Source organism: Carcharodon carcharias, chromosome 14, assembly GCF_017639515.1.
Source record: "Carcharodon carcharias isolate sCarCar2 chromosome 14, sCarCar2.pri, whole genome shotgun sequence".
Lineage (NCBI taxonomy): Eukaryota > Metazoa > Chordata > Chondrichthyes > Lamniformes > Lamnidae > Carcharodon > Carcharodon carcharias.
This window is the reverse complement of record NC_054480.1, coordinates 38,290,886-38,521,834: the sequence shown is the minus strand read 5'-3', so window position 1 is coordinate 38,521,834 and position 230,949 is coordinate 38,290,886. Positions and strand designations below refer to the sequence as shown.

Here is a 230,949-nt window from a genome sequence, read left to right as displayed (position 1 = left end):
CTTTCACTAATGACAACTGGTGGATCACAATGAGGAAGATGAAGTAGTCCAAAGATAGGCTATTTCACTTCTTCCCCGCCCCGCTCTACACTTTGAAAAGCAGATTTTGATCTCCGGATACAATACTTTGGTTTAACATTTTAGAAGCGGAGAGCGGGGAGTTTCACACAGTTGTATGTTTACTTAGCGTTGCTATTTCAAAAAAGGGTCCAGTTGGCGCATAGCCTTTAGGGAGTTGTAGTTTTTTCCGTCGCTGCTCCCGGGCTGCGCCAACGGGCACCGCCTGCCCACCGAACTACACAACCCAAAGCGCCCGACTACCCCGGTGCAGCGAAGAACAATGGCTGAAACTGAGCAGGGGAGTGCTGCCAATGATACCCAGAGTGACGAGACCATAGCCGCCAGATCCGACAGGTAAGCATTCAGAAAAGTGTGAATCAGGAGGAGTCCATCTTCTGGCAGCACTGTGAGCTGGAATCTTTCACTGTCGTAACAGCTGTGAAACCTCCGGAAGCTTAGGGCAGAGTATGTCCCTGTATACCGCAGTCCTGAGTTTTTAAACAAAAAAATGTTAGCAACATTGACACTGTATCACTTCACTCTGATACTTGGCAAAATGTTACATTGCTTCCTTTTTGTATGTTATTAGTTACTGTATTTGCAACATTTAAAGTAAGTGGTTAAAAGTTGTCAAAAGTTTCTGCTTTTTGTATGACAGCTGCTTTAACCACTTTGGCTGCCTGAGGGACAATTTGCCATTACTATTTTGGGGATGGGGAAGGGAAGTGGTCTTTTGACCTTTCTGTTAGTTGACTAAATCTCTCTTTGACAAGTGATTTGATCCAGAAAATAAGTTAATAGGGAAGAGGAGGGTGGCATGTATTCTAAGTTTCAATACCGCACAGTTTATATCGAGAGCTATATTTAGTTTGCACTCTGGTGCTACATATATTGAGTGTACTTGTAACTTCAGTTATGCAGAGGTATAATCCTGTAAAACATATTTGAGGATTCGTGAAGCAAGCAATACATCATGGTATTAAAATTAACAGCATGTTTTAATATTGTTTAAACTGTTGTAAATTTGGGGGCTTGGATAAAGAAATATTCAAATGAGGGAACAAAGAACAATTTGGCCTATCAAAGCTCACGCCTATAGATTTTGTTAAATGTTAACATAAAAGTTAGTTTTACTTTCAGCCAAACCTTTGCATCAGGTTTGAAAAGGCAAATGATAGACTTCATGATAGCCTAGGCACATGACTTAAATATCTTGACCATGTCTTTCACGTTTCATTACATACACCATCTGTGTTATATGACAGTGAGAATAAGAGTCTGTAAAAAAAATCCAATCATATCCTACTGGTTTCTTCTGACCTTGAGGGTGGATGGGAATTTACAAGCTATTGCAAATCCATATAAACTTCTCCAGCAACTGAAATGATCTTTGATTTGACCTCCATTTACAATAATTAACCCATAATTCACCTAAGGCTTTGCCTATTTACAAAATTAAATTTTGTAGCTGTAAAGAGACAGGTCGTACTACATTATAGTTTGAACCAATGTATATACTTGGTACAATGGCCTGGATTTTGCAGTCTGGCAAGGGGGCAGTAATTGCCAGGGACCTCGATAAAAGCTGCCTACAAACATTTAGCAGTCCCAGGGCATCGATTTCCTCTATTCTGACCTGTCTTTCAGTCTGGCGCCATCCAAAGGGGATCTGTGGCCTCCAACAACAGCGAATCAGCAAGGAAGCCTGATCAGCCAATCAGATTGAAGAATTCTCCGAGGTAGCCAACCACGAAATAAAAAACCAGGAATTATAATTCACGTAATCATTTTACAGGACGCAAAATAAAGATTGGGACATAACTATTAAGTCAGAAACTGAAATATTATGAATAAACTTTTTAAAAAGCATTTTAAAATAATTGCAATTATTTTAAGACCATCCCGATTTTAAGTGTTATTGTAGGGGAATGATACTCCACATTTGTAAAATTAGATGGTCGGGGTGATTCGTGAGAGGTGGTTCAGAGATGCTTATGACTTAGTACATCATTAAAACCCAGTTATGTCTCATCCAGTGGGCTTAGCACTTCCATTCCTTTTACAGTGAGAGTACAGGTGTAGTGCATAAAAAGCTAAAGTTTATGCCAAATTAGTGATTCTGTCTTGATTGCACCTGCAAAAACTACAACAGTGTGCCCATTAGTAATAGGGTATCTCTGACAACAAACTCCAGACTTCTGCATTTAATTGCACATCCACAAGTGCCAGACTGTGTTGTCAGGTTTACACAGAAATGATGGTAAGTGCTGACAGTTTTGCCATCATTACAACCACACATTCTGAGTCAATATTCCTGTTGTTTTAGAACAGTGTATTCTCTGATTCACTGTGAGCAACACCATGTGAAATTTGCTGATATTAACAAGTAAATATGGCTGATGATACACAGGTTTTAGTCTAGCAATAATAAATATATCATTGGGAAAATGCTAGAATCCATTTTTAAGGAGGTAGTAGCAGAAAATCATTAGAAAATCATAATGCAATCAGGCAGAGTCAAGGTGGTTTTTTGAAAGGGAAATTGTATTTGACAATATTCTTAGAGTTATTTGAAAATGTAACAATCAGGATGGATAAAGGGGACCCAGTAGCTGTAGTGTATCTGGATTTCTAAAAGGAAGTCAACAAGATGCCACAGAAAAGATTACTGCACAAGATAAGAGCTCATGCTATTGGTGTTGATATATTAGCATGGATAGAGGCTTGGCTAACTAACATGAAATAGAGCCAGGGTAAATGGATCATTTTCAGTGGAGAAGAACAAAGTTGACGTTTCGAGTCCTCATAGGTGGGAAAAGAAAAATCTATATAACTTTAGATCTTGAACTCCCTCATCCATCCCCACCCCCTTTCAGTTTCTTCCCCCTCCCTTTTGTTTTTTCCCAATAATTTATATAGATTTTTCTTTTCCCAGCTATTTCCATTATTTTTAAATCTATACCTTTTATGCCCTTTTAGTCTTATTTCACCCCACCCCCCACTTCTCTCCCCTGCACCCCCCACGCGCCGCGCGCCCCCCCCCCCCCCCCCCCACCTTAAACCAGCTTATATTTCACCCCTCTCCTATTTTTACTTAGTTCTGTTGAAGGGTCATGAGGACTCGAAACATCAACTTTGTTCTTCTCTGCCGATGCTGCCAGACCTGCTGAGTTTTTCCAGGTATTTCTGTTTTTGTTTTGGATTTCCAGCATCCACAGTTTTTTGTTTTTTTTTGTTTTTATCTGTTGGATCATTTTCAGGTTGGCAGAGGGATGCCATGGTTCTGCACTGTTAATTTAGGGAGGGGTACTGTTACTTTTGTACTGTTCATTTAGGGAGGGGCACTGTTAATTCTGCACTGTGTTAATTTAGGGAGAGGCACTGTTAATTCTGCACTGTGTTAATTTAGGGAGAGGCACTGTTAATTCTGCACTGTGTTAATTTAGGGAGAGGCACTGTTAATTCTGTACTGTGTTAATTTAGGGAGAGGCACTGTTAATTCTGTACTGTGTTAATTTAGGGAGAGGCACTGTTAATTCTGCACTGTGTTAATTTAGGGAGGGACTCTGTTAATTCTGCACTGTGTTAATTTAGGGAGAGGCACTGTTAATTCTGTACTGTGTTAATTTAGGGAGGGGCGCTGTTAATTTTGCACTGTTAATTTGGTAGAGGCATGCCTCAACAATTTAGAATCTGGATCAATGCATTGAATGAAGGAACTGACTGTATTGTAGCTGAATTTGTTGATGATACAAAGTTAGGTAGGAGTGCAAGTTTGAGGGTGATCCGAAGAGTCTGCAAAGAGATACAGGGTGGAATTTTACGCTGGCGGATTTCACGGCCCTGACAAAGTTAATGGACTTTTGAATGGCTCGCTGTGTTATACGGCCCGGTCCCCGTTTTGACAGGGCTGTAAAATTCCACCCGTAGATGGGTTAAGTGAGTGGGCAAAACATTGGCAGATGGAGGATGGAGTATAATGTTGGAAAATGGGAGGTTGTTCACTTTGGCAGGAAGAATAGAAAAGCAGAATATTATTTAAATGGAGAGCGACTGAAGAATGCTGCAGTACAAAGGGATCTGGGTGTCATTGTACGATAATCACAAAAAGTTAGCCTTCCGGTACAGCAGGCAAATAGAATGTTGGCCTTTATTGCAAGAGGGATGGAATATAAATATAGGGAAGTCTCGCTACAACTGTGCCGGGCATTGGTGAGTGCTCTGTACTGTTTTGGTCTCTTTACTTAAGGAGGGATATACTTGTATTGGGAGCAATTCAGGGAAAGTTCACTTGGCTGATTCCTGGGGTGAAGGGGTTGTTTTAAGAGGAAAGCAGGTTGGGCTTATAGCCAGTGGAATTTAGAAGAATAAGAGGTGACCTTTTTGAAAGATATACAGTTCTGAGGGGGCTTGATAGGGTAGATGCTGAGAGGATGCTTCCCCTTGTGGAGGAATCTGAAACAAATGTACCACAGTTTGAAAATAAGGGGTATCCCATCCAAGATAAGGATGAGAGAAATTTCTTCTCTTTGGAATTCTCTTCCCTAGGGAGCAGTGGGGGCTGGGTCTTTCAATATATTTAAGGCTGTGTTAGATTTTTAATTAACAGGGGAGTCATGGGTTATGGGGAACAGGTAAGAAAGTGGAGTTCAGGCCACAATCGGATCAGCCAAGATCTTACTGAATGGTGAAGCAGGATCGATAGGCTGAATGGCCTATTCCTGCTACTATTTCCTATGATCTTATTGGGCTCTCTTTTAAGCTAAATAAAACTAGCTCATTAAACTGGTACATTAGTTTTTAAAAATTCTTTCATGAGATTTAGGCTTCACTGGCGAGGCCAATATTTATTGCCCATTCCTAATTGCTCTGGAGAAGGTGTTGGTGAGCCGTCTACTTGGGCCTCTACAGTCCATGTTGTAGGAATGCCCATAGTGCTGTTAGAAAGGGAGTTCCAGGATTTTGATCAACAGTGAAGGAATGGCAATATAGTTCCAAGTCAGGCTGGTGTGTAGCTTGGAGGGGAACTTGCAGATGGTAGTGGTGTTCCCATGCATCTGCTGCCCTTATCCTTCTAAGTGGTAAAGGTCATAAGTTTGCTGTCGAAGGAGCCTTGGTGAGTTGCTGCAGTGCATCTTGTAGGTGGTACACACTGCTGCCACTGTGTGTCGGTGGTGGTGGTGAGAGTGGATGTTTAAGCTGGTGGATGGGGTGCCAATCAAGCGGGATGCTTTGTCCTGGATGACGTCGAGCTTCTTGGCGCAAATGTTACTTATCACTTATAAGGCCAAGTCTGAATGTTGTCCAGGTTTTGGTGTGTAAGGGCACAGACTGTTTCAGATTTTCTATGTCTATAATTGTCTGTTTTCTCCTTAATGTCCATTTCATTTGACATCAGCTGGAGGTTTCTCTTTCTGGAGTCTTCAACCCATGCTTTCCACTTGTTGACTTCAATAGATAGAAAATAGAGGAAGGCAGGCAAGCAAAGGAGTGGAAACACCAAACTTAATGTTACTCAAATTTTAGACATTTTGTCAATACTATGTCTCGTTCCATACTAATGTATATCAAGGCTGCCCCTGAATTAATTTGCCTTCTGTTATTCAGTTATAGCATTTTTGCCTCTGAGTCAGAAGGTTGTGGCTTCCAGTCCCGTTCAATGCCAAAAATACTGAGTATAGTATTGAGGGAATGCTGCACTGTCAGAGGCACAACCTACCCTGTCAGGATGTAAAAGACCCCATGAAGAAGAGCAGAGGAGTTATCCCCACTGTCTGGGTTCCTTATCCCTCAGCCAAATCAGAAAAACAGATGATCTGATCCTTATCACATTGCTGATTGTAGAAGCTGACATTGTTCAAATTAGTTGCCACATTTTCTACATTACAGCAGCGACTACCTTCAAAGGTTCTTCAATGGCTGTAAAGGCCTTTGGGAGGACCTATGGTTGAGAAAGGTGCTGTATAAACGCAAGTCTTTCTTTTGAGGTTCAGGAAGCCTTTGAAAAGCTGCTGCATGAGAAACTATGCTCAGTGGGTTTCAACGGTGAAGCAAAGACTATGAACAAATAACTGGCTAAAGAGAAGTAAGCAAGAAGCAGTGGGATGCATCTTTGGGCAACATTATGTCCTTCAATATACGAACATACGTACATATGAACAACCGAATTAGGAGCAGGAGTAGGCCACTCGGCCCCTTGAATCTGCCCCGCCATTCAATAAGATCATGGCAGATCTAATTTTAACCTCAGCTTCACATTCCTGCCTACCCCTGATAACCTTTCACCCCCTTGCTTATCAAGAATCTAACTACTTTCGCCTTAAAGATATTCAAAGACTCTGCCTCAATCACCTTTTGAAGAAAAGAATTCCAAAGTCTTATAATCCTCTGAGAGAATTTTTTTTTCTTCAACTCTGTCTTAAATGGGTGATCCCTTATTTTTAAATAATGGCCCCTAGTTCTAGATTATCCCATAAGAGGAAACATCTTTTCGATATCCACCTCAGGACCTTATATGTTTCAATCAAGTCACCTCTTACCCTTCTAAATTCCAGTGGATACAAGCCTAGCCTGTCCAGTCTTTCCTCATAAGACAACCCACCCATTCCAGGTATTAATCTCACAAACCTTATCTGAACTGCTTCCAATGTATTTACATCTTTCCTTAAATAAGGAGACTAATACTGTACACACTACTCCAGGTATGGTCTCATCAATGTCCTGTATAACTGAAGCATAACCTCCCTACTCTAGTTTTCAATTATGATATCCTATTAGCTTTGCTAATTACTTGCTGTACTTGCATACTAACCTTTTGTGATTCATGCACTAGGACACCCAGATCCCTCTGCATCTCAGAGCTCTGCAATCCCTCACCATTTAGATAATTTGCTTCTTTTTTATTCATCCTGCCAAAATGGACAATGTCCCATTTTTCCACATTATGCCCTCTGTGCCAAGTCTTTGCCCACTCACCTAACCTATCTATATCCTTTTAAAACCTCCTTATGTCTTCTTCACAACTTAATTTCTTTCCTAACTTTGTGTCATCAGTAAATTTAGCAACCATATCACCGGTCCCTTCATCCAAATCATTTATATAGATAAGAAAGAGTTGAGACCCCAGCACTGATCCTTGTGGCACACCGCTTGTCACATGCTGCCAACGAGAAAATGATCCATTAATGCCTACTCTCTGTTTTCTCTTAGATAGCCAATCTTCTATGCCATCATGTTAACCCCTACATCCTGAGCTTTCATTTGCTGCAATTATCAAATGTCTTCTGAAAATCTAATTACAGTACCTCCAGCGGATCCCCATTATCCACAGCACCTGTTACTTCCTCAAGGAACTCCAATAAATTGATTTAAACATGATTTTGCTCTCACAAAACCTTGACTCTGCCTTATTACCTTGAATTTATCTAAATGCCCTGTTATAATGTCTTTAATAATAGTTTCTAACATTTTCCCTAGGACTCATGTTAAGCTAAGTGGCCTGTAGTTTCCTGCTTTCTGTCTCCCTACCCTTTTGAATAAAGGAGTTATACTGGCTATTTTCCAACTTAATGGAACCTTCCCCAAATCCAGTGAATTTTGGAAAATTAAAATCAATGCATCAACTGTCTCACTAGCCACTTCTTTTAAGACCCTAGGATAAAATTTATGAGGACCCAGGGACTTGTCAATCTGCAGTTCCAACAATTTTCTCAGTACCACTTCCCTGGTGATTGTGATTTTCTTGAGTTCCTCCGTACCTTCCAATTCCTTATTTACAGCTATCTCTGGGATGTTACTCATATCCTCTATTGTGAAGACCGATGCAGAATACCAGTTTGCTTCATCTGCCATCTCCTTATTTTCCATTATTAACTCCCCAGACTCACTTTCTATAGGACCAACGCTCGCTTTGTTAACTTTAAAAAAAAAATCTATAGAAACTCTGACTATCTGTATTTATATTTATAGCCAGCTTACGCTTGTACTCTAATTTTTCCCTTCTTATTAATCTTCTAGTCTTTCTTCGTTCCTTTTTTATATTCTCTCCAATCTTCTGACCTGTCACTCATCTTTGCACAATTATATGCTTTTTCTTTAGATTTGATACCATCTTGAACTTCTTTAGTTAACCACAGATGGTGCAGATGGTGGGTCCTCCTCTTGGAATTTTTCTTTCTCATTGGAATCTATCTATTCTGTCTATTCTGAAATATCCCTTTAAATATCTGCTACAGCCACCTATATTGACCTATAACTTAACCTAATTTGCCAGTTCACTTTCCCTAGCTTTGCTTTCATGTCCTCATAATTCATGCCCTCATAAGCAGTCCATGTCCAAATGCAGCAAGACTTGGACAATATCCAAGCTTGGGCTGACAAGTGGCAAGTAAGTTTGTGGCAAAGAAGTGCCAGGCAATGACCATCTCCAACGAGAGAGAATCTAACCATCACCCCTTGATGTCCAGTGGCATTACCATTGCTGAAGCCCCCACTATCAGCATCCTCAGGGTTAGCATTGACCAGAAGCTGAACTGGACTAGCCACATAAATACTGTGGCTACAAGAGCAGGTCAGAGGCTAGGAATCCTGCAGCATGACTTGCCAAAGCCTGTCCACCATCTACAAGGCACAAGTCAGGAGTGTGATGGAATACTCTCCACTTGCCTGGATGAGTGCAGCTCCAACAACCATCAAGAAGTTTGACACCATCCAGGACAAAGCAGCCCACTTGATTGGCACCCCATCCATAAACATTCACTCCCTCCACCACCAAAGTATAATGGCAGCAGTGTGTACCATCTACAAGATGCACTGCAGGAACTCACCAAGCCTCCTTAGACAGTCCCTTCCAAACCCATGACCATTACCATCTAGAAGAACAAGGGCAGCAGACACATGGGAATACACCACCTGGAAGTTCCCCTCCAAGCCACTCACCATCCTGACTTGGAAATATATTGACATTCCTTCACTGTCACTGGGTCAAAATCCTGAAACTCCCTCCCTAACAGCACTGTGGGCATACCTACACCACATGGACTGTAGTGGTTCAAGAAGGCAGTTCAGCACCAACTACTTGAGGGCAACTAGGGATGGGCAATAAATGCTAGCCTAGCCAGCAACACCCACATCCCATTAATGAATTAAATAAAACTGTGATAATATATAATATTTTAAAGAGTATAAAAGAGCATATCCTCTGACAAGCAATACTATGGATGAATTGTCCAGGTGTGATTGAAAAAAGTATAAAGGTATCACTGCTCTGTGTGTTACTTAGCACAACTTGGAGGATGCCTGAGGCTTCCATTCAATTAGATAGGACAATTCAAGTCTGTTATGTTCAGTTAAATTATGGGAAAGTAATGCATCTAACATCAATGTCCAGTCAACGAGGCAAAGGCTGCAGAAGAGATATTTAATGGTTTTTGTACATGATTGGTGACACCTTAATACAAGACTCAAAAGAGGCATGTGTTTTGGAAAGCAGCTATGTAACTCCATAGAACTGGGTGGAGTACTATAGTCTAGTTAATCTGTAAAGGATTTGACCTTTTCTCATTGGGGTGTGCTACAATCTGTTGATGGTACTGTATAAAATATAGACATGCCAACTAGAGAAACAAGATAATTTCTGCAGTTAGTCAGTATAGAGATACGAAAGCACATGTTACTGTTGAAGAATGTTTGAAAGAAGCCATGAGTCAGTGTGTTGGACAGGCTGTGTAGTGTGCTAATTTAAACCTTGTAAAAATGGCTGTGATATGATCTGAAGGATTGTGTCAAGGTATTGAGTCAGCAAGCCTCCAAAAATCAATTAGTGGTTTGAATGAAGTGTAAGATTAACCCACAGCGACTGTGCTAGTTCTTGCTACTGTAGATCATGGCTAATAAGCTGGGCCTGGTGTATATGAAGCGTGCCCACCCCGAACGGACGTGAAATAGCACGAGCTGACATCGGGCGAGCGTTCCGATGTCATCCTGCACACAAACAATCTTCAAGTGAGCGGTTGTTGGAGCTGCACCGCCAACAATTAAAAGGCCATTAAAAAGGCAATCGTTCACAATTTTACGTTGCCCATGCGATTTCATGCTCATCGCACGGGCAAAACGGGCTGGCGGGCAGCCCAATTTTAACAAAACCTCATCCAAGGGCGGGATAAAAAGGATCAACAGCATTGCCATTGTGAGTAGTTTGTGGCTGGCTGCTTATTTGAACTTGGCAGCTTCATCTCTGATCTAAGCTTCAGTCTTAGCATTTCTAGGCTTCATGTCAAGACCTAATGGTGTCTCCAAGGTCCCCAGAGAATTTTGACTATGTGGAACCTTCCAGGTATCAGACAACCTTCTGTTACTCTGGTAATGGGGATTGTGCTCTCCGCTGGCGGCACCTCCTCTGAGAGGGGCAGATGGGAGAGGAGGCCAGGTGTCCCAATGCAACTTCCAGGGGAGTAACTTGTGGGAGGAGAGGCACAGGCGCAAGAGGCGCAGGGCCAGCAGGTAGTCCAAGGCGGAAGGGACCACAGAAGACGCTGCTATCCTCCTGCTAGGGTTACAGGCGGCGATGCAGCTACCTCAGCATCTCTGAGATGCAATGCTGAAGGAAGCTCCGCTACTCCAGGGAGACTGACCTCCGTTTGTTTAGATGATTGAGCCTGCGATCACCTCTAACTGTGTGTGTGGACACCCCAGGCCAATGGCTCTGAAGGTCACAGTAGCCCTCAACTTATATGCATCCGGCTCTTTCCAGGGGTCAGTGGGGATCTTTGTGGAGTTTCCCAATCAGCTGTCCACAGTTGGATCAAGCTGGTGACAGAAACCCTATTCAGGCAGGTAATAACATTTATTCTCTTCAGTACAGACGAGGCCAGCCAGACTGAGCGAGCTAGATAATTTGCAGCAATTGCTGGGTTCCCCCACATCTAAGGTGTAATCCACTGCACACATGTGGCCATCAAGGCACCAGTGGGTCAGCCGGGTGCCTTTGTCAGCAGGAAGGGATTCCATTCAATGAATGTGCAGATAGTGTGACCACAAGACACAGATTCTGCAAGTCTGTGCAAGGTACCCTGGCAGCTCCCATGATGCTTACATCCGCAGGCACTCACAGGTGCCAAGGCTGTTCACTTTTCCAGCCTGACTGGATGGATGGCTGCTGGGGTGACGAGGGCTATTTGTTGAAAAGGCAGCTTATGACACCTCTCCGCCACCCAAGAACAGAGGCACAGCAGCCTTATAATAGGTAAAAACAAAAAAACTGCGGATTGTTCGGGCCTCTGTTCGAGGAAGAAGCTGAGAGCCCTCAGACCATCCCGGTGGGGGATGGAGGTGTAGAGGGATTGGAAGTCCATGGTGAAGAGGAATATGAACATATGAACACACTCGACCTTCCCCTCCAGCAGCATTGCCGTACCCTTTTCCAAAGCTGTGCGTGCCCCCAGTTTCGTTTTATTCTTCATCTCATCCGACGCCTCAACAAGTAACTTTTTCTCTTTCTCTCAAATGCTAAGGAATGCAAGCTCCAACAACTCATCGACACCGACACCCATCCAGGACCCTCCACCCCTGCCTGTCCCGCTGTCCCCATCCATCTTCCAATCCCAGCCCCGGCCGGGTATTCACTGTACCCTCTGATCTTCCCTTCTCCGACGCTGAACGTTCAGTGCTCAGCAAAGGACTTAGTTTCAAACCCTTACGCCCCATCTCAATGAATTTCGGGTTCGGCACGATGCTGAACTCTTCTTCCGCCACCTTCGTCTCCACGCTCACTTCTTTGGGCAGAAGTCCTCTCCACGTTCAATGGATCTTTTTATCCACCTCCAATATTCTCCCTCCACCTGGACCCCTTCCTCTGGATTCTTACCTTCTCTTGATCTTTTCATTGAGAACTGTCGGCGTAACATTAGTCGTCTCAATTTCTCTGCTCCTCTCACCCATTCTAATCTGTCTCTCTCTGAACTTACTGCACTCCGTTCTCTCAGGTCCAACCCTAACATTGTCATCAAACCCGCTGACAAGGGTGGTGCTTTTGTCTGGCGCACTGACCTCTACCTTGCAGAGGCTGAGCGTTAACCCGTAGACACTTCCTCCTACCTCTCCCTGGACCATGACCCCACCACTGAACATCAAGCCATTGTTTCCAGGGCTGTCACTGACTTCATCTCCTCTGGAGATCTTCCTTCCACAGCTTCCGACCTGATAGTCGCCCAATCTTGGACGGCCGGCTTCTACCTCCTACCCAAAATCCACAAACAGGACTGTCCCGGTAGACCGATCATGTCAGCCTGTTCCTGCCCTACAGAACTTATTTCTCACTATCTTGACTCCCTTCTCTCTCCCCTTGTCCAGTCCCTTCCCACCTACATCCGTGATTCCTCTGACACCTTACGTCACATCAACAATTTCCAGTTCCCTGGCCCCAACCACCTCCTCTTCACCATGGACATCCAATCCCTCTACACCTCCATCCCCCACCGGGCTGGTCTTCTTCCTCGAACAGGGGCCCGAACAATCCCCATCCACCACTACTCTCCTCCGTCTGGCTGAACTTGTTCTCACACTGAACAATTTCTCCTTTAACTCCTCTCACTTCCTCCAAATAAGAGGTGTGGCTATGGGTACTTGCATGGGCCCCAGCTATGCCTGTCTCTTTATGGGGTATGTGGAACATTCCTTGTTGCAGTCCTACTCCGGCCCCCTCCCACAACTCTTTCTCCGGTACATCGATGATTATTTCGGTGCTGCTTCATGCTCTTGTCGGGACCTGGACAAATTTATTAATTTTGCTTCCAATCTCCACCACTCCATCATATTCACATGGACCATCTCTGACATTTCCCTTCCCTTCCTTGAACTCTCTGTCTCAATTTCTGGTGATAGACTGTCCACCAATATCCATTACAAGCCTACCGACTCTCACAGCTACCTCGACTACAGCTCCTCAAACCCCGCTTCCTGTAAGGACTCCATCCCATTCTCTCAGTTCCTTCGCCTCCGTCGCATCTGTTCTGATGATGCTACCTTCAAAAACAGTTCCTCTGACATGTCCTCCTTCTTCCTTAACCGAAGTTTTCCACCCACAATAGTTGACAGGGCCCTCAACCGTGTCCGGCCCATCCCCCGCGCATCCGCCCTCACGCCTTGTCCTCCTTCCCAGAAACATGATAGGCTCCCCCTTGTCCTCACTTATCACCCCACCAGCCTCCGCATTCAAAGGATCATCCTCCACCATTTCCACCAACTCCGGCATGATGCCACCACCAAACACACCTTCCCTTCACCCCCCCCGGCAGCATTCCATAGGGATCGTTCCCTCCGTGACACCCTGGTCCACCCCTCCATCACCCCCTACTCCTCAACCCCCTCCTACAACACCTCCCCATGCGAACGCAAGATATGCAACACCTGCCCCTTCGCTTCCACTCTCCTCACCGTCTAAGGGCCCAAACACTCCTTTCAAGTGAAGCAGCATTTCACTTGCATTTCCTTCATCTTAGTCTACTGCATTTGTTGCTCCCAATGCGGTTTCTTCTACAATGGAGAGACCAAACGCAGACTGGGTGACCCCTTTGCAGATCACCTTCGGTTTGTCCGCAAGCATGACCCAGACCTCCCTGTTGCTTGCCATTTTAACACTCCACCCTGCTCTCTTGCCCACATGTCTGTCCTTGGCTTGCTGCATTGTTCCAGTGAAGCTCAAAGCAAACTGGAGGAACAGCACCTCATCTTCTGATTGGGCACTTTACAGCCTTCTGGACTGAAAATTGAGTTCAACAATTTTAGATCTTAAACTCCCTCCTCCATCCCCACCCCCTTTCCGTTTCTTCCCCCTCCTCCTTGTTTTTTCCAATAATTTATATAGATTTTTCTTTTCCCACCTATTTCCATTATTTTTAATGTATTCCACCAATCATTTATCTATACCTTTTATGCCCTTTTAGTCTTATTTCACCCCATCCCCACTAGAGCTACCTTGCTTGTCCTGCTATCCATTCTTAATTAGCACATTCTTTTAGATAATATTTAGATATAGATAATAATAATTAGATAAAACCTTCAACACCTCTTTGTTCTTTTTTCTGTGACATCTTTTGGTTATCTCCTTCTATCACTGCTTGCTTGTCCCAACAACCACCTCCTCACCCCCCTCCCGCCCTCTCTCTTTCTCTCTCTCTCCCCCCACCACCACCACCACCCCCCCCCCCCCCCCCCCCCAACTCCTTAAATCAGCTTATATTTCACTCCTCTCCTATTTTTACTTAGTTCTGTTGAAGGGGCATACGGAGTCGAAACGTCAACTGTACTCTTCTCCGCCGATGCTGCCTGACCTGCTGAGTTTTTCCAGGTATTTTTTATTTTTTGTTTTAGCCTTATAAGAGGAGTCATGCCACCACAAAGGCAGTGATAGAGAGGACCATAGGTCTTCTGAAGATGTGCTTCTGATGCCTGGACCATTTGGGGGGTGCACTACAATACCCCCCAGAGCGGGTGTCACTAATAATGGTTGCATGCTGCACTCTCCACAATCTGGATCTGGCAAAGGGGAGGTCACTGGAGGATGAGGATCTTGAGGCAGCTTCACAGGCCACTGAGGATGAATCCAGTGGTAAATCAGAAGAGGAGCCCGCTGAGGACATGGAGGCAGACCTCTATCCTTCAAGAAGGCAGGGACACCAGGGATGCCTTGATCCAATGCTCCTTCAGCTAGGCTGCCAAAGACCTGCTTCCATTTCATGCCAGGAGTGCCACCTCCATCCTGGATGTTTGAAATGACCCTTGAAAAGTCCACGCAGTGCCTGTGCAATAAAGTTTAAGGCCACTCACTTCCAGCATTAGATACTGGCGTGCCCTGCACCTGCAAAGCATACTCAGGCTATTAAGACAAAAGCAAAATTTATATCATGTTGGCACTTACATCAAATGAACATAACAATGTATGGTGTTAATGGTCACACCAGTAAACATATTAACAAAACATGGCAGATCAGAAGATCACCCGTGAACAGTCCCTCTGTGCTCATGGTGCCTTAAACTGACATTTGAGAGTGCTGCGTCTTGGTGCCTCCCCTCCCTGGCAGTGGCATTGGAAGCAGCCTGCTGACTCTGCTGTCTTGTTGGCCTTAATGACCTTGGCGGTTGTCCTCTGGCCAGTGGAGCCTGTGCTGGCCCCGCCCGAGACGGAGTGACCTGTGTCATGGCTGGCATCTCCCTAGTTATTGCAGCCTCAGCAGATGCCATGGTCACTGGCAGAGGGGCAGAGGAGCTGCTGCCATTATCCAGAGTGCCCAGAGAGGAGCCCGCAGAGATGACAATCCTCTGGTCTTCCCCACTCGCCATTATTGGATGGGTACCTAGCTGGGATATTGGGTGCCTCATCTATCTCCCACACTGGCACTGGCCACCAGAGGTCCTTGCCTGTGTGAGAGCTTGCAGGTCCAGGTGCAACCCCAGGAACCCCTGATTCTGTCCCTGGAGTTGCTTCTCCGAGAATCTCCACCCTCTCAATGGAGGAGGCAGTGCGCTCAGCCATGAGCATCAACGCAGTGTTCATGCTCCGCATGGACTCCTCCACTACAGAGACCATGGCACGCATACCCTCATGGATTTCCGCCAGATCCTCCCGCACATCCCACTGGATATCCAGCATCTGCCTAATGGACAACTCCAGAGGCTGATCATCTGCTTTCGGTTCGGCATCGTCTTGGTATCCAGCAGTCCTCCGACTGCCAGTGCCCTGGGCACTCTGCCTTCGCCTGTTCCTCAAGCGAGCGTGAAGTGCCCTCACCGCTGTGCACCGACATTCTAGTCAACGATCAGATGCCCACCAAGGTACTGGTATCTGCGCTGGTGCCTAGTTCAGAGAGAGGGTGTGACACAGGTGCAGCTAGGGCCCTGTGATCCTCTGATGTCAAGGGCGGCTCTTTGGGGTCCTGCGTTCGAGTGTGAGCTGGCAATGTAAGGGAGAACAAAGATGTGTCATTAGTTTAAGTCATCACACTGTCACTATGCATGCCAGGCACTTTGGTGAGACAATGGAGATCTGCATCATGGTGCCATCGTCTTTCAATGATCAATGGGGACTCCAGGTTTGAGGCTCCCATTAATGATGAGACTACCGAAAAATGTTTGCACAATCTGACACACTCACCTCTGTGCACTGCACTCTTACCTTCATCAGAGACCCCTGCGTCTCCACCACCAGCTAGCCGAGTTGGGTGACGGCTTTCCAGCTCTAATGTATCCATTTTGTACCTCGTCAAAATTAGGAGGTTTGGGGCTTCCACCTGTCCGTGACCTCTCAATGTTGTTATGACTCCTCTTCTCCTGAAAGGACAGAGGAACATTGATTAGTCCACCCTACATGCAGCACCATTGCAGCCTGGCTGACCCCACCTGAGGAACACCTCCCAGAGCACATCTGAGTCGTGGCTCTCGATCCACAAGGCACTAAGGCGAAGCAGCCAAGGTTCATCCCCTTGGCCAGCTCTGGCGTCATTTACAGTTGGCATTCAGACTCTAATTCCACAGGGGGAAGGCCAGCCCTTAATACTTCTCCACACTGATCCAACTTGGTACTCACCCTTGCCAAGTGGGGCAGGTGGTTGAAGCTTTTGTGGCATGCACCCATGTGCGCCACACAATGCCATGGCCACTGACCTCGGCTGCCACCTCCTCCCAGGCCTTTTTGGCCAGGTGTGGTGGCCTCCTCCTGGCATCCCTGGGTACGCAAGTGTCCCTCATGATGTAGACCTCCATGAGGACCGCGAGGCACTCATCCAAGAAACGGGAGGGTCAAGTGCCTACCCAACTTGCCCTCTCACCTGACGTTTCCAGCTGCTGGTGAAGCCATTGCTGCAGTCTCCGGACCGATCCTAAAGATTCTTCCCTGGCTGCCTTCAGGGAGCTGCCTTTGCTGGTTTTCAAATGTCCGTCAGGTCGCCATTGGACCTGACGCCTTACAGTTCCCCGCCCCAGCCCGGCCCTTTCTAACCATTCAGAAGACAGGTTTCATGTTGGATGGACCTTAATTGGCCATCCAGTGTGAAATTGTGTTTGTAATGCAACCGCGGCTGGGAGCAGATTCCACATCCGCTTCTGCTCCCACCGACTTGGCATGCATGACAAGCCAATGATTCAGGCCCTAATTTCTTCGACAACAAATTGCAAGTTTTGACCTATGCTCAGTATATAAGTAAACCCCCCGCCGCCCACATTTTTTAGCCTGTTTAGGCCTTTACCACATTAGGGGTCTGCCTCAATTTTTCAGCTCAGAAGTACATGTTTAGTTTTATACTCAGCTTATTAGTTGGTGCATGGGACCAATCAGGCAATACAGCCCATGTCAGCAAGATGAGGTGCGGGAGTTTAAGGCAAGCCCACACAGAGCAGACCGTGCACGCTGACAGATAAACAGAAATGGGTCCTCCAGAAAAAAGAATAAAAAACAAAGCCAGTTTCATGCTAACGTATCAAATAACTGCTGCAGCAAGGGAATTCGGTGTTAGTGAAAAGCTAGTGTAAGAATGGAAGAAGAAGGAATCCATTCCGAAGAAGATGTTCTTGACCAAATGCGCCATGAGAACAGGGACCAACCATTGGCCTGATCTTGAGGAGCATGTATTGGAATAAGTCCTCGAAAGTTGTCAGAATGCTTATGTTATCACCAGAAATAAAATGCATGTATACACACTTATGTGGACCAAATCAAACAGAAAAACAATAGCTAATTGGTGAAGCTGCTTTATGGAACATAATTGGCTTGTGTTGTGGCAGAAGACTAAGATTACTCAAAAGACTACCAAAATACCTCGATGCCAAAATTACCAGTTTGCAGCGATTCTTCATTGGACAGTGGCAACAACACATGTCCAATATGTCACATCGGCAACATGGATGCCACCTCCATGAATTTTGATATGCCCAATAACTGAACTATGGAGCAGGAAGGTTTGAAAACAGTTCTGTTGAAAACCACAGGACATAAGAAGACAAGATACATAGTGGTACTAGCCTGTATGGCTGACAGAACAAAATTAAGGCCTGTGGTCATTTTCAAACGTAAAGCCATGAAGGAGCTTTTGTGATGTCCATGACAACACTTGAATGGATGAGGATGGAGTGATGTTGTGGATGGATAATGTGTGGAATAGATGTCCCAGTGGCCTATGCAAAGAGAACAGCTTATTAATGTGGGAAATGTTCAAATCCCATATAACTGATGTGAAAGAAGATCTGCGAAGAAATAACACCTAAATTACAATTATACCAGGGCGCCTAACATTTTTAAAAATTCATTCATGGGATGTGGGCTTCGCTGACTAGGCCAGCATTTATTGCCCATCCCTAATTGCCCTTCAGAAAGTGGTGGTGAGCTGCCTTCTTGAACTGCTGCAGCCCATGTGGTGTAGGTGCATCCACAGTGCTGTTAGGAAGGGAGTTCCAGGATTTTGACCCAGCGACAGTGAAGTAACAGTGATATATTTCCAGGTCAGGATGGTGAGTGACTTGGAGGGGAACTGGTGGTGGTCCCATGTATCTGCTGCCCTTGTCCCTCTGGATGGTAGTGGTTGTGGGTTTGGAAGGAGCCTTGGTGAGTTCCAGCAGTGCATCTTGTAGATGGTACACACTGCTGCCACTGTGCGTCAGTGGTGGAGGGGGTGAATGTTTGTGGATGGGTGCCAATCAAGCATACAGCTTTGTCCTGGATGGTGTCAAGCTTCTTGAGTGTTGTTGGAGCTGCACTCATCCAGGCAAGTGGGGAGTATTCCACTCCAGACTTGTGCCTTTTAGATGGTTGGCAGGCTTTGTACAGTCAGGATGTGAGTTACTCGCTGCAGGATTCCTACCTCTGACCTGGTGCTGAACATTGTGCAATCATGCGCAAATGTCCCCACTTCTGACCTTATGATGGAAGGAAGCTCATTGAAGCAGCTGAAGATGGTTGGGCCTAGGACACTACCCTGAGGAACTCCTGCAATGATGGCCTGGAACTGAGATGATTGATCTCCAACAACCACAACCATCTTCCTTTGTGCTAGATATGAGTCCAAGCAGCAGACAGTATTGCCTTGATTCCAGTTGATTCCAGTTTTGCTAGGGCTCCTTGATGCCACTCTTGGTCAAATGCTGCCTTGATGTCAAAGGCAGTCACTCTCACCGTACCTCTGGAATTCAGCTCTTATATCCATGTTTGACCCAAGGCTGTAATGAGGTCAGGAGCTGAGTGATCCTGGCAGAACCCAAACTGAGTGTCAGTGAGCAGGTTATTGTTGAGCAAGTGTCACCTGATAGCACTGTTGATGACCCCTTCCATCACTTTACTGATGACTGAGAGTAGACTGATGGGGTGGTAATTGGCCAGATTGGATTTTTCCTGCCTTTTGTGTAAACTTTCCAGATTGATGGGTAGATGCCAGTGTTGTAACTGTACTGGAACAACATGGCTAGGGGCATGGCAAGTTCTGGAGCACAAATCTTCGGTACTATTGCTGGAATATTGTTAGGGCCCATAGCCTTTGAAACATCCAGAGCCTTCAGTCGTTTCTTGATGTCACATGGAGTTAATCAAATTGGCTGAAGACTGGCATCTGTGATGCTGGGGACCTCCAGAGGAGGCCGAGGTGGATCATCCATTTGGCATTTCAGGCTGCAGATTGTTGCGAATGCTTCAGCCTTATCTTTTGCGCTGATGTGCTGAGCTCCCCCATCATTGAGGATAGGGATATTTATGGAGCCGCCTCCTCCCGTGAGTTATTTAATTGTCCACCACCATTGGCTTCACTTAGCTCTATATATCACTTGCTGCTTATGCTGTTTGGCACGCAAGTAGTCCTGTGTTGTAGCTTCACCAGGTTGACGTCTCATTTTTAGTTTGCCTGGGGCTGCTCCTGCATGCCCTTCTGCACTCTTCATTGAACCAGGGTTGATTCCCTGGCTTGATGGTAATGGTAGAGTGGGGGATATGCTGGGCTGTAAGGTTGCAGATTGTGGTTGAATACAACCCTGCTGCAACTGATGGCCCAGAGCACCTCATGGTTGCCCAGTCTTGAGTTACTAGATCCATTCGAAATCTATCCCATTTAGCACAGCAATAGTGCCACACAACACGATGGAGGGTGTCCTCAATATGAAGGCAGGACTTTGTCTCCACAAAGACTGTGCAGTGGTCATTCCTACTGATACTGTCATGGACAGATGTATCTGCAGCAGGCAGATTGGTCAGTATGAGCTCAAGTCTGTAGTTCAAACGTTTGGATGTGTACCTCAACAAGCCATTCAAGGCTCTTGTTCATGCTGAAGTAAATAGGTGAATGGCTGATGGAGAAAAAACATTCGCAAAGATTGGATATATGTGTACTGTCCCGCTTGATGCTTTGTATGGTTTTATCATCAAATCATGGGATGCTGTTTCTGCACAAACTGTCATTCAAAAACCGAGGACTTTCCAATTCAGTGAATGGAGAGGAAAATTATTTATTGTGAAAGGATGATTATGAAGCTGAAAGTGCCACATCTGATCCAGACTGAGTTATTTGTGATGATTCCATGGCCAAAGTGACTCAAAATGAATCTGATGAACTCTTTGCATTGGATGCCGAAGACAATGAAAACGACGGTTTCAAAAATGTTATGATTGTGGTTCAAGTTATCCTCATAGAATTATTTCATGAAATAAAATGTGACGTTAATTTAGTTTGAATTACCGGTGTTATTTTTTTTCAAAATGGCGACAACCTGCACCAACATTAGCAGTTCACCTGCTTTTATACTTTGCACATAAGCCAACCCGCATTTTTGGAAGGATATTTTGAGACTTCAAAGGTTTACAGTCATCCACACCTAGACGACTGAAGGTTTTGAGGAAAGCCAAGGATCCCAACACCAGATAAGGATTATCTCAAACTAATCTTTCAGGTGCTACTTGAATTTATTTTTTGTTAAATATTTATCTACATTGTTATTGCCAAAAGTGAATTTCATTCTGCATTTATGTGTATTTTATACATAAAGTTTGAAGCGCCTGCTGAACACGAGTTTAAATGTATTGATATCATTTCATTTATTTATATTTAGATCTCAAACTATTTTATAATTCATTGTAAAGCACCTACTTGGTGAATGCATGGAGCCCTCTACAAAAGCAAACTATTGTGGGTATTGGAAACCTGAAATAAAAACAGAAAATGATGAGAAAACTCAGCAGGTCAGGGAGAGAGAAATGGAGTTAACATTTCAGGTAAATGACATTTCATCAAAAAGCTGCCAATAATCAGGTATAGAGGTTCTTGAGAAGCTTGTGAACCCATATGGTCTTTTGGCTGATGAATGCTGTTCACTTTTAGGGAAGCCTAGAACAGGAAGAAATCACAAACAACTCATCATGCCTCCACACTAGATGCTGCTGAAAGTGATGAAAATAGACTTGTGTATTTTACACTGCAAGACACTTGCAGATTTAACCTGTTCTCAGGAATTGTCCTTTTCTTGCTATAGTCAGCAACTTAGCATTGGTCTACGAATCATAGGCTGAATGACCTCTTTTTGTGCTGTAAGTTCTATCACACCTGTGTCAGAACTAGTCCAACTAGAGCCAACAGCTCTAATCCCTTTCTCTGCATTCTTTTAACTTGCTTTTCAAATGCTTGATTCATTGTTAAATAAGGTTATATTGTTTATCTAAATGGCCACTTACGTTACATTATTACATGTTTTGATAACCCTCGTAAAGGGGAAAAATTAACCTTTTTCTAACCTTCATCCTGTTTCTTCCAGTAATAACCCTCCTATCTATGCCCCCTTCTCATCAACCACTGGAAACATTTTTTTATGGTTGACTGTCTGAAAGCTTTCATAATTTTGAAAACTTCCCAGATGTCCCACTATCTTCTGTGTTCCATTGAAAATGATCCCATTATATCTTCATAGTTGTATTCTTTTATTCCTGGCATTTTTCTGATGATTTTTCTTTGTACTCTTTCCATGGTTCTATCATCCTTACTGTGATGGGGTGTCTAGCCTAACCAGTATCTTGTACATATTCAAAATCATTTCCTTGTTTTTATATTCATCATGGGATGTATAAGACCCTAAATCCCATCTGATTTCTTCATGGCCTTTTCTATTGTACTGCAACCTTTGAAGATCCATGTATCTTTTTGCTCAGACTATTGAGAGTTAACGCTCAGGTATTTTCAACCTTAGTTAACTCTTTATGTATCCTGGACCTGAAAATTAGGAAAACAGCTCCATGATTAGGATTAATCAGGAAGAAACCTTTACCGGTTCTTCAGGGCAAATAAGTTTAAAGTGTTGAGACCAACGATGAGATTTCAACTCGTTCAAAACCCATCCGCCTATACAGAGTTAAAATTAGACCCTTACATTTCCAAGTGTGTAATAATTTGTTGCTGTTACTCTGATACAGGAAGGATAGAAGCTATTGGTACATTTGTGACATAACACTACCTGTGGGCCTGCAGTAGATGGCAGACCTTAGCAACATTTGATCAGAGGGGTAAACTGAACTCTTGGAAAAGTATACATCAGTCAGATGTATAAAAATTCCAGGATATTCAATGTAAAAAAAAATGAAAATTATAGTAGTCGCTCAGCCATGCTTAGCTAGCTCCCAATCTCGTGAAAACTGCAGATTAGACATAAAGACAACGATGGACACATTGGTGAGGACAAGACACATAATGATATTGACAGCAGCAGTAGGTACAGATGAAAAGGCTACAAAACGAGCAGCAGAGAGTGTGACGGTCAGTGCCGTAGGTGATGAACTGATAGAAGAGTACTGTGAAGTAGTTCATACCGGGCTGAGAAATGAAGTACAAAAATGTGAGGTACATGTTCTCTTTGTGTGGGGGTTTGTCTTTTTTTTGGCGTTTAAGCATCATGGGGGAACAGCACACTGACAGCAAAACATTTAAATTTTATGCAGCCAACTCAATTGTTGTGGCATATTGAGTCAATCCTTTGTTTCAAAGGTTGGATAACACAGGTCTTTTTCTCATAATATGCCACTTCACATTACTTTGCATTGGATTGCAGTTGTCACTAGTTCCTCAGTTCATTTACTTATTTTTGTCATCTTTCAATCTTTTTTGTCATTTCTCCTATTGTAATCTGAGAGTTCCCTGTTTCTTATACCCCTAGTTTGTTATCTTGAGCATTCTTTGCTCATCATCTGTCTTGGTTTTAATTGTGTGAATGGTACAGCTGCAGACACCAATGGGGTCAGGCAGTTAATTATCTTCCGTACTGAGAATCAGCTTGTCGCACATCTTCAATTCTCAGGAAATAAGTAGTTAAAATGACTGACAGCTGGAAATCCAGTAAATGCAGGAGTAACACTCAGTATAATACTGAAAAATTACCTCCAAATGAAAGCTCATTTACCTCAGAATTATATAGAAATAATGAAACCTGTGTGGTTTGTTAGATGGTGAGCTGTGAAACCCAACAGGATGAAGGTTAAGATTGTCCTGTTTTCTTGTCTGTGTTTTATTGTGTTTTTCTAAGCATGTTATTATAATGCTCATTGTCTACTTCTTATGAGCAGGAAGTGTACAATTTTATCACAACCCCTTTCAGTGATGTATTTAACTGACTTCTGGGCAAAACAATCTTCCAGAGAATTTTTCACCAGTGAGTCCTAACTAGTACATGTTCAGTGTCATGTAAATAGGGCAAGCATATGTACAAACTAATAAGAGACAGGTTTAGCATTGATCTCTGGAGAGAGAAACAGGGTTAACATTTTAGGCCGATAACCTTTTTGTCAGAACTGGAAAAAAAAGATTTAACAGTTTATAAGGAAGTACAGGCGGAACACAAGAACAGGAGAAAGCCATTCAGCCCCTCAAGCCTATTCCTCCTTTCAATGAAATCATGGCTGATTTGTATCCTAACTCCATCCATCTGCCTTAACTCCATATCCCTCATTACCCTTGGCTGATCTGTCAATCTCAGATTTATAATTATTAATTGGGCTATTGACTACTGCTTCTGTGGGAGAGTTCCACACTTCTCCCACACTTTTTCTTTTGTTACAAACCCAGTAGAAACCAATAACTGACAATGAAATTCAAACTTCCAGTTAAGAGTTGAAAAAATGACAAGTCATGATTTCCCATTTTAAGACGTTTACTGTAACAGCAAACTAAAAGCACTTCTGACTGAACATGGTCTTTGTAGGCAGCTTAAACTTTAAACCACAGAATGGAATTCTCTCTTATTTTTAGCCCAACTGAAAAAAGATGGTGTACTTTACACTGTTCTTTACTTAGACATTGAGGTCCAGATCTTCCATTCACCGGATGGTCTTATGTCAAAAGATGTGCTGAAGGGCCCCTTGGAAGTCCCTATGCACTGACTATGTGGGAATTGCATAGGAATCATCAGCTTCTGTTGAGCAATTACCCTGTTTCTGGAACCCACCAAAACCCTGAGTTAGAGTTGGAGACTTGAGATGGTTTGGACTTACTAGGCAGAATAGTTACCCAGGAAAAGTTAGAAGGATTTAAAACCTGTTCTAACTCCTGGGTAACTATACTGCTGACACCCCCAACTTGTACCCCCCCCCCACCCACTAACTACCATCCATCTATGCTCACAATCCCCGACTAAACCCTCTCCCCAATTATGCCCAACTCCTGACTACCCTTTTGACCAGCCTGACTACACTCCCAACCCCCCTGTGACTACCCAACCACTGCCCCATCCCCACCTACCCACCCGAACCCCCAACTACCCCCCCACAACTACCCACCCTATCCCCTTCTGACCCCCCTACCCCCTCACCTACTTAATTTCAACACTTATCTTCTTTCCTAGCTTGTCAAAGTGACTGGGACATATAAACTTAATATAATTTGGTAGCTAGTGTTGTAAAAAGGGGGCGTGGCTTCGATTCCCCCGACACTCCTACATTCCAAGGGATGGGCTGCAGGACGTTTCTTAGCAGCCCAGGTCAGAAGTCTGGGTGAGACATGTAGAGCTCCAGAATAAGGTGAGAAAATAGGGAACCAGGGATCAGGCTATTTTGGATCTGATAATGTGCAATGAGGCAGGTTTAACAAATGATCTCAGAGTAAAAGATCCCCTATGAAATAATCACCATAACATGGTAGAATTTAGCATTCAGTTTGAGAGTGAGAAAATTGGGTTGGAAACAAGTGTGCTAAACTTAAATAAAGGTAATTACAAAGGAATGAGTCAGAGTTGGCTGGAGTGGACTGGAAAGGAGTTTAGCAGAAAAGACAGTTGATGAACAATGGCAGTCATTTAAGAAAATAGTTCATGACTCACAACAAAGATATATCCCAGGGAGGAAGAAGGACTCTAGAGGGGGATAAACCAACCATGGTTAACCTAACTAGTTAAGGATAGTATCAAATTGAAAGAAAAAACATGTAATGTGGAAAAGATTAGTGGTAAGCCATAGGATTGGGATAGTTTTAAAAACCGACTAAAGATGAGGAAAAAAGCAATAAAGAGGGAGAAATAAACTTTGAGGGTAAACCAGCAAGTAATATAAAAGTGGACAGTATGAACTTCTTTAAGTATATAAATAGGAAGAGGGAGGCCAAAGTGAAGATAGGCCCCTTAGAGAATGACGCTGGGGAAATAATAATGAGGAACCAGGAAATGGCAGTGGAGTTGAATAAATACTTTGCATCCGTCTTCACTGTAGAAGACACTAACAGCAGACCAAAAATACTAAATAATCGGGGCAAAAAGTGGGGAGGGGGGGTGAAATAAATACAATAATTATCACTAGAGCAAAAGTACTAGGGAAGCTACTGGGGCTAAAGGCCGATAAGCATATTAGACCTGATGGGTTGCATCCTAGGATATTAAAAGAAGTAGCTACTGAGATAGTGGATGCACTGGTAGTAATCTTCTGAGAATCCTTAGATAGGAAAAGTTCCAGAGGATTGGAAACTGCCAATGTAAACCCTTATTCAAAAAGGGAGGGAGACAAAAAACAGGTAACTATAGGCCAGTTAGCTTAACATCCGTTACTGGGAATATGTTAGAGTCCATTATAAAGGATGTAATAGCAAAGTAGTTGGAAATGCACAATGTAATCATGGAGAGTCAGCATGACTTCATGAAGGGAAAATCATGCCTGACAACTTTATTAGAATTCTTTGAAGAGGTAACAAGCAGGATAGAGAAAAGGGAACCAGTAGATGTAATATATTTAGATTTCCAAAAGGCATTTGCTAACGTACCGCACATAAGGCTACTTAATAAGATAAGAGCCCATGGTAGCATATTAGCATGGATAGAGGATTGGCTGACTAATAGGAGACAGAGTGTTGGGATACAGGGGGCATTTTCAGGATGGCGACAGGGATCATTGCTGGGGCCACAATTATTTACAATATCTATTAGTGACTTGGATAAAGGAATTGAATGTACTACTGCCAAGTTTGCAGATGACACAAAAATAGGTAGAAAGACAAGTGGTGAGGATGACACAAAGAATCTAAAGAAGGATATAGATAGATTAAGTGAGTGGGCAAAAATTTGGCAAATAAAATATAATGTGGGAAAATGTGAGGTTATGCACTTTGGCAGGAAGAATAGAAGAGCTGAATAGTATTTAAATGGAGAAAGACTGCAGAAAGCTGCAGCACAGAGGGATTTGGGGATCCTTGTGTATGAATCCCAAAAAGCTAGCATACAAGTTCAGCAGGTAATAGGGAAGGCAAATGGAATGTTGCCTTTATTTCAAAGTGAATGGAGTATAAAAAGAGGGAAGACTTGCTAAAACTATACAAAGCACTAGTTAGACCACAACTAGAATACTGTGAACAGTTTTGGTCTCCTTATCTAGGGAAAGATATACTGGCATTGAAGGGAGTCCAGAGAATGTTCACTAGGTTGATCCTGGGTATGGAGGGATTTTCTTATGAGGAGAGGTTGAGTAGGTTGGGCCTGTACTCATTGGAGTTTAGAAAAATGAGAGGCGACCTTATTGAAACATACAAGATTTGAGTTGTTTCCCCTTGTGGGCAAGTCTAGGACCAGAGGGCATAAGCTCAGAGTAGGGAGTTACCCATTTAAAACAGAGATGAGGAGAATTTTTTTCTCTCAGAGGGTAGTGATTCTGTGGAATTCTTTACCGAAGAGGGCTGTAAAGGCTGGGTTAAGTATATTCAAGGCAGAGAGAGGCAGATTTTTAATCAGTAGGGAATCGAGAGTTATGGGGAAAAGGCAGGAAAGTGGAGTTGAGGATTATCAGATCAACCGTGATCTAAATGGTGGAGCAGACTTGTTGGGCTGCCTGGCCTATTTCTGCTCCTACATCTTATGATCTAGGGGATTGGCAATCCCACGATGATTGCCACTCCGTTGGAAGAATTGACCCTCAATTTTCCCAGAATCAGTCCAAAATGATTTTTAGCTCCCGAGGACTTACTCGCGTTCTTCTCTTAGGCTGATAACTTGGAATCGTAGAAGTGTCTCTCACTGTTAGGTTTCCTTTTCCTGGAGACTCTCCCTCTAGCTAGGTGACCATTCCAGCTTTGTTTCAACTCCCCACAAATTTGATCTTTTCCAAATGCATTCCTGCTTGGTGAACAATGGAAATCTTTTAGTTTCTAGCTGCTTCCTCTCTCCTGGATTCAAGTAAACTAAAAGTGCTGTCTGTGATATTCAGGCTGCTGATGCTGGAAGACCAATGGGGGAGGTCCTCTAGCAGTGTGGTCGGTAGCCCCACCAGCCAAAGTGGGAGCTGCCGATTTGAGCACGAGACGGCAAGGGACAAGTGAATGTATATTTATTTTTACTTTTTAAAAAGCCTGGCCGTGATCCTGGAGGGGCAACCCCTTTGGGGCAGCTAGTAACCACAGCTGTGGCCTAGCTGGGTTCAGGAGGTGGGGAGGGGGCATCTTATGTGCTACTGTCCCTCAACTCTGAGCTCACCACATTGACCTGGACATGGTCTGGGCCAATGTGGGCTGCCCACATTGACTGGAAATTCCAGTTGGTGCAGGAATGTGGCCTTAAAATAATTGGCCTCAGTTGGCTGCCTGCCGCTTCACAGTGAGCAGCTGCTCTATCCCTGAGCTCCCCTCATTGAAAATGGCTTGGGGCCGAAATCATGGCAGCAAACAGGCATGGAGGTGTCAAATTTTGTGCCTGCGGCCTCCAATCCCAACCCCGACCCATTTAAAAATCCCGATCAATTATGTTGTTTCTGACTAACAAAGCTACCCCATTATTTCTTCTTCCTTCCTTATCATCTTTAGTTGCGTTGTAGACTTGACACAACACTGAAGTTGTTAGTTACTGTTAGCAGCAAAATATGTCCATTAACCCTGCAAAGATTAAGGTCAAGTTGATAAATCAACCAAACAAGATATAGACTCGGAATTTCCAACTGATTCAAAAGGAAATTCGGTGATTAGTCAGCAACCTTTGATGCCCAGTGTGTTTAAAAATGTGCATCATTGTGACAGTAAACAATTCTGAGTGGCTGTTGTGTCACAAATCCACACGGTAGAATGTCAACTGAAAAGCTTGAATGCTCCAGTTCAGAATTCTTGAGAAGCAAGTCAGAATTATAAAGAAACAAAAATAGAAAATGCTGGAAAAACCCAGCAGGTCTAACAGCATCTGTGGAGAAATAAAAAACAAGAGGTAACGTTTCAAGTCCTTATGACTCTCTTCTTCAGCTCTGAAGAAGAGTCATAAGTACTCGAAACTTTAACTTTTTTTTCTTTCCAGCATCTGCAGTACTTTGCTTTTATCTGCAGAATTATAAAGAGTTTACTCCTGTATGTCCCAGAACATTATGCCTTAGTTTAGATGATCTTGTTACTTCATTAAACTCCTGATTTTAGCTCAGTGTACAACTATAGCATGGAGAGCAGGGCTAGTGTAAAGCTCGCACATTGGTGCTGACAAGTGGCTCAGTCCATTTTCACCCCTGGGCATCATCTCCATTTTCTAAGATGGACCTGAACCCAGCAGCAATGAGAATGAGGCCTGTGGGTGGGAATGTGATTTTGAGTTACAGGAAGCCAAGGGAATGGAGCAGACCCAAATGCATGGTTCCTAGCAGTAAAGTATATAATCATACATGGTACTTTAAGGAAAATATTATGACTTATTGAGCTTAAATTCATTGATGCAAATGATAGTAAATTGGGAATGACATGTTCTGAAGTTAAGGGTTATCCTCAGGTTAAGGTGACTTGAGGAAATTTCCGGGATCCTATCTTCAGGGAATTTTTCAGAACAGCACAATTGCCTTGCATGGGCTTTAATGGGCCTGTCAAATGGAAGAATATCTTTGATAGCTTGTGATTGCATTCCCAGTAAACTCATTCCTGGTGTCATTTGGGGCAGCCTTGGTGTATAGGTGGGATGTCACATGGATAGGTTTCATGAAAAGGTTCCAGATTGCCTGGTACTTCCAGAGCTTCAGGTGAAGTTGTTACATTACCAGGTAGGACTGGTGTATGTCTCAGGTGTTTCACCCTCCTGTTTATTATTGGGACAGTTGCGCTTGGATGTGAGAGGTCGAAGGAAATGCCTCTTCTTGCTGTTAGATGGGACAGGTGCATTAGGTTAACAGTTGCTGGAAGTGCACTTTATTCAGTGGGTAGGTTTGGGCCTGAGTCATGAGCAATTTTGAATCCATTTATACTTCCTGTGGTCTCTGCTGGCTGGAATGACTGGTTGTGGGGCATAACCAGAATATGTGTGCATATGTCACCACCCCTTCAGCATCCCCAGCTAAACAATAGAATTTGTGCATCTGTGGAATGTGGTACACTTAATGTATAATCTTAAAATGGCCATCTCACATTCCAGTGCAGGTAAAGGTTGTGCGGTTTTTCTTCTGTATTTATCTCTGCTCCCCCTCTGCTGTTTCATGGGCACAATCTTTTTTAAGGCTTCCTTTGGGTTTTCTACATGAGCAAAGGATACAGGCCTATTTGAGGAGGTTAGTTGCAGTTCCAAGGGGTTGATTCCAAGAAAGCCTTTGTATGAAGGCATCTCCTCCTGGAGGAAGTGTTTAATTTGTGGACAACAGTGGTATTTTTTAAGAAGATGCAGGTTGCCTGCCAGTCACTGGGAAGGGATCTGACTGATGTCAGGGATATGCTTTAACATGGTGGTGCTTTTCCTGAGGCAGGCCTGAACTCCCCTTATGGTGAATGTGTCCTGGAACACTCTATTTCACTATAGTGGGAAAGGACCAATAGACTGGAATGTTTAGAAAAACACACATTTCTGTCTCTACCTATTTACACTGGCAAGCAAGGGGTATTCCAAGCTCTCTTTGGCATTCCCTAGTGTCTCCTTACAGATAGACTGTGCAGGTTTGGAGGCCCTGGTCTCCATGACCATCCCTGGTTTGCGTGGAGTGGCTGCTTTCCACAGTATAGCTCCTGGAGTTGTGCTGGAGTCTGGAAAAACTGAGTTTGCCTTCTTGTTTTGGCACTGAAGGCATTTGAGGAGTGTCCATAGTTTGTTACCAACCAGCAGAAGTCTGGAGCTCTCTGAATTGTTGGACTGGGAGGTAATGGCAACATCTGAACCAGGCTGGAGGCAGTGAATATGTAAATTATTCTTTTGTGCTTGCTCTCCCTAGTAGGAACATGGGGTAGGTTTTCCATCAGTCACATTAGCATATGTGCTGACTAGGAAGGATGGGAAAAGATGAGGTTTTCTGTCATCTTGAAAACTAATATTGCTGATGTTCTACTCATTCACCATGCCCTTATAATGGTGACCTTTGAATAAATTTCCAGAATTTGGAGTTTTAATTGATGGTACCATAAAGGAGAACACTGTGGGCATAAGGGCAAGATGCAGCACTTTTGATAATTTTTCTTATTCTGCACACTAAACAGAATTATTAATTTGAATTCACACCTCATTGTGCCTTGGACATTTGGGTATTTCAGTTTAGAAAACTGTCAGTAAGACTCTGACATGGTAATAGGTGTGTATTCCATTGAATAAGTAGAGATTGGCATTTCTCCCAGTATAGGGTGCCTGCATTTATCAGTCATTTTGTGCTTCAATTAGGGCTAAATCTCAGAGATTCGGTGGAAGACATCTAGTTTGGCCAAATCCCATTCCTGTGTGTACCTAGTACAAGCTCCCGATGTGATTTTCAGCTTCTTTGGTTTCCCAATAGTTGAAATGTTTTTTAATTGCTCATGATGAAGAAAACAGACTTAGATTCCCCCCATTTATTGATAATTCTAAATCTCTCTCTCTCTCTTTCTCTCTCTCTCTCTCTCTCTCTCTATACATATATATATATATATATATATATGCCTTCTGTGGTGTAAGGATGTTATTTAAACAGAAGAAATCCCCAGGAGACATGGCTGCATCTGTATTGCACTATAGACATTGTGGCAATCAATACTAAAATGGTATAAGTAAGAATATGGATATCTGGATGCTTACAAGACAGAAGTTTCATTTGAGTGATTTAGGTAGTGGCATAAATGTGAAAACAAAGCTTAATTGTTTTCTAATTATCACATCATCCTGCAAAATTATATCATCAGAATAATTCTTCAATGCTTACTGTTCATGCTGTATAATCTGTGAACTTCAGGTGGTGCCCTCACACTATTACAGGTTGTTTTTCTAGTAGCTGCAGCCACAGGGGAGGCTGAATTTTCCATTATTTATATACGATGACATTGACACGAAAGGATTACTGACCGTACTGGAATCACTGCTAATTCATCAGGTAGTAGTCAGCAATTGATCACCAAGAAGCCAATGTATGTTAATAGTTTATAAGCTGGAAAAGGTTTTCCAGGAATAAACTGTATAAGACATTAAGTAGCAAGCAAGGTTACGTAACAGATGATGACAGTAGAAGATGGAGAAATTTGCTTTCAGGTAGGCCATATGAAAAAGGGTCATTTTCATTTTTTTCCAGAGGTTTGCGACACTGCTGTTACTAATCTAACCACATTATTTTTTTTATCAAACCTCAATTGATTTAAAAATCCTTCAATGTCGCATTCAGTTCCTTGAAGTGTTACACTCTATTCAACACTTAAATCATTTCTATTCCCTTCATGTTCTTTCCATTGAGCCTGTCAGTCATAATTAAATGTATTAATTTTATTTGCCATTTGATGCCTTCAATCTTAAGATATATAGTGTAGTTCCTCACTTGCATTTGAAACTTCCTAACTCTGTCTCCAGGATAAATGGTGCTGTGGTGCTGTTATTTACCACCCAAGCTTGGAGCAGTTAAAATCCAGCTTTAATGTTTCCTGCCCTGCTTGCTGCTTTCCCCAACCCCACTGTCCCAACTTACAACTCCCATTTCCTTCTCCTAACAACTAGCTCCCAAGCCTGAACTTGAGCTATGAGACCGTCATTACCCGTCCTCGGCCCCTTCACCTCTAACGTTTAGTAGCAAAAATACATTCCTGGTCATTGCAAAAAAAGTAGCTTAAATGTCTTCAAACATTTTCACAATGCTCGGTCATCACTAGAACACCCTTTTATGCAATACCGCCCTTCTCAGGTCAATGAACTGATCCCATGTCATCAGCACTTAAGTGAACTTATCCTGAGTACTGGTAACTAGCTGTGGCCCTTGGGGTTGGAGGAAATGGGAAGGGGAAAATTTATAATCCAGTTAAACCTCCTTTCCTCTTTCCTCTTTGCCACTCCCGCTCTAAGCATCCATAATCCCCAAATCCTTCCTGCTCTTCCCAGCTCTCTGACTGGGAAACATGACTCGTGAACTTTAGAGTTTGAGGAAAAGTCTCAACCTACTAGAATTCTTTGGAGAATTCCAGGTACCCCTTGGAGAGGATATAGTTTCTGTTTTTGCTCCACCTCCCCCACCTAATTTTTCAGCAAACTCTTTACAGTAATTCTACTTGCCAATGCTCCTACATCATATCACAGTGTCACACTATTGCACTCAAGTCCTCCATTGCACTCTCTTACCACTGCCCCATTTAACAACAGTCTACATGTTCCATGCCTTATATTGCTACATGCAGTTTTCATAATTTACCTACAACTGGAACATATTTTAAGATCTTTTTCTGCCCTGGGCATATTTTAAAAAGAGACCAATTTTCTTAGCTCTTGTGGTCAGGGACAGATTGCAGAGCCTCTCCCATTTACATGTTCCTGTGGGATTCTTGGGCTTTTCCTGTAGCCTGGTCTGTGTCCAATGATTGTGCAGGACATATGCAATGATGCAAATGAGATGAAAAGGGGTGTTCCGAGTTGTCTGTTTATGTTTGTAGCTCGTGCTTGTTGCCCAAGTTTAGGGGTGCACAGAAAAAGCATAAAAATATTTGAAAGTATCACAAAGATTCTTTTAACATCGTGCAATTAAAACACAATTTGACTTGTATGTTAACATCTAACTAAATTAACTAAAACCAATAATCCTCATAATGTTAAATGGCTTACCTTTGCTGTTCTCATCAGTGTATCCAATCCTTCTCACGAGCAGTGCCATGGGAGATTTGCAACTATTTTGTTCCTCTTGCCCAACATCCCCAAAACAAAGTAAATCCAACAAATTGGAAATCAAGGTAGATGCCATTATTTATACCAGTTGGAAATGAACATTACTTAAAAGATGGTTGGTTTGGGAGCAAATTTTGAGACTTAGAAAAAGACTTTGGTCCTTTTCCTACAAACTTTGTTGGTGATCATATATTTTTAATTAAATTGTCTAAATTCAAAATTTGAATTTGCAAACTGAGTACTGTCCAATGAGTTGCATGCTTCAGAATTGTTTCCTGGAAAATTTCCATGCCTTTGCTTTGCATGTCCACGTGTGATTAAACAGGACACAGCCCTGTAGGCATTGCATCAATTCCTGTAAAATGCCTTTGATGATACATCATACTGGATAGAGTATGTCTTCTAGAAAGTATTCTTAATAAGGTACTGTTACAAATGCAAATTTTTATAAGATGTTTTGGCACTGTATGTTTAATTAAGGGTAAAATAGAGGAATGATGGAGACTCATGTGACCTGGTCTAAATTCTGCTGATAGTAAATCTTGGTGGTTTGATTGTTCAAGGTTAAATGGGGGCCCAGGTTGTTTTACTGGGAAGAAGGTGCAAGGTGTTCACACACTTGTAGACAATTGCAGAAGCATCTGTGCTGACAGTGAACAGACTGTTAGGCCTGAATTTTAGCTGAGAAGGAAGGACTCTGCACCTTAGCCAAAATGACATTGGAGCCTTGAATCCAGAAGTCCTGACCCGAACGTGGCACCCACTATTTTCACCAGTTTGGAGGGGGGATGGTGGGGGGCTTGTGGAGAAATGGAAATGGAGGTATTTCACATCAACGGTTCATGGAGACAGCAGCACATTTAAAAGTGCAGCTGCCTTGACTCAGAAGCAATTTTCATCACTCAGGTTTCTGAAACATGGGTTTTAGACTCGTGGGTTTTAGAGTTTGAAGAAAAGTCTGAATTCTTTGGAGAAGTCCAGGTACCCTTTAGAGACGCCATGTGCCCCTCTGGAGAGGTTCAGGTACCCCTTTACAGATTGTTAACAGTAGACATTAATGTGCGTAAAAGATGGATAAGTTCTGTGTAACAGTCAAGCTGTCAAGTAATTTAAATCCTGTGACCTATAAATTTAAAAAAACAGCCTCTGTGACTCAGCTGAAAGAAATCAGTGCTTGCAATTTCACTAGATGTTTGTTGACATAAGCCTGAGTGTTATCATTATGGGTTTAATGCTTGACCACTTCCTTATTATCAGTTGGTGGGGTGTGGGGTGGGGGGGTGTGGCACCTATAAGTTCACACTTTGAAAGACAACTACAGGTGGCTATAAAGGGATTAGCTGTCTTTGATGCGGGACTATGAACACAATTATTTAGTTTTATATGGGATTAAGTACTTGAAGGGATTTAAATGTATTGAATGGGCTTTTATCAATGAGTTATTTTTAATATAGTAAAGCTGTAATAGATACTTAGAGCTTTATTTTATCTCAGCACAGCTTCTGAGATCTGTCTATGGTGGATACTGGGTGAGTTGACATGGAGGGTGTCAGGGCAAATTGTGGTGCATCATGGCATGAGTTGGTACTAAGTTGCCATTATAGGTTATAAAGTGCTATGGGGGTGAATGGATATCAAGGGTTGGCATGAGTTGGCACTAAGTTGGCATGGAGGGTAAGATGTGCCATGGAAGGGTGGTTAGAGGGGCATAGATTGGCATGGAAGGTAGGAGGGGCCAAAGGGGGTGAGTAGAGAGGCATAGGTTGACATGGGGAATTATTAAGGACCATGGGGGAGGGAAGGCGAGGGAGGCATGAGGAGGCATGAGTTGGCATGTATTCACATGGATGGAGCATGGGGAATGTTGGGGTGTCGGTGAGGTGGAGGGTGAGGGTTGAGGCCGAGAGGGCTTTGCTGTTTTCATTATAATTAGGGCAAAGTCCCAAAGCACCGAGGTGGGCCTTTTAAACAACCCCCTTCGGTACTTGGCTGCCTCTGCACTGTTTCCAGTTTTCAGGCCTGAGACCCAGACACGCACGCACGCACGCACGCACGCACGCACGCACGCACGCACGCACGCACGCACGCACACACACACACACACACACACACACACACACACACACACACACACACACACACACACACACACACCTCCATCCCCCCCACTACAACACATACACACAATGAAAATCAGCATATCCAGGGACGTTTCTCACAACTCGGCCTATCTGATTCGACAGCAAACATTCAGCCCTCAGACTCCAAAGTCCCAAATCTCAAGAAGGTGTTAAGAATATCAGATTTTGTGAATTGTTACACTGTAACTGTATGTTTTCTCTTTTTTTCTTCAATAATCTTTCTTGGGCTAATGGGTTGGCTAAATCTCCTTTATTGCCCACATTAAAGCTAGGATCTTTTAAATGTTTCAGTGCATTTTGCAGCACTGTAAATATATTGCCTATAATGACTTAAAATGTAAGTCACTATGACTGTATCTTGACTTTCCCTTTGAATAATCATGTCATTTATCTTATACATTGTAGGAAATTCTAACTGGGCCTGAACTATCACTGCTGATCCCATTAGTGAAATTAATACATTTGCGCACAGAAGTGCATTTTGCGCTGAGTAGCTAATTAAGATGTGTACAAATTTAAAATGAATTGGTTTGTCATTCATTGGTAATACCCTAAATGCTTACCAGTGAATGCAGTGAATCCCCTAATATCCTCATATAGCTTTGAAATATAATCCAGGAAACTGAATTACTGGTGATATGGAAGAATGGTTCTTTTTATTTCGGCTAATTTACATAAATTATTTCATTTTCCTTTCACTTATACCATTTCCTTTTGTCAAGGAACTTGCCATATCTGATGACAAAATGGCTTTTGGTTAAAGGCACATTATCCTGAGAAATGAAGGGGACAGGGTGGCATTTCCTGTGTATCTTTCTTCCTCCCTCCTGAAATTCATCTGCCTTCTATTAACAACACAAATACCAGCTGATAATACTGGACAGGTCAGATCGCAGACTGAAACCTGGCTTGATAGATTCTAAGTTTTTTTTAGAAACCTTGGAGGAAAGAAAGTTACTGAACAAATTCACAGGAGTCTGCTGATGAACTTTTAACACCAGAATAAAATATTTATTAAACAAGAAAAATGAACTAGATTACACCAGACAAAAAGATTAGAAAGATCTCAACATAAATACAAGAAGGTGATTCAATTTCCCAATATTCCTTTACCCAGCAATCTCTTCACAGGCACATAAACCAGTGGAGTGTTACATTAGCTTGACACAAAGGCTCCTTGCTTGGGACTGACACACATGGAAAGGGTTTTCTTCTGGTGAATTATTGAGCATTCACTTGATACTTCTCACACAAAGTAACAAAGTGCAAATCAAACTTCTGAACAATGCTAATCAACCTTACAGTAAATATCCTTTCCCAAGGTGGTTCGAACAATTTATTATGATGGTGCTGTAATATGGCAGAATGTGTGTCTGTGATTTCCATACATAAGCCCTGATTTTTAAACCTACTTAACTGACAAGAACATAGCAGCTGGGTGGCTGGATTGTTGGGATAGCGGTAAAGTACATACCACTGTGTTCCTGACATGCTCCCTCCCACAATTTTAACCACATACTTTTTAAAGTTTACCCATTCTAGGCAAGCATGGGTCTTGTGAATACATTTAAATCAGGATCTTGTGACGCAATTATGGCCCGGACATTTTAACACTAAACCTTCCAGGCCTCAAGCTGTAGAGAGCTGGACACGTTTCTTAGCCGATCTCTTCAGTAACTTTTGAAAATCATTTTATGAGACAAAACTTTCAATGAGAAATAAATTCCAGGGGTAGTGATGCCAATTGCAGTGTTCCGGCCACCATATTGGCTACGATCAGTTAACTCGGCCTAGATTAAGTATCAAATTGGGACCTTCCTGATTCATGAGTTTACTTATCACTGGATGATTTACTGCATAATTCGGGAAACTGCTATCTGCAGCAAACCCTATTTTGAATTTGATGAGTGTATTTGGATTAAGTTGTTCAAATTTGTATTTCATTATCATGAAGTGTTTTAGAAATAGGTTGCAATTAATTTCAGTCTACCTAAAGGAATTTGATAAATGTTCAATTTATATTGATGCCTCTATACCTACTTAGCTCAAGCTGCACACCTTATTATACATAGTATATGGCTTGAATTCTTATTAATACTTTCAGAAGATTTTCATGTTAACTTGTTCCAATTGTTGCCAGAATTGCCTGAAAGTTGTACAACAGTTAACCATGCTTTGACTTTCCATAATATACAAAACAAATAATTTTTCATTTGTTTGGCATATACATACTGCTACAGACAAGGTGAGGTATAATTTAAACTAATTTCTCCTCTGACCACCCATCCATAAACAGAAAGGTGTTTTGATTTGTTTCCCTCCTTATAAGTGGTGGTATATTCCCCAGCGCCTCGGCTTTAGCTTGACCCAGTGTTCTATTAATAACCCCACAGCAGACTCGAGATAGGATGTACTCAAAGGGTTAGTTTATTTCCACATGCTCAAAACACGGGAGGAGGTTTGAAACACTGCCTCCTGTACACCCATACAGCAAAAAAGTGATAGAGAAAAGAAAGATTTACAGGGCAAAGAAAGCAGAGAAAAGAATTATTGTTTCATGTGAGGTCCAGAGGCAAAGTCCAATGAGGCATTCCTCCATGGCGGTCAGTGGGTTGAAAACTGATGCTGGTTAATTCACTTTCCAGAGGTATTGATTTCATATGATGAGATAGGCATGCAGAGATGAAACAACCTGCAGGCAATGGTACAGAATTTCCAATGGAAACAGTGTAGATGGGGGCCAGGTGTACAAACTGGGCAGAGAGCTTTTTTTGTGTGAGGGTGCTTATAGGACACTAAACAGCAGACTGAGCTTGCAATTCCACAAGGCAGTGTTACTGGTTTCACAAACTAGAGGTCTGTGTCACATGACTCCCACCTTTCCACGTTGTCTTTGACAAAGGATGTGTTTCCCTTGTCTGGGTCTTGAGCTGGTTAAATGTCTCAGCCATTAAGAATTGAAAGGAAGGTTGCAGGGCCCTTTGTCCCAGCAGACTAGTAGACTCCAGTTGGCCAACCTGGGTTCTGAAGGGTTATGAAATGAAAATGATCTTTTGAATTTGTTCTGTGTAGCCCGCAGGGGGATCATTAGTGTCTCTTCAGAGATAGCGAGGTGCAAGTTTCTTCGATACTCCCTTTGTTCAAGGTTTACAGACAGACATAGATTCAGCTATTTTAAAAGGCCATTGTCCAGTTTTTAAAATTTTAGAAATAGCCATGAAGATATCTATATATTTTATAAATTAGTCCCCTCCATAATACATGAATAGTTTAAAACATTGAACTGTTGAATATTAGAGCAAAGCAACAAACTTACTGTTGTAGAACAAATTAATAATCCTTACTGTTAAATATAGCTCTCAAACAATTAAAAGACTTTTTTCTGTAATGTTTCTGTCTGGTCATTCTTGATAAGAAGAATAAAGATATCATATACTCCTTGGAAAATAGAGGAGTCTAAATGAGCGAAAGGTTCGAAAGGGATTGAGGGGTACAGGTACACAAATCATTAATGGTACTGATGCAGGTTAATAAGGTCCATAGTGGTAATAAGGTACATTGTGTCACAGTGAAACAGCAAAACTGAAGGATATATGGCTCTGGCCTGTTTTTAATGTGTCTTTTGTTCTTGAATGTAAACAACTTTATCCAAATAAGTCTAATTAAGTTAGATTCTGTCTACGAAGAGTTGCAGAAGAAAGCACATGGTGAGAGGTAGAGAATGGAGGTTGGGGGAGCTGATGGGGCCGGGAGGGGAGGGGATTTCGGTCTCCACTGACAAGCACCATGTCGGCCACTGGCAATTCGTGCACACATGGTCCACTGGGAAGGTGGTCTTGTACCAGGAGGGTGTAGATGTCAACTGTGACCTATCATGAGAACCTGAGCCTCCTGAGGCACTGCTGCACAGACATGTCAGGATAGCTAGTCCTCTGTCTGTAGTGTCTCTGTTGGGATCTTAACTCTTTCCAGTTGGTTCTTGGTAGCTATCACTTCTTCCCTTTGGAGGGGCATGTGCTTGAGGAGAGGCAACTAATGCTGCTGCTAGTTTTGCTTCCGGTGCAGTTGGAGCAATGTTAAGCCCCTAGACCTCAGTAGAAGTGGATGAAGGAGAAGTGAAAGCTGAGCCTGTGCCTCTGTGAAGGCTGGCAATAGTGAAATGCAGCTGAAAGTGGGCGAGGGGCTTCCAGGTTGTTGGCAATCACCTGCCAAGATTGATAGCGCTCTCTGACAGAAGGAGTGCTTTGCAAATCAGCCTCTCACCTGGCCAAGTCTGCAGCTCTTCAGTGTAACTGATCAAACCCTTCACAACTTGTCAGTTACGCGGAGGAAGTTCTCCCTGCTGAGTTGGAGACACATTATGGGCTGCTTCACTGTTGGGGAAAGAGGGAATTGATGTACAAAATCTATCTTAGCTGCCTGCTTAACAACTTTAATTGCCTTCCTGCCTCAGCCATGAGGGTCCCTGACTTCATTCCCAACCTATCACTGTGAAGCAAGAACACAGGCCCAGCGGCATTTTTTTGCAATTCCCCACCCACTGCCTCTGCTAACACAGGAAAACTCACCCTTTCCTCTCAGGTCAATGACATTTTGTCAGAATTAGATTTGGATTCCAGCCAGGATCATGTGTTTATTCAAATGCTGATATGACAAAAAAAAAATCTTAGCATATAAATACTACATCATATTTTGAGTCACAGAGCAGTGACCTTTGCCTCATTATAAGTTCATATTAAAAGGGTGAATATGGAAATTCTTATAATTTGAAACCAGATGGATCTTGTTTCATTTTATAGTGTTGTAGGTTAGCCTATTGCTCTAGTCATAGAAAAAATATTGGTTAATTTGTAGCTGGCAGTTGCCTTCATATTAAAATTAAGCAGAGCAGAAATGCTGTAAAAACTATCAATGATATAACTGCAGCTGTAAGTACAAGCACAGAGTATTTTCATTCCTATACTCAACATTTTGTCAGTGTTATAGCCAATGCAGATGTTTGTTTTGATAAGCTTAAGAAGAAAACGGAATTTAGGTAAATCTTTTCACTAATGAATTCAACTACACATTAAAGCAACCGTGATCAAGCAGCTACTCAATTGGTGTTGAGATCTCCCTCCATCAACATTCTAGAACGGTGCAGGAAATTTGAAAGAAGGATAAAAGCAGGCAAGAGCTGCAGAGAATAGGATCTGTTATCCTGTGATTAGTGGGGAGCAGAATCTGCGTTCTGTACATTGATGCTGCTTTTAAATCGACTTATGCAATATTTCGATTCAAGCTCTGAACAGTCCATGCAGTAACAAAAGGAATTATTTCTAACCAATTGTATTCAAAACGAGGCAATTCCATTTGTAATGGTGATAAATGAAAAGATGACCTTCAAAACAGTAAAATGCAATATCAAACAGAACACATTGTATTAACATAGCATGTGTAAGCAATTTCTTTGTACTTTGAACAATTTCAAGTTACAATAGAAATTACAACTTAGCTGCAAGAGAGGTTGACTGCATTTTAACCAGTGTTAAAAATACATGAGATGGGTTAGAGCTATGTTTCAGATATGAAACGAAAGGATATTAAAGTCCAGGTTTAAATTGTTTATTCTGTGATGCTATATTTTTAAAGTCATTGGGCCTTATCTTGGACTCTTGAGCTTATTGTCCACAAACACTCACAGCCTAGGGGCAAGGTACTTGAGATCAGCCAGCATTCATCAATTTTGTACCCCAGCATTGGTTGGTACATTCAGAAAAAAAACACTTTGGTGAAATAATAATCCATTGAAGTTGAATTTACACAGTAATGTTGAATTCTATCATTAAAAAAGTTTGATTAATTCTATTCTATGGGAAGGCGGTGGAGTGGTATTGTCACTAGACTAGTAATACAGAGACCTAGGGTAATGCTCTGGGGACCTGGGTTTGAATCCCACCATGGCAGATGGTGGAATTTTAATTCAATAAGTATCTGAAATTAAAGGTCTAATGATGACCATGAAACGATTGTTAATTGTTGTAAAAACCCATCTGGTTCACTAATGTCCTCCCTTTAGAGAAGGAAATCTGCTGTCCTTACCTGGTCTGGACTCCAGACCCACAGCAATGTAGTTGACTCTGAAATGGCCCAGCAAGTCACTCTTGGTGAATAGAGACAGACCACCCAGCATCAACCTAGGCACTGGAAATGATAACGGCAAACTCAGCCCTGTCGCCCCTGCAAAACTCTCCTTAACGGCTAGGGGCTTATGCAAAAGTTGGGACAAGCAACAGCCTGACATAGTCATACTCACAGATAATGTCCCAGACATCAGCATTACCATCCCTGCAGTGGTGGTGGCACTGTGGTATACAATGGGAAGGGAGTTGCCCTGGTTTCCTCAACATCGACTCCTGACCCCATGAAATCTCATGGCATGAGGTCAAACATGGGCAAGGGAACCTCCTGCTGGTAACCATATACTGTCCCCCCTCAGTTGATGAATCAGTATCCTCCATGTTGAACACCACTTGGAGGAAGCATGGAGGGTGGCAAGGGCAGAGAATGTACTCTGGATGGGGGACTTCAATGTCCATCACCAAGAGTGGCTCAGTAGCACCACTACTGACTGAGCAGGTTGAGTCCTAAAGGACATAGCTGCTATACTGGATCTGCGGCAGGTGGCGAGGGAACCAACAGGAGGGAAAAAATACTTTACCTCACCAACCTGCCTGCTGCAGATACATCTGTCCATGACAGCATTGGTAGGAGTGACCTCTGCACAGTCATTGAGGAGATGGAGTCCCATCTTCACATTGAGGATATCCTCCATCATATTGTGTGGCATGACCACAGTACGAAGTGGGATCGATTTTGAACAGATCTAGCAATTCAAGACTGGGTAGCCATGAGGTGCTGTGGGCCAACAGCAGCAGAATTGTCATCAACCAAAATCTGTAATCTCATAGCCCAGCATATCCTCCATCCTACCATTACCACCTAGACAGGGTTTCAACCCTGGTTCAATGAAGATTGCAGGAGGGCATGCCAGGAGCAGCACCATGTTTACCTAAAAATGAGGTGTCAACCTGGTAAAGCTACGACACAGGACCACTTGTATACCAATCAGCATAACTAGCAAGTGATAGACAGAACTAAGCAATCCTACAACCAACAAATCAGATATAAATTCTGCAGTCCTGCCACATCCGTCGGGGATGGTGGTGGACAATTAAACAAGTTACTGGAGAAGGAGGTGGCTCCACAAATATCCCCATCCTCCATGATGGTGGAGTCCAGCACATCAGTGTAAAAGATAAGGCGGAAGCATTTGTAATAATGTTCAGCCAGAAGTGCCGAGTGGATGATCCATCTAGACCTCCTCCAGAGGTCCCCAACATCACAGATGCCAGTCTTCACATGATGTCAAGAAACAGTTGAAGGCACTGGATACTGCAAAGGCTATGGGTCCTGACAATATTCCAGCAATAGTACTGAAGACTTGTGCTCCAGAACTTGCCATGTCCCTAGCCAAGCTTTTCCAGTGCAGCTACAATACGGCATCTACTTGACAATGTGGAAAATTGCCCAGGGATGTCCTGTACACACAAATCAGGACAAATCCTACGTGGCCAATTACAGTTCCATCTGTCTACTGTCCATCATCAGTAAAGTGATGGAAGGGATCATCAACAGTGCTACCGAGTGGCACTTGCTTTGCAACAACCTGCTCACTGGTGCTCCATTCAGGTTCCACCAGGGTCACTCAGCTCCTGGCCTCATTACAGCCTTGGTTTAAACATGGATAAAAGAGCTGAACTACAAAGGTGAGGTGAGAGTGATTGCCCTTGACATCAAGGCAGAATTTGACCGAATGTGGCATCAGGGAGCCCTAGCAAAACTGGAGTCACTGGGAATCGGCGAAAACTCTCCGCTGATTGGAGCCATACCTAACACAAAGGAAGATGGTTGTGGTTGTTGGAGGTCAATCATCTCAGCTCCAGGAAATCGCTGCAGGAGTTCCTCAGAGTAGTGTCCTAGGCCCAACCACCTTCAGCTGTTTCATCAATGACCTTCCTTCCACCATAAGGTCAGAAATGAAGGTGTTCACTGATGATTACACAATGTTCAGCACCTATTATGACACAGCCGACGGTAAAGGCTGAGTTGCTCAAATCCCAGAGGGAAACTTGAAACAACTGTCATTATCCATTTTTGAGATTTGTAATTTCGAGATGCAGACTTTGAATTCAGTAAGAATAAAACCACCAAGTCTCATGGGTTTTATATAAAACTAAATTAAACATTTTAATTTGTTGCTAAATGAATAACACATACACATGGCTACAAATTGCTACTTTAATAGCTTTTTAACAAATCCCCAAATTAGTCACCCCCAGATAAATCTCCACTTGGGCAACAGTAACCCATAGACTTTAAGTAGACACCGTGCAGAGCAAATTTGACCTTATACTCCTTTGCAAGTTCTGTCGAAGGGTCATGAGGACTCGAAACGTCAACTCTTTTCTTCTCCGCCGATGCTGCCAGACCTGCTGAGTTTTTCCAGGTAATTCTCCTTTCTTTATATACCTAGCTTTCCCTTTGAATATAAATTTTCCCTTGTATCACTAGGTCTTTTGAACGTCAGCTCTTCTAACAATAAAACCCCTTTCATAGCACCAATTTTATTAGTAAGCTGAAAAAACAATCACACTGTTTGCCGCCTTCTAACTAGGTGCAAGATTTTAACTGCAGTCTTGAATGGTTTATTCAACAATTGCAAACGAACACTTTACTGTTCTCCTTACTATTCACCCAATTAACATCTCAAAACTACTATACATCAAAGTGCCCAGACTAGCTGGCTTTAATCCAATTAAGACACACATAGACACAGGCCCCAAATAGAATTCAATTTTAAAAAACAATTTCCAATAACATGATACACATTAATATCTCTTCATGACAGCACCATTCATGACATTTCCTCAGATACTGAAGCTGTCCATGTCCAAATGCAGCAAGACCTGGACAATATTCAGGCTTGGACTGACAAGTGGCAAGTAACATTTGCACCACACAAATGCCAGGCAATGGCCATCGCCAACAAGAGGGAATCTAACCATCGCCCCTAGACATTCAATGGCATTACCTTCGCTGAATCTGCCACAATCAATATCCTAGAGGTTACCATTGATGAGGAACTGAACTTGACTGGCCATATAAATACTGTGGTTACAAGAGCAGGTCAGAGGCTAGGAATCCTGAGACAAACCCAAAGCCTGTCTACCATCTACAAAGCACAAGTCAGGAGTGTGATGGAAAAATCTCCACTTGTCTGGATGAGTGCAGCTCCAGCAACACTCAAGAAGTTTGACACCATCCAGGACAAAGCAGCCCGCTTGATTGATACCCCATCTACAAACATTCACTCCCTCCACCTCGATGCACAGTGGCAGCAGTGTGTACCATCTACAAGAAGCACTGCAGGAACTCACCAAGCCTCCTTAGACAGCACCTCCCAAACCCACGACCACTACCTTCTAGAAGGACAAAGGCAGCAGACACATGGGAACACCCCCACCTGGTAGTTCTCCGAGTCACTCACCATCCTGACATGGAAATATATCGCCGTACCTTCACTGTCGCTGGGTCAAAATCCTGGAACTCAATCCCTAACAGAACTGTGAGTGTACCCACACCACATGGACTGCAGCAGTTCAAGAAGGCAGCTCACCACCACCTTCTCAAGGGCAATTAGGGACGAGCAATAAAGGCTGGTCTAGCCAGTGATACCCACCTCCCATGAATTAATTAAAAAAAATTACACATTGAGTGATTACTCCATTAGATCACCTCTCATGGGCTGGATTTTTTAAAGCGGTGATGGGGAAGAGCAGAGAAGTGAGCGGGTGCAGAATATTGTGCTGGCTGCCAGCATGTCAGTTTGCCAGCATGTCAGTTTGCCAGCACCGTCCCGCCCCGGGGCATTTTCTCAGAGGCAGAATGGATGGAGTGGGTTGGCAGGGCCACCTACAAAGAAGTGGTAGGTAGCCAATTAAGGCACTTTAAAGGCCAGTTAGTGTGTATTGTCAAAGGGGCCACTGGCATCATGGATCAGGCTAGATGCTGGAGACAACCTCTTGGTGGCTGTACCATCCCCCTCTTTTGTGAAGACGAACACAAGGTATTCATGATGAATGATGATCATATCTTGCATCTCCACAAGCAAATGACCTTTTTGGTCTCTATTTAGTCCTACTCTCTCCTTGTTCCCTTGCGCTTTATGTAATTAAGAAAGCATTTTTGGGTTTTATTTGATTTCGCTTGCCAATGTTTTTTTGATGCTCTTTCTTTGCTTTCCTGATATTTGGGAGTCCCACCTTTTTTCTTTGTGGGAATGTCTTTGTTCTGAAACCTTCTTCATCTCCTCCTTGAATACCTCCCACTGCTTTGATGTTGATTTACTTTCAAGTAGCTATGTCCAATCTACTTTTGCCAAATCATGTCTCAGCTATATAAAATTGACCTTGCTCGATTTTAAACCCTTTCTTGTGATCTATGTTTGTCCTTTTACACACATATCTAATTGGATTATGATCACTATCACCAAAATACTCTCCCTTTGATAGCCTTGCCACCTGCATAGCCTCATTCCCTAAAAGTGATTCTAAACTAGACCCTTTCTTGTTGGGTTTGCTAAGTACTGGCTAAAAGAGGTTTCTTCTGCATGCATTTTAAAAATTTTGTGCCCTCTATACTGATTTCATCACAGTTAACAACCATTAGGGTAGTTGAAATCCCCTACTATTATTGTCCTTTATTTTCATACTTTACAGCAATTTGCTTACATATTCACTTGTTAATCTCTTTCTGACGACAACTACTGTTGAGTCAATGCTGACATTATATCATAACATTATTAGGATAAGATGCGTATTAAGCTGAATGTTGAAGCTACTCTCCAACATTTCAACTATTCAGACACAGCTGAATTTGGCAATTAGAACAGTTTTACTATGGTGTGCATTGTATTGCAACATGACAGTTGTTGTGCATTTGTCCTCATCATCTTAAAAAAAAAAGCAAAATCTTCAGAGCAGTGTGTTCTTGTTAGCTTTGAAGTCACTGAGCCAGATTTCTGGTGAATGATTACATGTTGTGCTACAGGGCGGTGTGTGGCTTCAAAAATTTAGTTATGCATGCTAGAGGCTCCTAAAGGAATTGCCTGACATAATGCTATGAAGCACACTCTAGGCAGTGCAAAGTGGTTTTATTTGGGAGGCCGCAATTAAAACCTATAACTAGATGGTGAATTGCACGTTAAGCAGTGAGTTTTTTTTAAATTTAACCATCAAATTATGACTTCAAATTATTTATTTTGATCATACTCTAGTCCATTCCTTCCTCAACTGACCCATGGCGGCCAAATGTCATATGCAGATGACCGCTTACATCAAAATGGGCAGAGTGTCAAGGGTCTTATACGAAGGGACTGCTATTAATATCAGGTAATGAACTTAATCTCTGGGATACATTATCCTCTTATGTGTTTTGACTGCAGTTCGACTGAGAGCCATTGCTTTTCACTCCTTTTAACAGGAAAGGAAACCAGTGAGTTAGTTTCTTTTTGAGTTTCATTTTCCTAGTTCATAAAACATTTATGATAAAGCACATGGAAACCCAACCAGGAAGCTGCCTTAGTATTGGACCATAACAATGAAATAAAAACCCTGAATTCAGTATACAGCAGCACAGTGCAAACAATCCCATTGCAATTAATATGAGCTCTCTCCCAGTTTATTCTGGTGCCAGGATATCTGGATGTTGGTCTCTGAGGTCGGATGGCAGGTAAACATTTCTTTCTTTTCTTCAGTGCATTTTGATGTATTTTTGGGGTGCAGCTGTGCCCTTGTATGTTGTCACTTTTTTTTGCTGCTGGTTTATCATTTCAATTGAAAATTATAAATGAAATGATACAAGAAGTAAGTGAATTAATGTTCTGTTTTGTGGATTTCTATCGGGATACTAGTGTTCATTTGAGTTTCAAAACCTCTAGTTGAAAGTATTCCTAGTGAAGGGATGGGAGAGGGGGGCGGTACGGGACATTTCCAGCTTGTGGTCGGTGGCCTGTGGTAAATTGATTCTAACTAGAGAGCAAGCAATCCGAAGCATGACAAGTATTATGACACTATTACAAAACAGCAGCTGAGATTTTGGTGAGCTTCTGCATGTTCTTGAGTATGGCAGGGGAGGGAGGAATATAAAGGATAATGTTTAGCAAAAGAGGTAGACACCATCTAGACTGTGGTAAAATGGTAGAAATTATATTCTCTGTACAAGGCACACGATATCCTTGTAATTACTTTTTGAAATGTAATGCGTGCTTGTGTAGGAGCTGGCATGGCAGGGTGTTACATAAGAGGAGTTTCTGCAGTTCAGTTTTTTTTATTACTACATCTATTTCTTTCCACTTTACTTCCCTCAGTGATATACACTTTTCAATGAGCTACCCTTTCCTCCAGTTAAAACATTAGGAATACAGAAGACATTGTCTTCAGCCATCCCCTTCCCAGCCACTATCTCAGTTTGAGCCAGACTTCACAACATTGCCATCCTATTCAACCCCAAATTGAGTTGTCGATGCACACGTTTTCCCCATCATCAAAACTACTTCTACCTCCATAATATCCACCCATCTGTGTCTGTTCCTCAGCCCATCTACTTCCATACATCTCATCCATGCTTTTGTCACCTTCAGACTTGACTATTTCGATGCTCTCTTTGCTGCCTCCCAACTTCCACCCTCCGTAAACATCAGCTCACCCAAAACTCTGCTACTCATGTTCTGTCCTACACCATCCTTCTCTGTGACCTTCATGGGTTCTTGATCCCCCAACAAGTCACGGGGTCTTAATAAATTTGTCATTAATAAGTAATGGTATTTTCTGAGGCTGTTTCACTGTGTAAAATAATAAATTCTGAGGAGGTGGTTACAAGCTATTTATCATGTTTCAGTTGTGTTTTATAATTTGCATAATTATGTACTGCTACAATTTACAGTGAATATTGAATCACTTGACTGGTGAACTGACTTAAAGTCTAATAGTCCACCTGATTTGCATACTTTTGTACTGATCCTGCAATTATACACCTGTCAATAATTTATTTGTAAACTGCACTAACAGCACACAAATTTTAGAAATTTAATTTAACCTGCTGAGATGCTGTAGAAAGTGCAAAGGTATAGGCCAACATATGATCAATGATAATTCAAAAAGACTCAATATTGATTCTGAAGAAAGCTGGCCATAAAGTTCTTGCGATCTCTATGGCATGGATTTTTCCTTTCCTGATGTTAATTTGAATCTGGCACCAGGTCAAGAGACTCTCCAGGCATCCAGCAACTGTGATGACAGCCTGCAGGGTAAGCAGCCAACAACATTGATGTATTCTAACAGACAGCAAAGCAGAAAGTCAAATGCTATGATTATCCTTCCCTTTTAATTAAATTTTATGGAAGGCGAAATAAATGATTTGGACTTAGACATGGGATTAAGGTAGAGGCTGAAATGTATTTTTAAAATTAAAAAGCTTTTAAAATTCATATTATTTAAAAATTGATTTTTTTAATCCCAATGGAGAATTGTAGTATTGCACAAATATAACACTAGCTTTTCAGGGCAAGAAAGGTTTTTCAACAGTAATTATGAACTTAGTATACAGTTAAAAATGTAGTTACACCTCATTCAACAAGGTGTAACTTTTTAAAAGGTCTCTACTGTGAGACTGATGACGTAAAAAGCCAAGTTTGTATCTGTTCAGTGATTTGTAATTGATTGCAGTCGGCAAGGACCTCAACAGCGCAGCTTTTAGAGAAATATCAAATCGCTTCCAGTAACAGAGTATCTAGAATTAGGGGTCACTGTTTATAAATAAGAGGTCTCCATTTGAAACAGAGATGAGGTGAAATTTTTTCACTCAGAGGGTCGTGAGTCTTTGGAACTATCTTCCTGGAAAGGTGGCGGAAGCAGGGTCTTTGAATATTTTTAAGCCAGAGGTGAATATATTCTTGGTAAGCAAAGGGGTGATAGGTTATCGGCAGTAGATGGGATGCAGATTTCAGGTTACTTTCAGATCAGCCATGAACTTATTAAATGGCGGAGTGGGCTCGAGGGACTGAATGGCCTACTCCTGCTCCTTGTTCACACATATGTTCATATGTATCGTATGTGCATAATTTCTGGATTTCCACATATAACTGCACATATGCAGACTCCAGAAGTTGCTGTCAGTTTCAGAGGATTTAAATTATGCAGCGGCCGGGAAATGAAACAGGGGCTGAAACCTCAGGAGGTCCTGAAAGGAAGGTTCACAAAAAAATTGTATTTGTGATACATTGCTTGTGAGCTGCCATGTGTTGAGATGGAAGGTGCCACTTAAACTTTGCCAGAAATGATTTCTAACATGCTATTTTTTATTTGATTTTCTGAAAACTATTCGAACTTTAGGGACAGTCTTAGCTATCAGCTACTTCAGGTACTTTGTAATGAGTTTGAAAAATGACATGCAATCAATAAACCAAACCCTAAGTGACAACAATATACAGCTCCCAGTGTGCTCTTCATGTCCTCCTCATTGCAGTAAATCTGAAATTCTAAATGCATTCAAAAACCTAGTTTTTACTTGTTGTTAACCGTGGCAGCATATTGCATCAGACATTAATCTGGTGCACAGCAGGCTTAATATTAATTGATGTGGTGTTCCTACAAATAATAAATGTTTAAGTTATACGTACTTGTACCTACAATTTGTTACCAGAGGAAGGAAAGTGTGGGTGGTGGTACTCTAAACAACATGATAAGAAATCTCTTCAAGGTAACTTAATAAAGCTAAATGAGGTATGGCGCTATGTAAAAGCAAATCATTTTGGTTTTTTTATTTGTTCATGGGATGTGGGCTTCGCTGGCTAGGCCAGCATTTATTGCCTATCCTTAATTGTCTTACAGTGCTGTTAGGAAGGGAGTTCCAGAATTTTGACCCAGCGACAGTGAAGAAGCTGTGATATATTTCCAAATCAGGATGGTGAGTGGCTTAGAGGAAATCTTGGCATTCCCATGCAACTGCTGCCCTTGTCCTTTGAAGTGGTAAAGGTCATTGGTTTGGAAGAGGCTGTCAAAGGAGCCTTGGTCAGTTGGTGTAGTGCATCTTGTAATGGTACACACTGTTGCTACTATGCATCAGTGGTGGAGGGAGTGAATATTTAAGGTGGTGGATGGGGTGCCAATCAAGTGGGCTGCTTTGTCCTGGACAGCGTTGAGTTTCTTGTGTTGTTGGAGCTGCACTCATCCAGGCAAGTGGAGAGTATTCCATCACACTCCTGACTTGTGCCTTGTAGATGGTGAACTGGCTCTGGGGACTCAGGATGTGAGTTATCCTCTGCAGAATTCCCAGTTTCTGACCTGCTCTTGTAGCAACAGTATTTATATGGCTGGTCCAGTTCAGTTTCTGGTCAATGGTAACGGTGTGGATCATGTTGTGACTGCACTTTCACTGAACTAAACTGAAATATAATCCCTCACCTTCAGAAATATAACTCTGTCTTTTTGTTCCAGCTGTTTTTCCAACTTTGAGAGTTTCTCCTGAATAGAATTTAAATTCTTCTGAATTTCACAAAGATTTTCCTCCATTGTTTTTTAAAAAAATGTTGATAATAGGGTATTCACTGATGTTAATGCCATTGAATTTCAAAGAGCAATGGTTAGATTCTCTCTTGTTGAAGATGATCATTGGCTGATGCTTGCCTAGCACAAATATTATCAGCCCAAGCCTGGATATTGTCTGGGTCTTGTTGCATATGGACATGGACTGTTTCAGTACCTGAGGAGTCATGACTGAAGTTGAACATTGTGCAACCATCAGCAAACATCCCCACTTCTGACCTTACGATGGAAGGAAGGTCATTGATGAAGCAGCTGAAGATGGTTGGGCCTAGGACACTACCCTGAGGAGTTCCTGCAGCGATGTCGAAGGACTAAGATGACTGACCTCCTACGACCACAGCCATCTTCCTTTGTGCTAGGTGTGACTCCAACCAGTGGAGAGTTTTCCCTCTGATTCCCATTGATGTCGGTTTTGCTAGGGCTCCTTGATGCCACACTTGGTCAAATGCAGCTTTAATGTCAAGGAAGTTAGCTCTTTTGTACATAGTTGAACCAAGCCTGTAATGAGGAGAGGCGCTGTGTGGCACTAGCATGGCCCAAACTGAACATCAGTGAGCAGGTTATTGTGTCACTTGGCAGCACTGTTGACAACACCTTCCATCACTTTGCTGGCAATTGAGAGTAGACTGATGGGGCAGTAATTGGCTGGGTTGGATTTGTCCTGCTTTTTGTCGACAGCACATAGCTGTACTGGAACAGCTTGGCTCTGTGCACAGTTGGTCTGGAGCACAAGTCTTCAGTGCTATTGCCAGAATGTTGGTTGTCAGGACCCATCACCTTTGCAGTACCCAATGCCATCAGCCATCTCATGATATCACATGGAGTGAATACTTATGGAATTAAACTACTAACAGTTCTTGCACACTGTTGTTAGACACCAGAAGGCCTCTAGAGCTTTTGGTAGAAATAAATTAACACTGGGAAAGATGAAATCCACATCTCAGAGCTTATGAGATATTTGTAGACCGTTTCCTTTGAGGTCAATGGGTGTCAATTCACTCCTGATCTCAAAACCTGTACCATTATGTGCTCAAGTCCCACAGCAAGACTTGAATAAACAAATTTTTGACTTGTATAAAAGCGCTACTAATTTAACCAAAATGATACCTAGTAATATATAAAAGACGGTGAACATCTAGTAAAAAATGGAGGTGTAATTGCCTCCTGTGTATTATTTTCAGTGTACTGGTTAATGCATTTGTGTATCCATTCCTGTCTGTGTTAATTTTTATATGTTTAATTTCCAATGTGTTGGTGACTATATTAAAATTGCCCTGCATACAAGAAGCACATTAACCAGGCTGACCAAAATGAAGTGCATACAAGATTAAATCTTATGAGTTAATATTTAGTGAAATTGTCCAATTGCCATCATGCGAGAACAAACCTTTTTATCTTCAAACAAAATTGCTGCTTTCTCTTGCGTTATGCAAAGCCTCAACCTGTTGGGAAGAATTGTTTTAACAACCTATGGCTGCTAATCAATAGCAGTTGTAGGATACACTAACTTCAAATAAGAATGCTCAGGAATAGAAAATGCAATTTGTGTGGCTACAAGGTTGGTTGTTTATATTCATTCATGAGATTTGGGCATTATTGGTCTGCATTTATTACCCATTCCTAATTGTTCTTAAGAAGGTGATGGTGAGCCTCCTCTTGAACTGCTGCAGTCTGTGTGGTGTAGATACACCTACACTCCTGTTAGAGAGGGAGTTCCATGATTTTTGACTCAGTGAAAGTAAAGGAATGACAATATATTTCTGACTTAGTATGGTGTGTGGCTTTGAGGGGAACTTGCAGTTGGTGGTATTCCCATGCATCTGCCACTGTTTTTTATCTGGGTAATAGAGGTTATGGGTTTGGAAGATACTGATGAAGGAGCCCTGGCAAATTGCTGCAGTGCAGCTTGCAGATGGTACACATTGCTGCCATGATGTGCCCACGGTGTAAAAATTAAATGTGTAAAGTGGTGGGTGGGGCATCCATCAAACGAGCTGCTTTGACCTAGATGATGCTGAGCTTCTTGAGTGTTATTAGAACTGCACTCACTTAGGCAATCGGGGAGCATTCCTTCACAATCTTGTCATGTGCCTTGTAGACACTTGGGCTAGCTTTGGACAATCAAGAAGTGAGTTACAGAAATCCCAGCCTCTGAAATGCTCTTGAAGTCATATTATTTAGGGGGCTGGTCTGGTTAGGTTTCTGGTCATTGGTAACACCCAGGATATTGATGGTGTGGAATCCAGCAATAGTAATGCCATTGAATGTCAAGGGAAATGATTAGAATCTTTATTGTTGGAGACAGTTATTGCCTGGCACTTGTTACTTATCACTTAGCAGCCGAAGACTGATTGTTGTCCCGTTTTTGCTGCTTGTGGACAATGGCTGCTTCTTTACCTGAGGAGTTATAAATGGAACTCTGGTACATCACTGGCAAAGTCCCAGGAAATCCTGAGGCAGTGTAATGAGAGCTGCTTTTGGTTTTTTTTCCCCTCATTATTGATCTGAAATTTGCAGTTGCAATGATGTTGAAACTGTCAGTGCTCACCATTCATCCTGCATACAACTTCTGATGTCCACTCACACACGGTGAAATGCAAAAAGCTAGAAGTTGCTATCGGTAGTACCCTACTCCACATGTTGCCCTGTTGCAGTTTTTTCAGGTGCAATAAAGGCAGAATCAGTGATTTTCTGGGACTTTTTTTTTTGTGCTAATGTTAAACCTTGTTCAACAAGGTGTATTTGAATTTTTAACAATATACAAGTCAATGCTGAAAATCTTATCTTGTTTATATTTCAAATTCTACCTTAATTCCATAAATATGTCCCAATCTTTATCTTATTTTCTGTACAATGATTAAGCTATAAATTATAATCGCTGCCTTTTACTTCCTGCTTTGCTGTCTGTGAGAATTCTTGAATCTTATTGGTTGACCAGCCTGCCTGACGTTCACACTGTTCCTCAATGCCACAGATCCATTATAGCTGTTGCCACATTCAAAGTTGCGTTTGAATGGAGAAAATCAATGCTCCAGAGTCTGCTAAATCTTTGTGGGTGTTTTTTTTAGTTCAGGGGCAAGTGCCGTTGCTTTACTGCTGACCACAAAATCCAGGCCATTATCTCAGGGGAGAGTAGATTTCCTCAGCTGCAGTAAAGAGTAAGTTCTTCTCTAAGAAGTTATGATGGAAGAAATAATTTATCCCATCAGTCATATCCTGTGCATTCAGAAATGTTGAGTAACATCAGTTAATCTCTGCTGATACCTCCTTTCATTTTGGAAACTAAACCTGATTGCATCCTGTACTGGTGAAAACCACCTTGCTTAGACCTAGTGTCATAATCAAGTTTTATTCAGATCTTGTGGTCAGTGGTTCTGGTTATGTTGGGTACAGTTCCAGTGTTGGGAGTGGAGGATAGGGTAGGGAGGGAGGAACCTACAGCTACACAGCATTTCTGAGTGTGAAGCTGCTGTGAATGTGTGAAGGTGGCATTCCTCCTCCTCACATTCCTTTTGTTGTCTCTCTACAACAACACTGATGTACGGACCAGCATATGAAGTCACAGCTTGGCCTTGTACCTCTTTGTGCCTATAATGTGTTGTATGACATGTATCTCATGCACAGATACTTTTAAATACATTTTTTCTGATCCTTGGCAAAAGTTTGAGCAAATAGGCAGGAGATCTTAATTACACAGAAAGCTGAGAGGAGTATAGAAAGTGGAGTGGTGAAATCAAAAAGCAAATTAGGAAGGCAAAGAGAGGGCATGAAAGAATATTGGCAAGCAAAATCAAGGTGAAGCCAAAAATGTTTTATCAAATCAATTGAGAGTAAGAGGATGACTAAGGAAAGAAAATGACCCATAAAAGACCAAAAGGTTACCTATGTGTGGAGGCAGTGGATGCGGGTATGGTTCTTAATGAATACTTTGAATCTGTCTTCACAAAAGAGGAGGACAAAGCAGACGTTGTAGTTAAGGAGGAGGAGTGTGAAGTATTGGGTGTGGTAACCACAGGGAGAGAGGAAGTATTCATGGGATTGGCATCCTTGAAAGTGGATAAATCACCAGGGCCGGATGAATTGCACCCTAGGCTGATAGAAGAAGCCAGGGAGTAACTAGCGGAGGGTCTGACCATCATTTTCCAATCTTCACTGGATACAGGTGTGGTCCCAGAGGATCAGAGGTCTGCTAATGTTGTGCCTTTGTCTGAAAAGGGAGCGAGGGATAGAATAATTAGTCTGACCTCAGTGGTGGGCAAATTATTAGAATCAATTTAAGCTTAGGCACACAGGCAAACAAAAATAAAAACAGAAAATGCTGGAAAAACTCAGCAAGTCTGGAGAGAGAAAAAGAGTTAACGTTTCGAGTCCATTAAGCTCTGAAGAGTCATACGGACTCAAAATGTTAACTCTGTTTCTCTCTCCATGGATGCTGCTAGACCTGCTGAGTTTCTCCTGCATTATCTGTTTTTATTTAGATTCCAGCATCCACAGTATTTTGCTTTTATTATGACAGATTAATCAAGGACATTCGGCTGGATTTGTTAAGGGAAGATCGTATCTGACAAACTTAATTGAATTTTTTGAGGAAGTAACAAGAAGGTTTGATGAGCATAGTGTGATTGATGTGGTCTACGTGGATTTTAGCAAGGCTTTTGACAAGGTCCCACATGACAGATTGGTTGAAAAAAATAAAAGCCTTTGGGATCCAGGAGAATGTCGCGAGCTGGATATAATATTGGCTCAGTGGCAGGAAACAAAGGATAATTGTTGACGGATGTTTTTGTGACTGGAAGGCTGTTTCCAGTGGGGTCCTGCAGGGCTCAGTACGATGATCCCTGGTTTTTGTGGTATATATTAATGATTTGGACGTACATGTAGGGCGAATGATCAAGGAGTTTTGCAGACAGCACAAAAATTGGCTGTGTGGTCGATAGCAAGGAGGATAGCTGTAGACTGCAGGAAGATATCAATGGACTGGTCAGGTGGGCAGAAAAGTTGTAAGTGGAATTCAACCCAGAGAAGTGTGAACTGATGCATTTGGGGAGGTTAAACAAGGCAAGGGAATACAAAATAAATGGGAGAACACTGAGAGGTGTAGAGGAAGTGAGGGATCTTAGAATGGATGTCCACAGAACCCTGAGGGTAGCAGGACAGGTCAATAATAGTTAAGAAAACATATGGGGCAGGGTTTTACATACCGCAGGCGGGCATGTGCTCGATTGGATCGGGCATAAAAGAGTGCGTGATGACGTTGGCAAGTGTCCCAAGTGTCATCACGCACTCGTGTGATATTTCAGTTGGTGGGTGGGCACAAGTGAGAATTGGCAGTGTGTCTGCTGACAGTTAAGAGGACTATTAAGCCCTTTAATCAATTAATTAAGCAGTATTTTTCGTTGCCTGTCCAACCTTACGGTTGGTGGGCAGGTGGTTCAAGCGGCCTTTGGATTTTTTAGGAAACCTTGCCCACGGGCGGGATGAAGTTTCCAACAGTACTTGAAAGAAAATTTTAAAATTTTGACATTGTTTTGAATATGTCCCTGTTCATGTGACTGAGTCACATGTGGGGGCATGTTTCTCTCATTTTTAAAATCTTTATTTTTGAATCCACAATTCTTCAGTTCCCTGAAGCAGTTCGATGCCTTCAGGGAGCTTTCAGTGTGCGCTTCCATGCGCCTGCTCAGACTTTAGCGCTCATGCATCTCCCACCCCCTCCCACAGAGCGCTAAGTTCCTCAGTGCGCCCTTCACGCTGGCAGGCTGTGAATTGGCCAGCCAGTGTGAAATAGCGGCTGGGGGCTGATCTCAGGTGGTGGGACGTTTCCCGGCCGCTCTCGGGCCTGCCTGCCGTGCCTGCCCGCTGAACAGAAAATCCTGGCCATGGAATCCTTTCACTTATTAGCTGAGGCGTGGAACACATACGCTAGAACTGTATAAAACATTAGTTATGTCACAACTTGAGTATTATGCAATTCTGATCACCTCATTACAGAAAGAATGTGATTGCACTAGAGAGGGCACAGAGGAGATTTGAGGATGTTGCCAGGCTGGGTGGTTTGCCACCACGCCCCCCCCCCCCCCCCCACAACTCCGGAAGGAAGGTTGGCATGGAGCCGACTCACTGGACGCCAGCCTGTCCCACCGCCATAATGCGCTGCAGGTGGGCTACGTTGGCTGCCACTGAGACTTTCACCCTCACTGAAAGGAGATACTGCTCTTGGGAGCTGCCAGTCAACTGGTTTGGCCAGCTCAAAAACAGAATTACCTGGAAAAACTCAGCAGGTCTGGCAGCATTGGCAGAGAAGAAAAAAGTTGACATTTTGAGTCCTCCTAGCAGTGCCAAAAGTGCATCAGTAGGCACTGCCGGGACTGCATGCAGGCCCAAGAAGGCTCATGGGTCCTAGAGCCAGTTCAAGTATTTCCCTACTATTAAAATCCAGTCTATTAGACTAATTTTCAGGGTCATCTCTCTGCCCCTGTATAAAAATGCAGCTCTCTAAGTCAGCCTTCAGTATCACAGAATGGTCACAGCACAGAATGAAGCCCTTCAGCCCATCATGTTTGCGCTGGCTCTGAAAAGGCCAGTTTACCTAGTACCACTCCTCAGCTTTCTCCCTTCGCCCTGCGCGTTCTTCTTTTTCAGAAAATAATCCAAATCCCTCTTCAATGCTTCAATTAACCTGCCTCCACTGCACTCTCAGGCAATGCATTCCAAATCCCAACCCCTTGCTGCATGAGAAAGTTTTCCCTCATGTCTCTATTGCTTCTTTTGCCAATTATGTTAAGTCTGGGTCCTCTTGTTCTCGATCCTCCCACAAATGGGAACAGATTACCCCTGTTTACTCTGTCTAGACCCCTCATGATTTTGTACCCTTCTATCAAATCTCCTCTCAACCTTTTCCAAGGAAAACAGCCCCAACCTCTCCAATTCATCTAAGTATCTACATATGTTTGCTGGTTGTAAAAAGATCATATGGGAACTTTTCAGTCTCTCAAAATCATCTGGTTTCCATCTTTATTGTTTCTAGTGTAGGGGCACTCAAATTCAAGGCCAGAATTTTAAGATCCTGATGCCACGGGGATGGGGCCATAAAATGCGGTGAGCCGTTCTAAACTCTGTTGAATTGAATTCGACGGAACTGTAAAATCTCGCTGCCGTAAAATTCCACCCCAAGTCTATTGGCAACGTGCAACTATAATCACAGCAGTCTAGCTCCTGCAGTTAAAGCAGTTTGGTGCTATTTGGAATGCGTTATTTCTTATTTGCTGGTTTGTCCTCTGAGTTTATAGGCTTGGCAGCTTGGAAAGGGCTCTTTATAGTGCTGATGGCCCCTTGGTGGAAAAATCCTAAATCGGAACATCATGATCCACTAGTATCAGCAATGTGAATATACAAAATTTTATAGGGACATGGATTTCAATTTTGCATCTGGTCCGTAAAGGCAAAAGCTTGTCAGCACCTGGCTCGTGGCCAACAGAGCTGGTGTTCCCTTGTAACTTTTTGGATGCATGACTAAAATACTAATTTGCTGCAAAGATAATTATTTAACTATTCAAAGTGTAAAGCTACAGTGAACCTGATCGTGCCATTAAAACACACTGATGCTTTTCATCAGATGCTTTGATAGCAAATTGAGGAGCTAGGGGCAGAGGCATTGGAGTCTGGGTGCAGGATCTGGTTGTTTAAGCTGCATATGAAAATACGTATGTTACTGTTAATTTTGGAATGCATGGATTGGTGTAGCACTGAGGATTCAATATATCTGTTCACAACCAATGTTAAATTACCACTGAGCACAACCTTTTTTTCCCCCAAAAATAACATTGGAAAATAAATTCGACTTTCACTTTGAGTAGAGCAATTTTAGGTGAAGGGTCAACTTATTGTACTTATGCAAACTGACTACTGCAAATTCTCTGTATGTTAAAAATTTCCTCATTTAGATAGGTTCTGGTTTAAAGATTGAGTTTTTTGTAGTAGTTATAGCATGTTGTTTCTCACAGAAGCTCATTTCAGAAGAAAGTCTTAAAATTCTAATGCTTGTATAAAAGTGACCTGCATCAAATTTTAACCACTTTGCTTTAACTATGTCGGAAAGCAGAATTGAAAGAATTCAACAGACATTATTTGGAGAATGAGTAAATATTTTACTAAAAGCTCAATGGTACAAGGTACACTGTAGGACATTCTTCATAGTTAATAATTTCCTTGAACATACTTGATTTTTACCCTGAGATCTGACATGCTGTTTTTATTACAATTGATAAATTTAATCATGTTATTGTGAAATATATATAAATTTTTGATTTTTGCATTTGTTTTAAACCTTAATGATAATTCTAACCTAATGAGCTGGTGGGAAACTGATGGGATCAGCATGACATCCCATTCTGTACCCCCACCTGATATTCCATTGAAACATCTGCAAAATCATCTGCAAATTCACAAGTTAGTAAAATGGAAATGCTCTATCATGAAGCAATATAATGAGGTTCTGACAATAATCTCAGCAATAATTCTAACGTGTGCCAGATTTTCAGTCTGTGCTCCCAGTGGGTGAGGCTTCCCAAATGAGTGCGGACTCATTTGCCTCTCGTCGCTCATTGTAATCTTACCTGATTATTATGCTGTGTATGTGCATTATCTTTAGAAATATCAGATCAGAAGTGTAAGTGTGAAAGATTCAGTGCTACTTAGCAATCAGGGCACCCAAATGCAAGTTATTGTTCTTATGAATGTATGGAAAATTCAATCTAGAGAAATTGAGTAATATTGCAGCTGTTGAATTTTGTTGTGCTTCTCGTTGTCCAGTTACAGTATGTAAGGTATTCTGTATTTCAAGTCAAAACTGCAAAGCACCTGGCTTTCATTTGATAAACACAGCTGTAGGATGCACACAGTTTATGTGTGAATTTTGCAGTGCTGCTTAACCTCCTGATCCAATCATGTTTATTATTCTGATTGCTGCAATCTATTTTTATCACACATAGATAACACATTATGACACAGTTACCGAGTATTTCAAGCACAGAAATAAGCCATTCAGCCCAACAGCTCTGTGCCAGTGTTAAATCTCCACAGGAGTCTCCTTCCACCCTAATTCTTTTGACCTCATCAACATTGTATTTCCTTCACGTGTTAATCTAGTTTCCACTTAAATCTATCTATGTTAGTCCCTTCAACTAATCCTTGTGACAGTGAGTTCCACATTCTAACCACTCCCTGGGTAGAGAAGTTTTTCCTGAATTCCCTATTGGATTTATTAGTGATTTTTTTCTCCAGGATAGTCTCCCACATTCAACCCCTGAAAACTTGGGGCAGGATTTTCACTCCGTTGTGGGGGGGAAGTTGAAATGCAGGCGCGCAAGAAAATAAAAATCTCTGACACGTCCCCTCATGTGACACTATCATATGAGTTGAGACATGTCCATAACTTTGTAAAAAACTTTAATTAAATTTTAAAAAACGTACATGAAACCTCATCCCACCCGTGGATGAGGTTTCATGCTTTTTCTGAAGCCCGCCAGGGGTTCTGGCCTGCCTGCAACCTTAAGGTTGGATGGGCAGGTCCATTAATTAAAAGCAAAGTACTGCAGATGCTGGAAATCTGGAATAAAAACAAAAATTTCAGGAAAAGCTCAGCAGGTCTGACAGCATATGTGAAGAGGAAGACAGAGTTAACATTTTGAGTCCATATGACTCTTCATCAGAACCATTAATTAATTCAATGACTCTGTCAATGGCCTCAATTGGCCATTGACAGGTTGGCGGGCGCACAACTAATTTTGCTGCACCCCCGCCTACCTGAAAATTTAAATGGGGCGTGGTGAGGTTGGGAGTTCTGCCCAACGTCACCGTTTGTCATTTTATGCGTCGGCGAGCGGACCCCTCCTCCCACTCGCTGACGGGAAAATCCTGCCCTTGAGGCCATTCAAAACTTTGCTGTCCTTGTTTTAACTCACACTAAGTCCTGTTCACCTATCAGCCCTATTCTTGCTGACCCACATTGGTTTTTGGACAAGCAATATCTTGATTTTAAAATTCCCATCCTTGTTTTCAAATTCCTCCATGATCTCGCCTTGCCCTATCTCTGTCATCACTTCAAGCCCCACAACCCTCCAAGATATATGTGCTCCTCTAATTCCGGCCTTTTGTGCTTCCCCAATTTTAATTACTCCGCCATTAGTGTGCCTTCGGTTGCCTGGCCCCTAAGCTCTAGAATACCCAGGAAGGGAGGGGGCACCCAGGGAGTAGAGGGGCAGACCTTGGGTGGGGCTCCCAATCGGGAAGGAGAGACACCCTCCCCTTCCCACCCTTGCAAGCTAACCTGCTGAGCTGTCTTCGCCACCCCCCACCCTCAGTCCCTGACCACCAACTGCCTACCTAAAAATTGCAACCAACCTGACTTGAGTTAGTCCAGGTCGAGTGGAATGCCTGAGGTGGCGGCTGCGGAGAAGGGCGGTACATCCCGTAAGCATTGAAACAGTTGCTGACGAAAGTCAGCAAGAAGCCGCCTAAGAAGCGGAAGAAATCTCGCTAGCAGGGCTATTCCACTTAAGTGTACAGGGTGCTGACCCAGGCCCACCCTTTCACCAGGATCTTGTCCAAGGCCATGAGTGTTATGAATTCCTTTGTTGTCGACATTTTCAAGCACATCGCCTCCGAGGCTTCGCATCTCATTCACAACAACAAGTGCCACACCATCTCGGCCAGGGAGACAGCCAAACACGCTGTCTCCGAAGGCACCAAAGCAGTCACCAAATACACCAACTCTGTTTAGGTCGATCATTTTAAAGATTATAAAAATTGTAGCCAGATGGAAAGTAGCAGCCCTTAATTGACCATTAATTGGCCACTTAAGGGATTCAATTGGGGTGAGGGTGGGTGGGCTGCCTTAGGCCCCACCTGCCCTTATAAAATCACTGCCAGGTCAGAGGCAGGCAGGTGGGAAGGACAGAATTTTACAGGCCCACCCCACCTGCAAACCGGCCATTGGAGGGCTGTAATATTCTGCCCTGAGTTTATTACATATTGGGTAACAAAGGAATCCTGCACATGTTGTAAAAACCCTATTTCACTGACCCCTTTTGCTGCCTCTTGCCAGTTTATTTGGCGGTTAAAATTTCCCAAGATTATTATTCTACAGGTGGGATTTTCCGGCCCTGCCAGCCTCTGGGATTGTCCAGTCCTACCAAAAGCCAGTGGACTTTTGGCTGGCCCGCCGCATCCCTCATGGAGAGTCCTGCCACAGCGGGACCAGAAAATTGCAGCCTATGTCTCTTATTCATTTCATATATTTCCTTACTTATTTCTTCCTCCACCTCCTTTTCACTATTAGGTAGTCTATCTTAGGTAGCATACACCTATTAGGGTGATTGATCGCTTATTTCAATCCATGTGGTTTATGTTTCTAAGCTTCTCTGCCCCCTGTGGAAAGCACTTTAGACTATATTAAAGCAGTTTTCCCTAAATGAAACCATAGTTCCATTTAACAGAATCGCAAAATTCCTAGCATAGCAGCTCAGTTTCTCACCCGAGGCAGGTTCCTGACTCGAAAGCAAACCCACCTCCCATTTCCTGCTTTTCTGGTGAAAATTCAGCCTGGAATGTTTAAATGTTAGAAGTGATTTGACATTGAGCTCTGATGATAGAGTTAAGAGTACCTGCGGGATGAGTTTTAATAGGCCCAATAGCCTTTTGTTGTTTCTGACTGAAAAACCATGTATATTAACTATGGGAATAACTAACACAACTCTTCTTTTTTTTTGCAGTGGCAGCAGCGAAGAGGCTTTAGACAGATTATTACCCCCTGTGGCTAATACTTTGTCACCACGAAAGCGAACCACAAGCCAGTGCAAATCTGAACCACCACTTTTAAGAACAAGCAAGCGAACAATTTACACTGCAGGGCGGCCTCCTTGGTATAATGAACATGGAACACAGTCCAAAGAAGCATTTGTTATTGGTAAGCAATACATGTGTCTGAGACAATTACAGAATTGGGCTTTCAATATTTGTGATTGAAAACTTTTTGCAAATGATGCCATTTACCCTGTCCCGAATAATATATCTAAGCATCCTGATTGTAAGTTTAAAGCTGATAACCAACACTGAAAAAAATATAATTTTCAAATTGTGGTGTAACCCAGAAAGAAGCTGGAAACAATGTCATTTTACTGTAGTTGTGGCTCAAAGCAGATATTTCATGAAGCTCAGCAAAAAATTATCCCGGTCAAAAAGGACTCGATGAGAAGGATGAATCACCTGTGGTTAACAAAGGTGGTCAAGGAGAGTATCCAATCAAAATCTAAGGCAGACAAAGCGGTTAAAACTAGTGGTAGGCCAGAGGATTGGGAATTTTTTAGGAACCAGCATAGAAGTCTAAAAAGCTATTAAAGAGGGAGAAACCATAAGACATAGGAGCAGAAGTTAGGCCATTCGGCCCATCGAGTCTGCTCCACTATTCAATCATGGCTGATAAGTTTTTCAACCCCATTCTCCCGCCTATTCCCCGTAATCTTTGATCCCTTTATCAGTCAAGAACCTATCTATCTTGGAAAATTGATTGTGAAAGTAAATTGGCAAGAAATATAAAAACAAACAGCAAGAGCTTCCACAGGTATATAAAGTGAGAGTGGCTAAAGTGAGCATGGACTCTTGGAGGGTGCAACTGGAGAATTTAAAACGGGGAACAGGGAACTGGCAGATAATTTAAACCAATATTTTACATCGGTCTTCATGGTGGAGGACACTATAAACATTCCAAAGATATCAGATAAGCAAGGAGCTAATGGGAGTTAAGATCTTGTAACAGTCTCTATCACAAGGGGCAAAGTATTTGACAAACTAATGGAACCAAAGGCAGACAAGTTGCCAGAACCTGATGGCCTGCATCCAAGGGTTTTAAATGAAGTGGCTGCAGAGATAGTGGAGGCATTGGTAGAAATATTCCAGAACTCACTGGATTCCAGGAGGGTCCCAGTGGATTGAAAACCCGCAGATGTGATGTTCAAGAAGGGAGGGAGACAAAAAGCAGGAAACTATAGGCCAGTCAGCCTAACATCTGTTATTGGGAAAATGCTAGAGTCCTTTATTAAGGAAAAAATAGCGAGACATTTAGAAAAGCTTAACGCAATCAAACAGAGTCAACATGGTTTTGTGAAAGGGAAATCATGTTTGACAAATTTGCTAGAGTTCTTTGAGGATATAACAGGCAGAGTTGATAAAGGGGAACCGGTAGATGTAGTGTATTTGGATTTCCAGAAGCCATTCGATAAGGTGCCACATAAAAGTTTATTGCCCAAGAATGGAGCTCACGGTATTGCGGGTAATGAATTAGCATGGATTGAGGATTGATTAACACACAAAAGACACAGAGTCGGGATTAATGGGTCTTTTTCAGGTTGGAAAAATTTAACTAGTGGAGTGCCACAAGGATTAGGCTTAGGGCCTCAATTATTTACTATCTATATTAATGGCTTGGAGGAGGGGGCAGAGTAATGTATCCAAATTTGCTGACAATACAAAAATAAGTGGGAGGGCATGTTGTGATGTGGACAGAAGGAAACTGCAAGGGGACATAGATGGGTTGAGTGAGTGGGGGGAAAACTTGGTAGATGGAGTAGGAAAGTGTGAGGTCATGCACTTTGGTAGGGAAATTCAAAATGCAGACTATTATTTAAATGGAGAGAGACTCCAAAAAAAAAGTGCAACACAGAGGGATCTGGGTGTTCTTGTGTATGAAACACAAAAAGTTAGCATGCAGGTGCAGCAAATAAATAAGAAGGCAAATAGAATTTTGGCCTGTATTGCTAGGGGGTTGGAGTTTAAAAATAGGGAAGTCTTGTTATAACTGTACAGGGTGTTGGTGAGGCCGCAGCTAGGGTACTGTGTACTGTTTTGGTTCCTGTATTTAAGAAAGGATACACTGGCATTGGTGGTAGTTCAAAAGGGATTCATTAGGCTGATTCTTGGGATGAAGGGGTTGACTTTATCAAGAGCAGCTAAACAGGTTAGGCCTTTATTCATTAGAGTTTAGAAGAATGAGGGGTGATCTTATTGAAACGTACAAGATTCTGAGGGGGCTTCACAGGGTAGATGTTGAGAAGATGGTTCCACTAGTGGGGGAATCTTGATCTAGGGGACATAGTTAAATTTCTTCTTTGAGGATGGTGAATGTCTGGAATTCGCTACCCTCGAGAATTGTGGAGGCTAGATCACTGACAGCATTTAAAGAAGAGGTAGATTGATTTCGGAAATATTGGGGTGTTGTGGGCCATGAGGAGCTGGCATGAAAGAAGAGTTGAGACCGGGGCAGATCAGCAATGATCTTACTGAATGGCGGAGCAGGCTTGAGGGGCCGAATGGCCTGCTCCTGCTCTTATTTCTTATGTTCTTTTGTTCAGCACTTATATACAATCGATTAGATTACCTTAACAATTTCTTTTATACCTTGTTCCTTTCAATGGTGGACACGATAGTACATCAATGAGGCCTCATCACCCATTGATGAAGGTAACCGCTGTTAAATCACGTTTTGTTTCAAACTTAAAAATTTGACACTGTTCAGCTTATGCCTCCTTTCAGTAAATTCCATCATCTGAAGACCACATTAACAGCTGATTGGCTGGCTAGACCAAATCCCAACCGTCTGCCTGCCAAACTTCCTGATAAAGATTTTTTATTGATGAGGCCATTATGTTCTGGAAACCTTGTCAAGGCCTCTTTACACAGTTTCTTTTTCCTGAGCAATGTCTTTTTTTTTGTGTTGCTACTTGAGAGTACTGTCTGGTTTTCCAGATTTCGAATTGTGTCAAATCAGGCTTCTCTTCCTTACATCATCTCCAACAAGACAGAATCTAACCATCTCCCCATAAGATTCACTGACGTTGCCATCACTAAGTCCCCCACTATCAATATCCTGGGCGTTATTATTGACCAGAACCTGAACCAGGCCAGCCATATAAATACTGTGGCCACAGGAGCAAGTTAGAGGCTGGGAATTCTGAAGTATGTGCTCTCCCCAAAGCCTGTCCACCACCTACAAGGCAGTGTGATGGAATACGCTCCACTTTCCTGGATGAGTGCAGCGCCAGCAACATTCAAGAAGGTCAACACCACCCAGGACAAAGCAGCCCACTTGATTGGCACCTCATCCACCACCTTAAAAACTCAATCCCTCCACCACGGACGCACAGTGGTAGCAGTGTGTACCAAATACAAGATGCATTGCAGAAACTCACCAACTCTCTTTCAACAGCACCTTCCAAACCTGTGACCTCTACCACCTAGAAGAACAAGGACAGCAGATGCATGGGAATATCACCACCTGCAAGTTCCCCTCCAAGCTACACGCCATCCTGACTTGGAAGTGTATCATATTCCTTCACTGTCACTGGGTCAAACTTCTAGAGCTCTCCCCCTAACAGCACGGTGGGTGCACCTGCACCTGACAGACTGCAGCAGTACAAGAAAGTGGCTCACCACCAGCTTCTTGAGGGCAATTAGGGATGGGCAACAAATGCTGGCCTTGCTACCCATGCTTACATCTCAATGAAAAGAATAAACAAAACATCAATTCTCTTTTGTAAAACTATGTTGACTTTGTCTGATCATACGACAATTTTCTAAGTGCATTTTACGAACTTCAAATAATTGATTCCAGCTTTTTCCCGATGACTGCTGTCAGACCACCTGGCCTATAGCTCACTGTTTTCTCTCTTCTCTTTTCTCGAAGAGTGGTGTTACATTTGCTAATTTCTGATCAACTGGGGCTGTTCAAGAAACAAGGGGATTTTGGAAGATCATAACCACACATCTGCTATCACTGTAGCTATCTCTTTTTGAACCATAGGTTGTAGGCCATCAGGTCCTGGGAATTTGTTGGAATTTTGTCCCTTAAATTTCTCTAATTCTTTTTCTCTGCTGATATTAATGGCCTTAAGCTTCTCATTCTTTTTAGCCCTTGGTTACTCTCTATTTCTGGTATGTAATTTAAATCTTCTATTATGAAGACAAACACAAAACATTTGTTCAGTGTCTCTGACATTTCTTCATTCCCCATGATAATTTCTCCTATCTTTGCCTCTAACGTACTTTAGCTACTCTCCTCCTTTTAATTTGCTTATAAAGCTTTAAATAACCTGTTTTAACATTCCTGGCTAGTTTACTCACAGATTCTATTTTTTCCCTTTTTATCAACTTTTTAGTGGCACTTTGCTGGCTTCTAAAAGTCTCCCAATCCTTAAGCCTACGGTTACTCTTTGCAACATTATTAGCCTCTTCTTTTAATCTAATACAATCTCTACCTTCCTCATTGAACCATAGATGAAACTTACTTGCTGAGTTTTTGTTTTTTAATGCAATGTATTCTTGTTGCATTTTTAGAATTGTTTCCTTAAGTGTTCCCCACATCTTCAGTGGGATTTACTGGTACCACCTAAGTTAATGGGCTTTTGGCTGGCTTGTTGCATCCGCTGTGACAGGGCCAGAAAATTCCAGTCTTTATTTACCACCATACATCGCCCAATTTACCCAATCAACCTTAGTTAGCTCGGCCCTCATACCCCCATAATTGGCTTACTTTCAGCTTAAGATTTTTGTTTGGGACTGGAGTACGTCGCTTTCAAACTTTAATATGGAATTCAATATTTCCCCTAGTTAGTTCCACAATATTATTCCAGGAAACTGTCACAAAAGCATTCTACAAATTCACCATCCAGATACCTTTGCCAATTTGAATGGTCCAAGTTTATGTGAAGATTAAAGTCATCCACAGTTATTAGATTGCCTTACGCACTCCAATTATTTTTTGCTTAATACTTTGACAGTGTAACTACTGTTAGGGGGCCTATAAACTACCCCCACCAATGTTTTCTGGCTCTTGTTATTCCTAATCTCTGCCCATGCTGATTTTACTTTCTGATCTTCTGAACCAATGTCCTTATATCATCCTTTCCTGTAGGGCTACTCTGCCCCCTTTTCCATTCTGCCTGACTTTTCAAAATGCTGTGTACCCTGGGATATTTATTTCCCAACTTTAAACTAAATCTTCTCTTCCTCATTTATTCAACTAGAAAAGAAGACTAGATTTCTGCCTTTCTGTGTCTCATTGCTAGAAAAGATCAAAATGGCAAACATACACTTACCATCAGTTAGTGAGGGTGGTTGCATTAACAGCCTAATGGAGTAATTTATTTTGTTGTAAAGCCGAAGCAAACTTAACTTTCTATATATTTAATGCACTAACAAAATTGTGAGAGGCTGTGCTTGAAAAGACAATGGACATTCTCCCATTTTTAATGAAGATTTCACTCTCTGTCAGCTATTGGGGAAAAATATTAGAAAATAAATATTATATAGTGTCTTATTATGCCTCTTAGAAACATCTCAATTTACGTCACAAACATTAAGTTAATTTGAAGTGCTTTTGATGTGCATAGGGGGCTGGTTATAGCTCTGTTGGCAAGATGGCTAGTGGGTGGTTCAGAATATCACCAACAGTGTAGGTTCAATTCCTGTTCCAGTCAATGTAGACTTGGCACCTGCCTCCTTGCCCTGCCCCTGAGAGTGGAAGGCTTTGGCAAACCACACTGACGAAAACTGCCAAGAAAGCAGCTCAGAATGAAGCATTATTAGACAATGAGCCAAGAACCTGCCATTGGCCAGAGCACCCATGAATGAATTACTGTGGTTATGTGAATGTGGAAGCCATTTTGTGCATGGCAAAATTCTACAATCAGGTGGTGTGGATCGGGATGAATGATTTTAATTGGTGGTTGAGAGTGTTTTTCAGGATACCAGGTAAACTCCCTGCTCTTCTTTGAGTAATGCCATGGGATCTTTAGCCAGAGGCAATAAGCAGTCTTATGTGGAAAGACAGCACCCCTGACAATGCAGCATGCCCTCAGCACTAGACTGGAGTAGCAATCGAAATTATGTTCTCAATTCTGTGTGGTGTGAACCCCCAAAATTCTGGATTTGAGGCAAAAGCATTTCACCAGCTCAGCCAAGTTGCCATTAGTTACTGGTATTAGAGCTTATAGTAGGATGTTTTAGGATTGTCACAGACAGAATTTGTGTGCTTCTTTTTTCTGCCTGGGATCAGCATGTTGGCATCTAAAAGGTATGTGTTGTCTTAGCCTCAGAATGAGAATCCCAATTAAATAATTTCAACAGCAAGCTTTTTGTGCATTTAGAAATAAAGAAGATTATTTATTATCACTCACTTGCCCTGAATTTTTAAAAACTTTGTCTCACTCACTCATCTCATACAGGCTTTCACACACAAAAATAAAAGATACAGATGAAGGTAAACAATAGGGTTGCAACTGATAATTATCTCAGTGTCTTCTGTGGAAGGCTTGTAATTTCTTAGTTGAAGATTATGCTATAGTTGAAGTGAAAGTCTGGTAAAGCGAAGGATTCTCAGTAATTGGCAAGGTTTCTTGTAGTCGGATTTCCAGGAGGTTGGTTCTCAAAATTTGGAACAGGTTGGGGGGAGTCCCTCTCCCACTTTCAAGGTATTGTTTATTAGCTGGGCTGATTAGATGACTTGCAGCTGATTTGATGACTTTTGATGGGATTCCCTTTCTGCAAGCAGCTTTTGCTGATTTTAAATGTTCATGTGACCTTTTACAAGTTCAAAGTCCTTTCCCAAATAAGGTGGGTGGTTACGTTGAGTACATATCTTGTGTTGTCGTTTGACACCTTGAGAGTTTGATACAACCAGTGTCTTTGTATTTGAATGATTCATTCAGTTTGAAATTACCCTTTTTAATTAGTTTCAGGAAAATACATCGATACATCAGTCTGGAAGGTCTCTTTTGTTCCCACTTGAGGCAGGGGAGCATTTTCAACCAACAAAGGTCAAGTCATCAGTGGGCGACCATCTTTTGCAACCCTTTGTGGTTAGTTTTAAAATACAAAATTTAATTTGAAGTTTAGAATAAACTAGGACACGACAGGACGCAGACCATTGATTTGGATTTGCCTTCTAAAAATATGCAATCTCCCTGCAGTTGTTAGGAGAGTTGACAGATGAAAGCCATGCATTCCCTGAAATGGATGAGGAGACAACTCGAGGGCAAGGATGTATTCACTAACCTCTTAGCTATGGGATTTAAAGTGGGAGTTTCAGAGGCCTAGGAGTAAGTCACCAGCTCCTCCCTTAAGATTAGGAGCTGTTTGCAGCCTAGAGGTGATTTTCAGACAAGGGGAAGGTTAAATGGGTGAATATTTTTAAAAAGGAAAATTTTTTTGTTACTGGTCCAGAAAACATCATCTTACATATTGTGTTCTTTTTTAGGGTTGTGTGGTGGTAGTGCTTCAGGGAAAACTACCGTGGCCAGGAAGATAATAGAAGCTTTGGATGTTCCCTGGGTCGTGCTTCTAGCTGTGGATTCCTTTTACAAGGTGCATTTATTTTTCGCTTATAAATTCTAGTTACTTAACCTGTTGCAAGTCTATTGTGGTGCAAAAAAAAAGACCAACAGAGCAGGAACTCTTTGATTGTGGAATCACTGGGCTTGTAATAGAACGCTGAGAATCATGGGAAAAACCTTCCCAGATTGTTGTACTTTCATATCCAGTTGTACAGTCTTCTTCAAAATCTTGTTTGTTTGTTTATTTATTTGAATTAATTATTGCAATGTTGGTTTTCCTCTCCAAGTGGCACCGATGCTGAATTCAATTCTCCTGTATATCACAGCAAAACAATTAGCAGTGCAATAGTGATCACTAACGGGCAGATTTTGCAATGTAGTGAGCTTCATGCATTGGGAGTCCAAGTTATACTACTGTGTGAGAAAACAAAATCAAATAAGCCATGAAGCCGATATTACATCCTTCTCTCTGACGTAAAAGTACCATTTAAAATAATAATGTGACTCCTTTTATTTGAAGATAAGACTATATGCAAATAGAGTTAACTGGGTTACTAAGTATAGCATCTCAGATCTCTACTCCTGCTTTTAGACTGTATAAAAGTCATGGGACTACTACATCACATCCTGTCGAGGTGATAGTGATTTACAGCAGTTTATGATAAATTCCCTGATTAAGGCACACATACGTTATATCACAACAGCTGGCTGCTAACTTTTTCACACAATATTATACATAGCACTTTTGCTGTGCCCTGTGTGAGTCACAACAACATATCTATTCCTACAACTATTGCTGCCATGTGTGTCATACTCAGTATTTTTTTTTGCCTATAGGTCCTCAGTGAAGAGCAGCAGGAGCGAGCTGCCAACAATGAATATAATTTTGATCATCCTGATGCATTTGACTTTGATCTCATTGTGTCCACTCTCAGGAAACTAAAACAAGGGAAAAGTGTTAAAATCCCTGTGTATGATTTTAAATCACACAGTCGGAAGAAAGAATGGGTAAGCTCAATATGCAGTAAAACAGGGGCTGCTCCAAAGGAAAATTAAGGCCTAATTGAGGCAAAGCTTTTGTCATATTAATAAAGAAATAAACAGATTTAGCACATATGTTAATACAAAGAGGAAGACATGGGGCAGAATTTAAGGCAGTGGGATTTTAAGGTCCTGCCAAAGTTGATGGAGTTTAGACTGACTCGCCTTATTTTACAGTCCCAATCCCAGCCCCACTGCAATGGGGTCATAAAATTCCAGCCATGATGTTGAATTTGTACATGATATTGGCCATTGCCTTAGCTATAATTTTTATGCTGTTCTAGGCATCCTATTAAAGGAAAATGTTACAGCCATGGAAAAAAATTAATGAAGATTCACTGGAACATAACCAGCAATGGGATCCCCTAGCTTTGCAAACAATGTGCTTTTAATTTGCTTGACTTTAATAAATTTCAGAGATATGAAAAGTTGTTTTATTCTTCACACTGTATTTTTTCTTCTGTGTGTAGACAAAACATGGTTGGTTTGTGTATAATTTGAGACTCTTTCACTGCAGCTGAAAACGATAAAGCCAGAGTCTGTTTGAAGTTTACAAAATTATAAAGGGTTTTGAGAAGATAAACAGTGAAATGATGTTTCCATCACTTGACTAATCAGTAACAAGGCTCTCAGGTTGGGAATCACATCACAGAATCACACAGAATCACAGTGCAGAAGAGACGCTTCCGCCCATCGAGTCTGCACCAACACGTGAGAAACTCCTGACTTACCTACCTAATCCCATTTACCAGCACTTGGCCCATAGCCTTGAATGTCATGACGTGGCAAGTGCACATCCAGGTACTTTTTAAAGGATGTGAAGCAACCCGCCTCCACCACCCTCCCAGGCAGACATTCCAGACCGTCACCACCCTCTGGGTAAAAAAGGTTTTTCCTCACATCCCTCTCCTAAACCTCCTGCCCCTTACTTTGAACTTATGCCCCCTTGTGACTGACCCTTCAACACTCTTGGCTCCATTTGAAGAGTTAGCACCACTGTAGCAATTTCTTTTTATTTGTTAATGGGATGTGGGTATCCTTGGGAATGCTGGCATTTTTTGCCCATTCCTAATTGCCGTTCAGAATCAATAGTAAGCCACTTTCTTGAACGACTACAGTGCATGAGGTATAGGCACTCCCATAGGTAGGGAGTGTTAAGATTTTGATCCAGCGGCAGTGAAGGATTAGCAAAATATTTTCAAGTCAGGATGGTGTGTGGCTTGGAGGGGGTGGGGTTTCCTGCTGGCCTTTTCCTGCTCAGTGGTAGAAGTCGCAGATTTGGAAGGTGCTGTTGATGAAACCAAGGTGAGTTGCTGCACTGCATTTGGTTGATGTTAGATGCTGCAGCAATCATTTTGCCGGTGGTGAAGGAAGTCAATGTTTAAGGTAGTTTATGGGGTATCAAGCAGGCTGCTTGCTTTCTCCTTGATGGTGTCAAACCTCCTGAGTGTTGTTGGAGCTGCACTCATCCAGTCAAATATGGAGTATTCCATCGCATTCCTACCTTGTAGATGATGAAAAGGCTTTGGGGAGTCAAGAATTGAGTTACTCCCTGCAGAATACCCAGCTTCTGCTGTGCTCTTGTAGCCACAGTATTTCTTTGATTTTATGATTTTGTTTTCTAATTTTAATCTGATTAATGTAATTTATCTAAAACGCATAACACAATGCTGAGGGGAAAAAAAAGCAGCAACACAATTTTCTTGGGTTGTATTTTGCAACCTCAAGTCCTGTGTTATGCTTCACTATCATTAACTTTCCTAGGTTTTGTAAAACACTGCAGAACCCATTTTGGGATCTTCCATTGTTATCCTGCTCAGCAGAAGTGTAAAAAGTGAATTAGTTTGCTGCTCTGTGCTGCGCTGAAAGTGCTTTGTAAAAACAAAGAAAATGTACTTGAAGATTTAACTTCTGCAATGAATAAATAAATAGCTTGAAAATTAGCTTTAAAATGTGACTATGATCAGAATATTTTACTTTAGTTACCTAATGACTGTAGCTAAAATAATAACAATGAATGACTCTGACATACAAACATCCTGAGTTACAGAGTGAAGTTTTGCAATGGGACACTGGTGCACAAATGCTGAATGTTTGGCTAAATTTCCGTTTCTACAATTTTATAGGGAGGAATTTTGCCCTTGGCAGGAGTACTCGATGGGGGCGGTCGGAAAGCCGACTGTCACCTGCGATCAGCACCGCACCACGATTTTACACAGGCGGGCCAATTAAGGCCCACCCAGGGTGCAGCGGCAGTGCTGAGCGCTGCCAGGGCGGGCGTGGGGAGGAGGGCGAGCCGGCCTCACACGGACTTCGCACATACACGCGAAATAGCACTTCAATCTCCCTGAGGCACAGAGCTGCCTCAGGGAGATGAAGCGCTGTTTAAAAAAACTAATGAACAAAATAAAATATCATAAAACATGTTCCCTCATGTGACTCTGTCACATGAGCAGGGACATGTTTTTAATTCAAGTGTAAGATTTTTATTTTATTGTTATTTGCTTTAGGAAACCTCATCCTGTCCGTGGATGAGGTTTCCTAACAAATGCAAAGGCCACTTGGCCTTTTTGCCTGCCTGTCAACCATTAGGTTGAGCAGGCAGTGACAAATTCAGCACTATTGTTAACTTAATGGCCTTAATAGGTCTTCTGATTGTCGGTGGGTGCGCTGCCGGCTCCGGCGCATGCCCGCCAACCGAACTATCGTGAGCGTGCGTGTTGACGTCAGCACGCTTGGCTGATGTCAGCACGCTTTATTTCATGCTCAGGTGTGTCAGGCACATGCCCGCACGTCGACTGAAGAATCCTGCCCATAGAGTTGTTATCCAGTTTGAAATAACTTGGGTAAAACCTCTGCTAAAATAAGAGAGGGATTTCAGACATAAATGTTAAGCATTTGAACATTGGTATTCCTCGTGTAATTCCAAGAGCCATGGTTTTGTGACACCCACTCAGAATCTCAATTGTGGAACTGGTGAAAGGCAACACAAATTTGGGTGAATCACACACTCAGCCTGAAGTTTAGCACTTTCTGAACATTGGTTAGGCAGAAGTGATGGCAGACTCATTGTTATCAGACAAGAATTGTATAATTTGGACGTGGAAGGAAAGAGGAGAAAATCATATTCAAATAGAATTTTACATTTATAAATTACTTTATTCGGTCAGGATGAACCGTCTAATTGCTCTAACCAAATCAGATCATTTAAGGCTAGTTGCTAAGTGATCTGGAGTATGTGTTATATCTCCAAAATCTATTATCCAATTAATGTTATTAAAATGGCTTTTTTTTATTGTTGCTACAAACTGATTCATTGTATGTATTTTGTGCTTCAGAAAACATTATATGGAGCCAGTGTGATCATTTTTGAAGGCATCATGGCATTTGCTGATAAAGAATTGCTGAAGGTAAGCATCATTACATTAAACTTGGTATTTTTGAAGGGGAAGTGCAACTTGTCCCAGTTTCCACTGTGAAATAGTGTGACCCTAAGGATGTCGGCTTGATGCCAAATCCAAATTGGACCTTTGGTTTGTTGGTATGAAGCTGGTGAGCTACGATCCCATTCAGGCACCCCAATACAGCTCACCAGTTGTGACCTTAGGAATTTCGAACCAACGTCAACCAACTCTGATGTTGAGTGTGCCCGGGTGGTAGGTGAGGTGAAGGGACAAGATGGGCCAAAAGTGACTCTCCGTATTTTGGTGGAGACTGGAGGAGTAATTCACAGAAATGTAAATTTAAAGTTCTCAAATTTATGTTCAAATCCCTCCATGGCCTCACCCCATTCTGATCCCCTCCTGAGCTACAATCCTCTGAGATCTACATACTCACCCAGTTCTGGCCTTTTGTGCATGCTTGATTTTCTATAAATTGTACTTGTGAATTTTTAAAAGTTGTAATAATATTGCTAATAAAAGAGACATGCTGTTGAAGCTTTTGGTCTTGCACTCATCAGGACAGGAACAAGAATGCCAAATTTCAAAGGGAGCAACAGTTTATACTGCATGAGAAAAGGGTGCTGATTGGTTAGCAATTTGCATCTGGTCAAGGTGCTTCCATGGAGAATGCATCAAAGCTATCCTGCAGGTTAATAATTACTCCCATTGCTCATTGTGTGTCGCACATACTCATGAATGGCTAAGACGCCACTGTTGGGCCGGACAAGTGCCCAGTTTCCTTCAAATTACTTTGGAAGGGCAAGGTATCTCAAACATTTGATAAGCAGGTAAAGGCAACTGCTGCACACTTTTGTTACGCAGTAGCAACATGAGTGTTTTTTTTCCTACAGAATGTTGCCATCAAGCCAAAAGATCCTCTGCCTACCACATAAATGAATAATATGGTATGTTAATTTCAGTGCCAGTGTGATACCAGGAACCTAGGTCCCAATGACTGGCAGATCATATCAAACAGCACGTCCCTTTGGCTGTTTGCAACAGGTAGAGTACTAATTGTACTTATACAGCCCATGCTTGCAAAACTCAGAACATGGGGCTGAATTTTTTGGCTGACGTGCGGGTGGCGACGCACGCCCACCATTAATTAAAGGCCTTGTTAAGGATATTAAGTGACCAATTGACCAGGATTTTGAGGGGCCCGTGTGAACTTCGGCTCGGCGCATGGGCCCAACGAGCAGATGGGTAAGTGATTGTTTTAACAAACCTCATCCAGTGGCAGGTTGAGGTTTGATATCGGAATTAAAAAAGTTTAATAAAGTTCTTGTGTACTCCATTAACATGTCCCATCTCGTGTGACATTTTCACATGAGGGGGACATGTTAATGATTTTTTTATATTTCTATTTTTAATGTTTCACTGCCTTTCAGCGATCTCCCTGAGGCAGCACTTAGCCTCAGGGAGATGTGCGCTCTTTTGCACGCATGTGTGAAAGGGCGCACTCTTGCAGTTGGGGAATCCCCCCCCCCCCCCCCCCACCGCCCGTACAGGGAGCGCATAGCACTTCCCGTCAGGTGGCACGAAGGGCGGACCTTAATTGGCCCGCCCATGTAAAATGGTAGCGGGGCCCGTTTCGGCGGCAGCGATCGGCTGTCTGCCCGCTGCCGAGTCGGTCGGGCCCGCCCGCCCATCAAGGGTAAAATTCAGCCCATAATGTCGAACATTAGATGTGATTCTGTGATTAGACAGCACTTGATGAACAATCCTGAGTGTGATAATAATTGCACTAACAAACCAATTTAAAATTATCAGTTAGGCTCACAATGTGGCTCACCTATGCTCATTAAGGTATGTATTCATACACAGAAATCTGTCCTCAGCAGCTAAAAGGAACATGTCCAGGCCTAGTGCCTTCTTTGAATTAAACAAAAGCACGGGGATAATCATTCCCTGGTGCATTCTCCATGGCAATGCCTGAACCAGAGCCAGACCGCCAACCAGTCAACACCCTTTTTTCATTGCAGTATAAATTATTGTTCCCTTTGAAATTTGGCATTCTTGCATCTGTCCTAATGAGTGCAGGTGTGTCTCTTTCTTTTCAGCAATACACAAGTTCTGTTATTCCAAGCGACTAATTGTAACAATATAAATTATGCTTTTACCCATCCTGCCTTTATAAGCCTCTTTAATGGTGACTATGTATAGACAGTGTGGCTGGAATTTTCCAGCCCCTCACGGGCGAGACCTTCTGTTTCTGCTGATGTGAATGGAGACTTCAATGGCTTGCCGATCCCTCTGGGGGGAGCCTGCCACGGTGGGGGCTGGAAAATTCTGGCCTACGTGACAATATGAGAAACTATAATTGATATTAGATGCAGTATCAGTTAGCTACCACTTCTAGAAGCTAGAATTCATATCTCAACCAGAATAATGTGTACCTGTTTTGACTGTAGATGAGTGTAGAATTCAGCGACTCTTCTCTAGCATGGTGAGTTGGAAGAAATAAACATAGTACTCAACGTGTTTGAAATTAACCAGAAAGTCAGCACTGCCCATGAATCTGGCAAAGATTTTCATGCATGATTCTATGATCTATACTAGCTTTTCCTCCAATTTAAAACTGAAACCTTGCTTAGCTCAATACCTGAATTGCCTGTACTGGAACTAACAGGTAAACAGATATAAACACAAGCACAATTTTAAATATACTATACAAACGTAGTATTCAGGTCAAGCAGGGTTAAAGAGCAGAGGGAATAATTGGGTCAATGCAGCCAGTGGAGGAAGGAGGGAAGAGGTAGCTGAATGAAGAGGAGAAAGGAGGGAGGAAGAGAGAGAGGCAACAATGAACATAGAGGAAAAGGTGGAGCAGAGAGTGGAGATGGGGAAGAGAATGGTGCCAGATAGATGGAGCATGGGGAGAATAGGGATGGAGAGAGGGATGGATGAAGAGTGACAGGGAAGGGAGAGGCAAAGAAAAAGGTGACAGGAAGAGAAAGGAGCCTGAAGGAGGACAAAAAGATGAGAGCTATCAGAAAGAGGCGTGGGCAGATCAAAAATTGGGAGAAAAGGCAGGGAAACTACTTCAGTGAAGGCTGGATAGCAAATAAATGCAGCAAGAGGAGAGGAACATCAACTTGCACCATCCATTGTTTTTTTGTATTCATCAGCCCTCCATCACCTTTTGTGGCTTGTTAAGCCAAAGATTTGCAGCAGCTGGGGGCTGATGGGATTTCAGAGCCAGCAATAACTTGGCTTAAGAATGGAACAATAATACACATTACAAATGAATGACAAATAACTGTGCTATAGAGCCACCCAGTGGCTTCTGTGTGGAAATATACACAGATTTGCAAGGACAATCAGTATTCCACAATAGATGCTATTTTGGGATGTATCCTGTTTGGTATTATTATAAAGACCAACACATCACCACCTATAGATGTAATAGGTATTGCAAGTGAATGTGGAACACTCTTAAAATAACACCATTAGGATCAGTGGCATAAAGATTTTCAGGATTGAATATGTGTTCACTCATCTACCTATTTAATATATAATAGATGTTTTATATTTTTATGCCCATATATATGGTGCTTGGCCATAAAATTTAACAGTACAGCATGTGTTGTGCCAAGGTTATTGCCCTTGGACTCCAATATGAATCAAACAGTAGAATCATAGAAGTTACAGTAGGAAAGCAAACCATTGGCCCATCACTTCTATACTGTCTCTAATATCTACTACAATCCTATTTATTTGCCCTTGTCTTGTACCTTTTCAAATACTTACCCAATTCCCTTTCAAATTATGTTATAATCTCTGCCTCAGAAGCCATTTAAGGTATTCCAAAATTGTCTTAGTGTTAATAACCATTCACATTGTTTATTTACTTCTAACTCCCAACATTATTCTTTTCCTCTGTGATAATCCTGTCTATGCCTCCTTGTTAATGAACTCCAATCAGTGGTAACAACTTTTCAGCCTTCAAAACATACTGCAATTGGAAAATCTCTATTGGATCCTATTTAGCCTTTTTTGAAGTGTGACAAATCTTAGTGAGTCCAGTATTTATTATACTGGTGCTGGACTTTTTGCAAAAACAAAGTATAGCTCTTGACTGCAACAGTCTAAGGTGGTGGCATCTCAGCATAGAGTTTAAAATGTCTCAGGCATTTTAAAGTATTGTTGCTTTCGAGTGATATGATATGTGCTAATGAACAAATGTAGAGAGCAGCAAAATACTGCAGATGCTCGAAATCTCAAAATCAGAAAATGCTAGAAATTCTCAACAGGTCAGGCAGCTCTTTCATCAGAAATTCCGATGACCTGAAACTTTAACTCTGGGTGGTATGTTCTCATCTTAGTCCCTAGTGTTTGATGGGGTGGTCCTCCAGTGACAGGGGCATTGTCAGCCATTGGTAATACCTGCTCCACTGGGAAGGAGGCCCTGTTGCAGGGGCTGCAGATGTCAGCAGTGTCCTGCTTTTGACAGTCTGAGCCCCCTCCGACATTCGTGTTCAGAGATATTGAGTGGGCTGATCCTCTGAGCCTGCACTGGGGATATTGCTTCCTTCCAGCTGGATCTGAGTGTCCATCCTATCTGCCATCTAGGGGGGTGGTGGTGTTGGGGGTGGGGGGGGGGGGGTGCGGTGCATGCTGCTAAGGAGAAGATATCTGGTGCTGCTGCTGGTCTTGTTCCGGCTGCTGTTGGATCAGTGGGTGATGGTGTGGCCTCTGCTTTTGGCTTTCTGCCAAGATGTGGAACGTGGAGCTACAAAAGCTGCTGAAGACTGATAGCTGGGAAATGCAGCTGAAGGTGAGTGCTATGCTGGACAGATGAAGTGCCTTCTAAGAAGTTGGCAATCAACTGTCAAGCTATGAAAGCACTCTCTGAGAGAAGTTTTTGAACAACAGTGTCTTAATGGCCATGGCTGGAACTCTTCAGTGTAACTGATCAAAGTCTTCCCAACTTGTCAGTTTCACTGAAGAAACTGTTCCAAGGTTACCTTGGAAACCCTGGCAAGTTGCTCACGGGTTGAGAAATGGATCCCATAGCTGGGAAATCCAGGATTCAGGCTTAAAACAGATCTTGATTGCCTACTTAATCACCTCCAACAACTTCTGAACATTCAGAGCAGTTCCCTGCCCACCTTCAAACCCACTCTGGGGAAAGATCAAAGAGGGCGAGGTGACATCAAGATCCGATCCCAACGTCAATTTCTGGGGCTTTTTCCACACTGCATGCACTGGACCACCATCCCGCCTCCAGTTTGGGAAAATTGTGCTGTATCTTGCCTTATTTCGTATTAAATACATCTGATGGAATGACTTTACACTGAGTCTGAAGCACGCAATCCATCAGTTCACTTGCTGAAAGCCCTTCATTTAGAAAAGTGATGTGAAACCTGAAATGCGTCTTTTTTTAAGGAAGAAAACTTTGTAACTGTATCAATGTTCAAATGCACTGTGATAATATTTTTAGAATCTGATTTCTATTCATCCATTTCCATAGCTACTGTTGACTATGAATGCAACCATAATCAAATTGGCATTATTTGTTAAATTGAATGTTCAGGTTTTGTGTTGGTATTAGGTGTTGATATAACCATTAAGTCCAAATCTGCTCCACTTCACTTTTATGTTCAAAGCATACAAGATGTTTTGGAAAGATTTTGCAAACCCACTGAAATTTAGAACTAACCAAGGAAAAACTTGCGGTTACAGGCAGGACGTTAGTAATGGCAATTAAATAACCAGATGATGTTGTCATCCATGGTGATAGGAAAATAACCACACAGGAATAATAATTTTATACATTTAAACTACAGTTCTCAGGCTTGATATATTTCTTGAAAGGTGTATTTCATTTTTTGTCCAAGGAGAAGCTACTTTCATATTTTAAAAAAAGCTATGACATTTATGCTTACAAATGAGATTAGCTCTGCTCAAGATGCTGCCTTGTGTTTGCAGCTGTTGGACATGAAGATTTTTGTCGACACAGATTCTGATATTCGTTTAGTACGACGCCTACGTAGAGATATATCAGAGCGGGGGCGTGATATTGAAGGAGTCATCAAGCAGTACAACAAGTTTGTCAAGCCATCCTTTGCACAGTACATTGAACCAACAATGCGATTGGCTGACATAGTGGTTCCTCGAGGTAAAACACAGCTGATACACAATTTTTAATTTGTTAAATGTTATGTTAATGAAAACTGCCATGATAAGTTTTTCAAAAGATATAGAATGATTAAACATTTATCCAGCTAAAAAAAAAACATACTTGAATGACATTTGCTTGTTTATTGACCATATTAAGCTCCACCATTGAAAATGAAAGGTTTGCTGTTGTCTCTTGCATTCAGGCCAAGACTTTACTATCAAATTACTCTTGCAACAGTGTTAACTGACTTAAAATAAATAGATTAACTCTGGTGTTAAAATAACTGTAGAGTGAGAAATATAGCCTTAGTAGACAGAGGATAGAAAGTCTACTTCACCGGCCAACAATATGTCAGGACTAATTGAAAAATCTCTGAATATCATTTTGAGGCTCCTGAATTATCTGTTATCAGTGAAAAGTGAGAAAATATTTCATGAAAATGAAGTCACTTTAACTCACATCTGGAACAGCACCCATAATTACTGACGTCTAGACTGGCTCAACTTCAATATCAAACAAATTCTTGGCATGTTATAACATGGTAATACCTCACCCCAACACCTGTTGGAATTTATCATTATCAATCCAAGAGACACACAGAAAACGAAGTTGCGCTTCTATAATGGTGTTATAAATAGAGCAATGTCTCAGAGCACTTTACCAGGTGGCAAATACTGAACGGGAAGGAGAATGGGGTTATATGGGCCAAACTCATGGTCAAAGAGTTTTAAGGAAGCTTTGAAAGCAGGGAAGTGGTGAAAAGGCAGGGAAGCTGAGGGAAGACCATAACGGCTGAAGTAGTGGCCATCGATTGTGGAGCAAAGGATTGGGGGAAAATAAGTAGGCTGTGTTGGAGGAGCGAAGGAAGCATGGAAGGACGTAGGAATGGAAGTGATCAAGGGTATGTAAAGAGATGAGACCATTGAGGAATTTGCAGGTGAGGGCAAGAACATTAACATTAATTGTCTAGGATGCAATATACCAATAGACTTTAATGGAACACTTACAGTAACAGAAACCTTATCATAATGATCCAGTAATACAGTAGAAGCAAATCCCTGAAATTATTCAGCAATTGTGCATTGAAGTTTAAACTGTGTTGTTTAATCCTCTTTGTTGTCATTACCAAATCTTTCATTTAAATAACTGCCCTTCTGGTAAAGGATGAATATTTTGATGCCACTGCTTGAAAGATCCTCTCAAAATCACACGCCATCCTAACTTGAAATTATATCCTCCACTGGGTCAAAATCCTGGAATCCCTTCTGTTATGGCACAGCTGATAGTAAATGCTCAGCTGCTCAAAACCCAAAGGGAAACTTGAAACAACTGCCACAACTGTTTTGCAATTTGTATAAATTTCAAGATGCGTGCCTTGAAGTCAGTAGTAATAAGACCACTGACTGTTAGAGCTTTCTTAAAAAACTAACTTAAACATTTATTAATAGAAGAAATGATTTTGAGTACACACATAGATCCACAAATTACTACTATGATAACTTCTAAATCCCCTAATTAATCTAACTCCCAGTTATATGTTCGTTAAGGCAACAGTAAGACACACAAATTTTAAAAGACCCAGGCAAAGAAACATGAACATTCCAAGTCAAAGTGAGTTTTTTTAACTTCAGTTCTTTGTAAACGACAGTTTAAGGCTTAGATGCCGAAGGTGTTTCATATTTGTTATATCTTAGAATGCCTTCACTTACACACAACCTTTGCTCTTTTATACACATTTTCCTCTTTGAATGCAAATCACCACTGTTTCACCATGTCTTTGGACTTTACCTCTCTGATAATACACACCTCTCATAGTACCAAAGTTATGAGTAATCTTTGGGAAAAATAAACATGTTGTTTCTTACTTCTCCTGGCTAGGTGACACATTTCACCGCTTCCTTTGAAATCAAGTTAGTCTGGTTTATTTAAAAATGCAAATGTTCCCTTTACCCCTATGTTTACCTACTTAAAATTTCAAACCTACCTTATCTTCTAATACATCAAAGCCTTTAGACCAGCTGCCTTTAATTCAATTAAGTCTCACATACACCCACACACAGACATAGACCCATATACACAGACCCCACTATTACTCTACTTTACAATAAATTCCAATAACATTATGAGAATTATTATATTTTCCACATGTCTTCCAGCAGTTCAAGAAAGTGACTCACCACCACATTCTCAAAGGCTGGGCAATAAATGCTGGCTTTGCCAAAGATGTCCACATCCCAAGAGTGAATAAAAAAGAAGCTAGGAAATATTTTCTGAACAGTTTTATTTCTTCACTTTTGAATTGAAATCCGTAAAGCCCAAGAAGAATAGTGTATTTCCCCCCTTTAAAACAAGCTTCACTTGAGAGCATAATGGGCTGAATTTTCATCCTGACTGGTGGAGGAGTTGGAGGCAAGCTTGCCAGCAATTTGCACTACCAGCCAGTGTGCTGATCTGCCACTATGCCCCTGGTTCTGGTCTGTTTTTAAGGAGGTGGCTGTGGGGATGACTGCTACCTGCCAGCGGTTGGTATCCAATTATACTGATCAAGGGTTCTCTTCATGCACCATCTGGATTTTGCAGAATCTTCTCTAAACTGTCTCCAATACAAGTATATCCCCCCCTTAAGGGCAAATTCTGAAATCCTGTAGCCCAAGTGGGGAGAGTTGTCATATGGGAGCAGGAGGTGGACAAAGAGGCAAATGATCCTCCAACCTACAGCCCTGTAATGTTCTGAGTAACCCTGTATGGAATGTAGAATTCTTGAATGTTAGATAATATACCTTTTGATTATGGAAATCAATGATTTTTAGTTCATTTTCTGAGTGTAACATATAATACTGTCTTTAGAATTTATCCACTTTCTATGAGTTTTCATTAACAGGGAAGCTATCAACCATCAACAGGGGAGATGGTGGATTAGTGGTAATATTGCTGCACTAGTAATCCAGAGACCCAGGCTAATACTGTGAGGATATGGGTTCAAATCCCACCATGGTAGCTGGTGGAATTTGAATTCAGTTAATAAATTTTGAACATAAAGCTAATCTCAGTAATGGTGACCATGAAACTATCTTTGATTGTTGTAAAACCCCATCTGGTTCATTAATGTCCTTTTTAAGGAAGGAAATCTGCCATCCTTACCTGGTCTGGCTTACATGTAACTCCAGACCCACAGCAGTGTGGTTGCCTCTTAAATGGCCTAGCAAGTCACTCAGTTCAAGGGCAATTAGAGATGGGCAGTAAATGCTGGCCTTGCCAGTGACACCCACATCCCTTGAAAGAATAAAGAACCCTGTGATATCAAAGTTTTCTAGTCAAAAAAAGTGTTGGGGGCGGGGAGGGCTTCATCTGATATTGTCAAATTAAAAAAAATTCAATTCTTTCTCTGTGTTGCTGTGTTATTGAAAGCATTTATTTTAAATACAGGACAGTAAAGGCACAATTCAATTTTCAGATTGAATTCATATTAGCTCATATCAACTATTAAGCAGACTGAACTTGATGAAACCTAAGAAAACTGGGTCAGGTTAAATAAAGCCATTAATACAATTGATGTACCTTTGGCCTCCAGCAATGTTATTTAGTCAATTTGTTTTCGAGTGTGCTCCTGCATCTGTTTTCTTTAATGTATTTTGAGTTAATAAATAATGTATTAAATATATAATATATAATGCTAATACTCTGAGAGATCCAACCATTTGCAACTTCTGCGATTGCCTTTTCGATATTTATGTATTTAGAGTAAGCATTTTGTTCAAGTCTATTAAAAGGCTTAATATGACTATCTCGAACCCCTTCAGCATGCAGCACACTTCAATGGACAATTATGTAAGATGTGTATGCGGTTGTTGAACTTTCCATTAGAGGAGTTTGCCAGCTTGAGATCTAAAGGGATACAATGAAGCTAAAATTTTTTAAACAATGAAGCCTTAAAGATTAGGCAGACTGAAATTGAGGTGTTGCATTGTTTACAGTCTCATTAAAACAATATTGCTAATTATTAGTGTTCTACTGATTTGAGTCATGTTTCTAAAATACAAGTAAATTCTGCAACCCTGGACTCCCAGTCAGGAGCACTCTCCTGACCAGTCAGGAATTGCAGGCTTTAGATTCAACATTACAATGTTGTAGGCCAATGTCCAACTCCTGTTCAGTGAGTCTACACTGGAAGTGCAAGGTCACTGACTTGATATGACTTGTGCCTTTGGCCCTTAAAGATTTTACATATTAACACATCACTTAATGTAAATTAAGCAGGGTAGTAGCTTGGATTGCAGCTGGAACCTTCCCTACCCAGCCTGATCTCAAAAAATGTCCATTTTTAATTCCCATTGTTACTCTTTCTCCATTAACATGCACATAATACTGGGCAAATACCAAGAACTACATGTTATTGAATTCCTGTGGTCAAATTGAGTCTTAAAGTGCATCTGAAAATAAATTTTATTTTTAAGTGTAAGAATAATACATTAATTAAGTTGTTTGTCAGCATTTAGCTCAGTTGTAGGATGAAGTTTCAGTTTGTACCATCAGCAAACTTTAAAGACACATCCATGAAATTCCGTTGATATTTCAAAACATTTTAAACATGTTAACACGTCCGTTAAAATAGTGAGCAAAGTAATTTCATACAAAGGGTGGTACATTATTATTGTGGTGTGATTTCACCTCCTCAGTTTCACTTTTTCCTTCATGTGAAAACTTTCCCAGATATACCTAAAGTAAATGCACCCACATAATCTAGGACATAATTAGTTAATAACGTAAATGCACATTGCTTGCTAGCTAACGTGATACCAGCTTGTGGCTTTGAACATTTCAAACTGTGCTTGTATGAAGGATGCAATTTCTATTGAAAGGCGGTCTGGGCGAGGTGACAAAGGTTAATGCGAAAACATATCATTTTTGCTGGCACTGCAATCGATGTTTTATCTATTCCCTTTGTTTAAAGGAGGAGGTAACATGGTTGCTATTGATCTGATAGTCCAACATGTCCACAGTCAGCTAGAGGAGGTAAGCAAAATTTTTTAACGTGATCACTCCTAAAGATCAGAAGAAAGGCATGGCATGGTATTTCTTAGTACTACATGAAATTGTAAGCAGGTTATTGTGAATGTGTCGACAGCTGTAAAATTAATCTATTTATCGACAATGTAACTGGCCACAGTGTGATCTTGGGTCCTTTCTTTCTAGAGATCATAGCACAGAAACTTTTTCACACACCAATAAGATTTCTGATTTTTCTTAAGTGCTGTAGCAAGAGGAGTTTTGACAATGAAATCAGCAACTAAAGTAAGAGGGTGTGAAGCTCGGAGGAGTTGTTTACTGAAGCATTTCCTCTGACTGCACCTAAATTCTTAACCCTTTCACCTTCATGCTCTGTTTAAGCAAAAGAAGGGATTTCTGCTTTGACATATCAGTTTTCTTTTCCTCATGTATATTTAAGCTGCTATGGGTGCAATCTGAAGTACACATTACTACCTACAAAGGATTTTGTTTAGATGTATGTTTTGAGTAGTCTCCCCCTAGGGAAAGGACCTGGGGTGTATATGCTGGCCCAATTTGATGAATTAACAGCATTGTCTAACTAGTCCAGTAAAAGTGATTTATGACTAATTTTTAACTATCCATTGCACTGTCCCATTTATAGTTTCATTTTATGATTGATTTTTTATTTTTATAATTAGTTTGAGTTATTACAGTTGGTTCACTGATCACAAAATGTAATTTATTTCAATGTAACTGTTGTTTCTTGTATGCAATCCATGAAATCAGAAATCTTAACATGTAACTTTAGCCTGAAGCAGGCAATAATTATGCAGCTAATGTCTGAGTCTGTAGTTAGCATTACTAGATAATTTCCACCCTCCATCCACAAAATAAAAATAAATTTTAATTATATCCCTTCCACTGGATATTTGATGCTAATGGATCTTCTTGTGAAGAAATTACAGGTCTTTCTTTGAACTTCAGATACCATTCAGATAATAGATCAAATCCATGACCATTATTGTAATACCTGAAATGAATGCATTTCACCATCAGTAGACCTTGTGGACAGAAATTCCTTTGGGATTTGGCTTGTTCTCTGGTAGGCAATGAACACAACACCTCCCTAATAGAAAACAATAAAGACCACGTAATTTTTTTCCAGCTGCTATGCAAGTTTGTACCAGAGATGTACCCAAAGTTGCATTTGAATCCATCCTTCCCATGCTCATGAGGTGGCCTCCTGCTGCTTCAGTGGATTCAGTGCTGGGTGGCAGCAGCAAGAGTGACCCCAATACAACCACTTGGAACACGGCCAACAAATTTTTGTCTCCCATTTCTATTCAATACTATCAGCTCCTGACATTGTGTTAGATTTTTTTTGGAAACCAATGTCCCATTAAAGGGACACTGTCTTCATGAAAACTGTCTGGTAAGTCTTGCTTTGTTTGGAGACAGAAAGAGCCAGAAGCCTTGTAGATCAGTTTTGACCCACTAATGTCAAATGCAAGAGACATCTTTGATATAACTTATGTGTGATTTGCAAACAAGCAAATAAAAGCTGCCCACAAAATTCTTCATTGGAATGGTACACTTTCAAGCAATAATTCTCCTTGTATCATTTCATCATATGACTTAAAGATTCACACAGCAGTCTATGATAAGTAATCAACAACCAAGCTGTTTCAAGTTGATATCTCTCCAGCACCATATTTTTAAAAAGACCACAGGATGTTACAGGGTCCTTGAACCTTTTCTGATGAAATGCTACAATAAAGGGACTTTACTGAACATTTTGTAACTAGTATTCTACAAAAAGATAGAAAGCCCAAATGAAAGCAGAAATAAATGAGAAACTGATGTTGTCTGTATTGATGATTTGTGCAGTCAAAGTAAACCAGACTGTTATCAGCTGTGGTTCATGTCCCTGATGGGAACCTGGATCCATTTGCTAAAGAGCACATGATTTCTAGAAACCGGACTGTGCGCTTCCCCTAAGGGAAGTCATATCATGTTTGCATCTTCTGGTTCAGCTCACATGACAGCTCATTTATTGTTAAAATGCCTAAAAGTTTAACACTTCTAGTTACTTTGAGCTTTCCTCCCTTATCATGAATTTCAGCACTGTCAGTGCTGTCAGCACACAGGGAAACGGATTCCATATAGCCCACGCTTGTGTCAAGATCTGTCTTCAAAACTGACTTTCTTACTTGTCACTTTATAATACATACAGCACACTAAACACACCTGATTGATTCTGGGAAGGGAAAGTACTTGCTAATTTCATACACTTGAATAAAACACTAATTGTCTGCTATGATGTTATCCATCCATTGATTTAAATTAGATGTTCTTAATTACAGTCATTGATCCATTTGCTGAGACAGTGTATTATTGTTTTATACAGTTGTATGCAATTCAACTTTGGGTTTTAAGTTCTTGAGTATTTTCTTGTAGTTTGACTGCCCAAATATATTTGAGTCACTGTGATGTTGAATTTCTGGTTTCATGCTTGTGTTATTCCACTTGTAATATTAACTCAATTCACTACGATTTATTTTTAAAATCAAATATTCATGTCCCAGTTAATTGGGAAACAAAGTCATTTTGTGTGATCTAATAACTAATTGGAATGAACAGAGAGTCAATATTTTGACCATTTGTTCTAAACCCAAACTAATTAGGAACTGTATAAGTGTCCTTAATTCAGTTATAGATTATCTCTATAAATTTAACATTCCGGTCTGATTCATCCTCTTAAATAATATTTGATCTGTAAAGCAACTGATGTCAAAAATAGTACCTATGTTACTCTGTAAGCATAGCCTTCTAGTATCTGTGTGCTGCCTAAGTGGAATAAAATGTGGTTTGTAGTGGTATCTTTTCATTCAGTATATACTGACCTTAATGCATGTACCTTAATGCAATAGCTTTGCTGTGTGGCAACATTTTCACCTTCATTCACATTGTGGTTTTTCTTTTTAATTTTTTTATTTTCCAAAACACATCAAAGCTCCTAATGTTGGTTTCATCTTTTGAATGAAAATACAGGTGGATGAAAGATATTGAGCTGGTTTACGTTGTGCCGATGATGTTAGTACAAGTTCGTTATTCGTTGAACGTATTTCAAAAATTGCTTGCCTTGCATTGAGTTTCCATTGCATTGTAATGATGCCTGGTTTGACCTTTTGGCTACTGAATTTCCATTACAGTTTACAGCAGTGAAGCATTTTTTCTTCACCACACATTGACTTCACCAGCAATAGTCTGTAGTTTTGTTGAATTCTACATGGTTATTGATAAACTGCAGAATCCAGTGCTCCTTTATGCATCTGTAATTGACTAATATCCTATCGGTTGTGTATTAATGCAAAATATTGCCATAAGTTGAAAAGGTGTACTATTTAAATATTCCTTTAGAAATAAAGTGACTTGGATACAAACCAGTAAAAGCCAAGTTCAGGACTTATTCAGAATCATTAATACCTGGTTGGGTTGTGAAGGCAAAAACACATTTAAAAGCCAGTTGTTGCTATAATGGGAGCAGATGGAAGACAGGTTTCTATGTAAGGATAAGCTAGTTATAAAACATGACCTTCACCTGTACTTACTGTTTGGTAAATAAAATTTGTCTCATAAGATGCTCTGATCTACCTGCTGATATGCATAACAAAAATCAGAAATTATATGGAAGTTTACTGTAAAGCTACATATAAATTTGATAAGCTGATAGATATAAGCAATAAATAGAGAACTTATTATTTGAGAATATTTCAAATGTAGAGTTTTAAAACTTTTCTTTATTCTTATATTTGACACTATTTTACTGCCCATACATTACCATAAACAGAATTGCTTTTGCTGCAAAATGAGCTTTATAACAAGGAGCTAATTAATATGATATTGTTGGCTTAATAATAGGTTTTACTCTGATTTATCACTTTTTTTGGTTTCTCATTTATTATTTTGCTTGTTGAGATTAGCCAAGATAATAACCTGATCTTGATAAACAAAACAGTGATGAAATGTTAAGAAAGTGGTGCTTGTTCTCACCAGAGAGGAGACATTGACCTAATAGAAATTTTCAAAATGGTGAGGGTATTTGACAAGTTTGTGGCAGACAATTTATTCACATTGATTGGGGTACAAAAACTTTGGGGTGTTGTTTTAAAGTATGTGACCAGGAGATTGAGCTGCAGTTGCTTCATACAAAGGATAAGACATGTGGAAGGGAAGTGTAAAGCTCCAAGAAGTATGACTAATGGGAAACAAAGCAGCAGGTTAGCATGTGGGGGGTGGATTCAACTTCATAGAAAATTATGAAAAAACTGAAAAGGAAGGAGAGCCCAGGAGAGGCTATTAAAGTCTCCAGAACACAAAATCGGACAGAGTGTTTGGAAAGGGCTAGGAATCTAACTTCAAGCACATCAGACAAAGGGACGACAATGAGAAGGAGGATGGGAAATACAGGCTTGAAGGTATTGTATCTAAATGCATGCAGTATACGAAATAAGGTAAATGAGCTTGTGGTGCAGATTGAAATTGGCAGGTATGATGTGGTGGGCATCGTGAAGACATGGCTGCAAGGGGATCAGGACGGGGAGCTAAATATCCAAGGATACACATCCTATCGAAAAGATAGGCAGGTTGGGGGTGGGGTTGCTTTGTTAGTAAGAAATGAAATTAAATCGATAGCAAGAAACGGCATAGGGTCAGATGATGTAGAATCTGTGTGGGTAGAGTTGAGGAACCGTAAAGGTAAAAATACCATAATGGGAGTTATGTACAGGCCTCTGAACAGTAGTCAGAATGTGCGGCACAAGATACATCAGGAGATAGAAAAGGCGTGTAGGAAAGGCAAGGTTACAGTGATCATGGGGGATTTCAATATGCAGGTAGACTGGGAAAATCAGGTTGGTAGTGGATCCCAAGAAAAGGAATTTGTGGAATGTCTACGAGATGGCTTTTTGGAGCAGCTTGTGGTGGAGCCCACTAGGGAACAGGCAATTCTAGATTTAGTGATGTGTAATGAGGCAGATTTGATAAGGGAGCTTAAGGTGAAGGAACCCTTAGGAGAAAGTGACCATAATATGATAGAATTTACCCTGCAATTTGAGAGGAAAAAGCTAGAATCAGATGTAACAGTATTACAGTTGAATAAAAGTAACTACAGGAGGGAGGAGCTGGCCAGAATTGACTGGGAGATGAGCCTAGCAGGAAAGACAGTGGAACAGCAATGGCAGGAGTTTCTGGGAGTAATTTGGGAGACACAGCAAAAATTCATCCTTAGGAAGAAGAAGCAAACTAAAGGGAGGATGAGGCAAACATGGCTGACAAGGGAAGTCAGAGACAGCATAAAAGCTAAAGAGAAAGAATACAAAGCAGCGAAGAGCAGTGAGAAGCCAGGAGATTGGGAAGCGTACAAAGACCAACAGAGGACAACTAAAGAAGAAATAAGGAGGGAGAAGATTAAATATGGGGGTAAACTAACCAGTAATATAAAAGAAGATTGCAAGAGTTTTTTTTAGATATATATAGGGTAAGAGAGATGCAAAAATGGACATTGGGCCACTGGAAAATGATACTGGAGAAGTAATAATGGGGAACAAAGAAATGGCGGAGGAACTGAATAGGTACTTTGCATCAGTCTTCACGGAGGAAGACACGAGTAACATCCCCAAAATTCAAGAGTGTCGGGGGCAGAGGTGAGTATAGTGGCCATTACTAAGGAGAAAGTGCTAGGAAAACTGAAAAATCTGAAGGAGGATAAATCACCTGGACCAGATGGATTACACCCCAGATTTCTGAAGGAGATAGCTGAAGAGATAATGGAAGCGTTAGTGGTGATCTTTCAGGAATCACTGGAGTCAGGGAGGGTCCCAGTGGACTGGAAAATCATTAATGTAACCCCCACAACCACCAGCACCCCCCCCGTCCCCCCCACCAGTTTAAGAAGGGAATGAGGCAAAAGACAGGAAATTACAGGCTGATTAGCCCGACCTCGGTCGTTGGTAAGATTTTAGAGTCCATTATTAAGGATGAGATTTCAGAATACTTGCAAGTGCATGGTAAAATAGGCAAAGTCAGCATGGTTTCATCAAGGGGAGGTCATGCCTGACAAACCTGTTAGAATTCTTTGAGGAGGTTACGAGCAGGTTAGACAAAGGAGAGCCAATAGATGTTATCTACTTGGACTTCCAGAAGGCCTTTGACAAGGTGCTGCACAGGAGGCTGCTCAGTAAGATAAGAGCCCATGGTGCTAGAGGCAAGGTACTAGCATGGATAGAAGATTGGCTGCCTGGCAGGAGGCAGAGAGTGCGGATAAGGGGATCCTTCTTAGGATGGTGACTGGTGACTAGTGGAGTTCCGCAAGGGTCAGTGTTGGGACCATAGCTTTTCACTTTATACATTAATGATCTAGATGAAGGAACTGAGGGCATTCTGGCTAAGTTTTCAGATGATACAAAGATAGGTGGAGGGACAGGTAGTATTGAGGAGGCGAGGAGGCTGCAGAAGGATTTAGACAGGTTAGGAGAATGGGCGAAGAAGTGGCAGATGGAATACAACGTGGGGAAGTGTGAGGTCATGCACTTTGGTAGGAAGAATAGAGGCATAGACTATTTTCTAAATGGGGAGAGAATTCATAAATCTGGAGTGCAAATGGACTTGGGAGTCCTAGTCCAGGCTTCTCTTAAGGTTAACTTGCAGGTTGAGTCGGTAGTTAGGAAGGCAAATGCAATGTTGGCATTTATTTCGAGAGGACTAGGATATAAAAGCAGGGATGTGCTGCTGAGGCTTTATAAGGCTCTGGTCAGACCACATTTAGAATATTGTGAGCAAGTTTGGGCCCCTTATCTCAGAAAGGATGTGCTGGCCCTGGAGAGGGTCCAGAGGAGGTTCACGAGAATGATCCCAGGACTGAAAGGCTTAACATATGAGGAACGTTTGAAGCCTCTGAGTCTATACTCGATGGAGTTTAGAAGGATGAAGGGGGATCTGATTGAAACTTACAGAATACTGAAAGGCCTGGATAGAATGGACGTGGGGAAGATGTTTCCATTAGTAGGAGAGACTAAGACCCGAGGGCACAGCCTCAGAGTAAAAGGAAGACCTTTTAGAACAGAGATGAGGAGAAACTTCTTTAGCCAGAGAGTGTTGAATCTATGGAATTCATTGCCACAGAAGGCTGTGGAGGCCAGGTCATTGAGTGTATTTAAGACCGAGATAGATAGGTTCTTGATTGGTAAGGGGATCAAAGGTTACGGGGAGAAGGCGGGAGAATGGGGTTGAGAAACTTATCAGCCATGATTGAATGGCGGAGCAGACTCGATGGGCCAAATGGCCTAATTTCTGCCCCTTTGTCTTATGGTCTTATGGATAAATTTCCTGGGAAGGCCAAAGAAATTTAAATGAGTTCAATAGACAACTGGTTGTGTCTTTATAGAAAGGGATGTAGACAAATATATTGAATTGGTAAAACAAATATGAAAAATTGTGGATGCTGAAAATCTGAAATAAAAACAAAAAATACTGCAAATACACAATAAGCAGCATATGTGAAGAGAGAAATGAAGACAATGGCTAAAATCTAGTGATGCTATCGATAGCAGGAAATGAGGTAGGCGGACGCACTTAATTGTGTGGGAGGTGAAATGTCAGGTTCCCTGTGGCAAAGCAAAAGTAGGGAATTAAAGTTGCTGCGGATTGAAGGTGGATCAAATTTTCTGATGGAAAGAGGCTGGAACTGTTTTTAATGCATTAGCATATCATATGAACATACGAATTAGGAGCAGGAGTAAGCCATTTAGCCCCTTGAGCCTGCTCTGCCATTTGATAAGATCATGGCTGATCTGATTATGGCCTCTATCCCCTGTAACCTTTGTCTCCCTTGTCAAGCAAGAATCTAACTAACACAGGCTTAAAAACATTCAATGACCCAGCCTCCACTGCTCTCCAGGGAAAAGAATTTCATAGACTAACGACCCTCTGAGGGAAAAAATTCTCCTCCTCTCTGTCTTAAATGGGATACCACTTATTTTTAATCATTGTCCCCTAGGTCTAGTCTCTCCCACAAGGGGAAACATCCTTTCAGCATCCAGCATGCATATTCATTAAAATACCATTTTGTCAGCTTAAATGGTACCTTTGTAATTAACACTGCAGCAAACAAGAAACACATGCCTTCAGATTCATGTCTGGTTAAAGGTGGCATGCAACAAGTGAGGTAGCCTTCCCGGTGGATTTAGACTGAGTAGAGCTGCTTTCCTTTCATGGAAAGTTTTATTGGACCAAGGGAGAGGAGGCTTTGATGCATTGAGATTGGGTGATGGGAGTGTAAGGGAATCAGGGCATGCTGATTGAGGCAGGGAGGCACGATGCTGGCTGTGCACAGGGGGCCGGGCATGGCTGATGGAGGGAGGGTGGCATGTGACAGACCTTGAGGGCTCATTGAGGACAGAGAGAGGAAGCTGGATTATACAGGGAAGGTCAGTATCTACAGACTGGAGATCAAGCATGATTGTGGGAAGATCCAGGGTCAAAAAGGTCAATGGTCCTGAGAGTTGCAGGTAACAGAGGACAGGTCAAGGATGATGGAGATAAAATTTGATGATGGAGCAGATTGATGGTGACTTGTGACAGCTGTCGGGTGAATGAAAGCTGAGCACTGGTGAGTAATTGAATATATCACTGGCAAATTAACTACCTGCAAATGTCAGAGAGGCAATGTCGGAGATGGCTGAGGATGTCAAGGGATTCTATTCCTCACCTCAGTCAGCTGCTTCAGGATGACCTGAGATCCCATGAACTGGGAGGGAATCCAATACCGTGGCTTTAAAAATCACCATGGCAATGGGTTTCTACATCACCAGATCATTCCAGGGCTCCACCAGGGACATGTATGACATCTTGCAGTCAGCCACTCAAATGTGCACCAGACAGGTTGTCAATGCCCTGTTCAGAAGAGGTAATGAATTTGTGAGATTCAGCACAGACCATGAGGGCCAGGCCATGAGAGCTGAGAGATTCAGTGCCATCACTGGATTTCCACAGGTACGAGGGACAGTTGATTGCACACATGTAGGGCTACGAGCTCCCTGGGATCTTCAAGTCCTGCAGGTGTGTGCTCACTTCCCAGGAAGCTCTCATGACTCTTATATCCTTACTCACTCTCAGGTGACACAGCTGTTTGCTGCCCCTCAGCTACTGCAGGGATGGCCCCTAGCTGACAGGAGATCTCCTCTGAAGACCTGATTCATAACGCATGTGTGGAACCCACAAAGCCCAACAGAGAGTATAATGTTGTCCATACCTTAACAAGAGCAACAAAGGAACAGACCATCATACTGCTGAAGATGAGCTTCCAGCCTGCTCCGCTATCCATAGATAGTCTCCAGGATTATTTTGGTCTGTTGCACCATCTATAACCTCGCTCAGCAAAGGGGGAGTAAGTTGCAGACTGGGAGATGTAGCAGCAGGAAGCCTCCTCAAACAAGAAAGAAGGGGAAAGCCTGATGATCCTGAGAGAGTGTATGGTGTGGCTACAACTTCAGAAGCCAGGGCGATGGAGCAACGCACCAGACAGGCCTGTCACACCCTTATTGAAACCCGATTCCATTAAAAGTGAGCCTCCTACAAGATCTATAAATGTTGCAGTGGAAGTGCCAACGGATCTGGCACAGTCCTTCCAGACTAACCTCATTTCTTGAGACCTCTGGCGGCTAGAAAGAAAAAATGCTGCAGGCCCTTGGCACAAGCAAGCCTGTATGTATGATTCCAAATCCACAACACTTGTGATTTGGAAGGAAGTCGTACCTGACTCAGTGACACACATTGCAAATGCCTTTCTAAGAACTCTGTGCATTTACCTGCAATATATGGAACGCCCAGCTACAGGCGCTATTTAGACAACAGCTTCTAATGGATGATAAAGGGGTGAGCATCACATGTTGGCTTACTAGCCAAGTTCCAAAAACCCCCAACCTTTCAAATGTTGCCTAAAATGTCAAGAGACTTGGTGATGTCATGACTTCCAAGGCCACACAATAAATAAGTGCCACACCCTTAATGCACTGGCAGCTTGTACAACTCCGAGTATAATGAACAATGACCAGGAGTAAACTGATCCAAACTATATATTTACACATGACTTATAATATCCATAGAATGAATGGAAATCTGTGCCAATTTGTGCCATTAGAATTTTTTCAGCTTAGTTTCATGCTGATGCACTGAAACTCCAGCCTCTCCATTGGCACCGGATCAGCCACCATCCTCCCTTGCCAGCTCTACAGCCTTCTTTTCTGTGAAGGTCAGGATTCTGATTGCTGGGACACCTCCCCTCCATTTTTGCCTGCTCCCTGATATGCCCTCTTGTCCTGCAGGCAAAAAGAAGGACTGAGTGTCATTTCAATAGGTTGCTAACCCCTTTAATGAGCATGCAGGCCTATGGCCACTACTGGCACCTCCCTAAGTGTTCCACACATGCACACACCTGCAACTGGTACAATTTTCACAGCATGAACTGGCTCCCACACATTTCATTTGGTACTGAGGCCTAGAAACCAATCTCCTGCTTGGCCTCCCTCTCCACTCACACATTTACGTTATGCCCTTAAGAGTGCCACTTGGTAGTGGCTATACAGTGCTATTTACCCTTTTGAAGTACAGGAGGCTGTTGACTCGTGTTCTGCATTGGACCAGTGGACCCCATGGCTGCTAATGTGCACTGCGACCTCTGTCCAGGCTGCCTTGGTCAGACAGGTTGGCCTCCTGCTGCCATCACTGAGAAACAGGACTCATGTCATTCCTAGGTGACCTGGCGGAGAACCTGCAGGGAGTCATCGCTAAACCATGAGACCACTCATTGTTTGCATTATTCCAGAATAGCAGGTGATGACATCAGTTGTAGTTATCTGGGGGAATGGGAGTTGGGATGGGTGCAAGGGAGATCAGAAAGTTCTAGCAGTGACTGTAGTCTCAAGGTGTCTGCTCGCATAGCCAGACAAATGCTGTTGGGTTGCAGGGAATCAATGCCTGTCTGGGCGCCCTTCAGTATGGCGCCTGGACCTTTGATGCTGTGAGGTAATGGTGGGCTTCCAACTCCCTTTCCACCTCCACCAGATGTTTAACCAGGCACTTCATCTATGAATATCTAATAGACTGTCTACTGTGTGATTTTTATGTGATCAGCCGTCCCACCTGCAAGCGGAGGTCTGCGCATTTGCAGCCCAACTATCAGGATGCGCGATGCTACATCAAGGCTGTGGCCAATGTTTTTGGTTGATGACCTTTTTGCCGATACTTCACAGCCATGTGGAAATGGTGCGTGCCCCAGATTCACCCAGAGTGATAGCAATCCAGTGGTATGGAAATGAAATCCGTCTTCTGAGGACAGGCTGGACAGGATGGTCTTGTATCCGCTGGACTTTAGAAGAGTGAGAGGCGACTTGATTGAAACCTTTAAGATTCTCAGGGGTCTTGACAAGATAAATGTGGAGAGGATGTTTCTTTTTGTGGGAGAATCTAAAATGAGGGGTCACTGTTTTAAAATAAGGGGTTGCTCATTTAAGACAGAGATAAGGAGAAATTTTCTCTGAGGGTCGTGAGTCTTTGGAACTCTCTTCCTCAAAAGGCAGTGGAAGCAGAGTCTTTGAATATTTTTAAAGCAGAGCTAGATAGATTCTTGATAAGCAGGGGGGTGAAAGGTTATCGATGGTAGGTGGGAATGTGGATTGAGGTGACAATCAGATCAGCCAAGAGGCTAAGTGATCTATTCCTGCTCCTTATTCTTATGTTCCTATGTCCTTTAATCTTATGAGCTTTGAAGGGGTCTGGGGCAGATTTTGACACTTAGGTTACGATGTGCTACTATGTGAATTTTTATGGCCCATAAAATGATAATTCAAATACAACATGGGAACACCACCACTTGCAAGTTCCCCTCCAAGCCACTCACCATCCTGACTTGGAAATATATCGCCATTCCTTCGCTGTCAAAGTCCTGGAACTCCCTTCCTAACAGCACGGTGGTGTATCTACACCATAGGGACTGCAGCAGTTCAAGAAGGTAGTTCACCACCACCTTCTCAAGGGCAGTAAGGGATGGGCAATAAATGCTGGCCTAGCCAGTAACACCAACGTCCTATAAATGAATTTGAAAAAGTTAATTTGACATAGGCAGCCTCATATTTATCACTGTGATCAATTAACAGGAGGAAAAGCAAATTGAATACTTCTGTTTCGTTTGAGGCTTGAAGCACCCAGTTTTGCTTATTTTAATTGGTTGCATCTTTTTAACCAAATTACATTAATTGACTTTCATTTTCACTTTTACTGATCTTCAATGATTCAATTCACTTTTATTCAACGGTTTTAATATTTCTAATTGTTGCTTAACGAAGGAAATGGTGTTAAAATCTTGTTTCATGTCATGAAGTAACTTGATCTTCAAATCTTTTATCCTCAAGTGAGAGGTATAACTGATCAACACATACCTGTTCCTGACTGGGTTTCACATTAAGTAGTCTGTAAGGGACTACTTTAATTGGTTTCAAAGCTCCTCTGTATTGAACTTCTAATCGTCTATTGTCATAACTGGGATGACAATAATTGTACATTTTGTAATTATAATTATTTTTCTTAAATTATTGATTTAAAAATGTATTTCCTAATTTAAAAATCTTAACAAAGCTTGTATTGTGGTTAGGAGGACCATGAATATGCATGCACGCATGTTGAACACAGTTTTGCGTTCTTTAAAGTGCAGCGCCACCTGGTGTCAGAGGCAAACATCCCAGGCTTTTCCAATGCTTCCCACCTTTTCACATAGCTTTTTTGGAGTGATTATTATCTACTTTTGTCACTGTTATGTATTTCACACAAGTTAAAATCATCAAAACATGAAGGAGGAAGTGATGTTAGATACTGTAGCATGGGTCAAACGTATGGTCATGTGGGGATGGAAGAGGAGGAGAGGGTTAAGATTAGTGTCAAGTGCTACGCATCAGCTCCACCGACATTATGCAGTGTGCCAGCCAATGAACTGGAGGCGAGGCAGGACTTACAGCCTGTGTACTTTTCAACAAACAGATTTTATTTATAGTCTATTTAAATAGAGTCTGCGTGTAAAATCAATCTTAGTCATTTATAGCAGTGCAGTCTCCAGCTTTGATCGACGGGGCAATTGTCCACTCATCTTCCTTGTAGCTGGGAATAGTGATACCACTATATGCAGCCACCCTTGTGTTAGGAAACCATTCCCTCAGGCTTGTGAGCCGATTTTTAACATTTGCCTCCGACCTTAACATCCTCTTTGGTTTCAGGTGGGAGACTATTCTGAATTATTTAAATGATGCCCGGATATTAAACTGAGCCGGGCTTCATTCCGAGCTCCCTGTTGGGGATTTCTCCTCTGCCTCACACCCCTAGATAAAATCAACCCTAGTGATTAGTAACAGCATTGTTCAATAAGCTAAGGGTGGAACAATGACATTTAAAGTGAGGTGGGAATTCACAAGTGAGATATGAAATTTGCTTTATTGCCAAATCATAGATATCAGGATTGTGCATCTTAAGTTGGTTAACTGTTAAATTTAGATATGGGCTATGGATTTCTGATGCTGCATCAAATCTGCAGCACAGAAATAGGCCATTCAGCCCATCTAGTCTATGCTCATTTATGCTTCAGTTGAACTTTCTCCCAAAGTTCTTCACCTAACCTTATCAGTATATTCTATACTTTTCTAACTCATGTCTTTACCTAGCTTCCCTTTGGGAAGTTTTTCTGCTGCTGGGAGACTGATGTGCACCCTCGCCTGTGATTAAGCGGAGTCCAGTCAGCATGTTTTCTGCTGTGGTGGGTTGCATTAAATCCAACCTACTGAGAAAATATCAATTTTCTACACCTTCCTCTTCAATTCTTTTTATAACTTCCTCTCATTCCTATTTCACTAAGCAAACCATCATCATTTAACTTAAAACCCTTCCGAATTTTGGAGACTTTTGTTGAGTCACACCTTAACCCTGAAAGCACTAATAAATAAAAGCCCGAACTTCTCAAATCTCTCTTCCTCATCCTTTTTATCAGAGAGTAAACCAATGTTGCATCTTCTCCATTGCTTTTATAGCCCCTCTGCCCAAAACAAAAGGCAATGCTCAAACTGTATCCTAACTATGATCTTGTGTGATGTTTTACATTTCTTTCTTGCTAAATCTGGAAATTAATGACCTAGCATCTATAGTGGAAAAAATGCTTGACAGCATTATCCATGATGCTAGCAGTGGAGGGGGTCAGAAGGTGTATTCGGTATGCATTTAAAAATAGTTTACCATGCTTCACTTATCTACTGGAATTCTTTGTGGAATTTGTGGTTAAGAGTTATGCTGAGAAAATAATTTTCTTAGATTTTCGTATGATATTTGTTAAGGTTCTTCAAGTTAAAGGAGGTTAAAGCTCATGCATTTTATAGCTACCTAGTTAGATGGCTAACTAGACTAGCAGTAGGAATCCGAAGGTAATGATAAATGGGGAAAACATTTGCTTTCAGGAGGGCAAATTGATTAATGAATTTCTGGGTTCATTGTTGTATATTTCCATGTAACTTGGAACTGAGTTCATAATATTTTATCAACATGTGCTGATGCTACATTTGTCACCAGCCTATTGGACTTGTAAGATTCAAAGAAATCTTTACCAATTAAATAACAGATTGAGCTATGAGTGTTTAACTGTGGCCTACATTCAGGCCTTGGCAATCTGACTCATAAGGCCAGCCAAATCAGTTCTATTTGTGCTTATTTCAATTTGCTAGCTTGACCGCTTTTGGATTTTGAGGTTGAGTTTAGGACAGGATTGCTTCTCTCTCCACAGATGCTGCCGGACCTGCTGAATTTTTCTTTGCATCATTTTCAGCAATATCGCATTGCTGTTGGATATATCCTAAAACAAAATGCTAACCTTTTGTAGGTATCAACAAATTGAGATGAATGCAAATAAACGGGAAGGTGTATTTAAAAATAGAATCATAGAATGATTACAGCACAGAGAGGACCATTGGGTCTGTGAAGCCTACGCTGGCTTTCTTTAAGAATAATTTAGCTAGTCCCACTCCCCATTCTTTTCCTGTAGCCCTGCAAAGCTTTCTCTTCAAATGCTTAGCAAGTTTCCTTTTTATAATCATGATTAAATCTGCCTCCAACACCCTCTCAGGCAGTGCCTTATAAATGAAATTATATAATGGGACCTCACTTCCACCAGGAAATGATGAATAAATAGGTTTAAACATGTTATGAGAGAAATGTTGGAGACTATTTATTTCCATGATTTGCATTTAATTAGTCAGGTTCACCCTCTGCTGGGCTGGGAGTAGGAAAATGGATTGCAGGAGGAGGCAGAGATGCAATTGAGATGTCTCCAAGTAATTTTCTGTCTTTGTTGCTTAATTGCCAACAGTTAGCACAGAGCAGGTGTGAAATCTAGCTCTCTCTTGATCCCTGAATGTACCTATGTATAAAGTTCACAAAGGCAAAAGGGTTGGGCACCCCTAGGCAGCTGATCTTGATATAGATAACAAGAAACTAATGCACACTGGATGAAGAAAGAGCAGATGTCCAAATATTTAATAAAACTGAATAAAAAGAACGTGGGCTGATATTTGATCAGTCACTGAAAATTTACACTGGATGTGAAACCATTATCAATAGGCCTTATCAAAACCCGAAAGCAACGAACATGTGTTGTATAGCACCTTTTGCATTTTTAATAAATCCAAAGGACTTCATACCCATTGAATGATTCTTGGAGCCAAACATGGTACCTCATTTTTATATGGCAAAGTCCAATAAACAGCCAATTAAATGACTGACTAGGTAGTTTGTTTTTGGTGGTGGCGGATAACAGAGAAATGTTGGCCAGAACACCAGGAGAGCTCCCCATTCTCCTTGGATAATGTCATGGGATCTTTTACATTCATATAAATGACAGACAATGGGCTAGATTTATCATCCTTGAGGCGGGTAGTGGGAATTGGGAATGTTCCACCCATCTTGGGAAAAGTGCCTGCGATGACGAGCTGTTTGAAAGGCCCGTATTGGTGTTGTGGGACTTTGTCCAAGTTGGCTCAACATCTCTAATAATGCAGCACTTCCTCAGTACTTCACAAAGTGTTAGCTTTGGTTTTGTGCTCCAGCCCTCACCCCTCACCACCACCCCCCCCCCCCCCCGCCCCACACACCCACACACACACACACACACACACACACACTCCCTATGCCATCTCATTCCACTCATCCATCTCCTATGGTCCCTCATGCCCCCATTCTAAGGTATGTTCCTCCAAACAACCCCTATGGCTCCTCATGCCCCCCATACCAACTATGGCAATTCCATGCCCATTCACCCACTATACATGGTATAGAAGCAATGAACGCTGTAGTACATTAGGATGTATAAAAACAATTTTTTTTTAAATCATTGATAATTTTCCAATTTCTTTAAAAAATTTCCTTTTTACTACAGTCCAATAAAAGTGTCAATCACCTAGACCCTATAAAGTATCAATAGCAGAAACTGCAAGCATTGGAAACCTCTTTATCTTGTGTAAATATACATTGTGAAATTGACAGCACAGATCAGAGAACCAAAGCTGTCAATCAAGCAATGTTTTACCTGGGGTTCAGGTGTTTCAACTGGCTAATGGATTCCTGGCTCTCAGCTAGGAATACATAACGAGGCCGTACACAGATGAATGAGGGCAGGGTGGGAGTCACAGAGGAAAGGAAGGGGGATGGCTTTCAGCAACCCCGCTATTCTGAATGCCAGGTCCCCTGATCAGGCACAGAGTCCCTGACAACAAGGGAACCCACATTTCCCCGGTAGGCTGCTAGAAGACCTGACAGGGTTTGCTGGGCAGCCTTCGGGAGGTACAGGAAAGTCATGCGACTCCCATTTAATGCCTGAATCACCACTAAATTCTGATGTACTCAGATAATTGATGTCAGTTGGCTTATTTATGAGCCAAATTGACATCGTGCCATGAGTGGGCGAGTTTCTCACATTGGCCCCTTCCTGCTTCCGACTTAATTGCGGGAAGTTTTCCCGCCGCTGGCAAACTGACATGTGGATTCTCCCGTGAGTAATTGGGTGTAGCCTCCTCCATGTTTCCCACTGTGATGGGCTGGATTGAATTTGGCTCAACATCTCTAATAATGCAGCACTTCCTCAGTACCTCACAAAGTGTTAGCTTTGTGCTCAAATTCTAGAAGAAGTCTTAAATCACAGCCTTCTGACTCGGAGGACAGTATTTAATAGAGGCAACAGGGGTCTCAACAACCGGCTGGACAGCTGACGAGATTCCTGCATTGCCTTCTTTGAAGACGGCGCACCAAATTAAGTGCCTCTTGGGCACTTAAGCGGCCAGTAGTGGGCCTACCCCTGGATCAAGGAACCCTGAGGTGAAAAATCCACCCCCAAGAGCTGCGGGTCAATCAGAGGCTTCCGGCTGTTTATTACAGACAGTGCCACCGGAGGAAGTGTTGGTAACCGTCTGTGATGCACCCACCAGAAGTTCTAGGATTGCTGAGGGACCCAGGCCACAGATAAGTGAGAGTGGAATGGGGATTGCGGGAGGTGGGGGAAGGGGTTGGCAACAAAGGTGGTTTTCAATGGGAAACTCCTTCCAGATGCCAGGTCCCTCAATCAGGCACTGAATCCCTTCAAACGATGGACCGCCCAGGGAGCCCTCAAGCAACCCCAACAGGATTTGCTTTTCGGCTTCCCTCGTGGCCACTGCCCCACTTGCCACTAGTTAAGTACCAGGGGCAGCAGGTTGAGCTCTTGAAAGTGGGCAATAATAATTGCCTACTTAAGGACTACATTCGTGGTGGTTTGGAAAGGCAAGTCCAGGAGCCTTCCTGCCCCAAACAATCATGGCAGTAGCAGGCTGGGTCTCTACCCAGCACCCTCCCATGCTGAATTAAATGCCCACCCCACCTCCAAACTTCCTTGGCAGAGTGTATTAAATTCTGCGCAGAGGCTCAAAGTGCTCTCAAATGAGATGAACTAAACTCTGGAAGCAGTTTGAGGGTATTTGTTTATAAGCTGATGAACTTAATGCTATCCTTGTACTTACCAGTTGTTAGGTGGACATTTGTAATATTTAATATATAATTCTGGGCACCTTAGCTTCATGAAGAAATTGATGCCTTAGTTGGGCTCAGGAAAGAGCATTAAGGATGATCCAGGATTATGGACTGTATATTACGAAATATTTCGGTAATCAATCTTGTTTTCATCAGAAAGTAAGAGGATTGAGTGGGCATGTGAACTTGGTGTTTAAAATGCCTGCGGTAGTATATTATATAAATTGAACAAACTATTAGCACAGAAGTCGTGGACATGGTTTAAAATTAACAAGAAATTCAAAGCTTTTCCTCAACGAGAAGTAAATATGTGGCCTGAAGAATGATATAAGCACAGGATTTTCCATTATAAAGTTTAGTTAATAAAATAAATGCACAAATTATTTCCTTGTATAGTATAGTCAGTCTTAAAATATTTAAAGTATAACAATGTTAGGAGTTCAGCTCATTTAGAAGAAATAGACAAATGCTCATCTCAAGGGTCAAATTCCATCAGCAATAATACTTGACTGGCATCTGTGCAAAGTTAATGTTCCGTCTAAAATAAGAAGTGATATTGAAGCCATGCGTATCTCTGCCAAAGTATTTTGGCCAAAAGTAGCTGAACCCTGCTCATTTCTAAAACGTGTTTCTCACAGGCCTATGATTTTCTGATTAACTTCAACAAAAGGTGGTGGGATGGATATTGAGAGTAAGAGAAAAACCAGAAATACTGAATAGCAGGGAATTAAATCTAATGTGTTTCCAGGAAAAATGCCAGATCGAGCTCCTGCCTGAATATTCTAGAAGGCAGGCACTTTAACCATTGGAGGACTGCAACAGTATTTCGAAATCAAAATAAAAATGCCAAGCATCATTCCAAATTATAACTTTCTCTGAATATTCAGAACTTTTAGTCATAGCTGTGCCACAGATGCATTAGCCAGATGTGATGTAGTCAAATTGCTCATATTGTGAACAAAATGAGATTTGCCAATAGTCCTAATCACTTTGATCTGCAGATGCTTCAAAAGTTAACCTTATCAGTTTAATTATCAATATTTAGTGTTCTGTCACACAACATACAGTTGCCTGAAATGCAGAATTTTCCTTGTTAATTTTCATCCAGTTGTAAATTTAATCCAATTTGTATGTTGTAATTCAAGCTTTTGTCCAGCTCTTGCACCCTTGTATTCATAACGGATACAGTTTCCATAAAGAGATCAACGCTTTGAGTTTCTACTTGGGGTCCTGGCAGGATAAAGATAGAACCCTCAGAGCAGCGGCATCAATAGCTAAAAGCAGCCATTTATGCCATTTCTCCAATCCTCTGCCAAAGACATCTTTAAGGAGTGTGTGTCCATGTATATTATGGGAAGCCACATTGTACATTTGCTTCTAAAAACCTTTGATAAAATTCCACAAAAAAATCTGTAGGGATTAACCCCAGGAATGGAACTCTGTGAAGGATAGGAAACAAGGGGTGGAATCATCACAGATTTGCACTAAGTGCGGTAGCAGGAGTTTTACCCGCCAGCTGTGATGGCCGGTTTTCACGTTGTATTGTCCTAAATCCGCCACATTATTTATGCACTCCCAGGAAACACACCGTTTCCATGGCAGGCGGGCTCTCATTCACCTGCCACGCCATTCACCTCGCCGCTTCATCACACCAGGCACCACGTTTAAAGTACAGCCACGCTCAGTGCTTCCAGCCCAGGACTGCAGCAAAGAAGACATGGCCCCAAAAGGCAAGAAGACTGCAGCCCTCGAGCACCTTTAGGACGCTGTGGAGGCCTGCTGTGATGTTCTCTACCCTCACTCTGGCTGCAGGAGGGGCAGCTACATTATCAACCAGGCTTGGTAGGTGATGGCAGTGATGATCAGTGCCAATGTTGCACAGAAGAGGTTGGCCATCCAATGCAGATAAAGGATGAATGATTTCATCTGTGCAGCCATGGTATGGCAACCATCTCATCACTCTAAACTCACACACTCAAGGCCATCACACACTCACTGGCATTTCACTGCCAGCTCAAGGGACATCACCACCCATTCTCACACACACCCTCACATGTCCATCTGGCCTCATCTCCTCTGGAGACTGCCTCCTCAGCCCTCACCATCTTGAGGCCACTTGCACAGATCAACATGTGCCCCCACATGCAGTCTGGGATTCCCTCCTTTCCCAGTACAGCCCTCGCCCTGCAGCCTCTTCCCTTGCCTGAGGCCACTTCTCCCCCTTCCCCAAGCAAGCCCTAGCCCTGCAGCCATTGAAAAGCCACCCACAAATGGCTGATCTGGCGAGTAGAAACCACCCCGTGAGCCCCCCTAAAAGTGATGTGGTGCTGTCTGTGAAGCCTGGCGCTGATGACTATGAGCTGTAACCGAAGCAAGGTAGGAAAACAAGCCTCAAAATCCCAAGTGAAGTACAGCCCACCAAGTGCACGCCTTATAAATGCTGTCATGAAACATGTCGGTGTGGTTTCCCGCCGACCATGGTGGACGATCCAGTGGGGGCAGATGAGTTTGGTCAGCTGGCCCTATAATGATATGCCTACGTATTACAATGAGGTTCCCGACGTCAGATGATGGGGAATGTGACCCGTTCGTGAAACTGATTGTGCCATATTGTCTGCTCCCACCACCGAACACACCTGATGTCAGTGGGCACAGAAAATCACAACCAATGAGGATTTATATTAGCATGAAGTAATGAATGATCTACCTCAGAACTTAGTGCTGGGACCACCGTTGTTTCTAATTTACATAAATGGCCTGGATTCAGAAACTCAATACACAGTGGTCAAATTTACAGATGATATCAAATCAGCAAGGACAATGGAATTGGCAGTGTGAGCTGCGAAGCTACAAAATAATATGGAAGGTAGTTTCACAGTTTGTGAACTGAAAACTTTGGGACAGTTTTGGGGAGGAACGAGAAGCCCAGGGCAATGAGAATTTTTCAGGAGCTGCCAATAGTTCAAATGATTAGGTGGCCTTTCTACCATGCAGATTCATAATTTCTATGTTTGAATTTTAGAGGACATTCTCATTAGAGATTGTACTATGGAAAACATTGAAGGATTTTCAGTATGCAAAGGGTTAAGGCATTGTTCTGCATTATTTGGAAACCTGTACGTTTGCAATAGAGCGAGAACAGGTTCAGCCTTCAGCTCGTTAACCGTGTTCTCACTTTACCTTTCATCTTGTTTTGTTAGAAGATGTTGATAGATTTTTTTTGTCAGATGTATATTTTCTCCTCTCAACCAAAGCCCCACTAGCTGGCCCAAGTAACAAGGAGTGAAGTTTCCACAGAGCAAAGCTTTCAGTAAAGGTACACGCAGCTGTGTGTTGCAAAATACTGCAAAATGTGAATGTATTCCTCTTTTATTTAACTTTTTTTTCTCTTGTATGTATATTAAAAATGAACGAATGGTTACTGTTAACATCTCAGCGTGAACTCAGTGTAAGGTATGAACAAACAATGGCAGGCGTGCACCACGTATTGTGAACGGTGAGAGGCACTATGAATACTGGTCCATGCTTCGACACAAGGAGTCTTACACCTGCCCCCATGTTTCTAAATTAAGTTGTTTCATGAAGATATGTTCTTAACACCTATTAATTTTTGTTGGATTTTAAATACTTTTTTCAAACCAGTACACATCGAAGTTATTTTAAAAATGTGACGGAGCAAGGTGAGTACTCAAAATGTCTCGGTGGCGATAGTTACTTTGGTAACTGCCGTTCAAGTGCAACTCTCTAACCTTCCTGGTCTGTTTGAATTAGTAAAGTTGAAAATCAGAGAAAAGTTAACGCTGACCCTCTTGATCAGATAAAGTAGTTTCCAAGATTTCAGATTATTTAACGATGTACTTGTTCAAATAAACTTTCCATCAATGGTCAGCCACAATAGAAATGCAACAGGAAGTTAACTATCTGCCTTAGGCACAGGAAGTTTAGAGGGTTTAGAATTTAATGTCATGTTTGATAGTTGCAGTGTGTGACATCTACCATGCTTGCTGTGTAATTCTTCAGAAAATTTTTTACACTACAGTTCCTGTCAGTTAAAAATAGAAGAAAACTTGAAAAATGCAGCTATTTTTGGTTTGCTGTGAAGTACGTGCTTTACTCATAATCAAGAATCTTAACTTCAGACTAATTGGCAAAATTAATTTGCAGCAAAAAATTTAAAAAGAAATGGTCATGCACTAAATAGTATGGTAATGTCCTGCTGCCACTGGGGAAAGTTTGTGATTTGCTTCTGTTGTTGGATGTTAATGATTTGAAATCTCTTCTTTCCTACCCATTCTGAATTTCCTTCATTGTCCTGCTCCGAATATAATCCCCAACTGAACAGAGGAAACTGCGCTGGGATATGTGAGGAGAATTTGCATACTTCATTCATTTTCCTAGCTGTTTTTGCATTTCAAGCCTGTGCGTGGCTATTTAGAAAGCAAAAACTAATAACTGCTTACAATGGGTTTTTTTTATCATTTACTGTTAGTGCAGCCACACAGCAATTAGAATGTTTGGAAATAAAGCTTAATTTAAATAATTCAACTTATTCCTATTTTGCGAAAAATTCAACAATTTCCTTTCTTGTATTGGGAATTTCATGGCTGATTTATAGAGAAAGGGTTCATTGTTTCAGTAATTGCTTGCTGCTTGTACTGCTTTTTGCTTGACATGCCCTGGTTATAACAGCTGCAACTAATAACTGACTTGGATTTGGCTTGAGATTTGACCACATGTGGCTTAAGTATTTCTCAGCCCAAATCATGACTACATTTACAGCTAAATCTGAACTTTAATAGGAACTGTCTGTTTATTTACACCTTAAAAAAGAATCTTAAGCATCTGGACTTTTAAAACTATTTTTATGTTACACCAATAACTACGCTCATGATGTGGATCCAAAAGCAAACTCTTTTGGCATTTGCTAAGGCCAGCAATTGGGAAAACTGATGCCTTAACACCAACCTAGAAGAGCATGTTCTACTCCAATATGGAATTTTGATTTATTATCCCACTGGGAAGAGAATAATGTCAAATATATTTAGATATTTTGTTTTAAGAAAATCCCAGAAAATAAACAGCACAGGAATCCATTCCACCCATCTACTGCAATCCAATTTGCCTACACTTTCTCTCTATCCCTTCATATTCTCCTGTTTCAAATACTCATCCAGTTCCATTTTTATGATGTTCTAGCTTCTGCATCAATATCACATGTGGTAAGCATTTCACGCCTTAACAACTACATGTGCAAACATTTGTTCTAACTTCCCCCTTCTTCCAGTGATGTCCCTTCTTGCCAATTCATCAAGTGACACAAACAATCTTTCAATGTTTACCTTCTCAAACCTTCGCCTTTTCTGCTTCAATAATTATTGACACTGGTTACTTAAGCAGATCTCTTAATAATTAGAGATCTTGGAAATTATATCCTTGACTGCGCATTGTTAATGATTGACTGCACCGCTAAGTGTTAATTGGGTACAAATGACACCTCTTAAACAAGAGAAATGAAAAGTTTGTGGAATCTGAAAATTCGTGCAATTCCTGTTTTTCATTGAAGCACAAAATCATGTTAACCTATCCACAGGGTTGAATCAGGTCGCACATATGTTCAGTTGTAAGTGAAGTTGTTATTAATATATTATTGAAGTTTAGTTAGCTTGAAATGAACCATAACAGTTAAGAAAAAAATATACAACTTAAATTGGAAAATGCAGAGATACCCATTAGCGTTATTTCAGCCTTGTCCTGCAAGTGAAACTCCAAGGGCATCTGCCCCGCACGTGTTAGTGTGACTAACTGAAAATATGTCACCATTGTATTGCAAGCTGTGGATATTTTAACTATGAATAGTAGATTTAATGTAGATGCTACACTAAAGCAGAATGTTTACAGAAAGTGCTTTTTATGATGAGTGGCTTTTCTTCCAATTTTTAAAAAATATTGTACTTGAAAGTAAGGGGTTCCTAATTTTAGAATTTCGATGAGCTGCTCTGATGAAGTAATATATCTCCAACAATGAATGTTCAGATTGCTGGTGGTTGTAACTGCATTATATTATTTGCAGTTTTCTCTCACATCTGAGCTAGCAGCAATGATGAAAATAGATCTGTTAACAAAATACATCAAGATTTAAGCATCGCCTGTGTGGCTCAGGAGCACCACTGTGGCATGGCAGCCTCTGTACATTTCCTGCAGAGGAAGACAGTGGGCTGAGAAGGCACATGATTCACTGGCCTCTTTTTTTCCCTGGGCCCGCTTCTCGGCCAGCTGAGCTTTTTGTTTCCTTGCACCTTCCAAACAGTCAGCCTCCAGAGGCCAACACAACCATTTTTTTATTCATTCTGTTTTAAAACAATGCCTCCATTCTATCCCTTCCCCCCCCCCGCCCCCTCCTCGATACATCTAAAAGCAAAGTCTCTAGATTTTAAACTGCATTAATACTGTGTAGGCGGGCTGGAATGTAACCACGAAGGAAAAGCATAGCCTAAAAAAAAGTCTCGTCTTAACTTGTCCTCGAGTGTTCAAGAAAAGGTTGTCACTGTGAACCAATTAAATTTCAACCTGTTAAGTATAGCAGATTTCAGTTAACATAAGTAACAAATTGTGCACAAGTCCTTATTAAAGCCTGTAAAACACTGAAATGAAGCCCTAATTCCATAATAAAGAGCAACCGAGCAATGATGCAGTCAATAAGGGCCAATAATTTAAAAGAGAACTCCAACGTTGAGAAACAAACTGCCACTTGACTATCCTGCATTTTTAGATAAGCCACTCAAGTTATCTTTATCATTGTGTCTAAAAAGATCAATTTTGGGCAACAGCCTCCTCCATCCACAACCCCAAAAAGTATTTGTAAATTAAAGAAATGCGCCCTGACCTTGATGCAGTCCCAACATCTAATTTTCCATTCTCCATCAAATTATAAGTCAACTTTTCATCATGGGTGACACCAGCTCCTCACTTGCAGACATTTAAAGCATTGCATCTACCCCATCTAACTTTATTCCTTGTTCCATCTTGCTAGAAGGTTTTCATTTGCACTGAAACTTCCTTTACTTATGATTCACCTCCAATATCAGCTCTAGTTGGTCATAGTTATTGAGTCTAAAACATATTATGACATGCAACCATGTGGGATTGTATAACTGAACCTGAGCATGTTTTTAACTATTAACTAAAGGTACACTTTCTGCTGGTGGTGGTGAGGAAGAGAGGCTTAGCTATTAAGGTTGGGAATGCTGTGTGTTTTATTTCCCCCCTCTAACTCTCTAGCATGGGTATAGTGAAGCCAACCACAGCTGTACTCTGCTGCCCCAGCTAAGAACAGTAAAATCAATGCAGAGTAGTGTTCAATAGGATTACTCGCATCTACTGGGGGTTAGCTCAGTCCCAATTACACAGATCACTGCATTTGGAGTCCTGAAAGCAGCTGTTCAGTAACTTACTTGTTTCCAATTGAGTACAAATTGAAATTGGGATCATGATATAGAATAGCAGCCATTGTAAAACGTAGGGTAAAGGGGACAACATCAGCTGTCCTTAAGTGATATACAATACCATCAACACAGCGTTATGTGAGTTGATGCATTTAAGCATAAACAGGGTATAAAACATCCCTAAAATGTTTAATTTCTTATTCTGTATGTCTAATTTTCTGTAAGAGTTTAATAGAAATCTACTAACAAAGCAGAACTGATGCACTCACTGAACAAATGACAGCAGCTTAGTTATACTGGGTTTCACCAAGTGAAAATGCACACAAAACTGCTGAACCTTGAAATCGTTGCCCAGCAACTGCCAATATAATTTGAATTAAGGCTGACATTTCTATCTGGGATTCCGCAATTCAAATAAAACGTGCAGTTTTAATTTAATCTGCAGTTTTGTTATTTTGACCATGTTATGCCAGTTAATAGTGATTTTGAGGATTTAAGTGATCAGTTAGCTTTTCTAAGGTTTTAATTGTGTCCATATTTACAAATGGATAGTAAAAAAGTTGAGTGCTGTTTAAATGTTTTATCCATTCTGGTGTAAAAATAGGTATGTGGATCTCCTGAATGTAATGAATAATATCTTGAAATTGACAGTGAGTGATAAGAAGCATCTAATATGTTTGTATCAAAGTCCACTATTTTAGCAGAAGTGTTCATTTAAAATGAACTATTTCAAATATTCCACTAAAATGTCAGTGAAGACATTGTTGACACATTTAAGAGTTAAAATTCAATATCATTTATAATAATTTCCAGGCTATCTTTTCTTGAGTTATGCATCTGTTACTTTATCATGTTAACCTCATAGCAAATCCACTAACTAGGGACATTTGATCTAGCTCCCCTTCACCATAGGATGTACACTGGATTGTGCTACATCATGAGTATAATGTGAGTGATATAAAATTACCTAAATTGGTAGGAAGAATAGAAAAACAATATATTTCTTGAACCATGAGAGACTGGTAGATGTTAATACACAGAGAGATTTAAGTGTCTATGTACGTGAATCACAAAAAAGTTAACATGCAGATACTGTAAGCGATTGGGAAGGCAAATGTATTTTAGCCTTTATTACAAGGGGGTGGAGTATAAGTGTGAAGAGAGTCTTGTTGCAATTATACACAACTTTGAGGAGATCATATCTGGACTACTGTGCACAGTTTTGGTTTCCTTAGCTAAGGAAGGATATGCTTATCTTAGAGAGAACACAACTGAGGTTCACTAGATAAAGGGAAGAATCTTTCCTATGACCGGCGGGCTGGGAGCCCGAAGCTGCCTCAGAGTGATAGAATGGGTGACAAAGCTTTTTAATAAATAAAGTAAAACTTTATTTAAACATGTCCCCTCATGTCACAGTGTCACATGAGCTGAGACATGTTTGGGAATTTAAGAAAATGTGTTTATTTATTTTATAGAAGTTTCAGGAAACCTCATCCCACCCGTGGTTGAGGTTTCCTGAAAAACGCGAAGGCTGCTTGGGCTCTTCACCTGCCCGCCAACCATAAGGTTGGACGGGCAGTGTTGTTAACAACTTTAATTACTTTTTAATGGCCTTAATAAGCCATTGACAGTTTGGTGGGCAGGCAGCCACCTCCAGCGCGCGCCTGCCGAACAAAATATCAAAATAGCGTGCCCGACATCATCGCGTGTCATTTTACGTGTCGGCGTGTCAGGCCCTCCCCTGCATGCTGACAGCAATATTCTGCCCTAATTCCTGGGGCGAGAGGTTGCCCTATGAGAAGTCGCTGAGTAGAAGGTGCCTATGTTCTTTGGAGTTTAACAGAATGAGAAGTGATCTCATTGAAATGTATGACCGAGATCTGCGGTCGATGGCGAAGTAACAAGATTGCTAGGAAACACATTTTAAATCCCTCCTTCTCATCCATCAATGTTTAATGTTTTAGAATGCGCCTGAGGACTGAAGCTGCCTAAATCTCTTTAGAAAATGACAAAAAAGCTGTTAAAGGCACAGAGAATAGTTTTAACTTTGGGGGATGGTGAAAAATGACAGATATTACATTGGCCACCTGTTATACCCCTCTCCTAATATGGGATCAAAAAAGTCAATTAACAGGTAGCTGACCTGATATCACTGGCTTCACGCTTATCACCAAAAGTTCAAATTATCTCCCCATCATTTTTAAAAGCTGCTGCTTTGCTTTTAGTGATTGGGCTAAAGTGTACAATATTTGATTGGAAAATTCTGTTTGCTTCTTAGTTATTCTTCAAATATCTTTGGATGTTCTTATCCAAATTTGCACCAATTGCATTTGTTTAAAGTATAGATGTAACATTTCTTTCACTTAAATGTCACAAATTGATCTGATAAAATCTTCCTGCTGCTTCCTGGCTATTTGCATAATCTAAGAAGCAAACTTAATTTGTGAAAGTTTTGGTATTTGTCTAGAGTTGAAATTCAATAATAAGTTTTCCTTGCTGTCTTACTACAGGGCAACTTTAGCATCTGCCCACCAGGCACAGCCATTGCCAAAGACCTTGAGTGTGCTGAAAAGCACTCCGCAGGTGCAAGGGATGCACACATTCATTAGGTACTGTCTCCATTCTGTCAATCTGGTACATTGTCTAGAACTCCTTAAACCCCTGTCTCTCCACTTCTCTGTTAGAAACACCTGCAAACCCATCTCTTTGCCCGAGTCTATGGTCACCTTAATTTCATCAAGAAGAGCCGGCATTCATTCTGCTGTTCCCCTGTCAATAGTTTGAGAAATGTTTCTCTGCAGAAGATGCTATATAAATACAAGTTGTTGTAGTAGTATAGAATTTTACATTCAGAGGAGTCCATTCAGTCCATCATATTTGTACTTGCTGTCTGAAAACACCACCCAACTAGTCTCATTTCCTTTCCCCTTCCCTGTAACATTTCATTCTTTTCTATATCTGCTACCTTTTGGAGTTATGGTGTAGTATTATAAGAAAATAAAGTCTCTTAAATTTAAGAAAGCTTTATAAAATAAATGAGATGGAAAATAAAACTAGAGCTCTGAATTTTTCTAGGTCAATGAGGACAATCTACTCTTCTGGTAAAGAATTGGTTTGAGAGATTAATCTTTACCTCAGTTTATTACTTTGTTAGCACGTCCATTCATCGACATACCTTTTAGGCTATCTAAAACAAACAAATTAACTATCAACTTGGCTTAATGTTCACCTGAAATAAGGAGTGAGTTACTGATGCTGAAAACTTGAGTAAGGTGCTGTTGCTGACCTTGAAAATGTGAATAAAGTGATAATTACTGATGCTGAAAAACTGCAAACAAATTGTTTTCCAGTGCCCCTTTGGCTGGACTGTTCTATTATTTTATTATACTGGGCACTGTCTGTCAAAGTACCTTCAGAATTAATTATTTGTTTTGTCTGTATCTTTCTAAAGGTATACGTTATTTTAACCATTAAAACAGATTTGATACAGAGTATATGCTATATTGCAGATGATACTCCACAAGATGCTTGCATATCTGAGAAGCCATTTGACCCATCATAATTTGTCCATCCACAGTGACCCGCATTATCCCTCATTGTAATTGTTTCTTAAATGGTTCTAGAGTTTTTTGCTGCTGCCACACTGGCTGAAAATTCTTTCAAAGTAAACTTTGAGTGCAAAAGTTACCTTTCACTAATTTGAAACTGTGTCCTCAGTCTTTACTCCCACTAAATTAACCTTTTCCATTTAATTTGCTATGTTTTATACTTCAATAAGGTCACCTCTCTTGTCCATTATTGTTTGACAGCTCACATACTTTATTTAACTCATTCTGTAATTTCTGAATTGTCTCTTTTGAACTTAGCTAGCAGCCTTTCATGCAAAACTTTATCAAATGCCTTTTGAAAATCCAAGTCTACAGTAGTGTTTATCACATGTCACTTCCTCAGAAAAATTAAGGAGGTTAGCCAGGCAGAATCTTCCCCTTTGAAAGTCGTGTTGATTAATGTTGTTGTAAAGACAATCATTGATTTTACAATTGATGAACGCTTTCATTATTTTACACATTATATTGATAATGATGTGAATTTCAAGTGAAAATTCTATTATGGAGCAGTTGAGTCACAATTTGATTTGCTGTTCTGTCTCCAGTGAAATCACCTCAAGCAAGTAGTCTTGTAAAAGAACACGAGTTGATTCAGAGCCACAGAAACATTCATCAACTCAAACCATGCACCATGAAACCAGTTTTCTTGCAAAAAATGTAATGTGTAGAAGCAGAAGATAATAAAGTATTAGTGATATAGGACCTAAAAAGGAGGATGACATCACAAAACCAGTTGTTAGTGAAGTTTGGTGATTTGTTTTTTAATAGTAAACCTCTGGTAAATGCCCAGGTCTGCTAGTGTTATGGGAATTTGTCTGTTTTTATACTCAATTTTATGAATGAGACATAACTTATTTTTGTAACAGCTTTGTGCATTTTCGATTGGAGTACCAGGGAAGTGACTATATCTTTTTCTTTTCAGAAATAAAGACACAAGTCGAGATGAATTTATATTCTATTCAAAGAGGTTGATGAGAATATTGATAGAGCACACACTTTCATTGTTGCCTTTCCGGGTATGTATATCAGTAACATACACTTTTCAGAGACCGTCACTGCACAGAATCAGGTTGTTTGTTCCAGTGACTGACTGCTTTTACTCTCCACTTGAGCTGATTCTAATCCCGCTCTTCTGCTTGCTCCCATAAACTTTAACACTATTCTTTCTCACACATCTAATTCCCCACACAGTTAAGATTACCATTGTTTCAATAGTAACATCATAAATTTCAATGGCACTCATCACACCATGTTCTTGAGTGCATTACATTAAGGAGCAACAAAGCAATTGTGTGAGGGGAAATGCAGGGAACCAAAGGCATGTAGTTTGTGAGTAAGTTTTGAAAAACTTGGAGGGAGGAAGCTGGAAGAAAATCCCGATGGTCAGGATTATTGTGACAAAACATGCATAAAGAGGTGTGGAGGACAAGGAGAAACTGTTGTTAGAGGAATGGAGAAAAGATGTGGGGAGGCGATGGCATAGTGGTATTGTCGCTGCAGTAGTAATCCGGAGACCCAGGGTAATGCTCTGGGAACCCGGGTTTGAATCCTGCCATAGAAGATGGTGGAATTTAAATTCAATAAAAATCTGGAATTATAAATCTAATGATGACCACGAAACCATTGTCAATTGTCATAAAAATCCATATCCCATATAGACTAATATCCTTTAAGGAAGGAAATTTGCTGTCCTTACCTGGTCTGGCTAATATATGACTCTCAGACCCACAGCAATGTGGTTGACTCTTAAATGCCCTCTGAACAAGGGCAATTAGGGATGGGCAATAAATGCTGGCCTAGCCAGTGACACCAACATCCCATGAATGAATTTATTTTAAAAAAAACATAAGACAGTAAATCACTCAGATTCAGTGCTGTGTGAGCCAATGAAGGAGTTGTTTCAGAATGAGGATGCAAACTTTGAAATTAATTCACTTGGAGCATTGAAATGGCTAAAAAATATGAATCCAAAGCCTAATGGTCTCTGTGTTCTGTGCTCCACAGGTCCCTGCAAGTTAGGACATTGACTGCTTGTTCTCTTTTCTGCTGTCTTTAAATACTATGCACTTTTTATAACTAATTCTATAACTAACCTTTCAGCACTCCTTCACTTTCCTGCTCTCTTGCCGCCTTCTAAAATTCTCATCCGCCTTTTTGGATCTCTCCATGGCCTTACCTTCTCAACCTCCTTCAATCAAACCTTCAATCTCCTACAACCCTCTGAGATACCAGCACTCCTCTAATCCTGCATTCCCAATCAGAATTGCTCCACCATTGGTGGCCATGTCTTCAGTTGCTTAGGCTTCAAGATCTGGAATTCCCTCCATACAGCTCTCCACCTCTCTACCTTGCTTTCCTCCTTTAAGACACTTCTTAAAACCTACTTCTTTGACCCAGCTTTTGGTCATCTGACCAAATATCCCATGTGGCTCGGTGTCATACTTTGTTTAATAATGCTCCTATGAAGTGCCTTGGGACATTTAGTTACGTTAAAGGTGCTGTATAATCTAAGTTGTTGTTGTAATGCCTTTAAGCCTTACTAGAATCATCATCAGCACTTATGAAATGAGTTTTGATTGAAAAAGAAACTTTTGGAATATTTTGAAATGCACTTTCAGTTGTCAATTTAAGGAAAGCATGATAGAAGTAACATACAATTCAGTCACAACTTGTTGAGCTACTTCATTTACTTTTGTAAGTCACATTTTTTATTATGAAATAAATATTATTTTATCAACCATGAGATTGGCAACCATGTTTCTAGACTGATCGTTTTGCATTAGCTTGGCAATTGTTGGTAATATTTTAAATAAATATGGGGCTAGACTTCGCTGCAGCAGAGCATCTAACAGTGTTTGCTGTTAGTCAGACCTGCCTCTGTATCCTTCAGCTCAAAGAAACTTGGCCCACAAAGCTACTGACAGTACTAGCTGATAACAGCGCAGGGAGGGAAAGAGGCTATCTGGGACTCAACAGGGCAACTAACAGCCCATCTTCTTAACTAATGAGGTTTATGGATTGGGAAATAAACAGCTGAAGAACTGAGAAGCAGTGTGAATTAAAGGGGGCAAATTTAATGTGTTATAGAAAGAATTATTAGATTAAAGGACAAAAAAAGAGGCCGGAAGAAACACCTTTGTCTTAAAGTAGGATTTTAAGTGAGACTCCAAACTTACAATAGTTAATTTTCAGTGCCAGAGAGGTTGATTACGAGTCATTAACACTTACCATGTCCTAAAAAGATTACTTACACTTGCAGTTACTAGCCCTAAATATCTGCTGCAGGTTTAGATCTTATCTACCACACAAGTACAGCACTTGCACGATATTCAATGTATTTCAATGGTGGGATAGACAGAGAGATGCCATTTTCATGAAGCTAATGACAAGGCAGCGACAACACGAACAACAGCTTTTGCATATTTGAATGTAACTGAACATCTGCAGCTCATTTGAAGTTGCCGTAGCATTTACGCATAAGTGTTGGCAAGCGCCATCAGCCTTATTGGTCTTTTAACAGCAAAGTCCTAGTGTTCCTGGGCAGCATGAAGTGCAGCAAATTAGAGAAGTGACATTCAGTTTATGAAAGTGAATGGCTTACCCAACAATACACACTGAAAGTCTACTTACAAGAAGGGCTTCTGCTGTGAATAGCACATGGATGAGGTGCCTGCCCTTTATCCGTGCGGAATCGATATCTAGAGATTTCGGAAGCACAGTTTTTGTTTCTTGGAGCTGCTGGTGACCATTTTTTAAAAAAATGAAGCAATATATGCACATGGGTAAATATACTGAAAGTTCTTCAGCTCATCTCAGCTCCAAATATTATATTAAAATTTACACAATGCTATGTCAGCCCAATTAAGTAAAACAGGCCCCAACCAACACCAGTTTAAATGGGCCAGTGAGTGCCATTTTTTGGCCACTACCACCTGGTTTACATTGGATTCCTACATTTAAAACCAGCAAACCAGTTTGTGTTAAGCCCTCCATGGACTTCCATTCAAGACTGGCAGAGATAAAAATTAAGCTGAAAACACCAATGTATTGGAGATTTTCTAAATGACCAAACATTGCTAATGAATGGACTATTGCTTGAGATCTTTGCAAAACAACTGCCCATCACGCGTTTGATTCATCTCTTCCCTGCCTCAGAATAGCAATCCAGTATACACCTGTCTTGGGAATCGACTGCCATTCAGGTACTGTAAACTTCGCAGATTAAAATAGCTTGCATTGGTCCTCTTTATGAAAAATATGTGGTATCTATCTTGCTCCATTTACTTAACCAAACAGAGATCAGAATAAATACTTGCTTAGCCCCAAAAGTAATCAAGTAAAAGTGGAATATACATGCACAGTGATTTTTCAACACTGACCAACCTCTTCACCTTCCATCTCTGTCCCCACAAGCCTCCAACCACAGCCTTTCTAGAATGATCGATTTTTTTTTGGGGGGGGGTGCATTGGGTTGTTAAAAATTCCAAGAGGTGCATATAGGTTTCATGATCTTTGAATAATTGTGCATTCGTGTTATTAGAGCAGGCTGGTATACACATTTTACCTGATGAGAATACTTTTCCCTGATGTTTTGTGGCAGACATGTACAGTCCAGACACTGCAAGGAGAGAACTATGAAGGAAGAAGATTTGATGGTACAAGAGTAAGTATGAATAATATTTTATGCAATAACATTTGACATACAGTGCCATTTTACCATGAGCACAATGTTAGCAATCAGCTAGAAACTGTGCCAATCTTAAATCAATTTTTACCCTTTCTTAATAATTGAAATGTTACTGTTTAAAAGCCTCGTATGGATCCAGGGTAAACACTTCCTATGTTTTAATTATCTTAATAATGTTGTCTTATATAAGATCAAATGTTAGAATCAGACACATATGATATGTGTAAATGGTTGATGATTGATTGGTGAGATCATGTGTTCAATAAATGACATTTTGGTGGCATCACTTTGATGCAGCTTGTGTGCAGCATAATAACATCAATGCATAAGTCTATCAGCAAGTAGTTGCAAACGTTGCTTCTGTGTTAAATAGGAAATCAATAGCTGTTTTATTTTTTAATTGGATAAATGAAAGAGAAAGAAGTTATTATAGCAGCAGACAGTTGTGGGGGACTAAAGAGTTTATCAGAAACTGAAAGTCAAAGATATATATATATACTATATATAAAACAGTTACTTATTAACTGTGTGCTCAGTGGTTGAGGTTTAATAACTTGCTAGTTGTCATTATCAATGAGAGGTTATCATTTTAGCCCTTGTTGAGTGCTAAGCAACTGCAAAGAAGAGTTGGTGACAAATTTACTTCAGTTTTATCCAGTAACAACTGTGAGTACTGACAGCCTCACTGTTAATAGTACAACAAAATCAAAGCCAATGTCCTTGCATCTTAAGTAAATACTGCAAATTCATTGTACGGTCGCACAGCAAAAAATGTTTTTGTATGCGAATAACTTAAAATAGTTTTTGTGAGAGATGAGTGAACAAAAATATATTAAGCAAGTACACTGCTGGGTAAATACTGTTACAGACATGACCCCTGTCTCTTTCAGTATCTGTAAGGTGGGTAATATTTTTAACTGATATTAGATATGTGACATATGGCTTCAGTAAACTTGCTGTGTTATTTTGATGTGTGACTAAATGTCACATTTGGAGAACAGGAGAACCAGAATCATCACCATGCCCCAAATCCTGGACTACACACAGGCAACACCTCATCAATGTTGTTTAGAAAATTGCTTACGGAGCACATAAACCTACAAGATTGGTCTCTGTTCATTTTGTTTAAAAACAAATGGTGTGTTATGAGCAATGTCTTTGTCGTAATTGCAGTTTTTTTTATCATTCTTAAAGATAACAGGAGTATCAATTCTGAGAGCAGGGGAGACCATGGAGCCAGCCTTACGAGCAGTGTGTAAAGATGTGACAGTTGGTAAAATCCTAATCCAGACTAATCACATCACAGGGGAACCTGAGGTAAAAAATACAATTCCACTACTTATTTGCGCTTTGGCTATATGGAATCAAGTTTACCAAAATAATTAGAATTGAATCAATCCATGCTAATAAAACTCTTGTGTTTCGATGGACTGTAAATTATCATTGTACTCTCAAAATTGTTTTCTCACAATTTATAGCTTCATTACCTGAGACTGCCAAAGGATATCAGTGAGGATCACGTCATTTTAATGGACTGTACAGTGTCCACAGGGGCTGCAGCTTTGATGGCAATCAGGGTGTTGCTGGTAAGACTGAGCTTCTAGATAATATTAGATCCCTGTTTGGAATATATAACTTTTAAGCCATTTTCTTTTTCATCTTTTAATTTGGATTCCAGTTGCTAGGTATTTGTGAGCTAGATCCCAGTGATATATTGCTAAATATGATTCCGTAGTGCAGATCTGTAGACCCAGTTTTACCGGGATCTTAACAAGGCTGTTGCCAGTCTACAAAAATAAATGTTAGGAGTTGGCTCCTGGAAACTAACTTAAAAGACCTTATAGCTATGAAAAACATGTGAGTGAGGGGACAGTTTTCCAGGTAATTGCTAGCAGCGGGAAAGCCTTGCCCTATTCACACATCTTAGAAAATTATCTTTTGAATGCGAGAGATAACATTTCAATAGTTTAACCTCTTACTGCAATCTGTTCATGTGGCATTGTGGAAAACATGATACAGAAGAGAGGCTGGATTTTACATTTCTTAGCAGGGTGAGGGAGGCGGAATGGAAACTGAGGGGGTCAGTTCGCTCTCCCCACCCCCCCCACAACCCCAGTCTCTGGGCATGCAATCATGCATCAGATGACCAATGAGTAGTCAGCCAACAGGAAGGAGGCCAATTATAGGTACAAAGGCAGCTTGCTTCCCAACCACAAACTCTTCCCCATGCCCCCTTCCAACCTTGCAGTTACTATCAGGGCCAATGTTTCTCATACCTGTTTTTAGATGTCACAATATAGTCAATTCTTGTGACCTTGAGTTACTATAAAATGTAATGCAATGATTTTTTGTCGCTACTATGTTCATAGAGGAATATGAATCACACCTTGGTGTGAATACAAAACTTGTGAGTTCTGAGAAACTGTTGTGCAAAGGGAGGCTCCAAGCCCAATTTGCACAGTAGGCTGGGACGTCATGTGGCAGATAGGTAATGCAGCAGTCATGGCTAGAATTGTAAAGGCCCCCTGGTCTCCGAACAGTCTTTATTATTCATTGAAGGTACAACAAAGATAAAAATCACCATTTAAAAAGCACACAGAATCTGCTGGGACATTCAACCATGATCCCAGTGGTAGGCCTTTTCTACCACCCTTGTGCTGCCTCTTTATGACTGGCGTAAACGACCCCCAAACATTTTACTTCTGAAGCCCAAAAAATGCAGGGGATAATGAAAAATTATATACAATTGGGTTGTTAACTAGCTTAATAGCTTGTTAAATCATGATTTCAGAGTGGCGGGCAGGCTGCTGATTTTAGCACACATATGCCTTACATATTATAAGAGACTGGCATGATGATATTAGGTCGCCGACCCAAACTTTTTGTCAGCGCTGGGGAGCAGCGCACCCAATTTAGCAATGTAAAATCCAGGTGTCTGTACACTCAAACCTGGCGCAGTTTTACCTTGCAGGGAGTTTTCAAAGACTGAAATGCATTTTGTTTTTGATGGCCACAGATTAACGGTGACTAGCATCAACAAGCACAGAGATGTGAATACTTTTTGTTCTATGAAGCACACGGTGCTGCTCACCGATACTTATGGCTGGATTTAGTGAAGGCCACAGGTCTTGCCTCCTGGCTGGAGTGCCGGCGGAAACCCCATGTCAGCTATTTTAGGGAAAATCCACCAAGGACTCAGGCACTTAACTGAGCAGCAGTGGGCCTTCCCAGAATCCAGGACTTTGAGGGCGGAGGTCCTGCTCACTGAGAGCTGCTGGCAATCAGAAGCTGGCAGCTGTATTGAACGGCACCATTGGGACTTCCAGGAGTCATTGGCTGCCACTAGTACCACACCCTCCTGAGGCCTATTGTCGCTGGATCCCAGGGCACATTAAGGCATGAAGGGGGTTGCTGGGTGGGGGTTGAGGGGGGTCGGCAGCAAAGACAGGGTGGCAGTTCTCAGTGGAACCCCCTCACTGCCCCTTTCCCCACCCCCACTTCCGAATGCCGGGTCCCATGATCAGGCACTGAGTACCTTTGATCAAGGGACCCCACCGGAGCCTGCAAGCAAACCCCACATATGCTGTTCATATGCTGAGCCCTGCATTAAGTACCCACTTAAGAGCCTCAATTGGTTGCAGGGCAGGAACATCCTGTATGGGCCATGCCACAGATTTAATCAGGGTGGAGGTGGAAAGGTGACCAGGTCCCCACCTGCCACCCTCCCGCCTGATTACACGTCCCCCCTCACCACCAAACTTCCCACAGGGGAGGGCATTAAATTCTGCCCATTCCCACAAGTGATTGCCTGGAACATTAATAATGAAAATTGTGAAATAGATGTTAATTATGCTGCCTGGATTTTTTGGATTAGAGATATTCTCTTTGTTTGGGTAATCTAACCTTTGAAAAGTGTGATTCATGAGTTTACCCATGATCATTGGTACTCTAATGGGACATTTATTTAAATTGAAGGCTTAGCTGCCTCTACAAATGGACTATATAGTACATTAAATTAATTAACTGCAGTCATCCAAACAATATCAAATTTAAACATTTGCTTCCAATTGACAATCAAAACTCTGACTGAATTGAATGCAGCTATTCTTCTGAAATAAAAAAAACTTATAATGTTGGATATGCAGGTGTGTCAACGTCTGAGCACAAGAAATCAAGGTAATGTTTTGAGTGGAACCCCTTAACCAGGACTCAGGGATGAAGGGCCTCTACCCAAATGTTAATCTGTATTTTTTTATCTTCATAGATACTAATGATTCTGCTGAGTAATTCCAGCACCGTCTGTTTGATGTCACATATGTAGTATTTGCATCTTTTTCTATCTATATGACAGCTAATCCTTCCTGATGTGCTTTAGGTGCAAGATAACTATAAGATATTTTTAGATTTTTCTTTAAAGGGCTTTTCATGTTGAAATATTTCCTCCTTTGTACCATTGATTGAAGATGTGCATCATTTGAATTTGGAGAACTTGTGCTTTGTGCAGTCACACTGCTAATGCTCAGAATTCTAGGGGTTGAATTTTCCACCCATTGTGGGGGGGGGAGTTGATGGGTGGGCGTGCTTCTGATCGGCGCCTCCAATCGGAGGCATGGCGCCATTTTACGTGGGTGGGCCACTTAAGGCCTGCCCAGCATGATATCTGCAGGGAAGTGCTATGCTCCCTGTGCAGGCGGGGGGAATGCCTAAAATTGAGAGTGCACTGTTTCGCGCATGTGCACAAAAGAGCGCACTCATCTCCCTGAGGCTAAGCGCTGCCTAAGGGAGATTCCCTCTACTTTCAAAACTATTAAAAATAGAAAAAATCCCTTACATGTCTCCTCATGTGATAATGTCACATGATTTGGGACATGTTTATAATTTCCAAAAAAACGTTATTAAAAATTTTAAAACCCTACATGAAACCTCATCCCGCCTGTGGATGAGGTTTCTTGGTTACTCTACTTCCCGCTGGGGCTCCTGTCCGCCAACCTTAAGGGTGGACAGGTAGGTCCACTAATACTTTAGGAAATGGCCTCAAACAGCCATTGACAGGTCGGCGGGTGCGCAGCTGATTTTGCTGCACCCCAGCCTTCCTGAAAATTTAAATGGGGCACGGTGACGCGGGAATTCCGCCCGATGTCACCGTGCATCATTTTACGCGTCGGCGAATGGGCCCTGCCCCCGCTTGCCGATGGTAAAATCTTGCCCCAGGTGTGTGACGGGACAGAACTAGAGCAATAAGCTTTGAGATTTTGAAATTAACCTGCACTGCAAAAACACAAATATCCAAATGGATAGGGGAGGGAAGAAGTGTTTTCATAATCTGTATTTTAAAAGAAACAATCACTAGATGTTTTAACCAGTTTTTCTGATTGTAATTTTAAAATGAGAAGGAAAGATTTCATTAAACTGATTTATGCTGACTAACTGGTGTGCACCTGATTTTTGTCTCTCCTCTGCAGGATCATGATGTACAAGAGGATAAGATCTTCCTTATTTCCCTGTTAATGGCAGAGATGGGGGTACACTCAGTGGCATACGCCTTCCCACAAGTAAAAATTATCACTACAGCTGTCGACAAAAAAGTCAATGATTTGTTCCACATCATCCCTGGCATAGGCAAGTATTTGAAAGCAAAACTATTTCTATGACTCCCTAAACATTGAAGGAACATTTCCAATCAATATTTCCAGCCATTGTCAGATATAGTTTCTGATTGGGAAGCCTATATAAAATAAATAGTTAAAGTCTGCCCAAACATGAGCACAGAAAGTAATATTATGTATGTGCACTCATATTCAAGCATGAACTTCATAAATCAGATATATCCTGCTGGCAAAATGGCTTCCTTTTTGTGCTGAATTTTTTATGAAACTAAAGTATGTTGTCCAGCTTCAAGCTCTAAAAGGTCTGTGATGCATATCAGCAGGAGGTGGGAAAGGAGAACAAATGGGTTAGCATGAAATTTCCAACCTCCTATTCCCTAACAATCAAATTCACTGCACTTTCAACTCAGACTGTACCACTTACATTTCCCAATTGCTCCATTTTTTGCATATGTATATGACATTCCAGCTCAGAGCTTACAGTCAGCAGTCAAGCAATGATGTTCACTGATCTCGAAGAAAATGGTCCATAAAGATATAGCAATCTCTGTAGCATGGAAATCCCCCTTCCCAACATCAGTTTGATTCTGGCACCAAGTCAAAGGGATCTCCAGGTGTCCAGCACTATCGATGTTAACAAGCAGAGTAAGCAACTAAGCACATTGAAATATTCTTACAAACAGCAAATCAGGCAGTGAAATGCAGAGTTTTTCACTTTTAATTAAAAGTTTACAGAGAGCAAAACATTTGATTAGGACATACATCCAGAATATAAAGGATGAAATATCAAACTTTTTAAAATAAAATTATTTTAAAAATACAAGAACTTTTTTATCAAATGGAGAAATCTGACATTCTACAAATAGAACATTACGCTTTTCAGGAATAGTGAGGCTGTTATCAATAATTATGAACTTAGTACACCATCAAAAACCAGCTACATCTCATTCAACAAGGTGCAACTTTTTCAGGTGAGAATAATAGTGTAAAAGACCAAATTTTCATCAGTTCAGTGATTTCTACATGGTTGCAGACTGGGGGTACTTCAACAATGCACTCTATCTCGAATTATAGAATCACTGACCGTACATCTGAATTTCTGATTAAGTGTGTGTGTGAGGACTCCAAAAGTTGCTGTCAGAGGATTAATAATTTTGAACCCTAACAGTTTTGCTGTCATTAGTACCGCAAAATCTGGGCCTATATTTTAAGGTACTCCCCTTTGTTTCCTAATGGTTTTTTTGGGTTTTTTTCAGTTTCCAATTTTTAAAACATTTCTCTGACATTTTAATATAATACAAGTTATTACTTGAACCCATAATAAAGTATACTAATTAACCAATAAAAGATGTTTTCCAGGTTCCCTAATGTGTAATTCTGGATGCTCAGCACCATGCCATCAGAGCTAGGTTAAAAGCTTTACCCCTGTGTCTGCACAGTTTGATGTCAGTGTAATCGTGAACTTTACTTGCCAAGACTATATTCAACTAATTAGGGGAAATAAAAACTTTGGGGCAAAATAAAGAAAAGGTTGCAAAGTAATTGCCACTTTGTTTGTGGCAGTTTTCTAATCTGTCCTTTCATCATTTTTCTGTAGATTATCTTAACTTTTAACCTTTTCGTTACCATCTCACCAACTAATATATAGAAAAATATCACTACATTTATCTGATCATAACCCTTCATGACCTTGAAGCCCTCTGTCAGGATACCCTCTTAACCTTATTAGTCCCAGTGAAAACAAACCCAATTCTTCAAGTCTTTCCTCATATACTGTACCTTTCCCTGTCGTGCCCATGGTGGAATACCCATTCTTTGTCCTGATGATTCACTATTGAAATGAGAATGTTCAAACAAAATTCTCACAATTATGACAGCTATTTTAGCACTGAACATTTATATGTTGCTATAGTGTTGAGGCTCCTTTGATATGCTATTCAGTATTTTTCAGTTAATATTCATGTAGTATAAGGAGTCTCAATTTGAGATGATGGGATGTGATATACTTTTCTCATTTCAGGTAACTTTGGCGATCGTTACTTTGGAACTGATGCCCCCGCGGACTGATGTGAAGATGATGACTGTACAGCTTTGTGATGCACATTTTAACTTCTGCACTTTCAGACATTACAGATCGTCATTGATTACTGGGTGAATTAAATGAGCTTCACATAGAGCCGGGGTTTTCCATGCCCGCTGGCATCAGGCGTGTTTGGTGTTGTGAGCGGACAATATGGTGCGATCGGTTTCACAATGGTGTGAAACCAGTTTGCGATTGTTTGCTCAGCCCGCCAATAGTGGGCCATGTTTCCTGCCATTGGACATCAGAAACCACATTGTAATACGCCTGCATATCATTATTAGGCCAGCCTGCCGGAATCATCCTCTTTCCCATTGCACCCCCCCCACCTTGCTGGATCGTCCACCTATGTCAACAGCATATATAAGGTCTGTGCTTGGCAGGCCCTCACTTCACTCGGGACTTCAAGGTTTGTTTGCCTACCTTGTTTCGGTCAGCACTCGCAGTCATCAGTGCCAGGCCTCACATACAGCACCACACCACTTTTAGGGGAGCTCACAGGTAGATTGGCCACATGGCTTTTCAATGGCTGCAGGGCTAGGGCTTGGGGAAGGGGGTGAAGTGGCCTCAGGCAAGGGAAGAGGCTGCAGGACGAAGGCTATACTGCGGAAGGAGGGTACATGTGGGAGCACATGTTGATCTGTGCAAGTGGCCTCAAGATGGTGAGGGCTGAGGAGGCAGTCTCCAGAGGAGATGAGGCCAGATGGACATGTGAGGGTGTGTGTGAGAATGGGTGGTGATTCCCTTGAGCTGGCAGTGAGTGAGATGTCAGTGAACATGTGATGGGCTCTAGTATGTGAGTTTAGAGTGATGAGATGGTTATCTTACCCTGGTGGCATGGATGAGATCATTCATCCTCTATCTGCACTGGATGGCCAACCTTTTCTGTGCAGCATTGGCACTAATCACCACTGCCATCGCCTCCCAAGCCGGAGTGGGAGCAAAGGACATCACAGCGGGCCTCCACACGCCCAAAAGGCTTTCGAGGGCTGCAGTTTTCTTGCCTTTTGGGGCCATGTTTTCTTTGCTCCAGTCCTGGGCTGGAAGCACTGAGCGCAGCTGTATTTTAAATGTGGTGCCTGGCGTGATGAAGTGACGAGGTGACGGCATGGCAGGCGAATCGGAGCCCGCCTGCTGTCGAAACGGCATGTTTCCTGGGAATGCATAATTAATGTGGCTGGTTTGGGACAATACAGAGTGAAAAGCCGCCATTGTGGCCGGCAGGCACAGCATCGTTTTTCCCACCCGCTACTGCACATAGTGCAAATCTGGGATGATTCCATGCAAATCTGGGACGATTCCATGCAAATCTGATACGATTCCACCCAAAGTATCAGATGCAATGGCCACCTTATTCTATTTGCAATCTGCATCCTTTAATCGTAACAGACAGAATACCATGTGAGTCTTGAATTGGATGAGAAAAGCTCCATTTTGCGCTCGAAGTGTCAACTCATAAAATTCACCCTGTCATCTCCTTTCTTTAGAGGAACTCATTAGCTTACTTCCTATCAAAATACAACAGTTTGATGGTATAGTTACTAGCTGACAGTAACCTGCAGCTAACTAATTGTATACAAAATATTTTTTTTTTAAAGAGAACGACTACATTTTCTTGCACCATTAAAAACAATGTAAAAATTCTTTTAGAAATCTGGAAAATTTGTATTTTTTATTATTACTCTTTTAGTAATGTAAATGATTTTTAATTTAAGATAAACGAATGTAAGATTGCGCACAATTATTTAAGCATTCTCTAAAGTACTTTACAATTGTTTAATAACTTGATCCAGTGTCTCAGCATAGAAAATGTCCTTGCGAGTTGTGTATACTTGTCACACTTCGTTTTATGTTGTGATATCACGACTAAATGCTTTTAATGTGTCTTTTTTTGTGATATTACAATATCACGATTATTGCATTACATTTGGAGGTTGTTCCTGAGCACTTTAGAAGAAGTTAATTTGTGCAATTTGTCATTCCTATGAAGAGAATTACTATGAATTTAAATGCATTGTAAGCTAATTAGTACCTGAGAAAATATTCATTGTAAAGTAATATCTCCACCTTGATAATGACCTTTTTTGTGTGACTATTAGATATTAGCTATAATACTGTGATCTGAAGTCATGTTGTTAAGGAATCCTGCCATTAAGATGGAAATCTGATGTATTTTAAAATTAAAACCTTTATGTTTTGATCTCTTGACTGTGATCTGAAAGTTTCCCTTCAGCAGTTCCAGTGCATGTTGACAGCACACAATTAGCAAATTGTACGTCACAAACATTTTAATTTTCTGATAATTAAGTTACTTAGCAAACAGACATATTGGTGAATTTTACATGATCCAGTGGAACTGAGATAGAAAATCCAGGGAAGGAAGTCTCTTCTCCACAGTGAGGAGAGGAAATAAAAGGACTAAACACTCACACATATCACAGCAGCCCATTAAAACCAGGAAGTGGCTGCATGCAAACCATTAGTATGGAGAAAGGAGTGTGTAAAAGAAGCTCAGTGTGGAACATTCCTTTTAAAATTGAGACAGGGAGATTGTAAAAGGAAAAGTATTCCTTAAATTGGCCTGTATTCTCTGTTGTTGTAAACCTGTTCTCCTTTTCTACCAACATTTTACCATATATCAGCCAGAGAGAGGGTCACTTTGATAGGGCATTACTTTATTTTCTAAATTGACTTACAAGTAATAAAACACCACAGACATTTGGTTACCAGGTTGAAATATCTATACGTTCAGGGTTTAATATGTAGTAGAGTACAGCTCAGTATAGTACCACCAGGTATACAGCAATACTCCTTTTGAAATGCAACATTAATGGAACAAATTCTCAGTTTGCCTTTGTCTTAAATATAGTGTGGTGTAACCATTCCTGCCACATGTAGGACACATTATATATAGCTTTCGTCTTTTTCTGAAATGGCAGTGTGTGCGTGTTCATCTTAACAGCAAAGCCTAGCATTATGGTTTTAGGAAGCACATTAATTTACTTTAAAACTGTTGTGTTAAGTACTAACCTCATATTTTTAAATAGTTAGTTGATAGTCATCGAAAATACAACCACAATAACAGTCTATAAGAAAAGCCATGAGGTTGAAATTGATGTCATTGGAAAAGAAATTCAGGCAGCATGTAAAATGAGCCGCAAATTTGCCATTGACTGTTGTGCATTGCAAGAGCGACAATGACCAATTTCGCCCTCATGAGTAACACATACTTGCTCTTCTGCATGATGATGACAATTTTCCTTTCTCGGCCAGGCACTATTAATATCATTGTGCTTCAGGAGTTAGTGAGGTCTGTTAGGGATGTTAGGTGGATCAGGTGTCAAGAATGGTTGAATGATTTATACTTTACCAATTCACAAGCGCACATTCTTCTGTTTCACTGAATGTTCACAGATTAATGTTATTGACATGTCTAATGCCAACAACTTAGTCAAGTACCAGACAGTGATTTCATCCCACTAATATCTATCCATTTGACTATATTCAGTGCGTGCTTCAGGTCAATCTTTTATTTATGTAGCAAATCACAGAATTGTTATGGTGTAGAAGAAGGCCATTTGGCCCATCATGCCTGCACCGGCTCTCTGAGCATTTTAATTTACTGCCAATCTCCTGCCTTTTCCCCATAACCCTGAACATTGTTTCTATTTAAATAATCAGCCTATGCCCTCTTGAATGCCTCAATTGAATCTGCCTCCACCACATTCCCAGGCTGTGTATTCCAAACCCTAACTACTCGCTGGGTGAAAAAGTTTTTCTCATCTTGCATTTTGCTTCTTTTGCAAAACACTTTAAAACTGTGCCCTCTGGTTCTCAATCATTTTAAGAGTGGAAACAGTTTCTCCCTATTTACTCTGTCCAGACCCCTCATAATTTTGATAACTTCTATCAAGTCTCCTCTTAGCCTTCTCCTCTCCAAGAGAAACAGTCCCGACTTCTCCAATCTTTCCTCATACCTCAAGAGTCTCATCTCTGGAACCATTCTCATAAAACTCTTCTGCATTCTCTCCAATGTGATCACATCCTTCCTATAGTGTGGTGCCCAGAACTGTACACAACACTCCCGCTGAGGTCTTATATAAGTTCATCATAACCTCCCTGCCCTTGTACTCTATGCCCTAATTAATGAAGCCTAGAATACTGGATGCTTTAGAAACAGCTCTCTCTACCACCTTTAATGGCTTATGTACATATACATTCAGGTTTCTCTGCTCCTGCACACCATTTAGAATAGTACCCTTTATTTTATACTGTCTGTCTATGTTATTTGTACCAAAGTGTATCACCTCACACTTCTCCATAATGAACTTCATCTGCCACCTATCTGCCCACTCGACCGATGTGTCAAGATCCTTTTGAAGTTTTACACTGTCCTTCTCAAAGTTTACAATTCTCCCAAGCATTGTGTCATCCGCAACATTTGACCTGGATCATTTACATATATATATGAGGAAAAGCAAGTGTCCCAATACTGACTCCTAGGGCTGAATGTTTCCCTCATCGGGGGGGGAAGGGCTTATGCAGGGGCGGGTGGAATCGAGTGCAAACCCGATCGGTGCCCCCGATTGGGTCCGCGCCACCATTTTCCGGGGGCGGGCCAATTAAGGCCCGCCCAGCCTGATACACACTTGGAAGTGCTGAGCGCTCCCTGTGCAGGCGGGGGAGGATTTCTTGAGTCGGGGCTTTAGGTCTGAGTCTGAGTCCAGAGGTGCCTCAGGGAGATCAGTTTAAGGTTTTAAAATTTAAATAAAGGAAAAAAAAAACTTTTAAGACATGTCCCCCCATGACAGTGTTTCATGAGCTGGGACATGTCAATGAATTTTTAAATAATTTTTATTGAATTTTAAAACACTTCATGAAACCTCATCCCGCCCGCGAATGAGGTTTCATGAAAGATCTGAAGGCCATCTGGGCTCTTCACCTCCTGCCAACCTTAAGGTTGGACAGGCAGCTCATTTAACTGTTTTAATTAGTTCTTAATAGGCCTTTGACAGTTTGGCAGGCAGGCAGCCGCCAAACTGAAAATCTAAATGACGCGCGGTGATGGGACGCCCGCCTGACATCACCATGCGTCATTTTATGCATCGGCAAGCAGGCCCCGCCCCCGCTCACCGACCGGAAAATTCTTCCCATAGGGAACTCCACTACAAACCTTCCTCCAGCCCAAAAAAATCCCATCTCTGTTTCCTATCCCTTAGCCAATTTTGTATCCACGTTGCTACTGTGCCATTTATTCTATCATTTTAAATCATTAAACTATCTCTTATACTATTATACTAACAACAACAGCTTGTATTTATTTGACACCTTTCATCTGGTAAAACATCCCAAGGCACTTCAAAGGAATGTTATCAAACAAAATTTTACACCAATTGAGGTAAATATCAGGGCAGATGACCGAAAAGTTAGTCAAATAAATAGGGTTTAAAGAGCATCATAAAGGAGGGGAAAAGAGCAGAGAAGCTTAGAGAAGGAATTCCAGAGCTCAGGACCTTGGCTACTAATGGCAGAGTGAGTAAAATCAGGAATGCTCAAAAGACCATCATTAGATGAGTGCAGATTTCTCAAGGGTTGTCAGGCTGGAGAAGAGTACAAAGTTAAGGAGGGGCAAGAGCATAGAAGGATTTGAAAACAAGGATGAGCCTTTTAAAACCGAGGTTTTATTTAATTGGGAGCCAATGTGGGTTAGGGGTGAGCAAGACTTGGTTTACTGTTGTAATATGGGTTTTTTAGGTGTCTTGATGATGATATCTTGAGAATTGTATAGTTAAACATGAACCCTTTATTGTTAACCTTTAACTGTTTACAGATCCCAGGTTACTGTCATGCATGGAGCTGTTACATCCATGCAGACTGCTCCTAGACTGTTCTCTCTAGACTGTTTTCTCAGTCTATTACTACATGACTCTATGTATCATACTGTGAGCGGCGCTACTCTCCAGTCCCAGGGTTAATCCTTTCTCTCCTGAGCACCTTTACATTACAATGTCATGCAGGCACATACAACAATAGGAGCGCAGAGACTGCCCGATATTGTTGCCAGGCTCTGGACTCAGTAGAGGGCCCATCCAACACTGGGAAGGTTCTATCAGTGTGGAATTGTGGTCCTTAAGTGGGACGTTCATTGCCTTCAATTGGCTCCCCGCCTCTGTGGAGTAGGATGCCAATTCCTGTGGCAGCCTGTCCATGGGAAACTTACATAGAGGTGGGACAATATCAGGGAGTCTTCCCAATGGGATTGTTTGGATGCCTTCTTTGTGCTGAAAAGTCATCCTGCAAAATTTGAAAGAACAATGTTAACTTGTTGTATAATTACTAAATGGAGGCCATTGTATTCAATGCTAATCAGTCATTAAAGGACATAATCATTCAAAACCAAAAAATCCTGTCTTCAGACACTAGATGCCCTAATAAAATCCTTGGGTGTGAAAATAAATGTAAGCATGACAATTTCCTCATAAGGCATACCTTGAATGGCAAAGATAAGTTTAAAATATATGGGACGAAATTTTATGCCGCCAGGATTTTATAGTCCCACTGAAGTCAATGGAGTTTTGAATGGCTCACCACATTTTATGGCACCGCCCCCACGGTGAGGCTGTAAAATTCCGCCCATGGTGTGTTTTAACCATAGTCTCATACTGCAAAGGGACTATCCAGTTCAGCAGTGGAAAGTTCGTTGATATTTTTATATGTGGAAGCGCCATTAGCATCGTGTCTACAGTTTAACTTCTGGAATATTTATTGAGTGTTTAACTGACAAATGACAGTAATTGAATGTATATATATTTGTAAGAGAAAAAATTGTATTGGTTATATAATCCACATCAGAAAATTAAGATCTGGTTGCACTTTGTAGTGTACAAGCCAGGACTCAATTGCACTGCTCTTATAGAATATCTTAGCCCAATTTCACAGTCAGTGGCGAGGCAACAGTGCATGCCACTGATGTTGAAGAAAGCAAAGATCTGCAGATCTCTGTGGCAGGGATTTCCCGTTTTCTGGCATTAGTTTGAATCTGGCACCAAGTCAAAGGAGGCTCCAGGTCTCCAGCAACAGTAATGTCAACAAGCAAGGTAAGCAGCTAATCACACTGAAGTATCGCCTCCTCGTCCAGAACAATGTTCCCTCTAATTTTTTCCATCTGTGTGCAGGCTATGTTCACCAATTACAAGGTAATGTGCCACCAGTAGAAACACAGAAACCTAGATATAACCTATATTTTTAAAAAATTATCATGGGTATTGAAGAAGGAAGAATACCAGCCATTGATAAGTCAACATGCTAGTCCACAAATTACCAGGTTTATTGAATTCAATTTTAAATTTCCCATAGTGACTTATGAACTCACAATCTTTAGGTTTTAAGGTCAGTACTATAACCATTTTTTAAATTCCTTCATGGGATATGGCTGTTGCTGGCTAAGCCAGCATTCATTGCCCATCCTTAATTGCCCTTGAGAAGGTGATGGTGAGCTGCTTTCTTGAACCGCTGCAGTCCATGTGGTGTAGGTACACCCACAGTGCTGTTAGGGAGGGAGTTCCAGGATTTTGACCCAGCTACAGTGAAGGAACGGCGATATATTTCCAAGTCAGGATGTTTGTGGCTTGGGGGGGATCTTCCAGGTATTGGCGTTGCCATGTGACTGCTGCCCTTGTCTTTCTAGATGGTAGCAGTTGTGAGTTTGGAAGGTGCTGTCTAAAGAAGCTTGGTGAGTTCCTGCAGTGCACCTTGTAGATGGTACTTACTGCTGCCATCGGTGGTGGAGGAAGTGAATGTTTGTGGATGGGGTGCCAATCAAGTGGGTTGTTTTGTCCTGGACGGTGTCAAGCTTCTTGAGTGTTTGGGGAGCTGCACTCATCCAGGCAAATGGGAAATATTCCATTAAACTCCTGACTTGTGCCTCGTAGATGGTGGACAGGCTTTGGGGAATCAGGAGATGAGTTACTCACTGCAGGATTCATAGCCTCTGACCTGCTTTTGTAGCCACAGTATTTATATGGCTAGTCCAGTTCACTCTCTTGTTCAGTTCAGTTTTCATTACATTACCATACACCAGGGAGGGCATTTGTTAGGTTTTATATTGTAGCTTGTATTTTAGTCATTTGACAGAAGGAATTGGTAGCAATGACTCAAGACAAGGATCCTTTATTTCAATTTGACAAGCTCAAAATAAAGAGTTACAAGAACCTATGAATTATTATTTGGGGATCTGGGCTAGGAATTCAAAACTCTTCAGATACTTCCTTGAAAAGCCCTTGTGTTTTTAATATGTCAAATATCTTTGGAATCAATCTTCTTTCAATAATTCTACCAAATCAGCTTCAACAGAATGTCTAGATCAGTGGTATTAACTGGCTCCAAAATCTTCTAACTCTTAAGTATTCACCAACACTTTCAAGATACCTCCAGGTTACTGCTTCCCACCTCCAGCTCACCACCTCTCCCAACTCCCCAATCCACCCTCTCGCTGCATCCCTTCCCCCATCTCTCCCGCTCACCACCTCCCTCTCCACCTTCCCATTCACCACCTCTCCCGCTCATCGATCTTCCTGCTTGCCACCTCTCACATTCACCGCTTCCCTCTTCTGAACCCTCACTGTGAGTAAGGGTTCAGGAGAGGGACAGTGTAAGAAAGTAAGCAGGAAGCAAGAGAGGTTGTGGGTGGGCAGGTGGGAAGGTTGGGGAGGGAAATGGAAGGTGAGCACTGTTTTCATTGCTGAACTGGATAATGGGGCGAGAGAGAGAAACCCAAGATTGTGATTGGCTGGGAGTGGAAGCTGTAAACTTGGTGGTTGTGGGGGTGGGGGGCTTTCCACTGTCAACCAGTTGGGTGGGAATGCCCACACCCGGTTCCATTCTTAGCTATCTAGTCCTAACCAGAGAATCACTTGAGATGGCCATCATTTTCAGTCCTCATTCCAAATATCATTCCCTAGCTACTGACTCCATCCATCTCTCTGGCAACAGTCTGAGATTAAACCAGTCTGTTTCCAACCTTAGGGCAGAATTTTCCTGTTGGTGTGCAGGAGTGGACACTGCATGCTGATGCGCGGTGATGACGGGCAGCGTCCTGATGTCATGGCGCGCCATCGCGATATTTTGCTGGGCAGGCATGCAATGATATCCAGTGTCTGCCTGCCTTTGATTGACAGGCCACTTGAGGCACCAACTGACGGCAATTTTTCAGCGCCCATTCGATCTTCAGGTCATCACATGGGCGCAGTGGGCAGGTGGGTAGGACATATTTGTATAAATCTCATCCACAGGTGGGATAAGAGGGGTCAGTGGGGTCGCGAATGTGCTCAGTCAGATATTTAATTTCAAAAGTTACTGATACTTGCCTGTGTGAGTAGAAATACTTCAAAACTCATACCAGCTGCTTGAACAGGGCTCACAACCTTCAGGTCAGCACTCTACAGTGAAGATCCTTTTTGGGGCCTGCAGGTTTCAGGCAGCCTTCCCCTAGCCTGGGAATGGAAGTTGTGCTCTCCACTGGAGGCACATCCTCTGAGGAGGAAGAGAGGGCCAGAAGGGGGAGGAGGCCAGGGGTGCACATTCAGCCTCCAGGGGAGCCACCTTTGGGAGGACAGGCGCAGGCACAAGGAGTGCAGGGCCAACAGGAAGTCCAAGGTGGAAGGGGGGCACAGAAAACGCCACCATCCTGCTGCCAGGGTTTACAGGCGGCGGAGCAGCTACCTCAATATGTCAGAGGTGCAGTGCCATAGGACGCTCCGTCACTCAAGGGGACAGTCAATTCTATCTGTCAGATGATAGGCCCTGAGATCTCCCCTAACCGTGTGGGTGGATACCCCATGCCAGTGGCTCTAAAGGTCCCAGCTGCCCTCAACTTCTGGATCTTTCCAGGGCTTGGCTGGTGGTCTTTGTGGTGTCTCCCAATCAGCTGTCCACACTTGTGTCAAGCAGGTTACAGACGCTCTGTTCAGACGTGCATTGACTTTCATCCACTACCGTTGGGATCAGGCAAGTCAGACACAATGAGCCAGAGGCTTCGCAGCCATTGTTGGCTTCCCCTGCGTCCAGGGTACAATAGGCTGCACACATGTGGCCATCAAGGTGCCAGCAGGTGAGCCCAGTGCCTTCGTCAACAGGAAGGGCTTCCACTCCATGAACATGCAGATAGTGTGTGATCAGAGGATGCTGATTCTACAAGTCTGTGCAAGGTACCCAGGCAGTCCCCATGACGCCTACATCCTCAGACACTTCCAGGTGCCAGGGCTCTTCAGTGCTTTGGTTCAGCTTGATGGATGGCTGCTGGGTGACAAGGGCTATACCCTCAGAAGGTGGCTCATAATGCCTCTGCACCATCCAAGGACAGAAGCTGAGCAGTGGTACAATAGGAGCCACACCTCGACAAGGGCTGTGGTGGAGAGAACCATTGGTCTTCTCAAAATGTGCTTCCAATGCCTGGACCGTTCAGGATGTGCACTCCAGTGCCCCCCAGATTGTGTCTCAGTCATAGTGGTTGCATGCTGCGCTCTCCACAATCTTGCATTGGAAAGGGAGGATGCTGTGGATGAAGAAGATGTAGACGCAGTTGCTGCGGCTGCACACGATGAGTCCAGCAGTAAGTCCGAGGATGAGCATGCACAGGGAAACGCTGAGGGGGTAGACGCTGATCCAGGCATACTCCAGGGAGGCAGGGACACCTGGGAGGCTTTAATCCAATGAACTTTCAGCTTGAACACCACAGATGGACCTCCAACAAAAGCCTGTGCTGCAGGCTCCATACTCGATACCTGAGTGCTACATCTGCCTGGATAGGAATATTAACTAAGGGACTTGTCAATAAAGCTCAATGTGACACAACTCACTCATAACCATCCACCTGCAGAAGAAAAGAGCCACCCTCAGCCATGGTCACATGTTGAAATTTAATGATATCACAAAATGAATTTAAGGAAACAAAATGACAAAGGTGTTAAACAGCACACCAACTAATCATGACTTCATTGCGGGGCAACACAAAAGCACCAGTGAGAAACCCATGGTTTGCCTAAGGTGCCTTAAATTTACGCTTTTGGGTGCTACATCTACGTGCTTCCCCCCCTCGCTGGCACTGGCACCTGAGACAGCCTGCTCTCTGTGCTTTCCTGTTGGCCTCAATGACCTTGGTGGCTGTCCTCTAGCCTGTGGAGCCTGTGCTGGCCCTACCTGGGAGGGAGCAGCCAGTTCCACAGCTTGCATCTCCCCAGTCGTCGCAGCCTCATTGGATGCAACAGTCACTGGCAGAGGGGCGGAGGAGCTGCTGCCCTCATCCGGAGTGCCCTGAGAGGAGCCTGAGTAGAGACAACAGGCAGCTGCTGTGCCGACGTGAAGTCGCTTCAGACCTCCTTGCTCACTGTAGATGGATGGGCACCAAGCTGGGAAGCTTGGTGCCCAGACCATCTCCCATGCTGGCACTGACCAGCTGAGGTCAATACCAATTTGAGGGCTTGCTGGTCAGAGAGCATCCCCAGAAAGCCCTGATTGGACTCCTGGAGGAGCATCTCTCCATGGAGGATGCATGGCGCTCGGACATGTGGCTCATTGCATCGGCAATGGTCCGCGTAGACTCCTCCACCACGGAGACCAAGCCAAACATAGTCTCATGTATCTCCCCCAGATCCTCCCGCACACCATGCTGGACTTCCAGCATTTGCTGCCTCAGGGACGACTCCAGAAGCACATCATTGGCCACCGACTAAGCATGTTCCTAGTCCCCAGCTGTCCTCTGACTGCTGGCGCTATGGGCACTCCCTATCTCAGCCAGCTCCTCCTGCGACTGTGAAGTGCCCTCACTGCTTTGCCCCAGGACACTAGCCAATGATCTAATTCCCACCGAGATGCTAGTGTCTGCGCTGGTGTCGGCCTGGCAGAAATGGTGTGACACCGGTGGGTCAGAGACTTCAGGGCCCTCAGATGTGAGAGGGGACCCCTGTGCTTTCTGCTCTTGGCCTTGCTCTACTGATACTGAAATGAAGAACAAGGACATTTGATTAGTTAACGTGAAGACAATATCAATGTGCATCCTTGTCCTTCAGATCATGATGCGATCATTCTTACATAAGCAATGGTTAAGCCATGTTTCAAACTTCAATCACTGAACATTCAACTGCTGGGACACTAATGTGTTGGGCAAATGTACCTGCCTGTGACACCCCAGCCTCATCGACACCAGTGGCCCTGGGCGCATGGCTCCTCTCCAGATCAAGGGCCCCCTGCTCGAACCTGATAATGATCGTCAACTGGGCCGGCCCTCCGCCAGTCCTCAACCGCTTAGCGGCATTATAAGCATTGTTCTCTTGAAAAGGAGAGTGGAGCATTGATTAGTGCAACTTTTACCTGGAATCTCTTCACTGCCGTCCCACCCCAACCAGAATGGGACTTTGCAGGGCTCCAGACCCCTCAACCCACAGAGGGCGCACACTCACACAAAGATGCCAGGCCTGTCCCCACCCACAACCCCCCACCCCCCCCTTGGCCAAATGCTGCCTACATCACATTTGACACCACACAGTCTAACTTTGCAAAGTAAGGAGATGCAAGCATGTGGAACACAAAGGGCAGCAGATGGATAGGTGCCCCGTTACCCGGAAGCTCCCCTCCCAGCATGTCAGTACCCTGACTTTGACATGTTTTGCAGTTGCAGCACTGCGCCTAGGTACAGATCCCCCAGGTTGCCCCCAAAACAGTAATGTGGGTATCACTGTTCAACATGATGCAGGTGCAGAACTCATCACTTCACCACCATCTCAAGGTGACCTAGGCATGGGCAATATCTGCTAGCCCACCCAGCGAAGGACACATGTGGTCAATGATCCAATGCAGTAACTGCACACAGGGTTGGGCAGGGTCAGGGAGCAGCCAGTGGGGAAAGCCTACCTGCTGGGTTAAGTGACGAATGCCAACATGGTACTCACCCTTCCAGAGTGCAACAGGTTGTTGAAATGCTTGCGGCACGGGATCCAGGTGCGTCTCACCACTTCGCGGGAGCTCAATATCTCTGCTACCTCCTCCCAGGCACGTTTGGTCATGCGGGTGGGGCCTCCTCCTCCCGTCCCTGGGAATGAGGACCTCCCGCCATGCTGCCACCTCCTCAAGGAGGACAGCAAGGTAATCGTCTGCCCTACCCTCCTGCCCGGCCTGCTCACCAGCAGTGCTCTGGGGAGCCCTTCTGCTGGCCATGTTTGACAGCCTTTGCAAGGCTGCAGGAGGACTTTTAAACAGGCCGGCGGGTTACTATTGGACACAGCGCTCTTTGCAGTCCTGCCGCCGCCCGCCCACTCACACTGTCCTCGGGAGCCGCGTTTCACACTGGGCGGGCCTTAATTGGCGGCACGGAGCCAATCGCAGGCAGCGATTGGGTCCGCACCCATCAGCACCCATTCCCACATGGTCCGACAGGCAGAAAATTCTGTCCTTAGTATCATGTTTGATCTGAAGATGAGTTTCCTACCTCATATTTATGCCATCTCTAGGAACACCTATTTCCACCTCTGTAACATTGCCCACCTTCATCCCATTTCAGCTCACCTGCTACTGAAGCCCTCATTTATGCCTCCTTGACCTCTAGATTCAACTATTCCAATGCAGTCCAGGCTGGTCTCCCACATCCTACCCTACATAAACTTGAGGTCATCCAAAACTTCACTGCATGTGTCTTAATTCGCACCAAATCCCATTTGTCTATCTACCCCTGTGCTCACCGAGCTACATTGGCTCCCGGTCAAGTACTGCCTTGATTTTAAAATTATCATCATTGTCTTCAATAGGGTCCATGGCCTCACTCCTCCCTATCTCTGTAATCTCCTGCAGCCTCACAACCCTCCAAGATATGTGTACTCCTCTAATTCTGGCTTCTGGAGCATCCCCAATTTAAACCGCTCCACCCATGCTGGCCACACCTTCAGTTGGCTAGGTCCTAAACTCTGAAATACCCTGTCTACGCCTCTCCCCACTCTCTACCTCATTTTCTTCCTTTAAGGCACTCCTTAAAACCCACTTCTTTGATCAAGCGTTTGGTCATCTAACATAATATTATATGTCTCAGTGTTGTATATTGTTTTATAATATTCCTGTGAAGCATCTTGGGATGGTTTATTATGTTCGATGCATTATATAAATTGTTGTTGTTATGGTCCACAGACAGGAAGTAAAGTGCTCTGATTATCCTTTACTGTCAATTAAATTTTACAGAGAGCAAAATAATCAATTGGGCCAATACATATGAATAAGCTGGAAGCTAAAATGTTATTGTAATAGGGAAATTTGATATTCCACAAATATAAAATTAGTTAATTGGTGGTACAAAACTTGAATATTATTGAAAAAGAGACATGCTATCAAAGCTTTCCTCAAGCGATACTCAAATATAAAACTAGCTTTTCAGAGACAGTGAGGCTAGTTAGCAATAATTATGAACTTACTGTGCTATTAAAAACTCAGCTACACCTCATTTAACAGGTGTAGTTTCTACTTTCTAAATGATGTAAAGCTAGAAACAGTGAAGGTCTGAAAAGACTAGGAACTCCAAGTACACAGATCATTAACGTGTCAAGAACAGGTACAGAAAATAATTAAAATGGCCAATGGAATGCCAGCCCTTATATCTAAAGGGATATAATATAAAAAAAATAGAAATTATGCTTCAGCTATACAAAGCCCTGGATAGACAACACCCAGAATACTGTGCGCAGTTCTGGTCTCCTCATCTAAGAAAGTATGTTCCTGCATTGGAGGCGGTATAGCAAATATTAACTAGATTGGATCCTGGGATGAGATGGTTGGCCTATGATGCGAGCTTGGGCAAATTCAATCTACATACTCTCTGAAATTTAGAAGAACGAAAGGTGCTGCAATTGAAACATACAAAATTATGAAGGGGCTTGACAGCTGGACATGGAGAAGTTGTTTCTCCAGCCTGGGGAATCTAGAACATGGGGGCACTGTCTCAGGATAAGGGGCCAATCATTTACTTCAGAGATGGGGAGAAATTTCTTCACTCAAAGGATTGTGAATCTGAGGAATTGTCTACTCTAGAAGGTTGCTCCATCACTGAATATAGTTAGAGGCTGAGATAAGCAGATAAGGTCACTCAGGGAATCAAGAAATATGGGAAGCAGTTGTGAAAGTGGAGTTGAGGCAGATCATACTGAATGCTGGAATGGGCTTGAGGGGTCGTATGTTTCACTCCCCCTGTTTTTTATGTTCTTATGTTCAAGGGTCTTTACAGTGAGACAAATAGTACAAAATGACAAGCCCTTGGAAGTTCAGTGATTTCTAATTGAATGCAGATGAGGAGGACTTCAACAATGGGTAGCGTAGAATCACTGACAGCAATTTCTAGATTTCTGTCTTTAGCTGCACATTTCCACTGCAAAGTTCTGGCTAGTTTAATATTCTTTGATGTGTGAGCTTGAACTGTTTTTGCAATCTGACATTTAAGCTTTCATACTTAATTTGGATTCCACATATAATGCTGTAAAATTTGTGTTTGGAACGGCCGGAGACATCAGTCAAGAATTTTTCTCTTATCAAAGCACAAATTATTTTGTTAAGCCCTAACTAATTGAGAAAAGAAAAGGTGATGTATGTATGTCTGCTACTGCTTTTGCAGCTCTAGATATGTGATTGACATAGACAAATTTTCAATGAGAATAGCAAAGAATATGGAAAATCTTACATATTGTTATAGCACTGCTGGCCTGTCAGCAAATTAATGTCTGTGTAAACTCTGTATTGTTATGTTTGACTATAAAGGTCATTTCTGTAAAGAAACATTTCTCCGATGAAATTGTTGGTTGTCTGCTGTACCCCTATAATGCAACTGCTTCTTCTTAATGCAAATTTCCTTCACAAATAATTGGTGAAGAAGAAGCTGCTCGAAAGATCAGTTTGTTAGTTATCTTCCTAATCTATTATGTAATTTATATCCTAATTGGTCTAACATTGTTACAATTTATCTCTCGTTCAGTTGTTAATAGCAAACTGGAAACCAAATAATTTTCCTTTCAGCACTTTTTGACAGATACCTTTGGAACAACACTATTTTTGTGAGATTATTATTGCCTTTAAGTAACAGTTTCTATTCACCAGTGTGAGAAACTCCAAGAATCGTCCTGTACATAAGACAAATGAATTCAGCATATACCATTATCTATTTCATCCCAATAAGTATTACTATTAGGATATATATTTCACTATTTAAATACTTGGATCAATCCATTTTTGGTCATCCGTGTTGAAATCCATCTGCTGCATTTCCGCCATCTCACTTAATCTATGCCTCACTGTAATTTCATGCTTTCATCTAAATCATTCACTATAGCATCAATCTTTGTGTCATCCGCAAACTTGGATATATGGTTCTCTATTGTGTTATCGAAATCATAATAAATATACTGAATTGTTGAGATCCCTGTATAGTCCTTGTGGAACACCAGAATAACTTCCTTCCAATACATGAGGTACACCCCATTATCCCTCTTCCGGGTTTTCTAATGCCTACCCACTAAACCAGGTCAATTCCATGAGCTTTACTTTTATCTATCATTCTCTTGGAACCTTAGCAAATAGGCGGGGGTGTGGGGCTAGCTAAGCTGCTCTTGCAGGGAGCTAGCACAGGCTCAACAGATCAAATGGCCTTCGTCTGTGCTGTCCGTATAAATTATATCCACTGGCATTCCCCAGTCCACTACTTTATTTACTTGCTCAAAAAATTCAATTCGGTGCATTAGACGTGACCTACCCTTTACAAATTGATGTTGGTGCTCTCTATTCAGCTCAACTTTCTCCAAGTGCTCTATCATTCTGTTCTTAACTATAAATTCCAAGATGTTAGACTTCAGATTATAATTGCTTTGGTTCTCTTTGGCCTTTCTTAAATAGTGAAGTTAAATTTGTAGTTTTCCAATCTAAAGGGCTGATTTCTGAAGTTTTGGAAGATTGTGGTTGAAGCATATACAATTTCCTTACCTAATTCCTTTAAACCTCTGTGCTGGAAACCACCAGGTCCTGGGGATTGTCAATCTTTAGTGCCATTATTTTTTCTAATACTGTTTTCTTGGTTATATTAACTTTAGTAAGTTCTACTTCTTAATTTCTTATTAACTTAAAGGAATGTCAGTATATTATCCTCGTTACTGTGAAAACTGACACAAGGTAATTATTCAACAAGTCTATCATTGCCTATTTTCTTTTGCAATATTATCCCATTCGATATTAAAAAGCACATATTACCCTTGGCTACCATTTTTCTTCTTCTCTAATTATGAGCTTGATATCCCTTTCAAGTTTACTTTTGTTTCCCCCACTGCAGATGTTTCTATCTTTTTTCTCTTCTTTTACATTACTTTCCTTCCTTATATCATTCTCAGTTCCTTGTTATTACACTATACTTTGCACTGTTATGTGCTCATTCCTTTAGTTTCAAGTCCTCTCTCACCTTTTTGTCGAGCATGATTGTTTTATTTGGTAAATAAAGTAATTTCTGCTGAGGAATATATATTACTCCTATATTAAGCAAAATTCTTTTTTTGAACACCTTCTGTAGTTCACCTGTAGTGTTACTTGATATTAGTTTTGACCAATTTATTGTTGCCAGTCTCTTTCTCATCATCTTAAAATTAACCTTACCAAGGCCTAGAAAGTTAGTATTAAGTTTCTCTTTTTCAAACCTAACATTGAATTTGAAAATAATGTTCCCTCATTGTTAGATTAACTAAGTCTGCTCTTTACTCCTTAATAAATCTAATATGGCCTGATCACTAGTTGTTCCCAGAGCAAATTGCCCCAGAAAATTATCTTGAATGTTCTCAAGAAATTCACTACCTTTCTGACTTGAGCTATTGCCCTTCTCAATCAATGAAAAATAAAGCCTCCCATTAAACAGCTTTGGTTTTGCTACCAACCCCTCTAGTCTTAGAATGCTTCTGCTATAGTTACTACTGGGCAAGTGAAAAACTCCCAGGAAATTCACATCCTACATGTTATATAGTTAAATAGGATTACATTGGATAGACAACACAGATACAGGCAGGCCATTCAGCCCAACCAGTTCATGCCAGCATCTATGCTCCACACAAACCTCCTCCTATCATTCCTCATCCAAATCTGACATCCGAATGCTCTAGTCCCTTCTCCCTCATATGCTTGCCTAGCTTCTCCTTAAATATATCTACACTATTCACTTCAACCACTTCCTCTGGTAGCAAGTTCCACGCTCTCACCACTCTTTGGGTAAATTGGTATAATGGTACTGGTATAGTCTTCCTGCTGTAAAAAAAACAGCTCATCTCTGAATTGCTGGGGATATCACCATTGGGGAACTTCTAGTTGTATGAAAGTTTTGGGTTCATCACACTTCAAAGTGTCAAAAGTATAAAAAGGCAGTAATTTCATGCCTGCCTCTCGTGCTGAGGAATGGAACCTGCCAATGTACCTGCAAATTTGTAAACTACCCTCATCAACATCAACTATCCTCTAGTTTATCTTAGGATACTCAATTTATGTTAATTAGATGTTGTGGCCGTTATGGAATTAATCAAGTTGAACACACTACACCTCAGCAGAATGTGCACTGATCCATCACCCTTGTTATTATAGAACAGTGCACCATCAAACCCATGTTGCATAACATTACGAGCAACCTGTTCGAAATTTATTGGCTGAATTTTGCCCTGGACGGGCAGACAGGCCTGACCGACTTGGCGGTGGGCGGGCAGCCGATTGGCGCAGGCGAAATGAGCCGCGCCACCATTTTGCGCGGGCGGGCCAGTTAAGGCCCGCTCAGTGGGTTTGCGACTCTCGTGTACAATGGGAAAATCGAATCGGTGGGGGGAGGGGGGTGTTCAGACCGGTGATTCCAATGGGGAACTAGCAGTCTGTATAAAGAGTGGCCAGACAGCCTCATTGAGGCAGTTCACCATGGCCATTCATAGAGAAGGACATGCTGGTTTGAGGGCTGAGGAGGAGGAGGGGGGCAGGCTGCAGGATAGGCCAGTGGGGGGGGGGGGGGGGGGGGTGGGGGGGCGCCACTGTGCCCTTCGGTTCTCAGATGCCTGCCTTGCTGTCCTCCTCCAAGAGGTATCCAACCATCAGGATGTTTTGTTTCCGGAGGATGGGATGAGGAGGGCCCCCCACCTCACCAGGCAGGCGTGGTAAGAGGTGGCAGAGGCTGTTAGCTCTCATGATGCACTGTGGTGCACCGGAACGTAGTTCTACAAGCGCTTCAATGATTTGCTGCGCTCTGGAAGGGTGAGTACCATGTCAGCCTTGACCATTTTACCCAGCAGGTAGCCTTAGCCTTTGAGCCCCCCCTACCCATGTCTTAATGTCGTTAATGCATTGGGCATTTGGCGCATGCTGGGTGGGCAAACAGATAGTGACCATGCTTACATCAGCCTTAGTGGTTGGGGAGAAGGTGGGATCTCCCCGCAGCATATGTTGGTGTTTGTCAAATTTGAGTAGTCTGGGGGCAACCTGCAGGGGAGGCAGCTAGACACATACTCAGAACTCTAACACATGTAATGTTGATGGTGATGAGATGGTGGAAGGGGAGCCTCAAGGTGTCGTGGTCAAGAGCCATCTGCTGGCCTCAGCGCTGCACCTAGTTGCGCCTCCTTGTCATGGGTGCTAAGACCCGTGTGTTATTCAAAGTGATGGACGCCGAATGTGTCCAAGGTGTCCATTCGGGGAGGGGGTTGGGACTAGCCTTCTGGGAACCGATCACCAGTAGCGTGGCAGAAGACTGGAGGCCTCAGATGGGCAACTGTGGTTGGGGTGCAGCGAGCATGTGCAGAGTACATGAGTGATCAGCCCTAATAAATCCTCTTCTCTGTTCTGCAGGCAAAAACAGAGCACAATCTGAGGGAGCATCAGCGGACTGGTGGTGGGCACACTGTGCTGCAGCGCCTCGCCACCTATGAGGAGCAGGCCATGGAGCTGGGGAGGAGGCAGGCGGCCAGGTCGGCAGATGTCGGTGAGACTGGGGTGCAGTGGCCAGGTAGTTGGGGGCCACAGTCCCATCCATTCTGTCCACCCACCATCCAAAGCACTGATGGTTGCTGCAATCGTTAATGCAGCAACACTACTGATTCACAGACTGATACAGTCAGACGTGTGGGTCATACACAAAGGTCCCTCAGCCCCTTGAGGATGCGCGTCTCTAGCACCTTGCAAAGTCGCCTTATCCCATTTGTGACCACTATCTCCATGGCCTAACATGCCATGGCATCGCTGCTGCACATCCAAAGATGTTTTGCATCTTAGGAGGGTTTGTACCTCCACCCCCTTTCAGCCAGTGCATCCCACATTACTCTATCCAAAAGGTCCTCAGCAGCTCACCTGTCAAATTCATGGCACTCAACTTAAATAAATGCCACCACATTAGTCATCCCTTCACCAAGGGGAAATGTTACCTTCTCTCCACCCGGTCTATGCCCCTCATAACAGTATGAAGGTCAATAATGTGGCCTGTCAATCTCCTGTGGTCCAGGCCAGCATGCATCCAGGTCAGGTACCTCTGCACTCTCCCCACTCCAATGCCATCCCTCCCATGAAGCGCAGGTCACAACTGGACACAGAAGTACAGATGTGGCCTCGACAGCATTTTCTGCACTTGCAACATGACCTCCCTTTTCCTACATTCTATTCCTCGTCTAATAAAGGCACGTCCGGCTTTGCCCTTGTTAAACGCCTTATGTTCCTTTTCTGCCACCTTAACGGGTCTGCCCAGCAAGGTCCCTGTAATCATCATGACTTCCCACGGTCCTACCATTACTCATTTATTCCTGTAACTTGCTTGTCTTGCCCAAGTGCTTAACCAAACACTTATCCACATAACATTCCACATGGCATTCCTTAGGCCATCTGACCAGCCTGTCTGTATGCGCATGTAATGCTTGGGCCTCCTCTAGACTATTTACCACCCCACCAATGTTCGTCTCATTAGGTTCTTGAAGCGGTAGTGACTTATGAGCCTGGGGTAAAGGGATGAATGGTGTTACTGACTGAACGCTAACTGATGCACTGTCCTTGTTGTTAATTTCAGCATCACCACCGCATGGCCGCCACCAACATGTCCAGAACCCCCCCTCCACACCTGAGGGCCAAGCCTTGCAACTTGCGTCACAGCCTTTCAGTGAGCCAGGCACCAGCGCAGCGACAAACACTTCGGTGGGGATTATGACGTTGGCTAGTGTCCCGGGGCACAGCGGAGAGGGCACTTCACAATCGCTGGAAGAGACGGCATGGACAGAAAGTGCCGATGGCGCCAGCAGCTGGAGGACTGCAGGGACCAGGCACATGCTGAGACGGGCAGTGATGATGTGCCTCTGGAGATGTCACCAATGCAGCAGCTACAGGACAAGTGGCAGGATGCACGGAGCATCTGGCAGGGTTGCATGAGGGTGTGCTTCAGTTGGTCTCTGTGGTGGAGGAGTCCAGGTAGAGTGTCAGTGAAGGCATGAACCTCAGGACAGAACTTCAGGCTTCCTCCACTGAGAGATTGGAGACTCTCATGGAGAGGGGCTTCGATCGGATTGAAACTCTTCTGATGGGGTTACGCTCTGACCTGCAAACACTCACAGCGCTAATGGCCACAGGTGGTCATTCGCAATGTGGGAGATGTTCTGGGCATCAAGTGTTGCCGCTCGGTGCCCGTGCATCTGCGGTGAGCTGGGAGGTCAATGTGATCTCACGTTGGCGCAGCAGCTGCCTGTCGCCGCTGTGAGCTCCTCTCAGGGCACTTCGGATGAGGGCAGCAGCTCCTCCGCCCCTCTGCCAGTGACCGTCACATCTGTTGAGGCTGTGACAACTGTGGAGGTGCCAGTTCTGGAACTGGCCACTCCCTCCCAGGCAGTGCCAGCATAGGCTCCATGGACCAGAGGACACCCGCCAAGGTCATCAAGGCCAACAGGTCAGCAGAGTCAGCAGGCTGTCTCACAAGCCACTCCGAGTGATGGGGCGGCATCTAGACGTAGCACCCACAAATATAAGCATAAGGCACTTCAGGCACTCCGCGGGTATGTCACTGGTGATTTTGTGTTGGCCCTAGATTAGGGAATATATCATTAAGTATGTCTGAGTGACATTTGTGGTTTATTTTGGTGGGAATAAAGTCCACTTTTCTGACCATGGCTGAGGGTGTTTCCTTTGTGCTGCATTTGTATGTTTCACAGACATCTCATGAGTGTTTGAGTGGACATTGATGTTTCTGCACTAGGCCCTTAGTTGCAGCTGATGAGGTGGAAGATGTAGCACCTAAGTGCCACGTGTGGAAGCGCCAGGCAATGCTGGTCCTGCTGATCCATGTGTGTGGAGCTAGCTGAAGGTCCGTTGGATTAAAGTGTCTCGGGTGCCCCTGCCTCCTTGGTGTAGTAGTGGGTCGGCATGCAGCCCCTCTTCATTGCCCTGTATTTCCACACTCTCTGAGCCACTGCTGGATTCATCATGTGCAGCCTCATCCACTGCAACAAGGTCTTCATCATCAACTGCATCCCCCCTTTCCAACGCAAGATTGTGCAGAGTGCAGCAAACTACCACTATTAGAGAGATGCAATCTGGGGGGTACTGGAGTGCGCCCCCTGAGCAGTCCAGGCAACGGAAGTGCATCTTGAGAAGACCGATGGCTCTCTCCACCACAGCTCTTGTTGGGCCCTGGCTCCTTTTGTACTGCTCCTCAGCTTCTGTTCTTGGATGGCGGAGAGGCGTCATGAGCCACCTTCGCAGGGGATAGTCCTTGTTACCCACTAGCCATCCATCCAGCCGAGCCGGAGCACTGAAGAGGCCAGGCACCTGAGAGTGTCTAAGGCTGTAGGCATCGTGGGATCTGCCTGGGTACCTTGCACAGACTTGTAGAATCAGCATCCTGTGATCACACACTATCTGCACGTTCATGGAGTGGAAGTCATTCCTGTTGATGAAGGCACCAGGCTCACCTGCTGGCGCCTTGATGGCCATATGTGTGCAGTCGACTGCACCCTGGACGCGGGGGAAGCCAGCAATGGCTGCGAAGCCTCTGGTTCGCTGTGTCTGGCTTGCCTGGTCGCAGCGGAAGTGGATGAAGGTGGATACCCATCTGAACAGAGCGTCTGTAACCTGCTTGACACAAGTGTGGACAGCTGATTGGGAGACACCGCAAAGATCACCCACTGAGCCCTGGAAGGAGCCAGAGGCATAGAAGTGGAGGGCAACTGTGACCTAAGAGCCATTGGAATGGGGTGTCCGCCCACACAGTTAGGAGATATCTCAGGGCCAATTATCTGACAGATATAGTTGACTGTTTCCCTTGACAGATGCCTCTTTCGGCACTGCACCTCAATCATATTAAGGTAATTGCTTCGCCGCCTGTATACCCTGGCAGCAGGATAGTGGCATCTTCTGCGGCCCCTTCCACCTTGGACAACTTCTTGGCCTTGCACCCCTTGTGCCTGCGTCTGGCCTCCCAAAGGTGGCTCCCCTGGAGGCTGATTATCAACTCCTGGCCTCATCCTTATTCTATCCCTCCCTTCCTCCTCAGAGAAGCTGCCTCCAGTGGAGATGTCAGAACCCATACCCAGGCTAAATGGAGGCCTCAGGAAAGCTGCAGACCCGATAAACATTACTGTCTGCAGACCGCTGAGCTGAAGCTTCAAGTACAGAGAAAGCTGCTGGAAATCGATCTGAACTGCTAACAATCACACAGGAAAGTTTAAAACACTTTCTGCATTAAATACTTCAGAAAAAACATGAACAAGCCCTCTGAGCCCACATATTCCACCCGTGGATGTTAAAAAACCAGTTACCCGCCTGCCCGTTGGGCCCGTGCGCTGAGCTGAAGATCGCATGGGCTCCTCAAAATCAGCTTCAATTCCCGAGTTAAGGGCCTTAACAAGGCCTTTAATCAATTGCGGGCGCGTGCCCGCCCTCCTCAATATCGCGATGCTGCGCGCTGAGGTCGGGACACTCGTGCGATGTCAGCGCGCGACATTTTACGCGATGATGTGTGGGCTCTGCCACCGCGCGTCAGCCATAAAGTTCTGCCCTATGAATTTCTTTTTTGTTGGTAAAAATAAGTTTCATTTCACTTTCCCAAATGTCAACAAATTGTACCTTTAATTGCTAGAATTATTACTTCTCACTTGGGAGATGCAAGCTTAGATCATTCCCAATGGCAGGCCAAGAAATGGTGCAAATTTTGTTAACTCTGTTGTACACCTGCAAAGCATTATTTACCCCTCCATTCAAAAAATGTGAGAGCTACCAATCAGTGTGCTCGTCTGCTGCCGTGTTCCCATCTCTAGCCTATTATCAGGGAGGCGACTTCTGGGAGGTGATGGCTACCTACCCGCCAGCAGGTAGCCAATTAGGCAAATTAAAGCGTCAATTAAGGGCTCACTTCACACACTGTCTTGCCAGGCTCCCCCGATATGGTTGGAGCCCACAGATGGAATGGTGGCATCCTCCTGGCGGCAGGCCCAAAGGGATTCCATAGGCGCAAACTGCAAAGCAGCCCAGTTTGGACCCGCTGGGCTGCGAGGGTTACAACATCATCTATAGGCCTCCTTCGGTGGGGCTCCCCCTCCACCATGACGTCCTGTTTTTAAAACACCCTTCATCATAGTATCTAATACTTGAGATAGTACAATATGGAAGAAGAGAGTTCTACTGCCACATCCATTATTATGCCACGAATCACATACGAAGGTCTTGACAGATCCACTTGACAGTAGCCAGAGGCAGGCAGCTGTATAGTTGTGCCACATACTACAAGGACACTTGTATTAAATTGTAAATATATGGACAACACTGACAGTGGTAGTCAAGTTAAAAGCATACAAATTTCCTGTTTATGGCCTATTTCAGGCTGGTATAGAAACTTACTACATTCAAGCTGCTTCTAGACTCCACAGGCTGCACACCATCAAGCCTCTTTAAGTTACTATGTGTGTGCAGTCACACACAAAAAATAGAGGGCCTGAGCAATCCAAAAAGAAATTAGAGGGTAAGGTGACCTATAGTATCAGCTACTCACGGATACAGCAAATGGACAATTGATGCATTATTGAGCATTGCCAACACTTTTTAATTTCTCATAGAATAGCAATGAGTAACATAAATAACAATAGTAAAATCAAAGTCAATGGAAATTAAGGGCAACTCTCTGCTGTTTGGAGTCATATCTAGCTCAGGGGGAAATGGCTGTAGTTGTTGGAGGCCACTCATTTCAGCCCCAGATTATGGTTACAGGAATGACTCAGAGCAGTGTCCTAGGCCCAATTATCTTCAGCTGCTTCATCAAAGATCTTTCCTCTATCATAATGTCAGAAATGAGGATGTTCGCTGATGATTGCACAATGTTCAGTTCCATTTGCAACTCCTCATATAATGCAGCAAGACCTGGATTGAATTCAAGCTTAGGCTGACAAGTGGCAAGTGACATTGGCAGCACACAAGCGCCACCTGCAACTATTAATATCCTGGGAATCGGCATTGACTAGAAACTTGATTGCTACAAAAATAAAGTGGTGACAAGAGCAGGTCAGAGGCTGGGTATTCTCTCATGCGTAACTCCCCTCCTGACTCCCTAAAGCTTCTCCACCTTCTACAAGGAACAAGTCAGGAGTGTGATGGAATCCTTTCCACTCGCCTGGATAAGGTCAATTCCAACAATACTCAAGAAGCTCAACACCATCCATGGCAAAACGGCCCCCTTGATTAGCACCCATCCGCCACCTTAAACATTCACCAGAAGACAGTGGCTGCAGTGTGTGCCATATACGAGATGTAACAACTTGCCAAAGTTTCTCTGACAGCACCTTCCAAATTCTCTACCACCTAGAAGGACAAATGCAGCAGACGATTGGGAAAACCACCAACTGCAAGTTCCCCTTCAATTCGCACACCATTCTGAATTGGAACTATACTGCCATTCCTTCACTGTCGTTGGGTCAAAATCCTGGAGCTCTCTTGCTAACAGCATTGTGGGTGTACCTACATCACATGGACTGCAGCACTTCAAGAAGGCAGCTCACCACCATCTTCTCAAGGGCAGTTGGGCTGACCCTGTCAGTGATGTTGACACCCCATGAATTAATAATAATAAAAAACAACAGCATGACATAACTGTCCACGTTGCTGCATTGCTTAAAAATACAGAGGGTGGCTGATGGCATCCATTCACACAGCAGGTTTGTGCTCTGCCACCAGCACCCATAAACTATAACTCATCTATTGTTTCATTCTCAATTTCATTAACAGCCCCCTCTGGAGTGTATGCAGCTCTCCCAGTGCTGGCAAGTGTGAACAAGAGGAGTGCAGGTTTGCTTTGGGCTTCCAGTCGGATTTTCTACAAGCCCTATTTTGACAGATAAAGTCTGTGAGATGATGTCTGTAAGAGTAAATGAGAAAGGGGACAAGAGAAAACAAGAATAGGGCCGTTATAGTTCTCAGCTTGAGAGACGCCTGTCGATTCACCTTTCTCTGCTTGGTCACACTCTAAGTGATGATGTACATGATGACTTCCTCGAAGGAAGTCAAGAAGATACAATTTCTGTTCACGTCTGCTTTGTTAGATTTGGTGCTGTCCTTGTCTGCAAACAAGAAATAGTCCTGAGATGTTGAAAGATTAGGGAACACATACAATGAATGATAACCCACAATTCATCTGTATGCCAATAATGAACAAAGGTTTAATAAACTGGAGTGAGTTGGAATGATTTGCTGTTGGGATGCCAGCATGCCATAGGCTTCAATTGTAGGTTGCAGCTTGAATACATTCCCTGCTGAGAATGACAAGCAATGAAGGAGTGGTAAGGTTAGCTGAGGGCTTTACATGAACCAGTTGTAAATATATAGCAGGTTAACAGGCAACGCCTAATGGTGTGCATGTTTTAGCTATCTATCTGGTGTTGGATAGCCACAGCTCAGCAATTCTCCTAAAGTTAGTTATCCTCTGTGACTGTTTTGAAGTCCAGCATTAACCCTGACCAACACATCTTGCTAGGATTGCTGCATTGCTTTCTTACTGAAGATGTCCTGTAGTCAAAGAAGGCAGCTCTCAATGGGCACACATCATGCAGCACAACCTCCAAAGTCGGTTTGCACTTTGTGTCACTCCATCACTTGCCACAGACTTCACTTAAAACCTGCACATTTTTTCCCAACCTTTGTTTTTTTGCTAGTCCCATTATTTTTCATACAGAGACTTTGCCCAGCTGAAGCTTTTTCCACCCCACAATATTTTTGATCTCTTCAATATTTGATCCACCTCCCCTTTTTGGAAGCTTAATAAAAATATCCTTCCACTTATTGCTGCAACAACACAGAAAACTATTTTCTCCCCATGCATCTTGTGGGTTCTTAGTGTTGTGCATATTCTATGCCATGAATGCATAATTCCTCCTTGGATTGGATGTGCAGCATGCACAGTTTCCTCTGTGGCAGCACCCACATCAAAAAATGAGCTCCACCAATAGCTAACTAGAAATTGATGTTATTTTTATACTGACAATGGGAAAGTTGGTTGCTTGGTGCTTAAGATTTCTTTGGCTTCAAAGGCTCAATAACTGCCATCTCTTATGTTTACAGTGCCTATTTGGCATCACAGGGAAAGACAAAGTCACCAATGAAGCAGTCCTCTCAAAGGCTGATATGCCAAATTTCTACCACTAATTAAGCAAAGAAAGCTTTGCTGGCTTGGGTATATGTACAGAATGGAAGAATGCCTTATCCCCAAGGATATGCTATACTGGGAGGTAGCCCATGCCAAGAGACCAGCAAAGCACCCAAAGTTCTGATTCAAGGATGCTGTCAAAAGAGACACGAAAGACCTCAACATCAATCATGACAAATGGGAAACTGTAGCTGACAATTGATCCAATTTGCAACACCAGCTGTGGGCAGGAATTTGCCACCATGCTGACATGTGGTTTCAGAAGCTCCAAAGCAGACACTAGTCCTGCAAATAAGGCATCAGCAGAGATCATCCTGCACCACCAGCAAGGGACAACTTCATGTGTGGCACTTGTTGCAGATTCTCAGCTTATTCAGCCATCAAAAGGAATGTGGCAGATGATCTCATCTGACCTCACCAAAACCCTGAAGCTACATTTCCATTGTCTCTTGCAGATGAAGCATGCCAACCACAAGATTTCTTTGAAGAGTAACAGGCAATCCCTCAAAACTTTATCTCCCCGAAGGAATTAGTCACATTTTATAATGAGCCTCAAAGTTCTCCTCACAGGGAATGGTTGAATGAAAAAGAGTCACACTTCGTCATTAAAACTCAGCTAAAATAAGCAATATAAATTGATTTAATATAGGTTGTGTGATTATACTGAAAATGAATTCATTTGTGATATTTCAAAGTTTAACATTAATTTCTCTATTGAATTACTCCATACTCCCAGAATTACAATAATTTCAAACTGTTGCAGGTTGAATAAATATATTTTTAAAAACTGCGTATATTGAAAACTTTGAAGGAGGTTTAGTATTCAAAAACTAAATCAGCAACAAATAATTTCCTGTTTGTAAATGCTTCACCTAGATTTAGTCTCATGTCTCAATCAAGCTGTGCTTTACCCATAACCTATTGTAGTTTGGTAGTTTGACAAGAATGAAAAATCAGCATGAATCAGGCGTAATACAGAGTTGGGGTCAATCAGGGGGATGGAGGGAGGGTTTATCAGGAGATGAGGATGAGGGTGTCAGCTGGGTCAGATGCTAAACCCGTTGGGGGGAAAGTCATGGGGTGGGGTGGGGGGTTTGGGATTGCAGGTCTGGAATTTGTGGGGGTAGTGTTTGAAGATATTGGAGGCCTCATGGTGGCATCGCAGGCCTAAAGGAGAAGATTGTTGGGAGGGTGTCTAATCATGGATACAGAAATTTGGATCAAGGTGGTAGACATGAATCCACCAAGTCTTCACCTCCATGAAGCTACTGGGCTTCCCTACACAGTGGAAACCAAGCAGTTAGTCAAAAACCTGCAATGAGGCTCGCAGCCTCATTATCACAATTAAAATTCTTACTCTGCTCCTTGGTATTTCTTTTTAGGTTAAAGCTCCCTCATTAACTTTGCTTTTCTCTCCACAGATGCTGCCTGACCTGCCGAGTATTTCCAACATTTTTTTGCATTTCAGATTTCCAGCAGCCACAGCATTTTGCTTTATTACTTTATAAACTACAGAGGATTTTCTCACTGTATGTAATAGAACTGAAGTGCTTTGAAACTATGGGTGGAATTTTCCACGCTCGCTGGCGTTGGGTGTCATGGCGGGCGTAAGTGGACAATATGGCAGGAAGACCAAAAATTGGTTTCACGCCAACAGTTTGCAATCATCTGCTCCGCCCATCAGTGGTGGGCCACGTTTCAAGCCACCACACGTCAGGAACCTCATTGTAATACATCTGCATATCATTATAAGTCCAGCTCGCTGGAATCATCCCCCCACGCTGGATCATCCAAGCACGTTGATGTGATTGCATGCTAATGTGCTTCACAACAGTATTTATTAGGCGTGCACCTGGCGAGCTCCACTTTGAGGGGAACTCAGAGGTGAGTGCACAGTAATCTTGGGCAGGTTCGCGAGCGTCACCTATTGGACTTCAAGGTTGATGTGCCACGCATTCAGACGAGGACACAGGCAAGTTGCATTTTTCTGGCTGGCTGAAAGTGTGGTGCCGGGGCAAAGGCTGCACTGTGGTTGAAGCGAGTTGGGAGGGGGTTGCAAGGACTGCCCTGCAGTTGATGGTATATGCACAAGCAGGTGCAGCAGGCAGCGAGGGTAGGGGAGCAGCCACACATTAGGGAAACTTTGTATGAAGTGACCATCCCTCAGCAGCTGAGACAGTTCAGGTGCAGCCACATTGACATGCTTGGAGTCGGACCTCTAGCTTATCTGCCCAGTCAGGCAACACATAGGCTTGAAAGTGCCACCAAATGCTCCAGAGCTTTTGACCCCTCGGGCACAGGCTGCAAACTAATGAACATGTCAGTGGACTGCAGAACAATTGGATGACTGGGCACGTTGTACAATCTCCATGCGAAAGCTGGTCACGGAGCAGTCACTGGTGGAGGCGCTCACAGCCCCTTGTAATGTCATCATTCAGGTTTGGACCAGTGTCCGCCATGGTTCAAGCTAACAGTGCAGCCTTGCAGTGTGGGTTAGGAGAATGCCTGCGCCTGAGCTGAGAGCACCGCATGCAGTCCAGTGGGCAAAGCTGCTGCCAATCGGTCAGGTGGAGTGGGGCAGAGGTGGGTGGGGTTTCATGTAGCTATGCAGCGCAATAATTGCTGGTCATCCAAGTGATGGCTGGCACTCTCTGGGATGTGTTAAGGGGCCTTCAGACTTAAGCAAGAGAGGTTCTTCATACACCCAAGCTAACCCATGCACCTCTCTCTTTCATCCTGCAGGAGGAGCACATCAGGAACATGGAACCTGGTGACCTAGATGTAAGCCTCATGACTTACATTGAGTGGATAAGCAGGAAAAGAGAACGATGGAGATGCTTGGTTGGGCAGAGGGAGAGCAGCACTCTCAAGAAGAAAGGTCGGTTGGGGCATGCTGCTGAAGAGCCACACCGAGCTGCCATTGGTCAGCGCCTAGCTAGACCCAGCACCTACAGATGGCGCTTGTCATTTCTGCAGAGGACCGAGAACCTGTGTTGCCAAAGACCGCACATGTCTAGGGAACTGGTTGGTCACATCTGCCACCTGCTGCAGGATTTGGCGCAATAGGGACATGGAGGGCATCTACTGCCAGTGGCCGTGAAAGTCATCGCGGTGCTCAATTTTTATGCCAGTGGCTCCTTTCAAGGCTCCACAGGTGACCTCTGTGGGATATCGTAAGCCTCCACCCACAACTGCATCCATGAGGTCACAGAAGCCATCTTTGCGAAGGCACACAACTTTGTGCATTTTACCCAGGGTCAGGAAAGCCAGGTTGAAAGAGCGCTGGGATTTGCCCAGATCTCAGGTTTCCCCGAGGTGCAGGGTGACTGCACTCACATGGCACTCAGGTCTCCGTGACAACAAGTGATAAGCCACCTCAACTGCCAGGGCTTTCACTCACTGAATGTTCAGCTTATGTGCGACCATCACAAATGCATCCTGCAGGTCTGCGCATTGTTCACAGGAAGTGTCCATAACTCCTAAGTTTTTAGTAGGTCTCAGATCCCTGATGTCTTCCAGGGTCCACAGAAGCTGCAGGGTTGGCTCCTCAGAGACAAGGGCCACCCACAGAGGCCGTGGCTGATGATACTCATGCGGCGGCTTCAGTCTGCAGCAGAGAAAAGATACAATGAAGCTCAACCTGCAGCTCAAACCTTGGTGGAGCAGACCATTGGGACGTTGAAGATGTGGTTCCAATGCCTGAACCAGTCTGATGGAGCCCTGCAATACAGTTCACAGAGGGTGTCACTCATCATCACCGTCTGTTGTGCCCTTCACAACCTGGCACTGCAATGGGGAGAGGTGCTGGCTGAGGAGGAGATGGAAGAGCTGCACATCTCCTCCGATGAGGAGGACATCGACAGGGATGAGGGGAGGAGGCCCTCAAAGATGATGATGACAGCAATGAGGCCATTGCACTGGCTAGACGAGGCAAGTGCACTCAGGAAGTCCTCATAGCTGCTAGATTTGTGGAGGATGATGACAACATGCAGTGAGGAGACACCATAGATCCTAACATAGCTTTTGTGAATGCATGACTCCTGTCTGGCTGATGGCGCCTCACTTGTGCTCTGTGAACAGGGTTATATCATGGACGTGTAGTGGGGAAATTTTAACTTCTGAACCTATGGCATCCTTCCTGGGCTGAATCCTTCAGGCCCACACCATCACCAGACACAGGTACTGTTGAGATGGGGGGCCAGCTACACTCAAATCTGCTGGGAGCACACAGAGAGAATGACAGGTCTCTGTGCTGCCGGCCCACTCTGGCATCAATCGAGGTGCAGGCATGACTGATGTGTCCAGTGACTGTGAAGGCACACCATCAGTGTGCTGGGAATGTTGCACAAAGCACAGGGAAGAGACCCTGGACTGAGACACCTGCCTTTATTTTGTGCAGAAAGGTTTCACATCTGAGTGACATGAACACTGCTCATCAGAGCAAAGAACCATAGGTAAGGAGACATTTTGGGGACTTTATTAACAAATTGAACATTATGTACAAGTGATTAACCCCCATGCCCAGGCTGTGCAACTGCATTTTCTTGGCCTTCCTAACACTGCCGCTACGTCTCGGTGCTCCCTCGACATCCACAGCGGAGGTGAAGACAGCCTGCTGACTACTCCACAGACCAAGATGTCTTTGATGACTTGACGGGCACCCTCTGGAGGACCGATACCTGGAGAGCCCTGGCCGTCTTTCAGGGTCCTGCTGTGTGGCAGTGGCGGCCTTCTTGGCCTGTGGAGCTGGATTTGCTGGGGCTACAGGAAGAGGGGAGTTGGGTGGGCCGGACAGTCCCAGAGTCACTGGGTGGATGTCCCCAGGGTGTGCACCTGCTGATCCTCCTCCTTATGAGTGCCCGAGGGCCCTTGGCTGACTCCTTGAGGAGAAGAGGAAGCTGTAGTGAGAACAAGCTGTCCTGCACATCTCTTGTGTTGACACTGTTGGAGTCCAACTATGGCATCATCTATGGAGTTCAGTCCACACAGCAGTGCAGGACTGATATCTGGACCAAAGTCTCCATGCAAGCCCCCATCCCACCAGCGTTAACCTTGGCGCGTTGCAAGCCAGCGCCATCACCTCAGGCTGAAGGCAGGCAGACTCCTCCATCAAGCCTTGCCATGGGCATCCCTTCCTGATGTTCCCGAGCTTGCCTTTGCAGCTCGAGCAACTGAGGTATGCCTGAGTCCAGAGGTTCCTTATCTGACTCAGACTCAGCAGAGATTTGGTCTCCAGCAATCCTCCGAGTACCGAAAACCTGGGTAGTCCCTGCCTCCGCCTGCTGTGGATCAGACAGTGCGACTTGCTCATCAGATTGTGACCCCGAGGCTACTCTAAAGCTAAGTCCCACCAAGGTTTGTGTCTCTGTGCTGGCAGAGGATGTGGGTGAGCGCTGTGACAGGTCTTCAATGAGTGTTTCAGCAGATTCCTCTTCTGAGGTGTCTTTGTGGCTTAAGTCGAGGATCTAGGTAATGGAATCCCTCACATGTTTCCAAGATGTGCCTGTGAAAGGAGCATGGCAGTGGCCTGTGAAACAGGACACATCACTCACAGCATGTTTGTCTGGTGGATGTTGCACTGCTGGGTATTCACTTGGTTGAGCACTGCCGACCTCACCGTCAGCACAGGAACGGTCCAGATCCTCGCCCGCCTGTTTGCTGGCTTTATTTTCAATGTCCGTGAGGACCTTGATTTCTGGCATGCCTCCAGCAGTCTACGACCTCTCCCTTTTCTGGTGTGGTAGCTGGTCCCACATGAAGACAGATGGAGAGAGTGTAAGCAGAATGCCTGCCAGGCCAGGTGATAAGTATGTGTGGGTGGTGAGTGGTCCCATGGATGGGATGAGGACAATGAAGGTGTGTGTGAGAGAGTGAATGGTGATGTCCCTTGAACTGGCAGTGAGTGAGGGCCCTTTGAATATGTGATGGGTTTCTGACTTTGTGAATTGAGAGTGATGAGAAGAGTGACTTACCCTGGTGGAACGGAGAAGATCATTTATCCTCCCAAACCGGACTGGTGATGTTGCTGCCCCTCCTGCGGCCAGAGCGGGGATAGAGGACATTACAGCGGGCCTCCACTGTGTCCAAAAGTTATTCCAGGTGCACGTCACTGAATCAGGGGGCTGTAGCCTTCTTGCCTTTTGGGGCCATGTCTTCTGTGCAACAGTGCTGGGGTGGAAGCACTGAGAGGTGTGTGTGCGGCTGCACTTTAAATATGGCGCCTGACATGAGTGGGGGGGGTGGAAGGGAGACTATGTTGTGATCAGTCATGAAGGAATGGGAGAGCCCATTGAAAGACAGTCATAGTCCCTGTTCTGGGTCAGAGTGAGAGGTTAAAGGCAGTCCTGGGGCTTTGTGGACCTCACACTCAGGTTGAGAGATTAAAGGCTATCCCAGGGTTTTGTGGGCCATGCTACAGGGCTATGCCTGGCACGCATGCTGCACTCCCAATAAAGGGAGGGGCAAGGCCTGCGTGCTCAATTGGGGTAAGGTACAGCTTGGTGAGCAGTGTGTATTCACAGTCAGTGGCAATGGGATTGTCTGGCTCGATAATGGGCTGCAAGTGGGATGGACATGGTTGGGGGAACGTCTGCAGTTTCTAGTTGGGGAAAGCATTGTAAAGGGAGGTACTCGAAGCTCTCCTGGCAGGGGTGGGGATGTTCTCCTTTGTGTGAGACCATGCACAGAGCCCCAAGATGGGGAGGGGTGAGGTCCACATGGGCATGGTGTGGAATCAAGGAGCCCTAGCAAAATTGAAGTCAATGGGAACCAGAGGACAAAGCTCATCACTGGTTGGAGCCAATCATGTCAACTCCAGGACATCACTGCAGGAGTTCCTCGGGGTACTGTCCTAAACCAGGTCACATTCAGTTGCTTCATCAATGACCTTCCTTCCACCAGAATGTCAGAAGTGTGGTTGTTTGCTGATTATTGCACAATGTTCAGTACCATTCACAACTCCTCACATCTACCATGTAAGATATAAGTTACCTCAGAAATGCAAACATGAGCCAATTCAGTACTCATGGCTGGTTATGGACAATCTGCACCTTTGAGATGGAGACAATTTTGAACTATCTGGACATGAGAGAGGCTTTTAGCATGAATATGAAGGCTGGAATTCTCCCAATATTGGTGTTCTGGTGGGCGGGCTTCCAAACGACCCTTTAAATACTTCATTGGAACCTTGACCCAGTTTCTGGGATTGGGGCTCATTTGATATTTAGTGAGGGCTTCCAGGAGGAATCTTCCCATTTAAAGGAAGCCTGCACTGGAGAAGAGGGAAATTCTGTCAATGCTGCCCACACTAGAAGAGTGGGAGTTATGTCACAGAGGAAAAAGCTCCTCAAAGACTGCAATAGATATCCCACTAAGATGGGAATTTTCAGTGTATAAATGGAATAGATGGAGAGGAAATTGCTACAAGTCCTTCTTTTTCCATGGGAGCACATCAGGATTGTTACTACCATTTCCCAGGGCCTGCTACCACTTTCTCCGTGGCATGTCCGAAGAAGTCACAGTAGGTGTTATGATCAAGTGGTTAGTAGAGCAGAGTCTCTCTCACGTCACATGCAACCGATGGGGAATGGAAGGCTAACAGCAGTCCCAGCAAGGGCAGACACTGAGAGTTGGAGTCCTTTCTGCCCAAATCTTTTTTTATTCTTCGCCATTATTCCACCCTATTAAAAGCAGAATGATGGCCGAATATCTAGCCTAAAGAGTTAATGGGGCAGTAGACGCTGCAAAGGGAGTGAACCAGTGCCCTTGATATTGGAACTGGAGATTGTGATTTTAAGTTCAGTTGAGGACCCACCAGCATGAATAAGTGTTAGCATATTCTTCATTTTTGTAACAGTACTCAGACAGAAGTTGCACTGTTGCATCAATCATATCCTATGTGATTTACCTACTGTGTAATAAAGCAACAAATGGTACAAATCAAACCTCGACTAACCCTGTGCAAACACTTTCAGAGAGATTGAAGGAATACATGTATGTAAGTCATGGAAATCAAGCCCACAACTCCTTATTACATTCCTGGATCTCACTATCACACAATTAGATATGAGGCATCATGAGTAATATTACATAAAAATTAGATGTTCAGACCCTTAAAGGAATGACTGACACTGCTGTCTCACAGAGATATCTACAAATTTATAACAATAATATATAAATTTCTCCAAAATAATTAGACTTTGTAATATTTAGCAGAGTATTTTATTTGCATTTTGAAAAATTTGGTACAGAGGTGCTGAGCCAGCAAAGCATCTAAAACAAGCAGGTAAATGTCTAACAATTTATATAAAATGTACTACATTTTACAGCAACAATTTAACTTAAAATTTTCCAACTTTATTGTCAGCACTTACAATAGAGAAATATCTTCAAAAGGTTTTTGAAAGCTCTTATTACTATTTTAGAGACTTCAAAATGTATTGTTTCAAAATACATAAAGTTCTGTTGCCTACTAGCTCTTGTTTGTTGTGCAGAAAATAACTTTGTTCCTACTGTACGCATTTAATCTGGTACTTTTGTCATCAAGTCTCTTCAGTACATGAACCTGCCATCATTGTTATGGGAGAGGATACAGCACAAAAATTGGAATCTTCTTCAGAAGGGGAAAATACAGATAAGTATCTACGAAATTATTATAATTGTACACGTGAAGCTTTAACGGAAAATACTTTATACAGGTTAGAAGTTGACATTAAAATTAAGGGAGGATCTTGACAGACAGGAAGCTTCTTTAGAGTTGCAAACTCTTGTGTTAAGACTATATTGTTGCTGAAATTGCTGAAATTAATATCATTATTGAAGTTTCAGAGCTGCATTCCCTAAAAACTGACGGAGAATTATAAAAAAATACACTTGTCAAAGCTCTAGGAGGCCTCATTATTACACCTGTTTCATATTAAAACATTTCCTGACCATAATTCTAACCATTGTCATAAACGCTGAACAAACAAGATTTTGGCAGTAGGCCTTAGCTCTTTAGTTTTTGTGATGAAGTAGCCATTCCATCTACACAATGGGATTAAAGAAATGTATGAGCAACCATATTGTGAACAAAAAATACAGGACAGGTGATGGGAAAGCAGCCATTTGACCCATTGGTGCTACCTGTTCAACTGGAAATCTCTACGCTCATCTCATTCCTCTATACTTTGCTTGTGTTTTTTTCAATGCACACACAATTCTCTTCTAAAGTATGGTATAGTCTGTGCCTAATTAGTCACTTGTGATAAATAGCCTAAGTAACACAGTACAGTTGCAGTGTTGCTCAAAGTGAAAGGGGATGACACCTAGGTACTCACATTATGGACCCAACTGAATCTCAGAGCAGGAACTTAGAACTTCATCAGAAAGAGAAAAAGACTTGCATTTATATGGTGTCTTTCATAACCACAGGATGTCACTAACTACTTTACAGCTAATGAAGTGTTTTTGAAATGTAGTAACTGTTCTAGGAAATATAGCAGCCAATTTGTGGACACCAAGCTCACACAAACAGCAAAGCAACAATGACCACTTAGATAATCTGTTTTTGCGATGTTGATTGAGAGATAAGTATTGGCCGGGAAACCAGGGATAACTCCAATACCCTGGAAGCTCTCATGGATGGTTTGTGGGAACACAGGGATATCCTATACCTCAAGAATGGCTCCAGGAAGCCCACCAGCCTCACCTTGCAGGCCTGAGAGGCCATTGCGAGGATGGTGAGTACATCAGGCAGCTGCCTTCAAAATGCAATGTGGTGTATGAAAAAGGATGAATGATCTCATCCACTTTGCCAGAGTAAGTCAACCTTCTCATTCCAATCTCACATTCTCATTATGGCCTCATGCACTCAAAAGCTTACACTGCTTAGGGATCTCACATAATATTAGTGGGAGATACATTGGCTCTGATTGTCTCACAGGCACTTTAGTATCACCGCCATCTCATCTATCATGTTGCACAAACTCCATCCTCACCCCTTACAGAAGAAGGCTTAACACACATAGTAGTCATGCATGCTTCTCAACCTCTCCTCCATCTCTTCCCATCACATTCCATCTACTTGTCTTTTTCCAGATCAGTCTTGCACACAACAAAAGGGAGAGGTCCCACACTGGAGGACTGAGGGCCAATATAGTGGACTTGACTAAATTTGAGGAGGATGCCATCGAGTTGGCAGAGGTGGAGAGGGATTGTATCTGTGTGGAAGGTGAGATTGGCTTCTCTCAACAAGCCAGTACAGATGAGGCATCCAAGTGTTCATCACATCCTGACAATCTCAGTGAATGACATGCAATGTTGTACTCAGTCTGTTCATGAATTAAATCTATTTGCTTTCTCTTACAGGCAGCAGAAGGTCCAAACACACGAGCAGAGCCAACATAAGCCCTGGCCCCCAGGCCATCTCAGACGAGGAAGCTGAGGATCCATTCAAGGAAGACCTGTCACTGTGTTCACCTCCACCCTCCACCAGCTCAGAGACACACACTTCAGAGGGCCCTGCTGTAGAGTAGGCTCAAGGTCACTTCCTGGGGAACACCTCATAGACACATCCCCACAACGGTCAGAGGCAGTGACAGCCTAGGTCTCTGGCACTTGGAGGACTGCTGGAAATCAGGTACCTGCTGAGTCCAAGTCCGATGATGAGCCTCTGGAAATGACCCTGTCAAACATGCTGGAGATGCAATGACAGGCAGCAGAAAATCAGGTAGAGGTGCGAGAGGCAGTCAGCAGACTAGAGCAAAAGATGAAGGAGGCTGTCTACATTCTGTCTGACGTTGTGGCTCCGACATGCGAGTGCCTCAAGGTCATGTGAAGCCTCGGAGTCGCCATGAACTATACCCCAATTAAATGCCCAAAGCTCGGCCTCTCTTGCACACCGGACCTCTTGATCCAGGGTAAGATCATCTTTGGTCTGCAGAAAGTCAGAGAGTTTTTCATCCTGGACAGCCATAACTATGCGAACAGGGATGAGTTTGTCCTTCAGCACCCTTTATCCATAAGAACTAACTATGTGATATAGGTCAGTTAGGAATAATTCAATCGATTCAGCATTAGTTGTGAAGACCGGTTAAAACGTATACATTCAATTACTAAATTTTGCTTCAGGCTACAATGGGTGTCAAAGGTTTTAATAAGGGAATCAAAGTCCATGGTGGACTCATGCACACCCTGCCTTAGAAGAATGTCATCTGCTACTGGACCTGCTGCATAGAGAAAGGAAATAACTTAAAGCTTTGGCTGCTTATCATAAAGACCGGATGCTGCTTGGTATCGGATAAAAGGGCGCTCCCATAACTCCCACTGCTGACCTCTCTGCAGGACCTCAAGGCAGTCAAATGGGCAGGGCAAGGGCAGGCACCGCTCACTAGGTACAGTAATCATTTCCTCTCTCCAGCATGCCTCCTTCTTCAGCCAAAATTTCTCAAACTGCTTTCAAATGTTCTTTCACTCTATGGTTCTTTATTACCAGTTTTACATCGATATCTCCATGGCTGCCACTATGTTGTTCTTCTTTCTTACACTCCAAGCATGTGACTGGGTTCTAAGACAGACAGTAGACATAGTCTGGCATCTGCTTAAGACATGTTTATTAGTACTACATCTAAACAGGTTACAGAGTAAGCATGTAGCTCCTAAGCTTGATTCCGACTTCTCTCTTGGGAGTCTAACTGATGGCTGACTGGTGTCAGTGGTACATCATCATCTAAATCATACATTAGCATATCCCATCTGTTAACCATTAATATTACACTACCCACTGAGCCACAGCAGACAGAGTTTGATCAAAGTTTAAAAATAGTCAACTGATAAATTAAATGGTGTTACACCATTGATCTAATTGTATTCAAATAACAATTGGTTTTTCTTGGATTGATTTTCCATTTGGAGTCAATAAATGCAAGTTCTTTGTTTCATACAGTGGACTTCATTGCTGACCAAACTGGTGGGACTTACAGCAGACTTTTGTCCCTCAAACTCTGGAATTCCAAGCTTACATGTCTTAATAATAGTTTCCATATGAAAGTTCTCCAGAATCTCCTTTTGTGTTGATAACCCTAAATCTATGACCCTCTTGTTTGGATTTTTTGCTGCCTATTTACCATCAAAAGTTGCCGAAGAGTTGCTGCACAATTGGTGTTGTTCAACCCCAAAGTTGGTTAAGTCGTGCTAATGTGTGGGTTTTGTTTTCCATTTATGTTTAGAAGTGGGTTATGATGTTTTATTGATTTATTTAAGTAATTGAAGAAAGTTTATTGAATTAAATCTGTAGAATTGCATGGGGGAAGATATACTAAAATGCTGAAAAATAGGTGGCCTATTGCCACTTAATTTTGGTAATTGTTCATGAGGTAATGGTTGGGATGGGTCGAATAATGCAATCCTCAGATGGCTGATTTCTGCATTTGACCTTAAAATGAAGAATTATCCACTACTGGATGTTTAACCTCTTCTGAGTGCATCACCTCATGGTGAATGGGAAGCAGCTGTAATTTATTGCATCTAATTCAGTTTTTAACCTCTTAACCTTATCTGTCTTCTTGTTACTGTTTATTGTTAAAGCCATTCATGGCTACATTCAAATATTGTCTTTGAATAGCACTATCTACAATAGTATCAATTAGTCTAATACTTACTGTATTAATTTCCCAAGTATGCAGAAGTTCACTCATGTTGGAGCACAACTCCAGGGGTGATGGTGGCCTTAAGGTGTTCAATTGTTTTCTCATGTGGGACTCTCATCAATAGGCATTGGTGTGATAATTGACTGAGCTTATAATGTCCTTAACCAATTTCCACCTATATGTGATTCAGTCAAGAGCCAATGGATAGCAATCAGAACATAGAATATTTCTTTGCCCATCAGAGACTGAGGACAATTGTACATCCTCATCAACACCTTGGCTGAGATCAGCTGACATGCCATAGACCAGGATTTCTACAGGAAATACACAAACCTACTGAGCATCAATCAAAATGTTTGATAGATTATGACAGCAATCAGCAAACACAGAATTTATTCTTTGATGCATTAACATCACAGAATAAGACATAAGGGTAGATTTTTGGCTGCTGGTGAAGTTTAATCCAGAATAGTTAAGTTCTGGTACAAACATAACCAAAAAAGTTACACGGTGCACAATGCACCACAATCTCTAGCAATCTGGACTCATGCACAACATTCATATGCTCCACCTCATTCTCACAACTGACCATGCTGCAAGCCTCACACCCACATCTCACAGCTTCCACAGACTTCCAGCTATGGCAGTCACACCTCCTAAACACAATGAACACATTCACTGACATTCTTCACAAAACAAAAACAGAAATACCTGGAAAAACTCAGCAGGTCTGGCAGCATCGGTGGAGAAGAGCAAAGTTGACGTTTTGAGTCCTCATGATCCTTCAACAGAACAGATGTGTCTTCTGTGAGCCATCCGAATGTTCACTAGTCTTCTGCTCTGAGGCAGTGTATTAGTATTACTTCCTTGTGGGTCGCTGCTACATCCAGACTGTCAATCTCTATAGTGAGCAAGTAGGTCTTGAACATTGAAAATCCATCAATTCCATGGCATAGGTGGATTTCCAGGCAAAGAAAGGAAAGATCCTGGAGCTGATAAATTTAAATTTTTCTCCATCATCTATGTTGCTATTTTGTTTTATATTTTATATGCCTTAGAGCTATGCAGAGATGACACCAGTTTCTCTGTGTGTTGTGTTAACTTTTTTCTGAGTCCACTCCCAGGATTATCTAACCAAGTACAGTGAGCATCAATAGAAAACAGTCACACATCAAACAGAACAACTGAACAATGGAACACTACACCAACAGCTTCTCTGACTCCAAACCTTCCATTGTGTATTTGTTTTCAGATATGTAAGACCTGCCACCTGGCCAGCTAGTGGTTGCAACGTATGACGGCCCAGAAAAAGAGCAGAACACTGAGAAAGAAGCACTATCACTTGATCTGACACTTACACATGCTGGCACTACACACACCTTACCTATTGAGTCACTGGACATGAGTGGGCTTCAGTCAGGCCAGGGGAAAGAATACTGCTTGTGCCAGCTCACTGGGGGGGGGGTGAGGTTGCAAATGAGCCCTTTGCTACAGAGGACGCAGATGAGGTCTTCAATGGAGAAGCAGACAAAAAACGGCTGTTAGGCAGGCAGACAAATTCTTGGTATATTGGCAGCCCCGCCAAAGAGCCTCTTGGCACTGTCAAGGAACATGGAAGAGTCCAGCTCCAACTTGGCATGGCGCTTCATGCAAAGCTTGAGGCCCATCCTTTCCGCTGTAAAAGTCGTGGCCAACTTCATGAAAACACTTGTGGACCCAACCTCTGACATAGCTTCTGGTGGCCCATGTCTTAGCTTCCATTGTAGCACTGGTAGAAGCCACCTAATACCTGAGTGTTGCAGTGGAAGCTCAGACTGAAGTGATGAGATCTTTGTTGGTTGCCATACAAGTCCAGTTTGATGCCATGCTGCCATCATGGCTGTGGATATGATCAGTGATCAAAGGTGCTTGCAGGATCTCTCAGCAGTCCAGCAATCTGTGTCTCGGGAGATTACTTGGACAGCTGAGATGCCAGCCAAGGGAGTGCCAGTTCTTCTGCAGTGCACAAACCTGCTGTCCTCTCTCAGGATGACAGCAATCATGTTTTTGCCACTGCCACTCCACCAATATCCTTGCCGTTGTCAGCCAGCCTGCCCAAGCTGTTGTCACCATGCTGAAGGCAGGCCCTCATGGTCCAGAGTTGCTGAAGGTAGTTCCTGAAGCTGCAAGCCTGGTGTGAGAGGTTTGAGCTCTATGACAACCCCATTAATGAAGAGTCTCATTCTTTAGCTTGGTGTTAGTTTTTTTGCCTGATTATGTTCCTGTGAAATGCCTTGGGATGTTTTAATATGTTAAAAGCACTATATATATGTATTGATTGCCCATGGGTTAAGAACGGAGGAAAATTACCATGATTACTTTCTAATTACTCCTGCTTCAAAACTGGTGCAAAATCAGGCTTCTTTGAGACGCCACCCCCATGGTTGAAATGATTGCCTATCTTCAATGTCCAGGCTGATCACCTGGGCAAGGCTGCAGGTGCCTGTGGGATCATACCCCAGCAGGAGTTAGCAGATTCAAGAAAGAAAGGAAGGAAAGGGGAGAAAATTGTATTAAAAAATATAATTTGGGTGCATTTCCTCAGACTTTTTCCTGTTTCACCACCATAACTTCAATGACTGTTCAGCACAATCCCAGTTGATGCATGTAAATGAAGTTTCCACTGAAATGTCGCCAAAGTTACAACAGCAGAATGGGAGAAGCCACAAGGAAATTCCTGGCAGTTGTGAATATAGTAATGAAGCAGAGCAGTAACTTCTTCATAATTCTAGCTGATTCCCCAATATGACACCTCTAGAGCTACACTCAAAAGGCCACTGAAAATGTTCCATCTTTTCTCATTATCCTATTACAAATAGGTTTTCTGTGACCTATATTCTTTGATCCTAATGATGCAGCCTACATCTGACTGTGAAAGAAGATACATGAACAATCATCTCACTCTTTTTCCACTAGACCCTGATATATCCCAACTTCTTAAAGTCACTGGTCTGTAACCTGTGTTTCTCATCAAAATACCCTCACACAACATGCCACTGTGCCATGGTTAGCCAAGTGCACTCAAATATAGTGACAGACTAGCAAATGTTATGTGGGTATCTGGAATTAGGTCCAAAGTAGCACCTCTGCATAGTAAACAACTGTACCTAGAATGGGAATTTGCTACCATTTAGTCCTGATGACTTACTTGGCTCTCACTAATTGCTCCAAGCCACAAGCCTGGAATTTTGGCTAGGTTGACATGATAGACTAAATCAAAGTGGCCTATAAATAATGGTCAAACAATATGATGAGTTCTAGATCTCTGAATCCAAAATTGAACCCATCATTGCTGGTGAGTTGACAGATGGGAGTTTAGTAGTGGTGGTACTCTTGAAAATTGCTAATTAAGTTTGTGTGTATAAATAGACTACACATCAGATTTAAATAGCTGATGGAAAAGAAAACCGCTGGTACCACAACCAACATAACTGCCTTAGCCCTGTGGTGCTGGTGAGCATGTGGCTAGTATCACAAGTGGTTCTGTTTTCCATAAACCATATCCTTTGGGCCTGGTATCTCAAGTATACAATAACCTTGGTGACTAAATGGAGCTAAATAATTTAACTATATTTATTGACCATCTCAACAGATATTGTGAAATATTTTTGTGCCACTCTTTTTTCAAACATTGCCATTTACATCAGATTTTATGTTTCAAGTAGATCAGTGGTCATAACAGTACAGCACTTTACCAGACCTTCCATTCTTAAGTACCACAAAATGTTAGGCGGTGTGCTTATCTCTATAAATTCTATACTCGAGAGATAATTTTAAGTGATTAAGATATTTAAGAATTAATTATAAATGTATTAATCATTGAATATTTTCATAGTCAATATATTTCAGCTGAAAAATGTAAAGATTTCATTCAGAGTAAAGACAGGAAGGATGCTGTGGTTCAGCTCACAACATGGAAACTAACAATCGCTGTGATCAGTTTCCATACTTGCATCATGCTTGCATTAATCCCTACCTGACATGAATTATTGATTTGGGGTGGCTAACATTTACGTCTTTAATTTTTCAATTCTTTAATTTTAGTGTCAGAAGTGACTAAGCCACAGATTGTCTTCAATTCAACTTTAACTTCAGTTGTAGAGCGAGGCAATGTGAGTCCACGAGTGTGGGGAGGATAAATTGGGATCTTTTCACTAAGAAATATGTAAACTGGGAATCATTTTTAAAAATTTTTTCATGGGATATGGGCATCGCTGGCTAGGCCAGCATTTATTGCCCATCCCTAATTGCCCTTGAGAAGATGGCGATGAGCATCTGGGGCATCTTACAATCAATGGCTGCGAAGGATGACTCTATGAGAGAATCGAGCTAAGCGGTTTTTTTTAACCTTATATAGATTGTGTTCTGACAGTAACAATATTGCACAGAAATGTTTCAGCATTGTAGTGTTTTTCTGTTTCACCTAATTCATTTTGCACAGTACATCAACATTTATTGATTTTATTATCAAATGCCTACTTTTAATTAATTGTATTAAAAAATAGTGAAAAATGAGTTGACAAGCCTCCTTGGGTGTAATGGAAAATTCACCGCAAACCATACTATAATTGATAAACAGGAAGTGAGTTTGCTGTGTGATAGTATACAGTCGCCAGTTCAAAGCAGCAGGGCCTTTTGGAGGCATAATGCAAAGGACACTGTAGTGTACATATATTATTGTAGTACTTACTTCACTCTTTTGGCGAGGTTGTTAAAGGGACACGTGGGTAGAAATTGTTAGGTGCTTCAGGAATCGTATCAATGCAAATAGTCACAGGTAAACAGGTAAGATGTATTTATCATATGAAATCCTATTGTCAAAATATGCTTCTGTTTATTTTAATCGTTGATTTTAATTGCTTTTAGCATTTATAAATAATTAAAATGCATGCTATAACACAAATATATTACAAAACAGATCTCAATATTGATTCATAATTTTAGCTTTTCAGCCTGCATTATTTTATCATATTATTTCATAGATTAAAAATGCCGTTGTTCATCAGGAAACCAACTGATGTCCTCAATTTTATAAAATTATTCAAACAAAGTTTTGAAAATATTCTAGGCAATAATGATGACAAAATAAATTCTGGAGCAGAGTATTTCAAATACAAATGTCACTATTATTTCTCTTACAATTCACCCTGTAGAGGGCAAAAATGGATTAGAAATATTAACCTCTCAGGGAGTAGAATTGAGACTAACATTAACAGGAGATGATATATTCCATATCTTTTATGTGCTAGAATAAATACTTGCTCCCAAACTGTGGAAATGTGGTGTAAATACATTTCTACTTTACTATTTGCAGATCATGCATTTCCTACCAAAATAGTTAAATCTTAATTTGTCCTGTTGCATTTAGTTCTAAATCAGTACACTACAATGAGATGCAAATATATATTAAATATTTCAAATGTATTGAGAAGGTTAGGTGTTTTTGACATTTGTGAAAGAAGCTTTTCAGAGCCATCAGGATGGATTTTTAATGAAATTTAGGCTCCAAGTATAATACACCATGTCTAGTTGGTAATTTTTGAAAATTATAATTATAATTTGAAAATTGCACTGTGGGACTTTCCTGGCAATGATTACTGAGGTATATTTAGAAGTGTTGATAGATACTCAATTCGATTTTTAAAAATGCAGGGTGCTTTTCAGAACCTTACTCTTATTCATTGTATTGTAAATAAACAACCCCCTCAACCCCCACTCAATCTACTAGATAAAATACATTGCTGCATTTGCTGCATTAGGAATAACAAATTATATAAGTATTGGATTTTTCAGACTGGAGTAATTATAAACATGATCAGTTAGAATGACAGCAGTTATGAATTAGGAGTCACAATGAGTATTGATGGTTTCAGAATCTTAGTATGAACCAAAATAGCTTACAGTCTTGTGACGCTAAAGTAAAGCCATATATATTAGAGTAACGGTTAATGAAAATGTCAGTAAATTTATTATCTAAATGTGGCAATGAGGACACTGGTAATAGCTAAGAGCAGTCGTCAGAGTCGTAAGTAAATGGTTTAATATATGGTAATTGCTAACATCTTGGGTCAAAGTAGGCACTGGCATCCATGTAGGTAGCAGTTCTAATGTAAAATATTCTTAGTATAATAAAAAAGGAATTTCTTTATTAACATTGGTATTATGCAGTCTGTATTACTTCTTTGAGTTCTGAAAGATTATTATGCTGTAATATTAGAAAAAATGATGCTTGTGCCTTTTTTAAGATGGCTCTACTGGTTTGGAATTAGAGGAATTAGGAGGGTCACTAAAAATATGTAGAATGGCTCAGAGATTGCACTCTGACCTGTGAGCTAGAACGTTGTATACTCAAGGCCAGCTCTGGGACTTGAGGACGTAATCTAGGCAGATACCCCAGTGCAGTGCTGAGGGAGTGTGGTGCTGTGGAAGGTGCTGTCGGTTGGATAAGGCATTAAAATGAGGCCCCATCTATCCTCTCAGGTGAACATTAAAGGTTTGATGGCAGTCCACAAAGAGCAAATGGTTTCTTATAGTATTCTGATTAACACTTATCCCTCAAAACCACAGCAAAACAGCCACTTAGTTGTTTGCAACAATGCTATTTATGGGATCTGGCTCTGTGTAAATTGACTGCTATTTTCTAACATTACAAACACAACTTGTATTATAGGTAGTAAAGCATCCCCAGGTGCTTCACAGGTGCATTATCAAATAATGATAATGTTCAACAGTGACTACATTTTCAAAACAACTTCATTGACTGTAAAACACTTTAAGACATCCAGAGGTCATGAAATGTGCTATATAAATGCAAGTTCGTTCTTTCTTAAAATGGAAATAGCTGACAGTGGACTAAATTAGTTCCAAGCAAGCTAAATATAGAACTTCTTTTGCATCATTCAAAATGGTTACTCTCTCTCAGGCTACATCTGTAGAAATTTATAGAAAGACAAGCTGTAAAGGACGTTCTAACATGAACAATATTTTTAAAGCAACTTGAAACATATGACCTTGTAATTTAAGTTCGAAAAAGTTGCTTCTAATTTTGGTTACAAAAAGTGTTTTGGAGACTGGGAGTCTTACTTTTAAATGTGTATGTGTTCTGCTTCTCGTGTTCATTGAATGCATTAGCTATTCTTGGCCTAGTATGGCTATTTCCAAGCGTGGATTTGAATTATTTACTTTTTATAGAAATAAAAATCTGGTGTAAAGTCCTATATGAAACTTTCTGAAAATTTTTCATAAAATGTTCTAAAATTTCCCTAAAACCATGCTATTATTGAATGGCGGAGCAGGCTCAAGGGACCGAGTGGCTTACTCCTGCTCCTCATTTGTATATTAATATGTTCTGATTTCATTTTCCAGTCACAAAACACAATGTTTTAAAACTTCCATTCTCAAAGCAGCCAACTACAACCAGTGAATTTCTATCAAAAAACTGTTGTAAGAATCCCACCTCATGATACGTTTCGCACTACACAGTGAATGTAAGTCACACATGGAGATCCCATATTGATGCCTGGTCTCTAATGAATGACCTGACCTCAGGTACTACAATTGGCCTTAGCACCCTGGATTAGGGAGGAAACATTAACAATGATTCCTATCCCTGAGCGCTACCCAGTAACCCTTTTAATGGTGGGAGAAAACAAGAATGGCTCGTACCAGGCATTTAAGCAGCCTATTTGGACTCAGATTAAGACTGACACATGGATAATGACTCATGTATCAGGTACCGGGAGTAGCTGGTTCACATAAAATTGTAAGAAGAGTCAACATCTTCAGGAAAGGAGAGAAAACATTTGGAGGGAAACAGAAATATGTAATTATGAAGCCTGGATGCTGTGAGGTGTGAGTATCTGAATCTGAAATGACTTTATGACCATTTAAATATAGAGCTGAATTTTTCTCAATCTAGTGCCTGGCACATTTGTTGTCTCTTTCACCTTCAAAATTGCAAAATTAAGATCCATAAGATGAGAAGGGGCATCATCTAAAAACTGGGCCATTCTGTCAGAACCACTGTGGGCAAAAGAAAATCCATCTATGATCGAATCACTGAAGATTATTTCAGATTTACAGTAGTCATTCAAGGTAATTTTGAGATTTTATTGTATTTCATTATCTATAATTGGATATTCCACCTGATTGAGGAACTGAATAATATCACAACTATAACACAGATTAATATTTTTGAAATTTAGGCAGTAGTCAAAATAAATAAATAGAATTAAAAATAGATTTAAAAAGTGAGTGTCAGACAATCTCAGTCTAATTCCTGCTGCTGGGCTCTGCAGTCTGTAGCTTAATCAATGAGCAGATAAGTAATTTTATCCATTACATACACTGTATTATTTGCATAAGCACTTCTAGATAACAAACTTACTGCAATGATCTTCATTTAATGGATCCTACCAACTCTAAAATGCTGGAAAGCTCATTGCAAATTTTTTTTTAAATCCTTATGTCCATGATGAATAACAAATATGAACTTTTTCTCACAATCCTCTTGTCCAGCTATTGACATTTGTGACAACTGAGATTGAGTAAATGAGATTGGCCAGGGCATAGTTAAAATACATATTCATATCTCTAAATATTGTTTCAACAGTGCGAATCTATGTAACAAAAGTGTTAATGTGAAAAATGGAGTCAAGTTTTTGTTCTTGCAGAACAACAGCAACTGTACTTAGAGAGCAACCTTAGTTAACTACAGATAAGTGGCCATAGAAATGCAAGTTCTTTCTTTCAGTGATATTCAACCTGGTGTGTAATGTCAAATATAGATTGACACATGGGTTTAAATTTATTTCGTTGATAATGGAACAAAGGCAGAACAAACCATAGGATAGTAATGATGCAAACATTATGTACAAACTGATACTGATCTTACGCCTTGATTTTAAATACAATGACAAAATTAGCATTAAACTTCATAGTGGCCTGTTGGATTGACGGATGTGTAGCAAATTGTCTGATCTCAAATATGCATAGAGTTTACCCTCAATTATTGTACAAACTTTTTTGAATACAACAGTTATCGAAACTGCCATTGTGCAAGTAGTGTGCATTTCTGATCTGTTTTACACAGATATTGATCTGAATATTTTATTGTAAATAATGAAATATGGCCATAATTTCTTTATTGGATCGTGTAGAATGTGCTGGTTATGTTGTTTGAGCGGTATCTGTAATTCTCATCATTTATGCGCAGGTTTAGACAGGTTGCAGTCAGGGTGCCATTTGAAATTCTGTTAACAATTGTATCATAACACTCATACAGGCTTGCCTTTTTCTTCCACCTGCACAATTGGGGCCTGCTGTGCTTTGCCAAGGCTTTTTGATCCCCTCCGCAACTTAGTTAAGCTGCTTTAACTATTCATACATTCTCTTGGTCCCAGATAAGTTTTATATTTTTTCTAATTTCACATAATATGCTTCCTTTTGTCTCAAGTTATTGCCCAGCCTGCCAGTTATCCATCATCTATAATCCACTGAAACATTTTGTAATTCACCTTTTCCTGTTCTTGAGTATAGTTTTTCCCACTCTTGTCCTTTACTCGGTTCCTTCTTATAAGCTCCTCATGTGTAATATTTTCTGCTTCTGGTAAAGGTCAATATTTGAAATTTGATTTGTGGCTTCACTCCACAGAAGATGTGCTTGACTTGCTAAGCATTCCAGCATTTTATGTTTTTCTACAAGTTTTTTTTATCCTAAGTAGCATTCTGTGCTGTTCTTAACAATGAAGGTGATTCTATCTGATATCAATTAATGGTTCATTGTGATTTCTTATAGAATTCCAATGACAGGAAAGACAAATAAAGTAGACAATGAAATTGAGATAAAGAGTAATGCGCTTTCTTCAGTTGATCATTACTTTGCTATGTATTTCTCATTAGGTGTCCGCATTGCTTAACTTGCAACCAATCCATTCTGAAATGTACTTGCACCATAAAAATGGAACTCTGCATCAAGGGCAGCAAATTTAACTTGGACAATGTATCTGCTGCCGTTAAACTACATTGAGCTACGTCAAATCTACAGCACATAAATATGCCGTGCATGCTTATAACCAAACTGTATATCCTCACCATAACCATAGCTTTGTCAATACCAATACATTGCAGTTAAACTAGTGACAAAAAAATGATATTTTGATATCACCCCATGATTTGCTTTACGATCATTTGCCTGTGAGTAATTCATTCTTTACAAATCACGGAAAGATGGGCTATCATTAAAATAAACTTAGAAATAATTGACACAAATATATACATTTTATGATTGTCTTCCCCTTACTTCCTTAAAGTGCCGACTGGTTCTTGGATGCTAACTGCGAAAACGCCAATTTTTATTTCTGCCACGCGGTTTAAGTACTGACAACTCAGTAGGTATAATTAATTTCTAACATTTATTGTTAAATGTTTGCTTTCAGTATTTGAAAATCTATATAGAAAAATTATTAATTCTGATATAGTGTATTTATAAGATCAAACAAACATTTCATTGTCCATTAAGCGAACATATCAGATTAGCAATCAGTGGGCTCCACAAGATTTGTCTGAGCATTACTTTTAATGGTTGGAATTTCATGCATGGCCTGCTGACCTCTTTGCCTTAATTCCTGATAAACGTTGCTAGCAGATTAAGTTGAGTGCAAGAAGCACAAATATGCAAAATTTCCGCATTAGTATATATTGCTTAGAATCAGTAGCCTACAGACAAGTGGGATTAGCCATCAAGCAATGAAAGTGTTTTTAAGGACATACTTGCAGTTATAGTGCCTTTCACAAGCACCAGATGTCTCAAAGCGCTTTATGAAGTGCTATAGCAGTACTTTTGAAATGTAGTTACTGTTGTGTTATAGCAACCAATTTGTGCACAGTAAACTCCTACAAACAGCAATGTGACAATAGCCAGATAATCTGTATGATGTTGATTGAGGGATAACTATTGGCCAGAACACCTGGCATAGCTCCCCTGTTCTTCTTCAAAATAGTACATGGGTTCTTATACACCCACATGAGAGTGCAGATGGGGCCACAGTTTAACGTTTCATCCAAAGGATAGCACTTCCAATATTGCAACACTCCCTCAGCACTTCACTAGAATGTCCGGTTTGATTTTTGTGTTCAAGTCCTGGTGTATGACTTGAACCCACATCTTTCTGACTCAGGGGCAAGAGAACACAAGAAAACAAGACATAGGAGCAGGAGTAGATCATATGACCCATCGAGCATTCAGTACAATCATGGCTGATCTCGGGCATCAACTGCTCCTTCTTGCCTGCTCCCCATATCCTTTAATTCCCTGAGAGGCCAAAAATATGTCTATCAAGAACTCATCTAAGAGTGTTGCCACCTGAGCCATAACTAACACCTAAGGCATTTTCTTACATAGGAACCAGTATAGGCCATTCAGCCCCTCACCCATATTCTGCCATTTAGTTAGACTCACGCATATTCTACCATTCAGTTAATCATGTCCTTAACCAACTAAAATCTATAGCTCTTGGCATCAAAAATTTCAATTGGCACAGAATCCAGAGCCTCTCAGGGAACAAGTTCCAGATTTCCATTGCTATTTGTGTGAAAAAATGGATTCCTTATTTCACTCCTAAATGGTCTAGCTCCAAATTTACAATGATACCTTCTTATCCTAGATTTTCCTATAAGATAAAAGCGTTTTTCTGTATCTACCTTATTGAACTTCTTTATAATTTTAAACAACCCAATTCGACAACCCCTCGACCTTCTAAACACAAGGAAATACAAGGTGTCCTCATAGTTTAAAGCTTAAAGCCCTGATACTATCATGGCAAATCAGTCTTGTGCCTACTTCCAAGGCCAATATATCTTTCCTGATAGTATCCAAAACTGAATGTGGTACTCCAGATGGGGTCTGACCAAAGTTCTATAGAGCTGAAGCATCACTTCCTCCCTTTTGAATTCTGACTCTTTTAAGATAAATACCAACATTCCATTAACCTTTTTGATAACATTTTGTCCCTGTGCACTAGGTGTTAGCGATTTTGTAGATGGACACTTAAATCCCCTTGTTCCTCTACAGCTCCTAGCCGTTACCCATTAAGAAGATTTTCCAATTTGTCTTCTTCAGATCTAAAGTAGATAATCTCACATTTCGCCCTTCTGTCGCAGTTTACCCTCTCAATTAATCTATGTCCTTCCCTGAAAATGACTGTGCCTTGCAATTTAGTGTTATCTACGAATTTGGATATACACCCCTCTGTTCCTTCATCCAATTGATTCATATATATGAAAAGCTGAAGCCACCATATTGGTCCCTGGGTAACAGCATTTGTCACATCTTGCCAGTCAGAAAACATATCTTTTATCCATACTCTCTGTCACCTACCTTCTTAACCCTAATTCCATATAATATTTTGCAAATTATCTCTTGTGCAGAATCAAATGTCTTCTGGAAGTCCATGTTGCTAATATCCATAAGCACTCCTATGGACAATGCCAGTGACCTCCACAAAAAATTCAACCAGAATAATCAGATGTTAGCTATCCATTGCAAATCCTTGCCAATTCCCTTTAATCAGCTGATACTTGTTCAAGTGCTAAGACAAATAGATTCCAGTATCTTTCCCACCATTGTACTTGTCCACTACTTTAGCAAGTGCCAATTTATTTTTTTAAAAAGTTAATGGCCGCATTAAAATTTTGGACCACATTTAGAATTTATCTAATAATATTACTAATATTACTAATATTACAAGCATTATACCTAGGCTAAAATGGCTAATATTGCCAAGCAAGGCCGTCTAACTAAAGGAAAAAACTAAACTGTGGAATTGTAATATTACATGTTCATGTCATGTTGGTAGGATCAGTGAAGTGGTTCTACCTATTTAAAATATAATACAAATATTACCAGAAAATGTTATAGTATGCACACTTTAAAGGAAAATTAGAATAGTTTGATATTGAAAATCTTTCCATAAGTAGCTTACAGAGCCAAACATTTTGAAGTTGTTGGGAATTTACAAAGGATTCATTTATATTTACAACATATTTTGTTAAATATTTTCATTAATTTCAAAATCTTATTCCCCAATGAATTTTTTGTCTTTCTCCATTATTTGACAATTTTGAAAATTTGACATTTTAACAGTCCAAGTTTGTAGTTTCTAATGACCATACAGAACCAAAGGAGCACTGAACGACAAGAGCTGAAAGACAATGTTGAGATGTGCCTCAAGGACTGTCTAACCTGAGAATGGTGAAGATAAAGGTCAATCTCAGGTTCGTCAGCCCATGAAACACTTCTCGTTTGCTAAGAAAAATACAAAACTCCTTGCAAGCCTATCAACATCAGAGTGTGCATGTCTATGTATTTCACATCTATTGCTCTAAAAAAATAGCCATTACATTAATTTCATTATCTTTTGTCACATATTTGTGTCTCCCTTTGAAAAAGCGTAATTTATGATCATTGTATAATACTGAGTTTTGAGAATTAGTTCTAATCTGCCTTTTAACTGCACACTGTTTATGGTATATGTGCAATGTTTGTTAAATGTAACACCTATCTGAAAGATTATTGGAAAATATACAAGTTGTTTTAATAAGGTTGTGTCTCATTAGTGCACTACAAACTATCCATTATATGAAATATTGGAATTGCTATTAACAATCAATCATGTAACGTTAGATAAATCATTATTTTTGACATCAATAAAATGGTGATATTCATTTCATAATTCTATCAGCTGATGGCAGAGTTTTATTTTACAACTTACATGGCTGAAATTTTGTTGGGCTGAGGAGATGGGTATGTGGGCAATTTCGCATCGGACAGCTGCGTGCCAGCTTGCCAGAATGTTGACAACTCTGGGCCATTTTGGAAGGGGCTGGTTCAGGGGTGACAACTACCCACCTGAATTTTCCAGTCAATATGCAGATTCCCCACTCTGGCGGAAGGCGGCCTCCTGGCAGATGAATCATGGTGGGGCGGGGGGGCAGGGGGTGGGATGTGGGGGATACCTACCTTACATCCTTGATTGGATGGCTACTAACTGCCTTTCTGTTTCAAAATTGCATCGAGGTCCTGACTCAAAAATGAATATTCAGTCCATGATGTGTGCACAAGCAGTATTCATTGCGAGGTCTTTAAAAAATCTGAAAATATGCCTACATACAGTGGTGTTAGCTGAAGGATGAAAGTCAGACAGGACAGTGGGATAATTTATGGCTCTTAGTTAATATCTCATCCAAAAAAATGGCACCTCTTACAATACAGTATTTCTTCAGAGCCTCAATGCAGTGTCCTGTACAGGTTATGTAGTCAGATGCTGGACTGCAGTTTGAGCCCACTTAAAGGATCTTAGTGTAACCGCTGCAAAGTTACTTGAATTGCCATAAAGTAAAAGTGTACTCCACAATGCCAAATCACAGGCCCAAAAATTTCAGTCTGATGGTGGAACTTATGCATAGATTTTACAGAAGGATAGCTTTATTTCTCAAAGGGAAAGATAGATATCCACTTTTGCTGGAATTATTAGTCAGCATGTTAACTGAAAAGAACCATTAAATATTCTAGATTGGAACATAAAAATTATGCTTTAAAATTATTGTTTGCAGTAGTATCTAGAATATTTTTCACGAAAGGGGGTTCCATAGTTACAACTGTAAGCTATCATGGAAAGACCCCCGAATATGATAATCTATGTGCTGTCTCGCTTAGAGTTCTTCACCAATTCTGGCATACAATGTATGGACTCACATTCCTTAATCAAGTCACAGAGTTTACTAAGTGTCACAAAGAAATACAAGGTTAATATTTAACTTCCGAGCCTTCTGGGGAACAGTCTTCTTTTGTTACTGCGTTATGTTGACCATAGTCTGTCTGTCTTCTTCTAGGTGTGCCAATGATGTCCTGTAGTCCCCTTTCTTTTCTCCCCATTTAAAGACACCTGCCGTGCCATATTGGACCATTGTTTGTCTTGGCCAATATGATTGGAGCAAGTTGAGATCATTGGTAGTCCATGGACTCCCTATGCCCTAACACGTAGTCACTTACAGGAGCATTCTGTTTTTCCAAAGGTTATAAGATTCCCATTTATGTTAATAGCTCAACTTCTGCAATTCTACAGTTTCACATTCATTTTATCCTGTCTTTCTGCTAAGGTCTCCATCTTACCTCTTATACAAAAGTTTTAACAGAGTATAGTCTTGAGAAAACAATTTCTCAACAAGGCAAGCATTAACTCAAATAGACTTCAATATATTGGTGCACATAACATATAATTAGTGCTATGTTTAACTGTTCTATCTTTCATAAGCATAAAACATGTTATTGTCTGTAGCCTCTGCAATGACCCGTATTGAGTTGGTGTATGGGGCCCCCTTCCATCTACATAATTTACCCTTTTTCAGAGTGAGCTACATGTGGTTTTACACACACACATATTTGAACATTGACAAATGACAGTTTTTAGTGAAGCTGACCATCATGCTTTGCAGTCCAGCTTTGATGTTATATTTTCTGAAGAAGAATGCTATAGAATGATTATAAAAGACAACCCAGAAAAATCTACTCAATCCAACACAGCTGCTAATATGAACAGAACACTCAAAACGTGTATTCTGCATTTAATTTTAACAATAAACAAATGGATCTCCAGTTGCTTATGGTCAATTGTTGGATAAGGTGTAAACTCAGTATATATTATACATGGAAAAAGAGATCATCAACGGCATGACAACCTAGGATTTGGGAAGAGTTTTGTAAGAAATGTTGTCAGAGATAGTAAAGTGTTAATGTGTTTTTATTGGTTTGTGAATCGGTTTGTTTAAACCAATCAGAAAAGCATGACAGATTATTTTACATAGTTCAACTGTGATGCTTACTATGAAAACATTTTTTATAACCTAAATACATAAATGTGGGTCTGGTCTTTCAAAAAGAAGTACAATTAGGTCATGATTATCAAGCCAGAATGTGAGCCACACAACATAGGAATTGTGAATTTACCCCTTTAAATTCAATGGAACAGACGGGCAAGTCGATATTTCAGAATAAAATTGATTCCTGTTATGATTTGTTAGCTTTAACTTTTGCTTCCAAATGTTAATAATTCAAGTACTAGTATTATGTGGAGTTCTGCAGATTAACATATAACTGCATCAGAGAGTGAGTTTCAAAATTTCTCTTCTCAGGAAAGGATAAGGGTTCAATTTACCAGAAACCCTTGGATTTACAGTCAGGTGGGAGATACACAACTAGCTGTGGAATGCAGAAGCAGGTAGAGGATATGTACCCACATGCAATTCATTCCTATATAAACAACAAAAAAACTGCGGATGCTGGAAATCCAAAACAAAAACAAAAACAGAATTACCTGGAAAAACTCAGCAGGTCTGGCAGCATCGGTGGAGAAGAAAAGAGTTGACGTTTCGAGTCCTCATGACCCTTCGACAGAACTTGAGTTCGAGTGCAAGAAAGAGTTGAAATATAAGCTGGTTTAAGATGTGTGTGTGGGGGGCGGAGAGAGAGAGAGAAGTGGAGTGGTTGTAGGGACAAACAGGCAGTGATAGAAGCAGATCATCAAAAGATGTCAACAACAATAGAACAAAAGAACACATAGGTGTTAAAGTTAAAGTTGGTGATATTATCTAAACGAATGTGCTAATTAAGAATGGATGGTAGGGCAATCAAGATATAGCTCTAGTGGGGGAGGGGAGAGCATAAAAGATTTTAAAATTTTTTAAAAAATAATGGAAATAGGTGGGAAAAGGAAAATCTATATAATTTATTGGAAAAAAAAGGAAGGGGGAAACAGAAAGGGGGTGGGGATGGGGGAGGGAGCTCACGACCTAAAGTTGTTGAATTCAATATTTAGTCTGGAAGGCTGTAAAGTGCCTAGTCGGAAGATGAGGTGTTGTTCCTCCAGTTTGCGTTGGGCTTCACTGGAACAATGCAGCAAGCCAAGGACAGACATGTGGGCAAGAGAGCAGGGTGGAGTGTTAAAATGGCAAGCGACAGGGAGGTTTGGGTCATTCTTGCGGACAGACCGCAGGTGTTCTGCAAAGCGGTCGCCCAGTTTACGTTTGGTCTCTCCAATGTAGAGGAGACCGCATTGGGAGCAACGAATGCAGTAGACTAAGTTGGGGGAAATGCAAGTGAAATGCTGCTTTACTTGAAAGGAGTGTTTGGGTCCTTGGACGGTGAGGAGAGAGGAAGTGAAGGGGCAGGTGTTGCATCTTTTGTGTGGGCAGGGGGTGGTGCCATAGGAGGGGGTTGAGGAGTAGGGGGTGATGGAGGAGTGGACCAGGGTGTCCCGGAGGGAGCGAACCCTACGGAATGCCGATAAGGGGGGTGAAGGGAAGATGTGTTTGGTGGTGGCATCATGCTGGAGTTGGCGGAAATGGCGGAGGATGATCCTTTGAATGCGGAGGCTGGTGGGGTGATAAGTGAGGACAAGGGGGACCCTATCATGTTTCTGGGAGGGAGGAGAAGGCGTGCGGGCGGATGCGCGGGAGATGGGCCGGACAGGGTTGAGGGCCCTGTCAACGACCGTGGGTGGAAAACCTCGGTTAAGGAAGAAGGAGGACATGTCAGAGGAACTGTTTTTGAAGGTAGCATCATCGGAACAGATGCGATGGAGGCGAAGGAACTGAGAGAATGGGATGGAGTCCTTACAGGAAGCGGGGTGTGAGGAGCTGTAGTCGAGATAGCTGTGGGAGTCGGTGGGTTTGTAATGGATATTGGTGGACAGTCTATCACCAGAGAATAAATTATATAGATTTTCCTTTTCCCACCTATTTCCATTATTTTTAAAAATTTTTAAAAATCTTTTATGCTCTCCCCACCCCCACTAGAGCTATACCTTGAGTGCCCTACCATCCATTCTTAATTAGCACATTCGTTTAGATAATATCACCAACTTTAACTTTAACACCTATGTGTTCTTTTGTTCTATTGTTGTTGACATCTTTTGATGATCTGCTTCTGTCACTGCTTGTTTGTCCCTACAACCACACCCCCACTCCACTTCTCTCTCTCTCTCTCTCTCTCTCTCCGCCCCCCACACACACACCTTAAACCAGCTTATATTTCAACTCTTTCTTGGACTCGAACTCAAGTTCTGTTGAAGGGTCATGAGGACTCGAAAAGTCAACTCTTTTCTTCTCCGCCGATGCTGCCAGACCTGCTGAGTTTTTCCAGGTAATTCTGTTTTTGTCTTTGTTTTGCAATCCATTCCTATTGTGAGTTTTGTCCTGCTTTTAAAGTAACTTATATTTGCATTGTTAATTATTTTCCATGTATTCAGGTGTCAATTCAGAATGAGATGTGCTTCAATCTCCAGCAAAGCACATTATTGTATACACTTTTTATATGAAAGCGCCGTTCTATGTCTGGAATATACTTAATCATACACCAGAAGGGGACTTGTAACTTTCCATGTGCACTCTGTCCTCTATTTTCTATTTATTCACTCCAAATCTAAAATTCTTAATAGAAGAAACTTACCATTATTACCATCTCCACCCTCCACCAGCTCTTTGCCTTGATCATTTGTACACTTGGAGTACTGTGCACAATTCTGGTCTCCATTTTAAAAAATGAATATAGAAACAACTGGAGAAGGTGCAAGAAAGATTCACAAGGATTATAAAAGAATTAAGAGGGTACACTTAAAATGAAAGGCCAAATAGGCTGGGGCTCTTTTGCCTAAAAAGATGGCTGAGGGACAATCTGATAAAGGTAATAAAAAGAGTTTAATAGAATAAATATTCCCAAATGTGGGGGAGTCCAAAGTCAGAGGTCATAAATATAGGATAGTCATTCTTAAATCCAACAGGACATTCAGGAGGAGCCTGTTTATCCAAAGAGTGGTAAGAATATGGAAAGTGTTACTACAGTAGTTGAGAAAATGTATAGATTCATGCAAGGGGAAGTTAAATAAGGGCATGAGGGACAAAAGGATAGAAGGATTTGCTAATGGCATTAGATGAAGTAGGATGGGAAGAAGCTCTTGTGGAGCACCAACAGTGGCATAAACCAGCTGGGTTGAATGGTCAGTTTCTATGTTACATACTCAATTTAACTTGACGATGACCTGACCAAGTTAATTTTACTGCAGTTAGCCAGTTCAGCCATCAATTCTCAGTCAGCCTCTGTGCTGTTCACTCTGCAGTCTAGGATAATAAAGTATCCTTCAAGTCCTATCTGAAATCATGGAACTAGTATAACATTCCTATAGCTCTGGATTTAGCCCTGGGCTATCTATAATTTGGCTTCTGCAACAGAGCTTATGAGGTTCCTGCAGAACAGAATAGTCCAGGTACAGCTGCAGATTGTACCCTAAAGCTCTGAGAATTGTTACTCCTCTCCCTCATCTACAACATACGAGGTGAAATTCAACTTTGACAAATGCTATCGCTTGCTTTACGACTCTGTTGAAGTTGAATTTCGCCACGGCAGATTTTTTAGGGATTTTTTTAAAAATCTGGTTTAACTATCCCAGCAACACATCATTCCCTGCTAAAAGGACAGAGCATACCTTACTCCCAAGCCCCTACTAACAGTATTTTTCTATCAATTGCTGGGAATCAGATTGAGAACTATCGCTGACTTACGAATAATAATTGTGTTATTTAATTAGGAGATGTGGAACAATGGATAATCAGAAAATAATGTTGATAAGGCTTAACCTTAAAGCCCAATTTATTCTTTTTCTGTTTCTAATTGCTGCTTAGCTGATAGGTCCATTGAAATCAGTCTCAGATCACTGTAGCTATGCAATGATGATTAAACCTTCAGTTCATTATTTTAATTGCTATTTTAGGTTGAGCATTCCTTTTGATGTCACGATTCCTCCTGAGTTGTGAAATGAACTTCTCACATCATACCTTCCTTCGACTTCCATTGGATTGGTCCATGATTATGCGTGGCAAAGTATTCCAGTGGTTTGCCATTGCCGTCTGCAATTTAGCTGACATGGAAACTCTCCCACTCTTACTGCCTGCCAGCAGGTGTATAGAAGGATTTATAGGCTGATAGTCAACCTGTTTGGCCACATTATGAACACACTTTCTATAGCCACCAAGTCCTGAAGTGGGTCTTGAACTTCTGGCCCAGGGGTAGGGATGCTACCACCACATCACAAGACCTCCTCTCTCTTATCATACACAGTATGCTAATTTTACTAATTTCTTCCTGAACCATAAGTTAAAACAAGAAGTTGGTGAATGAAAGAAACAAAGATAGAAGGAGAAAAAAAGAGGGAGAGAAGTGGGGATGACATAGAAAAATGAGGCAGAAAAGACAGTGAGAGAGGAATGGAAAAAAGACAATGCCAACTTTTCAATTGACAGATATTGACAGAATCCATTGACAGATATATTTCCTGTTCTGCTTATATGCAACCCCTTTGCATTATTCACAGTTTGTGTCACAATAATTGTTAGACTGATGTTTGTAAAGCTGCATCCATGTCCATGTCTACGTTTTCCCTCAGCTCGCCATGCATGCTTGTAAAACTGCTTCTGCAAAGTCATTCACTGTAATAACTTCCTTGCAGTCTTCTGAAGCCTGACTGTGTGGGAAACAATGTGATTTTCCCTAGAGCAGCTAATTCACGACTAGGGGGTGGGCTTGCTGTCCAATTAAGGACAGTGGTTGGGCTCTCAAAGATGGAGGGCCAATCAGAGACCTTCCGGTTTGAAAGAAGCAGCAGGATGCCATAGCAGGTAAGTGAGGGAGAGGGTGCTTCAAAATGAAGGCAGCTCTTTCCAATTTTTTCAAAGTTTAAATTTAAAAAATTGCCTCTGCAGGTAGGTCACCACTATGGGGTCGTGGGTTTTGGAACCCCTCTATGAGGCAGCCTACAGCTGCTGCTGCACTCAGCCAGGTAACAAGGGTCTTTAAGTCTGCCTGGAGTGCTGGGACATCCAGTCTGCCACTGGGAGGCGGCCTCCAGATGGCTAAAATGTCTGCTGCCACCTGTGAGAACCTGGTGGCTGGCTAGGAAATCCCAGTCGGTCTCCTTCAATAAGCCCTTAATTAGTTTAATCGGTTAACTGCTGCCTGTTGTTAGCTATCCCTGTTACCTCCATACGCACAACCAAGGACACGGCTGGGGCTGGGATATAGCTGGGGAAACAGCATACTGGCCATTGGTGCCACTTTTAGTGCCTGCCTCTGCTTCCAGCCCTTATAGGAGTTCACGAACCTGCCTGAGATGTTTATTTAGAATAACTACCTTCCTTATGTGCTTATGAATTGAGCTAAAATACAGAAAAAGAGAGAATGTACAGCAGCTTGCCAAATTTTTATCCTGAGCTTGTTCAAGGTATTTTGTTATCCAAGATTTAATGAAAAGTCTACTTTATTCAGATTTTCCAGAGCAATTCAGCCTCTACTGAAAGAACTCCATCTTCAACTTATTGGCTGGAACAGCTTGGCATGAACTAGCGGCTCAGTGAACTATAGGAACAAGCAGCAGTTACCAGAAATATAAAAAAGCTACAGAATCTGCTAGAAACACACAGCAGGCCCAGCAGCATTTGAAAAAAGAAAAGTCAGGTTAATATCTCGGATGTAGAACCCTTGTCATAATTTGTTAGACATTTTAGAATCGTAAGCCTGAATTTTTCACTCATCGGGCGCACAGGCGTGGACGGGAAATAGGCCCCCAACTGCGGTCGATCCACGAACACGAATTCACACAGTCTGGCCAATTAATGGCCAGCCAACGTGCAACGCGCACTCAGAAAGGCTCAGCGCCTCCAGTGGGGGTGGGAAGAGGGCGGGCACCAACATCACCTCGGGTGCTGGTATACGCTTCCAGTGAGCTTCCTGAAGGCAGACAGATGCCTCAGGGAACTGCAGACCTCCACAGAATAAACAAAACAACAAAAGTGCTGCAAAATGCAGCACAATCATGCGTCTGAAAGCATATCTCATTAAAAAACAATCCCCAGATATCTCTTCTTATTTTATTTTCCCCACGGAGATTTCATCCCATCCTGGATCGAGGTTTGAGCAAAAATGTAAAGGCTGCCGGGCCGATTGTCCTGTCCGCCAACTGTAAAAGTGGACAGGCCACGAAAGATCACTTTCAATTGCCTCCTTAATGGGCTTCATTGCCCGCTCATTTGTCAGTCCAACTAAAGCGCGGTCGCGCTGACATGAAGATTTCTTGCATGCAGGATGCCATCGATGTCATCTCACGTTATTTCACATCCGCTCAGGTCAGGCATGCGCTCGCCTGTGAGGTGTAAAATTCTGCCCAAAGAATTGATACAGCACAGAAAAAGACCATTCAGCCCGTCGAGTTCTTGCTGGCCCTCTGTAGAAGCAATTCACCTAGTGCCACACCCCTGCCTTTTCCCCGTGGCCCTGTATATTTTTCCTTCTTGAATAATGATCCGATTCTCTTTTGAATGCCTTGATTGATCATGTTTCCACCAGGCAGTGCATTCCAGATCCTAAGTACGCATTGCTTTAAAAAGTAGTTTTTCCTCATGTCATCATTGCTTTTTTTTGGCAATTATGTTAAGTCTGTACCCTCTGATTCTCAATCCTTCCACCTATGGAAACAATTTCTCCCTATATGACCTGTCCAAACTCCTCATGATTTTGAATACCTCTATCAGGACCCCCCTCAACCTTTTTTCCTCCAAAGAGAACAGTCCTAGCCTCTCCAATCTACATAACTGAAGCTCCTCATCTCTATAACTATTCTTGTGAATCTTTACAGCATCCTCTTCAATGCCTTCACATCCTTCCTAAACTGTGGCATTCAGAACTGGACACAATACTCCAGTTGAGGCCAAACCATTGTTTTACAGAGGTTTAACATAACTTCCTTGCTTTTGTACTTTATATCTCTATTTATAAAATCCAGGATGCTGTATGCTTTATTAACCATTCTCACAACCTGTCCTGCCACCTTCAATGATTTTCTGCACATATATAACCAGGCCCCTCTGCTCCTGCGCACCCTTTAGAATTGTACCCTTTATTTTATATTGGCTCTCTACATTCTTCCTATCAAAATGAATTACTTCACCCTTCTCCCCATTAAATTTCATGCATCTGTCACTTAATTGCTCACCCATTCCACCAGCCTGCCTATGTCCTTTTGAAGTTCACCACCACCCTTATCACTTCTAAATTTTGTGTCATTTGCAAACTTTGAAGTTGTGTCCTGTACCCCAATTGTTAATAGAATGTCTCCAAATTATGCACACAAATTGACCTGAAACATCGAAATTAGCTAAACTTAGGATCATCTACAAATACTCATATTATTAAAGACCGTATATCCTTTGGAAACTGTAAATAAATGATTCTTACATGCAGTACATTATATCAGTATGAAACCTTAAAGTATAAAATGATACAGACAATAATTTTGGAAGTCTTCAGATTTTATTGTAAATTTAACTAAAAGGAACTGATGTGAAACTGCTTCAAATACTTGCAACAATCATGTTTCAGATGTCACAATTTGAATAAAATACCAGCAAATCACCGCTAAATAATCTTAAAATGAAAAGTTAAAGCTGTCAATTCCTTCTAGTGTCTTTGGTTTTGGGATAACCCGATCTCTCTCTAAGAAAAGCCAAATGGTTGCCAATCTGGAGAAAATTCCAATAGGAACAAAAGCAATTAGCTTTCGATAAACCAACTAATGTAATTAGGCCTATACGCTGTAAGAATTGTCACATAATTGAGTATAGAAATGATCAAATCATGTTTCAGATCTTGGCAAAACATTGCAATAAGTTCTCAAGAACCATTGTAGTTTGCTGTAAGTTATGTAAAAGCACAATGGATAAAAGCTTATTGCTTTCAGAAGTTGAAGGCAATGATGATAAAGGAAGTGGGAGGACCTTTATTCCTGCAGAATGATGAGGGTGTACAGGAAGTAGAGGATGTATGACACACCAACTACTAAGCAGAAAGGAGAAAACACAACAAATAGAACAGTGCCTTCAATAAATAAAAATGAACTCACCAAATAAAGTTGCTTCACGCCAGCCTGTTCCCTACACACACTCACAAACTCAATCAAAGACTTCCATCAAGTTCCTTCATAAAACAGAAGTCTACATTTCAACTGGTCAAAAAAGGAGGGAGAGAGAATACAGGAAACTGTAGGCCAGATAGCCTGACATCAGTTGTTGGGAAGATGTTGGAATCTATTAACAATGCACTTAGAAAATCATAGTATGATCAGTCAACATGGTTTTATGAAAGGAATATGGTGTTTGACAAGTTCATTAGTTTTTTGAGGATGTAGCTAGCAGGGTAGATAAAGGGGAACCAGTAGATGTAGTATATTTGAATTTCAAAAAGGCATCCGATAAAGTGCCACACAAAAGGTTAATATGCAAAGTAAGGGCTCATGGATTTGGGGATAATATGCTAGCATGTATAAAGAATTGGTTAACAAATAGAAAGCAAAGATTAGAGATAAATGGGGCATTTTCAAGTTGGCAGACTGTGACTAGTGGAGTGCCACAAGGATCAGTGCTGGGGCCTCAGCTAATCACAATCTATATTAATAACCAAAACAGAGAACATCTAAGTTTGCTGATGACACAAATCTAGATGGGAATGCAAGAAATGAGGAGAACACAAAGAGGCTGCAAAGGGATAGGTTAAGTGAGTGGGCAACAAGATGGCAAGCAGAGTATAATATGGAGAAGTGTACAATTATTCACTTTGGCCTTAAGAATAGAAAAGCAGAATATTTTTTAAAGGTAAGAAACTTGTGAAAACTCTGAAGAAGAGTCCTGCAGACTCAAAACATTAACTCTGCTTCTCTCTCCACAGATGCTGCCAGACCTGCTGAGCTTTGCCAGCATTTTCTGCTTTTAGTTCAGATTTCCAACATCTGTGGTATTTTGCTTTTATTATTGTAAATGTTGATGTTCAAAGAAATTTGGGTGTACGTGTACAAGGAGCACAGAAAACTAGCTTGCAATTAGGAAGGCAAATGGCACGTTGGCCTTTATTGCAAGGAGACTGCATTCGTCCAGAGCTTTGCTGAGACCCCACATCTGGAATATCGTGCACAATTTTGGTGTTTATATTTAAGGAAGGATATACTTTGTACTGGGGCGGCAGAGCGAAGGTGAACTAGATTGGTTCCTGGGATGAGAAAGTTGCCAAGACAAGAGGCTGAGTAAATTGGGTCTATACTCTCTGTAGTTTAGATGAATGAGAGGTGATCTCATTGAAACATGTAAGATTCCAAAAGAGCTTCACAGGGTACATACTAAGAGGTTGTTGCCCCTGGCTGGGGAATCTGGAACACAGGGACACAGCCTCAGGATAAGGAACCATGATTTAGGTATGAGGTGAGGAGAAATTTCTTTATTCAAAGGGTCGTGAATCTTTGGAATTCTCTGCATATGCTCCATGACTGAATATATCTAAGGCTGAAGTATGACAGATTTTGGGTCTTTCAGGGAATCAAAGGGTATGGGGAATGGGTGGGAAAATAGAGTTGAAACTGATGATCAACCATGATCATTTGAAAGGCGGAGCAGGCTCAATGGGCCGTATGGACTATTCCTGCTCCTATTTCTTATGTTCTTATCTTCCACACCCCTAAAAGTTGAAAGAGTATAAAAATATGAATGCCAAAATCTGTGGAGTAAAATTGAACAGTGTTATTCCCATTTTACAAGCATAAAACAAAGGCAATGACAGGCTATTTTGGGGATCAAGGTCCCCTACCCAAAATACATCTTAAAGATGCCTGGGTCAATAATGGACAGGTTATTTTTCAGGCATCCCTGGCAGACCTACGCTGCTCAGTATTTGTCACTGGTCAGCAAGTAGTTTTTGAGAGTGCTTCCCAAACTCCATATTACTCTCAATCCCTTACTCCCTCCTGTTGCTTCTCCATCACCTTCACCTGAGACTTACCTTCTGGCTAATTTCAATTAGGCTAGCAGCCCAACATCCGTCTTCCAAAGTCTGAGAGCTGCCTGTGGAGACTTTATACATGTGAGCTGCTTACCTAAATAATAGTGGGGAGCCTGAGGCCCCAATTTCAGATCAGGTCAGACCTCCTGGTTAATGCTCTTGCTCTGTCCATAGCTCCTAGTTTAGATCCGCAAACAGCCCTAACAGAATTTCTAGCCCATGAGCATAAACTGTGCTTGCTTTAGGGAACAGCATTCACAAAAGTGCCTCCGTTTCTAATAATCTTATCTACAATTACCTCTTAACACCATGGCCAGAATTTTTCAGATGGCAAGCAGGCTCAGCGGGAGTGCGGTGATGCAGGCGCGGAGCCAATCGCCGCCTGTGATCGGCTTCGCGCCATTTTACATGGGCAGACCAATTAAGGCCCACCCAATGTAAGACACAAGCAGTGAGGGTGGGGGGAGGAGAGAGAGTTGGGGCCAGCGCTCTTCCGTGCATGCGTGCAAAAGAGCTCTTCAATCTCCCTGAGATACAGGGCTGCCTCGGGGGATTGAATCACCATTGTAATTAATGAATAAATGGGTTAAAAATCTATTTAAATATGCCCCCTTGTGTCACATGAGATGGGACATGTCTTTACATGTAGGAAAATGTATTTATTTATTTAATAAAAGCTTTAGAAACCTCATCCCTCTCGTGGCCTGTCCCTGCATGCCAACTGAAAAATCCTGCCCCATGTCTACCATTTTTATTAACAAATTTATTTGCTTGTGAGAAGAGTGACCAACTCTTATGAAAGAAAATAATGGATACTTCAACTGTGGGGCAGGTTGGGGGTGGGGGTTTGCTGGTAACTGTGAGAGTGGATGGCAGTGGGGCTCTGAAACCATAATAACAAGGTGGGGGGAGGGGGTTAAAAATCAGCTAAAACTTACAGCTTACCTTGTTGAGTCACAACAATTTCATCTCTCTGCTGGCTGAGCCATTCACGTGAAGTCCTGCTTGAATCATTCAGACTCACTCTGGAGACTCCCAGGATCAGTCTCCCCCAGGCTGTTCTGGAAATAAGGGACAAAAGGCGTCTCTTGAGGGGCACAGGCCAAACAGACAAAACGAGGGACAATCCCTTAAAATACAGGACAGTTAGTCACCCTGCTTATGAGAGAGATCAGGCTGATGAGTGGGTGGTGCTGGAATGTTCATCTTTCAGCCTTAGACACCCAAGTTGATTCTCATCATATTTAAGCAGCTTCCCAGAGGGAGCAACTTCCCCAACGTCTGTTGTGGTATTGAGAGGTTCTGAGCCCATGTCTGAAACTCTCTCCTGTGAAGGCACTGAAAGGAGGAAGTTCAGCAGGACTGTGGGAATGAAGTTTGGCAGGGCCGTATCATTCAGCAGGGCCATAGGACTGAAATGCAGCAAGGACATAACTAAGCTCCGTCAATCAAAAAAGAAAAACTGTCAAAAGTGCATATAAACTATTTTTGTGGATGGGATGGACAGCAAGGCTAGAGAGATGATAATAAACAATTAACTTTCCTAGCTTTACAATGATGTCTGCTGCGCTTTAACAAATGCCTAGGTGCAATGCCACCTGGTGGAAAACGTTAAGGATTGCAAAAGTTCAAATAAGCAGTTTCATTAAATTTGGTTGATGATCACTTAACACTGGAGGACTTTCACTCAAATTGGTCGTATGATCTGATCCTCACAGCAACACCTATAGGTGTAATGTAATCCAAATGATGCTTGTTTAAAATATAATTGATAAGTTTTTTGCTAATTGTCGTGACTTATTGTATTCATATATCCTAGGTCTCTTTTCTAACACCAATGTGTTTTTCAGTGGAAAGCTGAGGTGATTTCTTGAGATGAGGAAGGCCTATGAAGCAATACCTGGCAGGTTAGTCTGACTATGCAGCTGCATCTAAGCAGAGTGATGAAATTGCTAGTGAAAGCTCCAGTTTCCAAAGGAAGTTACACCAAAGGACTCCTGATGGCTTCACTACAATATGCAAATGCCTTACTAATCCTTATGCTAGATTTGATTTTAGAAATACATATACAGATGGTTACCCTGAGGTGCTGAGCATGCAGTGCATCAAGAGGGGATTGCCTTGGATGGCATTCAAGACTACAGCTGGGATGTTATCAGGGCCCATAGCCTTTTCTGTATTCAATGAGTTTAATTGTATCTTGATACCACATGGAGTGAGTGGTATTGGCTGAAGACTAGTTTCTGTTAAGGTGGAGACTTCAGCAGTAAGCCAAGATTGATCATCCACTTGTCTTTTGCTGGTCTCTGCCATTGTTGAGCATGGAGGTGTTCATGGAAACTCATCCTCCTGATGATTTTGTTTTAATTGTCCACTGGATGTGGCAAGACTGTTAGATGTGGGATCACTTAGCTCTTTCTATTGCATGCTGCTTCCACTGTTTAGTATGCATATAGTCTTATGTTGTAGCTTCTACAGGTAGGCACCTCATTTTTAGGCATGCCTGGTGCTGCTGCTGGCATACTCTTTTACACTCCTAATTGAACCAGTGTTGGCCCCTAGCATGATGGTAATGGTAGAGTGGGGGTTATGCCGGGCCCTGAGATTACAATTGTGCTGAATATAATTCTGCTGCTGCTGATGGCCCACACCGCCTCATGGATGCCCAGTTTTGAGCTGCTAGATCTGTCCTGAATCTATCCTATTTAGCATGGTAGTAGTGCTCCACAACATAATGGCGGGTGTCCTCAGTGTGAAGATGTGACTTCGCCTCTATGAGAACTGCATGGTGGTAACTCTTATCAATACAGTCATTGGATAACTGCATCTGTGACAAGTTTAATGGTGAGAATGCAATCAAGTATGTTTTTTCCCTCGTCTTGGTTCCCTCAACATCTGCTGAAAGTTCAGTTTGACAGCCATACCCCTCAGGTCTTGACCAGATCATTCTTGGTGATGATCATTGGAGTTCCCCATAATAAGTGCATTCTGTGTCTTGATAGTCTCAATGCTTCTTTGAAATGGTGTTCAACATAGAAGTGTACTGATTCATCAGCTAGGGAGGTTGGTAGGGATGTTGGTCAATGGTAATCAGCAGGTTTCCTTGTTCATGTTTGAGCTGATGCCTGGAGACATCATGAGGTCAGAAGTCATCATTGAGAACTCCTGGGGCCAATTGCTCCACCTACCTCCCCTGAGACATATCCAAGGATTGTGCTGGAGGAGTCTGGGAGGTGTGCTGAAAGGGGTGATCCTGTCAGTACGACTATGTCAGGCTTTTGCTTGACTAGCCTTTGGCATAACTCTCCAAATATTGGCCCATGTCCCCGGATGTTAATTAGGAGGGCTTTGCAGGGTTGACTAGGCTAGATGTGCCTATTTTGTGTCTGAATCCTGCGCTTTGGTCAATGCTGGGTGGTCCATCAGAATTTTTCTTATTTTACTTCGTCCTAGTGACTTGGTACAGCTAAGTGACTTGCTCAGCCATTTCAGAGAGTAAATAAGAGTCAAGCACAATGGAAAGTGAAAGCGAACTAGATGGGTTTTACAATAATTCAGTAGTTACATGGTCATCATCACTGATATTAGCTTTTTATTCTAGATTTACTTTACTGCGTTATGGTACAGCTGATGGTAAATGCTGAGCTGCTCAAATCCCAAAGGGAAACTTGAAACAACTGTCACAACTGTTTTGCAATTTGCATATATTTCAAGATGCATGCTTTGAATTCAATAGTAATGAGACCACCGAGTCTTATAGGTTTCTTACAAAACTAAATTAACCCTTTATTAATAGAAAAAAATATTTTAAGTACATAGATCTACAAATTACTACTATGATAACTTCTAAATCCCCTAATTAATCTAAACCCCTAGTTATGCTTTCATTAAGGCAACAGTAAGGCACATAGATTTAAAACCCAGGCAAAGTAACAAACAAAACCCTGAAACAGTCGAATTCAAAGTTAGTTTTCTTAACTTCAATTCTTTGTAGACAGCAACTTGAGGCTTAGGTGCTGAAAGCTCTTCATACTTGTTAGATCTTAAAAAATGCCTTCCCTTGAACACAGCCTTCTCTCCTTTATCCATATCTTCCCCTTTAAATGCAAATTACCATTGTTTTGCTTTGTCTTTGGACCTTACCTCTAATAATAAAAATCTCTCATAGTACCAATTTTAACAGGAATCTTTGGGAAAAATAAATACAGTGGGTTGAATTTTGCCATCAGTGAGCAGGGCGTGGGGCCCATTCACCGATGTGCAAAATGACGGGGGATGATGTCGGGGGAACCCCCGACGTCATCCGGCCCCATTTAAATCTTCAGGAAGGCGGGGGGGGCACAGCGAAATCAAGGCCATTGACAGGATAATGAAAACAATTAAAGGACCTGCCCGTCCAACCTTAAGGTTGGTGGGCAGGCCAGGAGCCCCAGTGGGCTTCTGAAAAAACATGAAACCTCATCCACTGGTGCGATGAGGTTTCATGTAGTGTTTAAAAAACTTTAATAAAGTTTTAGTGAAATTTATTAACATGTCCCATCTCATGTGAAATTGTCACATGAGGGGGACATGTTAAGATTTTTTTATTTTTCTATTTTTAAAGTTTGTGCAGCTTTCAGCAATCTCCCTGAGGCAGCACTTAGCCTCAGGGAGATGTGCGCTCTTTCGCGCATGCGCGTGTACATGAAAGAGCGCACTCTCGCATTTGGGGAACCCCCCACCCACACAGGAAACGCATAGCGCTTCCCGTCGGATGTCACTCTGGGCGGGCCTTAATTGGCCCACCCAATTAAAATGGTGGCGGGGCCTGCTTCTCCGGCGGGGATCAGCTCCCCGCCCGCTGGAGATTGGGTCGGGCCAACCCGCCTGGTAGGCAGAAAATTCTGCCCACTGTTTCTTAACTTCTCATGGCTAGGTGAAACATTTCACCCCTCCTTTGAATTCAAGCTAGTCTGGTTTATTTAAAAATGCAAATGTTCCCTTTACCCCTATCTTTACCTAACATTTCAAACCTAACTTTCCTTCTGTTAGCCTTCAGACCATTCAGGATCATTGACATTGTTTCTCCAGAGGTTCGATTGATTTCCTGCAGCAGTTAAAAATGGGAGATCAGAATAATTCCATCAGAAATTCAGGGCTTATATATTTTATAATTAACTTCTCTGCATGAGGCAGCAGCAGCCACAGTCTGCCTTGCCAGAAGAGACAGCAGTTGGGCCACTTTCTAGGAAATGGGTGAAGGGGTCCTTAGGTGCACATAGACCCAGTGTGAGTTTCCTGGATCTGCCTCAGGAGCAGTTGGTGAGAAGACTGTGCTTCTCCAGAAAGGCTGTCACAAACCTTAGCATGTTCTTGCAACAACCTACTGGCCCAGATGGCCATGCTTTTCCTGTGGCAGTGAAAGGCAGCACAGCCCTTAACCTCTGTCCTTCAAACCTTTTTCAGGCTGCTACAGGAAACGTTGCCTACGTCTCTCAATCTGCTGTTCATCAATGCCTCATTTAGGTCATCCTTCTGCCTATAGACTATATGGAGTTTCCCAAAGAACACCAGAACAAAAAGGTTCTAAGATTTGCTAACACAGCCTGCTTCTCTTGCATATAGGGGATTATAAACTGAAAACATGCAGCTATCAAGGCACCAAAAAAATCACCTAGGAGTAGGAAAGGATTTAATTCCATCAATATACAGTTGGTCACCCATCACTGCCACAGAATAATACACGTCTGTGCCAGTAAACCAAGGCAACTGTCAGGGTCTCTTCAATTTATCTCAGTCAGTCATCACTCCACTATTCCACCTATCAAGTAACACCAGAGAATAGATGCTAGGGGACAAGTGCTATCCCATCTGCACATGGCTTTTAACACTCCTCTGTATCCCAGAAGTCTTTACACTTAAGTTACCAGAGCCATGGGAGCACCAGAATGCTATTTGAGCACACAGGTAAGCTCTTGAAGCAATGGTTTAGGTGCCTGGATAGGTTTGGGAGCTTTCTTCAAAATTCACATACTGTGTATAGTGCTACATGTTGCACAACCTCACAATCCAATGAGAATTGGATATGGTGGAGGGGGGAGATTTGAGTGAAGTCAAGGTACTAGCAGAAGAAGAAAGGCTGTCCAACACCTTGCAGCCAAGGATATGAGGAATGAGTTGATTCCACAGCACACTGGTCAAGAAAAGTGCAGTGGTGACTTTTGGCAGGACAGTATTAAACATGGCAGCAAATACTGCCATAAGTACAGCAACAAAGTGATAGGGAGCTATTGCTGAATTCCTGTTCAGGACATTGAGCCAGCACATTACAGATATCCTCCTTATTCTTTAGGAGAGCTCATGTGATGGAAATCCATCTCTGGAGCATGAGTGGAGTACTCTCTAAGACTCCCGGTGCCTGCGCTAAACCATCAGTATATATACAGAATGATTCTTTATTGAGCACAAGTCTAACTGGATGTCAGAAAATGAAAGGTGTTCACTGCAGCATCTTAAAGTGCCAAATGAACCAGATGAGTCCAAGCCATCAAATACCCAGGAAAAAGCTGTAAGGGCAAAGAGGGTGTGATAAGTAAAAGTTAATCCAAAGAAGGCAGCTGTGCTGTCTAAGTTTAACACTGCATAAACTCCAGAAAAGCATATTTCACATTCATCAGAAGCACTAAGTTCCCAAAACTTCATGGTTAAAAATCACCACTGCTATTTTAATCACTGACAATTTTCAAATGGTCAAATTTTATAATCTTGTGAAACTGGGGCAAATGTTTTGCAGGTTGTTACATGCCCCTTTTTAAAAGGGTAAGTATTTTGTTGAGAACAATGCTACAGGCTTGATCCATATTAAAGACAAAAGCTCAATTTTTTAAAAAGCACATTTTTCATAAGTATCCTGGGCAAAGGTTTTCAACATGTATGAGAAGGTTTATTATAGTGTGCATAATGACAGGAAGAAACAGCAAGTGAGGGCAATGGGGAGCAGAATAGTGAGTATGGAGAGCCAATGGAAACACAAAAGGGAAGGATTGATAATGCTGAGATTGTGAAGGTGGTGTAAGAGATGTAAAGGGGTGTCTTACCTTGGCACTCCTGCTCAGATCATTAATTGATTAGAGCATTTGAGCCAGGTCTCCTGCAGGAGAAACTGGACCATAAAAGTACCTCCCCTTTAATTTGCAGCAGGATCTTAAGAAATTAACTTCTTTGTTTCTTCTGAATTAGCATCCTGCCACTGTTTTGTGTTTCAACCATGCTAATTATTAGCATTATTGGCATGACTCAAAGCTCACTCCTCTCGACAGCAATGCTTTCACCCTGCTCAATTCCCACCCATTTTGTGCTGGAAGACCAAAACCATCCACATTGTTTCATCAAGTCAGTAACACACATTGTGAGTGATACCACCAAAGATCAGCTACTACTTTGTAAAACAGTTTGGAGCTTGAAAGCGAATTTACCACATCAGTTCTATACAGGAATGTTACTAAACGGAACATGCATTGTGAGAAGATTGTCTATGATGTGACATTCAATTGTATGATTTCTAACAGGGGCGGATTCTTTACTAATGTGGCAAACCCATTGGGGAGCCATGCATCTTGTCCCTGCTGAGATCTAAGACAACTTAACTAGATTTTTAAGAGAAGTCCCTAAATACAGAGTACTGACAAGTCTGGCCGCTTCAATTGTTCCTTCGATTTGTGTGCTTTTATTTTTTTTCTTCGTGAGGAAAGGCATGACGTGTTTTAACAGCCTGAAATGTACTAATTATTCCCAGTACATAAATCCAGGTATCAATCTCTGGTGAAATCACAGCATATTAGTGGGGTACAGGAAATTATCTGGGGAGAAACAATTTCAAACATGCCACTTTTTAAACTATCAGTGGACATCTCTTCCTTGTCACGTTAGGCATGAATGTCACAACAAGAAACAAAATTCCATTGATGAAAAAGAACTTTTCCTGCAAGACAAAAATGCCATTTAAGTCAAGAAATTACCCAAAATGATCTTAACAAAAGAAAAAATCAAGAGCAGGCTCTCTAAGTCACAGCCAAAGCTGTAGTACAGAACATTACTGGGAACAGTTTTAAGGTACAATCGGTTTTAACACTTCTGAAATCAGTGCGGTAAGGAATATAACTTTTGTCAAAAGTGAGTGAAAAATAGTCAAAGTGATTGGTACACACACTCAATAATGTTAGTGCAAGGCAGGAACCAAACTGGAGCTCGTGCCTTATTTGATTATAATTGGCGAGCTGTTAACACTATTTGTGTTATTGATTGTCAGCACACCGACTGGGTGGGTGCCCAACTGAACCATTACTACGTAATTTTAAAGCAGCCTGAACTCCTTAAAGGGGAGATACACTTTGGCTACTTAGAATCATAGCATTCAGTTATTGTTATAAAGTGAAGATGGTGGCTAGGAATGGTTCTAGAAAGGCACACTGATATTCTGACACTCCTGTTGAAGCCTTTGAGGAAGGGATAGCCAGAAGGAGAAAGGTGCCCTTTGCAGTTGATGAGAAAAAAACTGCCAGGGCAACTAATATAGCAATAATGGTCTGAGGTGGGAGATCAGGTTAATACAAGGACCATTGCATCCAGTATCTGTCTACAATGTAGCAAGAAATTCAATGATCTGACCAGAGCATGTAAAGTCATACTCACCTTTCTCTTATTTTCTGTTTTATCCTCCATCATCTGTAGCACCTGCACTCACAAGCATCTCTCCTCCTTTTCCCATCAATCTTCTCAAATCACAGATGCACATTTTATTGGAACTACTTTTACAGTTACTTGCACATTCTGAACTTTCTCCTGTGCTCACAATTACTTCCCTCATTTTTCCACACCTGTGGCACCTTTCATACACCGTCCATAGGCCATAGGATTTTATCCTGAGACACACAGCTTCACGGCTTTCCAGCAGATCACACACCAACATACTCCTTTTTTCCTTCCAGAAAAAGTTGAGACATAATAACAGGAAACAGGCAAGCACGTGAAGATGGACACCAGCTCTACAAGATCTGTGCCCATAAAGAGAGGCTATACTCGAACCAATGGAGAGAGAAAGAGAGGATGTGTCTGGAGGGTTGTAACTGGTGAGGCTACAGGTTACGCTCTGCAGGTTGATTGTGCGGTGCCCCTTACCTTCCTTTACATTTCTCTGTAATTCCTTCCTCAAACATTCTGCATGACCAAGTCATTCTGCTTTAAGTGATCATTCACCTGTCTCTGCTAACCCTGTCCTTCTCCTCTCTTTGCAGGTCCATGAACAACAGCAACAACTTGCATTATATAATGCTTTTAACATAGTAAAATATCCGAAGGTGTTTTACAGAAATATGATCGAACAAAAATTGGGCCAAAGAAGGAGATATTAAGAGAGGCAACTAAATGCTTGGATGAAAAGGAATGTTTTAGGGAGCATATTAGGAGGAGCGAAGTAGAATCATGGAGAGATTCAGGGAGGGCATTTCAGAGTTTAGGATCTAGATGACTGAAAGCATGGCCATCAATAGTGGGGCAATGGAAGTGGTGGTACACCAGAGGTCAGTATTGGTGGAATGCTGACTTCTCACAGGGTCATAGGACTGGAGAAGGTTACAGAAATAGAGAGGGGTGTGGTCAAGGAAGGATTTGAACACAGGAAAGTATCGTATGTAATGGACTCATTTGCAAAAGAGGAATAGAAGTAAAGATCTCCTGAAGACAGATTGTGTCTACCAGATAAGGAACTGGCACCATGCACAGCTTAGAATTTCAGTTAGAGGGGTCTACATTGGAAGGTTCACTGAGCATATGTGCACAGGAAAAAGGGCGGGCAATGGATGGCTCCCAATCAGCCCACTGAAGGTTGAGTCTGTATCCCAGTCCTGCTGCAAAGGCCTCAGATGTTGACTTCAAGGGCCCAGATTAAAGGCCTAAAGATGGATGAAGAGACCCAACCAGCATCAATGAAGTGGAAAAGTCAGTGGGTGTCAAAGTGCAGTTGCTGGTGTTGTGTGGTAGCACCACATAGTCAGGTGGCAGAAAAATAAACTGAAGAAAATAATTATAAATCATCAGCAGTAGTAATTGCTGTCAACCCTGGGGAGGAGGCATAAAAAGAAAGTAACTAGAGTTAGAAAGATAATGTGATAGTATGATCAACATTGAGAGGAAGAGTAGTAGGTTTAACAGTATTAGAAGTAGTCCTTACCAATCTTACAAGAGAATTTTTAAATGAGGACAACAGAAAATAAGTGTAATGAAAAGTCAAGAATGTCAATTTTAAAATAATAATTAGGCTATGGAAATACATTACATATTGGTCCTAATAGAAAACTATGAAGCATATATTTGCAAGAAAATACACTGAGGTTGATGCTGCAGCCTTGTAAAACATTTCTCCTGTTTTAGTCAAAGTCTTCGAAGCAACTCATGAAAATGAATAAAATTATCTGTTGAAATTGCCTGAATGGTCTTTCTTATGATTTGTTTGCTCAGTAACTCTTTTGATGAATGATATTCCAAGCAAATGGCCATCAATGTGGGGGCGGTAGCTCACTGAAGCATTCACTTGAGCACAGTAAGAGGAGGTCTTCAGGACTGACAGTTCAACTGTTGATTAAAATATTTGCTGTACAGAAGATTTTTTTTCTGAAAAAAGCTTATATAGTAACAGAATAATTTGAAAAGAGCTCAGTATCTTTAAATAGAGTAGTATGGCAGATTCTAATTATTGACTAAACTTCTATCAGTCAAATTTCCCTTGATCTTATCATCCTTTTTAAATTCTTTATTCTTTCATGGGATGTGAGTGTCGCAGGCAAGGCCAGCATTTGTTGCCCATCCCTAACTGACCTTGAACTGAGTAGCTTGCTAGGTCATTTTGAGGGAAGTTGAAAGTCAACCACATTGCTACAGGCCTGGAGTCACTTGTAGGGCCGACCAGGTAAGGATGGCAGCTTTTCTTCACTAAAGGACATTAGTGAACCAGATGTTGTTTTTTAATGACAACTGATGATAGTTTCAAGGTCACCATTACTAAAACTAGTTTCTAATTCCACAACTATCAATTGAATTTAAATTCCACCAGCGGCCATGATGGGATTTGAACCCATGTCCCAGTGCATGAGCCTAGGCCTCCAGCTTATAGTCCAGTAACTAACATTTGATGCGTAATTTATTAAATCTCACTGAAATTAATAGTCTGTCAAGGTTCATTTGTTTATACACTAAAATAATAAAAAAAAGCTCTAGGTGTAACTGACACTCCAGTACTTGATATAGTGAAAATCAATTAATGAATAAACCTGGAATAAAAAATTAGTTTCAGTAATGATGACCATGAAACTACCAGATTGTTGTAAAAAAACCCATCTGGTTCACTAATGTCTTTTAAGGAATAAAATCTTCTGTCCTCGCCCATCAGGCCTTCTATGACTCCAGACCAATGGCAATGTGATTAATTCCCAACTGCCCTTTGAAATGGCCTAGCAAGCTACTCAGTTATATCAAACCACTGCAGAAAAGCAGATGGACCACACACATTGACTTACACTGAAAACAGCAAAGGAATACCCAGCCCAGTCAACCCTGCAAAGTCTTACTGTGTACAGCATTGGTCTCCTTATTTAAGGAAGGGTGTAAATGCATTAGAAGCAGTTCAGAGAAGGTTTACTAGACTAATACCTGGAATGGGTGGGTTATCTTGTGAAAAAATGTTAGACAGGTAGGCTTGTACTCGCTGGAGATTAGAAGAATAAAAGGCGCCTTGATTAAAACATATAAGATCCTGAGGAGTCTTGGCAGGGTGCATGTGGAAAGGATGTTTCCCCTTGTGGGGGAATCTAGAACTAGGGGTCATTATTTGAAAATAAGGGGCTGCCCATTTAAAACAGAGATGAGCACAATTTTTTTTCTTGCAGAGGTTCATAAGTTTTTGGAACTCTCTTCCTCAAAAGTCAGTGGAAGCAAAACCTTTGAATATTTTTAAGGTAGATGTAGATAGATTCTTGATAAGCAAAGTGGTGAAAGGTTATTTAGGGTGGGTGAGAATGTGGAGCTGAGGTTACTATTAGATCAACCATGATCTTATTGAATGATGGAGCAGGCTAGAGGACCCAAGGGGCTACTCCTGATCTTAGTTCATATGTACATATGTTCGTATATCCTCCTCACTAACACCTGGGGACTCGTGCCAAAGTTGGGAGAAGTGATCCATAGACTAGACAAGCAACAGCCAGACATAGTCATACTCAACAAATGATTTCTTACAGCCAATGTCTCAGACTCATCCACCACTAGTTCTGGGTATGTTTTGCCCTACCAGAAGGATAGACCCACCAGAGATGGTGGCTGATTACTATCTACCACCCTTTGTGAGCTGGTGAATTAGTAATCCTCTATGTTGAACACCATTTGGAAGAAGCAGTAAGGATGTTAAAAGCACAGAATATACTCAGGGTGGGGGACTTCAATGTCCATCACAAAGAACAATTTGGTAGCACCGGTACTGACTGAGCTGGCCAAGGCGTGAAGGACATATCTACCAAATTGGGCCTGTCCCAGGCTGTAAGAGAACCAACCATATTTGATAAAAACAAAAAACTGCGGATGCTGGAAATGCAAAACAAAAACAGAATTACCTGGAAGAACTCAGCAGGTCTGGCAGCATTGGCGGAGAAGAAAAGAGTTGTCGTTTCAAGTCCTCATGACCCTTCAACAGTTCTGTCGAAGGGATATGAGGACTCGAAACGTCAACTCCTTTCTTCTTCGCCGATGCTGCCAGACCTGCTGAGTTTTCCCAGGTAATTCTGTTTTTGTTTATCAACCATATTTGATCTCATTCTTACCACTCACAAATGCATCTGTCTATAACAGTATTGGTAAGAGTGACCAACATACAATCTTTGTGGAGACAACATCTCACTTTCATTTTGAGGTCATCCTCCATCATCTTGTGTGACATTACCACTGGGTGAAATTCAATAGGTTCAGAACAGACCTAGAAACTCAAAACCGGACATTGATAAGGTGCTGTGAACCATCAGCAGCAACAGAATTGTATTCAAGAAAACCTGGAACCTCATGGCCAAGCACATTCCTTGCTCTAATATTACAATCAAGCCAGGTGACCTACCCTGATTCATTGAAGAGTGCAAGAGAATATACCAGGAGCAGCGCCAGGCATACCTGAAGCTGCATCACAGGACCACATGCATGTTAAACTGAGGAAGCAGCATATGATAGATAGAGCTAAGTGATCCACAACTAATAGATCAGATCAAAGCTCTGCAGTCCTGCCACATTCAGTCATGAACAGTGTTGGAAAATTAAAAAACTGACTGGAGGAAGTGGTTCCACATATATCCCCATCTTCAATGATGGAGGAGCTTAGCACATTAGTGCACAAGACAAGGCTGAAGTGTTTGTAGCCATCTTCAGTCAAAAGTGCCTAGTGGATGATCCATCTTGACTCACTTCTAAAATCCCCAACATAACAGAAACAAGTTCTTCAGTCAACTTGATTTACTCCACATAATATCAAGAAATGGTTGAAGATACTGGATTCAGGAAAGGTGATGGATCCTGACAACATCCTGACAGTAGTGCTAAAAGCTTGTACTCTAGAATGAGGTTCACCCTGAGCCAAGGTGTTCTAGTACAACTACAACACTGGCAACTACCTGGCAATGTGGAAAAATGCCCAGATATGCCCTGTCCTCAAAAAGCAGGACACATCCAATCTGACAATTATTGCCCATGAGTCTACTCTCAATCACCAACAAAGTAATGGAAGGTGTCTTCAAATCGTACTTACACAACAATAGGCTACTCACCAATGCTCAATTTGGGTTCTGCCAGAGCCACCCAGTTCCTGACCTCATTATAGCTTTGGTCCAAACTTGACAGAAGAATTGAATTCAAAAGGTGAAGTGAGAATGAATGGCCCTGACATCAAGGCAGCATTTTGACCGAGTGTGGCATCAAGGAACTATATCAAAATTAAAATTAATGGGAACCACGGAGAGGATTACCTAGTGTTTGGAGTCATACCTAACACAAATTCTGACTGCACGGCTCCAGCAGCACTGGAGAAAAGCTAGTGAAATAATGATTATTGCATCTGTACTTACTCCTCCGTTGTATCTCGTGGGAGCTCAGAGAAAATGTTGCAGGAGATAGGTTATTTTTATCAGCTTAGACTGTTACAAAACAATTTCTATCGCACTCTCAGTTAAAAGTATTCTTATTTTCGGAGTGGGGGTGGGGGTGGTGACGGCGATCGGTCAAGATTTGGAATAGTGAACTTTGAATTCATTTTTTTCCCAGCTCAATTTTCTTGAAGGAGTTCCTATGGACTAAGGTAGTATTTCTACTCATTCTCCTGCTGCTCAGTCAACCCGAGGTTTCCTGTCATTTCCATGTTTGGGAATTCCACCCTTGTAACGGAGCAATTATGTTAGATCCAAAAGTCTGGTTATTGCGATAAAATAAATACAATCTGATTGTTCCAAGCTGTTGGTCCCCGTGCTTTTAATTCAGTTGTGTCTGGGGCAATGTATGGGCTGCTGGATTCTGATATGGAGAGTAAAAGGAGGATGATTCTTTTGATAGCAGGGAGGAAACAATCCCAACACATGGATTCATAAACTAGCAACTGCGGAGTCCATCCATATTGGGTCAGATATTGGAACTCCGGCTCTCTATTAAAGTGTTTCTATCCAATCATGATTCCTTCAATCGTGTATATTTTTAACAATATGTGAGTCTATTTCTGCGTGTTCTTAAGGTTTTATGTCCCCCTCCCCACCTATTCAGGCTGATCGTAATCGCAGGGGGTGGGGGGGGGGGGGGGGGGGGGCGACTCCTTTCAGCACCATGGACAGCACTCGATCTGAGCGTCGCTGTCCGATCAGAAATCTCGTTCGAATTTACCCCTCCATAGGGAACTGCAATGAAAACATTCGGAACATTGAAGCTTGCAGCTCGACAACGGGGAAACGTATTCTTACGTCAAGGACCACGAACTCCACCGTTTGATTGGCGTCATTGTTATGTAAACTCATTTTAAAATGGCAAAAGTCACTTAGGAGATATCTTGCTTTCTACGCTCTGGCACGCATTACTTTCACTTGGGACACATGCTAAGTGACATGTTGAAAGTTGCTGGATTTTACTTCTATATAAATGTCCCGCAATTCTGCTGCTTTCCATTTGGAATCACATCCTTCCAGAACTTGGATTGAGGGGGAAACAGGCAAGGAAATCGCAAGGAATCTCGAAGTCAGCACTGTAAGTTCGTCATGAATACATGAATACGGTTTAATGGGACTGAGTGGTGTTGGCAAAAACAGGAAGCTGCTGACAATATGTTTGTGTAAATAAAATGTAACGGATAGCTTTAATAAACCTTAACGATCAATGATGAACTGTCTACTATTCCTTCACAAAACCCATGCTGCATTTGCAGTTTTAAAAACTGTCAACGAGACATAGCGAAAACCTCCAATGGCCGGGTCAGAAACAGTTTGTCACTGATTCGTTTTTGTTGAGTTAGTGAATTGAGTTAAAGGCCAAGTTTTACACATATTTCAATAGCTGCAATGTGCATCATTTACTGTCCAGCTTGGGGGCAGATAACCGGAGCGACCAATGTCATCTGAAACGTGTTTGTATCGTACAATTATATTGTTTTAAAAGCGCACCTTTGGTAACAGGTAAGAGATTTGGTTTGGACGTAAATTGGTTAGTCAGGAGTATAATCTTACATATTATGGCTAAACCCTTTGCAACGGAATAATACATGCAGTAACAATCACAACATTTTGCAAGAAGGTTTTCTGTTAATAATTATCTTGTCAGAACTGAATCGACAGTGAGACTAAAACATAGACACAAGTGTATTTAAGAGAATTGTTTTATTGAAGGAACTGAAGGGCGCTCATTTATTTTTAATTATGTTTCCCTAGTCATGTCAGCAGCTTTGGGGAGCATGAGATAATGCCATTGCTTTATACATGAAAGATTCTGTTGTTTTTGTATTTTTAGAATTCAAGATCTAACTTGAAACCCTGTCAAGATGAATAAACTAGTTTTGGCAACATCGCTATTCATGCTCGGCTTTCTTCCTGCGAAAGAGTCGCATCCTATAACAAACACCAACCGATTTGACTCCTACAGCAGCGAAGAGCCAGGGCAGGACCTGGAACAGTGGGATCACAGTCTTCGTCTCCCATTTCACCAGAATCTGCTCCAAGCGCCTCCTGATGACTCAAAGACCATGGCGCTAAGACAAGAGCCATCCCTGGTAACTCTGGGCTACATAATTTCAAATAGTCAGAGTACCGGAGGACTTCAAGAAGGCAACGACATGTATCGATCAAAAAGATACAATTCAAAACCCAACTCTCTCGACCTCACCTTTCATCTATTGAGAGAATTCCTGGGAATGGCCAAGGCTGAAAAGATGGCCCAGAAAGCAGAGAGTAACAGACTGATTATGGAAAGCATAGGAAAATGATTGACAATAAGTCTACGACAATTAGTTGTCCAATACTTGTGTGACGCGTGTTATACCATGTTATTTAACACTGTATTGAATCCAACGTGTTCAAAATATACAACATATATTATTACTGTTCAAAATGTGTAATGAAACGATTACACAGTGCGGAACTTAATGTAAAGAATGTACTAGCTAAGTTTCGTGACATGCAACAATGCTTTTTGGTATTAGTGCTTGTAGTTCAATACTCAAAAGAAAATAGTAAACATGTATCGGTATTTTAAAATGGTTCAGATAAATTTTCCTGTTTGTGATTTTCGTGTGCAGCTTTTCCCAGCTTTCCGGGACAGCATTATATCGAGAAATTACTTTTGGCCAAATTAATTGTGCAATCTCAGTGCTTTCATATGCTATTCCAACACAGAGGTCAATGCTTGTACCAAGATATGGGACAGAGAATTGTCACAGCAATTTAGGCTATATTACGTTGTTAGGCAAATCAGTTCCTGACAATGGCATTAGCATCGCTTAATCCCCCACTATCAACATCCTGGGGGTTCCATTGACCAGGAACTAAGCTGGACCAGCCATATAAATACTGTGGCTACAAGAGCAGGTCAGAGACTAGGAATTTTGTGGAGTGTAACTCACCTCCTGACTCCCCAAGCCTGTCCACTATCTACATGGCAAACTCAGGAGTGTGATGGAATACTCTCCACTTGCCTGGATGAGTGCAGCTCCAACAACACTCAAGAAGCTTGACACCATCTGGGACAAAGCAGCTCATTTGATTGGTACCACATCCACCATCTTCAACATCAACTCCCTCCTCCACCGATGCACAGTGGCAGTAGTGTGTACCATCTACAAGATGCACTGCAGCAATTCACCAAGGCTCCTTTGACAGCATCTTCCAAACCCATGACCTCTACCACCTAGAAGGACTAGGGCAGCAAATGTATGGGAACACCAACGCCTGCAGGTTCTCTTCCTAGTCACAAGCCATCCAGTTTTGGAACTATATTGCTGTTCCTTTACTGTTGCTGGGTCAAAATTCTAGAACTTCCTTCCCAACAGCACAGTAGGTGTATCTACACCACATAGACTACAATGGTTCAAGAAAGTGGCTCATCACCACCTTCTTAAGGGCAATTAGGGATGGGCAATAAATGCTGGCCTAGCCAGCGACACCCACATCCCATGAATAAATAAAAAAAAATTGACAACCATGGTTATTCAGAGAGCTGAGTTCAAATTCCCATTCTTATTCTTAATGCAGGCAAGACTTCAATCTGAGTGTAGCAGTTGTTGAACTAGTCTAAAGCGACGGATGCCAGGAGCATTGGAAATTCATTTGCCAGCTTCATATTATTGGACTACTGTGGGTAGTTGGTGAAGTTATCAGCCAAAGGCAGCAGGTTATTGGGGAAAGCAGCAGTGCAGGCTGACAACAGTCCATTGTTTTAATGTGGAACCAGGAGGAGGACAACTTCTCTCCTTCGCTCCACGTTCAAGTAAGCATAAAATGCTCCTATGCTTTTTTGTGGCTGTGTCCCATCGTCACTTTAAAGTTCAGTTTTGTCTGTTGCGGGCAGCTGTAAACAGATCCAAATTAGCAAAGGGGCCTGAAACCAACATTAGGCCCTAAATTTGTAAAAGGTAATCGACCCAATGGAGGTGTCATTCAGGCATCTGGATGACAATAGATCCCCCAACCATCCAGGCCAGTGAGACAAGTGGCACAAAATGGAATTCTTCAGTCCTCCTGTATCTTGTTGGTTGTTGCCATTAAGTTGATGAGGACGAATGTGTTGCAATCTTCAAATGCAGGGATCATCCCCTATGTCAATTTGCTACTTAAGGAGTGGAAATTTGTAAGTGTGAAATAGATTTATGCACATGAAACAGACACAAAGCATACCAATATAGAAGTGGAATGGCCTAGTCTGTACAGGCATTTGTTGCACTGTTAAATTTGTGGGGCCCTTTGTTTAAATGATATGGGCATAGTTTAAAAGAGAAATCAGACCTCTTAGATAAGTAAATTGGGAACTGAATAACCATTGAAGAGTGCCAGCAAGAAAATAATCAGTGGTGTCTACATAGGATTCATCCACAGCTTCTACCACTGACAGCTTCAGACAAGTTAAGGAAATTAGTCTTTTTTTGTGTGGAGGCAGGAGTGGAAATGCCCCTCCTGCCACCATCCAATCTCCCCCTCCACCCCAACCCATCTGCCATAGTCAGGAAGGTGTTCTTAGAACTTTATTTTTGAGCTTTGAACTTGAAATTGTTCTAAATCTATGTTTCATTTAGAATATAGAGGTAATGATAAGTATGCATACAGCTGTTACAATAACTAATGGCTCTTTTTATCACTTTAGAATTCAATATGTGACATTATGCCTTTGAAAATTTCATGGTACAATAAAATAAGCAGTTGTTTCAGAATTTTTTTTAATCAGAAATGCATTACTTTCTACAATATCACATTCACATAACATTCTAACAAGATTTACTTAAGTTAAAAACAGGAAGTCTAAGCTAAATGTAAACTATAACAACTTGCATTTGATGTAGTAAACTGTTCTAAGATGCTTTAGGTGAGGTCTATCTGATAAAATTTGAACTATTCATCAACTGTAGATTAATATCACTTTAAGCACAAAGCTGCTTAGAGAAGGTCTCATTGTAACAATGCAGGCTAATTAGATCCCACCAGATATTCTAACTAACAACATCTTTATGAATTGAACCACGAGTTTTATCAATTAACTGACAGTTGGAACTAGATTCCCTGAAACCATACAGTGCTTGGTAATCTGCATTAATAATAACTCTTTCCCCTAGGTACTATCTACTTTAGTGCTGCTAATATGATATGGAGAAAAGAGACAAATTGGTTACTATACAAACTAGTGACAGATGCAAGTTTATTAGGATGGGAATATAGGTCATCATTGTTATTCATGCCAATATTCCATAAGTTTGTAAATTTACTTGTACAGAATTTCAGAGTGCAATGTAGATTTATTACATATCAATAGTCACTGATTTTAAACAAGAGGCTAACATTTAAAATAGTGCTTGATTTGGTTAGTCATTATAAAGCAGATTTAGGGATGTAGGAACACACATACACTGTGTGTACAGTAGAAAGTTCAGAATATGGTTGATTTTAAGATTTTTATTAAGTATTTAAAATTAAACACATGCTAGCTGATCTTGTAAGTTGTTGCCTCTCCTTAGGTACTTGCCCACTCTCTTTCAAATCTGCTGTCATCAGCCAGCCTTCAAAAAAAATTCCTGATTCCCCTCTGTTCTTGTGAATAAATGCCCCATCTCCCACCTCTCTTTTGTCTCAACTCCTTGAACATGTTTTTGCCTCCCAAATTCAATCGTATATTTCCCGCACTTTCAAGTTTGAAACATATACTTCCATCACTGCCACAGCACAAACAGCTCTGATCAAAGTCACACAAGACATCCAATGTGACTGTGACCACTGTTCACTATACCACCTCATTCTTCTTGACATCTCTGCAGTCTTTGAGACAGTTGACTGAACTATCCATCTCTAATGCCTCTTTTCCTTTGTTCAACTGAATGGGCTTATCCATCCAGTCACGGTCATAGAATCTCCCACAATGGATTCTGTTCCCACCCCACATTGTTATCCATGGATATCTCAATGATTTAAACTTGACCACTTCCCCCTACCCTACTTCTCATCTATATGTTATTTCTTGGAGGAGCCACAATTTTTCTGCAGTTAAACATTGGGAAGACCTAAGTCATGGCACAAATTAAGTACCCTCACCATCAATTTCATTTCCCTCCCTTGCCATTGTGTCAAACTGAACCAAACTTCAGCATCTTCAGCATCCAATGTGACCCTAAGATGAGTTTCCAACACTATATCCTTTCCATCACAAGGACTGCCTACTATCATCCCCATAACATTGCTGATAAAACTCTCACCAATGTTTTTGTTATCTCCAGGCCTGACTAGTCCAGTGTTTTCCTGTTAGACCTCCAATCTTCCATCCTCCATATTAAGTTGATCAATATTCTAACCTCCAATAAGTCCCGTTTGTGCATCACCTGTGTGCTTCCTTCACATTGCCTCCCAGTCCTATAATGCCTTGATTAGAAAATTTTCATATTAAATTCTCTCTATGCCTTTACTGCTGTAACATTCTTTTACCCTACCAACCTCCATGAACTCTCCATTCCCCAAATCTGGCCTTTTTGGATGTTTTCCTATGTTAAAGACTTTATTTAAATCCAAAGCTGTATTCCTTACACCCCTTCCCCCATCGACTAAAAAGTTGGCATCGACTAAAAATGGCCTTGCTGCCATTTTACACTGGGAACACTGTTAATTGGCTGAGGGTGAGATTCCCCAACCATGGGAGAAAGTCCCATGCTAGAGAGCTGCCGGCCAATCTGATTTACTAGGACTACAGGCAGTCCTCGAACAAGAAGAGGTTATGAAGCTCGACTTTAAGATAAATACAGGTTATTGGCAGGGCCTGGCTGACAGGGCCTAGTGAGGGGGGTGGGAAGTCAGGTTTCAGAGGCCTGGGTGGAGGTTTAAAGGGGGGGACCCTGATGGACACAGGGGACACCCATAGACATCCCCCTCTCTCCACTCTTGCTCAACACTAGAACATGCAATAAAACCTGCTGGGCTACTCACATGACATGGGCCTACCCCTGCTGTGGGTAAAATAGTGGCGGAAGTGGAATGAGGCACTTAATTGACCATTAATTGGTCACTTAAGAGTCAATAGTTCCAAGAGTAGGCAAGCTGCCTGATACTTCCCTCGGCCATTGTAAAATGGGAGACAGGTCGGGGGCGGTCAAGTAGGTGGTGGGAAGACAAAATGCTGCATTTTATGAGCACCCTGCCTTCAAAGAAGGTAAAATCCAGTCCCAAGTCTTTGTTCTGGTCTGGTTTAAATTTTGTGAATCTGGTGATTTGTATAGGGATTTTTTATTAATAATTAATGAATAAATTCTGAATCAGAGTTCTCTGGTCTATTACCAGAAGCAATTTTCAGATCTTTCATGTATGTACAAATTAACAGGGACTCCCCACTCCCCAAATCCAGAAGATACACTATGTGGTGCACAAAAGCAATAATTTGGACATTCTTGATTTATCTGACTTATATTGTCTGGTGCTTACACTGCCTGCATCAAACAAATTGCTAACCACTAACTCTGATACCGCCTCAGTTTGTAGCATCAAAACAAAAGTTCCAATTTTAATTGTAAATCTAATGCCTGGCAAAATGTTTACTTCCAAAGAGAAATCATTTTTTTAATGAAAGCAAGGAAATGGAAGTATCTTGACTTAGATGAAGCACTTGTGTGGGGTACATTTGGCCATTGGGTCATATGCTGTGTGCATTACATCTAGAAAAAATGATCCTCCTTTAATCTTGGGTTCCCTATGGTGATGTGTATTATTTACATGTCAGAATGAATAATAGCATATGTGTCATATATATAGTTTTGTATTTATAAACAAAATCCTTGGGGAAATCAAATGCTTTTTGCTAGCCTGAACTAAAGGAATTCTATGATAAATGAATAAAGCATGGAAACATTTGTATTTGGCTTCATAATAGTTTAGGTGTTGTTTTGTAGTTTGCAGTAAGAAAATACATTAACACCAAACAGAACAGTTCTGAATCTTAGACAGTGAACACATGGGTCTGAATTGGGTAGTTCAAATGGGCATGGGGATTGTGATACACGATTAACCCATTCAGTGTAATGATTCATGCTGCTTACTCATTTCCATGATTGTTACATTCAATCAGCGCTAACCTCAATATTCACCTGTTGCAAATGTCAACAGGGGGCCCAAAACCATCTAGCACCAGTTAAAGCTAGTCAAAGCTAATTTGTAACTCTTGAAGAAGAGGTGCATTGTGGCTGGAGCAGGCGGTGGCAACCATGAAGGAACTGTATTTAACCTGGGAAAGAATAAAAAATAGCATAATATAAGAGGAGAGTGCGAGAGGAGGACCCTGGGACAGGCAGTCAGCAGCACTTAGAGGAGAGTGTGAGAGGATGTCCCTGGGACAGGCAGTCAGCAATACCTAGAGGATCTAGTCTATCTAGAAGATCTAGCATCTAGTCTATACTCAAGTAGGAGTAAGGGTAAAATAAAAGCAAGGATCCATATTCTATTTAGTTAAGATATGTCTGGAGAGCTCAGTCCCATGACTTACACATCCTGTGCTATGTGGGAAATCCTAGACACTCCTGGCTGTCTGGATGGCCATGTGAGCAAGACATGCCTCCGACTGCAGCAACTTGAGCTCCAGATTTTGGAGTTTGAGCAGCAGCTGGGGGCATTATGGTGCATTCACGAGTCTGAAGGGTTCATGGATAGCACATCTCAGGGCGTGGTCACACTGCAGCTTAAGGAAGTGCAAGCAGAGAGGGAATGGGTGACCACCAGACAGAATAAGGAGGCCAGGCAGGTAGTGAGGGAATCCCCTGAGTGCATCTTGATTGCATACCATTTTTCAGCCTTGGACAATGGTGATAATTTTTGTTCCTCTGGGGGTCAACCAGAGCCAAGGCCATGGCACTGTGGGTGGTCCAGCTGCTCGGGGGGGGGGGGAGGAATAGATGTGGAAAGGCAATAGTGGTAGGGGATTTGTTTGTGAGGGGAGTAGACAGGTGCTTCTGGGGCCGTAGACTTGACTCCAGGATGGTATGTTGCCTCCTAGCTGCCAAGGTTAAGGATGTCCTGGAACAGCTGCAGGGCATTCTGAAGGGGGATGGTGAACAGCCAGGGGTCATGGTCCATGTTGGGACCAAAGACAGAGGAAGAAAGAGAAATGAGGCCCTGCAAGCAGACTTTGAGGAGTTAGGTAGGAAATTGAAAAACAGGACTTAAAAGGTCGTAACTTCTGGATTACTCCCTGTGCCACACAGTAGTGATTGTAGGAACAAAAGCAGATGAATGTGTGGCTGGAGGGAGGGCTTTAGATTCCTAGGGCACTGGGACCATTTCTGGGGGAGGTGGGGCCTATACAAGTTGGGCGGGTTACATCTGAACATAAACGGGACCAACATCCTCACAGGGAGGTTTGCTAATGCTGTTGGGGTGGATTTAAACTAAATTGGCAGGGGGATGGGATCCTGAAAAGTAGTTTAGAGAGGAGGGAAGCTGAGAAGAAATTAGAAGACAAACACAAATAAGCGAGCCTGAAAGACAGAGGAAACATAGGCTAGGTAAAAAAAAAGCAAGTTTAGCAAGGTTAAATGGAATATATTTTAATGCAAGAGACCTGAAGAATAAGACAGACGAGCTGAGGAGACAGATAGGCACGAGGGAGTATGATATCATAGTTATGACCAAGGCTCGGCTAAAAGAAGGGCAGGATTTGCAGCTCAACATTCCTGGTTATGGGTATTCAGGCAAGATGGAGAGGGGGATAGAAGAGGAAGGAGGGTCACAATATCGATCAAGGAATCAATTATAGCAGTAAGGAGGGATGATATCTTGGAAGGATCATCGAAAGAGGCTATATGGGTAGAGGTAGAAAACACAAAAGGGTCAAACACATTGTTGGTATACTATAGACCCCCAAACAGTCAGGGAGAGATAGAGGATTAAATTTGTAATCAAATTTCAGAGAAGTGTCAGAATAATAAAGCAGTAATAGTAGGGGATTTTAACTACCGAAATATTAACTGGGATAGTTTGAGTGTGCAAGGTAGGGAGGGAGCAAAATTCTTAAGTTGCATCCAGGAGAACTCTTTTAGCTAGTATGTAGAAAACCCAACAAAGGAGGGGGCAGTTCTGGACCTAATATTCAGAAATGAGCCTGGGCATTTGGAAGGCATATCAGTAGGGGAGCATTTTGGAGACTGTGCCATAGCTCAGTGAGATATAGGACAGTTATGGAAAATAATAAGATTGGCAGGGAGTAAAAGTTCGAAATTGGGGAAAGACTAATTTTACCAAGATTAAATATGATTTGATCCAAGTGCACTGGGAGCAGTTACTTGCAGATAAAACTGTGTCAGAGCAGTGAGAGGCATTCAAGGAGGAAATAGCAAGAGTGCAGGGCAAATATGTTCCCATAAAAACAAATGGGGAACCAAATCCGGAGAACCCTGGATGTCAAGGGACATAAAGACTAAGATTAAGAAAGAAGAGAAGCTTATGGCAGATACCGAGGGCTCAATAAGGCAGAATCCCTAGAGGAATATAAAAAGTGTAGGGGGTAACTTGAAAAGGAAATTAGGAAAGCTAAGAGAGTGCATGAGAAAGCATTGGTGGGTAGAATAAAGGAAAACACAAAGGGTTTTTTAAAATATATAAAGAGCAAGAGAATAACTAGGGAAAGAGTAGGGCCAATTAGGAACCATAGAGGTAATCTGTGTGTGGACCTGGAAGACATGGGTACAGGCCTCGATGAATAATTTGCTTCGGTCTTCACAATGGAAAAGGAGGATGCAGGTATAGACATCAGGGTCAAGGACTGTGAAATATTAGAGGTAATTAACATAGAGAGAGGAGGTACTAATGGGTTTAGCAGCCTTAAAAGTGGATAAATCCGTAGGCCCAGATGAGATGTATCCCAGGCTTTTGAGGGAGGCAAAGGAAAGATATCAGGTGTCCTGGCAGTAATTTTCAAATCTTCTCTGGCCACAGATGAGGTACCAGAAGACTGGAGAACTGCTAACATTGGGAAGGGATAGCCCAGGAAATTACAGGCCAGTGAGTCTAACCTCGGTAGTGAGGGAGTTACTAGAAAGAATTCTGAGGGGCACAATATATCTCCGCTTGGAGAAAGATGGAATAATCAGGGATAGTCAACATGGATTTGTTAAGGGAAGGTCGTATTTGACAAATATAATCAAATCCTTTGAGGAGATAACCAGGAGTATTGATGAGGGTAATGCATTTGATGTGGTCAACATGGACTTTAGCAAGGCTTTTGATAAGGTCTCTCATGGCAGATTGGTCAAGAAAGCAAGAGCCCATGGGATCCAAGGCAAAGTGGCACGTAGGATCCAAAATTGGCTGAGAGGCAGGAAACAGGGGGTGATGGTAGAGGGATGTTTCTGTGACTGGAAGTCTGTTTCCAGTGGGGTTCCACAGGGCTCGGTGCTGGGGCCCTTTCTGTTTGTGGTGTACATAAATAATTTGGACTTAAATGTAGGGGGTATGATCAAGAAGTTTGCGGATGACACAAAAATTGGTAGGGTGCTAAATAGTGAGGATGACAGCCATAAACTACAGGAGGATATCAATGGACTGGTCAGGCAGGCAGAGCAGTGGCAAATGGAATTCAACCCAGAAAAGTATGAGGTAATGCACTTGGGGAGGGCTAACAAAGCAAGGGATTACACTATGAATGGTAGGACCCTGGAAAGTCCTGAAGATCAGAGAGACCTTGGTATGCATTTCCACAGATACCTGAACGTAGCAGGGCAGGTAGATAAGTTGGTTAAGAAGGCATATGGGATATTTGTCTTTATTAGCCAAGACATTGAATACAAGAGCTGGGAGACTATGCTGGAACTGGGTAAAATGCTGGTTAGGCCACAACTGGAGTACTGCATGTAGTTCTGGTCACCACATTATAGGAAGGATGTCATTGCATTGGAGAGTGTACAGAAGAGATTTACCAGGATGCTGTCTGGGCTGGAAGGTCTGAGCTGTGAGGAAGGATTGGATTGACTGGTGTTGTCTTCCTTGGAGCAGTGAAGGTTGAGAGGGGACCTGATAGAGGTGTATAAGATTATGAGGGGTATAGATAGGGTGGATAGGAAAGCACTTTTTCTAATAGTAGAGGAGTCAAGAGGCAGGAAGCATAGATTTAAGGTAAGAGGTAGAAGGCTAAGAGGGGAGTTGAGGAGAAAATTTTTCACCCAGAGGGTGGTGGGAGTCTGGAACTCAGTGCCTGAAGGGGTGGTTGAGTCTGAAACTCTCGTAACATTTATGAATTATTTAGATATTCACTTGCATTGCCATAGCCTCCAGGGCTATGGGCCAAGAACTGGAAAATGGGATTAGTGTAGTCAGATCTTTGTTGGCTGGTGTGGGCACAATGGGCCGAATGTCCTCCTTCTGTGCTGTAAATGTCTGTGAGTCAATGAGTCTATAATATGGGAGAGAGAGTGTGCCAAGGTTTTTGGCTTTTGGAGACCTTAGTGAAGCAGGTGAAAAAGAGGAGGGATGTTACCTATGTGAAGAGCTCAAAAGGCAATGGGAGAAGATAACTGTGGAGGTCAATAATAAGAGTCAAGCCCTGAGGATCTAGATGCAGGGCTGCAAGGAGTTCAAGTAGCCAAGGTCAGTGAATGCATATTCAGCTGCTGTATCCTACCAACTGCACCTCTAGTCTCAGACACTGCTCAAATGACACTGTTCAAATCACCATACCCCCTCATGCATCTAGCAATAATCTATCAGTTAGGACTTGTGCCTAACATTCAGATGCTTTACTTTACTCTCATACAGTTAGCAGTGCTGCAAGCCTTACATCCACACCTTTCAAGATGCACAGATTGCTAGCTGTTCAATCATGACATTCGCATCAGCCACACAGATTGCATGAACTCATTGGCACACTTCACTTTTCTTGCAGGACAACCAGAGGTGGCTGTTTCGTCTTGCATTAAGGGTCTAGAGGGGGTTTTACAGGGTTTGTCTATTTCCCTAAGAAGGCTAATTAAGAATGTAGTTTGTAAAAACTATTATTTATTTACAGCTCTATGTACATCTCTAACTACATGAGTTTGGGCTTCTCCTTTCCTCCATATCTCTGTTACTTAATCATGTGACATTGCATAGTATGGCAGATTTTTTCACACGTCGGGTGGGCGCGCACCTGGCCTGAACCAAAGTAAAATGATGCAAGGTGGCATCAGGCAAGTGTCCTGACCTCATCGCGCACTCGCGCAACATTTCGGTCGGCAGGCACGCACAGGAGTTGGCAGCTTGCCCGCTGACAATTAAAAGGCCTATTAAGGCCTTTAACAATCCAATTGATTTAAATTTTTCACTGCCGTCCAATCTTACGGTTGGTGGGCAGGCGAAAAGGCAAGGCGGCCTTTGCAATTTTTGCAAAACCTCATCCATGGGCGGGATCAGGTTTCCATCCGTCATTAAAAAGGTTTTTTTAAATTTCATACTAATTTCTAACATGTTCCTGCTCATGTGACAGAAACACACGAGGGGACATGTTTTTAAATATCTTACAATGCTTTATTTTTCATTTTCAAAATTGTTCATCTCCCTGAGGCACTGAGCTGCCTCAGGGAGCTTTTCCAGCGCGCGTCTGCATGCATGAGCAAAGTTGTGCATTCACCCTCCCCCCCACCCCCCCTCACACAGGCAGCGCTGAACGTTGCCACGTGCGGTTCAGACTGGGCGGGCCTTAATTGGCTCACCAGCGTGAAATCGCGGTCTGGCCCCGATCGCAGGCAGCAGTTGCCTCCCTGACCGCTCCCACCCGTCCCCGCCAAGCCCACCCGACTAGGGCAAAATTCTGCCCATAGTTACATTAGCATCATGTGCTTCTGATTTTAACTCTTTACTCTATATCACCCCCCAAGTCTTTATCCCAGATACATACATCCTCCTACATCTCCCCCACAAAGTCTCAGACTTCACAGGGTTAGCCTCTGAGGTGCTTTGACATACCTCCCTGATCTTGTTCGGATCTCTTTCTGAGGTCAAGGACAATCTGTGCTCTCTCTCTGTTCGATATGAGTGTCCCTCTCTCACCTCTGGGGTGGTTGTAGAGCTTCGTCTTGTTTCTTGTTCCTTACCTTCATCTGGATCTGAGTGGTAAGCCCAAGTTTCAACAGGCTTTCTTTCCAAGTATATTAAGGTGTTGTGGTTTCTCCTTATATTTCCCTGATCCATCTCAATCCAATTAGATCTTGGCTGTGGAATTCTTTCTGTTATTATGCCTTCTTTCTATTGGTCTCATATCCAGACTCTCTACCTGGGCTATTGCAGCGTTAAGTCTCATGCTCTGTGCCTGAAGTTAAAGTTAGAAGCCTGTTTGTGCCTTTGTTGCTCCTCATGCTTTTTAACTCTTTCATGATCATCTGAGGTAATATTAGGTTGCAGTTTCTGTTGCAGAGCTGGAAGTTGTGTTCTCAGCTGTCTTCCCATCAAGAGCTCAGATGGTGAGAACTCATCTTGCAGCAGAGGTTCTGTAAGTAAGAAGGGCAAAGTTGATATCTTCATTCTTTTTCACCAATTCTTTGATGGTTCGAGCACCTCTTTCAGCTTCTCCATTCACTTGAGGATACTAAGGTGAGCTAGTCACATACATGAAACCATATTCATTCGCAAAGTTTTGGAGTAATTCATTAGCAAATTCTGGACCATTGTCTGAAACTACAATGTCCAGGATGCCACGTGTTGCGAGGATTCTCTTCAGTGAGTGAATGTCTGCCTCCACCATGATGCTGTGCAATTTATTCACTTCAATCCATCAGGAGTAATAATCAATGATGATAATAAGTACTTTGCCTTTAAACTCAAATAAAATAAATCTGTTCCCAGGTGCTCCCATGGTCTCAGTGGAAAAGTGGAGGGTGACAGTGGTTGTCTCTGCTCTTGGCTATCCACTGCATACATAAAACAATTCAAGATTAGTTCATCTATAGGACGAATAATGCCTGCTCACCAGACTGACTGCAGGGCTCTTGCTCACCACTTTGCTATCCCCAAGTGACCTTGATGAAGATTTTTGGAGAATCTCCAGTTGTCATGTTCTTGAGATGACTAACCTGTCATTAAAAACTAAAATATCATCAACGATTCTGAGGTGTTTTCTCAGTTCAAAATACTGGTATAGTACAGGGTTGTTAGGGGTATAACCTAGCTATCCTTTCTGGCAGTATTCCTTTACTTGGATACATTTGCCATCCTGCTGCTGTGCTTGTTTAACCTCTTGTAGCCTCTTTTCAGTGTCCGGTAAGTGTTTGGTAATGAGTCCACTTGCTCAATGAAATTCAAATCTTCCAGTTTGGTGCCTTCCACTGGTATTCTTGACAGTGCATCTGCTGTCATCTGGTACTTCCTTAGAACATGCTCAGTCACTGAATTATACTTCATTAGTCTCAGGCTGAAGTGTTGAATTATAGGCCACATTTTTACAATCCCCCTTAGATTAAGAAGAGTAACTAAAGGCTTGTGATCAGTTTCTATTTTAAACCTCAGTTCCATCATATAACTTGAGGACTTCTCTCATGCCCATGTTGCTGCCATTGTTTCCTTCTCAATTGTTGCATACTTTTTCTCTGTGTTTGTGAGTGATCTTGAAGTGTGATAAATTGGTCTTCATTTAGCCATTTTTGTACTTAGGGAAAACTTCAACCATATCTGTAGATGATGCATCTGCTGCTACTATGGTCAGCAGTTCTGGATCATACTGCGCTAGGATATCAGGTGAGATTAGAAGGTTTTTGAAATTATCAAAAGAATTTTGTTGGTCCACATTCTAACACCACTGTTGACCTTGTCTCAACAGCTGTCTGACTGGATCATTGATTTCTGCCAAAATTGGCAGGAAATTGTTTACTTAGTTGATCATCCCAAGGAATCTTTGCAGCTCTGTAATGTTGCTGGATTGTGGGGACTCCCTAAGCACCCATTGGTTGTTATCCTTGAAGATTGTACAGTGTCCAAAGATTTTTATCATAGGCTTTGCAAATTCACATTTCTCGTTCAATGTCAAACCTGCTTCCTGTAGAAATTTGAGTACTGATCTCACTCTATGGTCATGTTCTTTCCTTGAGGAAGCATGTACGAGGGCTTCTTGATGCCACACTCGGCCAAATGCTGCCTTGATGTGAAAGGCGGTCACTCTCACCTAACCTTGGGAGTTCAGCTCTTTTGCCCATGTTTGAACCAAGGCTGTAATGAGGTCAGGAGCTGAGTGGCCCTGGCAGAACCCAAACTGAGCATTACTGAGCAGGTTATTGTTAAGCAAGTGCCATTTGATAGCACTGTTGATGACTGCTTCCATCACTTTACTGATGATCGAGAGTACACTGATGTCATTGTCAGTCATTGGCTGGTGGGACAGGACATATCTAGGTCTGGGACATTGCCTGTAAGGAATGATTCCATTAGTATGACTATGTCAGGCTGTTGCTTGACTAGTCCAAGAGACAGCTCTCCCAATTTTGGCACAAGCCTCCAGCTGTTAGTAAGGATCGACAGGGCTGAGTTTGCCGTTGTTGTTTCCGGTGCCTAGGTGGATGTCAGGTGGTCTGTTTGCTGAAACAACTGAATGGCTTGCTAGGCCATTTCAGAGAGCATTTAAGAGTCAACTACATTGCTGTGAATCATATGTAGGGTAGAAAGGTAAGGACAGCAGATTTCCTTCCCTAAATGACAATGGTCATTGGAATTTTAATTCCAGATTTTAATTGAATTTAAATTTCACCATCTGACATGGTGGGGTTTGAAGCTGGGTCCCCAAAGCTTTAGCCTGGGTTTCTGGATTACCAGTAAAGCAACAATACCACAACATCACTGCCTCCCCTTATCATTATTCCTGAATAGAGTACTTTTAGCAAATTTTGCAAGACTCCCATCCACTGATGTCATCAGGTGAATCTCACATTCCACTGATTTTTTTAAATTGAGCCAGGCTGATGCAGATGCGAAATGAGCTACTAAGCTTTGGGACTGTGACCATTCCAGAACACTGCTTTGTCAGTATGGTTGCTGGAGAGATATCTCTCTGTTGTAGCATGTCCTCAGTTTCACTCGTCCTTATACATGAATGGGTGGGGAACCTTCCTCAGCAGGAAGAGGCAAATTGATTTAGCAACAGCCCTTAAGGTTACGTGAATTCAGTCTTCAGCTTTTCTAACCTTGAAATAATGTTGGAAATTCATTCCTGAATGTGTTCCTGTACTGCCCATCAACAACTTCATCAACTTTGTAGGTCAGCCTCGAGTGAAAGCATGCCTTCCTGCTTAATAATGATGATCCTTGTCTCTGTATTACATACAGACATTCAATGATTTCTTTATCCTTGTATTTTAATCTTAACAGATGTTGACCTAATATTTTCAGTGTGGTCCAACCTGGACCTTGTAACTGGATGAATGATGGATGTCATGCAATGTTTTTAAGTCAGTTTACTTCATCAGATAAGACTGAAACATCTGTCTCTGTGTCTAATTTAAACTCTTCGGGGTATCATCCACTTCTAGTTTAATACTCCAGTAATTATGTCCTGTTTCATTCATTTCCCCTAGGAAAGTTATCTGTTTTTTCTGTGGCTCTTCCACTTCTTGTATCTGGTTTGGTCTTGTTGTTTTTTCCTTTCATTTGGCAGGCTGTGTTTTAGATTGGCAGACAATTTTAAAGGGCAAAATTTTATGTCCCATAGGCAGCCATGCGCCCAACCCAATCAGGAGTAAAATAATGTATGTTATTTTGGTCGGCAGGGTACACACGAGAGTTGGCAGTGCGCCCGCTGACAATCAAAAGGCCTATTAAGGCCATTAAACTAGCAATTAATCTGTATTTTTTATTGCCCATCCAACCTTACAGTTGGTGGGAGGGTGAATATGCCAGGCAGCCTTTGTATTTTTTAGCAAGCCTCATCCACGGGCGGAATGAGGTTTTCAACAGTAATTTTTTAAAAATTAAACATAATTTTTCATGTGTCCCTGCTCATGTGACTGAGTCACATGTGGGGACATGTTTCCCTTATTTTTAAAATCTTTATTTTTCATTGTAAAATTCTTCAGCTCCCTGAGGCAGCTCTGTGACTTCAGGGAGCTTTCAAGGCATGCTCCCCTGTGCATGAGCACACGTCAGTGCTCGTGCTCCCATTCCGGCAGCACTGAGCTTTCAGCGTGCCTCCCATTTGGCTGGCCGTTAATTGGCTAGCCAGCATGAAATCACGGTCAGGGCCTGACCGCGATGTGGAGGTGGGGGGGGGCGGGGGCGGTCTGATTCTCAGCCACTCCCGGGCCCACCCGCCCAGCGAAGGGAAAATCCTGCCCAAAATGTTCTAATTTTCCACAGTTGTGGCACTCTGCTCCCCCACTGGGCATTCTTCAGTTTGTGCATGTTTCTCACTCCACACCAACAGCATTTCAAGATCATTGGCATGCTTTGCCCCAATTTCACATTTAGTGTACTTTTTCTCTTCTGGCTGACATTCTGAACGGTTTCACTCGTTCATTTCCATGGGACATCACTTTCCTCATGAACAACCACTCTATTTTGCTTCCTGAGTCCAATCTGTCGGGCGATTTGTACTGCTTTTTATAAGAGCTAGATCTTCTCTTGTTTGCAAGAGATCTGATAGAGCTTCATCTAGAGCCCCAACTACTATGTGATCACAAATTAATTCTTCTCTCAATATTTTGTAGTCACAGTTTTATGCTAGCTTTATATGTCATTAATGAATGAATCCATGCATTCATCTGGTTTTGTTCTTGCTTATTAAATTTTGCTCATTTAATGATTAAATCTTTTCAAACACTGAAATATGAGGACTTTATTGTAAAACCTTGAAGCCTCAACAGCTCCCTGTCTTGCTATTACATTGTTGGCAATAACCCTAACTACGTCCAGTAAAGTACTGACCTGATTCTTTTGCTCCTTTTTGTGCAAACTTGAAGCTTTTCTATATCTGGAAAATCTCTTTCTCCAGTTGTTCCAGTGAGGAGGCTGTTGCGACTTTTCAGCACTTTGGAAAGGTTCTTGGAATGGCAATGTGGACTCCACACTTGTCTTAAGCTCTGGATGTACTGCTGCTTCAATTGTATAGCATTCTGAATCTGGTCTGTGCGCACTGCTGCCTGGACTCTGGGTCTGTGTTTCAGCTTGCACCTGCTGCACCTGTCATGCTCCAAGTTCTTAGGTAAGTCTTCAGTCAGTTTAGTTTTTTACCATTCTTCCAAGGCTCTATAGGTCTATAGAGGGTTTTCTGGGTCTTTTACTTGCTTTCCACTGCCACCATGTTTCATTGTGTGTTTGGTGTCTATATGGGGCTCTTTAGGGCTCTTCTTTTTCCATACGGAAGCTATATAGTTTTCTACATAAAAGAAAGAAGTAGTTTATAAAAAAACTACATTCTTTATTTATAGCTCTATTTACATACCAGTAACTCCATACAAGGTTGGACTTCACCTTCTCTCCAAATCTCTGTTACTTAATCATGTGACATTGTATCATAGTTACATCAACATCAGGTGCTTCTGATGTTAACCCTTTACTCTACAGCAGCAGGAGCTAACCAGAAGGGAACATGCTGACCTGCATGTCCTAACCTCCATTGTGCTGGCCATTATTGGGATGGCCATTGAGGTCGTGCTCAGCAGCAGAGTTGAAGTCATCAAAGATGACAGTATCCTTATGCCTAATCTGCCCATTCACATTTCACTTCCCCCTCATCTCACACGCTCTGATGAGTTACAAACTGTAGATGGTGTAAGCATGCACCTCTTGCTTTCACAACATCCTCATACTGCAACCGTATACCTGTGCCCTTTTCCTTTCAAATGTGGAAGAGGTGCAATCTGGCCAGGTGGTAGAGAAACATCAACAAGAGAATGATGATGCAGAGACAACACTATCACTTGATTTCACAATCACAGTTGTCAGCTCAGATATTGACAGTGTGTACTTTAGAGGATAGATTAGAGGTGGGGTCTGCACATGGTGACACACTAGGTGTGAATGGGCTGCAGCCAGGTCAGGGGGAAAGAATGAGCTAAATACTAGTTTGTTGAAGGGTGAGATCACACACTGGTTCTGCTGCAACAATTCAAATCAGGACTTCAATGGGGCAGCCTACCCAAGAACTCTGATTGGAATGCAAAACAACATGCCTGATGCATTGGGAAATCTGCCGGAAAGTGTGCAGTCAATGTAAGCAACAAGGAGGAGTCCAGCACCTATTTGGCACAGGGCTTGGATCACATCCTTTCCAGCATAGAAATGCAAGCCAACTTTGTTTGCATGCTTGTGGAACCAACAATGATGTTGCATTTGTTGGCTAATACCTCATCTTGCATTGCAGCATAAGCAGTAGCCACCCAATAACTGAGGGCTGTAATGGAAGATCATGACTGCTGCCAGGGTATTCGGCATTGACCTGCATGACTCATTGCCTATGCCCACATATCAGGTGAACATTGAGGGAATGGAATCACTTCTCAATTCCAGTAGATATCCGAGTTGAGATTTGGTGCCCACAAAGCACTGTGCATTCAGGTAATGAAACCCTGCACCACAGGGAGGCCTGCAGGCCTCATGAATCTGCCTGTTCATTCTCCCTGCTTCGCTCTGGCAACAGAGGCTAAAATAGTTTAGCTCTGATTGAATAGAGAGCTCCAGTGACCTCTCTTACATGACAGTGAAGGACAAACTCTGAGATGTTGCAAACATCTCCAGCACCATCCTAGAAGGAGCCAGACACATAAGGCTCACAGCCACAAGAAATGTAGCCTTTGCACACATGCAGTTGTGGCTACACCAGGTGACAGGTTTCAGTGAGGACGTCCTTACTGAAAAGCAGACATCTCTCACATTGTTCCTTGCTGGAGTTCACATAGGATAGAATTGTTCCCTGAATACTGAGAGTGGGTAAGGCCTCCCATTGAGAGCCTTCTCCCCCTCCTCCATTTTTGAGCAGCTTGTCTTACTCTGCACGACCTCCGTTCATTCTTTGAGCAACACTGTATTCCTAGGAGAATGCCTTCTAATCCATTCATCTCTGGGAAGCTTTGAGGTCAACAAAAATTATTTGGCATCTGCCAGATCATCCCCTGAAGATGTTTTGCAACTTTAAACTATTATAGAAAGCACTAAACTGTTGTGGAATCATAGTATAGCTAGAATAAATCAATTACCAGCTAACCTACAAATAATTGATGAGCCCTTAAAATAGCACAAGTAAGTGGGAGAAGTGGGTGGTCAGGAGGATCTTCCTGTTGCTGAGTGTGTGTTCAGCTGTACAAAATTAAGAGGGCATTCACTGAAGTCTGAAGCTGCAAAATGTCATCACCAGCTTCAAATCGTCATGCTGATTGACGTCATGATCTTCATTTTTCTGATGATCATTCACTGTGCGTGCGGTAATGCCCTCACCAATATGGCATCCGGCATAATTCACCCATAAATATGCATGCCATTTTTTTTAGGTCTAAGAGCACTCATAGTGCCCAAAAAGGGGCAATAGCAAGTCCAATTTCTCACTCACATTTATTATTACAAAGAAATCAAATGGAGAAACTAAACTGCAATACAACATTTTTGTTAATATCCCTTCCTCTTGAAGTGCTGTAAAATATATTAAATGATTCTGAAGTATCAAATATTAGTCAAAATAGAAACTAATTTGCTAGTTCAAACAGCTCAAACTGAAATATTCCAATTACATTGAATTCTGGGTTAATCTCTTCTTTAATGTAAAAGTCAAATGAATGTTATTTTCCTCTAGTTTAAAGACAATTCTTATAAGAGATGCACATTTTTACAATTTTAATGATAAGTTTTATGATCACCATTTAGTACTTAGAGTGCAGTCTTATTCCATTTAAGATAAAACATAGTCCTCTCATCAAAAATTGAACTAGATTTGTTAGTTCCCAGTATTATCCAGGCCGCATGAGAGTATTTTTGCCATCTTAGAGTTCTATATTATTATTCCTTAATAACACTCAATAATTCTTCATTTAAGTATACAAGTTGCACAATGTTGTGCATCAATACACACACAACCCTAAAGTATAACTACTGATTGTTTTATTACAAAAGAAATGTAGAACTGTGGTGTTTAACAGAGCAAGATTTCCTGCTGTGTGATGTGGTTTACTTTTTGATTATCCGATTATAGCAAGTGAATGCATTGGGAAAAGAAAACTTTACAAATAAAGCTGAATGACTCCTATAGCTTTGTAAAGGAATTACATAATAGTACCCATTCCCCATTTTTGGAATAAACTAAACAGGACATAGACCACCTCTGTTTTAACAAGCTGTTCTCTTGTATGTAGCTCTGCAATAATCGTGCCACTTGTCACTTCAAGCAACAATCGCATTTCTGAATGACCATCGTCACTTAATACTGTCTCCTTGCATAGCAACAACCAAAAAATCCTTCAGCTTCTCTTCGTAAGAGTGTTCAACCATGAAAATGAAAATGTATGGCGAGGAGAGTCAGTTGTGCTCGGTTCACGACTTGTCG

General features: G+C 42.0%; 1 protein-coding gene, 1 long non-coding RNA gene and 1 pseudogene across 5 annotated transcripts; all 3 read left to right on the top strand.

The window, feature by feature from the left end:
• The first annotated feature begins 227 nt into the window (after positions 1–227).
• On the top strand, positions 228–128,182 carry LOC121287100 (uridine-cytidine kinase-like 1). Of its 4 annotated transcripts, none has more exons than XM_041204636.1 (15): positions 228–414; positions 63,184–63,377; positions 70,719–70,825; positions 71,632–71,802; positions 75,174–75,245; positions 81,210–81,399; positions 86,354–86,415; positions 107,966–107,982; positions 114,482–114,580; positions 116,502–116,595; positions 120,180–120,242; positions 121,461–121,583; positions 121,745–121,852; positions 125,729–125,885; positions 127,893–128,182. In XM_041204636.1, the coding sequence occupies exons 1-15, from the start codon at positions 341–343 to the stop codon at positions 127,937–127,939; spliced, it is 1,578 nt and encodes a 525-aa protein (XP_041060570.1). In that variant the 5' UTR covers positions 228–340; the 3' UTR covers positions 127,940–128,182. The 4 variants fall into 4 exon arrangements, with proteins under 4 accessions (XP_041060570.1, XP_041060569.1, XP_041060572.1 ...); XM_041204635.1 differs by lacking the exon at positions 107,966–107,982 and adding an exon at positions 108,872–108,891 and having other exon boundaries at positions 230–414; XM_041204637.1 differs by lacking the exons at positions 228–414; positions 107,966–107,982 and adding exons at positions 47,415–47,540; positions 108,872–108,891.
• LOC121287709 lies at positions 119,210–119,402 on the top strand (annotated as a pseudogene).
• Positions 128,183–172,933: 44,751 nt separating the features above from the next.
• LOC121287278 lies at positions 172,934–204,674 on the top strand. The gene is made up of 4 exons (XR_005945167.1): positions 172,934–173,078; positions 184,482–184,567; positions 203,181–203,321; positions 203,487–204,674. It is a non-coding gene; the product is annotated as an uncharacterized LOC121287278 (long non-coding RNA).
• Positions 204,675–230,949: the final 26,275 nt, after the last annotated feature.

Excerpts from the sequence above, each read along its gene's own strand:
- LOC121287100 (XM_041204635.1), top strand. The coding sequence starts at position 341 with ATGGCTGAAACTGAGCAGGGGAGTGCTGCCAATGATACCCAGAGTGAC. Across the intron at positions 63,378-70,718 it reads CAAAGAAGCATTTGTTATTG|GGTTGTGTGGTGGTAGTGCT; the intron begins GTAAGCAATACA and ends GTTCTTTTTTAG. Across the intron at positions 81,400-86,353 it reads TGACATAGTGGTTCCTCGAG|GAGGAGGTAACATGGTTGCT; the intron begins GTAAAACACAGC and ends CTTTGTTTAAAG.